Source organism: Lissotriton vulgaris, chromosome 7, assembly GCF_964263255.1.
Source record: "Lissotriton vulgaris chromosome 7, aLisVul1.2, whole genome shotgun sequence".
Classification (NCBI taxonomy): domain Eukaryota; kingdom Metazoa; phylum Chordata; class Amphibia; order Caudata; family Salamandridae; genus Lissotriton; species Lissotriton vulgaris.
This window is the reverse complement of record NC_141695.1, coordinates 108,433,638-108,721,995: the sequence shown is the minus strand read 5'-3', so window position 1 is coordinate 108,721,995 and position 288,358 is coordinate 108,433,638. Positions and strand designations below refer to the sequence as shown.

Below are 288,358 nucleotides of genomic sequence, written 5' to 3'. Positions count from 1 at the left end.
GTGCCTGCACACTGACGTCATAATTTGTATGTTGCCTAGCGTCAGAAGGCCGCCAGGACTCCAACACGCACATATGCAAGTGCGTGTTGGAGTCCTGGTGGCCTTTTGGCGCCAGGCCAAATACAAATTATTCCCATGGGTATCACCTCGAATGAAATATCATCCTCTTCAAAGAAAAAAGAAAATTGATACGTTAGTCCACTCTTCAAGTTTAAAACTGCAAACATACAAAACAATATGTCAACTTTATAACACTCCACTACAAATAAGCAAATGGTCCCCGAATAATGCCTTTAACGATCGAACCAAATGCCCAAAATGCCAACTACAGGCTGCTGATCTAGAACACATGTTGGTCCTTTATCCTGCGCTAGTTCCGTTCTGGGACAGTATAGGAAAGATACTGAGATTGAAATTGTTAATTGATGCACCTATAACATCTGAAATGATTCTGTTAGGTATACAGCCCAATCCTACACCCTTTCAAGATCTAATTTTTATAGTGCTGGCATGTGCAAGGCTAGTCCTGGCTAGAGCTTGGATAGCTGATCAAGCACCTAATGCGAATGAATGGTGGTGTTTGGTTAAAGAGATACATCATATGGAGTTATCTCTAGCTAGAAAAAGAGGAGTGAAAGCAATGATTAATGTAAAGAGAATATGGGGAGGCATGTTTAATACATCCGAAACTAACTAACTTGATTTGTAGCTGTGTTTAAACTCTAATTTTGTATTTATTTGTGTACATCCTTCCAGTATTGTTGTTATTTGCCCCTCTGGGTACTGTTTATTATTTACAAGTTTTGGTAAACTGCTTGTTGTAATATTTTTTTTTTTAAGACATTGGAAGTTATGTACAACAAAATTTTGAATATTCTGTTTAAATCTGCCTGTGACACCCACAAATAAAAAGGTTAAAAAAAAAAGATATTTTTGTTGACTATATTCTGTCCATTCGATATTTTGTCCATTTTATATTTTCACTTCAATATTAGTGCTATTCTATATTTTTGATTCGATATTTTGTCTGTATACCATTTCCATGCAGCCATTCCAAAGTTAGCATTTACCGCAAGGTTATAGTGCACTTAAATGTATATGGTCTGGTTGCATCACAGAACAGCTTCAGAGAATAGATGCTGAAAGCTGCAGAGGGGTCATGCTCATGCATGGACACCCTCTCACACAACTTCAAGCACACTGCCTTAAGGATTGATAAGGTCTGCCATAGGAGTGACGGATAGGTTTATATGTGTCAGTGTTTAGAGGTAGATATAGGTAACCTGTATCTTAGTAAGGGGTGCTTGCACCACCTTACCCAGGTTAAACTAGCAGTCCTGTGGTGCCATTTGGGAAGGCTTCCGAGGGGTGGAACAATACATGCTACAGCCCCAGGTAGGCCTCTGGGGTACCTATACCCTTAGTACCCAAGGTACCATATACTAGGGACTCACAAGGGTACCCCAGTAACCAATCTGGAGTGTACCTAAAGTACATGCAATCATTTTAGAGTGGAGACAGCTAGGATGGGTTCCTGGATAGCAGGACCCCAGCCAGACTAAAGTCGAGAAACAGTGAAACACCAGCAAAAAGTAGGGGTACCCATAATAAGCAGATCCTACTCTCCTAGAGTCGCAAGATCACCTGAGAGCACAAGCCAAGCTGTGTGGGTTCCTGAAGGGGCTGGATACTCACCAAGTCGAGCTGAGGGGGTTCAAGCTACACAAAGCCCAGGTGTAGATTCTGATGGAGATGGTAACGTTGTGAGTGGCATAGAGTCTGACTCACCTAAAGATACTGGTGTGGAAAGTTGTTATGTGCTGCCAAGGACAAGAGAGGTCGCAAATGAATCATGGCCAGTGAGTCAGAGAAGGCAAAACCTGAGACTTGCATCTGAGAAGGATCTAGCTTCAATAAAAATCATCTGAATCCGATCAAAGTGAGCCAGAACATTTCAAGGGAGAGTGAGGAGATCGAGGAGGGCAAGAGTGCTGTGCCAGAGGTAAGTCTCTCCTGAGTGGACTTAACTAGCTACAAATGGTGGAGAGAGTGAGGTTTGGGATGTCGATTCTGATGAGCAAGTTCAGAGTTCCTGGAATAGAAGCTAATGCTGTTTTGTCATTGACTGTACCATATCCACAGAGGCTGAGTGGCTTCAGTTTTGATCTTTGAAGACCTGGAATTCCTGAGTTTCGGAAATCAGCCACCACCTCAGGAGATTGCTGCATTCCGAGTTTGACTGCTACAATGAGTGATTGATGAAATTGGCTCTCAACCTCATCAGAGGGGGGAACTGATATAGCGTAAAATAAATTTTTCATTGTAGGGGTGCATTATAACCACACTTGTAGACTGCATGTGCATGTAATCTTTTATTGTGTTTACTTAAGTATTATGATCTTGTAACGTGATGTCATGAATGTGATGTGTTTAGGCCAAAATGTAGAATACTTGAAGAAGTAACGTGGAAAATGAATTTAAGTAGCAGAAAATATTAACTGAAACGTTTTTTTTGCGCAACTGACAATCATTTTACGATTGAGCGTGCTTAATAATCGGGTCATTTGATATGTAGATAAAATTATTAACTGTATATGACTCAATTTCTATATAATGTCATAAAATTCATGACCCATTTCTCTTATATTAGCTGAATTTTGTATACCTGAAATGCATCTTCCCTGGAAGCTCTCGCATTAGAATTAATCATTGAATTTCATGTGCACATTGGGTTTTATTTTTTCTCATGCTTAGGTTGCAGGTGGAAAAAGCATCCTTGTTAGTTAGAATAATGTCTTCGTTTTAGGAGTTAGGCAAGGAGAGAAGGGGATATATTGAACATTGATACTGATATGGAGAACTGTTAAACTTTCTCACCGGTGAGAGCCTGGGAATCAAAGTCATCTCACTACCGCTCGGAAGCATCGCTGTCCAGTGGAAAATTACATATGAGGATGTGGTCTGACCAGATGGGGTGACCCGAAGAGGATGCTGGGAAGTTACCTGTAATATTGATGTATGGTAACTAGGGAAAGAGCCCCAACACTTCTTCGCCTCAAGAGAGGGAGCATATTAGAACATGCTCTGTGTTAGCAGCTTCATGCTGCTTGACCCAACTGATGTGGGGAAACTTATGAGGAAGACTCCACACCCGACACTTTAACCAATCCTGCCCTGCAACATGCTTAACTAGGGATGTGGAGATTCGGCTCCACCAAAAGTTTTTATGGCATCAAAGTTTTACCAAATTCTGCTGTAATTCAAATGAAAATAGTGCAAACATGTTTCCATTAAATAACCTCTCTCCTTTTTAAAAGTTTATATTGAAGCTAAAGAGAACTCTCGTGAGCTTGGGCATCACGTAAGGGTCTTCTTAGATGCTGATTTTCCCATATGCATCCTGCTGTGCTGCTTCATTGATACATTGCAGCACAGCAGGGGAGTCTATAAAACAGCTTGAAAACAATTTCTGTCCCTCTCTACCAAGATGTATGAGGGGAGGGACAGAGGATATGGCCCTGCTAATCGTGGATGTGGGGCACATGCTCAGGGGACATTTATCTTGTTTGCACTGTAGTGGAGCTCCCAGTGATCCCCATGTCGTACAGTAACATAGCTGCCAAGGCTTCACATTGTTTATGTGTGACATTTCCATGGTTTCACTGTACGTATGAGTGACATTGTACAACAAATGCGTGACACTTCGAGTGACACATATCATTATCTGTGCAGTACAATTTGAAAATAATGACGTGCATAGTAACAATTATTTCACAGTTGCAGTCTGGGACCTAGTAGCACTATAAATACCAAGTCACTATTCCCAACTACATCAAACAGGATGCAATTCAGTTTTTTTTAATTAAACCACGTGAGGTAAGGTTTCACAAAGTAAAAGAGCATTTTCCACTTATACTATTTCATGAAACTGTACTTTTTTGCTCATTTTATGGTAGTTTACCAACTGCTGTGTGTGATGCAACTGTTTTTAAAAAAGCACTTTCATATTTACTGTGACTTCAGTCCGAGTCCTTAGACATTATAAATACAGAAGTCAGTAACAACTCTTTCCACCCTCGACTCAACCAGGATTCAGTTCCTTTACTTCCTGGTTTTGCATACACATAGTGGTTTCATAAACTACTGTCGTTCCAGTAAAAGAAAGCACTTCCTGATAATTACTTTAACTTCAGTTTATTGTTAAAATTATGTGTACAGTTTGCCTTTTTTTATTTTTGTTTATTTTTATAAACAGTTACCTGAAGGTAAAGACCACCAGGCAAACCTATTCTTATGTGCCCTGTTCATTATGGTGCTTATGGTCTCTTGCTGTTGGAACGGGTTCTAAGAGGCCAGCTTCCTGCCTGGCTGCCTCTGTGGTTGCTGCTGCTGGCGCATTGTCACTGCTGAGGCAGGCTCTGTCTGGCCTTTCTCTCACCGCCCGCATATTCACAAGTGATTCGTGGCTGCAGGCAGTGTCACTTGGAGTGCTGGCCAGGGCAGACAGGGGTGGCTTTAATATCTTGCAAGAGAGGCTGCTGAGAAGGCATGGGGACCTGAGATGAGTTTGAGCTATTGACATTGCAAATAGCATTTTTTTTTTACTTATGTGTTATGGGCGTATGTATGTAGTGTGTTGTGGAATTATGTGGGTTGGAATGAATTTGTTCTGTAATTGTGTGGCATAGAATTATGTGGTGCGGAGTAGTTTTGTATATTGGAATTATGTGGCATGGTGTGTTGTGGAATTATGTGGATAGTAATTATGTGCTATTGAGTGTATCAAAATTATGTGGAGTGGGATTGTATGTTTTAGAGTGTAATTATGTGGAATTCTATTTTGTGTTGTGGGGTCAGCTGGAGTGGGGGTGATGTTGCCGGCCTCCAATGGGTCAAGAATAGTGAGCAGCAAGGCCACTGCTACTTGTTTAGTCAAAGTCGACACTGACAAACAACACTGGTTCGGTTTGCTCGTAACTGTTAACTTAATGCCCTGCTGTGTCATGGAGGTTGTTGGCAGTCCACAGCCATATTCCTCCCACTGGTGATCGGCCGTTTTGGGACTACACCTCCTTGAGAGCATTTCAAAGAGCATATGAGTTCTTGGCTATACAGATGCGTATGGGCTCGCTTCAGCCTAATCAGCCACTCTAAACCTTTTGTCAAAATTACTTTCTATTTTGCTGTTTTTTGTAGTGCAAACTGGGAGAGAGTGCAGTGAAGCACATTCCATAGGGTAAAATTCAGTGTTTTTCTTTATGTAAGGGGAGACAGGATTAGAACCGTATTCCACAGTTCCAAAGTCGGCAGCTCTGGCCGTTCGGTCACATATTTACTATTCCCCTTTGTTTTTCTCTGTGCTTGGAACACCAGAATATAATGTATTTCTTATCTGTATTTAGCACCAACTGAGAAGTCACCCAATATTTAGTGTAGCCTTTGGGGGTATTTAGCTATATTTGTGCAGTTAGATCCCTGAAGTTTGCTCTGTTGCCTAGTTTGCAACCAGGTTGTGAATTTTGTGGAAGCAACAACATCTGCTGCAGAAAGTGCAGCATCACAGGGACGCCCTTTGCAGTTCATTTCAGTGCTCACATATGAGCAGCTGTTTGCAGCTGTTAGCGAATTGTATCCCTCTGACTTCTCCCTTTCTGTAAGCTTTTCTGTCTATTCACTGTGCCTATATTCAGAGCCCAGGTTCGTGTGTGAGTAGCTTACCCAGTTCATGGTTTTTCTTTGCAATCTGAGTTTAAATTTCTGATTTTATAATGGGATGGTCAGGACTACAAACCCAGAATGCAAAGAAATGACCGGATATAACGCGTGAATAAACATCGGAAGGGGAAGCTTGAGCTCTGTCTGTCACACTCTTCTGCATGCACTCCACTTTCTCTCTCTCCAACCTGTTCAGTTAGTTTTCTCTGCCCTTGTCCTTCTGTTGCCTTGGCTCTCTTCCTCTTTCTCTTTTTTCATTCACTCTCGCCTTTAATATTTACTCTCAAGTGCAACCGTAGTCAGTGGTGTAAGCAGAGAAACAGCCAGGCAGGATGATCTGTAGAAGTGGCTATGTTGTCTTTGGTCCACAAGAGGGGAGAACAGACCAGTAATCTCACACTATCCATACCTGGTACCAACGTGTGTAATGGCAGCACTGTGGTCATAAGGCTTTTCTGTTAGACCCTCACAGTAAAGAAGCTTGTTCTGTGCCCTGTCACAGAAGGAATGGAAGGGAGACGACGGTGTCATTTTATTCTATTTAAAGGGCATTCTGGAGAATAATGTAGCAATATATACCAAAACCCCACCTGAGGTCTTACAACAAAGCAACATGCAGAACGCCTATTTTTGGTGATGCGTAATTTGGGAAAGATAACTACTATTTTAGTGTACACCAGATGGCCTCTTTAAGATAGAATACAGTGTAAGCAGGGGACCTTAATACTAACCTCTGATAGAAGTGTGGTGGCATGGTTATGGCACTTCACCACGGATGTATGACGTTAAAACGCATGCTATTACAACGCATGCCTTTACGAAGCAAGTTTTACAACGCAAGTCGTTACAACGACTTGCGTTGGGGGCCGCTGGATAGTGAATAGTTTAATTTACTATTCCAACTCCAGTCCCCGTGGATAGTAGGGAAGGTGTTTGAAACTATTCCCTATCCTAGAGCGCCCCCCAGCGCAAGACGTTGTAAAAGTTGCGTTGTGATGGTTGCGTCGTAAAGGTACTTCGTTGTAAAAGTTGCGTTGTAAAGGATGTTCCCCTTCACTACACACCGGGGGCCTGTTTTTGAATGGTGGGAGGAAGTGGAGGTACAAGTGAAGGAAGATCATTTAAACACTGAGAAAATATGTGTTTGTGAAATTGCTAACCAATGAGTATTCTTTAACAAATTCCTTAGGGCAATTTTACTGTAGAAATATTGTTCCGCACCATTTGTGCCTTTGATGGAAATACCCAAAACCTCTAGGGGTGGTAATCCTTACTAAGTAGACTATTAATTTATGGATGATAACCTGAGTGCCCCTCAAGAAATGCCCGTGTTTTTGTCTGAATTCTATTAAACGTTTGCTGTAAAATTCACCCACTAGCTCCACTTTAGCAAAAAAAAAAAACAGAAAACATTATTGGGAGAAATCTGCCTTCTCAAGCACCTTACGAAGAGTCAGGCTCACTCACTTGGCAATATCAATTCAGAATGTGGTGCAAAGTGTGGGGTACTTATTTTTTATGGCTAGTCTCTTGGAGTGGTATGTATTGGATTTTAATGATGTGATGTGCTGTTGAGGGATAGCTTCCATGGTGCATAAACGCCTATAAATAATACTATTAAAGTTTCGAAATACACGATGTACATGGTGAAACAAGAATGCACTTGGTAAGGATATGCTCTCACCACCTTAATAAAGCAAAGGACTCTGTTGTGTGTCTTTTTTTGTAGAACTTTGTAGAGCATGCTAATTATTTAGCAAATCACATAGTGCCATTAGAAAGATAGTTCACAATATCAGCTCGGGACTTAAAAAACATGGAGGCGGTCAGCTAAGCCATCACTTGACCCGCATTCACAAGAACAGTCTGCATGTAGTGACAGGGGGCTCTAGGTGGTAGATCTTAGGTCTCTGATGGGTTGGCACAATGTCATCACTTTTATACCACCAAGTGGTACGTGGCTCCGTGGTGTTTTATAAATGAAACACGGGGCCTTGTAATCCATGCTTTGTTTGACTAGATGCTTATTGAGGGACACTAGACGGAGAGTGATTTGGTTGTACATAGTTCAGACATGGCTATATGCAAATCAGTCTGACCCTGTGCCTCATGGGAACAGTCCAGCCCGAACTGCCAAGCCATGTCTTCCCTGGACCGGAAACAAGCTTCCGAGGACCGGTTTCTGGCATTCCAGCCGTCTTCAGCCCGGCTTGCTTGAATCCAGTGGCAAAGTGAGCAAGGGACTCACGTCTGAGCATACCCTGCCACACCTATGGCGGCCAAAAGTGGTACAAAAGGGGGTGGTGATGGACGGAGCATCTGAATCAATCAAACACTCACACCCAGTCAAAAGACCTGGGTTTAATCCATCACGTTCTTTAGCCCACTCTGCCACCCCAGTTCAGACATGGCTGTATGCAAAGCAGTCTGACCCTTTGCCTCATGGGAACAGTCCAGCCCGAACTGCCAAGCCATGTCTTCCCTGGACCGGAAACAAGCTTCCGAGAACCGGTTTCTGGCATTCCAGCCGTCTTCAGCCCGGCTTGCTTGAATCCAGTGGCAAAGTGAGCAAGGGACTCACGTCTGAGCATACCCTGTCACTCTTATGGAGGCCAAAAGCGGTACAAAAGGGGGTGGTGATGGACGGAGCATCTGAATCAATCAAACACTCACACCCAGTCAAAAGATCTGGGTTTAATCCATCACCGTTCTTTAGCCCACTCTGCCACCCCAGTTCAGACATGGCTATATGCAAATCAGTCTGACCCTGTGCCTCACTGAGCAGTCCCCGGGGCGCGACCTTTAAACCAGACAAAGTATTCACGAATAAGATGGCGTCCTACTTCCAGAATAAGGTCCAATCCGTGTACAATGATCTATCCAGAGCGGCAGACAGTGCACAGGTCGAGCTGAGCTGGCGCAATGGCATCTGTAATGCACAAAGTGATGTTTCAATGTTCTCCCCATTGGATGAGAACGTGCTGGCTGATCTAATACTGGCCACTAAGTCAGGCTCTCCACTGGACCCCTGTCCACCTTTCGTTCTCCACTTGGCACCGTCAGAGATTAGCGGCTTACAACTGCCGGTACTGAATCAGGTTTTGAACTCTGGAATCTTTCCTCTAGTCTGGAAAAAGGCCTGTATCCGGCCGTTGCTCAAGAAGTCCAAGTTAGACCCCTCTGATGAGAAGAACTATCGCCCCATCTCCTGCCTGCCGCTGCCAGCCAAGCTAGTGGAGAAAGCCATGAATAGGGAGCTATCGTCCTATCTTGAGACATGGCATATTCTTGATAGAACCCAGCATGGCTTCCGTGCGAACCATTCTACGGAAACTGCTCTACTGATGGCAGCTGAGGAGATTCGGAAGGGGATGGATGAGGGAGGCAGGGTCACATTGGTTCTGCTGGATCTTACAGTGGCCTTTGACACCGTAAACAATGAGGTGCTTATCCAACGGCTGCAGGATATTGGTGTCAAAGGCCTAGCGTTAGATCTCCTCTCCTCCTTCCTGTCTGACAGGGAACAAGTCATCTTTTGGAACGGACATCAGTCAGACAAATTTTCCCTTCCGGGAGGAGTTCCCCAGGGCTCGGCGTTATCGCCCACCCTGTTTAACATATATATCTCCCCCCTGGCCAGGAGAATAAAGAATCTGGGTTTCAAGCTGGTGTCATATGCTGATGACACTCAGCTGATCATTACCGTGTCCCACTCCGTGGATTCCATGGCTGTTGACTTCGCCGGCTGTATGTCCGAAGTCATGCAATGGATGAACTTGAACTTTCTAAAATTGAACACTGAAAAGACGGAAGTCCTTGAGTTCGGACAGAAAGAGTCTATCTGGAACCATAACTGGTGGCCTACATCTGCAGGAGCCTGTCTGGTCCCAGTGGCGAAAGCAAGGAACCTGGGGTTCATCTTCGATAAAGATCTGTCATGGAAGCCCGAGGTGAATCAGGTGGTTTCTGCCTGTTTTTATATGCTTAAGGGGCTGAGAAAGATCCTGCAAGGGTGTGACCTAGTTCTAGGACACCCCCGCGCCGCACGGCCACCAGCTGCTGCGTGTGCTTCCCCGCATTTGTGCCTCGTTGCCCGGCTGCCGCCGCGTGGCCATGCCCCCTCCTTCGAGCGGCGTGGTCCGCTTCTCTCCCTGTGCCCCTGCTGTCTTACTGCTTAGAATTGTTTGTATAGTTGTGTTGTTTACTTCTGTATCTCGTGTATCTCGTGTTTTTGCTGCCTGCGTCTAGCCTTCGCCTTCCCTCCCCGCTCCCCGCTTCCCGCCACCGCCGCTAACCCCGCCCCTTTTTTTCCTTCTGTACCCTCCCCGCTCCCGCCTCCCAGCTGCTCCGCCCCCCGCGCACTTGGCCATATATGGCGACCGTGCGACGCAGGTGAGTGTGACCTAGTTCTAGGACACCCCCCCCCCGCCGTACGGCCACCAGCTGCTGCGTGTGCTTCGCCGCATTTGTGCCTCGTTGCCCGGCTGCCGCTGCGTGGCCACGCCCCCTCCTTCGAGCGGCGTGGTCCACTTCTCTCCCTGTGCCCCTGCTGTCTTACTGCTTAGAATTGTTTGTATAGTTGTGTTGTTTACTTCTGTATCTCGTGTTTTTGCTGCCTGCGTCTAGCCTTCGCCTTCCCTCCCCGCTCCCCGCTTCCCGCCACCGCTGCTAACCCCGCCCCTTTTTTCCTTCTGTACCCTCCCCGCTCCCGCCTCCCAGCTGCTCCGCCCCCGCGCACTTCGCCACATATGGCGACCGTGCGAACGCGCAGCGGGCGCGCCGATTGTGCGCCGAAGGCGCGCCAAAGGTAAGCCCGTCTGCGCCCATCCGCGACCGGACCGCGACCGGACAGTGCCCAGCGCCAGGACCCCTGGCCCACGAGGACCTCGATCCACCCGCCTGACGTACACCGCCGTCCAACCTCAGCGCACTCAACGCCGGTCAACCCCCAGGATGCTACCAAGCTACACCACAACGCACCCACGGACCCTTCAGCTGCCACGCCTGCAAGTTCACCTGCATCCGGACCTGCCTCGCACCAGCACCCGCCAAGTCGAACACCAGCAGCACCCACCTCAAGTGCATCCTGCTCAACACCCCCTCCGTCCACAGACACGCCATCGAACTCTGGAACCTCCTCGACACCACAGCTCCAGACGTTGCCTTCCTCACGGAGACCCGGATGAACGCCTCTTCAGCTCCCGACATCGCCATCGCCATCCCAGAGGGCTACAAGATCACCCGGAGGGATCGCACCGCCAACCAGATGGGAGGAGGCATCGCCATCATCCACAGGAACACCATCCGTCTCACGACCAGCACCGACAACACCCTGACCACCGCCGAACACCTGCATTTCCAGATCCACACCGACCCGAAGACCACCCTCAGAGGCACCCTGATCTGCCGACCTCCGGGACCACGCACCCAATTCAGCGAGGACATCGCCGACTTCGTCAGCCCGCATGCCCTCCCCTCCGCTGACTACATCCTCCTGGGGGACCTCAACTTCCACCTGGAGAACAACAACGACCGCAACACCAGCACCCTGCTCGACAACCTCGCCAATCTTGGACTCAAGCAGCTGGTGTCCACCCCCACCCACCTCGCCGGACACACACTCGATGCAGTCTTCTCATTCAGCACAGACATCGACTTCAGCCACGCCACAGAGCTTCAATGGACGGACCACAGCTGCGTCCACTTCACCTTCAAAAGAACGACGACCCACCACCACCAGCAACAGGCTGCCCGCAGAAGCTGGAACAAGATCACAGCCGACCAGCTCGCCACCTCCCTGAGCCAGCACCCTCCTGCCAGCTCAGCGAAACCCAGCCAGGCCGCCGACAACCTCACGAAGTGGATCAGCAACTGCGCGGACGAGCTTGCCCCGCTGAGGACCCCGCCCAGCAGACCCGGCAGCAAGAAAGCCCCATGGTTCACCGACGAACTCAAGAGCTCCAAGAAGAACTGCCGAGCCCTCGAGAAAGTCTGGAGAAGGGAACCAACACCGGACAACATGACCACCTTCAAGCTTGCCACCCGGAAGCACCACCAGCTGATCCGCGCCGCCAAGAAAACTGCATTCAAGGACCGGCTAGACAACAACGCACCCAACTGCAAGGAACTCTTCAACATCGTGAAAGAGCTATCCAACCCCAGCGCAGGAAACAACGACATCACCCCATCGCAAGACCTCTGCAACTCCCTCGCCTCATACTTCCACAACAAGATCGCGGACATACACAACAGCTTCAACAACCAACCAACGCACACCACGACCGAACAACCACCCCCCACCACCACCCTCCACGCCTGGACTCCAATCAGCACCGAAGACACCATCCGCACGATGAACTCCATCCACTCCGGATCTCCGACCGACCCCTGCCCTCACCACGTCTTCAACAAGGCCGACGCTGTCATCGCACCCCACCTGCGAGACATCATCAACACATCCTTCGACACCGCCACCTTCCCTGAGAGCTGGAAGCACGCCGAACTCAGCGCTCTACTCAAGAAACCCACTTCGGACCCCACCGAACTCAAGAATTACCCCCCCCATCTCGCTCCTCCCGTTTCCAGCCAAAGTCATTGAGAAGACCGTCAACAAGCAGCTGGCCGCCTTCCTTGAGACGAATGGATCCCTCGACCCCTCACAGTCTGGCTTCCGAGCCAACCACAGCACCGAGACCGCCCTCATCGCCGCCACCGATGACATCCGAGCCCTGATGGATAACGGAGAAACAGCGGCCCTCATCCTCCTAGACCTCTCCGCGGCATTTGACACTGTCTGCCACCGCACCCTAGTACAGCGCCTCAGCAACGTCGGAATCCAGGAGAAGGCTCTGGAATGGATCATCTCCTTCCTCGACGGAAGAACACAGAGAGTCCGCCTACCACCGTACAAGTCAGAGGCCACCGAAGTCATCTGCGTCCCTCAAGGATCCTCGCTGAGCCCCACCCTCTTCAACGTCTACATGAGCCCCCTCGCGGCCATCGCACGCCAACACAACCTCAGCATAATCTCCTACGCCGACGACACCCAGCTGATCCTCTCCCTGACCAACGACCCCGCCGCCGCCAGAGCCAACCTGCACGAAGGGATGAAAGAGGTAGCCGAGTGGATGACGACCAGCCGCCTGAAACTGAACTCAGACAAGACGGAGGTCCTCATCCTGGGCTCTTCACCCTCCGCCTGGGACGACTCCTGGTGGCCTCCCGCCCTGGGCACCGCACCCAAACCGACAGACCACGCACGCAACCTGGGCTTCATCCTGGACTCCTCCCTCTCCATGACCAGGCAAGTCAACAACGTCTCCTCGGCGTGCTTCAACATCCTACGCATGCTACGGAAGATCTTCTGGTGGATCCCCCACCGAAACCAGGAAGACCGTCACCCAGGCCCTCGTCACTAGTCGACTGGACTACGGCAACGCCCTCTAGCCGGTACCACCGCCAAGCTCCAGAAGAGACTCCAGCGGATCCAGAACGCCTCAGCCAGACTCATCCTCGACATCCCACGAACCAGCCACATCTCCGGACATCTGAGAGACCTGCATTGGCTCCCCGTCAACAAAAGAATCACCTTCCACATCCTCACCCACGCACACAAAGCCCTACACGACCAAGGCCCGAGCTACCTCAACAACCGAATCAACTTCTACGCTCCCAACCGCCACCTCCGATCAGCCAACCACACCCTCGCCGCCGTCCCCCGCATCCGAAGAGCGACTACAGGAGGAAGGTCCTTCTCCTACCTGGCCGCCAAGACCTGGAACTCCCTCCCGACCGACCTGCGCCTGACCCAAGACCACCTCTCCTTCAGGAAGAAGCTGAAGACCTGGCTGTTCGAGCAGTAGCGGCACCCCCCTCCCCCCGGCGCCTTGAGACCCTACGGGTAAGTAGTGCGCTCTATAAATGTCTTTGATTGATTGATTGATTGCCGTTTATTCCTTACCATCTCAAGAAAACGGTTATAATCGCCACTATCTTTTCCAGATTAGACTATGGAAACGCCCTCTATCTAGGAGCAGGGTGTGCTCAACTGGCCAAGATGCAGTCAATTCAGAATGCAGCAGCCAGGATGCTCCTCCATCTGCCTAAATATCATTTCACCTCACAGGCCATCAGGCAGCTACACTGGCTCCCTGTTCAGAGGCGGATAGACTTCAAAGCGCTTTGTTTGGTGCACAAAGCCTTGGCGGGTGTGGGGGCCTCAGATCTTCAACACCTATTCAAGAGGTACCTGCCAACCCGACCCTTGAGGTCTGCCTCGCAAGGGCTGGCTATGGTCTCTAAGATCAAAAGACAACGCTGGGGTGGGAAGGGCTTCTCCCATTTGGCCTTGAGGCTCTGGAACTCCTTACCTCAGCAGCTAAGACAAATTTCCAACCACAGAAGGTACAGGAAGGAAGTCAAGACTTGGCTTTTTACCCGATAGGACAGTGGTCAGCGCAAATCTCAGTTACCCTGCACAGCGCCAAGACGCCTCAGCATTAGTGCGCTTTAGAAATACCATCACTCACTCACTCAAGAAAACATATAAACTCTAAGGAGGCTCCCTGGGCCTCAAACCACAGAAGTCTTTAAAGGTGCGAGGCCCCAGGGCTGTGAGCAGACGCGGGGCCCTGGGCAGATGCTTCGACCACCAGGTTGTTGCAAGGTCTGTGGGCTCGGGCTGTATCGGGTCCCGACTTGTGTTGTGAAGGGTCTGTGTCTGCAGCATTTATTCAGTGCCAGCCAGTCATCCCGTTGAGTTGGAGCCGAGCTGGTGGCTATGGCCACCAGGTTATGGTAATGTTTTTTCAGAGGGCTTGTGGAGGGGCAAAAGAGCAACATATGTTCAAAGGTCCATAGCTGCCAAGGTTTCATAGTGCTACGTGTGACATTTTCATAATTTCAGCAATGAAGATGAGGGAAACATATACATTTCAGAAACTACACCCATTTGAGCAACAAGAAACTCTAAAAAGTAATTGAAGTAAAGTGCACTGACAGCAGGCAGCTGAAAGCAGGGCAGAGTCAAACTGTGAGAGTGCACAGTTCTCAGACTCAGTACACTACAGGCCCAGGGGGCAGGTAGCTCAGAATGATTGAAGCATTCATTTCATTTATTAATAACAGCCATAGCAAGTTAGCTGAATTACTTATAGACAGATGCCTCAGCCAGCCTTTGCCCACTCTGGGTCCCCTAGATCCTCCATGCTGCCAGCATCAATCAATCAGATCACGATGCAGAGCATCAGTGGGGACTCAAGGACCTTTGTGTCACAAGTGGGACCAGGCCAGATGGATGTGAGGTCCTAACATTAACATCTCTTCTCGCCATCACCTGACTGGCAGAAAAGCTCCAGGGACTGAGCAAGGTTTGGGTTAAGGGGCACACAGTCCCACATAGGTTGTAGCTGGCAGCCAGAGCTCTGTAGTGTTATATTACAAAAAAGTCTAACACATAGCACTGGGCAGGGCTGTACATATTAGTTTACACTGATAATTTTGGAGCAGCCAAAGTGAAGCCAAGAGCATTTATTTCCTTATGATGTAAATTGCTGGGAGGGGGCAGTGAGTGAGGGTCCCCCCACCTGCAACACTTGTAAATTCTTATGTATGGGTACCCTATTGTGCATACTACCCTGTTAGAGGACCTCTTAGTTTGGTCAAGGAAGGCTGTGAGGCAACTTGCAGTAAAAAGTCCCAGGAAGTATTTAGCAACATGCTGGCCTTCAGGGACCAAACTGCCAGCTTCAGGAAACTCGCTCAGGTGAACCTAGAAGCAAGTTAGGAGGAGATGAAATTCTGGTATGACCAGAATGCCACACTGGTACAGTTTCAGCCTGTCCAGAAAGTGCGGGTCATGGCCTCAGTGGAACCTTGTGCCTTGCAAGACAAGTGGACTGGGCCGTTTGAGGTGGTGGAGTGCAAAAGTGATGTCACCTACCTGGTGAGTTTGCAAACCCCCAGGAACCCTTTGAGGATCCTCCATGTGAATCATCTCAATCCTCACTTTGAGAGGTCCACGGTGAGCATGCAGTTGGCAACAGATGATGGGGTGAAAGAGGAGACTGAAACTCTCCCTGGCCTCCTGTCTACCACGGAGCACGATGTGTCAGTGGAAGGTGTCTCCCTTACACTGACCCCAGAGCAGCAGGGTGACTGTCATCAGTTGTTGGGACAGTTTGCCACACTGTTCTCTCTGACCCCAGATGTTACTCACTGGGGTACCCATGACGTGGACACTGATGACAGCTCTCCAGTAAAACACAAGATTTAAAGGTTGACTGTCTGGGCCAGGGCCATCATCGGAGAGGAGGTCTCTACGATGATGGCATTAGGGGTGAAAGAGCCCTCCAACAGCCATTGGCCCAGCCCAGTGGTCTTGATCCCAAAGGCTACTGCATCAGGTTCCACTACATAACTGCAGTTTTGTGTGGACTACCGTGAGCTCAATGATGTCACCAGGACTGACGCACACCCCATCTCCAGAGCTGATGAGCACATTGATCCGTTTGGAGCTGCCAAAATCCTCAGCACGTTTGATTTGACGTCTGGGTACTGGCAGATTGCCTTCGCCGACGGGGCCAAGGAGAGGTGAGCATTCTCAACCCCATAGGGGCATTACCAATTCCAGGTGATGCCCTTTGGATTGAAAAATGCCCCTACCACCTTTCAGAGGTTGGTCACCAAGGTGTTTGCTGGACTGGAGGATTTCAGTGCCATCTACGTGGATGGCATCGCAGTGTTCAGTTCCAGGTGGGAGGATAACTTGCAGCACCTCTGTAAAGTGTTGAAGGCTCTGCAGAAGGCAGGCCTCATGGTCAAGGCCAGTAAGTTCCAGCTTGGGCAGGGCACTGTGGTGTACTTGGGACACCAGGTAGGAAGCGGCCATGTGGCGCCCCTACAGCCCAAGATTGACACCATACTGTCTTGGGAGCCCCCCCAAGACCCAGAAAGAGATAACTGGTTACTACAGGACATTTGTTAAGGGTAATGGCACTATTGTTGGGCAACAATGGTGCCAATACCCTTGACAGAGCTGACTTCCATGAAGCAGCCCAAGAAGGTGATCTGGACTGAGTCCTGCCAGAAAGCTTTTGATGCCCTGAAGGCAGCCATGTGCACGCCGCCCTTGCTCAAGGCACCCGTCTTCTCCAAGGAATTCATAGTGCAGAATGACGCTTCAGAGCATGGTGTGGAAGCGGTGCTCTCACAACTGAACAAAAAAGGCCTAGACCAGCCTGTAGTCTTCCTTAGTAGGAGACTACTCCCTATAGAACAGAGGTGGAGTGCCATAGAAAGAGAAACTTTGGCTGTCACTGAAGAAGCTAAGACCCTACCTGTGTGGGACTCACTTCCCAGTTCAGACAGACCAAAGGCCCCTCAGATGGCTGATACAAATGAGGGGTGAGAACCCAAAACTGTTGAGGTGGGCGATCTCCCTACAGGAAATGGACCTCATGGTAGAACACCACCTTGGCACAGAAAGCGCCGATCCTGATGGTCTGTCCAGGTACTTCCACCTTAGTAAAGGGAAATCCCAGGTAGTCGGGTAGTTCTCCCTACTTTCAGCTGGAGGGGACATGTGCTTGACCTGGCATCTTTTGGCATGTTTCCCCTGTCTTTTTGCTTTCTGTTTTTGCTGGTTTAGTGTCTCTGTGCACTTTCTCAGTGATATTCAGTGTTAAAGTACAAGTGCTCCTATTGTAAATTGTTACTATGGATTGGTGTTTCCATGAATGGCATATTTGAGTTACTGGTGAGCCCCTAGTAAAGTGCACTGAGTATGCCAGGGCCTGTAAATCAAATACTACTAATGGGCCTACAGCACCAATTGTGCCACCCTCATGAGTAGCCCTGAAAAAGTATCTCAGACCTGCCATTGCAGGGTCTGCCCGCAGTTTGTAACTGCTATGTCGACCTGACAAGTGCCCCCACTTCTCAGGCCCTAACCTTCCCTTTTCTTACATATACGCAGTGCTTAATTTGTAAAATATTAAGTGCAGGTGCCCAAATTATTTAAGGAGGCCACACCCACACACACTGGCTCAACCAACTCACTCCACTGGTTCCACCCACTTCCTCCATTGGCTCCACCCACCCACATCCAGAACTAGTATTGCTGAACGTGCCATAACAAGGGTTAGAACCAAAATCTCCAGGATGAAAGGTCAAGAAATGTGCCATGTGCATGGCTGTAAGGATGTACGGCATGACAGTCTATACCCTGTACTGTGCATCTGTGGGTGAGTGTCATTGATGCACAGATGGGCCAAGCTATGGCACAGCAAGATCCTGAGGAGGTTCCTCTCACCCACAGGGATGTAAATCTGAAAACACCACACATCCACCCAGAGAGGTGGAACACTGAGATGTACACACTCATGACATCTCACCTCCACATCCCTGGCCCACAGGAAGCACATCAAGGCCCCATTAGCTCCTGAATACACAGGCTGTCAGGATATGACTTGCAGAATCATTGCAGGTGCCCAGCAGTGATTAGAGAGCTCCTGTCTGGAGTCCAGTGTTGGCAGCGAGTGGACCAGGTTAAACTCTGAATTTGAAGCCCCGCTGTTTCTTTCTGATGATGCTTATTCTGGAATGTCACCTACTCACACCTTGCTGCAACCTGACCCTCCAAAATAGAAGCATCAATCAATGCAATGCACTATCAGGACGCAGGCTTGCAGTCGCAATTTCCGATCATAACGTAATGTCTCACAACCCATGCTCCCTAAATACAGCAGCAGTTCCGGCCCCACCACAGAGAACAAGACGTGATTCTTTGTGATATTATATATAACATTTATACCATCTGTGATTTTTAGGTGAGCCGCACCAATACTTTATAGACAAAAGTTGCAGTTGAGCTCTATTTGCAATTGCTACTCGTATTTAATTTCCTGCTTAATAAGGTCCTCTAAGTTGTTCATCGCCATGCAATGTCCAGTTTTGTTTAGCATTACTCCATATGGATATAAACAAAACATTCCAGTCTCCTCTAACCATTTCAACCTTCAAATAGGGTAAACTGTGAGACAAAGGGGTGAGGAATGTTCAAGGCAACAGCAAACCAAGCCTCTCCCTTACAGCCTCATGAGAAATTCTCAGGTTAAGCAGCTACAAATTACTTCAAACAGAAACAGCGCTAATTCATCCCTTTGCCCAACGATGAAGTGGCGAGGCAACCAGAAGTTAGCTATGGGTGCGCTAGTGTGAATTACGTGAAAGGGCCACAAAGTATGTGTTAAAAATGTGCGGGCGAGAGTGATAGTGGTATTTTTTTATTGGGCCAAAACACAAGTAATATAGTGTGCATTGTTTACATTCTGCTGTTTAAATTAGTTTCAAGCTCAAAGAACAATGTTTCAATGTGAAACTACCCCTTGTTTTTGGAAAAAGTCATTCTCATTTTAACTCTATCAGTCGCCGAGCACCGGAGGCTGGTTCTCCAAGCAGCTTGCCTGAAGAGGGTAGTATTTATTTGATGTTGCCTTGTGTTGGCGGGGAAGCAGTGCAGGTGGAAACATGACACAGTTTGGGCCTTTGAGATGAATACAAAATTTAAAATATCTTTGAGTGTTCATGCACAAGTGAAGTACCGGAAATTATTTACAAGCCCCCAATTATAGTTACTTCCAGTTTGCAGGGGCACTGAGAACAGGATTCAAAGCGCTTGCAGATTCAGTAGAGACCAAGTCGTCTGGTCTCGCCACTCCCTCCTCTAGCCTTGTTTCGATCTCACAGGCGTCAGAAAAGGGCACAAATGCAGCAGCTCTCTCACTTTCCTGCGTCAGGATTCCCCCTGCGTGTTGCTGATCATAAGGAAGTGGGAACGGCAGCTTTTTCAGATGGGAGACATGTATCCAATGCTTTCTCCCATCCACTTTAACCGCTGTCCGGGTAGCAAGGAGGATCTGCCGGGGCTCGGACCACCTTGGAGCCAGGCTGGTGTCTCGCTCAAACTTCTTCACCAATACCCACTGGCCGGGTTGTAGCCGATGTCCGGGTCCCTCTGGCAGTGGCTGCAATACGGAGGCTACCTGCTGATGAACAGAACGAAGGTCTTTAGTCAAAGCATAGAGGTAATCGATCAACATTGGATATTCAATATCAGAAAAGGATCGTGGGCGTGGTACCCCCCATACATTGGCCGGCCTACCAAAGACAATTTCATACGGAGAAAGGCCAGATCGGGAATGTGGAGTAACACGTAGTGACATAAGGGCTAAAGGCAAGGTGTCAGGCCATTTCAACCCTGTGCTTTCCTGTATTTTGGCCATTTTTAGCTTGAGAATACCGTTATATTTCTCCACGAGCCCTGCGGATTGTGGGTGCCGGGCTGCGTGTAACTTTTGCTTAATCTGCAGACCCTACAGATATGCTTGACGAGGGCCCCCTGGAAGTGCCCCCCGTTATCCGACCAGAACAAGCGGAGCAAACCGAAGCGGGCCACAAACTATTTGAGAAGGGCTTTAGCTGTGGCCATGGCAGTATTTTCTTTAGTGGGGTAGGCCTCAACCCATTTGCTAAAAGCACAAACCACTACCAAAACATATTTCAAATTGTTGACACGCTCCATATGGATATAATCCATTTGGAGTACTTCAAATGGCAGGGTCGGGGTGCAAAATTCCCACTCAGGACATTCTCCCCCTTCCCCGGATTGTGCTGTAGACAAACCATGCAGTATTGGACCAACCGGACAGCCGTCCTTTGGATGTTAGGGTTGTTCCAAACTGGGTCCAGAAGCCCACAGATACCTTTTGCTCCTATATGTGCAGGGCCATGTGCCATAGTCACAACTGCCTGTACCAGAGCATTGGGCAGTAGCCATCTTTGCTTCTCTGTCAAATCAACCCAACAATTATTCTCATCCAATCTTCCTACCTCCTTTTCCCATCTCTCTAATTCTGCGGGTGTAGCTTCTTTCTGTAACACTCGCACACTCTCCATAGTGTTATCGAACAGTTCAGATTCCTCCATCTTGCGGAAGAATTCACAAACATCGTTGACATTGGGGACTGGGCTGTCTGCTTGGCCACCTGGTCTGCGAAGGCATTTCCCTCCCCCACCTCGTCCACTATTGCTTTGTGCGCACTGCATTTGACGATGGCTAGTTTCTTTGGTAAAGTGAGGGCGTCTAGCAGCCGCAAAACCAGGGGACCGTTCTGTATCTTTTGACCATGGGAAGTAAGAAAACCCCGCTCCCTCCACAGCCGCCCAAAGCTATGGGCCACGCCAAAGGCGTACTGGCTGTCTGTGTATATGTTGACTTCAAGTCCTTCACTCAGCTCACAGGCTCGCAATAAAGCCATCAGTTCAGCAGCTTGGGCTGACCGGTGAGGGACTCGGAATGTTTCGACCACTGTCTTCAAAGTCGTAATTGCATATGCAGCTGTTGTTGTTCCATCTGCTAGTTTAAAACAGGACCCATCTACATATAACTCCCCTTGGGGTTCAGCCAGAGGAGTGTCTGTGAGATCAATCCTGCCCTTAGTCTCTTCTTCAGTGCGATAAATGCAATCATGTATGTCATCATTAAGTTCACTCATAGGGAGTGGTAACAACGTGGCAGGGTTCAATGTTGCACATCGGGTGATCGTAATATGTGGTGCAAATAATGTTAGCTCATATCCGGTGAGACGTGCACCTGTGAGATGCTGTGTTTTCGTTTTGTTTAGCAATGTGTCCACGGCATGCGGCACCATCACTGTCAAATTAGAATTTAGGACGAGTCCTTCTGACTGTCGGATGGCCACTGCAACAGCTGCTGTGGCCCTCAGGCAGCTTGGAAGTGCTCTTGCGACATTATCCAATGTAGCTGACAGATACGCGCAGGGTCTTTGCTTACCACCAAAGTCCTGCGTTAACACTGAAAGCGAGCAACCGTCGACCTCATGCACATATAGTACAAAAGGTTTACGGTAGTCAGGAGTGCCCAAGACAGGAGCGGAACATAAAGCAGTTTTCAAAGAATCAAAAGAGTGCTGACATTCATCCGTCCAGGGGAGGGGTTCATGCACGTCCTTAGTAGTCAGATGCAACAAGGGTTTAGCAAGAAGTGAAAAATTAGGTATCCATTGGCGACAGTAAGAGGTTATGCCAAGAAAAGCGCGAACTTCGCGTTGCGTGCAAGGAACAGACATTTTAGCAATAGTAGTAATTCGTTCAGGTGTTAGTCATCTACCCTCCTTCGATAGTAGATGACCAAGGTAGGTCACCTCCTGTCGACAGTATTGGAATTTGGACAATGATACCTTATTTCCCTTTGCAGCTAAATGGTGCAGTAGTTTAACGGTCCAGTTTTGCAACCTTCTTCTGTGTCCAAGGCAATCCGTAAGTCATCCACGTATTGCAAAAGGACGTTGCCCTCCGGCAAGTCCAGGTCATCCAACAGAGCCTTAAGGGCTTGACTATATATGCTCGGGCTTTCAGTATAGCCTTGAGGTGCGCAACAGAAGCGGAAACTGCGCCCAGATAACGAGAATCCGAAAATCTGTCTGCTATCAGGATGAATAGGGATACTGAAGAAAGCATTCTTCAGATCAATGACCGGAAAGTATTTTGCAGTCGGTGGAATCATGGTAAGGATCGTGGTGATGTCTGTTACCACGGGATACTGTGGTACCACAATTTTGTTGACGGCTCTAAGGTCGATCACAAAACGATAAGCAGCACCCTGACCCTTTTCACCAGAATCAGAACTTCTTTTCAAAATCGGAAGAATTGGGCTGTTACAAACGTTAGCAGCTGTTTCCTCCACAACTCCCTTGTCGATCAAATCTTGAATAATCGACAACAAAGCCCGTTCCCCTGCGGGTGCTATTTTATACTGCGGGATGCGCTGCATTTTTGCACCCTGCTTCAGCGTGATGTGAACCGGGGGAATATCCAACTTACCCACATCAGCATCCCCCGTCGCCCAAAGTGTGGCTGGGATGCCATCGAACTCTGGGGGAAGGGGTTCATTTTTAGCAAAGCACTGTTTCATGTGGGCAGTGCTGGGTTGGATTGTCAAATAAACCCCATCAGCAGAACAGTGTATTGTCACGTTTAATCTTTTCAACATGTCTAAACCCAGTAAGTTCTCTCCACAATGTGAAGTCAGCAAAAGAGGGGTGTCAATAGTGGCGGGACCGATCGAGAAGGGGAGAGGTCTGGAGATGGGACTGACAACTGGAACTCCCGAGAATCCCACTGAGACATTATTTTGCCCGGACAGAGCCGCCCCTGGAACCAAATTTCGAGCAACAGAACTATTCATTGCTCCCGTGTCAATTAGGAAATTCTCAGAAGTCCCCATAACTTCCCCTTTTACATAGGGTCCCTTTTGATTGACCGGGATTGACACTTGGCCCCTACTCTGTCCCTGGCTGTCCTATGCTTGTACACAGGTATCCTGGTCTTCATATTCATAATCGTCGTGATAGTACTGCTTGCTCTGATTGGTATCGAAATGATTACATTCAGACTTGCCTGATCGTTCGTCTCTGCGCATATCATTCCGGTTGGGGCCTCCTTGTCCACGTCCTCGCCCTCGGACTGCTCCGTTCTGGGCAAGCAACAACGGACACTGTGCTTTCCAATGCCCCTCCTCCTTACAATAGGAGCACTGATTCAAACCCACAGTCGGAGCCCTGCCTGTGCCTCGGCCTGCACCCGCCCCTCTGGACATGGGTCCTCTAGCTCCTCTTCCCCCTCCTTGCCCTCGGACTACCTGCCGTAGCAATACTCGCGTTTTAAGGTCCTTGGCCTTCTTGTCCACCTTCTCTTTACATTCATTTTCCCTATGTTCATAATATTGAGCCATGCTTAAAATTACGGAAGGGGTTGAGGTAGTCCAGGTACTTTCTGCTGCTTGTAAACGCGCAGATATTTCCGGGGCCAAATTGGTGACGAATCTATTCACCAACAGCCTAATTCCACCTTCCGTAGCCAGATCCTGACCGCTAAAATCAATAAAGACTCCTTCAAACCTAGTGAAGAAGTCGGACACACTTTCGTCTTTCTTTTGTCGGCACGCAGTCAGTTTATCCCAATCAACCTTCCTCGGAGGTATCAAAGTATGCATAAAGGCGATAATCCTTGCAGGCAAGAACGTTATTTCATTCCTAGTCTTATCTCCCGGTTTACGATCTCGGTCCCACCCTCGTAACTCGTCCCATGTCCCGCCCAGTTCAGCATGATCAGAGTCATGCACCTGCCACCATATATCAACGGGCACAAGCAGTCCAAAGAATAGCTCGACATCTGCCAGTGTCATTACGGCAGAGGCCGCAGCTTCAGTCAACTCTTTGTAATAGGGGGTCGGGTTCTTTCTTGGGTCGGGCAGTTGGGATTTCAGGGAAAGGACCTCGGTCCTCTTCCATGGAGTATACACCCATTGCTCCTGGAATCGGGCATCTATCCGTGCTCGGGTGACTTGTTGTTGAGCATCGCGCTGTTCGGGGACTTCGGGATGATAAATAGGGTGGACCTCGCGCATAGGATGCTGCGAAGCCCACTGAGGCAGGGGGTTCTCCGAGGTCCATTGAGGACTCTTTAAGAACAATCTGCCTGGATACTGGACTAGAGTGACTACGTTTTTATACACTTCTTGCGGGGTCAAATTAAATTTATAGGCCCAGTCCCGAATCTCGTACAAAATCTGCGGAGCGCTGCCATTATGGAAGCTGGCCTCCTACGACCAAATGAGGGAATTAGACATTTGGTAAATCACATGTTGCTGCATTATAGGCTCTAAATCCTTCACTGTACTCCATATGTCTTCTACCGTATAAACGTCACTCCTTATCCATTTCACAGCCTGATCCGCTAAGACTTCCTTCTCGCCATATGCTATAGATGATCTAGTGAATAGAGTTTTTCTATCCAACCCACCTGCTGCCCCCTTCGGGGTCTGTTCCACCACACTTGGTGTAGTGGTGGCTGAATGAGAGACCCCTACGGGACTCGGGAGGCTCAATTGTACGCGGGGGGTGGATAGGGACTGCCTAGGGTCAAAGACAAGGGTAGCCAGATCCCCCGGAGAGGGAGAAAGGATGCCAGCATCATGTGTAGGGGCTACAGAGGCACGGTCCTCCGGCGCGGATGCTTGGGGTGCAGTCGCTGTTTGGACAGGGACCGCGGGATATATGCGCTGCATGGCATACGGGGGAGGAGGCCTTTTGTCTAACAGGTCCTCAATCTCATCTTAAGCTTCATTTCGGGTTACATCGCTTTTATCCACTTGTACCGAAATCGCCTGTTTTCCTTTTCAATATTCTTTTCTGTTTTATTTTTGTCGTGGGCAATAGCTTTCTGTGTAAGCGTTTGCCCTTGTTGTATTTTAAGCAATTTCTCTGATCTAATACATCTTCTCTTGGCCTCTTTCTGCCACTGGTTAAGAGTGTCAAACATGGCCTTGCGGCTGCGTTTGATAAAGAGGCGCTCTTGTAAATACTGAATCTTTTTCTCATCAAAAGATCCAGTTTTCGGCCACTGTAGTTCTATATTATTCTTAGTGTACTTATGCCACAAGGAGTTAAAGAGAAGAGGGCCAATACCGTGTTTGCAATACATATCAAGGCTGGGTGTTCCCTCTGGAGGGGCAGGTTGACTTTCATCCAGTCTCGGGCCCCCTCGGTGGAAACAGCCAAAGCACAACGTGCTGAAGCACGGCATTTTTCTTTGTTGTTCTATCCCTAGTGAGCTGAAAAGGAATCAAGCGTTATTAATTAAAGAACAACAATCTTCAATTTTGCCAATCACAGTTCTCTCAGACACATGGCCATGTTCCCATTCAGAATCATCCTTACGTTGCAAACGAACCACTGAACACAACACACCAACGATACAGAAACCGCACAAACAATGAACGAGAAATGCAAAGAAAAAGGTGGAGCCCGTCGACTCCCACCTTGGAGAACGCTATATGCAAATATCCAAAGCTGCAAAGAACTCACAGTCTTGTCCTTAGACTGCCTGGAGATAGTTTTACACAGACCAGCCTACAGGCCATCCAACAGTATTCATGGTTCACCTCCCGGACTATACTAGCTAAGCCCGCTTTTTCAAGTGCCGCCCCAGATCTGTCCGAGTGCTACCCAATCTCAACCATCGGCATTCCCGAGAACAGTCCGGCCGAGCGAGAACCGCAGTTCCCCAAAGGCGTATAATTTTTATCTCCAGTATTTCTACACAAAGCAAACAAGAAGCATCTGCACGTGCAATCTCACCATTGCCCCGTCAGACCCCCTATTCAGAGTTTCTCCGTGACCACAGGCCACCAAATGCTAAGTACCAAATCCAGATCTGTAGACGTAATCCAACACAGAACAGGACAAAATGCTTACCTGGTGCACACAGGTCTGTTTGCACGTTCTTCACTGCCAACTCTCGGTAGGGCCAATGTGGCCGGTTTTCGGGTCACACCCGAAGGACTCCGGCGTGGGGCCACTAGCAGCTGAGATACTCGCGACCGGGAGGGCAGAGCAAAACCCCAAATCTTCGTTGGTCTATTCTGCAATTACCCCCCGATCTAGAGCACCCCTTTCAATGTCCCGATTGATCTCTGAAATACAGAGGGAGGACCCCAACGCGGAGTCCCGGCGGAGTTGCCAACTGAAGTACCGGAAATTATTTACAAGCCCCCAATTATAGTTACTTCCATAAACATTCCCATTCCCATTACCAATAATCAATCAGTTGGCAGTGTAGAAGGTCCAAGCATTTATTAGAACAAACAAACTCTGCCAGAGGAGCTCCTTGCGACCTAACCCCACGAGGTCCGCAAAGAAGACTGCTGGCACACTGTCAGAACATCATATATATACAGTTGCATTGGCGAAATCATGGCCCAACATGGAAAAATACAAGCTTGTACAGGTTGGTGCAGAAAGGGAAAGACCATGAAAGGCACACAAAGAACACTTGGTTCAGCTCATCTCAGTTTAGCAAGGTCGAATGGGTGACTCCCTTCTGCCGGCTCCGACACAGCCCACCCCGCTCCCTCATGGAATGTGCTTATCGGGCCTTCCTCTGCTACCTACAACCTTGACAGGCCTAACGAGCTGAAGCAGCGATTCTGCAACAACAGTTGGGTTATTTCTCAGGAGAACGCTGACCGGGGAAAAGGAATGAGTGCGGTCTGTTAATGTACGGCTTTCAGCGAGGCCACAAAATGGCGCCGGTCAGGCTAAGAAAGTGTAAAATACGGGGACTGGTGCAAGATGGAGTTCTATAATACGACAGATGGTTTTATGCTAATGTTTACGTACATATAAGGTAACATTTAGGTACATCATGCTAACTATAAAATATCGATTATGCACATGGTATACATGAAAATAATTGCCAGTTCCTCACAAGGACTGTCTGATAATCATTCAACTGTTTGATTTACATCTAAGGTTACTACAAGAATGGAGATGCTAGAGCCAAGGTTCCTACTGTAGAAAATAGAAACCTTCTCAGGGGTCCCACTGATACTTGGCCCTTTTAAACCAACACAGAAGAACTTGGCACAGAAGCTGAAATATAAAAGTAACATCTTTATTAACCTCAAATGAGGGAGACTACGTCACATAGAAGCCTTAGCAAATGAATGAGGCAGTTTGAGGAGTACAGAAAAGTCAGCATAAGACCAAGGGGCAGTCCTGGCTCATGTAAGAATGCAAAATGACTAATATGGACATGCAAGATCTGCTTGCTCAACAAAGTGTGAGGAGAGTTGCTTCTCCATACAGCAGCAAAAATAGCCTGACAGTTCTACAGGATGAGCAGGTGCATTCCACTAGCTAGGCTCTTCTGAGCATGTGCTACGGTGGAAGATGATAAATATAGTTAGTTTCTAGGCAGATTACAGGAGCAGTCAACACTGAGGGAGGACAGAGCACATGGCAAGCATGTGGCAGCACATGGCAAACAAAATGGCTGCCAGAAATACAAAATGGCTTTCAGCTCATGCTAACAAATCCGTCCAATATTTGACACTACAGAAGACCAATTTGTGCTAGAAACACGAACATAGATAACCTGCAGGAAGTTCTGTCCATGCATGTGTCACTGGGTTCTGCCTAAAACGTTTACTGCAGCTTCAGGAAAGTGCGGTACCCTGCCCTTTTTCATTTACAGATTCTGCACAAAGAAAAACATGTTGGTTTACATACACAGGAAAGCACTGGCACTGAATATTTACTCTGGTAACCCATAAATTGGGAGGTCAGGTGTGGCAGAGGAAAGGGGCCTTGGAGTCATGAGGTACTGACCTTAAAAAAGCAGAGTTGAGAGTTAACTTATACATTTATTTGCTGCAAAGAAATTGGTGAAGAGGACACACAATAGTAAATCAGTTCCAGATTACTTAACGATTTGTTGGAGTACTATCAACTACTGTCTTACCTGTGACCTGCAGCTTCCGTGGCACTGACTCCATTAGATCGCTGGCAAATAATGTGGGGGCATAATAACAAGAACCTCGTTAAAATTATCGCACTTTTAGCAGCAGGAAACTGCTGCTAAAACGGCGATAATGGGCCAGCTAATATGCATTATAGAATTCCAATAGAAGTCCAGGTTAGATGTCCTGTACATCTAACCTGGGCTTCTATTGGAATTCCATAACGCATATTAGCAAGCCCAATTTCACCGTTTTAGCTGTAGTTTCCTGCCGCTAAAACAGCGATAATTTTAACGAGGTTCTTGCTAATATGCCCCGTGGTTTGGTGAGCCCCCTGCGCCCTGGCCCAGCTCAAGAGCATCAGCATGCAATGCAAGTCAAAAGGAACAATTAATGGCCTGCTTCGGCTGGCGCGCACGCGAGTTGTTAACAGAAAGCAGCTATGCACTTTTTAATTACTTTGGAGATATTGCATTAAGTTTATTGCCAAGACCGGACTTGCCAGGTCCCAGCCTGCCTTGCCCGCAGCTCACCCATTAGCCCACAGCTCACCCATCAGACCGCCCTCAACCGTAATAATAAACGAATGTTAAAGAAAATGCTCCTTGAAAGGCAGGCGTGCACTACTGACATCATTAATGTGATGCAGTCATCATGCCTGGACCTGGGTAGGCCATCAATTGAAGACATACCAGACAAGAAAGGAATCCAACCGGAGGGATGGGTACACAGGACAGGTAGCTACATTTCTTTGGAATGATTATTTGGATCATCTCACTGGGGAGAAATTCAATAGCCCCGTCCCTGTTAAAAAAGTGCAGGTGCTAAGCACCTGAAAGGTCCTGCACAAATTAAGCACTGCATATACGTTACCTCTAAGGTAGACCCAAGGTATCCCTGTGGGCAGGGTGCTGTGTCTATTAAAGGGAGGACAAGTACTGGTGTGTGTGGCATGTCCTGGTAGTGAATTACCCTGCATTTCAGTTTTCACTAATGCAATGCTATTCTATCTGCCCCATAGGAAAGAATGGGAGTTTTACTTATAACCTCTTAGAAACATAACTTCCCATTGGGACACGATCGGGAAATGGAGTTTAGTATACCTAGACTCTGAATGTAAAAATGCATCATTTAGTATAGATGATTTTTATGTTCTGTGTTTGAAAATACAACTTTTGGAAAGTAGGTATTTATTTGCTTAAACATCCTGTGTGCCTCTGCTGGGTTTGTGGATTGACTGTCCGGCTTTACAGTGACTTGTGAATTCACTTCAGACAGCCCCTGGGGGGTTGAGGTGTATCCTGCCTTTCCTGGATGAGTCAGGGCTGGGCTGAATAGGCCTAGGCTGCATTTAGAGCCGTCGCCACCGAAACTGCTTGTGTCATTACCCGTGGGCACCGCACTCCGCCCAGCCTTGCTTCACTTTGCCATCCTGGTCTCACCGACACCATCGCTGGTGCTGACTGCGACATTCGTGGTCGCATTGTGGCTGGTGGCACTGCTCGTTAGTTTCATGATGCACAGCTTCGTCCCACACAGCAGTCTGGGCCGACCTATGTCAGCTCCCGCTAACCGGCTCTGTCGCGTGCACCGCAACCTGCCAGCATCGCATCGACCACCACAATGCGCTGCACCGTACGCCTTGGTTTCCCGGACGCCGTCTGGACGATCATCACCAATCCACTGCCTGCACTGCATCATGAGGGCACCGCACCTTGCACCTATTCGAATTTGCAATGCAAACATGACAGTTGCCACAACCGGCTTACACTAGCGTGCCAGCTGCAACGAGAAATGTACTGTTCACGCGTCTGTCCACGATTTTGCTGCCCCGTACTGATGTGGTCGGCGGGAACTGTTAGACTCTGTTGTTTTTGGCATCGCAGTAGCCCTGGACGTAGCTACCGACTCGTAGGAACTGTGTTTTTGAGATATTTCTGCAATTTTAAGGATATCTTGCGAAGTATATATTTCTAAGTACATCAATGTTGGATACTTATCATTTTGGTCTTGTTTTGGATATATAAAAATATTGGATAGTTTTTTAACTGGTGTGGTGTCCTTTTGTAGTGTTTTCAATGTATTACTGTTGCTTAGGTGCAAATGCTTTACACACTGCCTCTGAGATAAGCTTGACTGCTCGTGCCAAGCTACCTGCGGGGTGAGCAGGGGTTATTTTAGGAGTGAAGCTCCATTACCCTGACTAGGAAGAAGGATCCCTAATTGGGCAAAGGTACTTACCTCTGCCAACTAGAGACCCCAATCTCTAGCAGTTAGTGTCCCTACCAATCCATATATATATATGACGCTTAAACATCAAACACAAGAGATTCTCGTTTAATGAGAGAGTGTCCCAAGCATTAGAATCAACGGTTTACAAATTTTGCGAATGTGAGCTTGCACTAAGTTATGTCTAGACCTATTCCTGGTTGTACCATAATAGACAAACTATTCCTTAAGCTGACACTTGGTCCAGGACTTTCATGGGACAGAAAATGCAGAGCCTGTCTTGGCTTGCCCTCTCTAGGGCCTTATCCTGACACAAATGTTGTTTTAACGGACCTAGGTGATGGGAGCCATTTCCTTACTTCCTGTGAGCAAGCAATCTCTCACTTTCTGTGCTAAGCAAGTAGTGCTGAAGTGTAGGGGCATCATTTAAATATGTGTATTCCATCTGAATGCTCTGTGACCTGATAGACAAATTTTCATAACCCATAACTTACATTGTTTCAAGGGAACAAACTCTCTCAAGCAGCAAGCAAAGTTACTTCCTCATGTTGTGAATTGCGCAGTGGGTGAGGGACCTGCAACATTTGTAAAAACTTTACGCATCAGTTTACACTGATAATTTTAGAACATCCAAAATGAAGGCAAGGGCATTCATTTCCTCATGTTGTGAATTGCCCGAAGGAGGGACCTGCCACATTTAACACATGTAAATGCTTTCTGTATGAGATATATTGATAATTTTAGAGAGGCCAGGGTGAAGGCATTCGGAGCACGCGCTGATGCAGCAGGATGAGTACTCTCTGATCTGTGACAGCACAAACTGGGCCCAGGCCCGAGGGGGCAGCAGGGCCCATGTGTAGCAGTTGGACGAACCTGCACAAGCTGTGCACACCACCGCAGCATTTTAATACAATATGTGCAGTTTGGGTCAGTGCAGACCTCGTATAAGTGGTGTGTCATTTCACGAGCCACACAGAGTAGCGACCCTCAAAGCTAGCCTGACTGAGCAGCTCCCGACAGCCTGCCAACACCAGTCTGACTCTGCATGCCCATTAGTCGGCACAGCATCCTAACATGGGTCTGATAGAAGAGTTACCCCTGTGACCAGAAAGGTAGGGACCTATTTATGAAAAGTAGTGCAGCACGTCACCTTGATGTGCTGCACTGTGGGACAGGGAAAGGGGAGGAATGAACCATATTTAAAGTCATACAGTGCGTTCCTGTCCTTTCTCCTGCACTGGCTTCCTTTTGGCTGGCTAGCGCCAACACAGTCACCCTTGCACCATGGTGAAAGTGAGTTTGCATTTCATGCAGGATTGTTTTTGTGCAGGAAGGGGCACCTTCCTGCATAAAACCAAACCTAGGAGGCATATTCCTCTATCTAAGGGCCTCATTAGGATCGCGGACGGACTTGCGTCCGTCCGCGACCCCAGAGCAGGAGGGAACCTCCGCATGGCATGCGGAGTTCCCTCCTGTGCAATTAGGATGTGACCGCCACCCTGGCGGTCACATCTTCTATTTTTAACATTGCGGTGGGTGCGGCTTCAAGCTACACCCGCGGCAATGTTAAAAATGTAGGTGTTGCATTTGTATGCAGAAAGAGGCAGGCACCGCGCGGTGCCTGCCGCTTTCCGCATACAAATGCAGGGGGGTACCATAGGTACCCCCCATGTGCACCCCCCACCCCCCTTCACCTAGGGGGCCCGCAACGGGCCCCCGCAGTGAATTTACACATGCTTTTCCACGGCGGAAAAGCCGCCGCGGAAAAGCATGCTTGACATCCCATCCTAATCTGGCTGACGGTGTCTGAGAGACACGTCACCATATTAGAGCTTTTCCGCCGCGGTTGTAAGTCAACCGCGGCGGAAAAGCTGCGGACGGAAACCAGGACCCACCAGCCATCGTAATGTGGCGGTGGGTCTTTGGTGGGTCCGCTGCGGATTTTCCACATTCTCCGGGCCGGCGGTGGCTTCCACCGGCCCAGAGGGTGCGGAAAATCCGCAATCCTAATAACCCCCTAAGTGTGCAGCAGAATACAGCACACATAAAAGAGGAAGAAACTAGGAGAAAGAGAGATATTTCTCCTCGTTATGCCTCCCCCTGGGAAGGTTTAGGATTTAGGTGCATACCCAGGCTTAGAAGTGCTTGTAAATCTTGGAATGTGTCAAAAACTATGGGAGTTGCATGAGAACAGTGATTTGCGCTGCGTTGCTTCACTTCAAATCTTTTGGAGCCACTCAGAGCCAAGCAAAGTGGCTTTCAGTGCCTTCAAAAATCTGTGTTAAAGTTTACATCGCTTAAGCACCATGTTGTTTGCTGCAAGAGTGACGCAAACAGCCTCATAAATAGGCCCCTAAGTGTATACCTTAGGGGTCTGCAGCAAGTAAAAGACTGCTACTGCATATGTGCACCCTATTGAACTTTCTTCTGATCTCGCTTCTTGTCTCCAAGTTCCTCCCTTTTGCATTCCTCGTCGGTTTTGTGCCCACTAAGCCGTCTTTGCTGGTAGTCAGAAGACATCTTCCGGACTGCTTCGCATTTTGATGTCACCCTCTTTATTTTCTGGTTTTCGGTACCCTGAATGAATTGTTTCCTGGTGTTTTTAAGCTTTTTAGGTCTCGTCCTATGCAACACACATGCGTTGCATAGGAGAGAGACCTTAAGCCATTGATGCGCCTTTTCAGGCCAAACCGTGCACGCGTTCCATTGCCTTCAATGGCAACGCGTGCACGTCTGGCTGTTCCCTGGCGGGAGCGAGCGGGGACAACATATGTTTGTAATTACCTTGCAAACATATGGTGCCCACAAGGGAAACATGCGCAGGCCCCCTCCTGTCTCCCCTCTCCCTGCTGCCTCCTCCTTTAACTCGACTCGCGCACAAAATGAGGATGGGTGTATAACACGATGTGTGACCGGCAGGCATTAATATTTCCTTACAGCAACGCAGAAACACAATTGAGTCTGGTCTCCCTGCTAGCACGTTTGAGCATCTAAGCCTCTAAAAGTTCAGCAGACACCAGGCTTTCACACTAACACAGAGAAACAACGTAAATTCCATCTTAAAGGTACACCACTGACTCCCTCTAGGGGGCAGAGCCAAATATTACACTGCAGTCTAATTTCAAAAGCGACCGACAATCCCACTGTCTCATGCCTTCTCTAAGAGTCGCGGGGTCTCCATTTGGATTGAAACATGAACGTGCACCCCAATCGGGATTTGAAGGCATGCAAACATTACAGCAGCTGGTGTATTTTGGACTTGCAGGAGTTTCTCCACTAATTCCAACATGGCGTATTTTGGTTTCATGCACAAAATAAAACAATATTAAATGAAGATTTAATGAATGAAAACAACATTACTTGTTTTCACACCTTGTAACAGAGAAACTTGGTGGCAGATTTATGTTGGACTTGCGCCACGTTTGCGTCACGCAACAGCGGCGTAAACGTGGCGCATTCCTGCAACCTATTTACAACGTGACGCATCTAGGCAGATGCGTAACCTTGTAAAGCCCTGCGTCACATGTGGGCGTTCCAGCGCAGGGTGGGCGTTCCGGGGTAGTTGCGCCTCGCAAAAGGGGCTGAGTGAAATCTACAAGATTTCACTCAGTCACTTTTAGGCCAATGCTGCGTCAAAACCCTGCGCCTGCTTGAAGCAGGCGTAAGGCTTGATGCAGCATTGGACAGATAGGGCAACCCTGAGCCTTGCTGGAGTTGCGTCACGCTTGCGACGCAACTCCAGCAATGCGTGGCCTTTACGGCACAGATGCGTGACGCATCTGTGCCGTTTTTGCCCCATGGTGCGCCGCATTGTAAATGCGGCACACCATGGGTGGCGGAGCTGCGGCGCACAATAACTGGCGCATCCCTGGGGATGCGCCATTTATTGTAAATCTGCCCCTTGAAAACCTTGACGCTCCAAGTCCCAGGCATGGAAGTCAGAATAATGTGTAATACCACTTGGCGATATTGGTATTTTCTGGAAGCCTATCTCCCTTGATAAAATACAGTCACAAAAATTAGGGGTGAATAGAGGATGTGGTTAGCCATTCTGACTGGCAGTCCAAAGTTCCACATAGAACAGGCGCTATTTCAAGCCTCCTCTGTCTCAGCCCCTTAATGTAAAATGACACAGCTCCGCAAACCTACCCTTCCGACCTTCAGAACACACGATATTTAGAAAATGACGACTCCTCTCACCGTTTAAAGCTATCATCCACTAGACGACCGCCCATTCCCACAGATGAGTTACAGCTCTCCTCACTCCCTCCTTACCATTTTTCGATCGTGCACCGCTTCATTTTAAGCACACAGTTTTGGATTCTATAATCTTTTTTTTAAACCAGGGTGGGTGCTCTCGCTCTCTCCTGACCTTTTCTTGCTCTCTATAAAGCTCCCTCCCAGCCCAGTCTGCTCTAGATACAACAATTTAATAAATAAAATCTCACCGCGACCAAGAACGTGAATCTATGAATGATAGATAAACCGAGAGCAGCTGTTTAACAGGTCAGAAACACTCCTTTAATGCAGGCCTTCCCACGAAGTCTCTCACAGAATTCAAACCAAAAGGGCAGGCTTCTGACATGTACTGTAGACTAGCTGCATCACTGTTTGCAGAAGGCCCACACCTTATTCACAATCTTGAATCCACCCCCAATACGGCAGTCCACATGAATTGCTGTATTCACATCAGGTGTGCAGCACCCATTGGGCTGAGTGGGTTTTAGCCCTCCTCTCCCCCGGTCAGCATCCGTCAGGATGCTCTTATGCAAGTTGTTCAAACCATCTGATTCACATATGGGTTTATGGGATCCACCCAAGGTTGGAGATTGTGTGACTCTTGTAAATCAAGAGCTTCTCTTATTATAGAAGCCTCAGTGACACACAGAGGAGTGGAGATGCAGCAACCCTAGGAAATCCGTTATCTGTTGGGTCCATGGAGGAGCCGCAGGTGCCGTCTCCGGAAAATCAAGACATCGCTTTTACCTGGGTGTATGAGGCCTATATAAAAGGAAAATGTGGCCACCATAGGAAATTCATTGGTTGGCATCACTCGTTCGTGGGCCTTAGGGGCCCATTAGGGAACACAAGAGGCTACATCCCTGTCTTTTGGTGAGAACAGATTGATAAATATTCTTGTTTTGTTAAAGCCACTAAAGATGGAAAGTCCATGCTATACAAAAAGTCCCTTACATGGCTAAAATTGTGCTGCCCTGCCCTCATTGTTTTTCCTGTTACGGTCTCTGTGTTTTTTTTTTTCCCCTAGTGAGGCCAACAATCTGTCAAGGTCACGGGTGCACCTCTATGTTGCATAGATTTAGACCACATAGCATTGCTCTAAAGTTGGGAAATCACTCTTGGTCTGGGCTTTGGCGGATTGGTAGTAGTAACAGCATGATTATTACTAAAGGCACAGGCCTTCAGTTAGGGAGAGGGTCTGCTCCATATCAACATTTTAGTAAATGCCCCTTAAGCATTTATTTACATATTAGGATGTGTGGAAGAGAATGTGCACCTGAGAGGAACTGTGATTCAGGGTTAGGGTCTCCCTGGCTACCGCCTTCCTACCAGACTATGGACAGAGTAAGAAACAAGAATCCAGTTGGAAGCCTTTCAGGGAGAAGAACAGGTCTGTTGCTGAAGGGGTTTGTTGGACTACATCCTACAGAAGAGCCTGGCCGGAAATATCTGAACAGCCTAGCTGCGTGAGGACCTGGCTGTGCCACTTCAGGACACAACGTCACCAAGATACTGTACAGGGAAAATGCCTATATCATCTGCGTCGCCTAGAGGAAAACCAGGGCCTGTCTCTATTTGGCTCTTGGAGTTTTGAAAACACCCCGATACCATCTCCATCCCGGGAAAGGTCAGAAAGATACCGAAGTGAACCCACTCTGATACTTTTACCCTTACGGGGATATTGATCTACCGCCCCCCCGGACCAGCCAGCGCTTTCCAAGAGTCGCTGGTGGCAAATATCACTGCGCTGGCCTTACAACCAGCAAACTTCAGTGTTTTAGGGGACCTTAACCTTCATCTTGAATGTCGAGAATCTCCCGCCATACTGAGGTTTCTGGGAGACATGGAGGCGTGCCAGCTCAACCAGCTGGTCGAGGGGCCTTCACACATGGCAGGCCATTTATTGGGCCCGGTGTTCACGAACATCCAGGAAGCCTCTGTCTCCACTCTGAGTTGGACGGATCATTTCCCGGTTTTCATCTCAATTCAGATACCAGTTAGAAGCAGGGAAAAGCCCCCACCTCTGCTGCGAAGACGCCCCTGGAACAAACTCGACAACATAGAGTTTGCAGCCAGACTCCAGACTTCGTGCCCTATTTGGCCGAGCAATCTAGATAAGGCTGATATAGCCTATAGAGAGTGGATAGAGGAATCACTGAATCATTTAATTCCTATGAAATGCATCAGGCCTAGACGGGGCCAAACTCATCCATGGTATTCCGAGGCTCTTACAATAAAGAAAAAACAATGCAAACAACTGGAGCGCTTATGGAGGAGGTCTTACGACCACCTAGCTAAAACCAATTTCAGAGTAGCTACTAAAGCATACCATAAACTTATAAAACGATCAAAAGCTGAATATTACACAAATCTGATCAACTCCAGTACTAACCGCTCCAAAACCATTTTTTCCCTAGTAAAGGATCTGACCAAAACTCCGGAGGGTCCTGGTAATCTCATTGTATCTGATACACAATGTGAAGAGCTGGCCTGTTTCTTTGTAGACAAAGTCAAAGGGATCTATAAATCCCTAATGTCAGAGGGACCCATTGTACATCCCAATTTGGAGGGTCCTGCTGACATGCTTTGTGCACTACAATACCTACCACTTATCGAGCAAACGGAGATGGACTCCCTGATAAAAAAAATAAAGTCAGGCTCCCCGGAAGATCCTGTTAAGCCAGAACTGTTCAGACTATTCCAGGATCCCATTCTGCGGGAAGGACTGAAGTTAATTAACAACGCACTTCAGTCGACCATCATTCCTTCATCCTGGAAACATGCTAAAGTGGTTCCCCTGTTAAAAAAACCTTCATTAGACTCCACCAGACCGGACAGCTATAGACCCATCTCCTTGCTTCCCTACCTTTCCAAGGTGATGGAGGCCCATGTAAACTACATTCTAACTACATATTTGGAGTCGAATGGAGTTTTGGATGAATCTCAGAATGGATTTCGTGCTAGGCATAGCACAGAGTCTGCTCTGTTAGCCGTTACAGAACATCTGAGGGAGGGGCAGGACCAGGGCATGACATCGGCCCTGGTTCTACTGGATTTGAGTGCGGCCTTTGATACGGTCTCCCACAAGATCCTGCTTGCAAGACTGTGGGAGATCGGAATTAGGGAGAGCGCCTTGGAATGGTTCGCGTCGTTTCTATCTGACCGCTCCTTCCAAGTGCATGCCCCGCCGTACTCATCCAGCATACATCCCCTGGAGTGTGGAGTCCCGCAGGGCTCCGCGCTCAGCCCCACACTGTTTAATGTGTACGTCCGCCCCTTGGCCATGTTGGCTCGAGATCGGAACATCAAATTACAATATTATGCGGACGATACACAACTCATTTTCACCTTTTCCAAAGACATAGGGGCTGACCAAGCGAAGTTCCAGGAAGATATCTTAGCCATATCAAACTGGCTATCACAGAACTATCTCCAGCTTAACTCTGCTAAAACGGAGATACTTCTGGTAGGGAAAGATACTCAGAAATGGGATGAACACTGGTGGCCGCCAACTTTGGGCCGTCCTCCCGCTCCCAAAGAGGTTGTCAAAAATCTGGGCGTGATGTTAGACAATTCACTCTCCATGGAAGTCCACGCTAAGAGAGTGGCAGGCAACTGTTATGGTCGCCTACGCTCTCTGAGACCTATTCTTGGCTTCTTTGAGCCTTGTGTCCGTCAGATTATAATCCAGGCTTTAGTCTTATCCCATCTAGACTACTGCAATGTTTTGATGCTGGGTTCTAATCAGGCAGTGATACATAGGTTGCAGAGAGCTCAGAATGCTGCAGCTCGCATTCTGTTTGGGCTGCCAAAAAGATGCCATATTTCGCCTATTCTTCACCGGCTACACTGGTTGCCGATTAAACAACGTATCCAGTTTAAGAGCCTATGTCTCACCCATAAAATCCTGTATGGCACTGGTCCAAAAACCCTGCAGGGACTCTGCTCCTTCTATGTCCCTACGTGTGCCCTTAGATCGGCTGATCTATCTTTGGCACGCATGACCAAGATCCATAGATGCAGAGCAGGCGGTCGCGCTTTTAGGTATCTGGCGCCGAAACTGTGGAACTCGATCCCACTTACGGTTCGGGCCACTTCTAACCACTTTCTGTTTCGCAAACAAATTAAAACTTGGCTGTTTTCCTCCATTTAATCTTGCTGTTGTGTTGTCTGGTATCCAGGTCTGTCCGCAGCGCTGGGACGCCCCATTGCTGGGGTAGCCATGCGCTATACAAGCAGATTTAACATAACATAACACATGGAGTCCATAACTGCGTACTGCATCTAAATCGGTTGAATACATATACTGATTTCAACTTCAAGTCACGGAGGTCTGACTGCATCTGAGACCATGCCCCAATGGGGTCCTGGGGGGGGGGGGGGGGGGGGGGGCGACCGAAGGGAGGCCTTCCCCGCCCGGGGGAATTTGGGGCCGGGGAAAGGGGGGGAAGGGGGTTGAGATGGCACCGCCCGGGGACAGGTTTAGCTTTTGGTAGCTTTTGGGCTGGGGGGCGGGGCTTGGTTGGGCTTCCTTTGGGCTGGGCTGTGGTTTCCGCCCCGCCACGCGGCAGAGACACCATTTTAAGTGAGGTGTCTCGGCCGCCGGGCGGGGGGTGGGGTTGGACAATTTTTGGCCACGCGGCAGAGACACCATTTTAAGTGAGGTGTCTCGGCCGCCGGGCGGGGTTGGGGTTGGACAATTTTTATGGACAAAACTTCATGTCTCCATTGTTGCTAGCGGCACGAGCGGATGGCCTGCAGAGGAATGGTCTTCGCGATGGTGTGTGTACGATGGGACATTGCAGGCTTTACGAAGGGACATTACAGGCTTGAAGGAGAATTTCACGGCGCGGGACACATCGCGGCCTGCAGAGGAATGGCCTTCACGATTGTGTGTGTGAGATGGGACATTGCAGGCTTTACGATGGGACAGTTCAGGCTTGAAACGAGGATTTCCCGGCGCGGGACACATCGCTGGACGTAGGAAGAGCTCGGGAGAGCAGCATGCGGCTCCACGCGACCGAGCGGATGGGCCTGTTCTGGCTAGTGCGGGCGGTCAGGCTCCCACGTGGGACTAGGTGAGTCCCTTCTGCCCCTACCCGAAGGGTCCATACGGCCACCGGGGTGCTACTTTGGGGCAGGGGGGGAATAAAGAATCTTCTGTGTGATTGTTTGCGGTTTGCAAATGTGGATTATGGTTATTCAGATATTGTTGCGGTTCAAAAATGTGGATTATTGTTCTTCAGATACTTTTAATGATGTTCTTATTGGCGGGTGTACATGTTTGGGAGTGTACGCTGGGGGTATGGACTTTTTGTGGTGTTAGGGTGGAGGAATGGGCGTTACGGTGCCGGTGGCGTTCTCAGTGCGATGTGTTGCCGGTTAGAGGGGCCTGCCTGCTCCTCACAATCGGGGAGCGGTGGTTCGTGGCCTCAGCGGCTCCCGGAGCGGGAACATGGATCGGCGGGGGCGCGGGGGAGGTTTCCATCCCTGAAAGTGGGTGGGGGAGGGTTCCGGGCAGGTGCGTTACTACGGCGCAGGTCGTATTAGGGCTGCGCATGGGGAGCACGTAGGTTGCAGGGCGTGCAGGGCAGTGCCGCCGGGCTGTCAGCCCGCCCTGTGGGTGCAGGGGTTTGGCGGCCACTTGCCAGGGGCGGGAGAGCGGCGCTACGCTGACACGTGCGCAGTTCGCGCCTTTCCTCACGGGCACGGCCTGGCGTGCGCCACGGCCCGGCAGGACTGCCCGCGATCATGGCGGTGCATCGCCTGTGAGGCGGTTGAGGCGTAGGTTACATGACCTCTCCGCATATTGATGCACAAATTACATTGCTAGAGCATTTTGTTAGAGATGAGAGTTAGAAACACTGATATTGTTTCTCTGCTTGACATTTGTGAGGTGCGTTAAAACCAGAACCCTTTATCAAATTAAAGGAAACATCTAACAACTATGTGGTACTACAGCAAAAGAGCCGACTGTCAAAACATACAAATCGCAGCGATCTCACAAATTTGAGCAAATGAAAGGATCAAGTCGATACCTAGCCTCAGAATTAAAGAAAATGTGCACAAAGCTGCTTCTGAATAGGCAAAATAATTTCTACCGGCTTCTTACATGCTTTGTTCGCGTGACTAGAACACGTGAGTCTTTCCTATTATTGTCGCACAAATCGACGATAAATTTGAGAAAACTGTAATTTTAACACATTTTAACAAATCTACAGAGTGTTAGCGAGTACCAAACTATGAGGTAGGGATAGGTCAGGGAGTCTGCGTATTACGTGGAGTGGTCTAAAGTAGTGTTTTCAGATCAGTTGTAACCCGTTGAAGGCAGCTTTGAAATTGTTGGAAGGCTTGCATCTTCTTGGCATTGATTAAAAGAAAGCAGTTAGGTGAAGCCCATGCAATGTGTCACGGACAGATAGAGTGACCGGCAACTGAAATGTGTACACGGTCTGTGGTTATCGGCCCTGCATCCCTTTGTAGTTGTCATCAGTTGCAGTTTTGCGTGAGCTCCACACACTGGTGGATTTGCTCAGCTCCCAGGGTTGAATTTAGAGCGTTCCATAGTTTCTATACCGAAGGTACTGCTGCCTGCTCTTTGCCCCTTTTGTCCTGGCTGTCTGAGTCGTTACGTGCTGCCACCACATCCTGGTGAGTACGTATTAATAGTGAGAAACAGTTTCTCAGATACCTCGGACCCCTACTTCATACAGCCATGCATATGATGCAACGGCCCTTTGTTTAAATACAGTACTCCACCGGAAGCTAATGCACTGCTTTTACTGTGGGTTTCAGTATGTCCGTCTTCAGGGCTTAGTTAGTGAAAGGGAAAGGACATGTATCGGAAATTCTGTTTGCATTCCTTAAATAGGGAATATCAGGTAATCGCAGTCTTTGTGATTTCCTACAATTGCAAACACAAAGCCTTTCGTACATGTTGAAAGGCTAATTTTAATTTGCAAACAGGCGCAATTACTGGCCACAGCATTTGGGAATGCCAAGTTGTTTGATACATGTGGAGCAAAGTGACTGTGCCCACACATTTGCTCAGATGCCAGCGACTGCCACTATCAGATGTCAGGGGGTCGAATAGCAAGACTGCATAGTTCTGTTTTCACTTCATCCCTCTGTCATCCACTACCGGACACGCCTTGCACCTTTAATTTTACTCCTGCAGGCTCTTTTCATACCTGCATTACTTCTTGGTCACTGTTTTACAGTTTTTCTCCTCCTCTCTGTCCCCCTTTTGTGTTTTTTGAGTTCGGCCTAGTGCAGCGCACAAGCGCCGCATGGGAAATGACCTTGTGGAATTGATCTGTACTTTTTAAAAAAACTTGTGTGAAATATGAAAGTACTTTGAGTGGTGGATACGTTAGTGAGTTATTTGGATTCAAGGGGACAGCGGTAGATAGTAGCGGGACGAAAGGTTGCATTTATGTAGCGCAAGTACAGTCGGTTTTAGCACGAGTGCCATCAAAGGCCTCATTGAAAGGCAACTCTTGGTAAATTTGGTGCTACACGGTTTTCTAGAGAGCTAGGCGGAGTTGCACTTTGCGCCTCCGTTTCAGTCAAATGTATTAAATCTGGGCCCAGGTTACTGGTCTTGCATTTTGTGTTAGAATCCCAAGCTCTAAATTATATACATACTTTTCTTTAAAGTTTACATATTGCTCATCTTTTCTATGCAAATGGGCATTGCGGAGTACCACGCTGATATCTTCTGTAGGACCATTTTATTAGTATGAACGACGGAGGCAAGTGCATAAAATTTGTAAAAGTGACAATTTTCACAGTTGAAGTCCTAGAGTGAACAACATTACAAAAGATCTGCACATGCACTTGGGAATACGGCACACAAAATTAACGTTTCAATGGGCCGCGGGCATTTCAAGTCGCGCGTGGGTAAGAGGTACGTACTTCCAATTTATTGGTAGGAGACAAGGGGGCAAGCTCTTAAAATTTATTAAAGTGACAATTTTCGCAGTTGAAGTCCTAGTGTGCAACACCTTACAAGATATCTGCAAATGCACTTGTGAATACGGCAAACAAAATTAACGTTTCGATGGGCCGCAGGCGTTTCAAGCGCGCCGGGGTGAGAGGTACGTTCTTTGCAGTGGGCTTTTTCCTGGCGGACAGGCTCTGGGGGTGACGCACTGTGTGGAGGACTTCTTTCTGGGCGCCAGAGAGGTAGCACGGTCCCATGTCGGTGTGGACATTCTCCGTAGTGAGCTCGACTACATGGTCAGGGAACACGCCCGCCGGAGGACAGGGGGGGTCCCAACGCGCGGCGGGGTCTGACGCCGAACGGTGCCGCTGCCATGTCGGGGGCTGCGGGGTATGGTAGGTGACGGGGAGGGGGGTTGGGGGCACTGCGGCAGGGGTATCTTCCTGGCGGACGAGCGCAGGTGTGGGACACGCATCCGGAGGGCTTCTCTCTGGTGGGACGGCCGGCTTCGGCGGACTGCCTGCAGGCGCTGGGCGGCTTCTCAGGCCTGGTGTTGACAGGGGGGGCCCTGGGCGCCAGAGAGGGGGCACGGCCCCGTTTTAGTGCGGCATACCTGTAGGGAGCTCGGTTCCGCGGCCAGGAAGCACGCCCCGGGGGGGGGAGGGGGGTGACATCGACTGAGGGCATGGCCCTATACAGTTAGTGACGGAGGGCATGGCCCTATGCATGGGTGACGGAGGGCATGGCCCTATGCATTGGCGACGGAGGGCATGGCCCTATACATTGGTGACGGAGGGCATGGCCCTATACATTGGTGACGGAGGGCATGGCCCTATACATTGGTGTCGGAGGGCATGGCCCTATACCTTGGTGACGGAGGGCATGGCCCTGTACGTCGGTGACGGAGGGCATGGCACTATACGTTGGTGACAGAGGGCATGGCCCTATACCTGGTGACGGAGGGCTTGGCCCTATACATTGGTGACGGAGGGCATGGCCCTATACATTGGTGACGGAGGGCATGGCCCTATACCTGGTGACGGAGGGCATGGCCCTATACATTGGTGACGGAGGGCATGGCCCTATACATTGGTGACGGAGGGCATGGCCTTATACCTGGTGGCGGAGGGCATGGCCCTATACGTGGGGACGGAGAGCATGACACTATACTTTGGGACGGAGGGCATGGCCCTGTGGTTAAGGGGGAGGACCGGCCAGCGGTTCGAAGGCATGGACCGGACCGCACGGGGCTTGAGGGGGGTCCGCGGCACGCCATATAGTTAGGGGGTGGTCCTGCCGACTGGGTCATGCGGCACGTCCCGGGTTAAGGGAGGGGGAGTCCTAGGGGGGGTCGAGGACCGTTAGCACGTCCCTCGAGTGGCGGTTCTTCCTAATATATGGGGGAAGAGCAGGAGAACTGTTTGGATTATCGGGGGTAGGTCAAGCACAATAAAGTATTTAGCCAGGTGGAGAGGCAAATTGACGTTATGCTAATTGTTACCGTTTGTGGATTGTGGGATCAGTTAGGGGAGGGGGTGGGGGTGAGGCAGGAAATTACATATTCATGAGGTTTAGATTGTGCGGCGCAGGCCAAGGATGTTATTGTGTAGAATGCACCTGCTTCCAATAAAGCGGCCTTTATCACACTTACATTGAGTCCCGGGTCGGTGCTTTCTTCCCCCCCCCCCCCTTTCGCCAATGGGCCCCAAGTACTGTGGGCATTCTCCGCCATGAGCCCCCTCGCGGCCATCGCACGCCAACACAACCTCAACATCATCTCTTACGCGGACGACACTCAACTGATCCTCTCCCTCACCAATGACCCCAGCACCGCCAAAACTAACCTACACGAAGGAATGAAAGAAGTTGCCGAATGGATGAAACAAAGCCGTCTGAAACTGAACTCGGACAAAACAGAAGTCCTCATCTTAGGTACATCCCCCTCTGCTTGGGACGACTCCTGGTGGCCAGAAGCCCTCGGAAAAGCACCCATCCCGACAGACCACGCACGAAACCTAGGCGTCATCCTGGATTCTTCACTCTCAATGAACAGACAAGTCAGCGCCGTTTCCTCTTCTTGCTTCAACATTCTTCGCATGCTCAGGAAAACATTTCGCTGGATCCCCTCCGAAACGAGGAAAACAGTCACCCACGCTCTGGTCACGAGCCGACTGGACTACGGAAACACCCTCTACGCAGGTACTACCGCCAAACTCCAGAAGAAGCTCCAACGAATCCAAAACGCCTCAGCCAGGCTCATATTAGACATCCCACGCAACGAACACATCTCCGGTCACCTTAAAGACCTCCACTGGCTACCCGTCAATAAGAGGATCACTTTCCGTCTGCTTACCCACGCACACAAATCACTCTACGACATCGGACCAGATTGCCTCAACTCACGACTGTCCTTCTACACCCCCCCCCGCCTACTACGTTCTTCCAGCCAAGCCCTCGCCACTGTACCACGCATCAACAAGACCACCATGGGAGGCAGATCCTTTTCTTACCTGGCTGCCAAAACATGGAACTCACTCCCCGCGTACCTTCGCCTTACCCAGAACCACCTAGCATTCAGAAAGCAACTTAAAACATGGATATTTGACAAGTAACCCTCCTCTCCTTCCTAAGCGCCTTGAAACCCTCCGGGTATGTAGTGCGCTATACAAATTCCATGACTTGACTTGACTTGACTGTGAATCCATGACACGTCACTTCAAAGAGACAGAGCTGCAAATGTGCCAGCCCCAACATAAAACCCACGCTAATGCACTCATATATTTTTGCTTAAGGTGGGTGCTAAGGAGCCCAATGATTACTCTGAGAGAAGACTTGCTTGAGCATATTATGCTTGTATATGGATAGGCTTTGACAATTTGTCTCCTTCCATGGTCAAAAGAACAAGCAAATAACTGAGGGGAATGATCTTTTGTCCAGGATGCCATAGTAGTGCTGTGATGAGATTTGGAGAACAGTTTTTAAATTGTTTTTGTTGGAAATGCACTGTGAATCGGACGGACTCCAGTTTTTCAAAATGTATGCTTGAATGCAAAGCATTGCTAGAGAAACAAAATTGAGAATGGTGATGTTCAGGCAAATTCCTACAGCTGTAGTGAGCAGGATGCTGGCGTGCTTTTTAAACACTTGTGGTGATGAAGATGCAGTTCAGCTGCATTCTTACTCGATCATGCGAGTGCAACATCACTACATTTACACATTGGATATATAAACAAATCAGGTTCAATAGTGCTTGTTGGTTTCTGAAAAGAAGAAGCAAGAGCATGTCAAACAAATGTATACAGGAATCACTGAATAACTTTCCGTTACTAAATCCAGACAAAGTGGAACCGAAACCCAGCTGTGCTGGATCACCACTGGATTATTCAGAGAAGACAAAATGAGTGATTTTAAAGCAAAAGGACAAGGATGTCCTCTGTGTGAACATTTACATATGTGAGGGACTTCAAACTCGAGCCATCAAACACAATGAATATCACCACCTCCCACAGCACACAACTATATATTGCAAGACCAGATGTCCTGGATTTGAAGCTTTCAGTACTTGATGACATTTGGCAATGTTCAGTCTGCACCACCTTCTAATTGCACTGTACCTGTTGAAGGCATGCTGCATGGCACAGGGGTCGTGCAACTTTTGAGCGTGCATCAAGGCCTCTGAATAGTCAAAGAAATGGTAGATAATTACAGCTAAGATGTAGACAAGGACAGGCGAAAACAATGAACAAACATTGGCATAGCCAATAGGTCTCGCCTTTGGGACATTATAAGTGTTTAGCCATGCGACAGTTGATATTGCACCAAGGATATTGTGCTGCACAATTAAATACTTATAAGGTCCCAAAGGAGAGACCTATTGGCTATGTCAATGCTTGTTATAATTGGGGGTGATTGGTCTTGTTTGGCAGCTGTGTCATTGTAAACACACTGCTGCACATACACTCAGAACTGCCTCATGCTTGCATATGGGTTGGTTGCTAGGTACATGTGTAGGACTGCTGCATAGTCTCCGGTAAAATGGCTTAGCGAGCTGAACACTTCAGTAAGTTTAGCAAATTATTTTCCTAGCACTTCATATAACAAGTCACTGATACACAATTTAAAGGAATTTACTTCACAGAACAAAACACTGAAAGTTTGATTAGGCTTTGCTGGCATTTGAAAAGAATTCCTGACGATCACAGTAGGTGTCAAGCGTTTATCTCACTGCGCCATCGTGCTTACTTAGTGACTTAAACACTAAGTACTGGTAACACAATTGAGAACCATTAAACTTGCTAGTAATGACACACAGCCCCTAATATTTACAGCCCCTAGAAAAGAGAAGTGCATGCTTTTATGCAGGTACTATAATTCTTCACATGTCCATGAGACATGAGTGCAGCGTGGAATGTTTCCTTAGTACGAGATTTTGAAGTTCTCCTTTGGCAGGGATGTCATAAATGATATATTTTTGTTCGGTCGGTCACAATAAAACAGATGGTGGTGCATATAAACCCAATGTTGTATCATGTGTACACTTGGTGTTTTACACATTCTGGGCCTGATTATGAGTCGGGTGGGACACAATTCCAATGTAGTGTTCCGCTTTGCCCGATCACGAGTGGCTGGTGTGCGGGAAAACGGAACTGATTTAACTAAACAACAATTCCAGCCAGTAAACTCTCAGTTTTCCAGCCCCAGCCTGACCTATTTTTCAATTAAGCAAAAGGGGGTGGTGATGGACAGAGTTTCTGAATTAAGCAGAATACTCTCACCCAGTCAACAGATCAGGGCTTGATCCAACACCGTTTTTTAGCTCACTGCACCATCCCAGCTCAGAACCTGGCTATATGCAAATTAGTCTGTCCCTGGCCCAGTGCATCATGGGAACAGGGCAGACCAAACTACCAAGCCAATTCTTTCACTGGGAAGGAAACAAGCTTCCGGTGACCAGTTTCTGGCATTACAGCCGTCTTCGGCCCGGCTTGCTTGAATCCTGATGGTGCAATGAGCAAGGGACTCACGTCTGAGTATACCCTTCCACGCTTATGGTGGACAAAACAATTAAGCAAAAGGGGGTGGTGATGGACAGAGTTTCTGAATTAAGCAGAATACTCTCACCCAGTCAACAGATCAGGGCTTAATCCAACACCGTTTTTTAGCTCACTGCACCATCCCAGCTCAGAACCTGGCTATATGCAAATTAGTCTGTCCCTGGCCCAGTGCATCATGGGAACAGGGCAGACCAAACTACCGAGCCAATTCTTTCACTGGGAAGGAAACAAGCTTCAGGGGACCGGTTTCTGGCATTACAGCCGTCTTCGGCCCGGATTGCTTGAATCCTGATGGTGCAATGAGCAAGGGACTCACGTCTGAGTATACCCTTCCACGCTTATGGTGGACAAAACAATTAAGCAAAAGGGGGTGGTGATGGACAGAGTTTCTGAATTAAGCAGAATACTCTCACCCAGTCAACAGATCAGGGCTTGATCCAGCACCGTTTTTTAGCTCACTGCACCATCCCAGCTCAGAACCTGGCTATATGCAAATTAGTCTGTCCCTGGCCCAGTGCATCATGGGAACAGGGCAGACCAAACTACCAAGCCAATTCTTTCACTGGGAAGGAAACAAGCTTCCGGGGACCGGTTTCTGGCATTACAGCCGTCTTCGGCCCGGCTTGCTTGAATCCTGATGGTGCAATGAGCAAGGGACTCACGTCTGAGTATACCCTTCCACGCTTATGGTGGACAAAACAATTAAGCAAAAGGGGGTGGTGATGGACAGTTTCTGAATTAAGCAGAATACTCTCACCCAGTCAACAGATCAGGGCTTTGATCCAACACCGTTTTTTAGCTCACTGCACCATCCCAGCTCAGAACCTGGCTATATGCAAATTAGTCTGTCCCTGGCCCAGTGCATCATGGGAACAGGGCAGACCAAACTACCAAGCCAATTCTTTCACTGGGAAGGAAACAAGCTTCCGGGGACCAGTTTCTGGCATTACAGCCGTCTTCGGCCCGGCTTACTTGAATCCTGATGGTGCAATGAGCAAGGGACTCACGTCTGAGTATACCCTTCCACGCTTATGGTGGACAAAACAATTAAGCAAAAGGGGGTGGTGATGGACAGAGTTTCTGAATTAAGCAGAATACTCTCACCCAGTCAACAGATCAGGGCTTGATCCAACACCGTTTTTTAGCTCACTGCACCATCCCAGCTCAGAACCTGGCTATATGCAAATTAGTCTGTCCCTGGCCCAGTGCATCATGGAAACAGGGCAGACCAAACTACCAAGCCAATTCTTTCACTGGGAAGGAAACAAGCTTCCGGGGACCGGTTTCTGGCATTACAGCCGTCTTCGGCCCGGCTTGCTTGAATCCTGATGGTGCAATGAGCAAGGGACTCACGTCTGAGTATACCCTTCCACGCTTATGGTGGACAAAACAATTAAGCAAAAGGGGGTGGTGATGGACAGAGTTTCTGAATTAAGCAGAATACTCTCACCCAGACAACAGATCAGGGCTTGATCCAACACCGTTTTTTAGCTCACTGCACACGTTAGTGACCTATTTTTCAGGCCCTGCCTGACACTCAATAATGCCAATCGTATCTCCTTCCCCCCTGCCAGGCATCAGCCCCCCTTACCTCTCCCACCCTCCCATGTCTTTCCCTCACCCTCAGCTCACATTTACCACCTACAACAAGCTAAGTGGTAAATGTGAGCACTAAGCCTACTGGAATGGGAAGTACGTGAAGAATTCTGCCTGGTCTGCAGAGTTATTCCACATTCTATGGGGATTATCTGCACTTCTCAGCATCGCTGTAATGCAATAAAATGTTTTTATTGTGTTGCGTAAATCTTATTTCCACACCTAAGGACCTGAAGCCTATAGATGTAAGAGAGACAGACTTATGTTTATGTTTGCTTACCATTTAAAGAGAGAGAGAGAGAGAGCTGCAGGGAGGGAGGTTAGAGTGATAGAGACAGTTGATGAATGATGGCTCAAAGGCTGAAATAATTATTGAGAGGGAGGGGACAGTGATTCAGCAATCAAATTCCAGGACGGCGGGTTTGCGGGCAGCCAAGTGAAGAGAGGATAAGGGGAAGGTTTTCTTCTTTTGGGGATTAGGCAGCCATGGGGTGGGACCGGGACAGGAAGGAGGAGAATAACATGGGGTGAGAGAGGGCACCTGGGGAGATGGGTGGGGAGGAGGCTGGTTGTCGGGGCAGTGCCAATATGCCAACTCGAATCGGGGGGAGGAGAAAATCCCTGGATATTGGGAGCCGGCAGGAGGTAGCCAAGCCACTGGGCTCCCAATTGTGTACCGGCTCTTTCAGGAAAAACCCACCCAGGGAGGGGTGGGTAACACTGGAAGGGGACAGAAGGGAGCAAGGGGGTCCTGTTGGGACTTTAGTAAAGAACTGTGCACACTCAAATTCTGCAGATTTCGCCATGAGTGCTCGAAGTGCGGGGGCAGACATGCACTGGTTAACTGCTTTGGGTTGGGGGGTTTCCAACAAGGGGGACAACAGTGACAGCAGTGGGGTAGCAACGCCGGGGGACAGCAGCAAAATTTTACGGGAGCGCCGGGGCTAAGGGATTTCAGGGTTCTGGGCCGAAGGGCTCATACACTAGTTAAGGCGTACAAGTTGGAGGCAGCCTTATAGGTTTATGACAATCAGAAGGCTGCAGAAGTGTTGAGGGATGGGTACACAGTGGGTTTTCGTTTAAGATAGGACCAAGACATAGCCGTTGCACAAAGATCTTGAAGTCAGCAAAATAGCATATGTAAATAGTGCAAGAAAAGCTAGATGAAGAGGTGAGGGAAGGGAGAAGTGGGGGCCCTTACAAGGAATAGCCCCTAAACAATTTGATTGTGTCACCAATTGGGGGTGGTGCCCAAGAAAGAACCTGTAAAATTCCAGATTATTCAGCATTTATCATGGCCAGAAGGGTGCTCGGTGAATGATTTAATTGGTGAAAAGTAAGCCACTGTTTTTTACTTGTCAGTTGATGTGGCCATGTCACTGGTAGGGACAGCGGGCGCAACAGAGAAAATGGCAAAATGTGACATAAAATCAGCTTTCCGTTTGGTTCCAGTCCATCCAGACGATTGTGATCTTCTGGGTATCCATTTCAATGGGAGATGGTACATGGACAAGGCATAACCGATAGCTGCTCTATGTCCTACACATTGCTTGAGTGTTTTAGCAACTTTCTGCAGTGGTTGTTTTCCAAAAGAACAGGGCACACGTTAGTGACCGATTGCTTGGATGATTTTTTCTTTGTGAGCACCTCCGGCTCCACGGAGTGCCAGGTGGCCCTGGAAAACTTCAAAGAGCTGACGGAGTATCTGGGTGCTGTTGGCACCTGAAAAGATGATAGGCCCTAGCACGGCACTGTCTTTTCCAGGAATTGAAATTGACTCCAAAAATAATGCAGGCGCGTTTGCCAGAAGATAAGAAGGAAAAAATGTTAGACTTTCTCAACGTCATGCTGTCTCAGGGAAAAGTGACAGTCAAAGAGATACATTACCTGCTGGGACATCTCAATTTTGGTTGCAGGGCAGTGAGAGCAGGGAGCACTTTTGGCAAGAGATTTTGAAGGGCATTGGCGGGACACAGGTTGCCTGATCATCTTGTGCGACTCTCTGCAGTTGTAAAAGATGTTTTGAGAATGTCGCAAGTTTTTCTGCAGTCTTTTAATGGAATTTTGCTTGCAAGGGAAAATGATCTAGTATGGGATGTGCAAATATTCTCAGATGTGGCAGGCAGTAAACGATTTGGCCTTTTTTTGGCAAAGGAAGTGGTGTGGCAAGTGGTGGCCTGCAGAATGGAGTGAAGGGGGTAGGAGCATTGTATTTCTGCAGTTCTTTTCCCTTAGTTGTGGCAGTAGAATTGGGGGGTTGATAGCACTTGCATAAGAAGGTACCTTTCAGGGTTGACAACATGGCGGTTGTAGAGATTGTGAACCGCCAGTCAGCAAGGGAGGAACAGGTGTTGAATTTGTTGAGAGTGCTTGTCTTGGGTTGTTTGCACCATGACATAGCGTTCAGAGCACTGCACGTCCCAGGTGTGGACAATGACATAGCGGATGCTTTGTCTTGTTCACAGTGGGGGAGATTCCATGGGCTAACCAAGGATGCCAACAGGACCCCGACGCCCATGCCGCAGCAGTTGTGGTAGGTTGGCAACAGAGAATGCTACAACTGGTGGTAGGGTCACTGGCAAAGTCTACTAGGATAGCCTTTAATCTAGCGTGGAAAGAGTTTTTGCTTTCAGGCGCCCAACAGCGAGAGGAAGACGTCATTCAGTTTATTCTGGTTATGATTGGGAAAGGCTTATCCAGGGTTTCGATTGCAGTATAGTTAGCGGGAATCGCATTCATGGGTAAACTAGTATGGGGCTACATGCCATCGTCTTGTGAATTGGGAACAAGAATTTTGGAAGGGTGGGCCAGGGAGCGAGGCCAGTTGAAACCAGTTAGGAAAGCTCTGTTTTGCCAGCTGCTAGGCTGAGTGATACAGATATTGCCAAAAATCTACACAGATGGTTTTGAGGGTAAACATCGTTTACAACGCGGTGTTTACACCTAGTGCCTTTACAACAATGCCATTACAATGCAAGTCGTTACTACGACTTGTGCTGGATGGCGCTGTTGGACAAGGAATGTTGTAATTTTATATTCCAACACCTTCCCTACTGTTAAGTGGACTGGTGTTGGAATATAAAATTATAATATTCCAAAATCCGCCCCCTCCAACGCAAGTCGTTGTAACAACTTGCGCTGTAATGCCCGTGATGTCAAGTACCGCGATCTAAAAGATCGCGTTGTACTGACATACATCCGGTTTTGAGACATGCCTGTTTTCCACATTGATGGTGTGGATGTTTTTTGGAGCATTTAGGGTGTCAGAGTTGCAGGGGGATAAGAAAGGTGGAGAGATTGGTTGGGAAGACGTGGTCTCACGTAATGCAGGGATACATATCTGGTTAAAGAAGTCTAAGACTGATCAGAGGTGTGTGGGAAAATGGGTGTCGTTACAGGCCCCATTGCCTATGCTTACTTGTCCGTGCAGGTGGGGAGGCACATTGGCGGGTGGCATCCAAAGGTATTGGGGTCAGTTTTCGAGCATTCAACCGGGAAAAGAGTCACAGCCTTTCAGCCGCTGGGGGTGCTGAGGAAGACTTTAAAGAAATAGGCATTGACGGTGCAGGCTTTGGCACACACTCTTTCCTTATCGGGGCAGCATCTGAGGCAAGCAATAGGGGTGGAGGCAAGGAGATATCATGCGACTGGGGAGGTGGTCCTCTGAGTGTTATAGGCGCTACCTGCGCAGTAATGATAAGGGAGTTGCGGTGGTTATTAACAATGCATAAGATTCTCACAGTTTTTCTCGTTTCAGGTTCGGTGGCTGTCCCCCTCTCAGTGGAGATGTCAATCTGGGTAGTGGGACACTCCTTCATGAAATGGGCTCAATATCAAACACGGAAGAGTTATTTCGGACAGAATTTAGGTTTTAATGAAAAGTTGTTTAAAATGTCATGTCATGGAAACGTCTTGGTGGGAGCTGATTCTGTGTCTTAATAGATTAATGGTTGAGGGTAGGTGCCCAGACATTTTGGTCTTACACCTGAGTGATACCGATTTGTGTAAGGAGAAAGGCACAGAGCTGGTGAGAAGTATGAAGAAGGACTTATCACTGATCAAACAACAGTGGGCAGGATGTTTTGTGGTGTAGACTGAGTTTATTCCCCTCCGGTATTGGCATGGGGCCATTAACCCAGGAGCGGTAGACAGGGCCAGGAGGAAAATTAACACAGAGATGTCTCGGTTTTGTATGGAGTTGGGCTTTGGTAAGATTTTACACAGCGATATTCATTTTGACATGGTGGAGTATTTCAGAGGGGACGTAGTTCACCTCTCAAGGCTGGGCATGGACCTTTTATCCACAACTAGGAGCCACGGGGTGAGAGAGAACAGGTCATCCATTCACAAATTTCAACACAAAAAAGGACCTGTTCTGTCAACTGTCTGGACTACTATGGACGCTGAACCCTGACAAAATTGCCGCAAATCAATACAGGCATGAAAACAGGTTGGTTTTAATTGACCAGACACACAGCAAGGAATAAAATAGCATGCTAGTGGGTCTAGCTCATTTATAGACGAGGTGCACCGGGTCTCCAACATCAAATCTCGGTACTCCTTATAGGGTCACACATATTACACTTTTTCCTCACTACCTATTTGATTTATAAGTTGGCAGGTGCTAATGATGAGAACCTGAGGATACAGGCGAGTACCATTCTGTTAACTCCCATGGTGTTACTCCCGTGAGGCACTGCCAACTTTTCCTCATTTTTTTTCACCTTTAGGTCCTCTTCACACCTGCGGGAGGGTCATACTAGCAGATACAGCAACACACATTAGGTTTTAAATTAGTGATTGAGGTCACTTTATGGCAGATGGGAGATACTGATTCACTGCCACGTCACATAAAATTGTGTGATTGTGAAAATATATGTTGGACGTCCATAGTAGTCCAGACAGCTGACAGAACAGGTCCTTTTTTGTGGGCATGGACCTTTATCTTTTGAAGATTAGGGAGGTGTAGTCCGGACCCTAAATGTCCAGAGTCATTCAGGAAAGTAAGAGGCCTATGAGAACGGAGGGGGAGGCATAAAAAAGGGTCAAGGCAGTAGTTGGCCTTCCCCCCTTTTTCCTGGGTGGCAGGGTTTGGAAATGTTGGCCAGGGTTGGCAGAGGTTTTGGTTATGTATTGGAGGTTTGTGAGCAGGGGCAGGGGCAGGGGCAGGGGCAGGGAAAGGGCAGGCAGTTAGTCTAACTTTCAGAGTAGACGTTTGGTAGTTACAGTTGTAGGTAGGCAGGTAGGGAATGGGGGTTCATTGGAGGGAAAAAATGTTAACTGCAATACTGTGTAATGGTGTTGTTATGTTAATGCCAGGGTGGGGGAATGTTTGAGGGGATCATAGGAGCAGGCGGGGATCATGTACATTTATTCAATGTATAGCAAGGTTTTCATTTCGTAAGGCAGTTGCCAGTTGGTTATTTTGTAATATCCCCCTGTTTCAATAAAGCAGCCTTTTGCACACACAAAATGGGTCTCGGTTTGGCTTGCCCCCCTCCCTCCCAAGGGAGGCTTGGGGGGGGGGGGGCAGCCGAGCGAAGTGAGGTCTGCCCCCCCAGGCAGATTGAATGGGGCAGGGCTGGCCAGGGAAGGCCATTTTGTAGGTTTTGGGCTTTATGTGTATAGCCCAACCATAGCCCAAATAACCCAACATTATATATTTCCTTGAGGGGTACTGCCAGCCACAATTGTAGGTTTTGGTGATGTGGTGGCTGGTAGCGGGGTAGTGCAGATAGTATATGTTTCCCCACCTTCCCATCTCTCTTTTTAAAAACATTATCTGGGTGAGGTCCTTGTTTTTTTTCCTGTTTTCAGGCCAGGTTTTTGGAGGCAGATGCATAAGGGATCTTATGTATGTGTCGCTTGGAACAGGTGCTTGCGGGGTTTTGAAAAGTCGGCAAGGGTTGGCAGAGGATTTTGGTTTAGTATTGGGAGTTTGTGAGCAGAGGCAGGGAAAGGGTAGGCCGGAAGTTTAAGTTTCAAGGTAGACGTTTGTTAGTTACAGTTGCAGGAAGGCCGGTAGGGAATGTGAGTTCATTGGAGGGAAAAGTTTTAACTGCAGTACTGTGTAATGGTGTTGTTATATTAATGCCAGGGTGGGGGAATGTTTGAGGGGATCTTATAGGCGGTGGGATCAGGGGTCAGTTATTCGATGCATAGCCAGGTTTTAGTTTTGTAATGCAGTTGCCAGTTGGTTATTTTGTAATATGTACCTGTTTCAATAAAGCGGCCTTTTTCACACACAAAATGGATCTCGGTTTGGCTTGCCCCCCTCCCTCCGAATATACACTTTTACTGCAGACAAAAAAAAAGCAATTCATGTGAAAAGTAAAAGAGAAACTCTCTCACTGCTGGAACAAGGATCCGTTCAGCCTTCCTTTGCTGTCAGGATTCCAGTGACATGCAGTAACCCTGCCTTGAGGGTTACTAGAGTTCATGGAGACTTGGTAAAAACACAATGTGGTGAAATATTAGTTTAATTTCTTGCACAGTTAATCCAACTGAAAAGTAAACACTTCCACTTGAGTAAATAACAAATTGTTGTGCTACACATTATGTGGCAAAGTGGAGAAATTCATCACTGTGTTAAAGTGGCCCCTGCCTCAAATTCAGGAATAGAAACTGGTTTTGAAGTTCTTCTGGAGGACTCAAAGGGTATATATATAAAGATTTTGTGCGTTTGTGTCACTAACGTTTTTTTTTTTTTACTTTCCAGCACAAAACTATTTTTGCACTGGAAATTTACTTTAAAGTAGCCCAAAGTAGCTCTTAGTGGGGTCCACTCTAAGCCCCCTGCTTTTTAATATATATATGACCCCCCTCATTTATCTTGCGGAACAGCTAGGAGCCAAAATTATGGCTTATGCAGATGATACTCAGCTTCTGTTTACCTGGCCCAAAAACAACTCGGACACGTCGAGGGTCCAATTCTGTTTATCATCGGTTTTCCGCTGGCTGGCGTGTGCCCAGCTCAAATGCAATGAGAGCAAATCGGAAATCTTGCTGTATGGCTCCTTTCCAGATAACTTTAGTGACTCCCTCTGGCCCACCGATCTCCCATGTCCCAAATCCATTGGTGGACCTGCAAAAAATTTAGGAGTCTGGTTTAATAACAATCTCAGATTTGAGGACCACCTAAAAAAACTCACTGGAATCTGCTTTTCCACCCTCAAAACCCTGCGCAGATTTCTCCCTCTGCTCCCGAGAGAGGCCAAGGAGACGGTCATTCGCGCTCTCATATTATCCAGATTGGATTATGCGAATGCCCTCTACTGCGGACTCCCAGCCTATTTGATCCACCGCCTCCAGGTTATTCAAAATGCCGCGGTTAGGCTGCTGTTCAACATACCCAGAAGATCTAGCGTCCGCCAACCTCTCAGTGATCTTCACTGGCTCCCAGTTGCTCAAAGGATCTTATTTAAGATCCTCGTGCTAGCATACCGAGCACTTCATCAAACGGGTCCAGCTTATCTGAGAAAAAAATTTTCCCTTCATGTTCCCAATCGCCCTCTTAGATCAAGCAACCTCCACCAAATGACTGTGCCAAAGTTTAAATATAGCAGGCTCGGCGGCCAATCCATCTCTGTCAGAGCAGCGAGAGCTTGGAACACCCTTCCGCTTCATTTGAGAACATCCCCATCCATCATGGCGTTCAGGAAAGGCCTAAAAACCCACCTTTTTAACATCACTGCCTAATGGATGTCTCTCTAAATCCGCATGCAATACGATCTGTCTCCCCATTCTCTCGCGCCAGGATACTATACTTTTTAGTAACAGAGCGCGCTACAAAAGCCTCTATAATTAATTAATAGTATTACTTAGTGCCAAGAGGGCATTTCATAGTTTTTGATGCAAAATCATATCTACTTAAAGAGAGGTTTTGTATAATAAAAATAAAACCCTTTTTGTAACAGGTGCTATGAAGGAGAAATATTTCTCTGCACCATACAGCACACATAAAAAGTAGGAAAAGGTTTAAAGTTAGTTTAAGCATAGTAGTTTGTACGAAAAGGGTTTCCTTCCAGTACAAAACCTATGCTAGACTCATGCAGACACCTGTGCCAGAGGTGTGTTTGTGATGCTTGGCAGCCTGATTGTGCTTCGGCGCTAGGATGCAGGGAGGAGAGTGACATTTCTCTGTAGATATAGTGCTGTTCTACTCCCTCCACCTCACGCAACCCAGCACAACATTTGTGATGCTGCAGAGTAAAGTGGTGGGGGTAAGCCACAGCCCTTTTGATGGGTATTTATATTACTCTTTCATGTAGTTTCCTAGACACCAGTGAATGCAATGCCAGAGTTGGGAATGGGGAGGAAACACCTCCTTATTTAATGTGGGTGAAAGAAAAGTAGTTTCACTGTGGGAAAAATTAATTATGTCATGAAGAATGTAATTTGTGCACAAACATCACATTTACAGATGTAGAGTTTTTCTACATGCTCGAATTTCTGCATGCAAGTATCAAGATTCTGTCTGTATCTTTCGAAAGTACTAAATTTGCTCTAACTTTAGGAAAAGTTCAACAGGAGCAAATTACCAAACCAAGCAACTGTTACTGAGACTGTCAATGTTCAGCAGGGAAAAACAAAACCTGCAAAATAAAAAATGCAACTGAAAGATGAAGTAAGATACTGACCCGAATAAACAATCCCAGTGGGGGCGCTGGATCAAATTGGTCAAGGTAGCTGTACTTCAACTATGTTCTGCCATAACCTCCCTCAATTGGATATAATTATTTGGCATGCTGGCTCATAATAACTTGAGCTGCATACCCTCAAGATCCCAGGAGCACGCAGACTGCATTGATGCCTTTTGGGAAGGACATGACTGTCTGAAGACCGCCTGGCCCAGATTGAAGACCTGCGGCCTACATGGTTTGCAGCATGATGTGGTGGGCCTTTGACTCAGCTTCTTCCCCACTGCACTCTGGTCTCCTTGGGGCCTCAAGGTTCTCCCCTTGTCAGGGTGCAAATGCTGACCTCTCAGGTGGTGGAGGGTTCTGATGAGAAGCTTTGAGTGCCCACAAAGGGCTTGATCAGGGTGATGGATGCCGTGCACTTTCTGTCCTGGCCAAGCTTGCCCTTCTAGCCCTTCCTCCACAGCTGCCTGCTGTGGTGCCTCCACCATCAGAGGCTGCCACTCATGAGCTCCTCCTGATCTCCACTGGCTTGCAGATTCGGGTGCACTGCAGACCCAGCAAGAACAGCACTAATGGATCTTCTAACTGTGGACATTTAATTTAAATGATTTGCAGGCCCTTGCATGGGCGCATTTTGCAGTACATTGACCGAGCAATCGTTAAGCATCCGATTGACTCCTGCCAACCTCGACTAGAACTCCCTGCTGCCCACTTGGCTCCCCTGCTATCAGTATCCCCACCTCAGACTGGGGATGGCGTGGCCGCTCTATCCTACTGTGGGATCCTGAGGCAAGCAGCTGCAACAATGTAGATGTATGCTCACTTTGATCAGGAGGCGACACCTGGTAAACATGATCACTGAAACAACTGGCTGTGGGCCCACTATTCTATATCACCCTATCATGAACAGAATGCTATCAAATAATAACCTGAGTTCTGGATCGATACAGCTTGAATAGCACTATCTTCCTGATATGGGGCATGGAACATTAGGGGACTCAACCACCCTAATAAAGGCAGAGAGATACTGCCATATGTGAGACAGCACAAAGCAGACATAGGCCCTAATTATGATACTGGTTGGACCAGCATCCGACCAGCATCCTGTCAGAATGGAACCAACCAACAAACAATCGGCAGTTCCATCCAACGATTTTGGATGCGACCACCCAGGAGGTGGTTGTAAAAATCCATTTACCTAATGCGGCTTGTGCAGCAGCAGGAAAGGTTTGCTGCAAAATCCACATTAGGAAAATTGATGTTTTCAAAAAAACATGCACTTTGTGGCAGGCACCACAGGTACCACCCCCCTAGCCCTCTTAGCTGAGGTTGCAGAGGGGCAGGAGCCCTACTAGGGGTCCCAAAAGTCTGTTTCCATCTGCCTTTCTATGACAGTTGGACCGCCATAGAAAGGCAGACCGAAAGGGACATTGAAATCTCTATGGCGGTACCTGAGAAGGCACCCCCCTTATTGTAGGGATTATATTACGACATGCTGCCTCCGACCAGGGCTGATGTCGGTCGGATCACAACTGACAACTGTCTCTAGTGATTCGACCAACATCGTAATGAGGCCCAAAGTGTTTTGCAGGAAACACATCTGAAGCAAAACACTGAAACACATTTTGCAAAGGGTCTTCCCCTCTTCTGCTCTAATGATATGATACAGATTCATAAAATGCACTAAAACCCGCTGGTGCCAAAGCGCTGGAGTGAGGGAAACTGGTCAACAGGAGCAGAGCAGCCACGAAATCAAGGAGTCTATGATGAAAAAAGCCAGGTATTCAGATGTTTTTTGAAAGACATGAGGGAATCTGCTTTAGAGATGTGAGTAGCAGGGTGTTCCACAGTTTGGCAGCGGCGACCGAGAAGGAATGCCATTCCCATCTAGCTTTCCAAAATCTGGGAATCCTCACTTTTTCAGTGAGAAGATCTGAGAGGCCCACTGGGACTGTATCAGTGAAAGAGTGCACTCAGTTGGCTAGGGCTTTTCAGGTGCAGAGCGAATAATACTGTACACAGAACCTTGAAGGTGATTTGTTTCCTAACTGGAAGCCTGTGAAGGGAGCAATTCCCATCTCTGACCGAGAGCCTTTTGAGAAAGTTAAGGATAAGGTGAGCAGCCGCAATCTGCACAACGTGAAGTTTATTCGGGGAAGAACTGTTGATGTTAAGGTACAGTGCGTTACAGTAATCTAGCCATGAGGTGACAATGGTAATCATGACTGATTGGTGCAGTTCCGATGGGATGTAAGGAAAGATCTTTTTCAAAGTCCGTATAAAATGAAAACAAGCCCTAGTCGTACAACTAACCTGTGTGTCAAAAATCAGGGTATTATAAAAAGATGACACCAAGATTTGTAGCAGGTTTGACTGGAGTGGGGAGAGGTCCATAGGTTTCCGATCACCAGATGTTGGACCAAATAGAGTCTAAAATGCTGAACAGTACCACCTCAGTCTTGTCTGCATTAAGCTTCATAAAATTGTCTTTCATCCAGCTACTGATGCTAGACATACACTGGTTGAACTTCTCCACCACTGAAGACACGTTGTTTTAAATAGATACGAAAATGTGAGTATCGTCTGTGTACAATAGCACTTGAAACCCAAATGAACACACCAATTCAGCCAGAGGGGCTACATGCAGATTAACCGCTTCCGTGTGGCGCCGATTCCACCCCTGTGCTGGACATTCCAGAACAGGGTGTGGTCGTGACGGAACCATTCCGTCATCAGCACAGCTCAGCCGTGACTGATGACGGAATGGTTCCGTCACAAGCATCGAACGGGTTAAAGAGTGTTGGGCTCAAATTGAGCTCTGAGGCTCCCCACAGGAAAGGCTGAACACCTTCGCTTTGAACCCATTACAGCTGACAATTTACACCCTATTGGATAAAAAAAAGAATGAAGCCTCTGGGTAATCCCATTGACAGCAGCTTGCTGCAGATATTGAACCATCTATACAAGCAAGACAGTAACACATGCTGCAGATAGACCAAGCATTACCAAGATAGCCACCCTGCCCTGTTCTACCTGGCAAGGAATACTGTCTGCCGCTACCATAAGGGCAGTCTCAGTGCTATGGCCAGTCTGAAATCCCTTTTGAGAAAGGTCAAGGATACCATGGGTAGCAATATATTTGACCAGTACTTGATTGATCAACTTTTCTAGGATCTTAGGAGGGGCCGGCACCAGAGAGATGATGTGGAGATTTTTCATAATGTCAGGATCCGCATTAGGTTTCTAGAGAAGTGGAGTGAAAACAGCTTCCTTCTAGGCAGTGGGGATGATACCAGAATGAAGTGTGATATTAAATACCATCTGCAGAAAATTGGTGATAAGGTCTGCAGCTAGTTGTAGTGTTCTGGGCATAGAGGGATCAGAAGTGGATCCTGATTTTAAGTTCAGCAATAATTCCTTAGTGTGATGGATAGAAAAAGGGGAAAATGTTGAGAGGAGATTTTCTGAGGGGCAGGAGGGGGGATTGTCGAGAAGGGGATCATTTACCACAGGCAGATTGAAGTCCAAGAAAATGTTAAGAATTGTATCCCAAAAGTACAGTGCTACTTTGTTACAAAATTCTTGAGAGGAACTGAGTGATGGCTGATTAGGTGGATCAGACAGCTCCTTCACTACCTTAAACAGCTGCTTAGTAGAATTATTAGCAGAACTAATTATCTCTGTAAAGAACAACACTTTAGCCCACACAATTGCCTATTTATAACCCAAAGGAAAAGCTTTGTGCTTCTTTTTTTTTCTTAAGGCATGGGGACGCCTTCCATTTCCACTCTTATCTGCAGTATTCCTGCCTGCTGTAGAACCTAAGAGTCTTAAGTTCAATGGAGAATCAAGGAGCTGGGGCTTACATCTGGTTGCAGTCTTGACTTTGAAGGGAGCTACAGTGTATAAAGCTGCATTAACCCAAGCTAGGAAGCCTTCCACAGTGTAAGCAAAAGAGCTGCCATATATGGCTATGGAGGTTTTAAGGGCCTGTTCCAGGCCTTCAGAGGTGAGCTTGCTTACATTCTAGCAAGATATGTGTTTAAGGGGCAGAGCTCTTACCTAATGGGGAATGGGGGGAAAGGGACGTTAACCCCTTGACCGCGGCTCGAATTTCGCCGCATTGCGGGTGACTTATGGCGTGGGCGTGGTTCGGACGGCCCCCGGCCATCCTCCGCACACGGCCACCGTGACGTCGGATGTCCAGTGGCCGTCTGACACACGCAAGGGGTTAAAAAGACTTTGCCGATGATCTACCCGACTAAGGGTAGATCATCGGCATATCATCATAGATAAGCCAAGATAAGCCAAGTAACAAGTAATTGATAAAATATTTAAGGACAAGATCATACTGAGAGATACTGGAGCATTTTACACTCAGTGAGTGCACAGTTCATACCTACTTCACTCTTTGTGAAGCCCTCATGGCTATATTCAGGGCCTTTCAATCTCCAAACATCCGTGCATACTGCGCTCAGTCTTAAACACTCTCTGAGAACTAGACATGGGAATGGAAGGTATTGGCTTGGAGGCATTTGGGGCTTGAGTTGCATTGACTGAATGTCTCCTTGTGTAAAGCGCTCCAATACCTTTAGGTCGAGTTCTCACTATCTAAAAACGGCAACAGCAGGACGAGTCAAAAGCATCTGGCCTCTGGATCATTTGTTTTGCTGGGTTGAAGGCCAATACCGCAACGAGAGGGAGGTGCAACACAGAGGGAAGTAGCAAATAGATGGTCCAAGGGAGCAGACGACAGAGCCAGTTACAAAACATGCTCTGTGTAGAATGGCTTAACAAAAAGAAGGAAATAGCTCAGAAAATCGCAAACAGTGTAATGACACAAGTACTTGGGCCATGCTCTAGGGGAGGGTCGTATGCAAAAGAGGGAATTGCCGATGGCAGAGCTAACCAGCAGGAAGCAAGCAATTGAGAGTGACTTTGATTCCCACCAATGGAAATAGTGGGTGTCACGTAAGCCCACTAAGAGTAAACAACAAGTCTTTAAGAGATTGCGCATGCGATGTCTAGTCAAGACCTAAAAATTACAAAATATTTAAGTGAAACTATAACGAAATGTGCGGCAATAAGCTGCATAATTTGTGTCTTCTTGCCACACAATTTAGTCAACATTGCTGCATAATTTAGACCCCCTCCTAGAATTCCATTCTTCCTGCCTTATCCCCAGCAAGATTGTCGCATAGGCCACTTTACAAAATCCTCCCACTTTGCAGCCAAAGGAAGGAAAGTAAACAACATCTCCACTTAAAAGAGAAGATAGCAACTTTGCAGAACACATAGCCTGACATTGACCCTGTCGTGGGACAGCAGCCAATGTAGCAAGATAAAAACAATGCGTTAATGCATATATAGTGCTCAACTACCTTCTGAACTCATCCACCTCTAAACTATGGCAGCAGCTTTTTGGGGGGGCAAAGATTAATTTGTGCTGGCCCGGCCCTCTAATGGCCCGCCCTCCGTGGCTAGAGCAATCGTTTAAACTTGGCGGCTGCAGTCTGCTATCCTGTCCATGCTTCCTGCAGATGAACAGCAATGTTGTGTGTTAATACGTGTATTGAATAGGTGATTAGAGTACATTTGGTTGTGTCATCAAAATGGAGTTGAGTCCTTGCAAGGTCTGGAGGGACCTGGTCCCAAGATAATTTGAAAATAAACAAAAAATGACACTATCAGCCTTTTCAGCTAAAAGATAAGAGTTTTGTTTTCAAATAATTGTTTTCACACATTTTACAAGTGTGTATAGGGTGCTATATATCAGTCACAATAAACACGTTCAGCACAGAATTATGTAAGCCAGTTAATGTATTGCATAGCTAGTGACAAAGAAGATTAAAATGAGTTACTGCCACCGAAAGTGAGGGCGCTCATCTTGTGTCTAGATGTGAAAACAAGTATGTGATTGAAAAATAATTCAAAGTTAAGCTGAAACACTAGTCTCTAAATGTTGGGTAGACACAGAGGGGCCAGTCTGTAATGTTGGGGTGGACAAACAGACCGATCATTGTAGTTTGTGGGTAGGTCCCAGATTGTGTACTTTATGAAGCTTGATATTACCAATGACAACTAAATCATTTCTTTATTACAGGGAGCTGGGCGGATCATAAGTAGGACTCCCGGTTTTCCGTTTTTACGGATTTTTACAGATACAGACAGAAAATAATGTGTTTTCTGTCCGCATTTATTTTTAAAAGTGGATAAATATAGAAAATTTGGCTTATAATAAGGGAGTCTGTGCTGTCTTTTATTGAATTATAGGCCAACAGCTGAGCTGATGGACAGCAAGGGAAATAAAAAAAAAACAGAATGCAATTTCATTAAATAATACATTTGCGTATAATGATAATGTTTACCGGTGGATGTTTTGTTATATATTATTTTGCAGCCGAAATAGCTAAAATGGACAGATAGCAAAGCATGAGTGCGCGTCAGTCAGTTAAATAAATATTGAAATGTACAGTTTTCAACTTCATTTATCCGCAAAAAACAAAATAAATATGGATAAATACAGATAAAATGGGCAAAAAATAAATATGGCTAAATACAGATGGAAATGCTAAAAAAAGAAATACCATAAAACCGGGAACCCTAATCATAAGTCGCCTGTAATATATATATATAGTGTTCTACAGGGCTAATGCTCTATAACGGGGAGGTGATTCACCTGGTGGTACTAAGTGTTATCAAAAAGACAACAAGAAGGATGCTGGAGACGTTCATGACGTCACTCAGTACCCCTCCTCCCCATTATTCACTGCTACCCATCTATGTTATGTGACAGACCGAGAAGTGCAGGCGATTACTTGAAAACACATCCAGACTTGTATACTTGTGAAATGCAAAACAAACATGTGAGTTGAGAAGCAAGGGGGAAAAACGCGTTGCCAGGGACTGGGTGGCTGGGATTTCCAGACAGTAAGCCTGATTTACCAGAAAGCAAAACTGGTTTGTTCCTCTTATTGTTGGGAAGTCACGTGTCGATGACTTAAGGCCCGTTCTGCACACCCCTCCCAGTTTCGCTTTCCATAAAAATAAGGGCTGTCTCTGTGGCAGGGAACGGCCATCTTCTTCTTGGCGTCCCAGGTGTGGAGGTGGGCAGAAAGCGCGCGCAGAAAGCTCATTTCTCACTCCGGAGACATGTCGGGCCGGGTTACCCTCCCCCTCTGGCCAGAGACTCGTGGTCTCTCCCGCCAGGGTCAGGAGTGAGCTGCATGATGGATCTTTGAGTTTCAAAAAAGATACACTATCCAGTCTCCTGGCCCGTGGGACTGAGGTGCAGGTAGGGGGCCCGGCCCGGCAATGGAGGCAGCTGGGGAGGAGGAACCCCTTAATACAGGATACAATCGGAACGGTCAACCGGAGGCAGATGGCGCTCCCCAAGAAGCCGCCTACGAGACAGGTGAGTGCCTCTCACTCTTACACTGAGGATCGCTCGTCCCTCCTATCTTTGAAAGGGGGGGGGGGGGGCTTATTCAGAAAGGCATCTTCGGGTACGCTAAACCTACTCCTGTAGTATTCAGTGACGTGCTCACCTCACATGTTTGTGAATCAGCTGCGAAATGTCCAGCTCCCTACTAGTAAAGAACAACTTTCTGTTTCGACCAATGCGCACATTTACACCCTCAGTTTGGATGTTTTTGATAGCATTAAAAGAGCTTGTAAGAGCGTGTTCAGTGTTCCACATGTGTGTGTGTGTTTTATGTACTCCAGAATGCCTCTGTGAATAGGTTCCTGTGTGTTTCATACGGGGCTTTGCAAAGTGCTGCGACCACTGCAGTTTGCACCGGCATCGCCCCTGCGAAAACAGCTACTAACCATCTCTCTCGCCTGCTAGTGCGACAGTTCCGATTCCAGGGCGCTAAAGGAATGGTTGGGGAGCCAGATTTTAGTAATCTTTAATGTGTATTGTATTTATAAGCACCCGTTGTTATGCTCATCTTTAAATTAGATGAGCCGCACCACTATGTGGCAGATTGTCTTAAGTGTAGTGTTGACAATTAAATGCCGGTGCCCAGCCCAGCACCTGAATCCAAATAAGTGGCGGCGGGGAGCACCGGAAATCACTGGCTCAGATTTAGCACTGGCTGCAACACCTCAAGGTAGCTGCAAGGGTTTACTTCCAATGTTTGACAATGTGCAACAGCACACTACCGTGGGCATGCAGGGAGCTGCAGCCGCGGTCGGTAGTAGTAGGAGGGGAGGGGCAGGGTGAGGGGTAGTAAACTATAGATTACGGAGGTTTACAGGTAAGTAAACATATAAATAAATGAAATTAATTTTGTTGCGTGCACTGCATCCCCAAATGCGATGCAGTGCGCGCAACACACTTCGTTTTATTTATTTATATGTTTGCTGACCTGTAAACCTCCGTAATCCATAGTTTACTACCCAGCCCCTCCCCTCCCCACGTCACCGCCCGGCAGGTTACTCCTACTCTACCCGTAATCGTTTACATTATTGCTACTTTGCTCTGTGCTATAAGAAAAGTCACACTTTGAGTGTTCACTTTCAACATGGCACGGGTTACTTTTGTACAGCTTCCCCCACCCCCTATCGGATGACACGTGGACTGCTGGTGCCCCTGCCTCATCTCTCATCTGTGTCTTCAAATGTAAGTTGTGTTGCGCCACGATTCTGGCACTTTATGCTTCTAGCACTTGTCAGTGATTGTTGCAGTGCAGTAATGGCAGAGGCGCAACTAGAGCCAAATTTCGGGGGTGGGGGGGGCTAAGAAAAAATTTAGGGGGGGGCTGAACTTTTAATCAGTAGGCAGAGTGGAGCTGCAGGGGCTCTTAGAAGGGGTGAAACAACTGCAAGGCCTAATAAACATTCAAATGGTCTTTTAAAGACCTGTGAAACGTTCGGGTGCGGCTCTGTGTGTGCCCGGGATTGTCTCATCCTGGGCTGCCACACACGACGGGGGGGGGGGGGCTGAAGCCTGGTGAGTCCAATGGGTGTTGCGCGCCTGAGTAATGGTGCAGGGACTCGAGGATGCAGCGGGCCAGTAGGGGTGTGTATTTGTATGTGAGGGGAATCTGTCTGCTCTAGAGTCTTAATCACCTCCTGCAGCGGGGTTGGCAGATCCGTGCTTCACTCCCTATGGCAGGTTCGGTGACGTATCGGGGTGAAGGTGGGGTTGCATAGTAGATAAGTCATGCTGCTCCGCTCAGTTTGGTAATGTTTCCAGTGTAAGAGGGTTACCAATTGCTATTCCGAGGGGATTACTTTGCGCATGCGTGAATTCAGTGTGCATGTTCTAAGTTCACATGATTAGATGCTTAAAGCCACCATACTTTTCTAAAGAATTCCATTTTAAGCTTCCAAAATGAGAACTATTGTTTACTTTTAGCATGCATCTAATGTCAATTAAGTAATAATTGAGGGGAGGGCGCATGGGGGGGATCAAGGAAAAGGGCGGTGCCATAGGGGCTGAGGACTAGTAGACACCAGTAAGCCGCCTCCCCTCTACCACTGCCCAAAACTGACACATGCCACAAAGTATATTTCTACGGACCACGTTAAACAGTGACCATGTTTCAGCAAAGCAAAACATCATACGCATTGTCCAGCAGAATCCGCAACATCTATAGTACCATCATGGCAAAGGTTCCCCCCCTTAGCATGCATCCCGCAAATAAATACACACCACACAAGTTTAGACTTGGGAAAAACTGCTGCAGGTTTATTACATACAACGTTATGTAATCTGGTGGGTTAGCTTACGGGCGATCCAAGGGCAGGGAGCATTCTCGCCACCTTCCCGCCTGATGAGCCAAGAAGCACCGTGGCAAACCACCTTTGTACTGCCCTTCTGCTGATCCCCTTCCCGGATCACGTGACCATTGGTCCCTTATGGTGGAGAAGTGTGGCTCACCGGTTAGAGGAGGCAGACCCGGACGCAGAGGTCAGACCTGGGACCAGGGTTCAATCCCCGACGCGGCAGGGTCTTGAGCTCAAAATGTCCACAGACTCGATAATTCTTGCCTCAGTGCCTACTCGAATCATGGGTTCACACTCTGCAACTCTGGGCAATAGCTTGCTTAATCTCCACTACGGCCCCACCGCGATGGGATGCCTGGCTTTCACCTTGGGGATGCCCAGTAGGGGTTATCTCGCAGGGAAAAGCCAGGACGGGTTCCCAAAGCAAGCGCCTTGAGACCTTACGGTGAAAGGCGCTATATAAGAACTTATGATTTACCATTTATACTCACGCCCCTTTCAAGGCGGAGTGTAGCTAGGCAAGCCCCTGGTTGCTCAGGCCCACAACCGCCCAAAGGACTCACGGGGCGCCAACTTAGATTCCAGGAACCTCCCAAGAGGCTCCTGGGATTAGGCTCTGGCACCCCTATGTGCCACGCAGAGGTACCCTTCTGTACCCATTTGCTTCCAGATCACCCTGTAACTCCGCCTGCAAGAAAAAATACAACATTATAATGTTCTTGCCATGCCTCCTTTCAACAACACGCTGGGTAAGCGATAGGGTGGGAGACAGCGTGTCCAGCTCCCAGGCGTCCGCGGGGTGTCCGGTGCAGCAAGAGGCCGAAAACATGGTGAAGGGAACTTATGTACCCCTTACCCTGCCCGGTGCACCGGACATGACGCGGCACGCCTGCGACCCTGGAGGGGACTCCTCCCCAGGCCAACCCCCCTCGAAGAGGGGATGGGGTTGGGGGGAGGAAGCCCAATGCCACTAGAGGGCCGCCCTCCTGAGTGGCCCCCTGGGGTGTCCTCGGGCAGCTGCAAATTGAGCGGTTTCGCTCTAAAACCTGAGCAAAACAAGAATCTATGGTTTACATTTTTAAACCTAAAAAGCCTTGCATTGAGATGCAGTGGTTTCAAACAGTTGTTATAGTAGCATTCTGTATGGGCATTGCCCCTTTAAATGCCCTGCAACAGCCAAGAAACCACATCCATCAGACATGTTCAACGATCAGTCAAATATTACCGTGTTACTGTATTGTCAAAGCAATGCATTTGATCTGCTTTTGAGAGTAAGGATGTTTGAAGGGTGACTGATAAGCATCCTCAAGGTTAATAGCAAACAAGTCCGTTTTGAAATAAACCTTCCAATATAATATTCATTAGAAAACACATTTTGAACTCATGTGCTATTATATTCGTGGTGCATATTACAATTCGGGCTCCTGGTTTCATTGTATTTTTTTGGAGGGACTTTTTTGTCAGTATTTATCCATATTTCTTTTTGAAAATTTTATCTGTATTTATTTTGGGTGTTGTGACTAAAATGTAGCTGAAACTCGGATATTTCAACATTTAGTTAACCAATAAATTTGCACTCATGCTTGAATTCCTGAGAGGTTTCAATGATATAAACACTCGCAGATAATAAACCAATGCACTTGTATGAAAATATAAATATTTTAGCATCAACCTTGTGCATAGCTGCTGCTCTTTTGAGCCATTTCACTAGAATACCCTTCTTTTTTAACCCTCTTGCATGCCAATCCCCTTAGCTATTTGCTTGGCAGCCATGACTGACTGCATTTAGAGTTACTCAAAACACAACCCAATTTCAATTTTTATCCACAGTTAAAAATAAACCCAGACAGGAAAATAAATAGTTTCTGTCTGTATTTATCTGTAAACACTAAAAACAGGGAAGCCTTTTTTTTAAATTGTATTTATTGGTTTTACAACATCCAAGACATGTCAACCTTCAAAAACGAATGCTAACAAATAGCCATTTCCTGCACACGCACAGTATACATTACATATCCTCACAATACATTACAAATCTCGTACCTTGTCAATGTCCATGTCTCAATGTACAGTTGACAGGTTGGGTGTGCAGATGATGTCATTTCAGCAAACATCTTCAGGAGACATATGTACACAGTTAATACCTCTTGTCTTAGCAGGTTAGGCTGGTGTTTACAACATACATATAATGACGTATAAATGATTATTGCAATACATCAAGGGTACAGCACCCAACTTCGCACTCATCAGTAATACATGTCCACAAGTCATAGTTCGTCAACGCAAAAAATCTAAACTTGTACAGGGGCCTCCGTGTTTGATCGCGTCCATTCCAAGAATGACTCCCATATTTCCCGTGGACGGGAAGCGGAAGGCATCTGTTCCCAGAATAGTTTCAATTGAGTGCGCCCATATATCACATCCAATAGCCAGTCTGCAAATTTCGGGACCCTCTTCCTGCCCCAACGGATGGCCACCTGTCTACGAGCATAAAGCAGCAAGAGTGCATGTAGTTTTCTCCTCTTTGGCACTGTTTCATGTACACATCCTAGTATCCACAATAGCGGGGATGGTGAATCAGCCCTGCCGACAATCTTATTGACAACATCAAACACCTCTTCTCAGAATACACACAACTTCGGGCATTCCCAAGCTACTTGTAAGAACGTCGCCTGCGCATACCCACACCTCTAGCATCTATCGTCTTCTCTCAATTGCATGCGATGCAGGCTAATCGGCGTCCTGTAGTATCTGTGTATATATTTAAAGTGAATCCGCCTCAGGCGATAGTTGGGTGACAGCTCAGCCAATTGGCCACGGCAGTATTCCCACTGGTCCTCTGTAATCTGTGGATTTAATTCTCCATTCCAGAGTTCCATTGATTTGGGCTTCAGAATCGGATATGTGGTTTGCATAGCGGTGTATAAACTTGTCACCAATTTTCGAGCTGAGGGCGTTTTTGAGAACATTTTCAAGCGCCAACAGCGTCGGGGGGCCTCGGGGAAATTCTTGCAAAGTGCCCGGCATGTAGCGCGCAGTTTATGATATAAGAATTTCTCAGCAAAGGGTATATCTTGCTCGTCTCCCTCAGGCAGGGGAGGCCTAAATTTGTTGTCCGGGTAAAGATCAGCAAAGGTGTTGGAACTGGCCCTTCTTGCAGGGTCATCCCCAAACTTTTTGCTTCTTCCTCCCTTATTTTTCCTGACCTGTGGCTGTTGGCAATAGGACTCTGCGCACTCTACCACTGCTGATCAGTGCTAAAGTGCATATGCTCTCTGTGTAAATTGTTATTGTGATTGGATCTACATGATTGGCATATTTGTATCACCATGAAGTCCCTAGTAAAGTGCACTGGGTGTGCCAGAGCTGGTGATGACAAATGCTACTAGTGGGCCTGCAGTACTGATTGTGCCACCCACATGAGTAGCCCTAAAATGGTGTCTCAGGCCTGCCACCGCAGTGCCTGTGTGCAGTCTGTGAACTGCCATGTCCTCCTGGTCAGTGTCCCCACTGACCAGGCCTAATCCTTCCCTTTTTGTGCACATTGGTCACCCCTATGGAAGGCCCAAGGTACCCCCCTGGGCAGGGTGCAGTGTATGTGAAAGGTAGAGCATGTACTGGTGCAGGTGACATGCTCTGGTAGTGAATTACAGCCATTTTTATTTTTCACTATTGTAAGGCTAGTTTGCTCCATAGGCTAACATGGGGGATGCTGGCTACAGTGGCTACCAGCATTTCTTCCCATAGGAACAAGATAGGACATAAGAGTCTAGTATCACTGAACTCGGAATTTAATAGTATCCCTGAACTCAGAATTTAATAACACATCTTTTAGGAAAGGTTGTTTTTAAATCCTGTGTTTGAGAACAGCATTTTTAGAAAGTTGCTGTTCTCTTGTCTGACCCTTCTGGGTGCCTTGGCCTGGTTGTGTATTGACTGTCTGGTTTGAGAGTGACAGGAACTGGGGATTCCCCAGGAGGCTGGCTGAGTCAGCCCTAGGCTGAATGACTGCATTTGCAACTTGAGTGGTGGCAGGAGATAGCACCTGGGCCTGAATAGGGCTGTGCCTCCCTTCCACAATGCTGGCTCCACCTCCTGCTGGGCGGCTGACAACCCTGCCCCTCACTCTGAAAGGAAAGGAGAAGCCAGGAAAACAAAGTGCTCAAGAAACACCCAGAACTGTTTCAGACCGGGCTCAGGGCCCACTTGCACAAAGAGAACAAAGACTTTTAGGGGTATAAGTACAGGACCCCTGACAACAGAAAATTAGATCATCCTGGAATCAAGAAGGAATCAATCAATCAATCAATCAAAAAGATTTATTCGATTTTAGGTTTAAAATCATAAAAGCATACAAACAAATAATACAATACATTTTAAAAAACATTTAAAAAAAAATAGAACTCATAATGGCTTTAAATGCACAGTTAAAAAGGTTAGGCATGCTTTACACAGCCTTTAGGCGATGTTGTAGGTAACAGTGTTCTGAAAGATTTAGTAATTACAATACAAAAAGCTGTTGTACGATGGTTTGGGACAATTAAAAGCCACTGAAAAACTACTGCCATTACTTAAATGGGTTCCTCTACCCACTGGGTTGTTGTCAGTGCCCCGCGGGCAAGGGGAAAGTATGTAGGACATGTTGGGGTAAAAGTCATGCAGATTCCAGGTAGAAATAAGTCCATCGCCATTTTGGGACTGTCATGTCTGCATGTATGGCACAATGTGTCTGCTCCTAAATCGTATCAGGATCAAATCCCCCAAGATGTCTTTTTTAAGGGGTCCAAGCCATCCCACCCTCCGGACACTTATTATTCGGCCATCAAGATGGTAGGGCAAAGGTCTGTTTTTAGATAGCCAGAACTTGACCTTGTTCATAAGTTCATGTTGTCCCTCAGCTTTGCCTTTTGTTAGTTCAGGGACTCCCGAGAGAACAATGACAAAAGGCGCTGCTTCCGGAGGTAAGTGTATATGGGTGGTGCGCACATGTTTAGGTGGAGTGTGACGTACTGTTGTCAATTTCGGGGGGGCTTTGGGTTTGATAGGCAACAAGGGGGTGGGACTTGGCGGTTGAGTAGGCACCACTTCATAAGGGGTGATCAAATTAGGTAGGTTTGAGAGAGCGGTCGTCGGCGGGCATTGAGTTGTTACAACGTGGGTTGAGGATTTCTGGAGAGATTCAATAGAGTTCTCCAACCCCGTCAGCTTCTCCCCCAGCGTAGTAATTTTGTCCACCAAGGGGAGTATTAAAGATTTGAACAAATGCTCGATCATAGTCAGAAGGGCCTGATGAGAAGATGGTGATAAGTCGTCCAGGTTAACAACAGGTAACGAATTGAAGGACGGATTAATTAAAGATGGTATTGGACTTGGGGAAGGTTTATCAAGTTTTTGTGTTTCAGGAAGACTCCCGTTGTCTTTGTCCCCATCGATCTTCCTTTTGGCAGGTATAACCCTGGGAGGTATTTTATGGGTATCAGGTAAGGATTTCAGCTCCCTTGTACATGGTGATAAGCTGCAGCATTTTAACATGGGGGAGAGTGCTGCTGGAACGTACTTAGCCTTACACAGACTGTTTAAGTCATCCAGCCCTGGATAACTCGAAGGAGAGTGTGCAAAGATATCATCCGGAATTTCATCGGACATATCCCCTGTTTTGGGCTTAGGCATGATTATAGAAAGTACAAGTCAATATTTTACCTCACAACAGACAAAGGGGGTGGCCCGTCCCCCTCGGTCCGATGAGGGCCGTAGAGGGCACGCCCTTTGCCCGGCGTCCCGGTCGCGTCCCGCCGAGCGGAGCTCTCCCTTAAGGCGCCTCCTGGCGCTTCCCTGTTGCGCGTGGAGCCTCTGCCAAGGATCAAGCTGGAAGACTGAAGAAAGAAGACTGCCCTGATGTGCTGCCAGGGCTGACCTGCAGTTGCTTTGTTGCCAAGGAGAGGGGAAGGACTTTGCTTTGTGCTGTGTCTCCTTGCTTGAAGGAATCTCCAAGGGTCAGAAGAAGAGCTGGCTCCCTGTTCTGAAGTCCCAGGAACAAAAGGACTTCACCCCCAGCTTCCCCTGAGCTCTACTGAGAGAGTTCTGTCCTTCCTGGAGTGCGTGGCCCATGTGTGGTGCCTCTGGAAGTTGTACCTCTGTTGGGAAGCTGGAAACCAAGATTTGAGAGACTTTGCTACAGAAAAGTTATCGCGTCGCTCGCGGCGGAGCGCATCCCCGACAGTGTGAGGAAATTCCTGCCGCTACGAAGGCCGAGATCGTCGCAGCGCCTGTTGCCGCTGCCAGAGCCTTTGCATCCTTCGTTTGCGGGACGCACTAGACCGGTGCGGGAAGACTAACATCGCTGCAAGTGTCATCGCAGAGCCTGTCGTCGCTGGGTGATCACGCCGCACCGCTGCTTGCGGACCGCATCACGTCGCTGCGAGTGTCATCGCCGAAGCCATCGCATCAAGGAGCTGCGAGAGAGAAGATCACCACTGGTTCGCGCATCGTCGCCCCGGAGATCGTCGCAACTCCAAAGATCGTCGCATCGTGCCTTTGCGAGAACAAACTTCCTACGGAACCTGTGCACCGGAATCGAGACAAGTGGCCTTCCTCCCTATACAGACCGGATTCGTCGCAACACGCCCACTGCTGCAGCGGGGCTGTCGCAAACGCCTCCCCAGGGTCTCAGGAGCAACGCATCGCTTGTTTTCCACTGCACCAGCTTCTGCTTTTGGAACTTTGTCGCAACTAAAGGTACTGTGTCTGAAACGTGACGCAACTGTGAACTTTTCACGCAACTGTGGATTATTTTTATCGCAACCTTAAGAACTCTTTTGAAACCATATTCTTGAACTGTGTATGTTGGATTTTTGTCGTTTTGGTCTTGTGTAGTTTAGATTAAATACCTTTTTTATTTTTCTAAACTGTTGTGGAGTCAGTTTGTGGTGTTTTCACTGTGTTACTGTTAGTGTTGGTACAAATACTTTACACATTGCCTTCTGATTAGCCTTGACTGCTCATGCCAAGCTACCTAGAGGGTGAGCAGGGGCTATCTCAGAGGGTTTTCTCCTTACCCTGACTAGAAGCAAGGGTCCCTATTTGGACTGTGGTACCTACCTCTGCCAACTAGAGACTCCCATTTCTAACAAACGGTCTTCAGCTTCATACGCTCAGCCAAGGCCTTTCCAACGCCTCCCTCCATGCATGGCATCCTGGGATTATTTTCTAACAACATGGATGGTGCATAGCGTATCAATAGCCCCGCCCTCTTCTGCAATTCACGCCATGCCTACCTCACCATTTCAGCAGTGTCAATGTCTTCTCTCGGACGTTTCGCTTTGTGATACAGAGCGACGGATAGTGGCACCGGGGCCATAGCGTCTCTTTCAACCGCAACGTGTGGCTGGAATGGAGTCTCATGTACCCAGTAGTGGAGGAATTGAGCCTGCGCGCATAGGGCATAAAGCTTTATATCCGGGGCACCCAGTCCCCCCTGCCACAAAGGAAGGTTCAAGAGATCCCACGACACTCTGGCCTGCCCTTTTGCCCACACCAGGGATAGCAGTTGCGAGCGTAGGAGTCCATAGAAATGCCGGGTAAGAGGAATGGGCACATTCACAAATAAAGAAATTTAGGCAGGATGGCCATCTTCGCCAGTGCCACCTTGCCTGCCACTGATAGCGGCAATTTGGACCAGAGAGCGACTTTTCCCTCCAACCATGTAGAAGCTCTTCCGAAATTTAAGTTCCAGATGTCTTGGAGGTTCCTACTCAGCCACACACCCAGATATTTTACTTCTGCTGCCTCCCACCATAGTGGGAACTCCGAGGAGATCTCCCTTGTTCCGTCCGTCAGCAAAAACAGGGAAGCCTTAATTACAACAGAGATGTACAGTACTAAGAGCCAAATTCGCAAATTAATCAGAGTGCTGGTGCACAATGTTCTACAATCTTATCACATGCATAACTCCATTCGTGTAGCACAAATAAAGGGGAAGCTGAACAATGTATCTCTGTGTGAAAAAACACAAGAGACACCCTACTCACATAGAACCAGGGTACATTTAATTTAAACAAAAAAACAGTTGTTCCTGCGGACACTTAATGATTAATATCACAATATAATTCTTAGCACAATCGCAGTTAACTAGGAGTCTATCAATGTCATACACAATCAACTTTGACAGTTTCCTAGTTTAATAGTAGGGACTGGGATTGGTTAGTTTCAAATTGTCGACGACGTTTCGACCCAGCTACCAATGTGGGGTCTCATCAGGACCTATCAATGTAGGGGCACCTGTGGATGACTGACAGAGAGTGAGGGAGAACACATGTGGGAGTAATGGGTGGTTAAGGATACTCGCATATCAAATGATCTCAAATTCTTGAAAAGAAAGTGCAAAATACTGGAACACAAGTGGTGATAATCCAGAGCAGACACAGTTAGACAGTTACATAATTTAGAACTGAGATCTTATAATAATGCCATCAATAATGCAAAAAAGTAATACTTTGCAAAATGGGTGAATGACAACAGTAGTTCACCGAAATACCTATTTAAAATAGTCAAAGAGCTCTGTAGTCATCTCAGCTTGTTTCAAGTGCTGGTACCCTCTCCTGAGAAATGTGAAGCCATCAGTGAATTCTTTGTTGATAAAATGTCGACTATCTATTCCTCTTTTGGAGATCAGCATCCTCCAGATGACACAAACTGGGATATCTTAGATCTAGATTCTGATGCCCAGGCCCATCTCACATTTTAGAAATTTTACGGAAGAGGAGGTAGCAAAAGCAATGGCCGGAGTCAAATCTGGGTCCCCACTAGACACTTGCCCTCATTTTTATTTTCTCCCTGATTGCACCTACTATCTGCTCTTATGTTACACAAATATTCAATCAATCACTTGATTCTGCAACATTTCCTGAAGACTGGAAAAAAGCCACTGTAATTCCTCTCTTAAAAAAACCTGGAACTGATGTTCAAAATCCAGCAAATTACCATCCTATATCCCAGCTTCCATACTTATCTAAAGTAATGGAGAAGCTCATAAACAAACAAGATTACCTAGAGATGAATGAGCTATTGGATGTCACTCAAACCAGCTTTAGAGCCACCAATAGCACCGAAACCACCCTTTTGGCAGTGCTAGATAACATCAGGTCCTTGGTGGACCAAGGAAGAGCCGCCGCATTAATCCTGCTGGATCTGTTGGTGGATTTTGACACCGTCTCGCATCATTTCCTGTTAAAATGTCTGCCGGGTAATGGCAGCCAATCCAAAGTTTTTCAGTGGCTTTGCTCCTTTTTGAGTAACCAAACCCAGACCGTACTACTGGGCACCTTCTTCTCAAACCCAAAAACTATGAAGTTCAGAGTACCATATGGAGCCTCTCGAGCCCTACCCTTTTTAATGATTGTGTCTTCACTAGCTAAAATCAGCGCAAAATGGGGCATCAGCATCTGCTCCTATGAAGATGATACTCAATTGATGATTGCCCTTGATGGACAAGAAGACACTAGCACTAGACTTACAAGCTGTCTTTCAGAAATGGCAGTTTGGATGTCCGATCACTGTCTGAAATTAAACGCGGACAAATCGGAGATCCTACTTTTTGGAGGAGCAAATCTAGTGTGGAACGCAACCTGGTGGCCGGCATCAATCGGTCTTGCCCCTGCACCCAAACAAGTTGCAAAATAATTGGGCATTCTCGTTGATAGTGCCCTCTCTATGCAAGATCATATACGTGTTCTATGTGGGAAAAGTTTTGCAACAATAAAATTGTTAAGAAGCCTTTTTCAGTGGATCCCCCTAGAATGTAGGAGAACCATTGTCTAGGCCTTGCTCATAAGCAGGCTGGATTCTGGGAATGCTCTATTGGTTGGCATGGCAGACTACTTACTTTCACAACTACAGCTGGTTCAGAATGCGACAGCCAAACTGGTATGCAGCAAGAGCAAGTACAGCTCAGCATCGGAATGTCTGCGGTCATTACACTGGCTTCCAATGAGATAGAGAGCCAATTTCAAACTGCTGAGCCATACCTATAAGGTCTTACACCATCAGGGCCCCAACATCCTCCAAGATAGCATCAAATTCTATGCTCCTCAGAGGAACCTCAGATCACGATTCCAGGCACAGGCACAGATTGAACGGTTCGGGAAGTCCAGAGTGGGTGGCCGCTCTTTTACCCACCTTGCGGCCACATTATGGAATACATTTCCGCTTGATCTCCGGCTCACTAACAGCTACTTAGCATTTAGGAAAAAAATGAAAACGTATTTGTTCCCTAAAGTCTGATATGTCACTAGCTACCCCCTTGAAGAACCCCTCACTTGTGTTCTGCTCTCCTTTAGGGCCGCGATATCCTTTGGATGAATGCTTGCGCTTTATAAATAAATAAATAGAAACATCGGACCCAGGCGGGCACCTTTGGAGGGGCGGGTACTGGCAGTCACAGATATTTGAGATGGTCACAAAAGGAATCCTACATCCAAGAAGGGTGTCACATGAATGGAAAAGGTCCAAAGATAAAGAGTGGCCTTGAAATACTCAGGGAAACGTCAATCCATTTCTGTAGAGATTCCAGTACTCATGAAGTCAATGTAGAAATCCAGACTCCATCTGTAGCGGAAAAATTCCCGGCTTGGATTCACTGGAGAACTCCTCTCGTCTGTCTCTGCTTGTTAAATGGCAAGACCCCACATTGGTAGCTGGGTCGAAACGTCATAGACAATTTGAAAACAAACCAATCCCAGTCGCTGCTATTAATCTAGGAAACCTCTACATTGATTGTGTACCATTGAATGGCAGTTTTCTGTAACAACATTGAAACCTTGTTTTTATGTCACAAAAGTCACAATTGATACTCATAGGTTTCACCCTTTTTTCACTTGGGACACTTAACATTGATAAATTTATAACAAATGTGTGAATTTTCATATATAAAACAGCTTGTTTCTCTATGCCTCCTGTGTTACATGTTCTTCTTTCCCTGACATTGATAGACTCCTAGTTAACTGCGATTGTGCTAAGAATTATATTGTGATAATAATCATTAAGTGTCTACAGGAACCACTGTTTTTAGTTTGAACAATTAATCTCTATCGTTAAGAATATGGCATCTAGGTTATGGTGAATATACTGGCATTATCCTGGTGTCCCGACTTCATTTGATGCGCCATGTCGTAGTTGCCTTGGGCACAGTGCTTTATAAAAAAAGAGGTGCAGGTACTCGTCAAAAGGAGTGGTGGGTGGAATTGGGGCGGGGATACGGGTGGTGCTAAGGGCGGGACGCGATGACAGATTTTTATCTGTTCCAAACTTTGTATGCACAAAATCTGCATACATTAAACATGTATCTGTACATGAGTGTTAAAGCTGGCACCCTTGGCCATGTTTCCCCCTACCGCTTTTGTCTTCAGACCTCCTGTTTATGCTGGATTTAGGACACTGTGCTCTTTACTACTGCTAACCAGTGCTATATTGCTTGTGCTGTTTCACTAAAACATGGTAACATTGGTTTATACCTAATTGGCATATTTAATTTTACTTGCAAGTCCCTGGTAAGGTGTGCCCAGGGCCTGTAAATTAAAAGCTACTAGTGGGTCTCCAGCACTGGTTCTGCCACCCACTTCAATACCGCTTTAAACATGTCTCAGGCCGGTCCTTGCAGAGCCTGTGTGTTCAGTTTAAACTGCCATTTCGACCTGGCAAAATAAACCTTTTGCAAGCCCAACCCTTCCTTTTTTTATGTCTTGCCTGGCGATGCAGCGCGAAAGTGCTGACGCCAGTGAGATCTGTCGTCGCTGACTTGGCTCTCAAGGGAGACAGGAGATGGGCACGCGCAGGCTGCAGGCCGGACTGGAAATGTGGATGCGTGCGTTAACATGTGCTAGCATCCACTGTGACTGTGAGCCGTTGCCGTTCATTAACTTTCACTTTCATTGTTAAACATGTACAGCTGGCACCCCTCCCTGCAAGCTGCATGCAATTGTACGTTAAAGTTAAGCTCGCACTGCGGCTAGAGAGTAATCACAGACTGGTGAGGCGCTTTGCTTCAGTGCACTTTGTCGTAGCAGCGTGGCGCTCGCAGGCACGGCAGTGCCGTCACTCACTCGCCTTGGTCGGCTCCCGGTAGCTCTTCTCGGGCAGGCAGGCTCCCCGGGCGTGCAGGGGCTGCTTTTTTGTTGCTTTGGCGGCCCCCTCCCAGGGCCTCGCATCACTCCTCAAGCACAGCAGAAAGACCACAGGCGCCACCACTGGGCACGAGCCGCAGGCCACGACGATGTGCGCGCTCACGGCGTGCCTGCAACACCCGCATGGTGCTCTTTCACTTTCACTTGTTTGTATATTGGTGTTACAGGTGCTTCACGCACCTAGAGTAGACAAGAGAAACGCGCTGCTGCTGGGGGCGGATCAGGATGCAGACAGTCCGCTTCCTGCTCCTGTAGTCTCTGATGAGCGATTTCCCGATTAGATTTTTTGTTATATCTTTGCTGGAGCCCTTAAATGTTCAAAATGTTTTGTCAACACATTTTCGGTTTCTCTGGACAATTTTCTCTCATAGACAGAGGGAGTCCCGTCATGTGATGGTCTATTGCATCAGTTCTGCGTCTGGAAACTTTTTGCAAACTTGCATATATTTTTTTTCCCTCTTGTCGGGCGATCTTGTACTTTGTGTAACGTGGTGTTAGATTTCAATTTCTCCCTAATCGCCTGATCCTAAAGCTCAGTTTGTCAGCCTGCAATTTTTTGTCACTTCCCACTGAGCTACTTTAACTTACTCCATAAACGGCAGCAACAACTCCTGATCCAACAACTAGCTTGCTGGATAATACTACAAGCATGTCAATATATAACAGATTCACGCTGAAAACCAACATAGATTACTTCAGTGTCTTCCAGCAATACATTGTTCATCACTTGGAAACAGGCTCTATAAGCGTTGACGGAAGTACAGTTATGCCATTGCAACCAAAGGAATGAGGCAATTAGGATCAAAAAGACACTCTGTGACATTTTGCCTTTGACCTGAAGTCCCAATGGAATCTCTAAGCAGAGGAACAACAACAAAAAGCAGATCTTGCTGAGTACATGACATTTTTAGGACCAAGAACAGGACACAAACGAATCTTGAGAATAATAAGATGAAGCTACAAAGACTTCAATACTGGTAAATCAATGGAAGCCAAAACCACTGTCTGCCACTGACATACAAGTGGGGTGCAACACAAGGTTCTTGAGCTCTTCAGATCATACACAATTCACCAAGCACACTGTATTCTTCTTACAAATCCTCCAAAGGTCTTAGGGCTGAGCCTGATAACCTAGTTACAGATGTCTCATGGTCCTCACTATTAAAGGCCGGTGGTGACATCACAGTAAAACTCGTTTTTAAACAAATTATGAGATACAGTAGTGAAAAACACCCCTTTAAAAAAAGTACAGGTAGAACAGGCATTTGCAATGCAATAGGTCTCACATTTACGTGAGTTTGAGCTATTGGCTTTGCAAATGATGCCTTTTTATTTTTGATTCCGATTTTAAAACATAAATAAAAGGCATTGTCATTTACAACGCCAATAACTTAAACTTGCGTAAATGCGAGACCTATTGCATTGCAAATGCTTGTTAATACATGTAAGTCACCCTTAGGGTAGGCCATGGAGAGCTCAGAGGGTAGGGTTCAATGTATTTAAAAAGTAGGACATGTACTTTTAAGGTTTACATATCCTGGTGGTGAAAAACTCTTAAATTTGTTTTTCACCACTGCAAGGCCTAGTTCTCATCAGAGAACATTGAAGTTGCCTTATTACACTTTTTAGAAATGTAATTTCCAACTGGTTAGAGATGACCAGTTCATGTTTGGTGTTTCTGGAATCACAATTCAAAATCTTAACTTCTGGTGAAGTAGGATTTCGAATTGCAATTCTGAAAATGGAACTTTTAGAAAGTGGTCATCTTCTTGCCTTAGCCATTTGGTGCATGCAGCCTGTCTCTGTATCACATGACTGGGAGTAGCTGACAGTTGGACTTTGTGTATTCCTCCCAGACAGCCACACACAATGGAAGCTTATGTGTGACTGGATGGGCCATTACTGGCAGGACAGGACCGAGAAGCAAGGCCCAGCCCGACTTACACTTGAATAATCTGTGTCCTGTCTCCACACAAAGGGCTGAATACCTCATATAGGTAGTCTGGAGCCAGAGCCCGGTAGGCAGGTCAACTGCACTTCAAGGGCATGCCTCTAGAATCTTCTCCACACTTCAAAAACACAACTGTGTATAAAAGAAGAACTATAGGCACTAACCTTTCTGGACCTGTGGATACTCTGTCAGGAAAGACTGATGTGCTGCTACAAGTACTGCCAGACTAGTGCTTTAATAGAACTGCTGCCCTGCTTGCCTAGGGAAGAAGAACTGGACTGGCAACTTCATCTTGAACCTAGGACCCGATAGTGACTGAGCAGGCTAGTCTGCTGGCCAACTGCTCTGAGCCTTGGGGACATACAAGTTTCCCCAAAAATCTCATAGACCCAGCTGCTGTGAGTTCCTGACCCCCAAGTAGTGCCTCTGGGGTCCTAGACCCTCAGTGTGGTTCACATGCTCTTAAAATCAAGCTTTTGGGCTGTTAGCGACAGGCCATGGGCCCGTTTGCATCGATATTCAGCATGAGCCGCTGCCAGCCTGTCTCTTTGCACCCAAGCATTGATGTGCTCCTGGGGAACCGCTAAAGTGAAGCACCTGCCCGCGATACCCGGCTTGCTCTCGTGATGCACTCCATGTTCCCTATGACCCACTCCAACGCGAACGGGACTCGGCACACAACTTGAGAAGATGAAAGTATAGTGGGACTATATGCGAGCCACCTTTCAATGTGGTCAGCCTGAACTTTTGACTTTGACCCTGTCCAGCATGACCAGATAGCCGCAGTTAGCACTTTGCTTTTAGGCACGATGTTACAGTTTATTCTTTAAAAATTCATAACTCTGGTTGTAATGATTGGATTTTTGTCATTTTCATCTTGTTTTATTAATTAATATTGCTCTATTTTTCTAACCAGGTGTGGGGTACTTTTCATGTGGTGTTTCCATTGTTTTAATGTTTAAAAAATACTTTACACATTGCCTCCAAGTTTAGCCTGACTGCTCTGTGTCAAGCTACCAGGAGGTAAGCACAGGTTAATATGGGGTTTGCTTGTACCTTAACCTGACAAGGATTGTGGTTGCTGCTTGACCAGTGCTCACCTCCTAGTCCAATTTCTCACACTGAATTAGTACTGTATCTATTGGTATACATTTTACTAATAATTGATTACTACTCAAAGAAATCCATATTTAGCAACCTCACAATATCCAAAGACTGAGAGCAAAAACAGCATTCTAAAAATATACCCTGTAATTTGCATGCAGCTCCCTGCTGTGGGGTCATAACTCACTACGCTAAATGAAAATGTTTTAACTTCTGAACTGCATGTTACACAAGGATATCTGCAACAAAAACAGTAATCCACTAGCTACATGAAAAAACAAATCTGTGACTTGCAGTTTGCATGCTATGCTTAACAGCAAATACATTGACCCACTCTGCAATTTTATAGTGAGTTGAAACTGTGACTAAAATGCAAACAGATCTTTCCAGTAAGTGTGTCAACTACCAAAGTTAATAAAGCACCACTATACCCTAGAACTTGCTGGATATACAAAGATCTATGCAGCAAATTATATTTCTCAGTGCACCCTGTTGTGACAAATCAAATAAGGCAGAAGAGAGTTACTATAATATTTTGTCTTACTGTGAAATTCTATAGGGCAGAGTAAAAGAAACATGGTGTTGGTCTCATGAGTGCTCAGTTGTAAAATATATTTGTCGCCGCTAAGCATCATTTGTTCACAAAGGTGATATTCTCTTACAGAAATTGACATCACAAAATTTCACCAATTCCCCATAAGTCTCTTCAGTGTCTTTAGTGAGGAAATAAAAAAACACTTTCTGCACCCAGGCTCCGAAGTTTCTGATGTGCCACTGCAAACATCTCATTTGTAATCTTCATTGCCAAGGCAGCAGGAGTAAATACTTCATAAAGACTGTGGGGCCGAATTACAAAGGTAAAGTTCAGAGCAAAAGTATAACTTTACTACTTTTCATTATTCGCAAAGAGATTTGCGAATAATATCTTTATGACTGTGGCGGTTCCATATTTGGAAGTGGGTTCTCCACAAGGGGTGGAGGGTCTGCACATGTGGCAGGGGAGGTGTAATATCAAACACCAGCAGAAAAATAATGCCACCTGCAACCCCTGCCCAACAAACCACATAAAAGCAGCACACCTCGAAGGCTCTGGTTTTTATCACACCCACACTTCACATGTCTGCTCTGTGCCTTGCCAATAGCCTGCTAAATGTGAGAAGGAAAGAAGAACCACATTGAGGAGGAGAACAATATGATTGTAACATTTGTTGCGAGGAACTACAAAAACTGCATGGTGTACCTCCATACCTCAGCAGTGCAACACAGAAGGCATCCCTGTGGCAGCAGTTGGCTACATCAGTCAGTGCATTGGAAGAGGATGTCCTGACTGTCACAGACAAAAAGTGGCAGGATGAGAGGAAGTGGGTTAAGGAGAAGTACAGCAGGATATATGTGGCCATAGCTCTCTCTGGGGACAAACTGGACCCTGTCTCCGTCTCACCCCACCTTAGAAGGACATCCTCTGCACCATGCACCCCCCCTGAAAAATGGGGAGTCTGTGAATGATGACCTAAATGTGGTGCCTGGTAATATGTGATGATGTAAACAATGACTTAATTTGATAAATGTTTACTATAAACTGCAAATGTGACCATGGAAGTCACTTCAAGTTGTGCAACTATTCATGATGATTTAGACGCTCATCTTTCTTATTTTGTCTGTCGCACTACAAGTACCAGAATCCTATGTGATGGAAATGTTAACTTCCAGTTTGTATTCACAAACCGTGATCTATAACTGCTGGCGATTACATTTTACACTTGTATATGGCACACAAAAATATGCATGAATTAGTAACCATCACAATAGGCTTGTAAATGCTATTGAGTAAATATGTGAAAAGTTGTACATACTCATCATTTGTTGGTTTTGTCTTTCTATTTTTATTTATTACCACATACAGATAGAGTCTATCCACCCACCGGAGCAGTGGTCATTGCACTTGTAGAGGTGCAACATCATGAGACAGATCAACCAATGCAACCGGCACAAACTGGTACGTGAGTATTGCCAGAAGAGGTCACATTTGCTACAATGTGATCAGACAACTCATTGATATTTTACATTGAATCCATGAACAGTCTCACACACGTGAACTGAACTAGGATATGATGTTCATAACATGTGTCAACCATAATGTAAACTAAATACAATCATTCCATTTTAGACCCTGTGATGTTGGCCAAAAGCCAGAGAATTTCCTCATTTGTAGAAGAAGGAAAGAAAGCTGGAAGGATAAAATCTTGTGCTTGTTGGAAGACTAAAGACTTCTTTGATTATTAAAAAAAAAGAAAAGGGTCCGGTCATAGGGCGCATTTATTTTGAAATAGCGCAGAAAAAAGTGATGTCAAATTAAAATGACAATATCTTCTGCTGGAGGTAATGGCTAATAGAAAAAACACAGTAAGTGTTAAAACTCTAGAGAGACAGAGGGAACTGGTTCAAAGGGAGGGGCTTGCAAGGCAGTCAAAATGACAGGCAAATTCCAAGGAGAAACTGGAGAATGGATAACCTGTCTCATTGAATAAAACTCCAGAGCAAGCGAGAAGCTAAGGAATTCAAGTGAATCAGTAATGGCCCTTGAATAGCTTTAACTGCTGCCCACTGACTACATAAAGTGAATACAGACAAACCCAAAAGAAAAACATCTCTAACTAGCTCTAATATAAGCCCCCACGCCCACGGAGCCAAAAGAAATCCTCTAAAAGAACACCAGATTGAAAGGTTCTTACAATGCCTTTCCTTAATCTTGAGGGTGCTTTGCTTTCTGGAAATGCATATTGAAAGGGCAGTTTTTGAAGGACATCCCAAAGCTTCTAGCCTCCTCCTTTTGTTCTCCAAATCTCCAGGTACAGTTATTTGAGAGACTCCCATGGGAGAAAAGGTAACCTGAGTGGTGATGGGTTCAATGGAAAGTTCCACAGAGAGGATACGATGAGAGATTGCTCAACAATGGAAACAAAGGCCGATGGGTGCAGGCTGAGAAGACCAACAACACATCCACATCTGCATGCTCCTTCCTGAACTTTACTAGAAATTTGCTGGTGCGACCAAAGGGAAGAAATGTGAAGAGAAGATACACAGGCCAACTGAAGCTCATCACATCCACCTTCCATATCTGGTCACATGGAAGGAAAGAGCAGTATTTGTGAAGAAGAGCATCCTGTGGAAAGGAGAAAAGGTTCAGCCATGAAGCCCTGAATCTCAGAACAATCTCCTGAAAAACCTGGGTTACTCAATTTATCTACACACCCACTCTCCAACCCTTGAAAATATTTCTGTCAAAGCTAAAAGATTCTATTCAGTCCAGGGACAATCTGATCTGCCAGTAGAGCAAAAAGAAGGGACCAGGCCTCTCCCGAATAATACAGATTGTCCCTTGTCTGCTGATTGCCCTTGATCAAAGGAGACAATGCAAAGAGGACTGCTGCTAGCTGTTTTCAATTTGAAGAAATTATTAACTTCACTGCTGTCCAAAGTCCCTGAGTTGACAGCCTCGCTCCAACCCCAGGAACTTGCGTCCGTTGTTATGGTCCGAGAAAGGGGACGGTCCTAGAAAGAGGACGGTCCCAAATAACTCCCTTATTGAGGTTTGATGGATTGAGCCACCACTATAGCTTCTAGGCAATAGGTATTGAATCTGGGACCGGGATGTCGTAGCTTTGAGAACTTGGATTCCAGCATGAAAGACTAAGTGAAACAGGTGTCTTTGAGCCCGAGGAACAAGACAGAGCAGCCATGTCCTACTGGACTCTCAACTATTCTCTTGCTGGCACATTCTGAATTGCAAGAGACTTCTCAGGTGACTCATTAACCTCTGTTGCTTTGTGTTGAACAGGGCATCAATGAATTGGACTTCTTGAGACCGAGTATATGGGATTTAGTTGATTGAGAATGAACCCATGATCCTCCAGGCACTTGGAAACCACTCGTATGCTTCCTAACCCTTAGGAAAAGAGGAGGCAGTAATTAACTATTCATCCTAGTCTGGGTATGTCAACAACCCCCAAAGTATGTAGGATTCCCACCGGAGGAACACCCTTGGAGTATGTATATATATATGTATGTATGTATGTATAATATATATAGGAATATATTTGAGGAAGTCGATGAAAAGAGTTGCGAAATTGAGCATGGACGCAAGAAAGGAGTCTGCGAAAGTCAGGGGTAATATCTTTTGCGAACTCGCCATCTTAAACTTCTGTTGTGGTATGATGAGGTTGACAGGGCCTGATTCACAGAACTAACTTAAGACAAAATCCTAAACTTACTACTTTTGGTATTCACCAGGCATTTAGTAGTAGTAAAGTTGGGATTTTGTCTTAAGTTTGACTTAGGACAGACTTAAGACAGACTTAAGTTAGGATTTTGTCTTAAGTCAAACTTGAGACAAAATCCTAACTTTATTACTACCAAATGCCTTCTGTGAATACCAAAAGTAGTAAGTTTAGCAGTTTGCTGAAACGCGTCTGACTGGCGTTTCCAGAACATTTGGAACTCTGCATGCCTTGTGCTCCCTGCTATATTGGATTAAATCCTGGTGTTGCCCTAGCATATGTCGGCCTCATTCTTATTCTGGAGTGGGCATTGGTTCTGTATATTTTGCCGGGATGCAGGCACCGGCTACCGGCATGCCCTTTCGGTCTGGTGTGACACGCCAGCCAGCACCCTTTGGATGTTCCGTATGAAAATACAGTGTGTCACCCCCCCAAGCAGCTCAAAAAAGCACTTTGCTCAGATTGTAGTGTAGTTCCTAGTTTCCCACTAGGCCCTGCGCATTGGAATAACATAAACAGTAGTATCGACGTGGAACTGGCTATATTCCAGGCCTCCACTGACTATGCTAAACTTAATTGGGTTGTGTTACCAACTAGCTCAGAGGTCACTGGAAACTTTCTTCTCTGCATAGGAAGTGATCAGCTTCCTTGGCACAGACAAGAAGGGATTCAGTTTTCCAACAACCGTGCAACATGACAACTTTGCTCCTCAGATCAAGAGTCGATCTCTAGGGTCGTGTGAAACAATAGACATAGATTTCACTCAGTCAGTCTAGTGCAGTTTACTTTCACAATATGTAGAGAATAGAGAGACGGGCGTGTATCAATAAAGGTTAACATTTATTGAACAGTCTTTCTTCTCGTACAAGAGAAATGTATTGCCACAATTACAATAACTGTTATTATAAAAAGTACGTACAGTAAGATAAGAATTGCGAAATAGAACTGTAAAAGCATTGATATGGTTTCTTAGCCATACAATGGTTTAAAAGTAATAAAACATTTATACAGTCATATATACATTAGGCTAACATACTCAACTGGTGCTTCTAACTAAGCCTACCCCGGTGTGCCTGACCTAAGCCTAACACGTGAGAAGGGGGAGTAAGTAAGTAGCTTAAGTTAAGTTGGTTTTGCCAAGGTTTGTTTCAAGAATTCTCTTCTAAGGGTTTAGTCAACACCATACCTCTGAATAGAATGATGGAGGATTGGTATCTCCTTCAGGGGTCTCTCTCGATATCCCAGTCACCCGCGAGGGTAAACCGGAAGCGCCGGGACTGGATTTCTCTGCACGAGAAAGGCAGCGGCTTCTCTCAGCGCGTCGGGAGGAAGGAGGGGTGACAGCGTCCGCGGGCAGCTGGGCTGGATGTCTTCGCAGAGGACGGCTGCACGGCTCCTCAAGCGTACTGAACCACAGTTCGCGCTGTAGCGGCGATAATGGTAATCAGTAGCTTCACCACCACAGGATAGCAGGCTGCAGCGACAGAGTGCTAGTTGTTACCAACACGGGGTCATGCAGGCAGCTGGCATCAGCAACAGGCAACGCTCATTGCTTAAGGCAACGTTGGTAATATTTATACCTGACAGGTGCCGGGTTTGACGCAAGTTTGCTGGACATAAGACGTCAATTAAAGATGTCACTAGGAAGTGGCAGCTATCAGTTGCTCATTAGAGTTCTATTACTAATCAAAACATAGCAAGCGGGGATTTCCAGGTTTGCTAAGTTTTTATCTTGTTGAAGAACTCGGAGTGTTATCTAGGAATATCAGATAGTGACTGCTGCTCTGTCATTGCACTAATTGGTCGCAAAGGAAGTAGCAGAGAGTCATGCTGGAATGTGGCTCTGTGGCTCTGCTCGTGTGAGGCCAGAGATGACTTTTCAGAAAATCGCACTTGAACGGTTATGCCAATATAGGGAATAAAGGGCTTTATAGCCGAATAGGGGCATAAGGTCACAGTATCGATCAGGAACCTAGATAAGCACATGACACCCACTCCACGAATTCATGTCCATCAAAATTACTAAAACTAAGCAATTAGATGCATGTGTAACATTGTGTAACATAGCCCACCCCAAAATACATAAATGCATTCGAAATAGGCGTACTTGTAATACATGGAATTTAGGTACTGTACGTAGTTTTAAAGCATAGTAATCATTCAAAAGGTATTGCATATAAAATCAATGAACGATTATGCAAAAAGAATTACACATGAAGTATCTCTGACAGAAGAAATGCGAGATAAATCATCACATAAAAATGCATTGTAATAACATGTGTGCTAGAGGCTGGTGTAATGTTGTTATGTCTCTAGATGTGTTTAGAAATAGAAGTGTGAAGCTTCTGTTCTCTAAGAATAGTTTTTACGTTAAGCAAAGAATTGTTCGTGCCAAAAAGAAGAAAAAAGGTCAATATTTAAAAATTGTCCAATTCAAAGAAAAATCAGTTTACCAAAGCTCCTGGCAGTTTTTTGTTGATCAAAACTGAAGGCCGAATCCAGAGTTCATGGGAACGCTGTGTGTCGGAAAGCTTCTCAAAAGTTATTGTTTCTCTATGGGTGAGAACATCGTATCAGACAGGCTCGCAAAGAATTGGTCTACAAAATCAGGTGATAGTTCAACCAAATTAGATAGCGCTGTAACTTGGCAGGTGTGAGAATGATTGCTGTCATCGAAGTCGGGACCAGCAATGCTCACAGCACGTTGTACCTGGATGATGTTGCTTTTGTCACTCGCTCCACTGTTACCACTTGGCTGTAGTACAGGAGTCTCCACGAATGCTGTCATCAGGATTGGTAGCCGCTGGGGACAACACAATGCGTGAGCCGTTATTGGACTTAGCAAAGTATCGACGTCCATTGGTACTGCTGATGGAAGTGAAAGACAGATGTCCAACACGCATTCCTCGCCGCAAAGCATACACCTTAGCACAGGTAAAATGCAATTTTGCCATATCGGTCTGAATGAAAGGAACCAGGTCATGTTTAGATCTCTCAGCCTGGCCAATCCAAGGACGTTAGTTATCCTGTCCCGGTAGCGCATTGCTAGGATTGTCTCTTCCATTCCCATGGGAGCTATGTCTGAGCCGAGGCTTGCCATAACGAAGCAGGAGGGTCAAAAATAGAATCCCTTCGATGAGTCCCAAAAATAGTGGAATACCACCAAAGATGGAGTGCACAAAATTAGGAAAGATTCCCAAAATTGCCTGGAAGGGTGTTAGCAGTCCCGTAAAGACTGTCTTAAATATTCCCGGGATGCTTGTAGCACTAGACATGTTAAGGAGTTGGCTAAACATTTCTACGAAATGCACGGGGCAATTTGTTGATAAAAGGTCATGGACCTCAGTAGCCGTCCTTGCGACTAGAAGATCATACGTCTCTTTAGATGACGTTATAGGCACTGTTGTCTGTAAAAGCACAGATTTCATTTTGCTTAATGTATCAATTCGTATAGAATAGAGATTCAGACGAGGCCAGATGGGAGTCACTATGTCTGGAGGCCCGCTCGGGAACAATGCTTGCATACAGCATTTGACCATGGACGTTACTTCTACTAGATAACTTAGTCCGGGCGCGAGGCCACAGCACCTGTGATCCGTTCTTAGAATGTAACTCCCGTTTGCGAGTTGCATAAAGAAGGGCTCTATCTGAGTTGCAGGTGTGACTAGCTGGTGGCATGAAAGGTTGTTTGAATTTCCATCACATGCTCCGTGTAAATTAATACCCTGACACAAAAGTATACCGCTTAGTGAATGTTTACAGTTCTCACCACTAAGAAATACATTTTTGTCGCTGTCACTGTAGCAAGAATGAGTATATGGTAATTTCCATTTGGATTTTAAGTATCCTTTACCCAATTGTTCATATTGGCCAGCAGGTATGTACTCAAGGCATTTATGAAATCGGAAAGTCGTTATCGGAATTGTGATAATCCCGTGTATTATCCATTCAATGACAGGACTCTCTGACATTGTCAATGGTAATCGCTCGAGTTTCTCGATGCTCAAGATTGTATAGTCTGCTCCTTTCTGTGCCAAACTGATCTGTTTATCAGTAAGGTTAAAAATGGAAAATAATGACGTTGTGTTTATCAAACGCCAAGGCACATAGCCTGAACGAAGATTTTGCAGCGTCCAGCCTAGTTCTATAATAGCGATACAGAAAGGGGGGTGGTGATGAACAGAGTGTCTGAATTGAGCAGACCACTCTTACCCAGTCCAAAGATCAGGGCTTGATCCATCACCGTTATTTATCTCACTGCCCCATCCCAGCTCAGAACCTGGCTATATGCAAATTAGTCTGTCCCTGGCCCAGTGCATCATGGGAACAGGGCAGACCAAACTACCAAGCCAATTCTTCACCAGAAAGGAGACAAGCTACCGGGGACCGGTTTCTGGCATTTCAGCCTCTTCGGCCCGGCTTGCTTGAATCCTGATGGAGCAGTGAGAAAGGGACTCATGTCTGAGTATACCCTGCCACACCTATAGTGGCCAAAAACGATACAGAAAGGGGGGTGGTGATGAACAGAGTGTCTGAATTGAGCAGACCACTCTTACCCAGTCCAAAGATCAGGGCTTGATCCATCACCGTTATTTATCTCACTGCCCCATCCCAGCTCAGAACCTGGCTATATGCAAATTAGTCTGTCCCTGGCCCAGTGCATCATGGGAACAGGGCAGACCAAACTACCAAGCCAATTCTTCACCAGAAAGGAGACAAGCTACCGGGGACCGGTTTCTGGCATTTCAGCCTCTTCGGCCCGGCTTGCTTGAATCCTGATGGAGCAGTGAGAAAGGGACTCATGTCTGAGTATACCCTGCCACACCTATAGTGGCCAAAAACGATACAGAAAGGGGGGTGGTGATGAACAGAGTGTCTGAATTGAGCAGACCACTCTTACCCAGTCCAAAGATCAGGGCTTGATCCATCACCGTTATTTATCTCACTGCCCCATCCCAGCTCAGAACCTGGCTATATGCAAATTAGTCTGTCCCTGGCCCAGTGCATCATGGGAACAGGGCAGACCAAACTACCAAGCCAATTCTTCACCAGAAAGGAGACAAGCTACCGGGGACCGGTTTCTGGCATTTCAGCCTCTTCGGCCCGGCTTGCTTGAATCCTGATGGAGCAGTGAGAAAGGGACTCATGTCTGAGTATACCCTGCCACACCTATAGTGGCCAAAAACGATACAGAAAGGGGGGTGGTGATGAACAGAGTGTCTGAATTGAGCAGACCACTCTTACCCAGTCCAAAGATCAGGGCTTGATCCATCACCGTTATTTATCTCACTGCCCCATCCCAGCTCAGAACCTGGCTATATGCAAATTAGTCTGTCCCTGGCCCAGTGCATCATGGGAACAGGGCAGACCAAACTACCAAGCCAATTCTTCACCAGAAAGGAGACAAGCTACCGGGGACCGGTTTCTGGCATTTCAGCCTCTTCGGCCCGGCTTGCTTGAATCCTGATGGAGCAGTGAGAAAGGGACTCATGTCTGAGTATACCCTGCCACACCTATAGTGGCCAAAAACGATACAGAAAGGGGGGTGGTGATGAACAGAGTGTCTGAATTGAGCAGACCACTCTTACCCAGTCCAAAGATCAGGGCTTGATCCATCACCGTTATTTATCTCACTGCCCCATCCCAGCTCAGAACCTGGCTATATGCAAATTAGTCTGTCCCTGGCCCAGTGCATCATGGGAACAGGGCAGACCAAACTACCAAGCCAATTCTTCACCAGAAAGGAGACAAGCTACCGGGGACCGGTTTCTGGCATTTCAGCCTCTTCGGCCCGGCTTGCTTGAATCCTGATGGAGCAGTGAGAAAGGGACTCATGTCTGAGTATACCCTGCCACACCTATAGTGGCCAAAAACGATACAGAAAGGGGGGTGGTGATGAACAGAGTGTCTGAATTGAGCAGACCACTCTTACCCAGTCCAAAGATCAGGGCTTGATCCATCACCGTTATTTATCTCACTGCCCCATCCCAGCTCAGAACCTGGCTATATGCAAATTAGTCTGTCCCTGGCCCAGTGCATCATGGGAACAGGGCAGACCAAACTACCAAGCCAATTCTTCACCAGAAAGGAGACAAGCTACCGGGGACCGGTTTCTGGCATTTCAGCCTCTTCGGCCCGGCTTGCTTGAATCCTGATGGAGCAGTGAGAAAGGGACTCATGTCTGAGTATACCCTGCCACACCTATAGTGGCCAAAAACGATACAGAAAGGGGGGTGGTGATGAACAGAGTGTCTGAATTGAGCAGACCACTCTTACCCAGTCCAAAGATCAGGGCTTGATCCATCACCGTTATTTATCTCACTGCCCCATCCCAGCTCAGAACCTGGCTATATGCAAATTAGTCTGTCCCTGGCCCAGTGCATCATGGGAACAGAGCAGACCAAACTACCAAGCCAATTCTTCACCAGAAAGGAGACAAGCTACCGGGGACCGGTTTCTGGCATTTCAGCCTCTTCGGCCCGGCTTGCTTGAATCCTGATGGAGCAGTGAGAAAGGGACTCATGTCTGAGTATACCCTGCCACACCTATAGTGGCCAAAAACGATACAGAAAGGGGGGTGGTGATGAACAGAGTGTCTGAATTGAGCAGACCACTCTTACCCAGTCCAAAGATCAGGGCTTGATCCATCACCGTTATTTATCTCACTGCCCCATCCCAGCTCAGAACCTGGCTATATGCAAATTAGTCTGTCCCTGGCCCAGTGCATCATGGGAACAGGGCAGACCAAACTACCAAGCCAATTCTTCACCAGAAAGGAGACAAGCTACCGGGGACCGGTTTCTGGCATTTCAGCCTCTTCGGCCCGGCTTGCTTGAATCCTGATGGAGCAGTGAGAAAGGGACTCATGTCTGAGTATACCCTGCCACACCTATAGTGGCCAAAAACGATACAGAAAGGGGGGTGGTGATGAACAGAGTGTCTGAATTGAGCAGACCACTCTTACCCAGTCCAAAGATCAGGGCTTGATCCATCACCGTTATTTATCTCACTGCCCCATCCCAGCTCAGAACCTGGCTATATGCAAATTAGTCTGTCCCTGGCCCAGTGCATCATGGGAACAGGGCAGACCAAACTACCAAGCCAATTCTTCACCAGAAAGGAGACAAGCTACCGGGGACCGGTTTCTGGCATTTCAGCCTCTTCGGCCCGGCTTGCTTGAATCCTGATGGAGCAGTGAGAAAGGGACTCATGTCTGAGTATACCCTGCCACACCTATAGTGGCCAAAAACGATACAGAAAGGGGGGTGGTGATGAACAGAGTGTCTGAATTGAGCAGACCACTCTTACCCAGTCCAAAGATCAGGGCTTGATCCATCACCGTTATTTATCTCACTGCCCCATCCCAGCTCAGAACCTGGCTATATGCAAATTAGTCTGTCCCTGGCCCAGTGCATCATGGGAACAGGGCAGACCAAACTACCAAGCCAATTCTTCACCAGAAAGGAGACAAGCTACCGGGGACCGGTTTCTGGCATTTCAGCCTCTTCGGCCCGGCTTGCTTGAATCCTGATGGAGCAGTGAGAAAGGGACTCATGTCTGAGTATACCCTGCCACACCTATAGTGGTCCCTCACCACCCCTTGTTGTAAATATTTTTGTCCACCCTAAGCGTGGAAGGGTATACTCAGATGTGAGTCCCTTGCTCATTGCACCATCAGGATTCAAGCAAGCCGGGCCGAAGAGGCTGAAATGCCAGAAACCGGTCCCCGGTAGCTTGTTTCCTTCCCAGTGTAAGAATTGGCTTATGTAGTTTGGTTTGCCCTGTTCCCATCATGCACTGGGACAGGAACAGACTAATTTGCATACAGCCAGGTTCTGAAACTGGGATGGTGCAGTGAGCCAAAAAACGGTGTTGGATCTAGCCCTGATCTCTTGACTGGGTGAGAGTATTCTGTTTAATTCAGAGACTCTGTCCCTCACCACCCCTTGTTGTAAATATTTTTGTCCACCCTAAGCGTGGAAGGGTATACTCAGATGTGAGTCCCTTGCTCATTGCACCATCAGGATTCAAGCAAGCCGGGCCGAAGAGGCTGAAATGCCAGAAACCGGTCCCCGGTAGCTTGTTTCCTTCCCAGTGTAAGAATTGGCTTATGTAGTTTGGTTTGCCCTGTTCCCATCATGCACTGGGACAGGAACAGACTAATTTGCATACAGCCAGGTTCTGAAACTGGGATGGTGCAGTGAGCTAAAAAACGGTGTTGGATCTAGCCCTGATCTCTTGACTGGGTGAGAGTATTCTGTTTAATTCAGAGACTCTGTCCCTCACCACCCCTTGTTGTAAATATTTTTGTCCACCCTAAGCGTGGAAGGGTATACTCAGATGTGAGTCCCTTGCTCATTGCACCATCAGGATTCAAGCAAGCCGGGCCGAAGAGGCTGAAATGCCAGAAACCGGTCCCCGGTAGCTTGTTTCCTTCCCAGTGTAAGAATTGGCTTATGTAGTTTGGTTTGCCCTGTTCCCATCATGCACTGGGACAGGAACAGACTAATTTGCATACAGCCAGGTTCTGAAACTGGGATGGTGCAGTGAGCTAAAAAACGGTGTTGGATCTAGCCCTGATCTCTTGACTGGGTGAGAGTATTCTGTTTAATTCAGAGACTCTGTCCCTCACCACCCCTTGTTGTAAATATTTTTGTCCACCCTAAGCGTGGAAGGGTATACTCAGATGTGAGTCCCTTGCTCATTGCACCATCAGGATTCAAGCAAGCCGGGCCGAAGAGGCTGAAATGCCAGAAACCGGTCCCCGGTAGCTTGTTTCCTTCCCAGTGTAAGAATTGGCTTATGTAGTTTGGTTTGCCCTGTTCCCATCATGCACTGGGACAGGAACAGACTAATTTGCATACAGCCAGGTTCTGAAACTGGGATGGTGCAGTGAGCTAAAAAACGGTGTTGGATCTAGCCCTGATCTCTTGACTGGGTGAGAGTATTCTGTTTAATTCAGAGACTCTGTCCCTCACCACCCCTTGTTGTAAATATTTTTGTCCACCCTAAGCGTGGAAGGGTATACTCAGATGTGAGTCCCTTGCTCATTGCACCATCAGGATTCAAGCAAGCCGGGCCGAAGAGGCTGAAATGCCAGAAACCGGTCCCCGGTAGCTTGTTTCCTTCCCAGTGTAAGAATTGGCTTATGTAGTTTGGTTTGCCCTGTTCCCATCATGCACTGGGACAGGAACAGACTAATTTGCATACAGCCAGGTTCTGAAACTGGGATGGTGCAGTGAGCTAAAAAACGGTGTTGGATCTAGCCCTGATCTCTTGACTGGGTAAGAGTATTCTGTTTAATTCAGAGACTCTGTCCCTCACCACCCCTTGTTGTAAATATTTTTGTCCACCCTAAGCGTGGAAGGGTATACTCAGATGTGAGTCCCTTGCTCATTGCACCATCAGGATTCAAGCAAGCCGGGCCGAAGAGGCTGAAATGCCAGAAACCGGTCCCCGGTAGCTTGTTTCCTTCCCAGTGTAAGAATTGGCTTATGTAGTTTGGTTTGCCCTGTTCCCATCATGCACTGGGACAGGAACAGACTAATTTGCATACAGCCAGGTTCTGAAACTGGGATGGTGCAGTGAGCTAAAAAAACGGTGTTGGATCTAGCCCTGATCTCTTGACTGGGTGAGAGTATTCTGTTTAATTCAGAGACTCTGTCCCTCACCACCCCTTGTTGTAAATATATAGTTCTATAATAGAGCGTAATTGAGACTGGCCATGTTGTAACATTAGCAAATCTCTGTCTATCACATCAAAGGCAGATGATACAATATTGTCCAAAGAATATATTCTGGAAGACAGTCATTAACCCATTGTCTACCACAGAAAGTGTTTTTTCCAAATTAATACGATCAATTTCTCGTATTTTTTCAGCAGTTTCAATTTGTTTTACTTTCCAAGCCTCGTTGTATGAAGCATAGATGCTGGTCGCTATGAAACGCTTTTGACGCTGTTTGCGTGGTCCAAGAATGAAATCGCGCAAATCAGCACCATCTTTTAATAAAGACAAGTGTTGCTTAATTTCAGCCAGTGTGGATGATGTTAGCCATTCAAGGCAGAGCTTCCCTACACTGTATGTTGTTATTATTCCTGGATGTTGTCTCTGGGAATATCTTGAGTCTAATCTGGTCATTTTTAAACCCTATGTTTTATTCAGGAATCTATCTTGACAGCTATTTGTGTCTGTAGGCCAGATTAACCACTTTTCCCAATCAGGATGTGTTCTGTTGAAATGTAAAATGTGTGACACGTCTAACTCATTATCTGCAGTTGCATTCTCAGCTATTGGCTTTGGTATAGACGGTGTTTTCATTTCTTTGATCTTAGCTAGGCCAAGACAAGAAGTTTGGTGTACAGTGTCATTTAAAAATAACATTTGTTCTGGTATCATGCAGGTTCTAAATAGTGCTTCAATGCCTTGCACCTGCCAATCTTTTGTACCCCAAATCGTTTTCGTTTCAATATTATTTTTCCAATAATCAAAACCAAATGTCATCATTTTATCATAAAATGCTTCTGAATATATCAATTTAGAATTTGTCAGCATTGTTTTCATTCCTGTTTTATCTAACAGTTTATAATAAAACGTTTCTGCATCACTGGTGTTAAACCCTGAAAAATATTTGAATTTCTCTAAAAATGCTCTAGAACTGCTTTTAGGTGGTGTAGAACAATGTTCCCATTGATTATACATAAAAACATTTCTAGGCTGTGCAGATTTATGCAAATAGTGATCACCATAGTGGGTATAACAGAATAACTGCTCATAACTAGATGAACCTTGTAAATAATCATGATCTGTGAATCTAGCTGACATTACTAAATCAGACATCATGTCATTAATACTGTTAAAGTCCCAATCATCAGAGAATGTACTAGGTGTAACAAAGTCACTTAAGGAAACCTTTAGTTGATGAGGATACTTCAGGATTTCGACCGGACCATAGATCTCATAGTCTGTTTTTTCCCATACTACCCCACCAGGTATTGGAATTGCTGTGACATTTACTGTTGACAGTTCTCTTTTCTTCACGTGGGATGATCTGTGTGGTTTCAGGACTAGGTTGATGTTCTGACTTGCTGTGTCCATTCAATTGTAATGAACTTCCCTAAAATTAAAACTAAAATTAGGCATAGTAGGAGTATGAATACCCCTGAGATAATCCAATGCTCAATCAACGGTGAATCCAGATATAGTTCTTTGATTTGTTGAAGGAGTCCTGTTGTATTTTCTTTAGAATACTTTTTTGTTTCTGGCATCACTTCGGGGTCGTTTAAATCTTCAGAGAAGTTGTCGAAGTTGATGAAATAACCAGAGGCAGTTCTGTCAATTCTTTCAATCTGTCTTTCGGTAGCACTTTCTGATGCCACATCATATTAGACTGGTGTTGTTTCTTGACGAACTGTTTCAATTTGTGTTTCAAGAGGCACGAGTTCCATGGCTGTATTGCATAGTCCTTCATTGTGCACTGCAGGCTGATCGAATGTGATGAGTCTTTCAGTTTGAACCTCTTGGATTGTTGCAAGTTTGGGTATTCTGTTGTTTCTTGGGAGTCCACTGGGCCTACTGTTGATTATAGGCCACATGCTTGTGGTTTTACCAGATCGATAGACACGACTCTGTTCTCCTTTTTACCAGCAAGGGGCGGTAGCACAACTGATCTTGTTCCGGTGACTGCTAAGACAGGTACTGCTTTTCTGTAAGAAGGCCCAAATTCCTTCTTAACCGCGATCTTTTCTCTGACTAGATCCCCAATCTTTGGAATCCAGACAGGCCTTGCTGGGGCTGTTGCGGGTGGTGCCTCGTCAGTGGTATTTGGCTGTTGCTTTAACTTTATGTTGCTTAATGATTTTCTTGTTTCATTCAGTTCCTGTAAAACAGCCAAACGGTCTTTTACTTCAAACTGCTTTGTTTCTTTTTGTACCACTGACATCTGACTATCGAGGTCCTGAACGTTCATTCTAATTCCGAACAATAGTTCGTATGGGCTGAAACCTTTTAGAGAATTTCTTGGCATGTTGTTAAGACTAGTCTGGACACTTATTAAATGTTTGACCCACCCAGCGCCTGAACCTAATACCTTCGCTGTTATAGATTGCTTTATATCCCGGTTTTTTCTTTCTACCACACTTATGCGACGGACAAGAATACCGCAACCCAATTCCCATGCTGGCCATGGTCTCCTCATAAGCTCGAGAGCTAAAAGCAGGAACCTGGTCAGAATGGAACGTGGTAATTGCGTATGTGCCGATATGGACTCGCTAATCTTTTTATAACTGTTCTAGGCGTCAGCCGAGTGCTGGAGGACTCATTTTCTAAGTGTATTTCGTCTTAAACGTTGTACACTGGGACGCGCTTCTCTTCTTTTATTGCGCAGATAGACCGCCTTATGCTGTCTAGAAGGGATCCTGAAACTACCCTGGCCTGTTCATTACTGCGATCTCTGTTGCAGTCTTCACAATTTTGAGCAAAACATTGAATATCTATACTCATTCCTGGCCACCAGTACTCTGATTGCAATTTTTTCAGAGAGGCTTTGATTGTTTGGTGTTTCAGACCCAACCCCATGTGTGCTTCCAGTAGGAGGAAGCCTCTCCTGCTCCTGTTTGGAATTACTCTATCCCCCACTCCAGGGATTCGAGCAAAAGGAACGGAGTTTGCATCGATTATGTATGCATAATTGAGTGGATAGTTTACGGGTAGTGCTGCACAGTCGCCTTTTACGGTCGTTCTTACTGCCAGCATGGTTTCCCCGTCTATATACTTATCTGTACGCTTTTTTGTGGCTACGGAAGCCGGGTTAGTTGCTTCCGCGGTGGCTGTATTAGCCAATGAATTCCCTGCAACGTGAACGCCATCACGTCGAAGACTCTGTGCGTGAATCACGTGAGTCTTTTGTAGTTCTTTGTGTAAAAGAGCTACCTCGTTCCAGAGCTTTTTATGCTTTATTGTGGCACCTGTGTCATCTTTGTAGTCGTTTTCGATCCAACTCTGCAGTTTATTGTTGTAAGAATTGACGCAAAAATGAGAATCGCACACTATAAGTGTGGGGAATTCGCGTTCTGCATTTTCGAGCGCCATCTTTAAAGATCTGATTTCAGTTCTCTGAACCGAACAGTACTTTACTGATTCAGTTTTTGTTACTTTCGGTCTGAATTTACCGCACAGCCAACGACCTTTAATAATCGCACATGCTGCATTGTAGGATTTACTCTCTACATTAAAATGCTGTACAAAGCTATCTGTATAGATTATACATGCGTATTGTGGGAGAGGCAGGATTTCGATTGGCAGAGGATATTCTTCTTCATATTCTAAATCATTCAGTTCTTCGTATTGCGGGGCGAAATAGTATTTCACGTCTCCCGCTCCTAGAGAATCTATACACTGTATCCATTTCGGATCCAGTGACACTGTAGGCAGGTTTACTGGGCTGAATAGCGCCTCGAAGGCGGATTCCGCTGTGAGGATATTAATCCGTTTGCCGTGTGCTAGTTCTCGTTCATTTGCTAGTGCGATTTGCACTGCATTCACAGTTCTTTCTGTGCGACTGAATGTTTTTTCTGCTTGTGTGTACAAGTGAGACTTAATTGAAATTGGTACCTTTTCTCCCTCATTAGAGGTAAGATACGTGAATCCGCATCTTCCTGGGATGACTCGGATTACAAGATCACGTGTGTTGTCACGTGTGTCTAATTTTGTTTTTGCTAACATGTCTGTTTGCAGTGATCTCAAAATTTCAGTGTGTTTTTGAGTCCAATTGATTTGTTTTAAATCAGGTTTAATTAGTTCGTAGAGAGGTTTAACCCTCTCTGCGTAATTTAGAATGTAAGTTCTTCCGAAATTCAGAAAACCTAGTATTGATTGTAAATTCTTCAGCGTTTTTGGAGCTTGGAGTACAGCGCACTTCTCTAAGAAGTTGTCCGCTAGGCTTTTCCCTTCACTTGATAATTCGTACCCTAAAAATAGTACTGTCAGATGGGCAATTCGGGACTTTTTAAAGTTGAATTTGTAACCCTCTGCTGCGAACCCAAGTATGATGGTGTTCACTCTTTTCAAGTGAGTATCCAAGTCGTCGTCTGTGAGATAAATATCATCTACGTAAGATAATGCTTCATCATCATAGATTTGTAGTAACTCTGTTACCCTGGCTGAGAATAGTCCTGGGCTGTTCTTGAACCCCTGTGGGAGTCGACAGAATTTTTTCTGCGACCCAAATGCGGAGAAAGCGGTCAAGTATCTGCTTTCTGGTGCAATGTTTTGACAAAAGAAACCATTAGAAATGTCTAATGTCGTTTTGTATTTTTTCCTAACTATGTTATTCATTAGGGCTGCACTATGCGAGTTCTGTACTGCAAAAGTTTTGCAACATGTATTAAGATGTCTGTAGTCCAAAACTAGACGATATGAATTGTCTGGCTTGGAGACAGGAAACAAAGGATTGTTCATTTGAGAGGTGCATGTTTCAATCACCCCCTGGTACTCAAGTTGATCTAAGATCTCCCTGACCTGTTTTTTAGCTTCTTGCTTTATGGGATACTGCCGTTGGGCAGTTGGTTCACTTTTTAGTTGGATTTTGTGAGGAGGAGAGTCCTCATCCCATCCTACATGATTTTTATACAATGCAGGTGCCTGGGCTACTGCCCATTTCCTTGCATATGTGTATTTTTTATGAATCGGAATGTGATTCGAGAAGGCGGGCATAATCACTTCTTCGCCACGAGGGCACTCCCTGACAAACTCTGGGGGCCAATCTTTTTCAGCTAACAGAATATCATAGCCTTTTGAGAGCTTATCCCAAAATAGACCCTTAATTTTCCTAGTCTTATCACCCTCCATACGCAATGTTATTTCGTATATTTTATGGGGCTCGCTAAGTCTGGCGTCGGCAGTTTCAACCTGAATGTATTCATTCGTGTCCACTGTCTCCAGATGACTCATCAAGTTCTTGCGCGCTATACTGATCTCTGCTGCACTGTCCAACATTGTCAATGCCCACTCCCCGTTTTTCAACTGTGTCCTCAGTATTCTCGGCATGGTTGATTACTCTAATACTGGCTACCTTCTTTTTCTGAAATTGAGATTTCTTATTTTGAGCAGGTTCCTTGTCTTTGGACTTGGAGCGCTCTCCTGGGTCTGACCGTCCTCTTCTTTCCGAATTCTGTGGAAGAGATCGAGAGGGACGTGTATCAGTACTTTGATATCTATCAGGTTTTTTTATATTATCCCTATTTCTAAGGTTATATCTTTTCTCAGAGGGCTCCCGTTGGGGAGACTGGCGTTCTCGAGTCGGAGTTCTTTCCCTCCGTCGAGGAGACCTTCCTCTGGACTGGAAAACTTTTTCCTTGGGAGTGGATTGTTTATTTCCATCCCAGCTCTTTTTAGGAGTGTTTAAATTATTTTTAATAAATAATTTTTCAGGATTTTCGAGCAGTTGGGGTTTAACTGGTTTTCCACCCAAGCTGTCTCTACCTAGTTCTTCATAGCATTTTTCTATGATTTTTGCTAGCTCAACAGGATCTTTTATATCTGTTTCCCTCAACTTCTGGCGAATCGCCACAGATGCTGCTTCTCCCTTTACGTTGGCTAATAATATAGCCGTGACCTGCTTGAAGTCTTTCAGTAATTTCATACCTAGATTTAAAGCGGGCTCTGGACCGAATTCATTTTGAATCTGTTTTAGCACGTCTGGTATTACCGCCATAGACGGAACACCGTGTGTTTTTGTGTAAATGGAAGCAAAGACTGTACCCCAAGTGTCGCAGTCCTCCACGTGTGGTGCGATTCCCATAGGAAGGCAGATGGTCAAGATTCTGTGTTTCTCAATAGGGGTAGTATCAGGAAATACTGCCTCTATTTGAGTGATTTTCTGGGCTAACCAGAAAGGAATTTGTTCCCGTTTTACGGGTGTTTTACCAAGACATGACTGTATGTTCTGTGGTGTAATTTTATTTGTGTTCCCCTGATGAGGGGTCAGCTGGTGTGAATTAACAGCTGGCTGGACTGTTGCAGTCCGTATTACATATTGGACTAATTGCCTATGTATTTTTATTAATGTGTTTAGCTGTGCTAACAGCTCTTCCTTAGACATTTTTGCAATGTCAGGATGTGGTGTGTAGCTGGCTAGAACCGGCCACGTGGCTCCTGGTCTACCTAGTGGACCGAGCCTAGTTATGTGATCATTATGTTTTAGGGCGCCATTAAACCAGAGCAGGTGCTCTTGAAATTTAAGTGGGATTTCAATCTCCTCGAAAGGAGCGTACTCTCCCGGAGGTTCCTCTATTTTGTAATAGTGAAACTCTTGTGTTATAGCGTTTACCGCTGGAAAGTTTATCCATGAATAGAATACCTCTGTCTGCCGATACTCGTGAGCCTCTATCACGAAAATTACTGTACCACCTTGAGGTGGCAGTCCGTTTTCTATAAGTTTTAAAGTTATAGATCTTCTTAACTGGACCGGGATGATGATAGCACCCGGGTCTGTGTATTCGGGACCTTGCTGAGTCGCATCTGTTGCGGCCTCATTGGTTCCGTTATTTTCTCCTGGCATTGTAAAAATGCGAGGTTTGCAGAGTAGGTCTCCAAGGAGACAAAGATTAGATGCACAATATTTTGGAACACTGTATCCTTCAACGTTGAATAAACCGGAGCTTTACATAGGAATCTCTTCCTACTAAGGTCGGGCGGATTTTAACCTTTCACCCACTCCAGACGTCTATTGGAGTATTTACGGGTGAAAGGGGTGTGAAATATGCACGACTGAGTTACTCTACAAGTCTTACGTTAGTTTATCGCCTTACCAAACGTTGGGCGCCATGTAGTGTAGTTCCTAGTTTCCCACTAGGCCCTGCGCATTGGAATAACATAAACAGTAGTATCGACGTGGAACTGGCTATATTCCAGGCCTCCACTGACTATGCTAAACTTAATTGGGTTGTGTTACCAACTAGCTCAGAGGTCACTGGAAACTTTCTTCTCTGCATAGGAAGTGATCAGCTTCCTTGGCACAGACAAGAAGGGATTCAGTTTTCCAACAACCGTGCAACATGACAACTTTGCTCCTCAGATCAAGAGTCGATCTCTAGGGTCGTGTGAAACAATAGACATAGATTTCACTCAGTCAGTCTAGTGCAGTTTACTTTCACAATATGTAGAGAATAGAGAGACGGGCGTGTATCAATAAAGGTTAACATTTATTGAACAGTCTTTCTTCTCGTACAAGAGAAATGTATTGCCACAATTACAATAACTGTTATTATAAAAAGTACGTACAGTAAGATAAGAATTGCGAAATAGAACTGTAAAAGCATTGATATGGTTTCTTAGCCATACAATGGTTTAAAAGTAATAAAACATTTATACAGTCATATATACATTAGGCTAACATACTCAACTGGTGCTTCTAACTAAGCCTACCCCGGTGTGCCTGACCTAAGCCTAACACGTGAGAAGGGGGAGTAAGTAAGTAGCTTAAGTTAAGTTGGTTTTGCCAAGGTTTGTTTCAAGAATTCTCTTCTAAGGGTTTAGTCAACACCATACCTCTGAATAGAATGATGGAGGATTGGTATCTCCTTCAGGGGTCTCTCTCGATATCCCAGTCACCCGCGAGGGTAAACCGGAAGCGCCGGGACTGGATTTCTCTGCACGAGAAAGGCAGCGGCTTCTCTCAGCGCGTCGGGAGGAAGGAGGGGTGACAGCGTCCGCGGGCAGCTGGGCTGGATGTCTTCGCAGAGGACGGCTGCACGGCTCCTCAAGCGTACTGAACCACAGTTCGCGCTGTAGCGGCGATAATGGTAATCAGTAGCTTCACCACCACAGGATAGCAGGCTGCAGCGACAGAGTGCTAGTTGTTACCAACACGGGGTCATGCAGGCAGCTGGCATCAGCAACAGGCAACGCTCATTGCTTAAGGCAACGTTGGTAATATTTATACCTGACAGGTGCCGGGTTTGACGCAAGTTTGCTGGACATAAGACGTCAATTAAAGATGTCACTAGGAAGTGGCAGCTATCAGTTGCTCATTAGAGTTCTATTACTAATCAAAACATAGCAAGCGGGGATTTCCAGGTTTGCTAAGTTTTTATCTTGTTGAAGAACTCGGAGTGTTATCTAGGAATATCAGATAGTGACTGCTGCTCTGTCATTGCACTAATTGGTCGCAAAGGAAGTAGCAGAGAGTCATGCTGGAATGTGGCTCTGTGGCTCTGCTCGTGTGAGGCCAGAGATGACTTTTCAGAAAATCGCACTTGAACGGTTATGCCAATATAGGGAATAAAGGGCTTTATAGCCGAATAGGGGCATAAGGTCACAGTATCGATCAGGAACCTAGATAAGCACATGACAAGATGTGCCGCACATGGGGAGAGAGGATGCAGTATCTTACTGCAGGGGCAACACCAGGTTCCAAGGATTACATCATCGAAGTTGGGACCGGAGAACTAAAGGTCTAGGAGGCACACCACTTGGTGTTCGTCAGCCCCTCACTGTATGGGTTGACACATGGACCAGCATGCCTCTGGCCCTAATTGAAAGTGAGGAGGCACTAGAGCTGCTAGCGGAGGCGGGACAAAACAACAAGCCAATGATGGCGCGATAGGACGCTTAACAGTTCCCCAATCTAGAGACTCTGCGTGGAAACTCATACCGGCACTGAAGAAAGCAGTTTGCTGAAACGCGTCTGCCTGGCGTTTCCAGAACATTTGGAACTCTGCATGCCTTGTGCTCCCTGTTATATTGGAATAAATCCTGGTGTTGCCCTAGCATATGTCAGGCTCATTCTTATTCTGGAGTGGGCATTGTTTCTGTATATTTTGCCGGTATGCAGGCACCGGCTACCGGCATGCCCTCTCGGTCTGGTGTAACACGCCAGCCAGCACCCTTTGTATGTTCCGTATGAAAATACAGCGTGTCACCCCCCCAAGCGGCTCAAAAAAGCACTTTGCTCAGATGCGCCGCACATGGGGAGAGAGGATGCAGTATCTTACTGCAGGGGCAACACCGGGTTCCAAGGATTACATCATCGAAGTTGGGACCGGAGAACTAAAGGTCTAGGAGGCACACCACTGGGTGTTCGTCAGCCCCTCACTGTACGGGTTGACGCATGGACTTCATGGACCAGCATGCCTCTGGGCCTAATTGAAAGTGAGGAGGCACTACAGCTGCTAGCGGAGGCGGGACAAAACAACGAGCCAATGATAGCGCGATAGGACGCTTAACAGTTCCCCAATCTAGAGACTCTGCGTGGAAACTCAGACCAGCACTGAAGAAAGCAGTTTGCTGAAACGCATCTGCCTGGCGTTTCCAGAACATTTGGAACTCTGCATGCCTTGTGCTCCCTGTTATATTGGATTAAATCCTGGCGTTGCCCTAGCATATGTCGGGCTCATTCTTATTCTGAAGTGGGCATTGGTTCTGTGTATATGTGTGTATGTGTATATATATATATATATATATATATATTACCTACTGGCTATCGCCAGTAGGTATATATAGTTAGGATAAATTCCCTATGGGATTTCTGAAAATTCTATGCCTAATAACTTTGGCGTTTGTGGACGGAATTGGCTGAAATTTTCAGGAAAATGGCACATTTTGTTTCTGAGCAGCCCCTGAAAATTTGGTGGGGTTTCGTCAAGGGGGGGCTGAGAAAAAAGGGGGGTCCCAAAACGCGTTTTTCCCATTCATTTTTCCATAGGGCGGTTGGACTCACTTTTAGCTCGAACGGCTGAATGGATTTGCACGAAACTTGGCAAAATTGTAGGGACTGTTAGCCCGATGTGCCTTTGCTAGGTCTCAATATATGTGCTCCAGTAGTTTTTGAGAAATTAACGTTCAAACCAAGATATATATCTGTAACAGCGCTCCGGGCAGCGATCCGGTCCGCTTACTTTTCGCGAAACGGAACTTTGCGCGCAGAAAGCTGATTGGCTCTCCGGTGTCTGTCAACATTCTAAACAGTCCGGAGCGGCCGCCATCTTATCTCTCGGTAGGATCGAGAGAGAAGAGGTGAAAAACGAAGGGGGAATTTATTGAAAGGGTGCAAGGTATACCCCTCTTGACCCCCTAGGATTGTTGTTGGGGTTATTAAAGGGTCCCGTGGGGAAAATAAAAAAAAAATTATTTTTCACGGTAGAAGCGCTTCTCGGGCCGCGAACTGGGCCGCAAACTGGTAGCGAAACGGGAATTCGCCATTTTGTGCTTCGTTTTAATTGTTTAGAGTCAAAAATTATCGCCGCACATCGGCCACAATGCATGAATATCGTTGAAAAGTCAGCGATATTCATGCATTATCGAGCGAATGCTCTTAGCCATGTTATCCACCTTCCATTGGATAACAGAAAGCTGATTGGCTCTCTGGTGTCTGTCAACATTCTAAACAGTCCGGAGCGGTCGCCATCTTGTCTCTCGGTAGGATCGAGAGAGAAGAAGAGGTGAAAAACGAAGGGGGAATTTATTGAAAGGGGGCAAGGTATACCCCTCTTGACCCCCTAGGAATGTTGTTGAGGTTATTAAAGGGTCCCGTGGGGAAAATAAAAAAAAAATTATTTTTCACGGTAGAAGCGCTTCTCGGGCCGCGAACTGGGCCGCACACTGGTAGCGAAACGGGAATTCGCCATTTTGTGCTTCGTTTTAATTGTTTAGAGTCAAAAATTATCGCCGCACATCGGCCACAATGCATGAATATCGTTGAAAAGTCAGCGATATTCATGCATTATCGAGCGAATGCTCTTAGCCATGTTATCCACCTTCCATTGGATAACAGAAAGCTGATTGGCTCTCTGGTGTCTGTCAACATTCTAAACAGTCCGGAGCGGTCGCCATCTTGTCTCTCGGTAGGATCGAGAGAGAAGAAGAGGTGAAAAACGAAGGGGGAATTTATTGAAAGGGGGCAAGGTATACCCCTCTTGACCCCCTAGGAATGTTGTTGAGGTTATTAAAGGGTCCCGTGGGGAAAATAAAAAAAAAATTATTTTTCACGGTAGAAGCGCTTCTCGGGCCGCGAACTGGGCCGCAAACTGGTAGCGAAACGGGAATTCGCCATTTTGTGCTTCGTTTTAATTGTTTAGAGTCAAAAATTATCGCCGCACATCGGCCACAATGCATGAATATCGCTGAAAAGTCAGCGATATTCATGCATTATCCAGCAAATGCTCTTAGCCATGTTATCCACCTTCCATTGGATAACATGGCTAAAAACCGCTCTGTGCGTGGTTTTTTTTTTTTTTTTTTTTTTTGCTGCGTGACGTTTGTTAACGTTCGATTCGATGGAAATCAGGAAGTGTTGAACACCATTTTGTCACTGCGAGTAAATATTTTGTTATAAATGAATCCTTATTGATAAACATTGTCTGCGCCATCTTGCGTTTTTGTCCAATGCCACAATTTTGTCGTGCACGGCAGCTATTTTAGATGCCTTGACCAGACCCACTCTCTGCACGCCGTCGATTCTCAGCATGGCTCCCCACCCTCGCACGCATCTCCCCCACGCAATGGTCACCCCCGCTCTCTCTCTCTCATGCATGGGCCATATACTTCCCCAATCTGCGCTGCTCTTCTCTGAGAATCACACCCTGTGCCCGTTCGACACCTCCCTTTCACCCTATTCACTACCGCACCCTCTGACACTTCTCTTCCTCTGTGTCCGATTGTCCAGGCCGGACCTAGGCTATCACCTAGCCCTGCGGATGTAGTGTATGGCTCCAGCTGTAGAGTATCCAGACATGCCAACCCTCCCGATTCAGGTGTGAGACTACTGATTTCAGTGCTAGTCTTTCGCTTCTCGATTCCTGCAAGGAAAAATGCGGGGGCATATTACCAACAACTAGCGGTAATTTTTGTCTCTAACTTGTTTAGAGAAGAGGCGAATTTTATCGCACATAAACCTTGCTATTAGCAAGGTTTATCGCAAATGCGATAAAAAACGGCCGCAATGCATGAATATCGCTGAGAAGTCAGCGATATTCATGCATTAGACAGCAAATGCTCTTAGCCATGTTATCCACTTCCCATTGAACAAGCGCATGGTCTTTTAAAGATTTGAAGTACTCGGGGCGGGGGGGGGGGCACTGGCACAATTTGCAGGCCAGGCAGTGTTCAACACGTGCATCACCCTTTCTCTGCCTGCTATTGCGCTCCATGTTTCGGAAAGGTAAGAAAATGAACGTGCATTTGAGTTTGAAATGTCCGATCTTGTAGCAGTACACTTGCAAAGCCCACACATGACAATAACCCGATTCAAGGCCCCATTCACCCGATTTTTTAAAAAAATATAGTACTCCAAGACAGTTACATTTTAAAACTTTATTAATATTTAAATATAACGAACGCAACAAAAACTGTAAATATATTTAACCATTTTTTTAAATTAACCAGAACTATAACGATAACAACAACAACAACAATAATATAACTTTTATGTATAAATTACGCAAACATTTAGCTAATCTGCTAAAGGGGGGAGTCGCCATTTCTTTACAATAATCAATAATGAAAAATCCACATCAATAGGGTTGCCCGTTTTGTCGATGCAGCACTATAGTGCAATATACACAGCACCTGGGGTGTCAAGAGTGAACAGGTCTTTCTTTGTTCCTTAAGATGTTATCTCCGAGAATGCTGATGCATTGGTGTCTGTACACTTCTTTGTCAATTCTGTCAAGATGATAACTGCTTTATAAACAGACGATATCTTTGTTTCGTCATTAGTGTTAAGTGTGTCTGAAACTACAGTGCCCTTCTGGTTTTTTTTCTTCAGGCTCTACAGAGTTTTGTGTGTTGTTCTTTTGAGCGACAATTATTCCAGAGGTTTCAGGTTCACTTGTTTTGTTCTGCAGTGAGTTAACAGCTTTAGAGAGTTCATGTTTATTTGCTATGTGCTGCTGTTCGTGAACTGCTTCAGAGACGTCAGCCTCATTTTTTATGTTTCAGTAGATCCTGGACCTGCCCGGCCGCGCCCAAAATGGCGCCGGTGTAAATGGGACTCGTAACTGCTTGTTCTGTACTGGTTGCCCAACCTTGATATCACGAGATACATATGCAGTTTTGAAGCACATGGCGGAGGCTTGTCTGCTGTAGTGGGGCGCCCCTTTATCGTTTCAGTCGCCATTCCGCCCGCTTTTGCTACACTGTGCCTCATCCGCCATTCAGCTGTTTACCGCCCGCTCTTACGGCTACAGCGTCTCGCTCACCATGTAGTTGAGTTGCTCCCATTCTTGCGGTGCAGCGGTAGGCGGCTTCCACAGGACTCTTAAAATGGCGGCCGGCTCTTCGGATTTGGGCCTGGTCCAGTAAAATGGCCCTGGGACACCTTGGAACTCGGTCGCTTGTCTGCCAGGGCTTGGGTTCCATTCTCGAAAGCGTCCCCTCAGCCTTGAAGATTGTACAAAAGTCTTGGGGGCCCTCGACTCCCGCAGGCTTCCGGTGGAGAGCGGCTGCCATGATTGCTTGCGGAATGGCCACGACGGAGCTACGAGATGGTGGTGCTCTCATGGTGACGCCAGCTTCAGTCTGAAACATCCAGAAACAAGGTGGGGCTTTTATCGTTTGGGGAAAAAAAATGTTTTAATCCAATGAAAAGTGTTATTTTTAGGTCACATGACCTAGTCTTACATAATTAGGAAAAGAAAAGTAAAATGAACCAATGAAAAGTTTTATTAACAAGTCACATGACCTGTTATGCTTACGTTACGCGCTGCGCGGCGCGCTCTGGATCGTTTCCGGGAAGCTGCGCCTTGCGCACCGGAGCACATCCGGGTGCGCTAACGCGTCGCGTCATATGACGCATTACGCGACAATGCAGGTGCAGAATATAGTCAAAATGTCTCCACCAACCAGCGGTCGGAATTCCACCGCTTTCAGCAGTCCAAAAAGTTCGGTCAAATCTTAAGAGCGGGAGCACCTCAACTACATGGTGAGCGAGACGTTGTAGTCGCAAGAGCGAGCGGTAAAGAGCTGAATGGCGGAAGAGGCACAGAGTACCAAAAGCGGGCGGAATGGCAACTAAAACGGTAAAGGGGCGCCCTGCGACAGCGTGTCTTCAGGTGAAACGGATTGTGGGACAAGGTCCAGAATGAAAGATTCTTCAAAAGGGAAAAAATTCCGCCGGACCCCGGGAGCCGGCCACCTATGCCGGGGGCGATCTCAGGCCTCACCAGGGCAACACGACTTGGGGAGGGGGCAGGAGCCAAGCGCCCCCTCTCAGTCCGCGCCATCTCACCGCCCCTCGGGAGCCTCCGTCAAGCGGTTTAGGGAGGCACCGTATCACATTGTTTTCCAATGCAGTCAGGTCCACAAATGGACCCCACTACTTTGAATAGTGAAGCTGCAGCAGGTGCAAATAAGGTTTAAACAGTGTTACAAGAACTGCTTAGAACTCTGAAGTATGGCACTCAATAACCAGGACTTATGCCATTTATTTAAGGCAGTGACATGGAAGCAACTCTGGGACAAAAAGCATGAACGAACATTCACGTATGAAAATCTTATTTGGAGAAGGGGTAGAATCCAAACGCCCCCTGCCAGTTCGCGCCACTACACTGTATGTGGAAAATCTGAAGACATCATTCTACAAACTCTCAACGCTTGTTATCAGTGCATGACTTTCATGCTCGATCGATTGAGCTAGCCGGATCGGGCAATAAAAAGTATAAAATAGTTATGTAAATAGTTATTTAATAAAATGTTTTATTCTGTTTCTTTGGTGGTGTGTTGTGTATATTTATAATATTTGCATAGGGTTTGCCGTTATTTTTGGCGGTGTGGGTGGCGGAGTCGAGCTGTTTTGCAGCCCTCATGGTGTGGAGCTCAATTCATTTCACTATTTTCGTATTTCTCATGAAGGGTTATTCCTAATGTTTGTATTTTACCGAGGTTAAAAAGAGATCGAATTAGTGGTCTACTGATTTTGCTCGATTACTTTTATTTTTTTACACGATTTTTCACTATCTGCAAAGACTAAACAGAGTATTGCGACTTTGTGCTTGTTTGTAAATAGAGAATGATCCAAAGAGAACCAATTGTAAAACAGTAAATGCTTGGATAATAATCAATCAAATGGAGAGACAAGCAGGTACGACGGATTACAACAGGGGTAAAGGTCTGCGTTAACTACCGTTCACTATCTGCAAAGAGAGAGTACTACTAAGAGAAAAGAGGGGAGTGGGGGGGGGGCAGCGTTCAAAGCACATCAGCGTGCATAAACACGAAAACGTTTTTACCTATCACGTACTTGACATTTGACAGCTTTTGATGTTTGCTATTAAAAAACCATTGAAATTCACAGAAAAAACCATAGGTTATACTCGATATATAGTTAGGAATTTGCATTTACAAAACCTTGAATATTCAATGAAAAAACCATTGGTTTTAGGCCATATATAGTTAGGGATTTGCATTTACAAAACCTTATTTTACTCGCATAAAACCATTGAAATTCCATATATAGTTATAAGCGCTAACTATATATCGCGCACCCGCAATCCACTGCTGATGATGTCACATATTACATCATTCATGACATGGTTAGTGACATCACTGATGACATCACTGATGACATCTCAAATGACATCACTGATGACATCACTGATAACATCTCATTTGACATGACTGATCACATCACTGATGATATCATTCATGTGATAATACCATGAACCTCTTCAGACTCTAATATAACCTTAGATACAATCAGTGTAAACAGACAGTCACTCATCCATGGAGTTACTCACACACCTAGTCAGTTATGCCAAAAATCAATCACACCTCCATTTTCTCAACTATACAGTTATACACACCTTACTTATTCAAACATATACTAACACATATTTACTTTACTCTCTTATACAATCTCTGATACATGTTCACAATGATCCATACAGCCACTCACACATTCACTAGCTCTTATGCACAGTTATTTATAGATGTCAACTCTCACATGTACTGTGTTTTACATATGTACTTAATTTGACATGTAGCACTGAGATATCCATTCACTCACTAATACACTCATGCACAGTCAACCGCCCATACAGCTGTTTCCACATGCAGTTTTGAATCTATACATATAGTGAATCAACTACTCACACATCTATGTACAGAGTCACACACCTTCCAGCACCCATACACACACACTCAGTTTCCCATACAAATACTTGGGCAACCAATCAACCCATACAGTTACTCATATAGCTACTGATCAACATATGCAGCAGTTTGTAGAACAACAGATATAATGATGCACAAATTAAAACAGTTTAGTCACTAACCCATGCACTCAGTGAGACACATTTAATCACTCACTCAGTCAGTCATGCACCTAGTAAATCCTTCATCCAGACACTTATATATCCACACATTCATCAATATGTAAAATATATTTTAACTTTACAGAAACATACAGTCACTGGATGTTGTAATCAGTGATGTCATCAGTGATGTCATTTGAGATGTCATCAGTGATGTCATCAGTGATGTCACTAACCATGTCATGAATGATGTAATATGTGACATCATCAGCAGTGGATTGCGGGTGCGCGATATATAGTTAGCGCTTATAACTATATATGGAATTTCAATGGTTTTATGCGAGTAAAATAAGGTTTTGTAAATGCAAATCCCTAACTATATATGGCCTAAAACCAATGGTTTTTTCATTGAATATTCAAGGTTTTGTAAATGCAAATTCCTAACTATATATCGAGTATAACCTATGGTTTTTTCTGTGAATATATATATATATATATATATATATATATGAATATATTTGAGGAAGTCGATGAAAAGAGTTGCGAAATTGAGCATGGACGCAAGAAAGGAGTCAGCGAAAATCGGGGGTAATATCTTTTGCGAACTCACCATCTTAAACTTCTGTTGTGGTATGAGGAGGTGGACAGGGCCTGATTCACAGAACTAACTTAAGACAAAATCCTAAACTTACTACTTTTGGTATTCACCAGGTATTTAGCAGTAGTAAAGTTGGGATTTTGTCTTAAGTTTGACTTAGGACAGACTTAAGACAGACTTAAGTTAGGATTTTGTCTTAAGTCAAACTTGAGACAAAATCCTAACTTTATTACTACCAAATGCCTTCTGTGAATACCAAAAGTAGTAAGTTTAGGATTTTATCTTAAGTTAGTTCTGTGAATCGGCCCCACAGTCTTTAGATCCAACTCAGCATGACATGCTTCTAAACTAAAAACAGAAAAAACACCAGAGTCAATTCTCTTCCTCTGTGACCAGAACTGTGGCTCCATTTTGTAATATGTTGTGAATCACTTTTTTTTTTTTTAGGCCTTGGAATTTCTGAGAATTGCAAGTGATTGGGGTAGAGACTATCCGGTGGAAGGGAGGAAAATTCGATTCAGTAACCGTTTTCTCACCAACTGGAGGACCCATGCATTGGAGCATCCATCTCCCAAACCGAGAGATACTAATTAGCGCTCTAGCCCTCATTACAGTACTTTCCTATTTTGTTTGCGCATTCACCAACAGCGCTCCGCTCGCTCTGCTCCTCCCCCCGCCTCCATTTTGGTTGTTTGTTGTCGTCCTCGTGTGCACGACCCACCTCCCAGCTGAGCCGCCCTCGCCCCTCCCCCTCCACCATCCATATATGACAGTAGTTCCCGCGCGCAGCGTTTACGCGCAGCGACCGCGCCCAATCCGCGCCGAAGGTGCGCCAAAGGTAAGCCCGTCTACGCCCGTCTGCGCCTGGACCGCGCCCAGCGCCAGACCCCCTGCCCCTCGCGCCCCCCAGCCCCCCGCATTACCTATGATGCCGCCTCCCTCCTAGCACTTGACCCCGGTCGCGCCCCCACCTGCGTCCAAGCCGCTCCCGGACACACCCATGGACCTTTCTCCTGCTACTCCTGCAGATTCAGCGGCACCGACAACATCTCCGCCTCGACCACACCACAGAATCCCGATCCCAACCACCTACAATGCATCCTTCTCAACACTCGTTCGGTGCACAGGCACGCCATTGACCTATGGAACCTACTAGACACCTTCTCTCCAGACGTCGCCTTCCTTACGGAAACATGGATGAATGCCTCCTCCGCACCAGACATTACCATTGCCATCCCTAAAGACTATAAGACAGTGGTCTTCAATCTGTGGGGCGCGACCCCCAGGGGGGCCGTGGAGGCATGGGAAGGGGGTCGCGCTCTTCATTTTATAAAAGAAAACTTCCCAGACGGTTATTTCCGGGACTCTCCTGTGCTGAGGAATCTTAGTCAGCTAAAGACACCTTTCTAATAGTGTGTTGCTGGCCTGTGAAAGAAATGCAAATGTGTGCAACGAGTTAATCTGCAAATGTAAAGGATTTGCAGATTAACTCGTTGTGAACATTTGCATTTCTTTCAGGCCAGCAGCACACTGTCAGAAAGGTGTGTTCAGCTGCCTGCCTGGATTTGATTTCTCGGAGAGTACAGTTGCATTCAACTGATCAGCTCACTTCACGTTTTTGAGCTATGTATTGAATGTGAGAAAAGGGATTTAAAAAAAAATAGCACTTGAAATGCGATCGGAAGAGACATTAGAACGGGACAATATTGGGGTGCAGAGTGCTTAGAAGTGCTTAGAATTTAAATAGAGAAGGGAGTGGGCTTATTTAAGCATCGTTTATTTAAGAGAAAAAAAAAAGATTTTGTCACAACCCTGGTGTGAGTATCCTGGGAAGGGCAGCAGTGGGGCGAGGGCATCTTCAGGCATATAAAACAGAAACAACTCGGACAGCATTCTTTATAAAGGGGGAAAAACGGCCCATTGCCTGCGTTAGGAACAGCTTGTGCCCTCTCAGCCTTTACCATTTGAAATCATTTTATGGGTTATTGTTAAAAGGGGAAAGTAATGCAACTTGTGAGGGGCTTATCCTGTAGGGGGGGGGCTTCTGAAACAATTGCTTTTTTAAATGCCCCCCCACACATGCCAGCACACAAAAGAAGGGGTTGGGGGGTCAGTTTAGATAAGAAATGACGTTACTGCTATCCACTATCTCGGGGTGGATGGTATGCACCATGTCAAACTAGCGCTGAACAGTGCCTGAGTTAAAAAATATGTCCTTCTAGCTAGGATTCTGTGTATATCTCTGTGGGGGTTGTGGTCATGAGAACTGTATCTAAAGTCAGAAAACTAGAGGGGCACAGGGCGGCTCTTCACCCATGTTTACTCGGAGGAGCAACAATGATGGGGTGAAGTAATGAGCAAATTAACAGAAATGAAAGAAAAAACACATTGTAAAACTCCAGCATATGACCTTGCTTGGAGATCGGGATAGGAGCACCCTAGGAAGCAGAAACCCTGGTTATGTAAATGTAGTGTATTTTGTAAAGTGCACAGCTGCCCCAACGGGGCGTCCCGGCGCTGTATAACGCTGTGGAACCCTTCCTGGCTCTCCCTGTGAGATGCCCCTCCTGGGCACCCCCAAGGTGAAGCCAGGCATCCCAGTGTTGTAGGGGCCGTTGTGGAGATTAAGCAAGCTATTGCCCAGAGTTGCAGCGTGGGACCCATGATTAGAGTAGGCACCGAGGCGAGAATTATCGAGTCCACGGAACCTGCCGCTTCGGGACTTGAACCCTGGTCCCGGGCCTGATCTTTGCTTCAGAGTCTGCCTCTCTAACCAGTGAGCCACACTTCTCCACGAGCAAAGGTTGTCAGTGGTTTTATGGTGGGGAGTGAGTGGGAAGAAGCACAAATGTTAATGAAAGAGTAAAATGGGGAGGGTGTCAAAACTGACTATGTAAAGCATTGCTACAAATTAAGCAAACAAGTGATGTTCTTACTTACAGCACCACGTGCCCAAAATGTGTACATATTTAGATACAAATACACACAAATACGCCATTTAAAACAAACTACCTATTTCCTCCCGAACTGAAGGTGCGGCATCACAAATACTTTTTTGAGGGGGCGGGGGTCTATCAGGGCAATCCAGTTTGATTCTCACGAGGAGATGTGCGTTTTCCAATGAGTGTGTATTGAAGGAGGGGTGGGGGCAGCCATCCATCCACGGCCCCCACCGCCAAACACACCTTTAAGCATAACAAGGCGAAGGCATAGCACTGCAGATGTGACTCGGTGCATGGAACACAGTTCATGGGCTAAAAAGGGATGTTGTACTAAAAAGCAGCAACAGGTGTTGCCGCTCTGTAGAAGGCCCTCTGTAAAACTGTACCGGTTACCTTTTTGTTGCTTATTGCTATATTTAGGTGTTAAACTGGTACTATTGCGGTGCAACCACAGAATTACTGTTTCTCTGTAGAACATTTATAGTTGTCAATGATAAGGAATACTAGGTTCTACAAATTTTTGTCAAGAGGGGGTCCTTATGCCTACAATATTTTGATGGGGGGGTCCCGGCATCAAAAAGTTTGAAGACCACTGCTATAAGATCACCCGCAAAGACCGTACCAGCCACACAGGAGGAGGAATCGCTATCGTCCATAAGAAATCAATCCGCATCTCAACCAGCTCTGACGCCAACCTCGCCAACTCCGAACACCTTCATTTCCAGATCCACATCGACCCCAAGACCACACTCAGAGGCACCCTCCTCTACAGACCACCAGGACCCCGCGCAAAATTCAGTGAAGACATCGCGGACTTCGTCACTCCACACGCGCTCCCCTCCAAAGACTACATCCTTCTGGGAGACCTCAACTTTCACCTTGAAAAGATCAACGACCGCAACACCGCCACCCTCTTAGACAACCTCGCCAACCTCGGACTTAAACAACTAGTCACTTCCCCCACCCACATCGCAGGTCACACACTCGACCCCATCTTCACATCCAGCAATCATGTCTCCTTCAGCCACACTACGGATCTCCTATGGACCGACCACAGCTGCGTTCACTTCACCTACAACAAGCCGAAACCCATCAACCACTCTCAACCTATCCTGCAAAGAAACTGGAAGAAAATCACCTCGGACCAAATCTCCGCATCGCTCCTTCGAAACTCCCCAGCCCTCTCTTCTAACGCCAACAAAGCCACCGCCAACTTCACCCTATGGTTATCCAACACCGCCGACACCTTAGCTCCACTGAAAAAAACGTCAAAGCAAACCTGGCAGCAAGAAGGCCTCATGGTTCAACGACGATCTCAAGAAATCCAAGAAACTCTGCCGCTCCCTCGAAAAGGCCTGGAAAAAAGACCCAACCACCAGCACCAAGGACGCCTTCAAAAGCGCCACCCGCACTCACCACCAACTGATCCGAAAAGCCAAGAAAACAGCATTCAAGGATCGACTTGACAACAACGCCCACAACAGCAAGGAACTTTTCAACATCGTCAAGGAATTTTCCAATCCCTCAGCCAACTCCAACGACATCACCCCCTCTCAAACCCTCTGCGACTCCCTAGCCTCTTTTTTCCACAACAAGATTGCAGACATCCACAACAGCTTTGACAACCAACCCGGAAACCAACCCACCCTACCATCTGCCGACCCTCTTCCCCCCGCGAACACCCTTAACGCTTGGAACCCAATCTCCACTGAAGACACCATCCGCCTGATGAACTCCATCCACTCAGGATCCCCCACAGACCCATGCCCTCACCACATCTTCAACAAAGCAGACTCCGTCATAGCACCACACCTCCGAGACGTCATCAACTGCTCCTTCAACTCCGCCACCTTCCCTGAAGACTGGAAACACGCTGAACTCACCGCCCTTCTGAAAAAACCAACAGCAGACCCCACCGAACTCAAAAATTACCGCCCCATCTCGCTTCTTCCATTCCCGGCCAAAGTCATTGAGAAAGCCGTCAACAACCAGCTTGCCGCCTTCCTCGAAGCCAACAAATCCCTCGACCCCCTCACATTCTGGCTTCCGAGCAAAACACAGCACTGAGACCGCCCTCATCGCAGCAACAGACGACATTCGAACTCTACTGGACAATGGAGACACAGTCCCCTCATCCTCCTCGACCTCTCGGCAGCATTCGATACAGTCTGCCACAGCACCCTTCTACAACGCCTCAATAACATCGGAATTCAAGGAAAAGCACTTGAATGGATCACCTCGTTCCTCACCGGAAGAACCCAGAGAGTCCGCCTTCCTCCATTCAAGTCCGAGGCCTCTGAAGTCATTTGCGGCGTACCCCAAGGATCCTCACTCAGTCCCACCCTCTTCAACGTATACATGAGCCCCCTCGCGGCCATCGCACGCCAACACAACCTCAACATCATCTCTTACGCAGACGACACCCAACTGATCCTCTCTCTCACCAATGACCCCAGCACCGCCAAAACTAACCTACACGAAGGAATGAAAGAAGTCGCTGAATGGATGAAACAAAGCCGTCTGAAACTGAACTCAGACAAAACAGAAGTCCTCATCTTAGGTACATCCCCCTCTGCATGGGACGACTCTTGGTGGCCGGAAGCCCTTGGAAAAGCACCCATCCCGACAGACCACGCACGGAACCTTGGCGTCATCCTGGATTCTTCACTCTCAATGAACAGACAAGTCAGCGCCGTATCCTCTTCCTGCTTCAACATTCTTCGCATGCTCAGAAAAACATTTCGCTGGATCCCCTCCGAAACAAGGAAAACAGTCACCCACGCTCTGGTCACGAGCCGAATGGACTACGGAAACACCCTCTACGCAGGCACCACCGCTAAACTCCAGAAGAAACTCCAACAAATCCAAAACGCCTCAGCCAGGCTCATATTAGACATCCCACGCAACGAACACATCTCTGGTCACCTTAAAAACCTCCACTGGCTACCCGTCAATAAGAGGATCACTTTCCGTCTGCTTACCCACGCACACAAATCACTCTACGACATCGGACCAGATTGCCTCAACTCTCGACTGTCCTTCTACACCCCCTCCCGCCAACTACGTTCTTCCGGCCAAGCCCTCGCCACGGTACCTCGCATTAACAAGACCACCATGGGAGGCAGATCCTTTTCATACCTGGCTGCTAAGACATGGAACTCACTCCCCACTTACCTTCGCCTCACCCAGAACCACCTAGCGTTCAGAAAGCAGCTTAAAACGTGGATATTTGACAAATAATCCCCCTCCCCTCTTAAGCGCCTTGAAACCCTCTGGGTATGTAGTGCGCTATACAAATTTTATGACTTGACTTGACTTGACTCTTTGCATCTTTCAGCCTTCAGATAGCCTTGCCTTAGGATTAGTCGAGGTGGATGGAAAAATGTGAGGGTTGTTACTGGGACTTATCATTTGAGGGAGTGCCACGTCCTCTCCCACAAACAATTGGATTAGTCTCATAGCTTGTTTCAATCAAAAACCTCTATCTCTAACTAGAAGTTTGATCAAGGTAAGAAGTTTATGAACTACAACTGATTTCTTCAGAAATTCCTCAAGCTGAGGACCAAGGAGCTTTGATCCATTAAATGGCAGGTAAAACAAGAGAGCTTTATGACAACTGTCCACTCTCCACAAACGCATCCAAATATGTCCCCTAGCCAATATGATAGAAACAGAATGTGTACCTGCTACAGATAACGAATCAAAGGTAATGTTGGAAAGCAAACAAACTTGTTGTTCCATTATTGACAATTCACATAGACTCTTTGATGCAGCTCCACTGACAAAGCGTGGAAGTCATGAAGCAGGGACTGGACGTTGTATGTGGCTAAAGCACATGCCCCGTATGTGAAATTTGAGATGAATCTGCTCCTAGAAGTTCTAAAGGGGATATTTACTTGAAAGAAATCTTGGGAAACCACATTCTTCAGTTCAGCTGTTTTCATTGATAACACACCTCTGATAGCCTTATATGTGTGGGAGGTTCCTCTGGCTGTTTTCTCCTAGTCTAGGACTTAAAGTCTTCCAGCTGCGCTACAGAAGCAGGGACCGCAAGGTTGTCCTTTAAGTGGATCAAGACCTCATTCGACTCTGACCTCCTAATCTACCTCCCCCCTCCTCTCTTCATCCTCTGAACCATAAGAGTCTGGGTTGGCATGATGGGAAACCCTGAGAACCTTAGCGGGAGGGTAGCCTTTCTTCGCAGCAAAGGCACTCTCCACTGCCTTATTAATCATAGTCTGGTTGAGATCCATATATAGTCCTCATTCTCTTAGCTAAGCTCAGCAACCTTCTTTTGCTTTGCAATTTTCTTTCCTTCCATTACACCTCACCTACCCACTCTTTAAGGTCACACGAGGACATTCTAGCCTTTAGACTAGCCTTTAAGACCTGGCTTTTCAGAGAAGCCTACCCTCAGACGTTCTAAGTGGTCCTTCTGTTGTTGTGTTATGCTCTGGAAACTTCCTACAGCGCCATGAAGCCTACGGGCGTACGCGCGCTTTATAAGCTAAATTTAACATAACATAACATAACCTACCCAAACAGTAATGGGAGGGAAAGCAAGGGCTTAATATGGCCGGAATCGTCTGCCCGCACATCCACATAAATTGTGACGCGTTAGTTTGAACAATTAACAAGAGATCTTTGCCAATTGTTTAGGATACAAGTGGAGAAATCTTGCGCTTCGGAAAGAAACTTAGAAGCCCGAAGACTGCATGCATGCAGGGACAAAGCTGAGGCTACCTCCCAATCCGCAAGAGAGGTAGCCTGCTTAACACAAATGCTCTTGGCCGAGCACGACAATTACGGAAACTAAAAGTGGTGTCGGCGCTAGTGAAGGCCAGTAAGGTACATAAACCAGAAAAACACCAACATGCAGAAAACCAGAAGCATTAAATGAAGAAAACACTTCCATTTGCTTTTGGGTGATCAGTGAAGACCTAGAATTAAAACCAGGAAGATCCTGCGACTCAACGCCACCTAAATAGGACATGTGGCAGTCATTTCCTCTGGAGGGCATCTTGGGTGGGAAATATTCCATTTTTATTTGTATGGGTGAATTCTGTGGATGAGACACAAAGAGCTCTGTTAGGACTGTGACAAGGAAGACCGAGAAGGAAGTTAATGTCTGTACAGCAATAGTAAAAGTATTGGCAAACCCTATATCAGCAGCGACGTACGAGGTTTGTTGTAATCAAACGAGCTTGGCAGTGAGAGCCTGATTGGCTTACCAAAGTCTGTGTGCCATTTAATTTTGTGTGCCTGAGTTTGAGCTGGCCACTAAGTGGTGCTGCATCCTTCACCTGGTGCAGCATATTCACTTTGCTCATCCAAGAGTAAGAAGTCTATATTTTAGGACAGGGGTTTCCAAAAGGTAGATTACAGAAGTGCAGTCCTGCACAGTATGTATTCCAAAGGGTTTAGCCACATTGAACAGCACAGTACTTCATATCTCTGGACCACTAGAGTGACAACCAGCCTAATCAATGGCATCGCCACACAATTGCACACAAACACACAGTTTGACAGCCTGTCGGACATGCAGCAAGACTACCTGTTCCACTGTAAGTTTTGCAAAGTCACATGGAGATTTGCATCTTTGCAAAGTTCACTCAATCAGTCATTCAGTGTGTGTGAAAAAGATTAGATATTCGTGCAGTGAAAAGGCATATTTCTAAGAAAAAAGTTAGCTTTTTGAGTAAAGTGACATGTTGATATTTGTAAACCAAATCATTGAAAATCAAAAACATTTTTAAACCTGGTCTTTAAATGATAATTGATGGTGTGTTTGGGAGATTTATTGCTGTTGTTGTTATTTCATTAGTCATGTGGTCCCATTTTATACTAATAGTTTTCCTGACATTGCTGTTGATCTCCCTGTCTAATTCTTTGGGGCAGTCTGAGTTCTTTCACAATATAAAATATTACTTTTCGTCCTGCTAAAATATTGTATCTAGAATATCGACTACCACAATATTATGGTGGAAGTACGGTGCGTATATTTATGTTCTTAACTCCACATCTATTTATAATAAATATGTCTATCTGTTACATATCTCTTAAAGGTAAATAGACATGGCTCCCAAATTTTGGCTTATGGTACTCTGTCACTCAATATTGTGACATGCATCTGGGCGGTGGTATTGTGAGTATATCTCATGTATTCAAAAATACGACAATGATCAAAGTCGTTAGTAGTTTATGACTATTTTCATCTATCAGAAGTATCTCTCATTACCCCAGCTCCCCTCCCTCCCTCCCTCACTCGCTTTGATTCATTACAGTAGTAGGCAGTATTGCCTCCATAAATACTACTCCCCCAAATTTTGCATAAGGCCCCTCCATCCCACTACTTCTTTGTTTGTATTTTTTTTTTTTAATGTTGTCTCACAGACCACCATACCTCCTGGCAGGATCTTAGATACATTGTTTAAACCTTTCTCGAGTCTGTGGTTATTTTATATAGGAAATGTTATTATAACTACCTATTTTCTTGCTAACTCCCTTGATCCCTTAGGACTCTAGGTACCGATGACAAGGATTGGTAAGTCAAGGTATAGGTTAAGGTCCTAAGAGTAAAAGGGAATTATATCCTGATTTAGCAAAGTGTGTAAGTTTATGGGCCCAGGTGAGTATGGTAAATGAGCAGGTGACTGAGCCCCGCGCTCTATCACTCACAGACCACCATACCTCCTGGCAGGATCAGTGCCATGTTGGTGTTTTTTCTTCATTTTAGGATTCTTCTCCTGTTGTATTCTGTGGGGCAGCATGACGCTGGAACAAGCTGCAGGAAAACACCAGTGGCCATATTATGAAAGTGCCCCCAGGGGCGCAACGGGCATTTGTGCCCGCTTTGTGTATCCCCGGAACATTTTGGTATTACAGAATGGGCCGCAGGCTCTGGTACATTCCCTGCTGTACTACCACCAGCTCTGGCGCACTTAAAGCACCAGCGCTATCTTCAGAGGGCGTTCCCTCATTTGAATGGGGGGTGTGCCCCATGCAAATGAGGGAATCCCTTCACCTCTGCACCTGTGCCGTATTACAGATGCAGGCGCAGAGGCAAAGAAGCTCTTAGGAGGTGCACCACCTGACACCAGCCATCCGGATGGCAGAAAGAGGGTCCTATGGACCCCCCAGAGATTCCCTTGCAGGCGGGTGCAGTCACTCACTGCAGCTGCCTGCAAGAGAATCTACCAATCCCCTGTAAGAGTGCAGGTGGGCGCCACCTGCACTGGGAAAACGGAGCGGCATCCAGGCAGCTGCTCCGTTTTTGACAGGAATTCACTGCCCTGGGGGCAGCACATTCATGGTAATATGGAGCATTTACCTTGTTTGCGCGGGGTGCAACATTTATAGGGTGCGCCCGGCGCAAACAATGAAAATGTGCCTTTAGTGTAATACGGCACATGGAGTTTAGCGAGTTGCAAGCAAGGAGCTTCACGCGGGGGAGACTAGGCTGGTGGCAAGTCGGCTCCTGTGTGGGTGGAGCTGCTGATTTGGGTCAGAGTTGACACCCATTCTGAATCTAGTAAAGCTTGCTGAGAACGGCTGGGCTACTCTCTTTATATTAGATGCCTGCATCAAGGTAGGGGCTAGCTGGAGGTAATTTAGCCTATATTTATCTGACTAGACTTATTTGGGGTTATATCGCATTGGCTACTTTATGCCTCTTTTTGATTAGTGTTGCACAGGACAAAGAGTGAATTTATTGGTTGCCTTTTAATCTCTCCAGCAACTACATATGTTCTCTTGGAGTGTCTCTGTTATTGGTGCGTCACCATGGAAGGAAAGAGACAGGCGAAGCATGGTCTTTCTACCTCTTCGGAGGATGAAGGCCAGACTCCAACACCGAGACCAAGATATCATTCTCCTCAACCTTTGGCTCCTCCTCTGATGACTACTGAGGAGGTTCAAAGAATAATTGAGGATGCAGTTTCAAGTGTCATGTCTAGAAGTGCAAGAGAGAGACAGTCCACATCTAAGAAAGTTAAATCTCCTTTACAGCAGTCTTCATCTGACCAATCTGAGTTAACCATCTCAACAACGTCTTCAGGAAAATGTTTGAAGGGAAGAAATAGCCGAGATAAGGGTTCATGTGTGGGAGAACTTGGTGTTTTCTCCTTTTCAGGACAAGGGGGATAGTGCAGATTTATTTCCTCAATATGTTCAGCCTCCCTCTCCTGCGATGCCTTTTCACATCAAAATTAAGTGCTTGCTTTGTTCTGAGTGGAAGGATTTTGGCATGGTGTCTATTCCTAGATTTCTTCAGAATTTTTTTACGGTGGAACAATCTGAGGATTCTTTTCCCCACTCAGTTAAGGTCAATCCCATGCTACACTTCTTGGCAAAATCTCTTAAGATCCAGGGGATTGTGCCCCACCAGATGCAAGAGATGAGGGTTGATTTGGTCTTGCGGAAGGTTTTGTCAGCTAAAAATGTGGCATTAAAAATGCTTACTATGCTTATATTACACAATCCATGGTCTGAGACTTTGATAAGTTGTCGCAGTGGCGTACCTAGCACTTTTGACGCACGGGTGGTCCTGCAGTTTTCCGCCCAATGACAGCCGGTGTGTGCCGGTAAGAGCAAGGGGGTGTGTGCACAAGTGAAGTAAAGGGGCAAAGTGACACAACGCTGCATTAAAAAAAGGTGCAGCCTGAGGCGCCGAGATGTACCGCTCCCCCCAACCCCCGGCATAGCTATGGCACTGAGCTGTCGGAAGCCATCCAGAAGTTTGCAGACGATGCTGACGTGTTGGTGGCTTTGAAGGTGCAGCCGAAAATATTGACAGACATTCCTCTGATGTGATCAAAATGACATCCATGACTACAGGGGCAGTGGTGTCAGTGCACAGGAATTTGTGGATGTGTGAATGGAAAACTGACGTGACAGAGAAGATTGCCACCCTAACATTTCCTTTTGTTGGCAAGATGTTGTTTTGTTCTCAGCTAGATAACAAGATGGCAAAAGCTTTAATAGATCGTAAGAGTGTGCTGCCCTTTAAGGGGAAATCTATGTGTCTCCTCATAAGAAGTCCTGGTCTGTTTCAGCTGGATCATCTCCTATGAGGGAGTAAAAGTCCTGGTGTCAGAAATGAAGAGAAAGTACCAGCCAAGGAAGTCCTGTTCGAAAAGAGAATTTTCCCAAGCAGCTGGTGTCCAAGGATAAGAAGTCACCCTGAGAACAATGAAGCCCTAGTGGGATTGAGAATTTAGTTGTTTCTTCCAGTGTTGGAAAGTACAATATCTCACGTGTGGGTGCTAGACCGCTTCAGATATGGTTCTACAATAGTTTGTAGAATTTCCATCTGATTGTGATCCCAATGCCAAAAGATCCCATAAAGTGGTTTTCTCTTCTGGATTGCATTCAAACATTGAGCAACAGACCAGCCATAATCCCTGTACCTGAAGAGAAGGACAGGAAGTGTATTCAGTTTTTTTCTAGTCCGAAAGGTTTTAGGTGCTTTCAGAATTGTTCTAAACCTCAAGTGAGTAACTTCATGTATAACATCTATCCACTCTGTATGGTTATCAGATGATTATCTGCACATTTCTATCAAAAACTCATCAACGGTTGGTCCGATTTTCTGTAGACAATCAGCACTTTCAAGTCAGTTTTCTACCCTCTGGTTTAAAATCCTAACCAAGGGTATTCATGAATGTGCTCGCTCCTTTGGCTGTGGTTTTACATCAATAGGTAGTACCCGTACATCCTAATCTGAATGATTCGCTTGTGCAGGACGCATCAAGAGATCTGGTTGCCTGTCAGATGGCAAAAGTCCTCGGAGTGTTGCGAGAGTATGGTTTTCTAGTGAATCGGGGAAGTCAAACGAATCCAGTTCAAATGTAAATGTAAATGCCAGCTTTGTAAAGCGCACATCTACCTCCAACTGAGGTGTCCTGGCACTGGGGGCCTTCAGGAAGATTAAGCAAGCTATTGCCCAGAGTCATATGGTGCTGGGCTAACCTGCCACTGGAGCCGGGGATCGATCCGTGAACTCTGTGGTCCGTAGTCTGGTACCCTGGCCGCTGCGCCACACCTCTTCCACCTCTTCACAAGACATCTGCTTAATAGGAGCAAGATGTCATTCTGCCTTGGGCATTTCATCTGTTCCAATAACAAGGATTAAAAAAATGATTTTCCATGTTCAGCATTTGGCATCACTAAGAGCTCCAATACTGGAATTCTGGATGAAGGTACAGGGCGATTTGGCGATCACTGTATTTTTGTGCCCTGGGCAAGGTTTTATTTGCAACAACCGATGAAGTTTATCTTGCTGCACTGGACGACTCCTCAGGATCTGTACAAACCGATTTAAATGACACAGGAAATGGTACTGGGGCCTGTTTGATGGATGGTCAGCAGCAATCTGTGCAAGGGCACGCCTCTTTCTCCTCCGCCTCCTCCTCCACCCACGATGATCACCGCAGGCACAATCGGTCAGGTTGGGGAGGATGTTTTGGTCCTCAACAAAACAGAGGCTCCTGGTCTCTAGCCCAACATCAGAGATTTTCAAACTGTATGGAGTACGAGCCAACAGACGTGGAGGATGAAGTCTCGTGCATTGGACAGAATATTGGAAAAGATATTCAAGTTAGTTCAACTATCTGTCCTCTGCCTGACAGTCATTTACTTTCAGGGAACCGACAATATGCAGGCAGATTTCTTGAGTCTGGAGATTCCCTTATAACTCCATTTAACTCTTCACCCACCCATATCCAGCCAGTTGTGGACAAACGGGGGATGCAGAATCTGGATTTGTTTTCTTCTGAGAGCAATGCAAAAGTTCATAGATTTTGTTCCAGGAGGGCGGAGAGCAAAGCAGGGCAGTAGATGTTCTATCATGCAGGTGGCCTACAGGACTTCTTGATTCCTTTTCCCCAATCTGATCATTTCTGGTGTGATTGAGGAGAAAAAGACCCCGGGTTGTGAGGATTTCTCCGGCATGGCCCTACTCCAATTGGTTTCCTCTGCTGAGGAGTCTGATGGTAACCGATGAGTGGAGAATCTTTATCAACCCATCTCCTCTCCTATTTCCAGTGTAGTTCTAAGTCTCTCTTAGGAAGTTAAATGTGACTGCTTGGAGGTTGGAAAGGGGGAGGTTAAGTAGAACGTGAATTTTAGATGATTTGGCTAATACGCTGCAGCCTTCTCACTGAAGATCTGCCCTTGGATCCTATGCTAGTCATTAGAGATCCTTTAGCAGGTGGTGCAGCACTAAGGAATTGTATGCCTCACTGGCAAATCTGGATCACATTTTGCAGGTTCCCAGAGATGGTGCTTCAATGGGGTTAACCTGACTGCTCCAGTGGCCAGCAATATCTGAATTAAGAAGTTCTTGAGGGAACCTTTCAGATAATGAAGGGCTGGTACATTGCCTCTTTAAATGTTTGGATAATACATTTCCGCCAACTCCAAGGAGTTTTCCAGCATAGGACTTAGAGCTTGTGCTCATATCATTATCTGACTCTCCTTTCAAGCTGCTAGAAGTGTATGTTTAGATATTAGTGAAAGGGTGTCTTAGATTATTTACATAGAGTAGCTTTTATTAGACAGTGTGGATCTATGTTTGTCAGTTTTGTACCTATGAAAAGAGGAGATAAACCGTCTATGGTAACTCTTAGCTGCTGGATAATAACTTTGATGGCTTTGGCATATGGGGCAATAGGAGAGTATCCTCTGATATGGATTCAGGGATGTCCCACTCAAAGCATGTCTACTTCGGCAGCTGAATTGCAGAGAGCCTCTATCCTTGAAATTTTCAGGGTGGGGGGTTAGATGATGCAGTGTTTGAGCAATCCAGATCGGGGGCTGAAAGCAAGCAGTTGCAGCTTGTAACTACCGAAAAGAGCCTTACAGATGCCCCAGAGGAGAAGGCTGAAGGTATGCCTTTTTCACATATTACTGAGACTGTGCTGGAAGAGGACGAGGTGGTGGCTACCCCGGATACCATCATTTTGAGCGAATTAAACCCTGACTGTGCCCTTCTAATTCATTCTTCCGATAATCTGAATGGCGTTCAAAGTAGGGATCAGATGCAAGTAGGGGGGGCTGCTAATAGAAACAGTCAAGCTATAGACTCCCTCTCTGAGGTCGGTTTAACCGGTTTAACACATCACGAGGCTGAAAAAGACCCAAGTGATTTCTTCTCGTTCTCGGAGAGAGGTGAATGGTCAGACGACGATGCTTCCTTTACTACTGATGAGTCCTAGTGATCAAACGGATGCGCCGAGCTCTAAAGTCAAAACTACCCTTAAAAAGAGATCCAAACGACATGAACCAAAAGACCTTGCCTGGGATTATACGGTCAATCCACTTATTACCCCTCTTGAAACTTTGTCTAATGATCAGCTGTGGCAAAAAAATCATACGGATGCACCAGCATCCTCCGCAGTGGACACTATTTTACAGGCCATCTCTATACATCGGGATGAAACACACCAGGATGCTCGAAAGAACCAAGCTGCAATGTGCAAGATGCAGGGGGTAGTGCGCAAACTAGCTAAAACATGCAGCTCTTTCGGAGATCGGCTCATGGAAGTAGAGACTCGAATGGTGTCTAATGAATCAGAAATGGCCACTCAGCAAAAGCTCGTGGACTCGCATGAAGCTTAGCTAACAGACATCAAATGGAAGTTGGAAGCGTTTGAGAACTGCCAACGAAGAAGCAACCTGCGAGTTCTAGGGATCCCGGAGGGGGCAGAAGGGGGGGATGCCCGCTCTTATGTTGTTGGCCTCCTTCGCGACTCTCTCCCCGAACTTACTGGGTGGAATTGGGCAGCTGAAGTCCAGAGAGCCCATCGAGTTCCTCTTACTATAAATCATCCACAAAAACCTGGGGGTATCCTCGGGCCATATTGGTCTATTTTGGAAAGTTTTTGCTGCGCGAAGCGGTTTTCGAAAAAGCCAGACCCGAGCCAACAGAAGCAGAAATGAGGTCTCGTAATTTGTTCGCCCAGATTTCTGTCACACTACCGTTGAGAGGCGCTGGAGGCTCCGCCAATTAATTAAGCCCTTCCAGGACCAAAAGGCCCAAGCTTACCTCAATAATCCCGCCCGGCTAAAAGATCTGGGAAGGGCAGACTAAGTTTTACGTATCAGAAATCAAAGCCAAAGAATATTTGGATGAAATATCAGCTGAGGACTGAGTAGCTTAAGCATTGTCAGTATCCATAGTATCTATAGTATTTGAACCATGAGTATTGATTGTCCTAGGTCTAATTCAGTATCATCTTAGATGGTACATAGAATGCAACTTAAAGGCGCCTAGTCTATCTGCTATAATGGGTACATGATGTATGATGTATGTTGGGTGGAGGTACGATATAGTACACTATAACATAAAAAAAATGTATGAAGTATAGATCGGGGGGGATGGTTATTCTTTTGCAAAATTCTCTTTTTTTGTATTTCTTTCTTAGCTATGAGCTTGGTAGGTGTTAGATTAGACACAATATAGGAGCTCCAGTCACACATTGCACGTCCATCACTACGGACTCTTACAGAGTCTGTTTGTCTCACTTGGGTGGGGGGGCATGGGGGATGGCGGGTCGAGGGGGGGTGGAGGGTCGAGGGGGGACGGTGATAATCAACAAAAAAGTCAGCCCCAATTCTAAATTCACAGCAATACTACAGACAGCAATAGCAACAGCAATAGAAAGATTTAGTATTCAAAAAGGAAATTTCGATTTGTTATGTTTAGTAAGCTTTTCTAAAGTGGTAGAAGGATTCATGAAATCTTGCACTAAACAGCGATGGGGAAGATAGTAATTTGCTCCTGGAACGTGGCAGGCCTGAATGATAAAACTTAGCGGGCCCGCTTTAGTGAATTAATCAGATAGGGCTCTTTTGAAATAGTCTGTTTGCAAGAAACCCACCTTCCATGGGAAAAAAGAGAGCTATTAAAAATCTTTGGCTATAACTTACTTGCCACCACATCCCAAACATCGAACATTCGAGGGGTAGCGATTATTGCCAAAACATACCTAGGTGAACCTAATCGCAAATTAGTAGATTCCCATGGGAGGTGGGCCATTGTAACTGGCATTACCATCTGCTCGATCTATGGCTCAAATAAAGATGAACTGGCAATTTTTGAAAATCTAGAGCTTGAGAAAGCTTCTTGGCCAAAATCACTAATACTATGCGGGGACTTAAATATCTCACTGGGGTCAACATGTAGTAACCCTGCTCAAGGTAATTACGTAGGTCTTAAGCTCAAGGTATTCAAAGCCTTTAATCAATTGAGACATAGTCATGATTTGATAGATATCTGGGATACAAAGAATCATAGTGATCCCGGATATACCTACTTTTCGTATCCACATAACAGATATGTGAGGATAGATTATTTTTTTGTATCACATGATTTGGCAACTAAAGCGGAAATTAAAAAGCTCCTAAAAATCTTGTCAGACCACAATCCATTAGTTTAAAAAATTAGATATAACTAATTTTATCAGGCCATTTACTAAATGGACGTTTGATAGGAACATTTTGGCGGATGAAGGCTATGTAATCTTTATCAAAAAGTGGGCAGCAGGATTCTCTGACATAAACGGATACAGTGCCTCTAGAGGGGCTGTGTGGGATTGTTTTAAGGCAGCCCTCAGGGGTGAGACTATCAGCTATGTGGCTCGATTTAAGAAACAACGAGCAGCCAGGAATTTACAATTAACACGCGATTTGATTAAAGCTGAAGAGGAACATGTTCTAACAGTAACTCAGTGTATTGACGGGGTACACATCCTTCATCGAATAGTTATCCTCAAAACTGAAATAAATAGTTGGTTGACTAAGCGCTCAGCCGCGATTTTTCAGGTACACCGAAATAACTTATATGAAAACGGCGAGAGAGTTGGTAAACAGCTGGCGCTTCGTACCCGACAGAAGGTCTCATATGACTCAATACCCTGTATAAATATAAATGACATTGAATATACTGATCCCGATCAAATAGTTGAAGGGTCCCGGCAGTATTATCATGGTCTGTACTCTGATGATAGTCTTCATAGCAATGCAGAAGTCAGAAACGCTGTGATCAAATTTATTGGTAATGCAGGTCTAATAAGAACTTTAGATGATTCAACTAAAACAGATCTCGAGAAAAAAATCCGCATTACCGAGATACAGCTAGCCCTTTCGGGCCTGGCTTCAGGGAAGGCTGCTGGCCCTGATAAAATTCCTCTGGAAATTTATAAAATATTAGGTACCGTGATACAGCCCCTCTTACTTGACCTTTTTACCGGCATACAACTAATGGGTAAAACTCCAGATTCCTGGGCTGAAACGGATATAATTATCTTCCATAAAAAAAATAAACCTGTTGAGAAACCATCTTCGTACCGACCTATTTCCCTGATTAACTCAGACTCTAAATTTTATGCAAAAATTTTAGCCAATCGGCTCGGGGGTGGTTGAGCATCTGGTCTCCCCCTGGCAACACAGCTTCGTCCCGGGTAAGGGCACAACGGATCATATTCGAAGAGCCGTTGCGCTCGTCGACTTCGTGTCTAATGGGGGGGCAGATGTCAATGATTCTCCTCGATGCCGAGAAGGCTTCTGATCGTGGGAGTTTTTGTGGAGTATTCTCTCTCTAAATCATTTTGGGTCTAATTTAATCAATTCTATTAAAGCTATGTACTATTACCTGAGGGCAAGATTACAGATAATGGGAGTAGTGTATAGTGATACCTTCCCTTCAAGCTGGCAGGAAATTTGACAGGTCTGGCAGGAAACCCTGGCCTTAAATTTGACAGGTCTAGTCTTAAATTTGACAGGCCTAGTCTTAAACTTCTGTCTGGAAATTTGACAGCTCTGGCGGGAAACCCTGGCCTTAAATTTGACAGGGCCTGGGCGCAGAATGTTGGTCTTAAACAGGCCTGGTTTTAAAAGCGGTGACAGATATTCCCATGAAGTAACAGGTATGGCTGCAAAACATGAGGTAATTGTGTATATGTTTAAAAGTGCATAGGAAAGTGTGTGCATGTATTCTGGAAATGTCTGTGCCTGTTTAAAACTGGGGGTTGCAGACAGCTGCAGGCTGAACAGCTGCGGGGCAGTCCTGAGTCCCCAGCCCAGGGTGTGGGAGGTGTTTTTTATGTTTGGAAAAAAAAGGGGAGCTTTAATTGTAGTTGGTGGGAAAGCCAAAGTATGTTTTAAAAAGCACAAACCATGTTCACTTTTCCCATGAAGGCTTGGGCGTGTTATAAAATAATAAACAACAGCAACCCCTGAGCTTTGAGATGTTGAAAAAGACAGATGTCGTGTAGAGGCAAAGCTGCCCATGAGAACCTGAAACAGGGTGCCAGCTGTTAGGATGTAATTCACACTCACCCAAAGCCCCTGGTCCCAAACTTGACAGCTCTGGCAGAAAAGATGACAGGCTAGTCCCAAACTTGATAGCTCTGGCTGGAAAGATGACAGGCTAGTCCCAAACTTGACATGCTGGCTGGAAAGATGACATGTGATGGGTTTAGTGCTGGGACAAGAGCCTGTTCCCGGGGGTCCCTACTTCCCAGGAGCAGGACCAAACAGCTTTAACATATGAGGCCCATTATAAAAGTGTCCAGAAGATTTAGATATGTTTGCGATGGCCACCCTAGCACTGGTGATAACCCTACTGTTCCCAAGATAGGCCATGAGTTTAAGTAACAGATGTATACAGCATAAACTGTACAAGGATAGAAAAGGTTCCCTTTAAGGAACACTGCCCAAACACCCATTGAAAAAAACCATTGGGAGCGACTTGCGTGGATTGTTCTGCTGCAGCTTGAGGACTCCTGCACCAACAACCCATTCAAAAACCTCTGAGAGTGACTGCCCTGGATTGCTTTGTGCCACCTTGTGGGTTCCTACACCAGCATCTATTCAAAACCCTTGGGGAGCGACATGCGTGGATTCTTTTGGAGGCAGAGCCAACCCTTGGAACTTAAGGCAAGAATGGACCTGAGCAACTTATCCCAGATTGACACCGCCTGTGACAGTTTAAGGAAGGTAAATAAAGCATGGCGCAAGGATGTATGTTTATGTGGTATTTAAAGTATACAAAACTGTAGTTTTGAAAATGCTAAATAGTACAATGTAGAATGGTTTGTAAACAGCTCATCTTTAAGGCGCTGCGACATGTTTAATGTGAATAATGGTGACAATGAAGTTTTTTTTAAAAAAGACGTGAATTGTAATGTAAATGTATTTAAAGTGAATAAAGGCTTTGTTGATGCAGTGAGTTTAAAGCTATGTGTGTAGGCATTTAATGTTCGTAGAGGCGGTGTTGTTGGGCTGGCGCAGAGTTTGCAGGGTCTGTATTTAAGGGGTATAATGTTGTAGGCCTTAGGAGGGTACCTGCAGAGGGAAACGTGTATTTTACAACACATACGAACATTTTACCATGCTGTTATACATTTAGTGTCAATAATGTTAGAGGCTTTGAGGCGTTTGTACTGCAGCTGTTACAGAGGGTCTTTAAATAATATAAAAGGCATTCATATGAAAATAAATAATGCATTGTTGTACTCACCAAGCCGTTGTTATTTTCGTGTCAGAAGCATGGGTCTGTATCCATGGTGGAGATCCTGTAGGGGTTGAGAGTTGGAGGGGGCCATGGGGGGCTCGGTGTCCCTGAGTGCTTCATTAAAAAAAAAAAAAAAAGCCCTGTGTCCAGTTGTCGAGGGGAGGCTCCTGGTGGGGCGCCATAGTCCTTTGGGGGTGTTGGGGAATGAGGCCCTTTTAAAATAAGCCCTGAGCCCGCGTGTACAAGGCGCTGCTCGGGGGTGTTGTGGGGCTGGCTCTGTGTGTTCCTGGGCCTCCGTGGCCCGAGTGCCAGAGTTTTGCCGCTTTTTCTTTTTCTAAAATGCCCCCGAGCCGCTTGCAGCTGGCACTGCTCGGGGGTGTTGTGGGGCTGGCTCTGTGTGTCCCGGGCCCGAGTGCTGAGTTTGCAGCTTTTTTTCCTAAAATGCCCCCGAGCCCACTTGCGGCTGGCGCTGCTCGGGGGTGCGAGGGTCCTGGTGTCCTGGGGCTCCGGGCCCGAATGCCGCTTTGTGTTGCATTTTTTTTTAAATGCCCCCGAGCCCGTTTGCACAAGGCGCTGCTCGGGGGTGCGAGGGTCCTGGGGCTCCGGGCCCCGAGTGCCGAATTTGTAGCTTTTTCTTTTTCTAAAATGCCCCCGAGCCCGCTTGCAGCTGGCGCTGCTCGGGGGTGTTGTGGGGCTGGCTCTGTGTGTCCCGGGCCCCGAGTGCTGAGTTTGCAGCTTTTTTTTCTAAAATGCCCCCGAGCTCGCTTGAGGCTGGCGCTGCTCGGGGGTGCGAGGGTCCTGGTGTCCTGGGGCTCCGGGCCCCGAATGCCGCTTTGTGTTGCATTTTTTTTTTTAAATGCCCCCGAGCCCGTTTGCACAAGGCGCTGCTCGGGGGTGCGAGGGTCCTGGGGCTCTGGGCCCCGAGTGCCGAGTTTGCAGCTTTTTCTTTTTCTAAAATGCCCCCGAGCCCGCTTGCAGCTGGCGCTGCTCGGGGGTGTTGTGGGGTTGGCTCTGTGTGTCCCGGTGCCTCCGTGGGCCGAGTTTTGCTGCTTTTTCTTTCTAAAATGCCCCGAACCCGCTTGCAGATGGCGCTGCTCGGGGGTGTTGTGAGGCTGTCTCCGGGGTTGTGCTGGTCCTCTGCAGGGTCCTGGGGCCTTTCCAAACAGCCCACGTGGATCCCTCGGGTCAGCGGCGGCATGGCGGCTGAGTGCTTTGCCGGGACTGCTGTGCAAGGCCTGCACCAACTCATCACTGATGGGGCGGGCCTTGCACAGCAGTCTTGTGTAAGTTACATTTATTTATGTGCTTTTATATAGCGCGGACTTTACCCGAAGGTGTCAGAGCGCTTCACAAAAGGAACAGAAAAATTACAAATGAACAAAATTACAAAAGCAGACGATAAGTTACATGAGGTAAAAGTGACAATTGTGAGCAAACAAAATACATGAGGTAGCAAAACAGTGTGTTACAAGAGAAAAGTGACCTGTAGCAAGTTACAAAAGGGTACAATACACAGGTACAAGGATAATACTGCAAAAAATGGGCAAAAGTGACATTTGTGATCAAACAAAATACATGAGGTAGCAAACGGAGCAGACGTTAAGATACATAAGAAAAAAGTGACATGTGTGCAGGGTGCAAGAGAAAACCAAGTACAATTAGTAGCATAATACTGCAATGTAAGGTGTGTGTGTGTGTTGTGGTGTGTGTGTGTGTGTGTGTGTTAGTGTGTTAGTGTGTGTGTGTGTGTGCGTGTGTGTGTGTGTGTTTGTGTGTGTGTTAGTGTGTTGATGTTAGTATCCTTGTGGGGACTTGTTTGTAAATGCCCCAGGACCCTGCAGAGGACCAGCACGACCCCGGAGATAGCCTCACAACAACCCCGAGCAGCGCCATCTGCAAGCGGGTTCGGGGGCATTTTAGAAAGAAAAAGCGGCAAAACTCGGGCCACGGAGGCCCCGGTACACACAGAGCCAGCCCCACAACACCCCCGAGCAGCGCCAGCTGCAAGCGGGCTCGGGGGAATTTTAGAAAAATGCAACACAGAGTGGCATTCGGGGCCCGGAGCCCCAGGACACCAGGACCCTCGCACCCCCGAGCAGCGCCTGCCACAAGCGGGCTCGGGGGCATTTTAGAAAAAAAAGCTGCAAACTCGGCACTCGGGGCCCGGGACACACAGAGCCAGCCCCACAACACCCCGAGCAGCGCCAGCTGCAAGCGGGCTCGGGGGCATTTTAGAAAAAGAAAAAGCGGCAAAACTCGGGCACTCGGGCCACGGAGGCCCAGGGACACACAGAGCCAGCCCCACAACACCCCCGAGCAGCGCCTTGTACACGCGGACTCAGGGCTTATTTTAAAAGGGCCTCATACCCCAACACCCCCAAAGGACTATGGCGCCCCACCAGGAGCCTCCCCTCGGCAACTGGACACAGGGCGTATTTTTTTTTTAAAATGAAGCACTCAGGGACACCGAGCCCCCCATGGCCCCCTCCAACTCTCAACCCCTACAGGATCTCCACCATGGATACAGACCCATGCTTCTGACACGAAAATAACAACGGCTTGGTGAGTACAACAATGCATTATTTATTTTCATATGTATGCCTTTTATATTATTTAAAGACCCTCTGTAACAGCTGCAGTACAAACGCCTCAAAGCCTTTAACATTATTGACACTAAATGTATAACAGCATTGTAAAATGTTTCTATGTGTTGTAAAATACACGTTTCCCTCTGCAGGTGCCCTCCTAAGGCCTACAACATTATACCCCTTAAATACAGACCCTGCAAACTCTGTGCCAGCCCAACAACACCGCCTCTATTAACATTAAATGCCTACACACATAGCTTTAAACTCACTGCATCAACAAAGCCTTTATTCACTTTAAATACATTTACATTACAATTCACGTCTTTTTAAAAAAAAAAACTTCATTGTCACCATTATTCACATTAAACATGTTGCAGCGCCTTAAAGATGAGCTGTTTACAAACCATTCTACATAGTACTATTTAGCATTTTCAAAACTACAGTTTTGTATACTTTAAATACCACATAAACAGACATCCTTGCGCCATGCTTTATTTACCTTCCTTAAACTGTCCCAGGCGGCGTCAATCTGGGATAAGTTGCTCAGGTCCATTCTTGCCTTAAGTTCCAAGGGTTGGCTCTGCCTCCAAAAGAATCCACGCATGTCGCTCCCCAAGGGTTTTGAATAGATGCTGGTGTAGGAACCCACAAGGTGGCACAACGCAATCCAGGCCAGTCACTCCCAGAGGTTTTTGAATGGGTTGTTGGTGCAGGAGTCCTCAAGCTGCAGCAGAACAATCCACGCAAGTCGCCCCCAATGGTTTTTTTCAATGGGTGTTTGGGCAGTGTTCCTTAAAGGGAACCTTTTCTATCCTTGTACAGTTTATGCTGTATACATCTGTTACTTAAACTCATGGCCTATCTTGGGAACAGTAGGGTTATCACCAGTGCTAGGGTGGCCATCGCAAACATATCTAAATCTTCTGGACACTTTTATAATGGGCCTCATATGTTAAAGCTGTTTGGTCCTGCTCCTTGGAAGTAGGGACCCCCGGGAACAGGCTCTTGTCCCAGCACTAAACCCATCACATGTCATCTTTCCAGCCAGCATGTCAAGTTTGGGACTAGCCTGTCATCTTTCCAGCCAGAGCTATCAAGTTTGGGACTAGCCTGTCATCTTTCTTGCCAGAGCTGTCAAGTTTGGGACCAGGGGCTTTGGGGTGTGTGAATTACATCCTAACAGCTGGCACCCTGTTTCAGGTTCTCATGGGCAGCTTTGCCTCTACACGACATCTGTCTTTTTCAACATCTCAAAGCTCAGGGGTTGCTGTGGTTTATTATTTTATAACACACCCAAGCCTTCCTGGGAAAAGTGAACATGTTTTTGTGCTTTTTAAAACATACTATGGGTTTCCCACCAACTACAATTAAAGTTCCCCTTTTTTTTCAAACATAAAAAACACCTCCCACACCCTGGGCTGGGGACTCAGGACTGCCCCGCAGCTGTTCAGCCTGCAGCTGTCTGCAACCCCCAGTTTTAAACATGCACAGACATTTCCAGCCTACATGCACACACTTTCCTATGCACTTTTAAACATATACACAATTACCTCATGTTTTGCAGCCATACCTGTTACTTCTTGGGAATATCTGTCACCGCTTTTAAAACCAGGCCTGTTTAAGACCAACATTCTGCGCCCAGGCCCTGTCAAATTTAAGGCCAGGGTTTCCCGCCAGAGCTGTCAAATTTCCAGACAGAAGTTTAAGACTAGGCCTGTCAAATTTAAGACTAGACCAAATTTTAAACATGCACAGACATTTCCAGCCTACATGCACACACTTTCCTATGCACTTTTAAACATATTCACAATTACCTCATGTTTTGCAGCCATACCTGTTACTTCTTGGGAATATCTGTCACCGCTTTTAAAACCAGGCCTGTTTACAACCAACATTCTGCGCCCAGGTCCTGTCAAATTTAAGGCCAGGGTTTCCCGCCAGAGCTGTCAAATTTCCAGACAGAAGTTTAAGACTAGGCCTGTCAAATTTAAGACTAGACCTGTCAAATTTAAGGCCAGGGTTTCCTGCCAGACCTGTCAAATTTCCTGCCAGCTTGAAGGGAAGGTATCACTATACACTATTAATGGGGAAAGAATCTAGTCCCATTAATATATCTAGGGGAACAAGACAAGGTTGCCCCTGCTCCCCTATTCTTTTTGCCCTTTATATTAATCCACTGATCAATAGATTATTACAAAATCAGGAAATCAAACCCATATCCATATGCAACTTTGATACAAAAGTTCTAGCCTATGCCGATGATGTGGCGGCTTTAACACCAAATCCCGCGGAGGCAATTCCACAAATTGATATAATAACTCATCAATTTGGTTTATTTTCAGGATTCTCGCTTAACAAAGAAAAAACAATTATCATTTGCACTGATAATACAATATATAACGACCCCGTAGAGTAGATAAGGCTACCTACTTAGGGATATGTTTAACATCTAAAATAGAGGTGATTAACAGCTTGAATTATGATCCCTTAATTAAAAACATAGAGAAGGACCTCAAGAGAATTAATAGTTTGCATTTATCTATCATCGGTAGGGGAAATTTGTAAAAATGAACATACTTCCAAAACTCCTTTATTTATTCCGTGCAATACCTTTAGCAGTAGAAGACAACACTCTTAAAATTATAGACTCACTATTATCATATTTTATGTGGCAATACGGGAAAATTAGAAGATCTATCAAGTATCTTCCGCTACCACAGCATAGAGGGGGTTTAGCCCTCCCTAATATCACGCTGTATCACTGGGCTGCCTTTCTACAACAAATGGCTCCCTTGCTTTGTACCTCGGCTTCAGACACGGAAACTCCACCGCTAGAAGTGCCTTCTATATGCGAACTTTTATTAGGGAAGAAACATCAAGGTCTTTAATTAAAACAACTAGAGCCAAGCTATTTCGAAAAACAAAATTTAAGATAATCAATAGTTCTTGGATAGTATGGTGCAAAATCTCATAGTTTCTGACAATCCCGAAATATAATAGATATACTCCCTTATGGGATTCCTCGCTACTACCCCTGTTAGTAAACGATGATATGGCTAAAGAATGGGAAATAGCAGGTATAAGAATAATCTGGGATTTTAGCTGAAGTGAAGTAGACTATAAATTTTCTACTATCCAAAATAAATATGATATTCCCGGCAGTCATCATTTTAAATTCATGCAGGTTAAATCAATCCTGAAGTCCAAAACTCCAAAGATTTTATTAGAAAGAATACCACTTTTTGACATTCTGGCTACCAAATCAGTCAAAATAGGGAAAATATATGACCCGCTCCTAAATAATCTAAAGGATGATTTAGAGCACACAGAATCATCCTGGGCTGTCAGACTCACTAATTCTAATGTAGATATCGATAAGAGCTTATTATTGGCATCCAAGATACTTATGTCCTCGAATTTAAAAGCTCACCTATATAAAACTATATTTAATTTATACTTTACCCCTGCTAAGTTGTTGTTATGGGGAAAAAGACCGGATGATCATTGCCCAAGATGCGGGCTTGGTCCCGCCAACTTAATCCATATGTTTTATGAATGACATAAATTAACTCCCGTTAAAAAACGAGTTGGGTAAATATTAGGAAGAGGTATTCGGACTTCAGCTACCGGTTTCATCCACGTTATTTATGTTAGGTTGTGATAGTACATTGGGATTGAGTAAGCTCCAGGAATCATGCCTCTTCAATGGAACAGCGGTGTATAGAATTCTACTAGCGGCCAGTTGGAAGGATATGGCTCCTCCATCCTTTCAAATGTGGCTGGCCAGGTTTCTGTCAATATATAACCAAGAAACGGCTGTATACTCAACTAGGGGGAGGCGTTCTAGATTACGGGGTCAGAAAATTTGGCAACCAGTTGAAAAATGGATGCAAGGATTAAGGATGGATCCTAACTAGTTGGATTCTCGATGTCTTGGCATTCATTTATTTAATCCAAGCTATGTATATATGTAAATATGGAATATTTCATTGCTGCAAATTTTCTTTATCTTTTCTCCATCCAAAGTCTAACACTGCTGCTTTTACTGTTCATTGATTATTGATTCCGCCTGTATAAATCCAATGTTATCTTTGTTTTAGTGTATCTTCTATTTTCCTTTTCTTCCTCCCTCTTTCTCTAAACAAACACTTCATATTGCTGCTACAATCTCAATGTATTTCTCTGCTGCTAACATATATGCTATGTATACATTATTTGCTGTGAATTTATTTGGTGCTGTACAATAAACAAATTTAAAAAAAAAAAAGAAATTTTCAGGGTGGTAACCTGGGCTTCACTTTTGACATTGGTTAATCACTATCGCATAGACTATATGAGCTCTTTGGATGATGTGTTTGGTTCTAGGGTGCTAAATTCTATGATGAATTAAAGACAATGATACAATGATAATTCTTTATGTTGCTATTTTTTGTTTTTGAATAAATGCTTGGGGTGGTGCGCGTAGTCCTCCGGTTGTCTGGTTGTTTTTAATTGCATGTTAAATCTCATACTGAAATGAATTGCAGTGCGGGGGATGCTGTGCTAATGTATCCATCACTTACCTGGTACTTGCATTACTCTGAGTCCTACTTCCGTGCTTCAATACATAGGTCCCTTCCACCCTCTTGATTTGTCTCAGGATAACTGCAGCTTTGCTTGGGTAGTGTTGTGTTGTGGTGATTTAACTTAGGTTTGTGTGATGTGTCCTTGTTGTTTATGTGAGGTCTGAGGCACTGTACAGTAATGTCCTGATTAAATTATGAGGTCAGCATGTTCTAATGTGGAATCTCGGGGTTGATGAGGTATATGTGGTCTGTTGGGAGCGGGCTGCGGGCGCGCCGCTGGTGCACCGAAGGCGCGTCAAAGGCAAGCATGTCTGCGCCCGTCTGCGACCCGTCCGCAACCAGCACCAGGAACCCTGGACCTCCACCCCGCCAACGCTACGACCCAGCAGCACTCCACGCACTCAACCCAGGCTGCAACAACAACTGCAAGCTAGCATCACCAGCCGACACCCATGGACCCTTCAGCTGTCACCGCTGCCGGCACACCTGCAGCACCGCCAAGAACACGGATCCAGCACAACCCGCCCACAAGAACACAACCGAACCGAAGACCCTGCAATGCATCCTCCTCAACGTCCGATCCCTCCACAAACACGCAACAGAAATCTGGGACCTCCTCGACAGCACCACCCCAGACGTAGCATTCTTCACCGAAACCTGGACCAACACCAACTCGGGACCGGACATCGCCAACGCCATCCCCCAAGGATACAAGATCTCCAGGAAGGACCGCCCCATCCACCCAGGAGGAGGAATCGCCATCGTCCACAAATCCAGCCTCCGCCTGAGCACACTCCCTGACGAGTCCACAGAACTGATGGAACACCTTCACTTCAAGATACTGGCCAGCCCCACCGCCGCCCTCCGAGGAACCCTCATCTACCGACCCCCTGGACCCCGCGGACCCTTCGCCAACTCCATCACGGACATTATCTCCCCGCAGGCCATCGCATCCACCAACTACACCCTGCTGGGAGACCTCAACTTCCACCTCGACAATCAACTGGACCCCAACACCACATCCCTCCTGGACAACCTCCACAACATTGGACTCTGCCAGATCGTGACCGAGCCCACGCACTCAGCAGGACACACCCTCGACCCCCTCTTCACTACAGGAAACTCCATCACCTTCAGCCACACCACCAAACTCCCATGGACCGACCATCGTTGCGTCCACTTCACCTTCAGAACACCCACCATCCACAGACACCAGCACCTGCTTCCACAAAGAAACTGGACCAAAATCACCAATGACCAGCTCACCTCCTCACTCAACAACTCCACCCCAACCATCGCGGAAAACGACGACCCCAACACCGCAGCCCGAACCCTGCATAGATGGATCTCGGACAGCACCAACACCATAGCCCCCATCAAGAAAAACAATACCCGTGCCAAGAAAGCCAGATGGTTTACCACCGAACTTCGAGAGTCCAGGCGCACATGCCGCCGCCTTGAAAAGGCCTGGAGAAACACCAAATCCACAGAAGCCCACAACAACTTCAGAGCCGCCACCAACGCTCACCATCAACTCATCAGAGAAACGAGGAAAAAAGCGATTGAAGACAGAATCTCCACCCACGCACACAACAGCAAGGAACTCTTCAGCATTATCAAGGAGTTCGCCCAACCCACCAGCGAGTCTACCGACATCCCTCCCTCACAAGACCTCTGCGACAAACTCAGCATCTTTTTCCACCACAAGATCAAGAGCATCTACGACAACTTCGACGAAGACAACCTACACACTGAACCCTCACCAATCACCCCCGACACCCGGAAACCAGCGATTGATGACTGGACAGCCCTCACCACGAAGACACACTGAAGACAATGAAGTCAATCCACTCAGGGGCCCCCACGTACCCCTGCCCCCACCACATCTTCAACAGAGCCGCCAACACCATCGCACCCATGCTCCGCCAAACCATCAACCGCTCCCTGGCGACCGCCTCGTTCCCCGACGACTGGAAACACGCCGAGGTCAACCCCCTCCAAAAGAAACCCTCAGCGGACCCCACCGACCTCAAAAACTATAGACCCATCTCCCTGCTCCCGTTCCCAGCAAAAGTCATCAAGAAAGCCATGAACACAACATCCTCGACTCCTCCCAATCCGGCTTCAGAAAAAACCACAGTACGGAAACCGCCCTCCTCGCTGCAACAGACGACATCCGCACCTTACTGGACAAAGGAGAAACAGTAGCCCTCATCCTCCTCGACCTATCAGCGGCGTTCTACACAGTCTTCCACCGCACCCTAATACGCAGACTCTACGATGCAGGAATCCAGGACAAGGCCCTCGACTGGATCTGCTCCTTCCTCTCCGGCAGGACGCAGCGGGTCAGACTCCCCCCCCCTTTCCTCTCGGACCCCACACCGATCACCTGCGGAGTCCCCCAGGGCTCCTCCCTCAGCCCGACGCTCTTCAACGTCTACATGGCTCCACTTGCCCCCATCGTCAGAACCTACGGACTCAACATCGTGTCATATGCAGACAACACCCAGCTCATCCTCTCCCTATCCAACGAGCCCAACACCGCCCGCCAGACGCAACTTTCGAGAAGGCATGGAAGCCGTCGCCAAATGGATGAAAAACAGCTGCCTTCAACTAAACACCAACAAAACAGAAGTACTCATCATGGGCCCAAACCCCGACGCCTGGAGCGACACCTGGTGGCCCACCGCCCTCGGACACCCGCCAACCCCCACAGACCACGCACGCAACCTGGGAATCATCCTGGACTCCAAGCTCAAAATGGACCGCCAGATCAACTCTGTCTCATCTTCCTGCTTCCACACCCTCCGCCTCCTTCGTAAGACCTTCAAATGGATCCCCCTCGAACACCGAAAGACAGTCACTCACGCCCTGGTCACCAGCAGACTCGACTACGGCAACGCACTCTACGCCGAAAAAACCAAAAACCTCATCCGCAAGCTACAGAACATCCAGAACGCCGCCGCAAGACTAGTCCTCAACCTGCCAAAACACTGCCACATCTCCCAGCACCTGCGCACACTCCACTGGCTCCCCGTCGAGGCGAGAATCACCTTTAAAATGCTCACCCACGCACTCAAGGCCCTCCATGGCACCGGACTAGCATACCTGAACAGCCGACTCAAATTCCACGCACCCCAAAGGACCCTACGATCAGCCCAGCTTTCCTACGCCGTGGTCCCCCGCACCAGAAAGACCAGATCGGGAGGCCGCTCCTTCTCCTTCCTCGCGGCCAAAGCATGGAACGCCCTTCCGCTCCACCTCAGACAGACAACATCGCTCCCCATCTTCGCAAGAAACCTCAAAACCTGGCTCTTCGACAGACCCCCTCCTTGATGGAATGGAACCTGCACCCCTCCCACGCCCCCCCCACCCCTAGCGCCTTGAGACCCTTACGGGTGAGTAGTTGCGCTTTAACAAACTCCTGATTGATTAACAAACTCCTGATTGGAAGCGGTAGGCTTTGAGAGCATATTCAATTTCTAGCCCAGATACCTTGTTAGGGTTTTAACTGAATAAAAAATTACTCCTACGAGGCAGTCGCCTATAGAAGCATCTTTACAGGTTGGGCTTGGTTACTGAACAGGAGGAGTAGTGGGAGGGAGGAGTTTTATGCACAATTTGGGGGTATTGTATCTACGGAGGCAATCCTGCTGCATACTGTAGTGAATTGATGCTAGGGTGTAGGACTTTGAGTAATGCAATTCCCAGGTAAGCCATCGAAACATTATGGAAAAGGTTGGAGACCCCTGTTTTAGTCTGTTCCCGATGAAGTATTCCTCCTTGATATTTTCATGGCATGCTCTACAAAATTCAGTAGTGCCCTCTTGCTGTGTAGGAGGCACAGACTTACTGTTAAACCTCACTGTGTATTTCATTGCACACTGCAGCATAACCTTCTTTATTCTTTAGGTTGCTGTGATTTCAGGACCCAAAACTGCAGACGACGCAAATTCCTGATTGTCCTGGTGATTGTACTGGTGATCATTGTAACTGCTGCCCTGACATGGACCATTGCAGGTGAGGTTACAACTCTTGTTTACATACCAGAGCTCGAACCTCCACTCACTGCTATTGTAAACAGAAGACCCCTTGAGAGCACTATGGTTGTGCACAGGTGTCCTCCCTGCTGAACAAACACTTTTGTGAGTAGTTGCAATCCTCAGTATTAGGGTTGCTACCCAGATGTTTTTTGTCACTGGCCTGGCCAATACTTTTAGAAAGGGCAGTCAGATGTCATACAAAAGAATGTACTAGAAGCAGCAATTCTTTTAAACTGTGATATCAGCAAATGGTAGCAGTCCTTAGATGTGGCAGATACAGCAGTCAGGAATGTGCTGAGCTCCAGCATGTTGCTGTTATTCCCAGGAAAGAAAATGTGGTTCCAGATTCCATTCACCAGCAAATGTGAAGTTCAATCATGAAAGGAGAACCAGTATTGTAATACATCTAAGATGCTTTTATTATAAGGGAGAAACTCCAGCCACAGCTGGACATGGGAATCCAAATCTGTACTGTTTCTCATTTAACGTCAAACATTCTTAATGGAACAAACCATAACATAATAATACAGGTAAAACATTGAACGGACCAAGGAGGTTTAGAAAGGAAACATAAGTATACCACAACTGCACTCAATGTCTGCCTTATTATAGTTCTACCGAAACTATACATCTGGAGACATCCAGGCCGACACTCCAGATGCATAGTACAAGATTAAATCTGACCTCTCCATTTTTCCCCCCACTTAATGCACAGAACAGGGTAAGCACTGCTCCGAACTGACTCTCTAATTGTGTCTGCGCAATCATTATCAATTATACTCTGGGCCACAAAAATTATGCAACTGTGCACTTCATGTTGAAGGCGAGACTCTTTCAGAAACTGCACACTCACTTTGTCCCATAGCTTGAGCCAGTCCCACACCTCTTCCGCCCAGTCAAAAAAGTAGCTCTTTCCCTGAGATATTACCTTTAGGTGAGCTGGGAAGAGCTGCATATATTGCAAAAACAGTGCTCTAAATTTCTGTCACCATGAATGATTTCCATTGAGTTTGCTTTTTTCCTGGATTAAAGCAAGAAGGTGCAATGTTATGATGTCAGGCGTGCCTCTGTTCTGCCACCTTCAGGATACAATCGCTGTCTCTGCAATTCATAACCCAGGTAATTAAAACCCTCGGAGGTGCCCCAAGCAGTGGTCTCACCGTCAATTCCCTATGTGCACTTTCAACCCAGAAAATGTCCGACAATCCCAGAGGTTTCAGGAGCCCGTATATCCTCGCCTACAAGAAGTTCTCTGTGCTTAGTCCCTCAGCAGACTCTGGGAAACCAGTAGAACAAAGGTTATTGTGGCAGGAGTGGTTTTCAGCACCATCCCGCTGTCTTCCAAGATTTTTGACATAGTGGTCATTTTCACTATTTGTTCCTTCTGTACCTTCAGGTAAGTAATAAAGCCCTCAACCGTGTCAATGTATTCCACCACCTTTTAAAGTCAGTATGCAAGAGATTCACCTTCACAGAGACAGGTTCTATCTTGGCCTCCAGAGTGCTACATGACCCATGAATTGTTACCAGGATTTTACCCTAGGTATTCATTTTTGCCTGTTCATTACATTCTAAGCGTCACCATGTTTCATTAAGCTCTAGGAGAGGGAATCCGGGGTTGTGTACTGTGAAATAGTGTTGTTCCACTGGGCCTTCACATGCTTATCATTAAACATATCTTCTCTCGTCATGGGGCAGACCTCCAAAGGCAAACTGCAGATGCCTGTTGAAAGGACCCAGTAGGATGGGCCACCAGCCCAGCAGCAGTCCCAGTCTTAACCTACTGCCCCCTCAGTAACCCACAACATCCTCGTTTACAATCCGAGTGTAGCATAACATGAGGGAAATTCCTCAATCTTCTCCTCAATGTCTCAGTGGGGTGCTGCAGGGTCCTTTCCCCACATCTCGCTGTGCTCAGCCTGATAGTTAATGTCGCTGGTACAAGCCAGTGCAACTCACAGTCCGCTGAAGGTTCATCAGCCCACAGTCACCTGGGTCCACCTAACCCGCCAGACCCTATGCTCTGGGCAGCACAAGCAGTCACACTAGTAAATATGGGAGGGATTGGCGGCCATGAATACCCAGAAGCAAGAGTTGGGTGCACAGACTCAGAGAAGAGGGCCACTTCTTTCCCCAGACTACAGGAGAACCAATCCAGAGCCCCTGACTCTCAGGCAGCCTCCACCATGGGTCCAAGGCAGGGCTGCTGGAATCTACTGGTGACACAGTAGAGTCCAGCAGCCCTCCCCTGGACCAATGCCATCCACTCTATTTAGCCAAGGGGGAGTAGAGCACACCACATCAATCTGAGGTAGCCACATGGGGTCAGTAGCCTCCTAAGGTGAGGCTACTAACAATCTGTCCCTGGTGAACCTCCAAACAAAACTAGGCCCTTGAACGAGTGTGACCTCCTTCTTGCCGAAGCCTTTTTCTGAGTCCTGGGAGTGTTCACACTGCCTGGCAGGAGGTACAAAACCTGTCTTAGCAGCAGCTGGGGCGGGAAAACCTGAGCCTGCCAGCCAAAGCACTTTTTAATTGGGCATGGCCCCTGGAATTACGCAATTGTGCTTCTGCGTCGATTTTCACATAATTATAGATTGGATGCATTTGTTACATCATTCATCGTCTGCTGCTTAATCTACAGATTTTAGCCAAAGAAACATTTTGTTTCTAGCTCAAACGGGTCAAAAGTTACTAAAAATGCAGCAGAACGTGTTACAGCACAGTAGAATGCCTTTTGCAAAGGTTGACTGGTCACCTTTCTGTTGCTTATTGCTATATTTGGGCACTAAACCGGTACTAATGAAGTGCTCCCAATGCCCAGACAGTGTTTACAAGTGTAAAAAGTACAAAATAATGATTTAATACTATAGAACAATGTGGGGCATGACTGCACATAATTTGCCATTTGTTGCCACCTAATTTACTCCACCCTGCTGCATAATTCGGCCCTCTCCTGCCCCATAAATCCAGTGGTCCAACAGATAGGGTATCCAGGTGGGTAGCCACTAGGTAACCACCTGGTTGCATGTCAGCCATCCCTTGACACCAGATTCATGTCGGGGGAGAGAAGGTATGTTGTTTGACACCAAACTCAACATATTTAGGTGGTACAATAATGGAGCTAGCAACCCAGGTGGCGGTGCAAGTCCCATGTTATGCTATGGACTGCCTATCAATTATAGTGCACATTAAAGGTAAAGCCACTATAGAGACATAAGCTTGCACTTACATGCCTATACTCTAAATGTACTGTACCCTGCCTCTGGGCTCAAGAAACCTTCCCTAGGGGTGACTGACCTATACCGAGAACACTGGTGTGACTTTGTCACACAAGGTGAGGACAAAGTCGAGACGGAGCAGTGAGCACTGTTCCTGCAGTCTGCAATGGCAGGCCTGCTGTCATCTGTTTACCTGGGTCACTCAGGGTGGCACAACCAGTGCTGCAGGCCCTGAGTTTCCCTTTACCACCCAGACCCTGTGTACCACAGTACCACTTACCAGGAATTTACAAGGGGCGTATGGTCTCTGCCAATTGGGGATGCTAATTACACGTCACATTTAGGGTTAATCACAAAATGTGAGGGCGTGGCTAGTAACTACTTGTGGAACTGCATTTCCGCTATTTGAGCATTGTGCTAGCACTGACCGTATGCAGCAAACATTCCTCTCAAATCTAAGACTGGAACTTATACCCACTGTAACATAAACAGCAAAAATAAATTAACTGTACTTGTACTTACTAGTAATTAAAATCGCCTATCAACAGTAGGGTGAGATCACAAAGGTTTTTTTTTGTAATTAAGAAATTCATTGAAATCTGTAATTTTGACTCATTATTATGAACCAGTGTGGCAAATAACCATATGGGAAACGAGCACAAATTATTTAAAAAGCAAATGCGTGTTTGCAAATGTATATGCTTAGACCATTCTCCTCTGCACTATGCTGGTCATTTGAAGCATTTCCTTCTGACTTGAGCTCAACCTCTATTAACAACAAGAGGAAATGCAGCTTCATGAAAAAATTCTATGCTTCTGAAGTTAATTTGTGAGGGACACCTAACGATGACTAGTGGAACTGAAGCGTCATGGAAGAATTTCAATTCTTTTGCACTGCACTTGTGAGTGATGCCTAGTAAGGACCAGTGAAACTGCAGCTTCATATAATAATTTCAATGATTTGTACCTGACTCAATAGGGACGCCTTATAATGTCAAGTGGAACTACGGCTTTGTTTAAGAATTTGAAAACTTTTACATTTGAATAGAAAGGGGCACCTATTAGCGACTTGTTGAACGGCAGTCTCATGATATAATGTCAATACTTTTGCATTCAACTTTTGAGGGACACCTAATGACTAGTGGAACTGTGGTCTTGGGTAAGAATTTCAGTGATTTTGCATTTGACTGGGGGTTGACGGAGTTCACAGAGTTGTACTCCGTGGGATTCCCCATTGTTAAAAAAAAACAACTCTGTGAAATTCTGCAGAGTTTTGCTATGCTCGCCTGAAGCTGAAAGATGGCTGTGCTTTCCAAACTACATCAATTAAAGTCTGCAGAATAGAGGCATGCACAAGACGAGGGCGCTGTACAGCTGCAACAGTATGTATTTCCCTCAGAACTCCAATCGGTTATATATCCAGTCAGGCTCCCCCACCTCAAACCGCTGCCATACTCCCATACCGTTCCACTCCTTGGGCCCCTCACCCCTGAGACCGTAGTCTTCATTCTCACTCCCTCTCTGCAGTGTACAGCTTGCGTGGTACCTGAACAGGCCGCCATGAGTGGATCAGTCAGCTCGCCTGCCAGGAAAATGTTCCTGTATGGAACCGGAAGGACGTAATGGTAGTTTATGTTAGTACTAGGTCGCGTCAGTTAGGTCATAAACAGTAAAGCCACCAGTGTCGAGGTGGTAATGGTAGGTTGAGTGGTAAACTCTGCCCACTTTGGGCCAGTGGAGTGTTTTTTGCTAACCTCTGCGCTCTAGCGGAGTGTGGAGTTGGCAAAGGTCTGAGAGTTCCGTGGGCAGAGCGGCGTTTGCCGCCCAGCCTTACATTTGACTTGTGAGGGACACCTAGTAATGACTAGTGGAGCTGCAGCTTGTGTAAAAAATTTCAATTCTTTTGCATTTGACTCTTGAGGGACACCTAGTGACGCGTAGTCAAGCTGCATCTTCTTGAAAGAATATCAGTGCCTTTGCAATTGACTTTGTTGGACACCTAGTAACAACTAGTGGAACAGGGGCTTCAAGTAACCATTTTAATAATTTTGCTTTTTTAATAAGAACTTCAGTGCTTTTGCATTTGACTTCTGAGAGATGTCTAGTAATGACTAGTGGACCAGACCCTTCACAAAAGCATTTCAATGCTTTTCCATATGACTTAGTAGGGACACTTAGATCCCTAGTACGAGTCTGGCAGTTCACGGACAGCCAGACTCATGGGGGCGCAGTAGCCTCCCCACCTCCTTATTACGAGATGGCCAGTGGGACTACCACAGCCGCAGGGAACCGCCATTCCCTGGTGGAGTTGCGGTGGTGTAGAGACATCCATATGCTTGGCGGTACTGTCGCGGTCCCACCAATCATATTAGGAGTTTCCTCTCCACCTGGGTTTTCATCGCGGTTCCTCCACCATGAAAATCTTGGCGGAGAAGAAACAAAAGGAGCTCTACTTTTCAGTCCATGCTGTGCAGTAACTATTTTTGGCGTTCCGTTGTGGTGCCCTCTTTTAGAGGCACAACAGTGGGAACGCTGAACTGCCTTCGCACAGGTTTGGCAGTACGGCGGTGGGGCAGAACTGGCACCAAACCTCTAAGCTCATAATCAAGCCCTTAGTAATGACTAGTGGAATACCTGCAAACAAAGCAAACACAAGGAGATGATGGACGGAGCGCTGAATCGTTTCAGACCCTACCCTACCCTCCCCCCTCCCCCATTCACAGATCTGGGTTGAATCCATCATATTCTTTAGCTCACTTCACCACCCCAGTTCAGACCCAGCCATATGCAAATCAGTCTTTAACCTTTTCCTTATGGAATTACTGCTTCAAGTAAGAATTTATTGGCTTATGCATTTGACTCAAGAGCAGAGGTATTATAACTTTTTGATGATAAGACCTGGGTGTCAAAATGTTTTAGGCATAAGGACCCCATCTTGACAAATTTCTAGAACCTGGTTCTCCTCAGCATCGACAACCATAAATGCCCCCAATTCCCCCAGCAAATAATTTTTACGGTGGGGAAATAAGATTAAACAGTGTTTAGCAAACCAAAGGTCAGTGAGCGTGGGGTCGTGATCAAAGGTGTAGCTAAAAACAAAGGGCCTCCATTATGAGGAATTGGCACAGGACAGTGCCGCAATTCTCCTTACTGCGCTGCCCTATGCCAATGTGAAAGGGCAGGAATGCACCATATTTATGAAATATGGTGCATTCCTGTCCTTTCCCCTTGCATTAGCGCACAAATCGCAGCCAGTCAAAAACGAAGGCGGGATTGTTTATGTGCAGGAAGGGGCACCTTCCTTCACAAAAAGAATCCCCAGAGGTGTTTTCCTCTTTCTATGTGAGCTGCAGAAAGAGGAAAACATTTCTCTTCTTCACACCTCCTGTAGTACATTATGAAACCTCCCTTAGTTAGTGCATTGCAGAGGTCTGTGTGTAACCGGAAAGCCACAGAATGAACTCTTGGTTGGTGCAGTGGAGAATAGTGACTTGTGTATTTTTAGTGCTACGAGGTCACCACCTGCGACAGAAAGCACTGTGAATATGTAAGTCAAGATGTTATACTTGCATTGCATTACACACAGTATAAGATAGACTGATTCAAAATGTTTAAATAGTTTTACAATGAAACGGTGCTTCCAAAATGTAGATTTTAGTAATACCAGGGTGTATTTAATGCAATTTTAGTTTTACATTACAGTCCCTTCGACACCTCCTTAGGGGTACTAAGGTCTATGTAAATACAGTTCCGAATAAAAGCAAGCACTTCACAGCCTAGTTTTAACTCTTTGCACTACCACTCAAGAAAGCCACATCTTTATCATCACAAAGCTGGAGTAATTCACTGGGTCCCAAGCACCCTTTCCACTTACAGATTAACTAATAGGGCATATTAGCATTTTTTTTCAGGCGACCTGGCACCCTGACACTAAAGCTTTTCACTGCACAGGAGACACAGGTGAAGCATTTTAAAAATCGAAACTAGCCATCCCAGGTTGGCTGTCTTTTGGAGACACATTCCGAGGGCTTTTTTATTTTGTTTAATAGGTGAGGGGGTGCTAGGCCCCCTCCCCGAGTCACATCTGACCCTAGGGACACCATCCCCTGGGGTCTCTTTTTTTTGTTAGTGGGTGCACACAACCCCCTCCACAAGCCACTTTGAGCCCCTGGGACACCATACCCTAGGGCCTTTGTTTTTTTACTAAGGGAAGGGGGAACACACAACCACCCTCACTGCGCCACCAAGGGTCCAGTTGACATCATCATCATCGTCAAAATATTAGATGAGATGTGCAGGTACCATGGGACATTCATGAGTAATTTTCCTGTAATATTTATAGCACTTGTTGAGACTGGTGCCAGGATGGCATTTGAGGGGATCCCGACTCTCAAGCTCTCAGGTGTCCTCATGTCATGCATGAGTAGCTCTTACACTCTGGTAGTGAGGTGCTGAATATATAGGGCATGATAATGAATGGGCTGGTACAATGTGATCCCTGCACAAACATCTATGCCCACAGGTGTGGCAATTATAAGTAGTGTGATATTCACCACACCACTAAATATTGGCTGTGACAAAACCCTTTTTATTCCCACCACCATTACATTTCTGCAGTTCACCCTGCTGGAATTTTATCGGTAAAAGATTTCAGGGCATGCAGAATGTTTTAGTGGAGAGTATCAAAGTTGGCATATTAAGCTACATTGCCAAAGGAAATCTCCAACTAGGCGGATCATTGTCACACCTGATAAATTATGAACACTTCGGTGTCGTATTTCATTGAGGTTTCATAATGATTGCATTCGACATCAGGCCACTTAAGATCCAGCTCATTACGGGATGAATAGGAATTCAAGTACCAGAGTGTAAATAAAACCAGCATTAGCAATGCCAACATTGGTTTAGTCACATCTGAAAGCCTTCTTTAGTGATTAAGAAGTGAGTGTGTGTGTGAATGGGTGAATGTGAGAAGAAGTCAATGAATCAGTGAGTAGTGGAGGGCATGGATAAATGAGGGAGGGAACCTGCACCTGGCATGAAATGTTGAATGAGTGAGTGTATGGATAAGTGAGTAATGTGAGGACGGGTTAGGGCAGTTTCCTCCTACATAAAGATCAGCAGCATCCTGGCCCTGTCCATTCAAGCACATACATATCAATCTGCCAATTCCTCCAATAGCTCATTTGTCAATCTTTCACTCATACACTCACACAATCACCCATTCATTCATCCATCAATCCATCTATTCGCTCACACTAATCCTTCCATACACTTGCGCATCCATCCAGGCTTTACCAGGTCCATGTATTCATTCACTCATCCATTCTCTTACTCCCCCCTGGGATGGTATGTGGCCTTACTGAGTGGGCAGCCTCTGCTGCTCTTGTAGGCTGTACCATTAAGTTGTGGGCTCATCATCTGAAATTACTAAAACCCAATACCACTTACTTCACAGTGAAGGAGATAATGTGGTTAAGATTACCTACACCGTTCCCTACTCCAGCTTGATTATAATGGAAGATCCCAAAGAATCTAAATACTCAGCAAGGCGTTCTCTGCATGCTTGACAAAGTGCATGTGCAAAAGAAGTTGTGCCACAAACCCATGCACACCAACTCTAACACTAGAATGTTATGTTATATGCTGTTTTATACCGCACTCAATTACTACCGGAGTATCCTGGCGCGAATAGACCGCTGGGGAACCCGTCCTGGCTTTCCCTGTGAGATGATCCCTACTGGGTATCTCCAAGGTGAAACCAGGCATCCCCGGTGTATGTGGGGGGCCGTTGTGGAGATGAGGCAAGCTAATGCCCAGAGTTGCCGAGTGTGATCCCTGGTTAGAGTAGGCACCGAGATGAGAATTATCAAGTCCGCTGACCCTGTTCCACAACCCTGCTGCGTCGGGAATTGAACCCTGGTCCCGGGCCGTCCTCTGCTCCCAGGTCTGCCGCCTCTAGCCAGTGAGCCACACCACTCCACAATGTACCTCAGAATGTACCTCATACACCACTGTGATACAGCCTAGAGGGACCAAAGCAGTAAAGGCCACTCTTTCCATGAGTCTATAGAACATTGGAGTTCACTACAGGTCAAAACACCTGATTCTATCAGAGTAGTGAATATTTCCTTCACATAAGAGCAATAACTAATCTAGGGTTGTTATAAATATCAAGTGCACTTACCCAACAACACATCATCAAGACTCAATCTGTAGACAGAGCAGTTGTACTGATTTGAGAGTTTGTCCTTCTTGGATGTAAGCAGCTGAGAGTATGTAATGCATGGGTACTTGCAAAAATATTCCCAGGGTCCAAAATGTTGCTCTGTGATGTGACAAAGGGCTGCATTGATATCAGTAGTGGCATTCAGGCAGGGGGTGTTTGCCTGTAAGGTGGGTAAAGGGGAAGTGAATTACATACATCTAGTGGCTGAATTGCACAATGAGAATTCAGAAAACCTAGGATTAACTTGGCCTGGGCGTGAAATTCTGCTCCAGTCGCCAAGTTTTTCCCACTCCGTGCTCTGCGTAGTTTTGATCAAATCTGCTCCATTCCATGAAGTGGATTTTTTTCCTTACTCACTAAGTTGACGTGCCCAAGCAATGAAAATCGTACTACAGACCACCTCCCCGTGTGATTTCTCAAAGCGAGCAGCCGCGGATGGCTGCTACCGCTCACATTGAGAACCTTCCATGCGCATTGAGGAAGCTGCTTCTCCAGTAGAACATCTACTCAAGCAGTCGAAAGAAGCCTCTTTTGCTGTGCAGGGTGCCATTCACACTGATTTTCCAGCACGGGACAAACACCCAGTGCTAAAATTCAGCATGAACGGTGTGACCTAATGCACTCAGCCGCTTTTGGAACTCCGCGTAGCGCAGCAGAATTAATTTGGTCACTTTGTGGAGTAAACTCTGTAAACTCCACCCAGGCCTAGGATTAACCCCGGTTTCCTCACTTTACTAAATTGTGTGACCCTCTGCATTTCTTTTATTACACTTTATGTCCTTTTTCTTCATTATTTATCATATGTAAGATGATTTTGAAATATTAGACTGTAGTATGGGTACTATGCAAATCTTTTGCTGTTTTGGATTTAATAAAGTATAGTGTTGTTCATGTATATTAAGAACCCAGGCCATTCAAAGAATGCACATAACAACTGACTTGCCACTGTCATTGTTGTCAAAGGTGTGGGGGGGGGGACATTTATGTTTCTAAATTCAGAAATACTTCTCTAACAGCCTGATTCATGAAGCACAATTGCGCTCGCAATAGCTGCGAAAATGCTATTGCGGGCGCAATTTCCAAAATCGGTATTCACCACGAAAATAGCGAAATCGCAAACACAGATTTGCGAAATCGCTAAAAGATTCGCAGAATCCCGGCAGTAGACCATTAGCGATTCGGAATTAGCGATAAACCACGGATTCTGCGAAAATAATAGAGATGTCGCAATACAATCGCAATCGGCATTCATGAAAAATCGCTATTAGCGAAAAACCCCAAAATCGCTGTTTGCGAGGCGCAATTTAAGGACAACCCAAAGCAGGTGGTAACCATCAAAGCCATTGATTTTTTTTTTCGAAAAACCGTTGGCCAATCAGGAACTGGTGCAGGCCTGACCAAACACACTTAAGGAGATGCAGCATCAGCATACGGAGTGTCAGAATGCCAGGACTGTACATGGTGGTCAGGCGGCGAAGGCTACAGCGAGTCAAGTCAAGTCAAGTCAGAAAATTTGTATAGCGCACTACATACCCAGAGGGTTTCAAGGCGCTTAGGAAGGGGAGGAGGATTATTTGTCAAATATCCACGTTTTAAGCTGCTTTCTGAACGCTAGGTGATTCTGGGTGAGTCGAAGGTAAGCGGGGAGTGAGTTCCAAGTTTTGGCAGCCAGGTATGAAAAGGATCTGCCTCCCATGGTGGTCTTGTTGATGCGAGGTACAGTGGCGAAGGCTTGGCTGGAAGAGCGAAGTTGGCGGGAGGGGGTGTAGAAGGACAGTCGAGAGTTGAGGCAATCTGGTCCGATGTCGTAGAGTGATTTGTGTGCGTGGGTAAGCAGTCGGAAAGTGATCCTCTTATTGACGGGTAGCCAGTGGAGGTCTTTAAGGTGACCAGAAATGTGTTCGTTGCGTGGGATGTCTAGTATGAGCCTGGCTGAGGCGTTTTGGATTCGTTGTAGTTTCTTCTGGAGTTTAGCGGTGGTGCCTGCGTAGAGGGTGTTTCCGTAGTCCAGTCGGCTCGTGACTAGAGCGTGGGTGACTGTTTTCCTTGTTTCGGAGGGGATCCAGCGAAATGTTTTTCTGAGCATGCGAAGAATGTTAAAGCAGGAAGAGGATACGGCGTTGACTTGTCTGTTCATGGAGAGTGAAGAATCCAGGATGACGCCAAGGTTCCGTGCGTGGTCTGTCGGGATGGGTGCTTTTCCGAGGGCTTCCGGCCACCAGGAGTCGTCCCATGCGGAGGGGGATGTACCTAAGATGAGGACTTCTGTTTTGTCTGAATTCAGTTTCAGACGGCTTTGTTTCATCCATTCGGCGACTTCTTTCATTCCTTCGTGTAGGTTAGTTTTGGCGGTGCTGGGGTCCTTGGTGAGAGAAAGGATCAGTTGAGTGTCGCCCGCGTAAGAGATGATGTTGAGGTTGTGTTGGCGGGCGATGGTCGCGAGGGGGCTCATGTATACGTTGAAGAGGGTGGGACTGAGTGAGGATCCTTGAGGTACGCCGCAAATGATTTCAGAGGCCTCGGACTTGAATGGTGGGAGGCGGACTCTCTGGGTTCTTCCGGTGAGGAACGAGGTGATCCATTCCAGTGCTTTTCCTTGGATTCCGATGTTTCTGAGGCGTTGTAAAAGGGTGCTGTGGCAGACTGTGTCGAAGGCTGCAGAGAGGTCGAGGAGGATGAGGGCGACTGTGTCTCCATTGTCCAGTAGAGTTCGAATGTCGTCTGTTGCTGCGATGAGGGCGGTCTCAGTGCTGTGTTTTGCTCGGAAGCCAGATTGTGAGGGGTCGAGGGATTTGTTGGCTTCGAGGAAGGCGGCGAGCTGGTTGTTGACGGCTTTCTCGATGACTTTGGCCGGGAATGGAAGAAGCGAGATGGGGCGGTAGTTTTTGAGTTCGGTGGGGTCTGCTGTTGGTTTTTTCAGAAGGGCGGTGAGTTCAGCGTGTTTCCAGTCTTCTGGGAAGGTAGCGGAGTTGAAGGAGCAGTTGATGATGTCTCGGAGGTGCGGGGCTATGACGGAGTCTGCTTTGTTGAAGATGTGGTGAGGGCATGGGTCTGTGGGGGATCCAGAGTGGATGGAATTCATCAGGCGGATGGTGTCCTCAGTGGAGATTGGGTTCCAGGCGTTAAGGGTGTTTACGGGGGGAAGATGGTCAGCAGATGGTCGGGTGGGTTGGCTTCCGGGTTGGTTGTCAAAGCTGTTGTGGATGTCAGCAATCTTGTTGTGGAAAAAAGAGGCTAGGGAGTCACAGAGGGTTTGAGAGGGGGTGATGTCGTTGGAGTTGGCCGAGGGGTTGGAAAATTCCTTGACGATGTTGAAAAGTTCCTTGCTGTTGTGGGCGTTGTTGTCAAGTCGATCCTTGAATGCTGTTTTCTTGGCTTTTCGGATCAGTTGGTGGTGAGTACGGGTGGCGCTTTTGAAGGCGTCCTTGTTGCTGGTGGATGGGTCTTTTTTCCAGGCCTTTTCAAGGGAGCGGCACAGTTTCTTGGACTTCTTGAGATCATCGTTGAACCATGAGGCCTTCTTGTTGCCAAGTTTGTGTTGACGTTTTTTCAGTGGTGCTAAGGTGTCGGCGGTGTTGGATAACCAAAGGGTGAGGTTGGAGGCGGCTTCGTTGGCGTTAGAAGAGAGGGCTGGGGAGGTTCGAAGGAGCGATGTGGAGATCTGATCCGTGGTGATTTTGTTCCAGTTTCTTTGTAGAGTTGGTTGGAGGTGGATGATGGGTTTCGGCTTGTTGTAGGTGAAGTGAACGCAGCTGTGGTCAGTCCAGATGAGATCCGTAGTGTGGCTGAAGGAGACATGGTTGCTGGAGGTGAAGATGGGGTCGAGTGTGTGACCTGCGATGTGGGTGGGGGAAGTGACCAGTTGTTTAAGTCCGAGGTTGGCGAGGTTGTCTAAGAGGGTGGCGGTGTTGCGGTCGTTGATCTTTTCAAGGTGGAAGTTGAGGTCTCCCAGAAGGATGTAGTCTTTGGAGGGGAGCGCGTGTGGAGTGATGAAGTCCGTGATGTCTTCACTGAATTTAGCGCGGGGTCCTGGTGGTCTGTAGAGGAGGGTGCCTCTGAGAGTTGTCTTGGGGTCGATGTGGATCTGGAAGTGAAGGTGTTCGGAGTTAGCGAGGTTGGCGTCGGAGCTGGTAGAGATGCTCCGCCAGCGGGTCACCCTGCTGGGCCAAACCAGAGAGCAAATATACGCAAAGTACCGCCTGAATGGGGCAATGATCATCAAGCTAATTCAGGACCTTGACCCCCTGATGCAGCACCCAACAAGGCGGACAAATGCCGTGCCAACACATGTCCAGGTATTGTGTAGCCTGCACCTCCTGGCCTCCGGGAGCTTCCAGGGGATAGTTGCGGCTGCTGGGGGGATATCCCAGCCCACCATGTCCCGCTGCCTAGGGAGTTTCCTTGACGCAATGCTGACCCAGCTACACCACTATCCGAACCCGGTGCGAGGGGTAGGCATAGCACGCCACGGCACAGGCACTTTGAACCTAAACTCTTTGGTTTCACGCCTGATGCTAGGTCCGCCGGGTACTGTTGACACCTATTGACCCTAACCACTAGGGAGGAGCAGTGTCAGACAGGTAGTACCACCCAAGTGTTTTGTTTAAACTGATACTTATTAGATCATGTTTAGTAGATAGTAGTTCCCTAATAGGTCCTGAAGAATCGCAGTCAACGAACTATATGCGAGAAACATGTCGACCACACCTTTTGCACTTATAGCTCCGGTTTACCCTGGGAAACAATAGTTCCCACGAGTACCGGCTATCCCTGATTTTATTTGTGGCAGAGGACCACCAGAATAAAATTGTTTCCGGTACCTCGCGCCACATTTTACCCTCACCCACACTTTCTACTCTTTCCTGGCCCCTTACCCACACTTCACCATAAGGCAGTTGGATAAATGATCTCTGATAAAGAGCCCCTCTTTGAGGTGAGCCCGTTGGGCATTGCACCGCCTGCCCGACGAGGAGCAGTGCCTATGATGAAGCATGACACTCGCAAGGGTGTGTGAGGCCATTATATCAAACGCATTGGATACCCAGGGGTGGTTGTCCAATTGAACACCAACCCCTCCCCTAGTGACCTACACCTCCCCCTTCCCCCCCCCTTTTCTTTTAGGAACAGCCTCGTCATCACTTTGTTGTCTGACCCAGCTACACCACCACATCAAATTTCCCACCAGCCAACAGGATTTGGATGAGACCAAGCATCAATTTTACAATGTTGCGCATTTCCCACATGTGATTGGATGCATTGACTGTACCCACATCCACATCTGCCCACCAGCTGCAACCGAGTACATGTACCGCAATTGCAAGTCCTACCACTCCCTCAACATCCAGATGGTCTGCAATGCTAAGACATACATCACGGACATAGTGGCACAGTACCCGGGGAGTACACATGACTCATTCATATTCCGGCACTGCGGCCTCCACACACGACTGGCCAGGGGAGACTTTGGGGAAGGACACCTACTTGGTAAGTAAACTTTGCCTGCAATGTCACACTGCGATGAAGTCGATGCGCTGCACAGGCACTCACCCTCTGCTCCTCTCATTCAGGTGACAGTGGCTACGCCCTCTGTGAATACCTCCTCACCCCATACCTCAACCCTGCTACACCACAGCAACGGCGTTACAATGTAGCACACATACGCACAAGGAATTGCATTGAGAGAACATTTCGGCTACTGAAGAGCAGATTCCGCATACTGCACAAGACTGGTGGGGCCATGTACTACAGTCCTGTTGTGTGCTGCCACATTGTGGCTGTGTGTGCAATACTACACAACATTGCTACCAAGCGCCGGAAACCTGTAGACATCTCTGGCAGTGAGTCGGAAGGGGACGACCGGCCCCCTGCACATGTGCGTCATGCACGCGGGGAGAACCCAGCTGAAGGACACAGACGCCGCAACCACATCACAATGAACAGTTTCTAGTGCACCCACTCCCCTCACCCAACAATTCACAATTGCATGCAAATGGAAATAATGACAGGAGGCCGATGTATGATGCCAAAATAAATATTATTGTTGAATTCACAATAATAATGTTAAGTTTCAATCCTTTCTATGTCAACAGTATTGCGCCATACTGCAGTGAACAAAACACAGGACATGCTTGTATCGTCAGCATGTCCCAACAAATGTACATGAAAGTCAAGTGCGCCTCCGGCGCGCAGCACTCAATCGCCTCTCCGGCTCTTCCTCTGCCACGCACGTGACCCTGCAGTGGGCCTGGTGCTGCGGCGTAACACGGCAACCTGTGAGGCAGACAGGCTGCTGACACTTGAGGTGCCCTCGCTGGTATCGTCCCCCCCCCTCATTGCCTGCCCCAGTAGGATGGAGTGCCAGGACGGCAGTGGTGACCTACTCCAACACCCGGGCCACATCCTCACAGCATTGGATCAACTGCTGCTGCTGCGCCAGGGACCGTCGCGAGAGCTGGGAGGTGGCATTCCCTATAACATAGTTAGAGCGGGTGTAGGCCGACAGCCGCGTAAGTAGCTGCCGGTGGCGCCGGCGGGCGGTGTTACGCTGCGATATGAGCGCAGCAGTGTTGGCCTCCATGGCTGCCGTCATGCGGTCCATCCTGTCGGCCACATTGGCCACATTGCGGCCATTGTTATGGAACTGCATTTGTATCGCCCCTTGCCGTCTTGCCTGCAGTTGGTGTATGCGTTGCATACGGCGCTCTATACTCAAGCCTGGCACGCGCACATCCATCCCCCTCCTGCCGCTGCGTGCATTGTTCTGCTGGTGAGCCCTGCCATGCCTGCTCTGCTGGCTGGCCACAGTTGGTGTGCGCACTGTGACTGCAGTAGCTGCACCAGATGTAGAGGGTGCAGCTGGTGGTGGAGTTGAGGTAGTCAGAGGTGCTGCGCCTGATGGTGGTGCGCAGATGGTCTTGCACTGCCAGTGGGGATTGGTGCTGCGCCTGATGGTGGTGGCGCAGATGGTCTTGCACTGCCAGTGGGGGTAGGTGCTGCGCCTGATGGTGGTGGCGCAGATGGTCTTGCACTGCCAGTGGGGATAGGTGCTGCGCCTGTTGGTGCAGGATGTGTCGCTGTTGGCAGCTCCTCGGCTTCCTCTGGTTGCTCATCAATGAGCAGCCTGTCGCTATCGCTGCTGTTGTCAGCGCCACCTGTGAGGGGAAGTGGACTTCATTAGTTGCATGTATCTGTCACACGTGCAGTTGCTACATGCATGCTGGATGGCATTCGCTGACTGGCTGTGGCATTGCGTACTTTGGGACATGTCTGGCTGCATTGGGGTACTTGTACATTGTGGGCAGACTGCATGTCCCACAATGCTTTTGGGCATTACCTAATGTGCATGGATGGCATGACTTTGGAAGATTATGGGAGGCTAAGGGGTCATGGCCATTGATAGGGGACAGGGTCGCAGTCGCATGCCACTTACCTTGGCTCTCTTGGGTGGGGCGGGATGAGTCCAGAGTGGTGACCCCAATGCACGCCTCTGGCTCTAGAGTGTCCTTCACGCGGTCCTCCATGGGGGTGTTGGGAGGGACAGTAGGTTCTCCGCCTCCAGTAGCCAGGGTCTCGCCCAGCCTCTCTGCCACCCTCTCCTTGGCACGACCTCGGAGGTTGTACCACCTGTTCTTAAGCTCCTCCAGCGACTTGTGTGCCACGCCCAAAGAGTTGACTTTAGCCGATATTCCAAGCCAGATTCGGCGTTTCTCCGCCTCAGGCACCCTCCTGGAGTCTTTTCCAAAAAGTTTAGGGTGGTTGTCAACCACCGCATCTTGCGCCCGGAGTCGCTGGGCCCTGGTACAGCCTCCTCAGCCATTGCTGCAGTCAGATGAGTTGAGGATTTGCAAGTTTGCAGGTGTCCTGGCAGGAGCTCAGTAAGATGCAGCCTCGAGATCAGCCTCACTGTTATGAATGGGGGTGGGTACTGGCTGCTTCCTGGTTGTGATGTCATCACTGTGCTCAAAATGCGACTTCCCGTTTTTCCGATCTCGCGATTTTGCGAGATCGCATTTAGCGATCTCGCAATTTGCGATATCGCAATTAGCGATATCGCAATTCCGACACGGATGATGACGGAAATAGCGATTATTCTGCGATTTTACAAAATCGCTGACACTTTTTGCGGCCGCGTGCAAATCGCTTTTTTTTCCTCTGTAATTTTGATGAATGCCGATCTGCGATTTCTAAATTGCGATTCGCTGTGAATCGCAATTTAAAAATCGCAGAATTCGGATTTCATGAATCAGGCTGAATGCACTGACATAATCTGAAGTTCTAAGGTGAAGTGGTTCTGCATGTTAATGAAATGGACTTTTTAAATTCTGAAGAGAATTTATCATATTTTTACACTTTTGCTGCAAGATGTCTTGAAAAATAAATGTGTTCCTAAAGTTAGGTGGTGCAGGATTCCTAGTTACTTCCTTTTCTGACATCAATTAGCCTTTAACTAAAAGTCCGCCTCTTTATTTAACATCTTTTTAATGCTTAATGCTGAGTCGAGTAGTCCAGGGTGCTTTTGACCAGGGGGGGGCGCATATAAAGGTCAGGAGGCTGCAATGGTATAAGGTTTTTGCTCTTGTGCCAGATTTCCGCCATTCAGTTGCCACATGTCACCCTCTCTTTAGCAGCGATAACTGTAGGTCTAATGTGCTTAGCATAAAATATATATTTGTATTTTGAATGATAGAAATGTTACTATTTTATTAGTTAAATATGGACGGACGACCGACTGCAAAGATGACAAACTGTCAATGACGCCCCCTTGTGGTGACGGCTGGATCTGGTACCGGAACAAGTGTTACTATTTCTCCGAAACAGAAGGAAACTGGACCACAGCCAACGAGTCTTGCGATTCAACTCATTCTGTGCTGGCTGTGTTTGATGATCAGCAGGAACTGGTAAGAGCTTTGAAAATGCAGTGGTCATCCTGTCTCTAGTGACCCTGTCTTTTACCTGTGATATAAGTGCACAGTGTTACTGCTGACAAACATCGCCCCACTGTTCTCTCAGCAGTGAAAACATGGTAAATAAAATGATAATAAAACCGCTTATTAACATTTTATTTTATTCGCTGAGCCAAGTTGAGAGTGGGGTGGGGCCGGGCCATACTAATGGACAGCAGTAGCCGGGAGGAGGAGTGGTAGGCACTGTTGCAAGTGCACGTGTCAGTTTGGCCGGCCACCCTAAGACGGCCAAACTGACATGCCCCTTAGATCCCTCCACCCGAGATGAGCTGCACAGTTGGGTGGAGAACAGACACAGGCTCGTAGGGCCTGACTGAGTGTCAATCACCAGACTGCTCAGACCTATCCCGGAGCTTGTCTCATACTGGGTCTTACCAGCAGGAGAGCAGCATCTGGATTGGTGTAGGGAGTCTGGGAGCCTGTGCATGGAGTGCTGGGAGATGAGTGGAGCAGACGAACAGAAGAGTACAGAAGCGGCAGCCGCGAAGTAAGTGCTAGTTTTTTTCTCCTGCCCCACAGCCCCTATGTTGCCCCCTTCACTTTTATTTAACAGCAGCCGCCACTTAAAAAGGGATAATGCGAGGAATAGGAAACTGTCAAGATGTCATGCTCTCTAGTCATATTTAGGTTCATCTCTTTATTAAAAGAATTTAATCATAACTTTCAACCTTGCTGGCGGTTAAATCCACATGTTCATGTAAAGAACAGCAGCATCATTCACAATAGTACTTACTAAGCAGGTTTTTCTAAACACCATAGATAATTTGTACTTATGTTACCCCATTTTAAAAGTACACATTGTTTGCTGTGTAACGCTGGTCGAGAGTCACTATGCATTACTATGTCTGGAAATGCTCTTAGGAAAACTTGACATATTATCATTTGGTGTGGACTATAGCTGACTCACTATCAATCATATTTAACCCTAGGCAAAGCACTACACTACGCTTGCGTAGTTTGCGAGGTTTCCGCTACTTCACACCAGGCGAATTGCACATCACACGGTGCAAACATGCATAGTGTAGTGCAGCGGACATTTTTTGCTTGCTCACGGTCCTCAACGTCAAGTTGGCGACCGCGAGCATGGAAAATAAACCTCCCGGTGAGATTCTCAACGTGGGGAGGTCAGGTTTCTCATTGCGAGCGGTCACGTATGCTCGCGACCGCTCACAATGAGAAACTACCAGTCCGCGTTGAGAAAGCTGCAGCTTGAGTCAAAATCTACTTGAGTGGCAGAAAACTACAGCTTGCACTGTGCAAGAGGCCGTTTTCCATGATTGCACAGTGCCGGATGCTTGTCCGCACTGTGCAATCATTGAAAATGGCATCTTGGACAGTGCGCACAGGGTACTACGCAGCTCCTGTAGTGCTACGCGTAGCTCACGTAGTGCGAAGTGCACTTCGCGTAGCTACGCGCAGCTCTACTTCGCGAACTACGCCCAGGGTTATATTGTGAACTAAAGGCCCATAGTCATGGGCGTGGCTTAACTAATAATTTTTGGGTGGTGGCGGGGTGATGAGTCTGAGATTTCCCAACAAACAGCGCAGTTATCCAACCAAAAAGGACATGTGTTGGAACGGACATAGATTGAGTTGGGCCTAGTTAGGGAATTTCATTTAGAAACTTAATTAATATTCTTGTTAGCGTTAATATATGGAACCACCGACAAGCAACATTGCGTTGCATGCCCCTAAGAAATAACATGCTACAAAGTCCAGTTGAATAATAAATACTAGACAATTACTACTACTACCGCTAGACAATTCAGGACACCAAGTGCATGACTTAGTGACAATGCAATGCCACACTGACATGACATACACTAGTATGTATGCACACAAGGCATGCATTGTACCACTGCAGTACTATGTTGTGAGCTTGGCATGTGTCATTGAATTGTGCACATTTTTTCAGCTGAGTTCTTTAAAGCAGTCTAGTTAAAAAATGCCCAGTGCAAGTTCTCAGGCCAAACAACTTAGTAGGGCATTTATGGGATACTGATAAGTACTACATTAAACCTGAAAATATGCAGTAAGCACAAATAGCATTTTGCCTGTGATGCCTTTTACCCTACCATCACCTGTGAAGAAGCTAGATATTCAGCTAGGCTTTCAGTACTATCTGATTGTCACCATGGTTGTATTTGCGGCCTGGATAGTGGACACTTCTCTTGCTGGAACTCAATCTGTTGATGGGCAGCCCACGTCCAAATTCCCACTTTGATGGTAGAACAGTCAATTAATTCGATTAAAGATCTTTACTGTGTTTGAGATAACACCATAAAATGTAAATAGCAGTTCACAAACCACAAAGGAAGGGCCCATGTCATATCAGTGTTACATCTGACATCCAGAGTACAAAATATGACATGGTGCATTGAGAATATAATAAAACTTTTAGGCAAAATATCTCAATATAAAATACAAAATGTAAAGTGCAGAATGTCAGCTAAGGTAGCAAATTGCAAACAGGAAAAACAATACAAACAGGTTGTCACATGGCTCCTAACATGCTCCTGTGCTCATCCACCATAACTAAACAACAGCATAGACTAGCAGTTGCAAAACGTGGAGCCAGTCAGTTCATTATAAAGTGCAAATGCGATTTAGTGAGTTTAGATCGGACCGCTAGAGGATTGCAAAGTGCCTGTGCAGTGTAGTGCGTTGATCTAGTGGTGATTAAAGCCAGTAGTAAGTTGCCAGGTTGAGGAAAGCCCTGTTATGCCACAAAGCTCTATAAAGCAAAAACCTCTATCTAGGGTCCGTTATGTTTATATAAAGAAATATGCAACCTATCTAGACATCACTCAGACCATCACTGCAGCACTATCGGTCTTGAGTCCCGGGGCCTTCCGAAGAACAGAAAATATGGCTAGTCTACCAAGTTATTGCTCCACAATGGACACTATACCCACAGTGGAAGTAGATAAAGGTTTGGACCAGCAGGATGTCATGTAAAAATTTCAGAAGAGGGGTTAATATGAGTTATTAAGATGTTTCCTAAGGCTTTCCATATAAAGGAGGCAACATTATAACAAATTAAAGGGTCCTCTACAGGCGTAGCCAGGACAGGTAAGAGTGGGTGTGCAGGGGCAGGGCGAGGAGGAAGTCAACATAAGACAGAATAGGGAAAATAAAATGAATAAAACCACTTAACTTGTGCTCGCTGCATTGCCGGGTTGGTGATGCGGGAAGCGCAAGGTAAGTGGTTTTATTTATTTTATTTTCTCTATCCCATCGTATGTCGACTTCCCACCCCACTACCCCGCCTCACCGCTCTTACCTTTACCAGCCGTGCCTGGTCCTCTCAAGAACATAGGTAGGAACATCATCTTTATAATCCCTAATACTCATAGTTGAGAACAAAGTTTTTTTAAAGGGAGATTCCTGATTTCAGTATATAAGCAGCAGAAAAGGATAAAATGCATTGTTGTTTGGGTGGAAATTCCAGCACATGGACGTCTAACAGCTGCCTCATGCCATGGTTTCATTTTTGGGAAGAAGGCCAAAACATGGACTATACCCAATCTTTGTAGTATCAAGACAAACCAATGTTGGGTATTAGATGTAAATGTTAAGTACCCCAGGAGGCCCTCAACTTGTGCCACAGCAAGGTATCTGATCACTGACGGTTTAACACTGTCATTGGCACATCTAGCATCAGACATTTTTTGTGTGCAATTAAAGTTTTAATTCTCTTTTACTATAGGATGTTATGCTATCAGGTTGATTCGATGATAGAGGTCCGTTCAATTGGGTTACCTGTCTGGAGATATACGAGAGCCACGGGATTCTCGTTGAGTTAGCTAAGCTTAGACAATCCCTTATAATAGTTTTGTTGAACTTGGTCTCTTCTTTACTCAAAATAGAATGCCAGTTCAACATAAGGACACAGTGAAATAGCGCTGATCGGGATTAGGTTTTCCACTGCAACCAGTACATCTATAAACAACAATGTTGTGCAGGAAGGACAATGAGAACCACCTTAGCACCAGCCCTTGTCTACCAACAGTAGCCTGGGTGGGCAGGCAGAAGGAACAGGCTTAGTCGCGGCCCAAGTGGGGAAAAGGGATGGCCGAGGAATACTAGACTCCTCAAAAGTAGCAGTCCAGGCTAGGGTGCAGGATGAACTTTCAGAAGCGAAATGAGGAATAATAATTTTACAAATGTTGTTTGGTGGAAGCATCAGGAAAAACGTATTGAATACCTAACACCATGTAAAGAAACAAAAAACTTCAATTATTCTGTAGGGCTATTTATCATTGCCACAGTTTGCCTAAAAAGACTCAAGCTTTTAATCAGCACTTCACAGATCTTCTAGCACTTTCAAAAAGTGCCAAGCAAGACTGACCCTCCCTGGAAGTGTTGCAAAACCACTCTCCCAAGACAATATTCTGATCTTGGTGTTAAAAGGAGCAATTTTCTACATGATTGTTTAAAAACCTACTGGTGATAGGTATTCCTAAAATGCAACATCCAGTGATCTATTTTATTATTTTTTTTATTTTTTTCATTCATTAATTAGGCGCACAAATCATCCCCATATCATATACCTTGGCGTCTTACTAAGTGTAATATAACTTGCTTCCTTTTCTGTCCCTTTAAAGTAGATGCTCAATCATATATTGGAACTGAGAATCTTCTTGGAGTTGCAATAAACAGAATATTGCAATCTCAGGCTGTATTAGAGGCCAGGATAACTGATGTAGGCTTCTATAGTAGACTGCTTACTCCAATACTACATTTTATGGATTCAAGCCGCACTATTACAAATATCAGATTTTCAGTTCATGTTTTGCTATCAAATACTATCTTTTCATTTTGGCAAAATCTCCTCAATTCACCTAAACAATAGCTTCTCATTTTCATGAAAAACATTTTATTTGTTCTGAATATGAACTTCTCAGCTCTTTCAAACACAGAAATACCATCACTGAGATGTCAACCAAGTTGCTCTGCTCTTATAGAAACAACTTAGGAGCCACTGTTAAAAATGCCATAATTGTTGAGTGATAGCTCAGCATCTACATTATTTCTGTCCCACCTGTACAAGGTTCACGGGGCCCTTCTTACTGCGGTCCACCATTTTCATGAATATCAAACATTTGTTTGAACAGTGAATCCAAAATAGTTTCTTTAAGAGCTGAGCAACTTGGTTGTCATCTCAGGGATGGGCCAAGAGCAACAGAGCCTCCAGGCCTGTACTATTGATGAACAAGCACCCACGTTTTTGTGACTTTACCATTGGTTTGTTGGGATACTTTATCATCCCAGCGTCATGTTCCAGACCTAAAAATGGTCAACCTCTGCAAGTAGGCTGGCCACTTGCTTTGGAAGGCCATGTGCATGACACATAGAACTAAGAATTACATCATGTATATTATACCAGTTGGAATTCAAGGTCAGTGGCTTGAAAGTGGACGCAAGGGAAGGTTTTTAAAAAAACATTTCGCTGAATCCGTGGTCATAATCCAAAACAATTTTGTCTTTGAGTCTGTTTCTGGATAGATCCAGTAGCTTCCAAGGCTAGGAGAAACTGCGCCCACCAGAAGGTAAATGGATATATTTATTCAGGGCTCACACTAGGCTACTAGTGAGGGACTTTGTACACTTCTGAAGTTATGAGTTTCTTCTAATAACAAGAACGTCTACAACTAATGCATAACTCCTCATAGTGCACCTAACCCAATGCACCTTGGGTAGCTTACACACACAATCCATACACCAACCCAACCCAATTTTTACTGAAACCTGATATCTTCCCCCTTGTGTAGACCTTGCATGACTGTTGTGTAGGGAGCACAGCATACTGTGACTCCAGATCAGGCTGCATGCTTTTGGCAGTCCACATTAATGTGTTCAACTTGAATACACAGGAAAAGCGCAGTGAACCAATGCATTTCTGATGCCGTCAGTTGCCGATATAGCTGCAAAAGGGCTCCCCTGCCACACCTGACAAATCTAGCCATCCATGGATATCTCACAGCAGAACATTGAATTTTGGTGCTTGTAGTTTAAATTTCAACAATATAGCTATATATATGGGTTAAGGATTTCATCATCAATCATGCTGTTGGCTAAGAATATAGGATTAACTTAGGTGTCAACATGACACAGTGCAATTGATAATTATTCTAGTTAAGGTTAATGGACACTGTTTGGAAATTTTGATTTTGAACCAGACCATAGGTAACCAGTTTAAAGAAGGGATCTTCTACTGGTTAATGAAAAATGAATGAATAAACCAATGAACAGCCATAACTAACTAATCATCCACACTGATAGTGTAATGAAATAGAGTATCTTTCATGGTTAACAGGTAACATATTTTTAAACCACTCCGCCATCCAAGTAGAATAGTATTAGTACAAAATAATTCCAAAAACAGTAATTTTCAACCACAAAGTTAGAGTCTCTTTACAACCTCTGCAAAGCCCAGCTACATCATTGGCTGCTTTGCCAGTGATCATAATACAAATATAAGAGCAATTGCACACTGCCGTCAAATATGGCTGTCATGTGCAACACCGTAAGTTAGGGCTTACTTTTTAGCTATTGTTTTAATTTTATACTTTTAATGGTAAAAGTGGAATTACATGTCCCAGGGCATATGGGGCCTGATTTGCCAACTGCATTTAGTAGCATGTTGCGTATTGGTACCGAAGTAGTATGTTGAGTAGTAGTACTACAAAATGCAATACCCAAACCTTTGCCTGCCACAGACCTTAGCCTCTGCTGCACCTATATGTTGTAGTAGTCCATATAAGAGAGAGCAGGCAGCAAAGTGAAAATGGAGAAAATCTACTACTAATGCAGGGGATTTAAGACAATGTAAGTAAGAGTTTAGGGAGGGACATGCTAATACAAACACCCCCCCCACCCATACAGGAGTAAGGACACTGGTATTCAAACGTGCATTGGCAAAAGTAATAGGTCTCACCTACGCGAGCTATTGGCTTTGTCCTTGCTTTTACAAATGTTGCACAGTAGCATAGCTGCTGTACAGCATGGCTAAAAGTTAGGAAACAAAGTGCTATGACATGGCCAGCACTGGCCGCATCATAGTGCTTCTTATTGTTGTGGGAGATGGGGGGGGTTCAACCAACAAGTACAGCTGGTTAAGGGCAGGAGGTATCCAGCAACATGACGTGCAGCTAAAAGAAGGTAGGAAGGGGCATGCAACATGATGGACAATGGGAGGAGGGCAGAAGGAGGCAAGCAATTTGACAGATAGCTGGAGGAGGGAAGGAGGGTTGGGCAAGCAACATGATAGACAGTTGTAGGATGGCAGGAGGGGGCCAACAACATGAAGGAACATGAAGGAAAGTGCTGGGTGGGCAGAAAAAGGATGAGATAAGCCAAGCAATGTGAAGGACAGGGGAGTGCTTCCACAACAAGAAAAAGGTTTCTCTGAAAGTGTGAGCAGAGGAAGGGCAAAAGCACTTGGGCCATGCTCCAGGGGACAGCCAAGCACAAGAAGAGTAAGTACAGCTGGCCTAAGTGTAGCAAATAAATGAGAGTGATGATGAAGCCAAAAGTAGTCAGCAGTGTGTGGGCTTTAAGCTCACTCTAAGATAACAACATTTTTAGCAAACAACGGCATATGCACTGTCTTCGGCGAGACCCAAAAACTACATAACTTGAATGTACTATAACTAAAATGATTAAAACAAGGTCAGCAGTTTCCTAGAGTTAGTCAAGAACATGGCCAACTACTGGTACTACAACACACTCCAATAGAAAATAATGGTGCAGGGAAATCAAAGCACACCCCTTCGCCTGTAAAATAAATTACATTTATTTCATTTAATCTATCTCTATCTATCTATCTATCTATCTATCTATCTATCTATCTATCTATCTATCTATCTATCTATCTATCTATCTATCTATCTCTCTCTTTACCCTTTCAGTGCCTTTCTGTGAAAAGACAAATTAAAGATGTTCACACTAGCCCAGGTGTTGTCTGCCCTGAGACTCGGTGGTGGAGTTGGAACTGCAGGATGGTTATTGCCGCATTCTTGTCCTGCAGGCCTACAGGCACTGCAGTGGTTCATGGTGAAGCAGGAGCATTTTCAGTTTGCAGTGCTTTCCTTTCACTCTTCCAGTGCCCCTAGGGTGTTCACAAAAGTGATTCTGGTGGCCGCAGCACATCTTCAGAGGTCCGGACATCAGTCTTAGACCTATTTCGACGACTGGCTGTTGAAAGCGGGCTTGCCCCAGGCAGTCATCAGCCAGCTCCAAGTGACGGCGAACCTCCTAATATCGTTGGGTTCACTATCATAGTTCCATTATGGATACTGTACAATTTTATGCCTTTCTCAGGGGGTGAAGCCTCTATGGCATTCAAGCTATGTTGTATCCTCGGTCCCATATTTCAGTACCGATGACTTTGAGGCACCTGGGGTTGTTCTGAGCCGGCCGGCCAAACATTTATGCACACTTACAGTGTGTGCCCACTACTCCTCCCCCTGCTCTGAGAGCATTGCAGCCCCCCCCCACCCTGCAAAGCTGCTGCAGCAGGAACAAATGAAATAATAATAATTACGTTGAGTTAGTATTATTTTATTTTTCCTTTATTTCACTGGTAAAAAGCAGTGGGATGACTCTCCTCTGCCTTAGCCGAAGAGCCACCATTGTTCAGCGGGGGCAATAACTTCCTCACTTTAGAAATACTATTCTTTCATAATAGGAGTCTAGATTTGAAATTGTCTATTGCTGTAAAGGTGACAGTCTTCCTTGCCATTCTAATTACAGTCTAAACAATGTGCCTGTTAATGAAATGGAAAGTATTGTGAAGTGATTGTGAGAAAGTGGACAAAGGTCAGGACAACAACAAGGGGTTTCTTTTCGGAACCTTAAATACCATCACAAGTCAAGGATCGACTTTATTTTAATAACTCAAAGACTGGTTGATTACTTTCCCTCTCATCTTTCAGACCATTCTGTGGTTAAATTGGTGTTAGGTCTCCGTATTAAGAAACCCCCGAGTACGTGGTCCTTTGATCGCTCTCTCCTTACCAATGATGAGGATATCTCATATCTTAAGTCGGAGACTCAGAACTTCTTTCTATTAAACAATGGTTCTGCCTTAAATAGAATTATCTGGGACTCGTTTAAGGCTACCTTGAGAGGGCTTATTACAGCTAAAATTGCCTATCGTAGGAGGAATTATAATGAAAAGATTTCTTCCATTGAAGCAGAAATGGCTCGTGTTCAACACAATATTGATATTAACAGTACAGCTTCAGGGTCTATTCTAGACCCTCTTCACAATCAACTGCTGATTCTAAAAGGAAGCCTGGCTTCGATTTTAAATCTGAGGGTTCAACAAAGATGGGAAGCCAGTAAGTTGGCGCATTTCGAATATAGTGAAGGCGCTGGTAAATTACTGGCTTGGAAGACCAAAGTGGATCAGGTCTGGAATAACATAGCATCTATAAAAGTAGGAAACAACAACTTTACTTCAGATGATGAAATTAGGAGGGCTTTTAGGGAATTCTTCCAAGATATATATCAAGAGGATAAGGTAATCACGGCTGAGGCTATTAAGAGCTGGTTGAGTAACATCACTTTACCCTCTTTTTCTTTTGAACAATCACAACATTTGGATAATCCCATCACAGAGGATGAGGTGAGATCTGCCATTAGGAAGGGTAAGAAGGGGAAGGCGTCCGGACCGGATGGGCTGCCAGCTGAGTTATATAAACTCATGGAGTCAGAAATCATTCCCTTCCTCACCATTTTGTTTAATCAAATCCTTTTAGAAGGAATGCCCCCTCCAACATCATGGGATAATGCCTCTATCACCCTTATTATAAAACCAGGTAAACCTAAGGAAGCCTGTGGCTCGTATAGGCCGATTTCTATTTTGAATGTGGACTATAAAATCTTCACCACAGTTCTATCCACTAGATTAGCCTCTATCGCGCCCTCTGTCCTTCATTCGGAACAAAAGGGGTTCCTGAAAGGGAGACCACTTTATGAATTAACCTATGATTTGATCGGTGCTATAGATATGGCAACAACCTCCCATTGGCCGCCCTTACGCTGGACGCAACCAAGGCTTTCTACAGGGTTAATTGGGTGTACCTGTCGGAAGCCTTAGCCAAGTTTGGTGTCGGGGAAAGGTTCCGTAGGGTGATAGGCCTGTTATACAGCAATCCATCTGCGTGCCTTCTCGTTAATGGTGACCTTTCGAGACCTTTTTTCATCTCTAGGGGAACCCAACAGGGATGCCCACTCTCTCCCTTGCTTTTTGATTTTTACATTGAGCCCTTTGCGCAACATCTAAGGGAGGAGGTCACCATCAAACCTTTTTACTATCAAGGTTGGATGAGGAAGGTAGCATTATACGCCGACGACGTGCTTATCGTAACATCAGAGGTCACCACTGCTCTTCCGGCTATTTTGAAATTGGCCCACGCCTTTGGACAAGTATCAGGATATGAGATTAATGCAGCCAAGACTGAAATGCTTGTATGGAATGATGAGAACTCTGTAACAGAACTGCAAGCAGGCATTTCAATGCGATACCTAGGCTTGACGATAGTCAAGGACATTAATAAACTTGTCCAAGTCAACCTATCTACAGTTGTTAAAGATTGTTGTAAGCTTCTCCAATCATGGTCGCATTTGCCCCTTTCATTATTAGGTAGAGCCAATCTCATCAAAATGTCTATCCTTCCTAAAATTTCTTTTTTATTTAATACCATTCCTTTATACTTTGATCAAACTACTTTAGCCAAGTTCCAATCTAATATCTCATCCTTTATCTGGAATAACCATCTTCCACGGATCGCTTGGAAAAATCTAAAACGGCGACGTGATAAGGGTGGCTTGGTGGCTCCAGACCTAAAAATATATGCTTGGGCCTTTCAATTATCCCATTCACGAATGTTGTTGAAGTGTCCCTCAGTCTCGGGGGTGGGTCCTATGTTTGCAGCTATGTTGGATGGGGAAAGAATTAATCGTTCAGGTTTTCTTTTTAAGTTTGGCAATCCTAAGTTTTAAAAAAAAATTAAACTGAAGACTCTACAAGGTCTTGACAGAACTTGGGCTGAAATATGTAAGACAATAAGGACCCCCTGATAAGAATCAAATTCCTGGGTCAGGGCAATTAATATATGTATACAAAAATACCCAGGCAAAATATCAATACTTGCAGGCACATGAAAAGTGGCATCTGCCACATATGAAAAAATAATAATAGTCAAAACCTGTTTTTACACATGGAATACATTTTAATTCCTCATACAAAACATAATATTGGATAAAATCGATATAAATGTTACGGACACATGATAAAATATTTCAGCATTATAGCATATGCATAATTTCCTATATACAACATTAGTTACATATAAAAGCTGTTGGATGGTTTCCTGTCTACGCGATTCGACACTAGGGTGTGTCTTCCTCAGGACTGTACCATCATAATGCTGCGAAAAAAATGATTTAAAAAGATATTTTTACAATTTTGTATTGCAGTGTAAAAACAGGTCATATTTCATGATTACATGTGCTAGTCTGTGGATATTGCTAATGATGTTACCGCCTAAAATAAACAGAAACAATAGCTTTTGACAACTCAGGTATAAACATATTTCATAAACAGCAACAGTGCATGAATGTTTGATAGGCATGTTATTCATTTTACTGATTCTCTATTTATCTCACAGTGTAATACATCTCTTCTTTTGTATATATCTCATCAACTTTACATTAAACATGCATAAGTTTAGTTGCTACTTTCTTTGGATACAATGTTTTCCATCATCCCAAGTGTAATCATAACCTTACATATCCTAGTGGTAGCTAATAGGGAAAGAGACAATAAAGAGAATTTGAGACAGAAAGGAGAAAAAGGTATCAGTTAGGTTGTTTATAAGCAATGTAATGCTACATGCCTATATTGCTAGTGAAGACTTGCATCTATCTTTTTATTTATAATATTTTACTATTCATGTTAACAGACTACATCAGAGGAATATATACTCGTCTATTTTTCACTATTTACTTAAGGGAATGCTACTTGCTATGAATGGAACAGTTCCTTAAATGCTTGAGCATTCTTTATTATAATAAGACAGATTCTATAGGTAGCAAAAGTCTATTCGATTTAGCCATTGATGACCTCTTATCCTTATATTTGGCACCAATATCAAAGATTACGATGCCCAATCTGAAGAAATGAAGCAGAAATTTCTTGCACGTGGCTACCCGCACCGATTGGTACGCGAAGCATACAAGCGAGCTCGATATTTTGATCGAGATGCGTTACTGAACTCAAATACTGCTGAGCTTACGGGAAACTGTTCCATTCATAGCAAGTAGCATTCCCTTAAGTAAATAATGAAAAATAGACGAGTAAAATAGGAACCATGTGTCGCATTCCGTCTTTTAAGCAATAATGTGGTTGGCCCCTTAATTATCCAGAGAACATTGATTAACAACAAACATAAATGCCAAATATAAGGATAAGAGGTCATCAATGGCTAAATCGAATAGACTTTTGCTACCTATAGAATCTGTCTTATTATAATAAAGAATGCTCAAGCATATAAGGAACTGTTATGTATTCACAGAAAAACTCCTTTTTTCGTTTTTAATACATAGATGTGCTTCGATCTATCCACTCTGTATATTTTCATCAACTTATAAAAACGGAAGATATAAACAAGAGTCATCAGTTTTCAGTGGGCGGCAGTTACTATAATGGTGAGCAACAAAGACCAAGATATAGTACATATAGGGGCCACCAATCGTGTTTCCCATAAAAGGCTGTAACGGAAATGTCAATGCCCATTATATATTCCTCTGATGTAGTCTGTTAACATGAATAGTAAAATATTATAAATAAAATGATAGATGCAAGTCTTCACTAGCAATATAGGCATGTAGCATTACATTGCTTATAAACAACCTAACTGATACCTTTTTCTCCTTTCTGTCTCAAATTCTCTTTATTGTCTCTTTCCCTATTAGCTACCACTAGGATATGTAAGGTTATGATTACACTTGGGATGATGCAAAACATTGTATCCAAAGAAAGTAGCAACTAAACTTATGCATGTTTAATGTAAAGTTGATGAGATATATACAAAAGAAGAGATGTATTACACTGTGATATAAATAGAGAATCAGTAAAATGAATAACATGCCTATCAAATATTCATGCACTGTTGCAATGAATAACATGCCTATCAAACATTCATGCACTGTTGCTGGTTATGAAATATGTTTATACCTGAGTTGTCAAAAGCTATTGTTTCTGTTTATTTTAGGCGGTAACATCATTAGCAATATCCACAGACTAGCACATGTAATCATGAAATATGACCTGTTTTTACACTGCAATACAAAATTGTAAAAACATCTTTTTAAATCATTTTTTTCGCAGCATTATGATGGTACAGTCCTGAGGAAGACACACCCTAGTGTCGAAACGCGTAGACAGGAAACCATCCAACAGCCATTATATGTAACTAATGTTGTATATAGGAAATTATGCATATGCTATAATGCTGAAATATTTTATCATGTGTCTGTAACATTTATATCGATTTTATCCAATATCATGTTTTGTATGAGGAATTAAAATGTATTCCATGTGTAAAAACAGGTTTTGACTATTATTATTTTTTCATATGTGGCAGATGCCACTTTTCATGTGCCAGCAAGTATTGATATTTTGCCTGGGTATTTTTGTATACATAGAACTTGGGCTGAAGTCATGAAATCCATAAAATTAAATTACTTTTGTGAAAAAACTCCGCTGTGGGGGTTGGCTGAAAATCCTGCCTGGCCTGAAGACACTCTAGCTATCCCTTTGAGAGAGGCAGGCCTGGAAGTTTGGAGTGACCTCTTTTACGAGGGGGATTTACTCTCGTGGGAACATCTGCAAGCTAAGGTTGGCCCCAATCTTTCACGATTTAAATACTTACAGATTCATATTTGGACTGTAGCCTATAAAACCTCTCCCGCTAACAGGAATAAATTAAAACTTGGAGGGCATAGCCAATTTGTCTCTGATTTAGTAATCTGTGGCCCAGCTAAAAAAGAAGTATATAAATGGTATAATTTCATTCTGGAGGAGTCGGATGGAGACTTTGTTCTGCCGGAGTCATTATGGGGCTCTGTTTTGATGGACCAGAATTTACAAGATCTTTGGATGACTTCTTTTGAACTTTTGTGGAACATTGTTAAGCTGTCCTGGCTTCGCAGAAATCATATCTTTACCCTGCATAGGGCATACTATTCCCCTCTTAGGTTATCTAAATTTGCAGGAGGAGAGTCAGTGTCTTGTGCTAAATGCGGGTTGATTGCTGCATCAGATACACATATGTTTTTTGAATGCCCACTGTTAACCACATTTTGGGAGGATATTATTAATTCCCTCACAGAATCATTGGGAAGACTTGTCATCATAGATCTGCCCGTAGTAGTATTTGGGGTTTTAGAAGGTGTACAAAATCCAGCCAGATGTCTAGTCTTTTATGCTATCCTGCTTCAAGAAGGGAGATCTGCAGGAAATGGAAAGACTCTTCACCTCTTACATTTAGAGATTGGCAATCTTCAGTCTTGCAGACCTCATGTACGGATATGGTCAGATCTGGTAATCACAGTAAAAGGGCGTTCTGGTATCTACTTTCTTGGCTTCATTGATTCATCCGGGGTTTTTTTTTGGGGGGGTTGTTTTTTTCCCCGGGTCCAATGATTGATCTCCTACGGTGCTTCTATATCTTGTACCTGTGGAACAGCCGTTATCCGGTTCATGCCCAGCCCCACTTGGCTGCTAAACTACCCCAAGGTTTGCCGCAGATTGGTAAATCACGGACTCTGTGCCTTCCTGGAATGCAGTTGACAGCTGAGGGATAAATGGCCACCACAAGATTCGTGTCCCTTCCAGTTTTCTAGATAAACTGAGACAGCTGCTCACTGTAAATTCCTTTTGGTACTTTGTCTACATGGTGGTTATGAGGACAAAAAAAAAAAAAGAAGAGAAAGTGGATTATTATTTAGGGTGGGTGGTCGACACCTCGAGGAATACCACTAACTTGTTAGAATATACTCCAAAAGTCACTACATTAACCAGGGCTCAACCACGTGTAACTATGGCACAGAGCAGGCAGATTTAATTTATAGCAATCTGTAGAGTATTTATGCAGTACTAAAACACTAATAAAGGCAAAGCACCAAACAATAAAAATCTCAAAATGAATTAGAAAAATAGAGCACCTTTTTTTTTTAAGTTGAAGTTTATTAAAGAACAAAAGAACAGAACATAAAATGAAGAAACAGATAAAATAATAAGCCATCAGATTATACAGCAATAAAGAAAATTATGATATTACAAAGTATATATGAATATATAAGAAATGCAATCAAAATTGTGTACATAGAGAAAGCAACGTAAGCATTGCAATATTGAAAAAGTATGCAATATGTTCAAAACAATAATATAGAACGTTCAATAAGAGATATTAAGAAAAGGCAATGGGAGAATCAAGGTGGTTTTCGTACTTCAACAGATCAAGCATTGGAGGTAGTGACTGAGGGAGCAGATGAGGAAAAATAATTTACCAAAGGAAGCCAAAGGAGATCCCTTTTCATTGCTAGGGAGATGGGGGAAACATAATTAGTATCAAGTTGATGATGAAAGCAAACCGCGTTCCACCAAGCACGAAATGTAACGTTAGTAGCTTGTTTCCAATTAGAGGTAATAAGGTGAAAAACAATAGCTATCAAAAGATCTATGAGCATGTAGTGTTGATGGGATTGGGGAAAAGTAGGAGAGAGAGAACCTAGAAAAATGTGAGTAAGTGATAAGGGGACTTGAAACTGAAAAATCTTTTGGATTTGGAGCCAAACCAGTTTCCAAAATTGGAGTATGGGAGGACAATCAAATAACATATGTTTCAAATCTGCAGAGGGACAAGGACATGACCAGCAAGTAGAGGGAACGTCTGAGGAGAAAGTTGACAAACTTAATGGGGTAAACAAAATTTGATTATGAATTAAATAAAGGGTTTGGTGGTATTAGCAGCTCTAGAGGTTTTATGGATTTTAGACCAAATCTTATCCCAAAATGGGACCGGCCATTCTTGTGAAAGGTCTTGTTCCCAGGCTAGTTCAGTCTTAGTCTTGGATCTGTCTACGGAGAGATGAAAAGATTTATAAAGAAATGATGCGGGGGGAGAGGAATCTAATGAAGAGGATATAGATTGATGGCGGATAGGGATGTCATTAGAATTTGGTAGGGACTGAAGGTATTGAGTAAGAATGGGAAGTAGTAAATTATATTGTGAACAAGAACTGGAAGGTAGAGAAAATTGAGACTGGAGATCCGAAAAGGAAAGAGGATGGTTGTGAGAGAGGAGTTGAGAAATCCATCGCAGGCCTTGGGAATGCCAAGTTTTCCAGAAAAAGGAGCGATTAAGAAGCTTGAGTTGTTTATTATACCAAATAGGTTGAAAATGTGTCGAAGAAAGAGAAGGATACGAAGAGGACAAGAAAGGGAGAAGGAGCTTACGGGAATGAGAAATAATAGGATTACGGAGACAAGTCAAAATAGATGTAAAAGATAAGATTTAACGGAAATCAAAGGGAAAAATAAAAAAGGATTCTATTTTCAGCCAAAGAGGAGGATAAAAGGGAAGATCGGTTGAGAGCCAACGAGATGCCTGTTTCAAGGAAAAAGCACAATGGTAAGCTCTAAAATCAGGGAAGCGGACTCCAGCATGGGCTTTGTCCTTCCTTAAGGAAGCAAGAGCAATACGAGAACGTTTACCGTTCCATAAGAATTTTAGTAAAATAGCATTGATTTTCTTAAAATAATAATCGGGAATATGAATATGAATCATGGAAATGGTATATAGTATAAGGGGTGATAACATCATTTTTATAGAGCTCAGGCACCCCCTCCAGGATAAAAAGAGAGGGTTCCATCGGGTAATGGCAGCATCCAATTTCTTAGATATACAATCAAAATGTATTATAAGAGTGTCAGACAAGAGGGGAGCAAACCAAACACCTAAGTATTTAATCTTGGATAGTTGCCACGAAAAACCAGAGTGGGCAAAGAGGTGTTTTTGACAGAGAGGGTTTAGAGGCAGAATTTCACATTTGTCGGCGTTAAGACGAAAACCAGACACAGCGGAAAAGGAAGAGACTTTTTGAAGAAAGGAAGGAAGAGAAGATAGCGGGTCCGAACAATAGAAAAGAATATCATCGGCATAAACCGAGAGTTTAACTTGTTGGGAACCAAAATGGAGACCAGAAATGGTATTGTCCTGTCGAATCTTGGTAATAAAAGGTTCCAGAGCCAAGACAAATAATAGAGGAGACAATGGACAGCCTTGTCGAACACCTCTTTGGAGATCTAAATAATCTGAAACTGTACCGTTAATTAAGATCGACGCTTGAGGACCAGAATACAGTAAGGAGATAATAGAAATGAATTTGGGTGGGATCCTGCCCATTTAAGAGCTTGAAACATGAAATCCCAACTAATCCTGTCAAAAGCTTTCTCAGCGTCTAAAGAAGTAGCAGCTAGAGGGAGGTCTAGAGAGGATGCCTTACTGAGAATGTCGAAAAAGACTTGAGAGTTGTCCGAAGGGAGACGTCCCTTAACGAAACCGGATTGTTCAGGTCCAATTAAGTCAGGTAAAAAAGGATCCATTCTAAGAGCCAAAATCTTGGCCAGAATTTTGTAATCCGTGTTTACCAGGGAAATGGGTCGGTAGTTCTTACATAAAGAGTGATCCTTATCGTCCTTAGGAATTAAACATATTAAAGCTTGTTGAAACGTACCATACGACAAGCCTGTATCAAAAAAAGATTGAAATAAAAGTAAAAGTTTTGGTAAAAGAAGGGAAGCGAAATGGCTATAGAATTCAATAGTGAATCTGTCAGGACCAGGGGCTTTTCCTTGACGTAATTTTGAGACAGCATGGGAGAGTTCCGCAAGCGAGATATCATGTTCCAAAGCCCCAAAATCCACATGGTCAGAAGGAGGTGGAGGGATAGATTGAAAATAGGAAAGAAGATCAGCTGAAGTAGGGATGGATTCCAGAGTATAGAGGATTTTGTAAAATTTGACAAATTCATTTAGAATATCTTTGTCCTTGAATAAAGAGTCACCAGAAGAAGTCCGGATTGTCTCAATTTTCATACGTTCTTTCCGTATTTTCAAGTACTTGGCGAGCAATTTCCCCATTTTATTCTGACCGCCGTAGTAACGTGAATTACATTTTAATAAAAGATTGGAGGCAGCGTCTGTGGTAAATTTATTGAATGAAATGTTGGCTTCAATGAGATCTTTGAGAGAGGATTCAGTATTAGAGGAATGATAAGTGAGTTCGAGTTGTTTGATTTTAGTAAGAAGTTGAGCAGATTTAGCTTCTATGAGTTTTTTCTTTTGTGACACAAAGTTTATGATAAAACCTCTAGAAGCTGCTTTAAAGGAATCCCACACCATAACATAGGGGGTATCGGGAGTTTGATTTAGTAGAAAAAATTCTGTGGCAAAAGTAGTAAATTGAGTAAAAAAAATGGGGTCAAGAAGTAAACAATTATTGAATCTCCATCTGCCGGAATGAGGGAAAAAGGGGATGAGATCAATATCAACAAGAACAGGAGCATGATCTGAAATTAAAATGGCACCAATGTCAGAGTGTATGGCATGTTGAGCTAAAGATTTGCTGAGAAAATTATAATCAATGCGGGATTGTGAATGATGGGAAGGAGAATAAAAACTGTCTTCTCTAAGGTCGGGATTACATAATCTCCAGATATCTACTAATGCATTATGATGGACAGCATTGGTGAATTGGGAATGCATTCTAGACAGCGAAAATTTTACCTTTGAGTATCCGTCGAGGATAGGGTCATAAATTTGATTGCAGTCACCACCTAAAATAATATGCTCATCAGTAAGTGTAGCCAACTTATCAGAAATGGAAGGCCAAAAGGATTTGTCAACGCCAGTGGGAGCAAAAACATTGAATATAACAAGAGGAATTTTATCTATAAGTAATTTAACAATGACCCAACGGCAATTAGCATCGCATTCATGAGAAACTGTAGAAATATTTAACTTTTTATGAAACAAAATCACAACTCCGTTTTTCTTACCCGTAGCAGGAGAAAGAAATACATGTCCCACCCAACAGCGTTTGAGTTTCAAAGCTTCTGACTCTGAGAAATGGGATTCTTGAAGGAGGGCAACATCAGTTTTAAGTCTGGCGAGATTATTTAAACCTTTAACATTCCAAGTAGTAACCCGGAAGGTGAATCAAAGAAAAAGTATATAAAGTAGTATGCTTACTTAGCACTGAAAAGAGAAAGTGTAAAGATCAATGCAAGAATAAAGAAAAAGAAGCCAGGGAGTAAAGTGAGAGAAGGAAGACGAAAGAAAAAAGAGAGGTAGAAGAAAAGCAAAGATGAGGATAAAGGAGTGAAGGAGGAAGAATTGTTGATGAAATAAATAAAGAATAGAAAAAGATAAAGAACAAGAAGACAGTACAGGTCCAAGACAGACGACTGAAAAACATACTTACGAGAACAAACAAGAAACGAGGGTGACGGCGCCAAAAGACGACGGCGACAACAACGAGAGCGGACATCAGACCTCCGCCGTAATAATTCCAAAAATTCACAAAAACAATGTGACACATCGGGAAAGGAAAGGGGAGATGACATCTGTAAAAAAGAGAGAAAATGCATAATATAAACAGAGGAAACATGGAATCAGGACATTTCTGAACAAGGGGTAATTATAAAGAGTAAAAAAAAAATAATAACAACAATCAGAACAGGAACAACAAGAAAGAAGCAAGAACAACAAGACCAAACTGTTATAGGGTCCAATGTAAAATAAAATAAGAAAAGAATAAAATGCCTCATGAGGAAGGACCCCAAGAAAAGAAACATAATTAAACACAGATGAAGCAGTAAATGAGAAAACAATGTGACAAGAAAACACAACTATAGGACTAACTCTACGAAGAACCATTTAAACATTTATAGAACCAATCAAACAATTCCAGACGTTTCCATAACATCAGCTCCATGATGACGAAGGAATTCTTGCAGGGCCACTGGATCTTCGTGGTAGTCTTGTCCTTATAGGTAACCTTGAAGAGACAAGGGTGAAGCAGGCCATATCTGGCATTAAGAGCCCGTAACTGAGGACGCATATCCAAAAACTTTTTCTGGCGGTCAGCTGTTGTTTTAGCTACATCTTGTGAAAGAAATAGTCTATGACCTTCCCACATAATTTGCTTTTTAGCTTTAGCCGCTGATAAAACCTGTAGAAGATCAGTGTACTGTAGAAACAGCATGATGACACCTCGGGGTTTGCCGGATATTTTGGGACCAAGTCTGTGGGCTCTTTGAATGTTGATAGTAGATGAGGCAGGTAAGTCCAGAATCTTTGGGAGAAAAGATTGAAAGAAAGTAGTAGGGTTTGTCCCTTCTGAAAGTTCCGGAAGACCATAAAAGCGAAGGTTGTTCCTACGGTTACGATTTTCCAAATCTTCTGTTTGACGTTTGAGTTGAAGTATATCAGCTTCCATAGAAGGGATGCGTGAACAAGAGGTTTGAAGAGATTACGTTGACTGTTCTACAATCAGAACTCGAGAATCTAATGAAGACCATTTGTCATGTAAAGCCTGCAATGTTTTGGTGGTCACTTCCATGAAAGGCTTAAGTGCACGTATTTCCTCTAGAATGAGATCCATAGAGGATGAGACTGAGGCAGAGTTCGGAGAAGGGGGATCCTTCTTTAGGCGTTTAGTAGAGACAGCTGTTGTTGGAAGTTTGCTTGTATTTTGCATTTTGGAAGATGTATTAGGATGCAAATCTGATCTTAAAGTGGGATTCTCGTCCATATCCTGTATTGTGGAGTCAGAGTCCGAATGGACAGTTGATTTGAGCCGCAGAGAGCTCAAGGTTGCGCAATTTGCCCATACAGAAGCAAGAGATATTATGAAATGAAGCTCAAATTAGTTATGTTGTGCTAAGCGCCACAAAAATTATGTCAATGAACTTCAGTGGCTCAAACTGAGGAGAAACATGAAAAAGCCAGTCAAAATTGTGGCAAGTCCAGGACAGAGAGCATGTTGAGGAAGTTAAATGCGCGCAAAGCAGTAAAGCAGCATTAAAAATGGTACATAGCCCAAAAATAGAGAATGAAAGTCATGAAAAGCAGAAACAAGAGGGTTTTTGAGGAGAAAAAAGTTTCATAAAACAGCGCATTCATAAGGAGGAATCGCGCGAAAAACGGAGAAACAAAAACAAAATGGCGGCCAAAATCGGCAAAACCGAGTCGCACCAAATTTAAAGGTGACAAGGTATCCAAATGCGGCAAAAGTCAGAGCGCTTTGCTCACCTCATGTTGGGACATCAAAAGGTGTTTTTTTGCGCTCGATGCGCAATTCCATCTGATAATAATGGACAAAATACACTGTAATAAGAGTTCCATGCACTTGGCGCATGACAGGATGCCAAAACATAAATTTACCAATAAGAAGCAATACTATGAATGAGTAAACCATACAGCATGCTTAATTTGGTATTATAGCCAAGAGAGCCATTTTAAAGAGATCATTTTGGGGCACATTCATGTAACATTGCAGGCTCTGAGAGAGGCACTAAGAAATACGTATGATTTCACATACACTGACTGGCTACACAGAAGCAAGATTGCTGAAATGTCTTTCTAAAGCATATTAGTAGCAGCACATGGAATTAAGGTCCAAATTCACTTTCCTGTGTAGCTTCTAATATTGAACATAAAAAGTCAGTAAGCTAAATCCAGTAAATGAAAGAAGCATTACTCTTTCTGAAGACACAGCGCAGTGAAAACATTTCCCTCAGCATGCAAACTGCTTTAAAGAAATAATTTCCAATATGTGAGTCAGTAAGTAATATGATTCACGGAGGAGGTGTCGAAATGAGGCCATAAATCACTGCAGAAATGTATCTTTAAGCATCTGTGCTGCCAGTGAAGGTGCCATACGTGAAAGGAAAACAGCTCCCTCAGCGCGTGAGCAACAATTAGGCAGCTGGTACAAATACCTCAGCTGAGAGCAAAAGGGTCACAACAGGTCAGAGCTTGCCAGAAAAGAGACGAAAACACTTCTATCTAGAGGTGCTCACATTCCGACCTCGATTTCTGCAGTTTCGTCGACCTCCGAAGCTCAAATGAAGCCAGAAAATCACTCGGAGAACCCCGTCATCTCCAGCGAGTCACAGGAGTGCCGCCATCTTCCTCGGGCGCTAGCCACGCCTCCCAAAATAGAGTACATTTTAATAGGAAACATTACACACACAAAAATCCAATGAAAGCAACCAAAGATAGGATTTTTAAAAAGTACTAAGTAAAAATAGTGCCGAAAAGTTTTTGTAAGCAGAAGACTGGACAGGACGGGTTTCCAGGCCGGCCTTCATATAGGGCGAGAAAGATAAGCCAAGCAGGTTCATCTCAGTCAAAGTCTTTTCCTTCCGACGTAGGCCTAGATTCAATAAGATTTTGTGTCGTTTGTGTGGTGCATCCCAAAACAAAATCCATGTTGGCCTTTATTAAGCCATGCCAAGTCAATAGTTTAGTAAATACAAAGTAACGAAAGGCAGCACAAAGACCTTACTTGCATCACCTTGTATCGTGTAGGCGTTAATTGAACAGAGTATCCACACAAGTATTTTACTGCAAACAAAGATTTACAAAGACTTTTCATCCTGGGTTTGTGTCAAAATGGGGCCCCTACCCAACATGGGTGGAACAAGGAAAAATATCTTGTTTTCTCCTTGTTACTTCCTATTTCCAAGTGTGCCACATTCTGCTGTAGACATAGAAAGAGAAACATTCATCTAAGGATTGTTTAGGTACAGCAAATTATCTCTTCTTGCACGAAAACAGTAATGCAGACACATGGTGCAAGGCTACATGTGTTAGAGCTAGACAGCACATAGTGCGCCATCGCTATGAGGGAGAAGAAGTGGGCCATGACTTAGTGAATATGGCGCATTTCTGCTCTCTCCCTTTCATGCAATGCACCACATCAAGGAAACTTGCTGCGTTTCATTGATGGAAAGGTTTGTAAATCTGGCCCCTTAGTCTTTTTTATAGAGTTCAAAATCCTTCCTCAGGCAAGTCGAAGCTTTATCTGATGAAGTTGCATCAAAATAAGATACCTTTGCGATGAGGTCCTGCTAATGCTCCAGAGGTCTTGGAGGTCCAGAAAATATCTAAGCCCCAACTTACCAGTGTTTCAGGAGCAGCTACTCTGGGCATTTCTAGGGTGCCATGACCTTAGGGACAGCACTTACGGTCTAGGATTCACTTCAACAGAGGCCACCAGTAGGGTCCAGTACAGTTCCTATTGGTGCCGGTCAATTGGTCACTTCAGGTAAAGGCCTATTGCAGCTTGTTGTGTTCCTATAGCCAAACACGAGGTTAGCCAGGTGACCCTTGAAGTCTACTTATTTGTCCTGGGTAAACGAAGGAGCCGGTCCTGTCCTGCAGGGCTCCCTTCTCAGGTTACAGCACGCGGGCTCCATTCTTCTTTAGATCATCTGCAGATAATAATAATAAAAATAATAATACTGAAGCCTATAAAGCGCAACAGCTACCTCAAGCAGAGGTGTCCCGGCGCTGTAGTAGCAGAAATAGCGCGCAGCTAGGCCAAGCACTTAAAATCCAAGCCTAGATAGCACTGAAGAGCCACATCTTCAAGGCCTTTCTGAAACTGGTCTCTGATGTGGCCTGGCGAAGGTTTCCCGGAAGGGCATTCCACATTAGGGCCGTTCTAACTGCGAGTGCTCTGCCACCCAGCCGTGCCTTCTCAAAGCGGGGCTGCAGAGCAGATTCTGAGAATTTGACCTTAAAGAACGATTTTGTTTGTAGCGGCAAAGTCTTTGTTTAAGATATTGAGGGCAGTTCCCGTTCAAGGCCCGGTAGGCCATGGTCATGGCCTTGAATTCAATTCTTTTGGCAACTGAGAGCCAATGGAGCTCACGTAAATGCGGGTAGACATGGTTCCGAAACGGGATGCATCTGACCAATCTCGCAGCCGGATTCTGTATCATCTGAAGGCATCGGATGGAGTATTTGGGCAGGCCGAGGTATAAGCAATTTGCGTAGTCAAGCCCGGATGTCACTGTAGCATGGACCACGGCTTTATCGGCAGTATTCTGGTAAGAAATGTAAAATTTCCAGGGGTTTCTTAGTTTGCTGAAGCAGGTAGCGGAGACCTGTTGGATTTGGGCTGAGAAAGCGAGATCAGGCTCCTACCTCACCCCTAAATTCGGATTTCAGATCAAGTAATTTTTATGAGGAGGGTTGAAAGGGGTGCTCTTTGCCCTAGCCAGTGAGCGGAGGTGACTCCTGGCTTCCCCCTAACCAATAGGGTAAAAGTTCCCAGGGGTGATGATAACAATTTTTTCAGCATTTCCTTTTTGTCCTACTGCCAACTATTCTATAGTGCACCTTACTCCCAAAATCCAAAATGTGGGAACCCTTACTCCATTGTGCAGAACCCTTGTGTTCACCCAGAGGTGCGGCCAAGGAAATTAGTAGTCAAATTGCCTGTGTCCATTCCAAACAGGTTCTGGGATCAACTCCCCCCCCCCCCCCCCTCTGGTTTTAAAACCAGCCTGGCTGGTGTGGGCCTCAGGCACAAATATTTCTCCCTCCCAGGTCTCTTTTTACACTGAAGTCTGAAAGGAAAGGCTTTACCTCAGTCCCTTTCAAGTCCGTGAAGTTCCTGGAACCTCCTAAACTGTTCTTCCAAGTCTGATAGACATCACATGCTCACACCCTGCCCATCCTGTCACCAGGCCTAACCCTTTGTTCTGCTTTGAGAGCAGTTTTCACACCTCATTAAGGTCAAGCACTAACTAGGCAGGTCCTGGCAGTCTAATACACATTAGCCTCCAGGAGCTTCAGGCAGGGAAAAGATATTGTTCAAATAGTTACTTTTCTTAATTATTTATTAAAAATCGAACTTCACCAATCAATTGGATTTTCATGAAATATGAAAAACAGTCTTTGAAGGACTATTCTAGACGTTTCCTGCTTACATTTATAATCCCTAATTTGACATTTTCTAGGATCCAGCTACAGCCCTGTCAGTAAAAATTGTGTTTGGGGCTAGTCGCTGGAGTAGCATGCCAACTTTAACTTTGCACAAGTACCACTTCTTAAGCATGAGGCACCCTAACTTGTGGGAAGCAAGGTGTTCTTGGGGGTGACTTATTAATATGTTCCCACCTATCAAAAAAGATAATTTTGACAGGTTTCAATAAGGTTTTTAGGTTGCTGCAGTCAGGCTACACATGGCAGGCCTGCAGCCAGGTTTTACAGGCCAACCCTGTGTATGACACAATAGGTCTTGCAGTCCACAGGTGGCATTTAACTGCCGGGCCCTGAGCGTGTTTTCCTGACCCGATACTAGATACCTATAGGCCACTTAAATATGTCAGTCAAGGAATAAGCTAATTTAACCATGTTTAAAAGTGGAGCACAAGCACTTTACACATGTTTTGCTGGGGTATAGAGCATGGAGTTCTAAGGCTAAATCGTGGGTGCCCATGCAGAAAGGGCAGATTTGTTACAGTGAAACTCCAAGGTGCATCGCTCCCTTGGTTGAACACTGAATTGTAGTCACTTATAGCAACCTCATTAATTCTTCTGGGATCGCCACTGATGCAAGAGAGGTAGTCCAGATCATCATGTGAATGTATGGAAGATTGCAATGTTGTAAAATAATTATTAGAGCTCATTACCCTTTTCATCTGAACAAAGCAAGAGTAGGCTCAATACGCATAAGTGACTATTTATCAATGAGCCAACCGTTTGTAAACATTTTAAGGTGTTGCCTGTTATATTTACTTATTTAAAACCTCAGCCGGTAATGTTGAGGATTATATTTATGTTTCAAAACCTTCTTCATCTTTGTGGTACTTTGTGCGGAATATGTCCTAATATTTGAGCATAAAAGTATTTTTCTCTTTAATGTTTTTAGTCCTTTGCAATTGCCCACAAAGGGACAGCTGATAGATGGATTGGACTGTACAAGGTCCAAAGCAACATGTGGCAATGGTCAAATGGCAGTCCTTTCAGTCACTGGTAAGTGTGATGTTTATGTTTCCTATAGTACATCATAGCACATGCTCTTTAAGCCCATACTAGGAGAAATGATGTCTTATTGCTATTAATGCTCCATTTTTGAAGGGTTATGTATTGCAGGAATGGTAACAGTATTTCAAACTACCAGAACAACGTACCTGAATTAAATTGTGGAAATTGTAAAACGTGTGTTTTAAATATAACTGCCCAAGCCGATACCTGTCATCACCTGCAGTGTTGTCACAATAATTATATTTATGTATTCAGTGGACTTTACATCTCATGCATTCAAATGTCCCCAAGCATTATTAATTAAGAATATAGGTACATGCCCAGTGCTTAATTGGTAAAAGAGTAGTGCTGGAGCCCAAGGTTTTTCGGTGAAATCAGTGCCCACACTGCCATATGTAGTTGTTGGTGAATGCCAAAGCCGTTTAACCCTAATTCCATCTAATGCCTCTTGTATACACCATTGGCATTAGTGAAAGTTGGGGTTCAAAGCTGTCGTCATGGTTCATGAGTCAGGTTTGTACTGTATTGTCTGTTGTCCTTGGCAAATTACAAACATTCTGGCTTAGTTCAGTTGAGCTTTAGCTAGGCATTGAACATCCAGGTTTGTATCATATATGTGCAGTGTTTGGGGGTTTGGATGCCCCTGTTTGTCTCTCCCCCCTCTTTTCCTCTTTTATTTTCTACCCTGCTCTGTCTGGGTCACAGTCTGATGATACAGAATATGTGGCGGTCCCAAAATGTGAGTGTCGGTGGGCCAGGCCTGTAATCACCAGCACAAATTAAGACCTGTGAATAATTCAGTTTCAGAAATTATATATCTGATCATATGCTTCATGAGCCTGCTTCGTATTCTCAGAGATTTCCGCTCGCAATAATTTCGAGGCCAGAAGGAAACATTTTTTTAGCTCCCCATTTTCGTACATGGCTTGATTAAAAATGAATTTATGTTTGCATGTGTGTTTCAATTGTGATTGTTATACATGCCTGAAACCTCAAACACATACATTGTTATAAACCTGTTTGCCTAGGCTAGACTGGAATTTCAAAATGAACAGCACGGATTAGCCACAAAAATGCCATGTAATTCACTTTAAAATCTGCTAATCTAAAATCTGCTAAAAGAAGCTGGTAGAAACAAAATCAACCTAATGAAATGTTTTTGTCAAAGTGATACTGTCCTTCCTTTTATTTGATGCACATGCCAAAGTGTGCAGTATTCAGAGGATTCTTTAGTTAAGTCTTGGCATCAAACAGCTTTAGCTTTGACTAGGCAGACCTGTTTCTAATAAATTTAGGGTAGGCTTTTCATCAGCCCCTCGCTTCCGTGCATATGCATAGATTGCTCTGTTGCCTTACTCAGTAGTCTGCTCTTTATTCAAATGCTGTCCTGCTTATTCCTGTGTTTAGCCCACCCAGGAACTTTTCATCCTCACAGTATTTCGACTGAATGAGCTGTAAAACTCCACTACAAACATGCAGGGCTCTTACTTTAGTTTTCTGTACTCTAAGGGAGTGCATGATTTCCGTTTCCCCTATTACTGTCTTCTTGCTACCTGCCTTGCTGCTTTTTTTTACCCGTTTTGCCTCTCTCTGCCCCCTCCTGCACTGTTACACCTACCATTTAGGTCTCTCCCTCTGCTCAGTGGCAGCTCCTTATTAGAGGCACACTTTTGTAGTCTCACTAGTCACTTTATTCAATTATTTTACAGTTCAGCTCAATCATTTATTATCTTATTCTGCGATCAAGAGTACAGTGTGATAACAGGCATTGTGTGACAACGGGCCCTGTGCTTCTGTCTTCAGTTGCAGTCCATTTCCCAGTGGATTTTAAACACGTGTTTTATAAACACGTGTTAGATATACCTCTCCTGCAGATACCCTTCCATTTCAGTAGAACAAAATTGTGGACAATTCATTTGCTTCTTTTTTTTTCTCCACACCTGTGTACGATTCAGACACCTCCTTCAGCTGTTGCTCTAGCATGTGCAGCAATGGGATAGGTCGGCCCTTTGTACAGTCCTCCTTGCTGACTTTATGTGTGAAGAGCTTGAAAGGAAGTAGCATCTCTGTCAGGCATTTAATTAGGCCCCATTGGTCCATCTGAAAGGTCATGCCTTTCACAGTAGCATCCCCTCTTTGCATGACATAGCGATTGATTGGTCTATATTGATCAAACAGATGATCAAGCATGTAATAAGTTGCGTTCCAATGTGTTGGCACCTGAGTGCTTTGACTGGAATTCTGGGCTCGCGTAGAATGATCCTCAGCTGCTTCTGGGCTTTAAAAGAATGGTTGAATTGTGTGCATATTCTTCTGCAGGTGGTCAGTAAGTTGACTCAGTCTTCTTTTTCAGAAAGTCTTGAACAATGATGTTAATGAAGTGCGCCAAACACAGGACCCTGAAATAGCCACCGCCTTAACTATATTACTGCGATTGTCCGTGGCAACAAAACCAATGTAAACCCCTCTTAGGTGCAGCCATTCAAAGAACTTGCTGTTAAACTCTTCCTAAATGTATAAAGCAGTATGAGATTTCTCCATGGTGAACATGTCTACAGTTGCATGTTTACGAGAAGCATTAACAATCTCAGCATTGTCAACACCTGCTGCAGATATCTTTTCTCTAACCCCCACAAAAGAGGTCCAGTGTGTGGTGATGCACATGTAATCAGTGACTTCGCAACTGGTCCACATGTCTGTTGTCAGGTGGGTATTGTGAACAGCACTCTGCTCCAAAGCTTGTCCAAGCAATTCATGCACGTCTTGATGTTGTTCTGGAACAACAACTATGGCAAAATAGCACCGGCTGGCAACCTTCCATGTTGGGCAGATGGCTGTAACAAATTACAGAAAACCCACCCCTTCCACAAAAGAAAAAAGGAGAAGGCCCAGCAGTAACATTTTTATCAGCTTCGCATTGTGCCAACATGCCATTGGGTAGTTGCGTTCGTACTGCCCCTCCGATCTAAGCAAGCTGAGAATGGTGGGCTGGATTTTTTTCCTTAATGGTGCCGCTGATTCAGGTGACTACATGAACACAGATGTTGTTAGGCTCAACGCTGCAGTTTTTTTCATTGCGGTTCATCAGTTGCCTTGGTGCCTCAGACGGACTCTTACTCTTGTGCCACTGAGATGTTGCTGAGGCTGATGAGGATGTGGGCAGTACCAATGGCACTGGGACAGGGCTTCTTTGTGTACCAGAGAAAATGTCTCCCTCTTGTTTATCTTCCACCATTATCGGATCTTCTTCTACTCCTTCATCCCCACCAACCTTGGGTGCCATTTTTTGGCTGCTAAGGTGCACCTTCCAATTAGATTGAGTGTTTTTTTTTGTGATGGGTTGCTTGGCCTCAGGTACCATAGTTTGACCCAAGCTTACCCGACTAACACAATATTTACAAATGGAGCATATAGCAATGTTCTCCTCCTTACTGCTAACCGAAAAGAAGTTCCAAACTGGGGAGCTCAACTTTCTCATGCTGCTGGAGCCAGAGGTGCCACTTGCAATACCAGATGAACTGGAGGATGTGCGTGGAATTTGACTCTGTGCAGTACTACTACCTAATTCTACTGTGTTAGTGGTTGTGCTGGATGTAGGTCGCGGCCGGAGGTACGTGTTACCTGTGTTGGTGGTATCCGTGCCACATCCCTCACAGCAATTTGCGATGTAAATGTAAATGTATTTCGACTTATATAGCGCACGTATCACCCGAAGGCATCAAGGCGCTTGCCTTGGGAACCCGTCCAGGCTTTTTCCCTGTGAGATAACCCCTATAGGCATCCCACAGCGGGTGGGCCGCCGTAGTGGAGATTAAGCAAGCTATTGCCCAGAGTTGCAGCGTGTGACCCCATGATTAGAGTAGGCACCGAGGCGAGAATTATCGAGTCTGTGGACATTATTGGGCTCAGGACCCTGCCGCACCGGGAATTGAACCCTGGTCCCGGGCCAGAACTCTGCATCAGGGTCTGCCACTCTAATCAGTGAGCCACACTCCTCCACTAATGTTAGTCTCCACTGAGGCGGGACTAATGTCCATGATGACTTACTCGTCATCATCCTCCTCTTGTACATCTATTCCATAACTCTAAGGCTTTCTGGAACCTTCCTTTTCCCTAGCCTTATCTCGTGGTATGTCTCACTCTCAGACTGAGCTGGTGGCTTCCAAGTGGCATTTAGATCATCAAAAGGGGGCTTGAAGAAGTTGATGGACTAACCCTCCTTCTCCTTGCTGGGGATCTGGAAGACAATGGATCTTCTGAAAGAGCAGCTTGCTCTTCTTCTTCCTCTGCAGGAAGCTCAATTTCCTGAACTGCCCCTACTTCGGGAGAAACAACTACTATTGTGGGCTGTTGTTGTGGCTTTTTTTGCGGCTGTTGTTGCAGCTATTATTGCCCAGTTATCTGCTGAGTTTCCTCCTGCGTTGATTGGGTACTACTTTGCGATAATGATGAGTCAATTTCAATATCACTGCTCGTTGGCGTTTTCGCGAATAGACTGGCTACCTCTGCGACACTCATGGGCTTGGGCTTATGTTGGTGGGGTGGGCTCACTCATGCGGAGGTGCTGCTCCCAGCTTGATTACCAGACACTGCTGCTGCAGGCACAATTTTTGGTTTCCCAAAAAAGATATTGGTCGACACACCAGAAGTGGTAAGTGGCACTTCCTTCCTCTCACTGGCAACTTTCCTGGTACTGGAGCACCTGGTACCTTTCTTTGGGGCCATCTTTTTTTACAGATGTCAGCAGCAAGCTGTGGCACAAGTTGAAGAGATGTCAGTGCTGTGTTCACACATCATGTGACGTTGTGTGCAGCAGGACTTCTGTCTGGCAGTACAATGGGTGATGATGCCTCCTCCTCTTTTGTGCACCTAAATGCAAAGAAGCAAGAAGAATATCAGTGAAACGTGGCATTTATGTTGGGGGTTAAATTTACTACTAGTACAAACTTACAAATATAATAACTTAGTGTGTGGTCACACTTTTTAGTGTTATTATTAATATTATTACATTTTATTAACTTGTTTATTCAAAAAATATAACTGTGTAACTATTTGTGAGACTTTGACAACAAGGGCTTTCATGATGTACTGTGTACAATCAGGAAGGATAGAAAAGAAGAAAAACAAAAATACAAATGTAATGGAACCTGCTTGTCATGAATGTGTGCATCACGTGGGATGGATGCAGCATTCAGGAAGCTGCAGCTGCCAATGGGGATGGAAGCAGTAAGCAAACAGGAACAAAGGAAAGTCATGCAGGCTAATATGGCAAAAGCGATACAGAAAAGGGGGTGGTGATGAACAGAGTGTCTGAATTAAGCAGACCACTCTTACCCAGTCCAAAGATCAGGGCTTGATCCATCACCGTTATTTATCTCACTGCCCCATCCCAGCTCAGAACCTGGCTATATGCAAATCAGTCTGTCCCTGGCCCAGTGCATCATGGGAACAGGGCAGACCAAACTACCAAGCCAATTCTTCACCAGAAAGGAGACAAGCTATGGCAAAAGCAGCACACTACTAAACTACCAACATGAAATCACCACCAGCCCCATGGTCACTCACTGTCACAACAAGCAGGAGGACTGGAAAACAATTAACTAAAGCAGGCCTATATGGCCAGGCAAAGGAGGCATGCTAAACAACACAGCTTTAATGCAAAAATGCAAAAACGAAAATCCATAGGACTAAAAAAGCTTAGAAAGTTACACAACAACCACAACACACACATTCAACAAAGGCATTTATTTAACACACCAAAAATGTGAAATACCCCCAAAAACACATTTTTCAATTCAATCCTATGCCATCCATGCCCAAAATTATGTTTAAATTCAATAGACACCACAGAAACAGTTGTTTCATGCCCCCATGAGTAGCTCTGGGCCTACTGGCAGATAGGCCTATTGGCAGACTAGGCCACATGCAGGACTATGGCAAAAGTACACTGCCTGGGTCCACAAAATGGCCGCCAGCCACATGGCCAAGCAGCCCTCAACAACAAGAAAGGGAAGACAGACACTGCAGGCCTATGGCAAAAGCACACTGCTTGGCTCCACAAAATGGCCACCAGCCACATGGCCAGGCATCCCACAACAACAAGTAGGGGAAGACCAACAATGCAGGCCTATGGCATTAGCACACTGCCTTTCTTCACAAAATGGTTGCCAGCCACATGGCCAGGCCACAACAACAAGAAGCCTAGGCCAAGAGGAACAAAGGAAAAACATGCAGCCCTATATAGCAAAAGCAGCACACTACTAAACTACTATCACTTATAGTCACAACAAGCAGGAGGCCCGGAAAACAATGAACTCAAGCAGGCCTATAATAGCCAGGCAAAGGAGGCATGCTAAACAATACCTCTTTAATGCAAAAAATATGCAAAAAGGAAAATCCACAGGGCTAAACAAGGTTTGCAAGCTACACAACAACCACACCACTCACACATCCAAAAAAGACATTTATTTAACACACACCAAAAAAGTGAAATACCACCCAAAACACATTTTGCAATTCAATTCAATGCAATCTATGCCCTACATGATGTTTAAATTCAACAGACACCACAGAAACAGTTGTTTCATGCACCCATGAGTAGCTCTAGGCCTACTGGCTACCCACTATATATTTTTTTTAAATGATGAAAAGTACAACAAATTGTAGTTGCAATGCCCCAATCAAACAATAAACACCAATTCTCCAACTTACTTGTAAAATCTCAAATCCAAAAGTCCTCTATTCCAATGATATATGTGATGCAGCAGACACAAAGAGTGATCCTTCAAGCTCCAAATCCAAATGAAAAGTGAACAGGACATGGACAAAGCACTGAGAGGAGCCTGCTGGACAAGAACAGGAAGTTGGAGACTCTGGGGCACTTCCTTCCCCTTAAAAAAAGTAAAAAAAGAAATGGGCTCCTTGCACAAAAAAGTACAGCCAAATGTCAATCGGAGGAGCTTTTTTCATCCAAATCATCATTTTTTAGACGATTTTATGCTGCTCGAGAGATAATCTTCTCCAGATTGCAAATTCTGCGTGTTCGGTAACGTGATCTTCACGGAACTTCTGCAGAAGTCAGATGGCGCATCCGAATGATGTGTTTGCGATCACACACTCTCATGCGTTCGCGCGGCCAGCTACCAAAATCTTGTGGCGCACGCGAACGGATAGGAAATCTCGTCAGTGACCCCAGGGATCCCGGTAAGCCGCTACCGTGCTTCTACATGAAACACAGAGTTGCCAAAATCTGCAATCTTCGCGAGGGGAGCGGATTTTAACACCCAGGGTTATTAACTCTATGACAAACACTGGGTCAGTCTAAACTGCAGTAATAGAGGGGCCTAATTTGAGATCTATACAGGGAGAAGAAGGAAGAGGCAGTGCTATGATTGGAGATGTTTTGTCTCTGCAGGAAGGTGGTGGCAAATCCAACATACGGCCCTCTTCTCTAGAGGTAGGCAAACATACAAACAAATGTAACCATATGGATAAAGAGATCCTTTTAAATGCTAATGATGACTCTGATGTCATTCTATACACCCCAGGCACTGATTCTGATACTCAAGATCAGGCTGATTCCACTTGGTTTCGTTCCTCGAAATGCCAGTTAAAGAAAATTTCAAAGCCATCATTGGAAAAAGGTTACAATGCATCCCTTTCCACAATACTGGAATTCTCTGGGAAACCAACATGGCTTGTTCACTCATTGTCAAGACATTGGTCTGCTTCCCCCATGTGAAGTAATATATTGAACACAAGATACAATACCGCTGGGTAAACCAATTAGAAACAAAGTGAAATCTGAATGCATTTGACCTCTCAATGGAAAGAAGGAGCTTACAACTCCTACCTTTGATCTAAAGTTACTAACTTTTTTCTCTAGGTATAACAAGGACCCTAACAAGGCATTGACAGAGCATGGTCCTCCTATCAAGACAAACCTTTGATGCTATAGGCCCAGTGCCCAACATTTATGAGATGGCGGAACAAGCCAGGGAAAATGTAACTCTCAATAATCCCAGTCACCCCTCGAACTGGATACAATGAGTTATCTGCTTTCTAGACAATGCTAACTCTGCTATATCCCTGGAGTTTCATAAAGGTTTGAAGATGAAAATAGGTGCCAAACTAATGGAATAAGCTGCTATGGAAATGGGACCCCAGGTTAGTTGTCTTTTATTTGGTGATTCTTTCAAGGAAATTTCTAGATACGTTAAGTTCACTAAGTTCTATTAAAAATTGCAAATGGTTTTTGGACTGTGTGTTTTCAACAGTACTGCCAGAAGAGGGTGCCGTTTGGCTGGTCGCTTTCACAGCAACAGGTCCCAATATCCAGAAAATCCAGGTCACACAGAATAATATCACCAAAGTCCAACATCCTGCTCATAGATTGTGAGTCAGGAGAGGCCGCTTTAGAAGGCAATCCAGATATACCAAGGAGAATGGTAAGCATACAACTGGTTCCCATTGCTCTGGGGGTACGATGCATTTCAAAGTGTTATCATGGTTGGTAAAAACTAACCAGGGATCCTTGGATATTACAAGCTATCCCAAGATAGAATTTTTCAACACTCTATATCAGGTTTCTCTTCCACACACGATTCAGTTTTCACATGGCAATTCCTTCCTCTTAGATCGAGAGGTTTGGGAGTTATAACTCAAACACATTATCAAAACAGGAAAAGGAACCTGCCCTGTAGTTTAAACGGTCGGCCTGCAGTAGGTCCGAAAGATTACATATCTCTCTGAACCCTACGGGCCCGATTCACAGAATGAATTTAAGACTCAATCCTAAACTTACTACTATTTTGGTATTCACAGAATGCACTTACTACTTTTGGCATTCACAGAATGAACTTACTACTTTTGGTATTCACAGAAGTTAGGATTTTGTCTTAAGTTTGTCTTAAGACAGACTTAAGACTGACTTAAGACAGACTTAAGACAAAATCCTAACTTCTGTGAATACCAAAAGTAGTAAGTTCATTCTGTGAATGCCAAAATTAGTAAGTACATTCTGTGAATACCAAAATAGTAGTAAGTTTAGGATTGAGTCTTAAGTTCATTCTGTGAATCAGGCCCTACAAGTATATCTCATAAATACATCACAACATATATTTTATCAAAGCAGTTTATTATAAATTATTACGATTCATTTTTTTCATTTTCATTTAGTATTTCATAGGTATAAACAAACATGTTTAAAGATAACAAATATAAATATACAACAAAAGGTTGAGTAGGAGGGTTATTTCCTAAACACAGCCCATATTCCCACAATTCATATCACCAGCACACACACACAATCATTCACAGTCATTCACACTTCGCTTCACAGTTGCCACATTTGTATATGATGGATATGGGACAGATGGGATAGAGTCCCAAAAGATTCAGTGGGTTCCAAGGGTGGAACAAACGCCGACGCGCGTTTCGGTGTATAGCCCAGCGCGGGCTACACCTTCATCAGGGCGGAGGTGAAGTGGAGGGAAACGAGGGCTACAGGTGAAAGATGTTCTCTGTAAGGATGATATATTTAAAATAACATGTGTTTAGAGAATATCCGAAGAGGGGTTCAGAGTTGCAAAATTTCAAACAACAACATATCAAGAATGGATACAAAAAACATAGCAATGACATCCAGGGGTTCCAGTGATCGGTATGGCCAAAACACACATTACAACATAACATTTACATAAGAAATTCACATATTCAGGATAAAACGTGACCAATTTTTATGTTCTAGACATGAAGTTATTTGACTGTTAATGGGATAATTGAATTGGGAGAACAATTACCTAATATGGCTCGGTCAACCAAGGTTTTTTCAACAAATGAACTACTTGAGCCTTTTTCCATGCAAGAGGAGGAAGACTGAGGTTACAGAACTCCTATATGATGGGACATAGATAATGTTGATGCTTTTGTCAGGTATACAACAGTGGGTGGAGAAGCACTGTCACCAGCACGGGCCTTAACCAAGTTTATTTCCTCATTCTTTCTGTGCTACGAATTCTATGCCTGACTCACAGCATCTCTGGGTTACTCTGCTTGCAGCTACACCGTTCCACTGCTGAGCATGCAACCCCACTTCCCATTCACCTCCTCTTCATCCTGTGTTCTGTGTAAAATTACAATAGCTTGATACCCCTGAAGCATTATCTTCTCAATGGAGAGCTGGGACAGCTGTGAGCAGTGCTAGGCATGGCGACTCCATTATGGAATAGGTGATGCGAATACTCATCCCTATTAAGCATTTACTACAAAACCCCAGCAATCAGGCGGCAAAACTGTTGGATGGTCATAGGCATAGAGAGCCAATCGAAGTGGACACTGACGTCAGAGAGTCAATATAGAAAGATCTGTCGATTTCTGTTTAATGCTTGGAAGGGTTGGGGATGGCTGGCACCCTTACCCTGTAAGGGCTGGACTATTGTTTGCACATGTCAGAGTTGCAGGTCCACAAATTAGAGACATTAAGGTTTCATTTGGCATATCCTGGCCTGCTCTTTAGTACAGTGCTGGTTCCCTGTATGCATAGCAGCCCAGCTCTGTCTACAGTGGATCTGTGTACATATTCCATCTGCCAAGGGATTGCAGACTGACAGCCTTTCTCTCCCACACCTGCCCTCATCCACTGCTTTTCCTGCATCATAGGTGTGTATTTATCTTGGTGCCTCATCTGAGCCCACTTCCCTTTTAGGTCTCAGCTTCAGACAGGCAGACCTGTTGTAGCAGTACATAACATACATTTAAAGTGGGCTTTTGATCAGCCCCTTGCTCTTGTTTGGATGTCTTTGTCTAATCCTGGAGCCTGGTCTTGATTCTTTTGTGTTTGTCCTGCCCAAGAAAATATCAGTGGTCTCATGGTATTTTGATTGGATCAGTTAGATTACCTGTCATAAGTGCAGGTGAAGGCCCACAAAATAAAATACACTGAGAATTTTCCAAAGGGGGTTGGGCCGTTCTTGTACCTGAATGGAAGCAATATATGGCCTTATCTGGTTGCCTACAGGGCTTTGGGCCTCCAATTCTTTTGGGTAGATTTCCACCATTACCTTATCGGGGAGCACCTTTCTCTGCCCGGATATACAAGTCAAGGCTGTCATAGAGAATTAAAATCATTTAAGCCACATTAATTGAGAATAGCAATAAAGTCGTGAATGCTGCTGAAATCTGCCACACCTGACCTAAAATCATGCAGGTTTGTATACTCTGCTTGCAAAGCTATCCCTCGATCTCTGTTCGCATTCTACTTCTAAGGGTTGCTGCTGCACTCTTCTGTGCCAAGTCTGCAGCAGACTCCCAAAGCATTCACAGAACACCTAAGCTCAACAGTTATGGATAAAATCAAAACCAACATCTTTTGCCCAACCATGCACTTGAGTAGTTGAAGAGCAATTCGAACCCTCGACATGAGGTGGGAAAGCAAATTAGAAAGGCCACAATACAACACATTCATGTGAATAGTTGTGCCACTGAATATGCCCTTATTTCTCTGTCTTTGATATTTGTTTTTTTTATTCGTTTTTTAAATTTGTTTCTCTGGTCATAGATTGAGCATCAGTTTGATCAATCAATCAATCAATCAATGACATTTATAGAGCGCACTACATACCCGTAGGGTCTCAAGGCGCTGGGGGTGGGGGGGGGGTGCCGCTACTGCTCGAACAGCCAGGTCTTCAGCTTCTTCCTGAAGGAGAGGTGGTCTTGGGTCAGGCGCAGGTCGGTCGGGAGGGAGTTCCAGGTCTTGGTGGCCAGGTAGGAGAAGGACCTTCCTCCTGTAGTCGCTCTTCGGATGCGGGGGACGGCGGCGAGGGCGTGGTTGGCTGATCGGAGGTGGCGTTTGGGAGCGTAGAAGTTGATTCGGCTGTTGAGGTAGCTCGGGCCGTGGTCGTGTAGGGCTTTGTGTGCGTGGGTGAGGAGGCGGAAGGTGATTCTTTTGTTGACGGGGAGCCAGTGAAGGTCTCTCAGATGTCCGGAGATGTGGCTGGTTCGTGGGATGTCGAGGATGAGTCTGGCTGATGCGTTCTGGATCCGCTGGAGTCTCTTCTGGAGCTTGGCGGTGGTACCGGCGTAGAGGGCGTTGCCGTAGTCCAGTCGGCTAGTGACGAGGGCCTGGGTGACGGTCTTCCTGGTCTCGGTGGGGATCCACCAGAAGATCTTCCGTAGCATGCGTAGGATGTTGAAGCACGCCGAGGAGACGTTGTTGACTTGCCTGGTCATGGAGAGGGAGGAGTCCAGGATGAAGTCCAGGTTGCGTGCATGGTCTGTCGGTTTGGGAGCGGTGCCCAGGGCGGGAGGCCACCAGGAGTCGTCCCAGGCGGAGGGTGAAGAGCCCAGGATGAGGACCTCCGTCTTGTCCGAGTTCAGTTTCAGGCGGCTGGTCGTCATCCACTCGGCTACCTCTTTCATCCCTTCGTGCAGGTTGGCTCTGGTGGCGGCGGGGTCGTTGGTCAGGGAGAGGATCAGCTGGGTGTCGTCGGCGTAGGAGATTATGTTGAGGTTGTGTTGGCGTGCGATGGCCGCGAGGGGGCTCATGTAGACGTTAAAGAGGGTGGGGCTCAGTGAGGATCCTTGAGGGACGCCGCAGATGACTTCGGTGGCCTCTGACTTGTACGGTGGTAGGCGGACTCTCTGTGTTCTTCCGTCGAGGAAGGAGATGATCCATTCCAGCGCCTTGTCCAGGATTCCGACGTTGCTGAGGCGCTGTACTAGGGTGCGGTGGCAGACAGTGTTGAATGCCGCGGAGAGGTCTAGGAGGATGAGGGCCGCTGTTTCTCCGTTGTCCATCAGGGTTCGGATGTCATCGGTGGCGGCGATGAGGGCGGTCTCGGTGCTGTGATTGGCTCGGAAGCCGGACTGTGAGGGGTCGAGGGATCCATTCGTCTCGAGGAAGGCGGCCATCTGCTTGTTGACGGTCTTCTCGATGACTTTGGCTGGAAACGGGAGGAGCGAGATGGGGCGGTAATTCTTGAGTTCGGTAGGGTCCGCTGTGGGTTTCTTGAGTAGAGCGCTGAGTTCGGCGTGCTTCCAGCTCTCAGGGAAGGTGGCGGTGTCGAAGGATGTGTTGATGATGTCTCGCAGGTGGGGTGCGATGACAGCGTCGGCCTTGTTGAAGACGTGGTGAGGGCAGGGGTCGGTCGGTGATCCGGAGTGGATGGAGTTCATCGTGCGGATGGTGTCTTCGGTGCTGATCGGGGTCCAGGTGTGGAGGGTGGTGGTGGGGGGTGGTTGTTCGGTCTTGGTGTGCGTTGGTTGGTTGTTGAAGCTGTTGTGTATGTCCGCGATCTTGTTGTGGAAGTATGAAGCGAGGGAGTTGCAGAGGTCTTGCGATGGGGTGATGTCGTTGTTTCCTGCGCTGGGGTTGGATAGCTCTTTCACGATGTTGAAGAGTTCCTTGCAGTTGTTGTCCAGCCGGTCCTTGAATGCAGTTTTCTTGGCGGCGCGGATCAGCTGGTGGTGCTTCCGGGTGGCCAGCTTGAAGGTGGTCCTGTTGTCCGGTGTAGGTTCCCTTCTCCAGACTTTCTCGAGGGCTCGGCAGTTCTTCTTGGAGCTCTTGAGTTCGTCGGTGAACCACGGGGTTTTCTTGCTGCCGGGTCTGCTGGGCGGGGTCCTCAGCGGGGCGAGCTCGTCCGCGCAGATGCTGATCCACTTCGTGAGGTTGTCGGCGGCCTGGCTGGGGTTTGCTGAGCTGGCAGGAGGGTGCTGGCTCAGGGAGGTGGCGAGCTGGTCTGCTGTGATCTTGTTCCAGCTTCTGCGGGCGGCCTGTTGCTGGTGGTGGTGGGTCGTTGTTCTCTTGAAGGTGAAGTGGATGCAGCTGTGGTCCGTCCATTGAAGCTCTGTGGCGTGGCTGAAGTCGATGTCTGTGCAGGAAGAGAAGACTGCGTCAAGTGTGTGTCCGGCGAGGTGGGTGGGGGTGGACACCAGCTGCTTGAGTCCAAGATTGGCGAGGTTGTCGAGCACGGTGCTGGTGTTGCGGTCGTTGTTGTTCTCCAGGTGGAAGTTGAGGTCCCCCAGGAGGATGTAGTCAGCGGAGGGGAGGGCATGCGGGCTGACGAAGTCGGCGATGTCCTCGCTGAATTGGGTGCGTAGTCCCGGAGGTCGGTAGATCAGGGTGCCTCTGAGGGTGGTGTTCGGGTCGGTGTGGATCTGGAAATGCAGGTGTTCGGCGGTGGTCAGGGTGTTGTCGGTGCTGGTCGTGAGACGGATGGTGTTCCTGTGGATGATGGCGATGCCTCCTCCCATCTGGTTGGCGGTGCGGTCCCTCCGGTCCCTTTGATCGCTTCCTTGGTCCAGTAATTTCTTTCTCATTACCCAATTTGTAAAGTGACCTGAAAATGGTTCACTGTTTTAGGGCCTGGTGTTTAGTTTGGGCTGGTACTGCACCACAAGGTGGCAGCCCTGCAGCAGAAAGGCATGGTGGAGTTATTGCAAGGCAGGAAACTGGGCTGGCATGCTACCCTCAGTACTTCCTGGTTTCAAGAAGCGCAGCAGTCTTTGTCCGACCCTGCACCTTAGTTTCCCAACTTTTACCTTTACAAGGAAAAGTTCAAGATGCTATACATGACTCAGGTCCTTTCTAGTGCCAGAAGCAGAAGACTGGCTGCGTCTTTTGACTTAAGAGATGCATATTTTCCCATATCGATTCTGCAGTTGAACAGATGGTACCTGCATTCGTGGAAGGGTTTACTCACTACCAGTTCCTGTACCTGCCGTTCAGACTAACATAGGCACCCCAACATAAAGGTGGTGGTTTGGTGGAACTCACCTTGCATCAATGAAGGTTTCATTCTTTCATTTAAGTCTGTAGAGTGGGTTAATCTGTTACTCATCACCTGCCCTGGCCGAGGCCTTAGCAACTCGGACGCTGCCTTTGAACAGGAAGTAATTGTTTATTATATGGAAAGGACACTTTTTTGCATGTTCACTCCCTAATGTTTTGACTGACGCTGCTGTTGTATGGACTTTTTGAACACCTAGGCAGTGCTGTCCAGCACCCTGTGGATGTGCTCTGCTCCCTAAAAAATATAGAATTGTCTTATCCTTGACTGGCATATTTAATTCACCTATAAGTCATTACTACATGGTACTCTGCATTCCCAGTGCCTGTGAGGTAAATATTACCGCAGCACTTATTGTTATACCACTAAAGGGACAAGTGAAGATGTGACTCTAGACTGAAGCTCCTGAACCCGGGCTTTCGAAAGAGTAGTGCACCTGCTGTAACATGTGGAGTGAAACCTCAAGGGTTGGACTTGTTCCCAACTGAACCCAGTACAGAAGAGTGGACTCCAATTTCTAGGTGGCTAACCATCTGTTAAGCTCCAGAAACTCGAAAGCTGCAGGAAAGTTAAGAATCAGCTGAGCCTAGCTACCCAGTTCTAACTGGATTTGCCCTGTACCCTGCTAGTGTCTTCTGGGAGAGTGAGTCCTAACCCCTAAGTGGTACCCAAAATGTCCTGGACCCTTGGATGGTGGTAGAGTACACTCCTCCAACCACAAAGATACAAAAACTTGACCCTAAGTACTTGGTTCCAACTTTTCTTTAAAATGAACCAAAGTCTCATACCGAGAAGCAACTGAAGCCTCAACCACCATTGACGAATCGCCAGTCTGATTCCTCTAGCTGGATATCCCATACAGAGTTCCCCGTATTGACAACAACAGTCCTTTGCCTTCTTGCGAATGGACGACACCAAGGCCAATATGGAAATTGCATTAGAAGGCCACAAGACCTGTCTGGATACAGGCTTCAGACTTCGCCCGGGTGGAGCTCTTCGCATCGACAAAAACTGCCCTGTGCTTGCCAACAATGCAAAATTCTGACCGGGTAATAGGATCTCCTAACTAAGTCAGAAGATAAACTTTCTACCAGACATAACCTGGGCCATGTATCCGACGCGTGATTCATCGCAGTCAGCTTTACTTTTTGACTCTAACCCAATGTAGTGTGACCACATACCCGTGGTTGGTGCTTTGCACTTTTTGGAGCTAGAAACATCTAAAGCTTTGATAAATCATGCCTCCATTTCCCTACTCCTGATTTTTGTCATTTTGGGGTCTATTTGCTCATTACATTTAACTCTTTTAAAAGAAATATAAATTAGAGTGGGAGTTTTATTGTGTTGTGTCTTCTACTTTGTAACAGTGTTGGTTCTGATAAATGTTTCACTTATTTGTCTTAAGTTAACCCTGTCATTTCTGTGCTACAACTACCAATGGTTGGCTCAGGTGTACATTTTTAAGATCTAACTGCACCTAGTGATGATTATATCCATTATTCCTTGACGAGGACTACCTTCCACTTCAAATAATCATTGCCTCACATTAGTTAAAAGAAGTCACCAAGCATTACTATCAGACTCCTACGTCATCATCCCATGTTACACCCTCATGACGTGGGAAGTGTTCATGTGAAGATTTTTCTGCATGACTATGTATATGTATTTGTATGTTGCAGGCATGTCAAATGGAGCATGTAACTAATATTTGTTTCTTTTTCCTACAGGTTTAAAATCGGAGGGGGTTCCAAGTGCGCCTACCTCAACACTGAAGAAGCCAGCAGTGCCAGGTGCAGTTCCAGTAGACACTGGATTTGTACCAAAGAGACACTTATTCATTAGAGCACCTATTTGCGGTTACTTTGTCAAATCTAACACATATGTTGGCAATTGTGTGATATGTCCTAAGGAAACAGCATGACAACCTTCTATGCTGAAGCTTGGTATCTTCAGGAGTATTGCCCACAGCAGTTACACTGCACTGATGAGACCCAATAAGGTCGAAATATGTGTGCTCTTTTCACTTCCAAATGTATGTATGTTAGCCAGAGTGCTAAATATTCTACCCTCACTGAGTGCTGTTGATACTCCTCATGTTTATGATGCCACTTGGGGGGGGGGGAAAGGGAGAGTAAATCTGACACCTCTTTTATGTAATGATATATTGAAGCAGGCCACATTAAATGTCATTTTTTAATCAATTGTTTACAGTCTTCTCTATAAACAATGCAAGCAAGTGTTTAAAATGAGCACCCCAGTGATGGAGGCTCAGACAGGTAAAGGGCCTTCCCACAAGAGCACTTCACACTGGGAGGAGGATTACTAAAACAACCATGAGAATATGCCTTCACTAGGGGACCATTCTACAGAGGCTGCAGCATTGGCGGCCGGCATGACTCGCAGGTGGGGGGGTGGTGAGGGGATGGGGATAGGGTGGTGCGGGAGGTTGCACAATGGAAAATATATATACATACACTTACCTTGACGCTGGTTCCAGTGTCTCTGCTCCTGCTCTCCTCATGGGGCAGGAAGAACAACCAGGCTTTCCTGACCAATAACAACGCCACAGTGCAGCATTGCGATTGGTTTTGAGCCTCCTGGAACGACGCTCAACCAGGGAATGGGGGCCTGGGCATGTTCTGCACTCAATCTGTAATGCAGCCTGCATTGGGAACAGGGAAAGTGTGCATGACTGTTTTGGGTTGCCCGAGAGGGCTGACCAAACAGTCATTGCGCACTTAGGAGTGGTCAAACCCCTCCTACCCTACCCTGATCTGAGAGAAGAGCCCACCCACCCACCCTCAAAGGGAGCATGAAATGATACTAAAAAGTAAACCATCGGGAGAGAATGTATAAATCCTTGTGCATGTGCTGTAGTTGCAAACTAATATATATATATATATATATATATGGTTTATGTACCGTGCCCGGTAAGTGATGAGGGAAGTGTGTGATAAAAGATAAAATGAAAGCCATGTGAAAAAATGTGATGATCGTCCGTATTCAAACCAAGAAACAGCCAATCGCGCACGAGCTATTCCAGTGTGGTTAATTTTAACATGGTATTTTAACATACACGGAGTGCGACGGTGCCGATGTGGAAAGCGAAACTCTAATGTGCAACTGTGAAGTTTAAAAAAATGAAACATGGCTCACTTTAAAATGTTTTATGTCCACTTAAATTGGATAAGATAAAGCTTCATGGCGTTCTTATTCTCCGACTGCAAAAAACATACAGTGACGTAAGCGGGAGTTACTGCGAATATAATCAGTGAAACTGACAGGTAAGAGAATCGCCGAAATATACCGGCACCGCCGCACTCGGTGTATGTAAAATACCATGTTAAAATTCACCGCACTAGTATAGCTTGTGCATGATTGGATTGAATACGGACAATCTGCACATTTTTTCACATGGATTTCATTTGATCTTTTATCACATACTTGCCACATCACTTACCGAGCACTGTACATAAACCATATATTTTAGTTCGCACCCACAGCACATGCACAAGGATTTATATATTCTCTCCCAATGGTTTACCTGCATGATTTGAATTGATGAGCTAGATAAAAAAAAAATTCTGTCAATACATATAGGGTATGATTACATTGACCATACCTTTCCTCCCAAATTACAAATATTACGCCCCTGACGAAGGGCAATCACCAAAAAATGCATTGGGCTGATGTAAAACATGATGAATGGAAAATTACATTTATAATGATGGAATTATGAATGACAAAATGAATAGAAAAACAAATTGAAGAAAAATAATAAATTGAATTGAAGAAAATTTTATTGAGAAACTTTATTGACCATAGTTCTACAAGATTAACATTGTTCTTGAGTGCAAGTGGAAGACGTCCCGCCACCCAGAGGGCCGCACTTTTTCACTTTAATCCCATAAGAGACCATGGAAAACATATACCCCATTGGCAATGGAAAGTGCTGGAAATCTGTACCTCCAGCTCCCAAAATTACATCTAGATTCAATATTTTTTTATCATAATCACTACCACCGAGGGGTTCCAACAGACAGATCCTAGCAATGAGCTGAATAGGAGCAACATGGAAAGGAGATTGCTTAAGGATAGAAAAGGAGAGTTACACTCCAGGCCTTGTTTGAATGATCTCATAAATCAGGACTGGCCTCCTGCGGCTTTTACTTCACTAACATTCATCGCTGACTCTTGCTGGTAGGTCCTTCCTCCACTTTCTCAGTAAGCGGATACCTTGTCTCACTCAGAAGTAGGACAAGGTATCCGCTTACTTTCCCTCGAAGATAAGAGTACTCCAAAGCATATATCAGAACCAGCTGAGCCAATTGCTTTGCTGAATCCTACTGCGATAAGGGGACCATCAGGTAATATTTTAACCGATACGTGTCTGTGATATACTTGAAGGATCAACAGTAAGAGCATTGTCTCGCCAAGGCTCCAGCCACGCCAGTTTCTAACCTCAAGTATTTTTCAGAATTTCTTGATTTATTCTTTAACCACTTGTTGTCTATAGAAGAATCCCCAAAAACTGAATTTCTTATTTTTTAGGCAGAGCCAAAGGATGCCAAGAAAAAGCAAGAGATGATGGAGCTGATGGTCACATCGAAACCAGTTAGATCAATGAGCAGGTTAAGATGGACAGTCCACTATTGTACACCATAAACCCACTCACAAAATGTCCTCAAATATTGTTGGACCCCCTGAAAGAGGTGCAGAGCACAAGACAAATGATCTTTCAAATGATCCATCTATACTGGCAAAGTATGTTGCAGCAGAGCAGCACAAACTCAAACAAAAGTTAGGAGACTCAGTTTGCTGAAGAGAATTCCCCTGACTGATAAAGTGGAATAGGAGGCCAAAGAGAAACTAGATGCAAAAATCCAGGAGGATTCAATTCACCCATCTTTATCAGCAGTGGAAGCAATGGAGAAAAGCTGGGATTAGAATTATCAGGTGCATATTTATAAAGGTTTTGCAACACCCTTGTGCCACTCAAGGAAGAACAACACAAAACTTAAGTCAGATTTATCAAGCCACACAAGGCCTCCTTGTGTGGCCCTTCATGGTTTGATAAATACAGAGTAGCGCAAAGCAGCGCACATCGCTGCGTTGCTTTTCTCTACCCTAGGGAGGTGTTACCACACATCTACTCATGGATTTTAGCACATTCCCAAATTTTATCAACAATGGTAAACCTGAGAATGTGTCAAGTAGGGGTGGGCAGGACTCGGAGTTTAAATGTTTAGATTTCCACAAAGTTACATGAAGATTCTGCTATTTTCCAAGGAGTTTTGCAAACAGCTGGGATCAGCACGTCTCGCTGTTCTTTTAGAACTCGGGAGCTTGTTCCTCACTGCAAAATCAGCAAGAACTGCGCTACACATGCGCCAGACGGCGTTGCTTCTTTTCTGATTCTCGAGCAGATTTTCTACTCGAGCAGAGGCTTTCTCACCGTGAATGGTCCTGACTGCCCCTGCGTTGAGAAAATATCACCAAGTGCCATCCATGCACCCGAAAATCACGCTAGGAAAAGCCAAATCTCGCTCACACTCACCAACATTCCATTGGAGAAAAAACTCCACGTAGAGTGGGCAAAACTCTCTGAATTCCAGCTGTGGAGCGGAATTTATCACCCACCTGTAGTAACGAGGAGAAATATGTTTATTTCTCCTTGTTTTTTTCTATTTGATTGTGTGCTGTATTCTGCAGCACACATAGAAAGAGGAAAATGCGTCAGGGGATTGCTTTGTGCAGGAAGGGATCCCTTCCTTCAGAAAAACAACCCTGCTTACAATGCAGGCACCCTTGCATCATGGTGCTGGGTGACTGCATTGGCGCTAGGCCGCACATTGCACACCACAGATGGGAAATGGCAGGAAAGGGCAGTATATTAAGTACAGTGTATTTCTGCCCTTTCCCTCTCACACAGCGCATCAAGGTGACTACATGTATATTTGTTAAATATGCTCCTGAATGAGGCCCAGAAAAGAAAACATTATTTCTTAATTGGTGAGCAGACATAGGTGGTTAACACACGCAGTCCAATTACTATGAATTTACTGTGAGTGATAGTCAAGTAGTGAGACTCACTCATAGTAAAAGCCCAAAAAACAGGTAGTCAAAATCCTGGTGGACTAAATGTGCAGAACTTAATCAATAAAGCCACAGATCCTAAAATGCTTTGTTTTTCCACTTCCAAATCCTTACTCTTTGTCCACACTTCATTATTATTATTATTATTATTATTATTATGTTTCTTATATAGCGCCAGAATCGACCCCCGAAGGGGTATCTCCGCGCTTGCCTTGGGAACCCGTCCTGGCTTTTCCCTGTGAGATAGCCCCTACAGGGCATCCCCAAGGTGAAAGCCAGGCATCCCGCCGCGGGGGCCGTTGTGGAGATTAAGCAAGCTTAATGCCCAGAGTTGCAGAGTGTGAACCCATGATTAGGTCAGGCAACGAAGCGAGAATTATCGAGTCCATGGACATTTGAGCTCAAGACCCTGCCGCGTCGGGAATTGAACCCTGGTCCCGGGTCTGACCTCTGCTTCAGGGTCTGCCTGCTCTAACCAGTGAGCCACACTTCTCCACCTAACCAGTGAGCCACACTTCTCCACATTCACTTTTATGTACTGTGTGTGACCTGTTTTTCCTCCATTTTTTCACCTGAACACCTGTATATCTGTATTTTCTGCTTGAAAAATGCTAATTAGGCAAAAGGAATAATAAACTGCCTGTGTGCCATATTGTTTTGACTGATCTACGTCGTTTCTGTCTGTTTATTTCAAGAATAAACACCCAAAATGATACTTACAAAAAAACTTTCATTGGTGCAGAAAGTGTTCTCTCCCCCAATGAGGGCCACTGGTTGATTTCTCATGACTCTCTTGGGCGGTTAAATCGCTGTGGTGGCTGTCAACAATAATGTTATGTTATAGTTAATTTGTAAAGCGCTCGTACACCAGTTTGGTTTCTTTACGCTGCTTGGAAAGGTGATGGCTGGTGAATTAAATAAATGATGGGGCACTCACTATACATTCTGCTGGCCGCCGGGCCCTAAGTCCAGGGCTCCTCTCTCTGCGCTGATCCTAGGGGTGATGAGGAACACGAACGAAAGGGAAGGACTTCCTTCCACATGCAGCGTCAATCCAAACAATCCTGGAGCTGCTCTCATGCTGTTTTCATGTAGGGCGCTATACCCTGGAACCGGTCCCAGGATGCTTGTCTCCGGTCCAGGGAGGACCTGGCTTGGCAGTTTGATTTGGACTGTTCCCATGAGGCACAGGGTCAAGACTGATTGGCATATGGCTGGCTCCAAACTGGGGTGGCGTAGTGGGTAAAAGAATGATAGATTTAACCCAGATCTCTTGACTGGTGGAGAATGTTTGATTCATTCAGCATTCCGTCCATTTGTTGCAGATACACTTTTCACCCTAAGTGGGAGGGGTATGCCCAGACGTGGATCCCTTGCTCACTGTGCCACTGGATTCAAGCTAGCCTGGCTGATGAAGGTTGACATACCCTGAAACCAGTCCCAGGATGTCTGTCTTCGGTCCAGAGAGGATTTGGCTTGGCAGTTCAGTCTGAACTGTTCCCAGGAGGCAAAGGGTCAATAGCGATCTGCATATGGCTAGGTCCATACTGGAGTGGCCCTTAGTGGGCAAAAGAACAATGGATTTAACCCCAATCTCTTAACTGGTGGAGAATGTTTAATTCATTCAGCATTCCGTCCATCATTTGTAGCAGTTACACTTTTCACCCTAAGTGGGATGGGTATACCCAGACGTGGTTCCCTTGCTCACTGTGCCACTGGATTCAAGCTAGCCTGGCTGATGAAGGGTGACATACCCTGGAACCAGTCCAAGGATGCTTGGCTTCGGTCCTGGGAGGACCTGGCTTGGCAGTTCGGTCTGGACCGTTCCCGTGAGGCACAGGGTCAAGATTGATTTGCATATGGCTGGGTCCAAACTGGGGTGGCGTAGTGGGCAAAAGAACAATGAATTTGACCCAGATCTCTTGACTGGTGGAGAATGTCTGATTCATTCAGCATTCCGTCCATCATTTGTTGCAGTTACACTTTTCACCATTGGTTGGATGTGTATGCCCAGACGTGAGTCACTTGCTCACTGTGCCACTGGATTCAAGCTAGCCTGGCTGATGAAGGGTGACATACCATGAAACCAGTCCCAGGATGCCTATATCCGGTCCAGAGACGACTTGGCTAGGCAGTTCGGTCTGAACTGTCAGTCAGTCATATTAGCTTTATCACACAATTTGTCATAAAAGCAGATGTACAAAACTTAAGAAGACACATGACCGTTAATTAGTAGCACATAAAAATAGATTGCACAAAAAAATATAAAATCAGTTAAAACATTTAAGAAAATAAAAGCTGTGGGCATTTAAAACGTTGGGCACATCTTGGTAATGGTTAAATACATTGCAATTTGTTTGCTACTTATTGTACAAAAACAAAATTCATTAATGTCGACCTTTGCCATTCCACGATATTCTTATAAGCCACTGTTATCTGAATCAGATGGACCATGGAAACAAAAAATGTCAAACAAGAATTTAAAGGCATTTGGGAATCAGCCTTTGACCTAGTGGACTGGAAAATCATGATCAGGCACTAAGGGCCTCATTTATGAGAAGTGACACATTGCTGCATGAAAGCAGCGATGCGTCACTTCTCAGTGCGCCCTTCTTGCGACATGACACGATGGATGCGTCGTATTCACTGTATGACGCACCATGTCGCAAGGAGTTAGAGATATGTTAGTAATTCTGACATATCTGTAGGCGCAAAAGTGACGCATTGCTGGAGTGTGTCACAAAAGTGACGTAACTCCAGTAATGTTACTTTCACATGGGGCAAGCACCATGTGAAAGAGCCTGAATTAGTCTTACGCCTGCTGTGAGGCAGGTGTAAGATATTGAGGCAATGGCATCCCAGAAGTGGTGCACTGAAATCTCATAGATTTCAATGCGCCACTTCTACTAGGCTTTTAGTGGGGGAACTCCCACCCTGCATACATTATACCTGATGCAGGTGTAATGTAGCACAGGGGTTTAAAAAGTGATGCATCTACCTAGATGCGTCACTTTGTAAATAGGGCGCAACATGGTGCATTGTTTATGCCGCCCCTGCGTCACTGAAAGTGACGCACCGGCGGCGTAAAAGTGACACTGGGTCTCATAAGGCCCTAAGTAAGTCAAGCTTTGGGCCAAGGTTCATAGCGATGAATCTGTCTAAAAAACCTACTTCCAGAATAACTTTAAACAGGGGTCTGTTGGGTTTCCTTACTTTTAGGAGGGGCATTCATTAGGGATGCTCACTATTCCACTTCTTGTTTGCTCTCACTATCAACGCAATGGCCAGGCAAATCTGGGAAGACATGGAAATCCAGTGTATAAAATTTGGCCAGGACACGCACAAGGCTATGTTGGTTGCAGATGACATCCTTCTGATGCTCTCTAGCTCCAAAACCTCCTTTTTTTGCCTTGAGATCTCCTGACTGAAGACAAGTTAGTTTTGTGCTTAACTGTGATTATATCTAAGTCTGAAATATTGAACCTGAAACTCCCCTAGCATGACATAGGAACATCTGAGAGACTGCACTCAGCTCCCATGGACCCCAACTTCAATTAGATATTTTTGAGTAATGGTCACCCCTGACACGAGCGACATGTATAAGGCCAATTTCCCAAATACTGACTACATTAAACAGGGATTTGTTAAGATTCATATCTCCTAGCCGGGTAGAGTCAACACCATTAAAATGGCACTGCTTGCAAAGTTCTATACCTTTATAAACCCTGCAGATAATTCTCGCTCAGACCTTCTTCAATGTTTTCAGACGAGCTGTGACGAAATATATCTGTGGACGTCAGGCACGAGACACTTTCAGGGTACTATGTCAACCCTTATATAGCGGAGGGTTGGCTTTACCCGACGTGAAAATGTATTACAGTCTAGACTAGAGTGTTAGACCTGATATCATTGGCTTGAGTCTATCCTCCATTTTTTCTGTTTGCCTCCACTGTTTTACGATGTTTTGCTGGTATATGCTTTGGGCGCTGTGCCACTGCTGATCAGTGCCACAGCGCAAGTGCTCCCTGTGTTAAATTGATGTATCTATTGTATCCATGTTTGGCTTATTTGGTTTACTGTCAGTCCCTAGTCTAGTGCACCAGGAGTGCCGGGGCTTGTAAATACAAATGCCGCTCGTGGGCTTGCAGCACGTGTTGTGCCACCCACAAGAGCGGCCTCATAAAAGAATGTCTCCGGGTCGGTCATTGCGAGACCCACGTGCAGCCTAGTGCTGTCACGTGGGCTGCACAAGTATACCTACTTGCCAGCCCCTCAAACCTCCCTTGACTTCATGTTAGTCACCCCTATGGTAGGCCCACGGGCAGGGTGCATTGTAAGTATAAGGTAGGACACGCCTGACCAAGTTGGCCTGTCCTAATAGTGAATTACCGCCATCTTCGTTCTTCACTATTGCGAGGTAGCCTGCTCTCCATTAGTTAGAAAGGGCCGCCGGGATTATTAATGCTATGATCCTAGCTGGCTCGGGGAGCATGGTGCAATGTCGAGTTTGGTATCCCTGAACTCGGGGTTTAATTACGCATCCGTTGGTGTGGATGGTTTTTGGACTCTGGGTTTGAAAATAGCACTTTTAGAAAGTGTCTATTTTCTTGTCTAACCATTTCTGGTTTCTGCTGGTTTTGTGTGTGCGTGACAGGAGCTGGGTGGCTCCAGAGGTCTGAATGAGTCAGTGTGGGATGAGTGGGACATTTGCGTTGAGAGTAGGGGGAGAGTAGTTGCTGATAGCCTGCCCTGCCGGATACAATGCTGGCTCCACCTCCTGCCAAGTGGCTGATGGCTCTGTGCCTGCCATGGACGATCCTAGCCCCACCTCCTGCCAGGAGGCCGATAGCTCTGCTCCTGCCAGTGTCAATGCTGGCTCCACCTCCTGCTGGGCGTCTGAGGACCCAGCCCAGCGCAATGAATAGGCCAGGTGCTTCTGCCTGGCTCCACGCACAAGAGACCCAGGATGTTGGGAAATTCCTCTGCATGGACAAAGGGATCAAAGCCAAAAAGGGGTATAAGAGAAGGACCCCTGAACCAAGAAATTAGATCACTTCTGACAAGGAACCCTGTAACCAAGGACAAGAGGCCTGCTGATCTAAGGACTTGCCTACCCCTTCTGCCAGTGTGCTGTTTGCTGGGGGGAATCCTGCAGTGCTTCTTTATTTTTGCCAAGGAACCAGGAGAGAGGAACTGTGTGTGTACTCTCACGCTTGCTAAGAAAATCTCCAAGGACTGGAAGAGTGCCAGTCTCCTGCTGAAGTCACAAGGCTAAAGGACTTCATCTGCTTAAAGTGCTATTTGCTGGAACCTGTGAATCCGGCACCTCTGAAAGAGCCAGCAATCTCGACGCCGACGGACGCCGCCGAATCCAGCTCGACATCGTGAGTGACGGCTCAAGTGTCCCGCTTCCTCGACGCCGGCCGCCGGCCCGATCGACGCCAGCAGCAACGCCAGTGAGTAGGGAGTTCGGCTCCAGCTCCAAGGGACCTCGAGTCTGCACCGCTGCTGATCACATCGCCCTCGTGCCCTCTCGACGCCGTGAGCGCTGCTCACTCTTTGCAACAGCAGCATCATCGACGACGACGCCTGCTGAGGCCTGATCGACACCGGAGACTCGACGCCGCTGATCATCGTGTGCTTCATTTTCCTAGGTACTGTGTTGTTGGGGGTCCGTGTGACTCCGGGCTCGACGTAGCGCTCCTTGCGGTCGACGCCGAACCTTTGGATTAACTTTGCCTCGACGTCGTGTAGCCCCCGTGTGGGTTACCTTGTTGCTAAGAACTGTGTTTCCAAGAAGAAGATTTGCTTTGATACGAAAGACTTTGTGCTAAAGAAGAAACTACCTTTGAACTATTATTTTTCCCTTCACAGAGTATTTATCCAGATTGTGTATATTTTTGTTGTTATTTGTTCTTGTGCTAAGCCTTATATAAAAATACTTACTTGTATAATACTACTGTGTCGTGTCCATTTGTAGTGTATTCACTTTATTACTGTATGTAGTCATAAATGCTTAACACACAGCCTCTGAGATAAGTCTGTCTGCTCTGCCAAGCTACCAAGGGGGTGAGCAGGGGTTATCGAAGGGTGTGATCCCCTTGCCCTGACTAGAAAAGGTGTGTCCCTATTTGTCAGAAGTGTATACCTCTGCCAACTAGAGACAGCCAGTTCTAACATTGGATGCAGCGGTGAGGATTTGAACCTTGCATTTATGACCCATGTGCAGTGATTAGTGTGCGCTACATAGTGAAAGCAGACCATAGCGCAGTCACAATCTGATTGGGAAGGATCCTATTTTTGGTTCTCCGCTTTTCTGAAGCTTGATTTTTGAACACTGCCAGTTTTGACCATGAGTGACAACGGAGTCACTACCCCTGTTGTTGTTGTTGTGGAGGAATTCGACAGAGCGAAGATAAACGACTACGGCTTGAAGGAACTGAAGTCCTTTTGCAAGCAGTTGAAAGTGCCTACCAAAGGCATCTCACGAAAAGAGGAATATCTCAAAGCATTGCAGGCCTGGTTGGAGGCCAGAGATCCCACTGATCCGGTGGTGTTACCGCCAGGGGAAGAGGAGGCGCCAGCGAATGAGCCTGAGTCCTCTCCCGGAAGCAGTGTTTCCTCCAAAGGTCTTTCCCCTGAAGAACGAGAAGAAAGGGTGAAGGAGCATGCATACAACATGGAAATGGCAAGGCTAAAAATAAATGAGCAGTTGGAGTTAGAAAATGCAAGAGGTAGGAGAGAAGCTGATTTGGAGACCAAAAGGTTAGATTTTGAAAGAGAGAAGTTAGCTTTGGAGCGTGATACCAAGTTGAGGGAGTTGGACATCCAAGCTAAGAAGTTAGAATCGAATCCCTCTGGTGGCAGCATCCCATCTGGGCCTGCAGAAAGTAGGTTTTATTTTCCCAAAGATGTGATAAAAGATTATCATAGGAACGAAGATATTGGTCAGTGGTTTAAAGCATATGAGTTAGCATTGTTGGCCCACCAGGACCCTGAGAAGAATTGGGGAGCGGGGTTGTGGGGTCGCTTTGTGAATGAGGGGAGAGATACCCTGTTAGACATGCCTGTTGAGGATAGGATGTCGTATGCTCATATGAAGGATGCTTTAACGTTGCGGTATGGCCTAACCCCCGAGAAGTACAGACAAGCTTTTAGAGAATGTAAGAAGTTGCCTGGTACGACGTGGGTTGAATATGTGTCTTATTTTTGCAGAGCCATGGATGGTTGGGTAAAGGGCAGCAAAGTGGAAAGTTATGAAGCTCTTTATGATTTGTTTGCTTGGGAGCATTTGTCTAATACATGTTTTCCAGAGCTGCGCCAGCACCTTATTGATAGCAAGATATCTAACCCTAGAAAACTTGCTGAGGAGGCGGACCGCTGGGTCAGTACCAGGGTCCACAAGGGTCCAGTGGGAGACTCAGCCAAAGGTGGGCAGGGTCCCCAGCAGAAGAGTGGGGGGGACAAGGGTAAACAGAAGGAGTCCCAGGAAGGGCCCCAAAGTAATCCCCAAGGGAACCAAGGGAAAGGTTCCCAGCGTCCCCCTGAGAAAAAGCCAGGGGCCCCGACGGGTAAACTTGTTCAAAGGGGCCCCCTAACCTGCTACAGTTGTGGGCAGGTGGGACACCGGTATTATGACCCCCAGTGTCCCAAGAAGGATTTGAATGCACCGCCGCGTGCACCCCCCGTCAGTTGGCGAGTGTAGCCCTGGGAGGGGAGGAGATGGTTGTCCCTGGTGGGAGGGGTCCCGCAGAAATGTCCCTGGTCTCGCTAGGAGACATGCAAATGGTCCCTCCACCCCCTCTGCCTAGTAACATTAGTAAATATAGGCAGTGGGTGACCATTAATGGCCATAGAGTGGAAGCTCTCAGAGACACCGGAGCGAGTGTGACAGCTGTCAAGTGTCACTTGGTGTCCAGAGAGCAGGTGGTTCCCCACGCATTCTACCCTGTGATAGCTGCTGACAACTCCCAGAAAGAGTGTGAGGTAGCTCAGGTTTCCTTTGAATGGGGGGGAGTTTCAGGTACTCTTCAGGTTGCTGTGAGGCCCGCCATGCCTGTCGATTGTCTCCTGGGCAATGATTTAGAAGACTCCCCTTGGGCTAAGGTGGAGAGGGAGACGCACTTGAAAATGTTGGGTGTGCCAGAGTGGGTGTGTGCAACCACTCGATCGATGACAGCGAGTAAGGGTGTTGATGGGGTCCCAGAGCCTGAAAGTACGGCCCAGGACCCAGCTGTGAAGAGAAGAGGCAGGAGGCGCGGGAAACCGGCCCCCATAGTTCCCGTGGTCCAGGAGGAGGTAGACCCTGAGGGGGATGCCCTGGAGCCCACAGGGGAACAAATTGCCGAACTGGGAGACCTGCCCGAGCTGACCCATTGGCAGCAGGATGGTGGTCCCTCCAGGAAGGAATTCTGTGCCGAACAGAAGGTGTGCCCTTCTCTTGTGGGCATGAGGCAGCAGGCCTTAGCCCAATCCTCAGGTGATCAGTCAGGGTCACATTTTGTGTACTGGGAGAACAACCTCCTGTATAGCGAGCCTAAGGCTGCTGAGCCTGGGTCAGCCCATGTGCTGGTGGTACCCCAGCGCTTTAGAGCCTTCCTACTGGGTTTGGCTCATGACGTTCCGTTAGCTGGACATCTGGGGCAGGACAAGACCTATGCCAGGCTTGTCACCCATTTTTATTGGCCTCAGATGGGAAGGGATGTAGACATCCATTGCAAGACTTGTCACACTTGCCAGGCAAGTGGGAAAAGCGGAAGGAAGCAGAATGTAAATGTAAATGTATTGGCATTTATATAGCGCACTACTTACCCGTAGGGTCCCAAGGCGCTTCGACCGCTGCGAAACCCTTCCTGGCTTCCCTGAGAGATGGTCCCTTAATGGGTATCTCCAGGGTGAGACCAGGCATCCCCGGCGGTCTGGTGGGGCCGTTAGTGAAGATGAGGCAAGCTAATGCCCAGAGTTGCCGAGTGTGATCGCTGATCAGAGTGGGCACCGAGGCGAGAGAATTATCGAGTCCGCTGACCCTGGTCCAGAAACCTGCCGCGCCGGGAATCGAACCCTGGTCCCGGGCCGTCCTCTGCTCTCGGGTCTGCCGCCTCTAACCAGTGAGCCACACTACTTCACTCCAACCTTTTCCGGTGGTCAGTACCCCCTTTGACCGGGTGGGTATTGACATTGTTGGGCCCCTGGACCCCAAGACAGCCCTGGGCAACAGGTTCATCCTGGTCTTGGTGGACCATGCCACACGGTACCCGGAAGCCATCCCTCTCTCAACAGTGACGGCCCCGTGGTGGGACGGGCACTGATGGGTGTTTTCTCCCGGATGGGGTTCCCCAGAGAGGTGGTGTCAGACTGGGGCACCAACTTCATTTCGAACTATATGAAGTCTCTGTGGAAGGAGTGTGGGGTAACCTACAAGTTCACCACTCCTTACCACCCTCAAGGAAATGGGCTGGTTGAGAGATTCAACCGGACCCTTAAAGGCATGATCATGGGTCTTGAAGAACCAATGAGGCGGAAATGGGACGTCCTCTTACCATGCCTGTTGTTTGCTTACCGAGAGGTGCCGCAGAAGTCTCTAGGGTTCAGCCCCTTTGAGCTTTTGTACGGTCACCCGGTAAGAGGGCCTTTCAGTCTGGTCAAGGAAGGCTGGGAGCAATCTCCCAGGAAACCTCCCCAGGATGTATACAGTTACATGCTGGCCTTTCGGAACCAGACTCGGCGCTTCAGAGAACTTGCTCAGGCAAATCTGGAGGCCAGCCAGGAGGAGATGAAGCGTTGGTACGACCGGAATGCCACTCTGGTAGAGCTTCAGCCTGGTCAAGAAGTGTGGGTCATGTCCCCTGTGGAACCTTGTGCGCTCAAGGACAGGTGGACTGGACCGTTTAAGGTTGTGGAGAAGAAGAGCGATGTCACCTACTTGGTGGACTTGAAATCTCCCAGGAACCCCTTGCGGGTCCTGCATGTCAACCGTTTGAACCCCACTTAGAAAGGTCCAAAGTGGGCATGCTCCTAGCTACAGATGCTGGAATGGAGGAGGAGAGTGAGCCTCTTCCTGACCTCCTGTGTGCTAAAGAGCAAGACGGGTCAGTGGATGGTGTGGTCCTCTCTGACACACTGACCCTTGAGCAGAAACAGGATTGTCGCCACCTGTTGGGACAATTCCCGGATCTGTTTTCCTTGGTTCCGGGTGTAACTCATTGGTGTGTCCATGACGTTGACACCAGAGACAGCCCTCCTGTGAAGCACAAGGCTTACAGGGTGACTGACAAGGTTCGAGCATACATTAAGGAGGAGGTCTCCAAAATGTTTGCGTTAGGGGTGGTTGAGTTCTCTAGCAGTCCTTGGGCCAGCCCAGTGGTCTTGGTCCCGAAGGCTGCAGCGCCTGGTGCTTCGCCGGAACTTCGGTTCTGTGTGGATTACCGAGGACTCAATTCAGTCACGAAGACTGACGTGCACCCCATCCCCAGAGCTGATGAGCTCATAGATCGGTTGGGGGCGGCCCGCTAACTTAGTACGTTTGATCTAACGTCTGGGTACTGGCAGATCGCCTTGACTGATGGGGCAAAGGAGAGGTCCGCATTCTGCCCACCAGATGGGCTATACCAGTTCCGGGTGATGCCCTTTGGGATGAAGAATGCCCCTGCCACCTTTCAGAGGTTGGTCTGCCAGGTCTTGGCTGGACTGGAGGATTTCAGTGCCGCCTACCTGGACGACATCGCAGTGTTCATCGCCAGCTGGGAGGAACACTTGCGCCACCTCCAGGAAGTGTTGTTGGCTCTGCGCAGAGCAGGCCTCACAATCAAAGCCAGTAAGTGTCAGATTGGGCAGGGTTCGGTGGTGTACTTGGGGCACCAAGTAGGGAGCGGCAAAGTTGCCCCCCTGCAACCCAAGATTGATACCATCCTGGCTTGGGCACCGCCCAAAACCCAAACTCAGGTGAGAGCCTTCTTAGGACTCACGGGTTATTACAGGAGGTTTGTCAAGGATTACGGTAACATTGTGCACCCCTTGACTTCGCTGACTTCCAGGAAGCAGCCACGGAACGTGATCTGGACTGATGCCTGTCAAACGGCCTTCGACACCCTGAAAACTGCAATGTGCACAGCACCTATACTCCAGGCACCCGACTTCTCGAAAGAGAAGTCCAGTGCCTGGACGCTTCAGAGCATGGCGTGGGGGCTGTTCTAGCTCAGGTGAATGAAGAGGGCCGAGACTTGCCTGTAGCCTTCATCAGTAGGAGGTTACTTCCCAGGGAAAAGAGGTGGAGTGCGATAGAGAGAGAAGCATTTGCTGTGGTCTGGGCGCTGAAGAAGCTAAGACCCTACCTGTTTGGGACTCACTTCCGGGTTCAGACAGACCACAGGCCCCTCAGATGGTTGATGCAGATAAGGGATGAGAATCCGAAACTGTTGAGGTGGTCCATTTCCCTACAGGGGATGGACTTTACAGTGGAACACCGCCCTGGTACAGATCACGCCAATGCTGATGGTCTGTGAAGATTTTTCTGCCTTAGTGATGAGGACTCCCTAGGTCAAGGGTAGTTCTCCCCACATTTCAGCTGGAGGGGTCACGTGTTAGACCTGACATCATTGGCTTGAGTCTATCCTCCATTTTTTCTGTTTGCCTCCACAGTTTTACGATGTTTTGCTGGTATATGCTTTGGGCGCTGTGCCACTGCTGATCAGTGCCACAGCGCAAGTGCTCCCTATGTTAAATTGATGTATCTATTGTATCCATGTTTGGCTTATTTGGTTTACTGTCAGTCCCTAGTCTAGTGCACCAGGAGTGCTGGGGCTTGTAAATACAAATGCCGCTCGTGGGCTTGCAGCACGTGTTGTGGCACCCACAAGAGCGGCCTCGTAAAAGAATGTCTCCGGGTCGGTCATTGCGAGACCCACGTGCAGCCTAGTGCTGTCACGCGGGCTGCACAAGCATACCTACTTGCCAGCCCCTCAAACCTTCCCTTGACTTCATGTTAGTCACCCCTATGGTAGGCCCACGGGCAGGGTGCATTGTAAGTATAAGGTAGGACACGCCTGACCAAGTTGGCCTGTCCTAATAGTGAATTACCGCCATCTTCGTTCTTCACTATTGCGAGGTAGCCTGCTCTCCATTAGTTAGAATGGGCCGCCAGGATTATTAATGCTATGATCCTAGCTGGCTCGGGGAGCATGGTGTAATGTCGAGTTTGGTATCCCTGAACTCGGGGTTTAATTACGCATCCGTTGGTGTGGATGGTTTTTGGACTCTGGGTTTAAATAGCACTTTTAGAAAGTGTCTATTTTCTTGTCTAACCATTTCTGGTTTCTGCTGGTCTTGTGTGTGTGTGACAGGAGCTGGGTGGCTCCAGAGGTCTGAATGAGTCAGTGTGGGATGAGTGGGACATTTGCATTGAGAGTAGGGGGAGAGTAGTTGCTGATAGCCTGCCCTGCCTGATACAATGCTGGCTCCACCTCCTGCCAAGCGGCTGATGGCTCTGTGCCTGCCATGGACGATCCTAGCCCCACCTCCTGCCAGGAGGCCGATAGCTCTGCTCCTGTCAGTGTCAATGCTGGCTCCACCTCCTGCTGGGCGTCTGAGGACCCAGCCCTGCGCAATGAATAGGCCAGGTGCTTCTGCCTGGCTCCACCCACAACAGACCCAGGATGTTGGGAAATTCCCCTGCATGGACAAAGGGATCAAAGCCGAAAAGGGGTATAAGAGAAGGACCCCTGAACCAAGAAATTAGATCACTTCTGACAAGGAACCCTGTAACCAAGGACAAGAGGCCTGCTGATCTAAGGACTTGCCTACCCCTTCTGCCAGTGTGCTGTTTGCTGGGGGGAATCCTGCAGTGCTTCTTTATTTTTGCCAAGGAACCAGGAGAGAGGAACTGTGTGTGTACTCTCACGCTTGCTAAGAAAATCTCCAAGGACTGGAAGAGTGCCAGTCTCCTGCTGAAGTCACAGGGCTAAAGGACCTCATCTGCTTAAAGTGCTATTTGCTGGAACCTGTGAATCCGGCACCTCTGAAAGAGCCAGCAATCTCGACGCCAACGGACGTCGCCGAATCCAGCTCGACACCGTGAGTGACGGCTCAATTGTCCCGCTTCCTCGACGCTGGCCGCCGGGCCCGATCGACGCCAGCAGCAACGCCAGTGAGTAGTGAGTTCGGCTCCAGCTCCAAGGGACCTCGTGTCTGCACCGCTGCTGATCACATCGCCCTCGTGCCCTCTCGACGCCGTGAGCGCTGCTCACTCTTTGCAACTAGATAGATAAGCTAAATGTCCAGGTAGGAATCATTCAAAACAACCACTTTAAGTTTATCAGTGTCACCTGAGTGATCACACAAATCAATGGAGTGACCCAAGGGTTTATATCAAAAATATATTCACTTTATTTTTGATTATGCAATTTAGATTTTTTCTATACACGGAAAAAGTATCAAAACTGGCAACAAACAGACTAACATAACATGTAAACTAAATGCTAGTCTACATACACCTACAGCATAGTGTGTGGCTACGTACTCTAAACCACAACAAAGTAAATATATACACATAGAAATTCACAAATCAATTTGCACAGTGAATTATACAGTGTATTGCATGTCAGGTGTTAAGCGTTGACGTTTCGGTCCATGCTGGTCAAGTTGATCCGTCGGACCATCTTCAGGACAAAGACGTTGCACAGCAATGTCTAGTATAAACACAACAATAACAATAATAAACCCTGAGGCACACGGAGACCAATATCCAGCTTGGCACAGACCAACACAAAAAACCAACAAAGTGAAGCCAAATTGCAAGTTGACTACTAACAAAATCACACCAACTAGAACATTCAACCCATGCAACCAGTGAGCATGCGGGTTCAGCACTACATGAGGTGGTATATCTCTGTGACTAATATTCCACATCTCGCCAATGAGTGTAATCTCAAGTGAAAACACACCAGGTGAAACAATGAATGAAAGGGGGTGTCTATAACTGTAAACTAAATCCCGAGGTCTGGGTAATACTCACGAGAAATAAAACGCCATACAGGTCGTTCTGTATATGAATTAAAAACAACATATAACATAAAGCATTAATCCCAACAGCATCATCGACGACGACGCCTGCTGAGGCCTGATCGACACCGAAGACCCGACGCCGGATTGCTCGACGCCACTGATCATCGTGTGCTTCATTTTCCAAGGTACTGTGTTGTTGGGGGTCCATGTGACTCCGGGCTCGACGTAGCGCTCCTCACGGTCGATGCCGAACCTTTGGATTAACTTTGCCTCGACGTCGTGTAGCCCCCGTGTGGGTTACCTTGTTGCTAAGAACTGTGTTTCCAAGAAGAAGATTTGCTTTGATACGAAAGACTTTGTGCTAAAGAAGAAACTACCTCTGAACTATTATTTTTCCCTTCCCAGAGTATTTATCCAGATTGTGTATATTTTTGTCGTTATTTGGTCTTGTGCTAAGCCTTATATAAAAAGACTTATTTTTATAATACTACTGTGTCGTGTCCATTTGTAGTGTATTCACTTTATTACTGTATGTGGTCATAAATGCTTAACACACAGCCTCTGAGATAAGTCTGTCTGCTCTGCCAAGCTACCAAGGGGGTGAGTAGGGGTTATCGAAGGGTGTGATCCCATTGCCCTGACTAGTAAAGGTGTGTCCCTATTTGTCAGAAGTGTATACCTCTGCCAACTAGAGACAGCCGGTTCTAACATAGAGCATCAATTGAGGGTCAGTTCAGAGGATCAATAGGGATAGGGTAGTAATGGGCTCATTGTGGTAACTCATATCTGAAGCAAGGGGAGATCGTTCTGCAAATTCATACATCAGTTCACCAAAATCCACAACACTGCAGGTTTACGTCAAGATACATGGGTTGTCACATTTCACCACTTAACCCTCTACATATATGCCTATACATTTCAACCAATCATTCTCAACCGGAGACTTTGGGTGCCTGTTGAGATTGGCCAGATGGACACTGCCTCAGGATATTGGACTTATTCCGCAGAGGTGTGATCAAACCCTTTGAAGAATGAAAAAAAGACTTCCATATAGCTGAAAGGGAAAGATTTCACTACACATAGTTGCACCAGTGGGTTTTACATCCTGTCTGGAAAGAAGCAACTTCCAGAGATGTAACTCTCTTTAGAAAGAAATCACATAACAGGCTAAAGGATCAAAGGGCATAATCTTACAATTCTGTGTACTTTTGATGGAGGTGGCCCCACCCACCCACAAATCATATACACTTTAGTGGTAAAGTCAAACTAATGTTACACTAACAGACACACAGTGGTATACTGTTTAGAAAGATTTACCTGATAGTGTACATAGTATGTTGGGGAGCGAACCACACTATAAATAGCTTTTGGATCAGTATCTCTACCCAGTTAAATTACAGAGGCTCTTCCAAATGTAGAACCTTAGTCCTGGAAAGGATGTGATGCAATAGGAGGTACAAAACATGTGGTGGGAATGCCCTCATATATCTGCATTTTAGAAAGAGATCCTGAAAGCTCTTTGGTGTATTTTGGGCTACCCCATCCAACAGGGTATGCCCAATGTTCGACTGGATGTGAGGCCACACCCAAAGATGCAAGTCTAGAGCAGGCAGGGTGGTCTTGTGGAACATTTAGAGGCAGACGAAATAACAAAAGTGTCCTTTTGGAAAGAGTCTGATCCTCCTATGTCATGTTGTGGCACATGCACTGATGGAATATTTTGGCTTAGGAGAACCTTGCTAAAAATGTGATGGATAAGAAATTTGATGTTGAAACTGTATGGAGTCTAAAACTCACTTCCCTCTCTGAAGGGGCTCCCTCTAAACGTGCCTGCCTACTGGCTTAAGGCACTGGCCCTTTTAGTGTAAATGCTAAGGGGGAACGGATATCCTGGTTAGAATGGTACATTGATTTTAGACTAATTGTTGAGACTAGTTAGACTTGGCAAGGCATTGAGGGGACTTTAAATTGTGTATTTCACCCCCTAAGAGAGGCAGGCTCTGATCTACAGTGAGTTGAGTTTTCATTCTTTCTGAATTTTCTTTTAGTTTTTTACTATAACATAGTATTCCATAGGGCAAATCAGGGACATGCGGTGGGCCTCATATAGATTATAGGATGGTGTTTGAAGACGATCTTGTTACGATGTATCTATGCTTCTATCCATGGGTAATGTGATGTTAAGTATATTGTGAAAACTCAATGCAACTTATAGTAAAATAAAATATCGCTAATACAATCAAAAAAAGTTTGCATTTTCTTTATTTCAATTTAACGTAATCAGTTTTTTTTCCTGAGTGTTGGAAATAACACTAAAGTCATCTGAGTTATGTTTAATCTTAGCAACTGTACCTTAGTAACCTAGTTGTTGTACGACATGTTCACTGGATTCTGGATTGTAGAATCCAGGGAACATAGACAGAGATGAGCAGTTACTGAGGGAAGAAGGACCTCTGTGCCCAGGTGTTGTATACTACCAATAAACATCTTTAAACCTGCATGAAGCCTCTTGCTAACTTTAATAGTGGCGACAATTATGGGATGCTTTTGTTGAGGCTTTTCACCAAGGAAAAAAAAAAAAAAACTACAAAGAAGAATTCTTTTTGACTGAACAACCCCTGACCTGTCGCAACTTTCACCTCTTTTTCATCTGTAGTTGAATGTCTACACAAAATACTGAGGTAAAATTTGATCATTCTATGACTTTTACTTGTGCGACCATTAATTGTGTGTAATTACATGCATGAAATACTCGAGTGTTGGTATTCGATGTGCCAAACGGTGGAGAACTAATTTGAAGTTCGACGTAGTTGTTATATGCCCAGTTACTGAAAAGTGTTTTGAGGCTCATATTATGTAAATCGCACTGTACTGTATAAATATTTATATTCGGATTGTGAGAAGCCCAGGATCTGCAATTAAATTAAAACCTCTGTGCAAAATGCGGAACATTTTAAGTATGCGATATTGATGCAGTGATGGCTTATTTAATGGAAGAGTAAAACGTTGCTGGATATAAAACGGAATAGCTAAACGTTGCTCCTTGTTATTCTTTGAAAATAAATAACCATCACAAGATTCCTGGAATTGTGTGGCGTCAAGCCATCGTTATTGCGTTGTCTGCGTTGAAGACGAACTGCACCTTGGGAGTGCATACGTCATTCCGCTTACGTGCAAACACGCTAGCGCAGCACGTGTGAGCCATCTCCATCTTAATAGATACCAGGATGCAGTGTATTAAGGTACTGTAATCATTGTTAATTCAAAATTTGCAAAAATACGTGACAAGAATTTTCAATTCTATTAAGGACAAGGAGGCGAGGATTATGCTATTCTCATTTCTTTAATAGAAATGCCCAGCAGCCAATAAAACAAATAAAAAACTACAATACCTATGAACACTTGGTCAACAACCATAGAGTCTGCCGTATATAAGGCCATGTAGACAATACCACTTTCTTTGGTGAGAAAAATTGGTCATGAAAACTGGAAACATCATAGAAAGTCAATTAAGGAAAACACCATCTCCAAACCAGGACGGCCAAGAAAAGTCCATAACACCAACGACAGGAGCAGACAGGAACCGCAATCCTCAGTAGAGCAGGCAGGAAAATCCAGGCCAAAACGAGGAGTCGTCACTTGGGATCAGATCCTGAAAAGAGACATAGAGCCGTAATACACATTCCGTGCAATCTGATCATAAAGAAGAAGGGTGGGTAGAAAAACAAGGCAATTGCATCCTTACAGCATCAAGGCATTATTGAACATGAGTACAGAAACAATAATGTATACAATAATGGGTGGGATAATCCTCGCCTTCTTGACCTTAATAGAATTGAAAATTCTTGTCATGTATGTTTGCAAATTTTGAATTCTATTTCAGGACAGGAGGCTCCGATTATGCTTGTTTAAAGCTGATCCACCACAACAGAAGCAACATGATCAATAGGCATAAAGTAAAAAGTCTTAACAACAAAATAAGAAGACCAATCCGCGGCCTTCATAATATCACACAAAGTGACACCCATCGAGAAAGCTTTAGAAGCCATCGCCCCTCCAGCAGAGTGTGCCCCAAACAAAGACACATCAATGCCAGCTTCCGACATGAGACAACGTATCCACCGAGCCAAAGTAGCCGGGGTAACGGGGCGAAAAGGCTTTTGCAAAGCAATCAACAACTGACCTTGCATATCAGAACGAAGAGAAGAAGTACTTACTTCGTAATCCTTGAGACAGCGAACCACACAAAGGTTGGGATGAGCGGGGAAAGACGGGTAATACATAGTATTAGTCTTGGTACGCCGAGAGAGGCGAAACGTGACTCCGTCAGGAGTAAAACTGCGTCCGGCCAGGTCCAAAGCACGGACATCAGACACCCGCTTGCAGGAAATTAGACACAACCACACAGTGAGTTTAGCTGACAGCTGTTTGCGGGTTAGCAAAGTATTGACCGGCCAGGCCTCAAGAAAACGTAACACAACCGACACGTCCCAGAGAGAAACGTACTTAGGACGTGGAGGATTCGCTAGGCGGATACCTTTGAGCTATTTAGCAACCAAAGGATGTTTGCCCGCCAGTTTACCATCCACATGGAGGTGGCCCGCAGAGATAGCAGAACGGAAATTGTTCACCGTACGGTATGCCAAACCAGATGAAGCAAGCGGGGCCAAACCAACGCTTCCAAGAGCCCTTGTAGCGTTTGTGGGTACCAGGGGACCAGGCGTCACTGATGAATCTGGAAGCGTCCCCAGAAAGGCCTGGGACTGACCAGCGTTCCCCGAAATCTGCCACGCTAGGAGAAGGAGAGAGCCGGACAGAATCAGGGGATGTGGATTCAGAAGAGGATCTAGCAGGAGATTCCACTTCTTGGGAAGAAGGATCGGCACCCCACAAGCCATCTCCAGGAGAACCGGGATCCACGCTTGGGCTCTCCACAGAGGAGCAATCAGGATCAGCTCCGCTTTGTAGCGCTTCGTGTAAGCCAGAACCCTGGGGATCATCATGAATGGGGGAAAGGCATAACACAGCGTCGCTGGCCACGGCTGGAGAAAGGCATCCGTGGCTAGCGCTTCTGGATCCGGCCTCCAACTGAAGAACAGCAGGAGCTGGGTGTTGAGACGGGAAGCAAAGAGGTCTAGATGACACTGACCCCAAGTCTGGAAAAGGCGACAGAACACACGGGGATGGAGCCTCCAGTCGCTGAAGTCTCGCAGGTGTCTCGAGTTCCAATCCGCAACAAGATTGTTGCGGCCGGGGAGATATTCTGCAATAACAGTGATCTTCTGTTGCGGACAATAGTGGCAAAAATCCTTGGCAATCTCCGCCAGTAACCTCGACCGAGTGCCCCCCAGCTTGTTGATATAACGGACTGCTGAAACGTTGTCCATGCGGAGAAGTATACAGCAGTTGGATTGAAGGGGAGAGAGGCAACGAATCGCAAAGGAGCCCGCTAGAAGCTCTAGGCAGTTGATGTGGAGGGAGAGCTCCTGGGGAGACCACCGACCCCCCCATCGAGACCGGACCGCACCGGGCTCCCCAGCCCCACCGGCTGGCATCCGATTTGATCACAACCTCCGGCAAGGACCCGAACAGGGCTCGACCATTCCAGGCGTCCATATGATCCAGCCACCATCGCATCTCCGACCTCGCCTCCTCCAAAAGAGGAATTTGATCCGAATAACGGAGGCCGTTTTGGAGATGGCAAATTTTCAGGCGCTGCAAGGCCCTGTAATGCAAAGGGGCCGGGAAGATCGCCTGAAGGGAAGAAGCCAACAGACTTACAACTCGTGCTAACGACCTCAACGACACAGTCGGTCTTGCAATAACTGAAGTCAATTCTCTCTTTATATACGGAATCTTCTGAGTGGGCAAAAGAAGTTGACACGTAAGAGAGTTGACTCGGAAACCTAAGAAATCTGTCACCTGAGTCGGGTCCAACACAGACTTCTGAACATTTACCAGAAAGCCCAGGGATTGCAAGAGGTCTATTGACCATTCCAGATGAGACATCAGGTGGAGCGGACAATCCGCCAGAAGGAGGATGTCGTCCAAGTAAATAATCAAACGAACACCCAGACTGCGAAGAGATTCCACGACCGGCCTCAACAGCTTCGTGAAGCACCAAGGTGCCGACTAGAGGCCGAATGGGAGAACCTGATACTCGTACCAAGTCCCCTGCCAGTGGAACTGAAGGAATCAGCGATGTGGACGATAGATTGGAATGGACAAATAAGCGTCCTTGTGTCAGGAACCTACGATTTGTCCGGACCCCTCGTGTTGCCGCCACTTGTATTCCTGCTCGGCATAAGAGGGCTCGAATAGTGCTGAAACCCAAGCGGTTAAATGTGTGGTTCCCCTGGCCATTATAATAAGATATTTGCAATTGTAAATAACATTTGTACAGTACTTGTCCAGTTATTGATTGTTCTGTGACGGACTGAGTCGCTCTGTGTTCTAGGAGCAATCGGCATTCTAGTTAACCTGTGGGGAGCGCGAACTCCGTACTGCGCACTTCAACACGATAATCTGTTGAGGAATCAGCCGGTTTTCAGCTTCGCGTCAATAATTCATGACGGGAGCTTTAAAACCCACCGGTAATGCTTCGCATTCTCCCCGTTTAGCTTAGAGAATATTTCATGTAGTTGGAGAGAAATTCCCACAAGCAGCAGTGAAGTTCCCGTCTCCTGGAGAAAGTCGAGTTCAAGGCGGCTGAAGATTCAAGGCAGTTACGACATTGGCAAAGGCGATATCGTCTTTCCTTTTCAGTAAACTTTCCCTTCACAGGACCTCAGAGACAGTTGAGCAGCAGCAGTGGCAACAATTGGAAGCTGACAGTAAGACAGTTATACAGCGAACTGAAGCAGCGTACTTTGGTCCTTGTTCCCTTCCTTGCGCTTTCCCTTTCTTTCCCTTCTCCCTTTGAACCTTCCCCTGTACCTTTTTGCACGCTCTGAAGGAGTTATTTGGCTTGAAGCTGCGAGGAGAACTGTCCTAACAATTTACACTGCATATACAGAAACCCCAGTAAAGCAGGAGTAAGAGGCATTCCAGGTAAATGGCTATAAGGACATTTGATATTTTGAAGGAGTATTTCTAAAGCGCAGCGTTCGCTCCGGAGGGAGCATCATGGCGCTGAGAATCCGGAAACCCGGTCTTTTAGGTGCGAAAAAAGGTTAAATGGCAGCTCTGGTCAAGTCATCGGGGAGGTTAAAAATCCAAGTTTTAAGAAGTTTTCTGAAGGGCTTCTCTAGGGTCTGTAGTCTCAAGTATTTGGGCATGCTGTTCCAAGCTTTGATGGCCAGGTAGCTTAAAGTTTTTCCACCTTTTAACTTCAGGTTATACCTGGCGGTGGACATGAGATTGTCTTGGGCAGAACGAAGAGAGCGACCCGGATGGTAGTGTGGGAAACGTCTGGTTAAGTTTTTAGGGCCGGTGTTGTAAAACGCCCGGAAGGCTACAGTAAGTATTTTGAAGAGTATTCTTTTATGGAGGGGTAGCCAATGCAGGGTTTTTAGGGCTGCAGAGATTGAGGATCTACGGGGTAATTTTAGAACCAGGCGAGCGGCCGTGTGAAGGACGCTTTGGAGTTTGGTCAGAGTGGATTTTTTAGTCCCGGCCAGGAGGCCGTTACAGTAGTCGACGCGTGAGATTATGAGGGCCACTGTTACAGTTTTCCTGGCCTCGAGGGGGAGAAAGTCGAAGAACTTTCTAAGAGATTTAATAATCCCAAAGCATCTGCCGGCAACATTTCTGGTGTGTTGATCGAATGATAGATCTGAATCAAATAATACGCCAAGGTTTCTAGCTGTTGTGACGGTCTGGGGGGGGCAACAGAGTTATCCGGCCACCAAAGGGCTGGGCAGAAGGAGGTGTTCTTTCCGATGGGGAGGATCTCTGTTTTGCTAGAATTCAAGTCAAAAAAAGGCTTTATTTCGACATAAAAAATATCTTAAAAAGCATACATACATGATGAATTCAATTTTTAAACATTACTAGATAAAAAGCATAAAAAACCCCTTACGTACTAGGAATCAACATTTTTTCCTACAATTTCTAGAGGGGGAATTATTTAAATTAGCTAAAAGAGTTAGGCCGAAAACAGACGATAAGTTTAAAATCATGATTAAACAATTTGCCTAAGTCTTTTTGACCGAATCCGCCATGCCCACCCTAGGTATTTCGAGGTGGCGCATGCAAAAAATGTACGAGTGTCTGTAAGTAATAACCTTAGTGCCACGTTACAATGTCTGGTGCCCAAGGTGAGACACATTGGTTTAATCCATTTCATACGAGGAACCTTGTAGGCAGGGCACTCGAATAACAAATGGGGGACAGACTCACGACGCTGAGGGCAGAAGGGGCACCATGGAGCAGTCTGATATGGAATTTTCCAGTGGCATGTGAGCTCCATTACAGGGAGAAGACCTACTCTAAATTTAAAATACAGGGATCTTTCCCATGGGGCAGAGATAATGTCCAGATACAGTTCTCTGATGGGAACATCTTTAAACTCCACGAAGTTTCTAGTCGACTTACAGGTCGTTGAAGAAGAGTTTCTTTTGTTTGCCACCCATGACCAGTAGAGTTGTTTTAACGTAGATTTGGGCGGGGCTGACTGTTGGTGCCATGCTTCTTCCAGCCCCAGGTTGGCAAGTAGGGCCTTGATGTCCCTTAGCCATTTTATTTTTGCCCAACCTGTGGATTTGATTATCTCCCGAAGGCCATCCGCATAACTTGAGAGCTAAGGCACTCTCCAGATGCGGGCCCACAGTAGCAAGGGGCGTAACTTTGCTTGCTCTTCAATCGCCCGACAACCCATGTCCAGTTGCAATGGTAGGATGGGGACAGATGGACCGAGAGACATTAGACTTCTCAGGAAGGTGTTCTCGGCTCGAGTTAGCTCTTTCATATTTGACATCCCCCAGAGCTCTGCCCCATAGAGTGCTGCACTTACTCCTCTGGCCGAGTAAATGTCCATTACTGCCGCTATTGGTTTTGTGGAGGCTGCTCTCTGCTCTTTCAGCAGGGCCCCAGTCACTCTTTTCAAGCTCAACAACATTTTGGTCAAGTGACAGTCCCATTTCATGGAGTCCACCAGCCGAATGCCCAGATAGTCGAACATCTTGGTTCTTTCCAGCGCAACGGACCCCAATGTTGGCGGGGGCCGAGTTTTTGTGGAGGGTTCAAAATGAGATACTTTGTTTTGTCTGTATTAATACAGAGACCTCTCTGCTTGCAGAACTCTTCAAAACCAGAGAGAAGCTGCTGGAGGCCCATTGGGGATTTTGACAAAAGTAAAGTATCGTCAGCAAAGAGCAGGGTGGGGATTAGGCGACCTGCCAAACGGGGCGCATCTGCTGGTATCTGTGTCAGGAAGTCCACCACCCCATTTACATAGAGGGAGAATAGGATTGGGGCAAGTACGCAACCTTGCCGCACACCTCTAATCACCTCTATTCTTGAGGTCTTTTGACCATTTGGCCCCCAGCGTATTTGGGCATAGTTATTTTCATGGAACCTCATGATCAGGTGGAGCAAGTAGGGTGGCATACCAAGGTCGCACAGTACCTTCCATAGGTTGTTTCTGGGCACCAAATCGAAAGCCGTCCGGAGGTCGATGAAGGCCATGTATAAGGTACCCTTCCCAATCGTGACGACCTTCCAATGGATCATGAGCAGCCTTAACGATTGTTCTATTGTTCCTGTGCCAGCTCTGAACCCAGCCTGGAAGTCCGAAAGTATCTTGTTTTCATCTGCCCACTGCTGAACTCTAGATAAGAGGACCTTGCCCGCTACTTTTTGAGAACAATCTATCAGGCTGATCGGCCTGTAATTAGCTGGGTCGTCTCTTGAGCCTTTCTAGTGCAGGGGGACCACCTCGGCGGCCATCCAAGAAGTAGGGAGGGGGGCCCCTGCCATAGCGGCATTCAATAATGATGCAATTAGCATACCCCATTCGTCTGTGTCCATGCGAAGAAGGTCGCCAGGAAGGCCGTCAGGACCAGCTGCTTTGCGAGGGACCAGAGATTTTATAGCAATTTCAGCTTCTTTCCTGGTGAATAGACTTTCCTCATAGCTCCCATCACCTCGAAGGATCTGTGGTAGTGGGAAGACCATCGCTTCTACTGCAGGTGCTGTGTACAGTTTTGAGAAGTGTGAATACCACACATCTTCGGTTATGTTGCATGTGATGACAGTGTCTAGAGGTCTATTTTTCTTTCGCAACAAGTCCCAAAAACCTTTAGCGTTTTTTTCTACGCTGGCAACACGAAGTTCCTGCCAAAAGGCATCTTCCCAATCTCTCCTTGCTGCCTTTAGCACAGATTTGTAGGACTTGCGTTTGGTAGCTATTAATGTTGCATCACCGCTCTTTACTGCCAGAATTAGGGCTCTCTTTCCAGCACGGCACTCCGACGAGTACCAGCATGATTTGCCCTGACGCTTGTCAAGGTTTTTGTTTCCCTTGGGATTTAGTTTGACCATGAACAAGTCCCCAATCGACGTCGAAACCTCGCTGAACATGGCTGAAATCTTGTGCGGGCTGGGAGGGTGACTTTCCAGAAGTTCACAAGCTGCAGCAGTAACGGCTCTGATGCAGGATAGTTTTTCTTCATCAATAGCCACTTTGTCCCACTTTAAGCGTCTGAGGCAATTCGAGGGGACCACCCCCCCCCGATGACCTTAGCTCGGATGCGTCATGAGCTCCACAAGATGAGCCGCTGTCCCTCCACCAGTATGTTAAGGATAGTGAGAGTGCATTGTGGTCACTATCCAAGGAAGGTAGAACTATCATGTCCTTCATGTGGGCCCACAAAGGAAAGTTTAAAAGGATGTAATCTATCCTAGATGAGTGACCCACCCTATTGTACGTGTGTGCCCCCGCTAGGTCTGACCGTGTTCTCCCGTTGGCTGCTCTCAAGCCGTACTCTAGTGTGAGGGAATTCAATTGGACGATTCTAGGAGTCCATCTTTTAACAATTGGAAGATCGAGGGACGGGACGCCTCTCCTTGAATCTTCGTCGTACATGTCCAAGGATTCGTCGGACAACAGGGGCTCAAATGTGCAATTAAAGTCCCCCATAACCAAAATTAGGGAGTCTCCACGGCACTCCCCTAATGCTGCCTCCAGAGCCATGAGGGTTGGTGACGAAGCCCTCCCTGAAGCCCCACGTGTGTAAATGTTGAAGATCTCCAGCTTTTCTGCTTTCCTTGGGAATTTAATTGTGAGCCACATCAGGTCTGGGGATTTTTGGGGGTGGTGGTGTACTCCCCATCCTAAGGATATATCGACCCAGACTAGGAGACCTCCAAAAGGGCGCCCTCTTCCCGATGCTGGGATACCTGCCGGAACAGAGAAGGTGGCATAACCTACTCTATGCCTTGGTTCCACACACCACGTTTCTTGGAATGCGCAAACTGCATGGGGCTCAGTGAGCGCCACCCAGTCCGGAGCATCCAACTTGTTATTTAAGCCTGCCACATTCCAGCTGATAGCTTTCAGGGTAGGATGAGTAGGAGACTCAATATATCCAGCTTCCCCACCCGGTGCCCCCGAGATTTGTACCCCGTCCACGGACTCAGTGAACTCAGTCCGACAACCTAAGAAAGAGGGGATGGGGGAGTTAGGCGCGAGATGGGGCGCAGGGGTGTTAACTGATGACGGGGAGACCCCCCCAGCTATGCATGGTGCGATAACCTTAGGTGGGGGGACGTTTATTACCGCTTTATCACCAAGTCACCAACCCCATCCCTGGGATGGGGCCGCTTGGGTCGGTGTCAATGCCCTTGCTCTAGCATCCAAGGTTGGGTAATGCGGGTACCATGCACCTCTACCCCCATCCGGCAAAAACTTATTGTGCCCAGATGACGGGGGGGGGGACGATAAAAGTACCCCAAGTCCCTAGTTTGGATGTCACAGAAGTTGTGATGCGACTGCTGGCTGCAGATCATACCTGCTGCTCTAGGATCGCTGAAGTTGATCAGCACGCAGTCCCCAGTTAAATCCTTACGTCTGTTGCCAATCCACCCCACACGACGAACAAAGGCTATTCTGCCATCAATGTGCCCTGGGAGGGGTCTATTTGCTTTAAGCCAGGAGAGGGTCTTGTGCTTAAGATCGGAATACAACTCACAAGAACCCTCTTCAAGCTCCGGAACCCCCGTTAGAATTACCACAAACGGTTTACAACCAGGGGGGAGGCTAGCATTAGGTGTGTGCCTTTTCGCCCTGTCTGTTGGTGTTTTAGCTGGGGATTTAGCTAAGGGTTTAGCTAGGGATTTAGGCGCAGCCTGACTGCCAGGGGTGGAAAGGGATGGAGTTATATTTCCATTCGACGTGGTTGGCAAATTTCCTACTGCTTCAGAGGAGGACGCTATTGGCTCGGGATTTGGAGCAAAGTTGACCTTAGGGGCCTTAAGCGCATGGGTATTGGGTTTTTTCTTTTGGCAGCCCGAGCTGGGCCCAAGAGTAGGGGTTTGTGGGTCAGGGCTGATTCCAGTGTTAGATTGATGTGACTGAGTGGCCTCCCCCGGTGCAGGCGCTTTTTTACGAGACATTGGTTCAGAGGAAACTGAGGTGACAGCACCACTCCTTAACCCTCCATTGTCTTCGCCCTGTGCCTTGGAGTGGAATTTGACCAGTGATTTCACAGCGTAAAAATTGTCCAACATTGATTGCTCAAGGGTGGCTAGTTTACGTGTGAGACTATCAATCTTATCTACAAGGGGCATCACCACAGACCTGATTATGCTCTCGACATCTAAAGGTGGGGTGGCAATGTCAGTATGCACAACCTGGGGGACTGTGGTGGTACCTAGAGGAGCTGACGAACCTGATGTGCCCTCGGACACAGTAACTCTAGTATGGATGGTAGGGGTTTTTGGGTGTAGAACAAGGTTTGTGGTGGAACCCCCTTTGGTCGCATTGTGTCTGCTTACTTTGCTGTGCGGCTTTTGGGAACCCCCCCTGCGAGGACTAACAGGACGCTTTCTCTTCCTGTGTGCAACTAGTCCTGGAGCTGATTTCCCTGATGGAGTAGTTTCAGGAGCCGCTGCTAGGGATGTGCTAGCTTCGAGAGATACGGCTGTGAGGGGAAGATTTGGGGCTTCGTTGGGCATCGCAGAGGGGCTAAGGGCTTTATTGATCTCAGGATCAAGTTCATAATTTTGTGCCCCCAGCGAAGGATCAGTTGGATCGGAAGAGTTTGGGTGTATTGAATCATGAGCAATGCCTGGTGCAGTGGTAGTTACCCTTTCTAGGCTTGCCCTAATCCGACTCACTCTCTCGTCAATGTCCGGGGAGTCAATTACCACCAAGGGTGTGGTAGGTACGTTTACAGGGCTGGGGGCTAGGGCAAGGGCGCCCAGAGAAGAACGCTTGTGTGATAGGCCCCTGGAGTCCCGGGATAATCTTCGTTCAGCTAGAATTATCTCCTTTTTCACAATGGAGACAGCCCGAGTTATAAATTGGTCCATTGTGCCTATGACTACGTCTCCCGCAGCTTTCCTAGATTTGCTTGCTCTGGTGCCTGTGGCCATGCTCTTGTGGTTCACGTGCACGCTTAGCAGAACCAAGAGATGTGGCCCGGCCCGGCCTCTTCTGGCCCCTGATGGCCAAAGATGATCCCGCCCTTGTCCCGGGCTTCTCCCGCGATGCTCCCGCGTGCTCCCGCATGACGGGGAAGAGGCGTTCCTTTATGGAAGCGTGAAGTGAGGGGTGGGAGGGGCAACAGGTCAGCAGGTGTGCCGGAACGCAGGGGCTCCTGGTTAGTTGAGTCCCTGCAGCGGCAGCGCTGATGGATCGAGCGTGTCCCTGCTCCCTCGAGTCTCTCCTGCAGACTGTGAGCAAACGTGCTCCCAACAGCCTCACAAGCCCAAAACAGCGACGCGGCACCCGCGGAGCGTGTGCGGCTAGTTGTAGCAGAGGGCAGCTACACCAATGTCGACAGCGGTCACAGGAAAACGCCGGTGAGCCCTTGGCGTGTGAGTGTCCCCTAGATGCTAGAATTGCATCGGAGGTGATTGACGTCCATCCATTGGAAGACTGCAGTTAAGCAGTTTTTAAGATTGAGCTCAGCTTTGTTTGAATTGTCCTCTAGGGGTACGATCAACTGACTATCGTCGGCATATGAGGTGACAGGTATGCCGAATGATTCAATCAAGGTAAGAAGAGGGATGAGGTAAACATTAAAAAGAAGGGGACTGAGGATGGACCCTTGAGGAACTCCAGAGGAGACCTTTTTGTCCTTAGATTGAAAAGGGCCTAGGGCGACAGTTTGGGACCTGTCGCTGAGGAATGATCTTATCCATGAGAGGGCTGAGTCTGAAATCCCTATGTCCATCAATCTGTTGAGCAAGATAAAGTGAGATATGGTATCGAACGCTGCTGTGAGGTCGAGAAGTATAAGAATGGCTTTCTTCCTCTGGTCTTGCAGCGTTTTGATTGTGTCAGTCAGTTCGATCAAAGCTGTTTCAGTTGAATGTTTGGGACGGAAACCGGACTGTTGAGGGTGGAGTATATTATGGGTTTCCAGGTAGGTTTTGAGTTCTTTATAGACTAACAGTTCAGTTATTTTTCCCAAAGCAGGGAGAAGGGTGATAGGGCGAAGATTGGTCAGGTCCACTAGGGATTTGTTAGCCTTCTTCATGAGTGGTTTGACAACACCCTTTTTCCATATGCAGGGGACAGACCCGGAACTGAGTGACGAGTTGACTATGTCATTGATGGTGGGGTTCACTACATCTATGATTTGGTGGAGAATCATGGGGGGACAGGGATCGGACGGGGAACCGGATTTGCAGGAAAGAATAGCTTCTCTGGTCTGAGCCAGAGTGACAGGGGTGAAATTTTTAAGACTACCAACTGGTGATTCAAGTTGGTCAGGGCTGGAAGGCCCTTGAGGGGTTGGAGAAGGGGGGAAATTCCTTTGGATGGAGGCGATTTTTTCATCGAAGTAATCTGAGATCTTATCGCAGAGATCTTGGGATGGGGGATTTCGGGTTGAAGGGCTTTGGGCTGTGTAAAAGTTTTAACTATAGAGAACAAGGTTTTTTGTTTCTGACTAGCTTCTTTGATGGCTTTTACGTAATAGATTCTCTTGGCTGCTTTAATGTTAGAGAGGTAGATTTTCCTCTGTTGAGTATAGGCAAGACGGTCGTCATTGTCGTAAGTACGACGCCATTTACGCTCAGCTTTCCTGCAGAGTAAGTGAGTGGTTGCTAAGTCAGGGGTAAACCAAGGGGTATTTTTAGTTTTCTTATGAGTTCTGCCGCGGCGATTGGTGGGGATACGGTTTTTAATTTCTTGTGCGATCCAGTTGTGGAAGAGATCTGCATCTCTTTCAATGTTGCCTGATAGAGTGGGGAGTTGGGATTGGGGAATGGGATTAAGGGTGAGGTTTTCCCGGACAGTTTTCCAGTTGACCGAGTAGTCGCGATGGGGATTAGTTTTTTTTATAATTTGAGAGTGACTATTAGTGATGTGGAAAGGGACCAGGCTATGATCTGTCCATATCTGTGGGAGGGGTGGCAGGGTTATGAGAGAGGGAAGATTAGTGCAGACACCATCAAGGGTGTGTCCTAGAGAGTGGGTAGGCAAAGTGACACTTTGTTGGAAATTGAAGATTTCAAGTGTCTGTAAGAAACTGTTAGTTTGTGAGTCAGATGTAGACTCAAGGTGCAGATTGAAGACTCCTAAAAGAGTAAAATGTGGATAACGAAGAAGGAAATGTCCCTGGGCGTCGCTAAGGGAGTCAAGAAATTTAGAAGCGTTACCGGGAGGGCGATAAATCAAGCCACCTGAGAAAGAAAGGGAATGGCCAAGTTTGATGGAAAAACCCATACCTTCTGTGTCAGTTAGGGGGTCTAAACTGAATGTATGGCAATTGAAGGTGCTTTTCAGGATGATTGCAACGCCTCCGCCTCTTCTTTTTACTCTATCCTGTCTATGAAAGGAATAACCCTGGGGGAGGGCAATAGCTATATCTGGGTTGCTGTCCTCTGTGAGCCAGGTTTCTGTAATCAAAAGACAGTCCAGATCGGAGTCAGTGATAAGATCGTGAATATCTTGGCTGTGTTTACACATAGACCTAGCGTTGATCAAAGCGCCTTTAAAAGGGGGCAGGGAATCTTTAGGGAGGGGAAGGAAAGGGGATGAATGGGCTGGGAGGATTGTGAGTGGCCAGCGGCAGTGGATGCAGCCAGCCGGGCCGGATACCTTGGATAGGTCGAGATTACCCGGGCAGTCATGGATACCTCGTAAAAGATGGAGATCGCTAGAGAGGTATCTGATACGTGGGGCATTTAGGGCAGGGGTTCCTGCGTCTGTCGCGGTCTTGGCGCGGACGGGCGCAGACGGGCTTGCCTTAGGTGCGCCTTCGGCGCGCAAACGGCGCTCCCGCTGCGCTCGTCCGCTGGGCTTCCTGCCTAGGCACATGTTATAGGAAATGAGAAGAAAGGGGCGTGGCCTCAAGGGGCGTGGCTAGCGAGCACGCCTGCGATGGCGGACGCTCAAACAACAATCAATTACCACAGCAGCGATCGGTCGGCTGCGTGGTATGAGGTCTTTCAGTGGGTCAGGTAGGCTTTTAGGAGTTTGTAATATCAACTATTAAAAGCAAATAACACAGTATAAACAATTTTAAAATTAGTAGAGGTGTACCGCCAGAACCCGGCTTCCGCCTCAGGTCTGGGAATCTGGATTCCGAAAAGGCTTGCGAAACGGCGCCTTATCACAGGGCGGGGGGCGTGGCCTCAAGGGGGCGTGGCTAGCGAGCACGCCTGCGATGGCGGCCGCTCAAACAACAAACAATTACCACAGCAGCGATCGATAGGCTGCGTGGTATGAGGTCTCTCAGCGGGTCAGGTAGGCTTTTAGGAGTTTGTAATATCAACTATTAAAAGCAAATAGCAAATAACACAGTATAAACAATTTTAAAATTAGTAGAGGTGTACCGCCAGAACCCGGCTTCCGCCTCAGGTCTGGGAATCTGGATGAGGTTACTAGAACTGCTAAATATGAACCTTGTTTAATGAGAGTCTCCTTTACTTTGTAGTCAGGAAGCCTCCACAGAATACTATCTCACACAGAAGAGAAGCATAGCCTAGAGAATCACTGGTAGGATAAAACGTATGTATTTCTCATAGAGTAATTACTGTAGAGGTAGGTTGTTGTGGTTTATTCTCTTCCTCTTCTGTACATTAGGCATCATCAATTTGGCGAACAGCAGACCCAAAAGGCAGTCAGAAGCCAGAACAGGGGCCAGAGGTTTTCGGGGTGTCTCTTCTCTCTCTCCACTTCCCCTTTTGCTGGTGTACTTGCTCTTGTAGTGGAGACACTGGTGGGAGGACGATTGGGACTTGCAGCAATACTACCTCTGCGAAGTGTTCAGGAGCCTTCTGAAACCTTGAGGTTCAGACGGACCATCCAGCCCCTCTCACGCAAAATATCCATCAACAGATGGATCCCCTCCATCTTCAAGTGGCGGTAGACCACTCCCCCGTTGAACTCCTTGAGATTGAGAACTAATCTGGAGCCCCGTCCCTTCTTCTCCACCAGGAAAACCATGCTGACGAACCCGTGCGGATGATGCATGGTCGGAACAATCGCCCCTTTCAAGAGAAGTGACTTTAGCTCCTCGAAAATGAACTCTTGATCCCTTTGGGAGAAACAAAGAGGAGAGGGAGGGCGAGACTGACTTTGAGGTTGGTAAAACTCTATTCTGTACCCTTGGACCGTTTCCAGCACCCAAGCATCGTTGGAGATCAATTGCCAATTGTTCAGGAAAAAACGTATCCTGCCCCCCAGAACCACACTGCAAGCAGGAATTAGGCTCACCTGAAGTTGCGGAATCCTGATATCCGCCAGAGTATCCACCAGGACGTCCTTTCCGGTACTGTCCTCGCCCTTTCTTGGAGGGGTAGAAGTTGGACTTTTGGGAATAGTTGGAATCCTGATTCCCTCCTCTGTGGGACTGATACCCTCTCTGATTGGGTTGTTGGGAACCTCGGCCGGACGAACGTCCCCTACTTCGTCCGGCCCTGTTGAAAACTGGACGGAAAGACCGGCGAAGCGAGGCCTGAGCCTTATCCAGGCCACTGAAGGTACTGACAAACTGAGTTAGCTCTTTTAAAAATGGTTGACCAAAAAGTAGGCCCTGAGCTGCAGGGCCAGACTCAGAAGTGGAAAGCTCTGCCAGTTTGGGATCGAGCTTGAGAAGGATTGAACGACGCCTCTCACTGGAAAGGGCGCAATTGCCCACTCGATAAGCTCATCAGGGTCCACCATTGCAGATGATTGTTAGGCCATGAAGCCAAGATCCAAAATCTTGGTGAGCGGGCCCAGCAGATCCAGGACCTTATCCTGGCATGAACGCCATGAACGGTCAAGACCTTTTTTCGGATCCTTAGCAAATTTACGAAGGTAAGTTACCATGGTGGGATCCACCTCTGGTGTGTCAGCTAGATTGTCTGCCAGATCCGGTCTAGGGCACTCAGAACGGAGGCGAGCACAGACCTCCTTCTCAAAAGGTTGGCGGATGTTGTCTTGTACATACGCAGCCACCGCCGGGGAGGGGAGCCAAGCGGTCGAATTGGGATGGACAATGTCAGAGGGCTCAAAGGTGAGAAGGGGCGGATGGGTGGGGGGCATCCACAAAATGCTCCTTGCACTTCTTCTTTTTCGGAGGAGGTGACACATGGTCAGATGACGATGAGAAAGCTGGTCATCATCGTCAGCGTTAGTCGCTGCAGGCTTGGACTTGGCAGCGCAAAGGGACTTAGCCAACCTCTGAAAATCTGAGGCGTGAGGATTACCTGGGGAAGACATGGATTTTCGTGATGCAGGGACCCAACCCTGCTGTTAAGTATACTGAGCCAAGTGTCTCTTCAGAGGAGTAATAGCGCAAACAAGCGCTTTATTCATAGACTGTTGTACACCCCTATCAAGGTCTTCCACCAAGTCCTGCTCAAGAGACTAAGGGGCCTCCTCATCATAATCATCTTCGTAGTAATAATCACTCATCGTACACTAACAGTGTAATTCAATGCCCAGAAGATGTCAAAATTCCACTTGCCAAAGGAAAATTCCGGGGGGGTGACCAAAACCCCACAGCAAACCAAGGAAAAATGATGCAGTAAACTGCCACAAAATCAATTAGCGAGTGGAGGGAGGGCTTGCCATACAGAAAAAAAGGCACTCTAGGCAAAGCCCATGCAGTATTGTACAGCCGGCAGCCTTTAGTAGCAACCGGCGTCAGCAGGGGTTAATTCCTAGGCTGTGGGCGGCAACAGTCTCAAAGGGCATCTCTCAAAAGCTCCGGTTCAGTCAGAAGACCTCGGAGCGCCGAAAATAGCTACTGCGCATGCGCGGACACCGGCTGCCTCGGAATAGCGAGGAGAGCTCGTGCTGCAAGCGCGAGACCACCAGCACCCCAGACTCCCACTCCACGAATGTGGGACACGGGCACACAAGCGCCCGGACACCAAGGGAGGTGATACACGCTCCCAGCCGCGCCGCGCCATAACTGGAGAAAGAACGGTTTTTGAAAGCGGCACACGCACACAGCAACGCGGCACAAAGCGCGAGCACAGCGCTTATCAAATTATCAACAAATACAGAGCAAACTGCATAAGGTCAGAGAAAAATGCACTTAACTGGCTGCGGAGCAGCAAAGAAAGAGGAAGTGGTATTGTCTACATGGCCTTATATACGGCAGACTCTATGGTTGTTGCCCAAGTGCTCATGGGTATTGTGATTTTTAATTTGTTTTATTGGCTGCTGGGCATTTCTATTAAAGAAATGAGAATAGCATAATCAGAGCCTCCTGTCCTGAAAAAGAATTTGCCTAAAACAACAACAAAACTAACCGGAACAGAGGAGAAAGACTACACTAAAGTTCTAAATCTGCTACTGACTCCGTTTTTAAAAATTTTTAATAGGTAAAGGCAACATATATTCAACCTTGACAATGGTGACTACATTTCTTATTTTAATTTATTGTGTTATAATCAATAGACAATGGTGACTACTTTTATTGTGTTAATTATTTGTATTTGAATTTTAACATTTTACTAGTATGTTATAATTATATGCACAATTTACAGCCTTCACATTATTAATGTAATTCATGTGATAAAAGTCATTGATGTATTGAGATACAATCATTTAGACATAATTAACAGAAAATGGATTCTATATCGTCTGTAGTGCCTCCACCTAAATGTTTACAAGAGCCTGGTCTTCCTATTATGATATGGGAAGATTGATGTGAATCTTTTGAAACTTACCTTGAGGCTATAGGTGGAGAAACCTTCTTATCATCTAGAAAACGTGCACTATTAAAACACAATTTAGGTGTGGAAGGTAGAAAAGTTTTAAAAACCCTACCTAAACCTGTATGTGTTGTTTCCACTATTTTAGTAGCAGCTGTTGATAGATGTGCGCGCAATTGCATTGCATGTATGTGAAGTGATAAGTCACACAAATCTCAGGAAACATCAATTTCACCTGCTATTTTTCCTTCTAAACTGTGGGAAAAAGTTGCAATCAACATATGTTGTCCTTTTTGTGTTACGGGTATCGACAACAAATATGCCATTGTTTTAATGGATTATTTCACTAAATGGCCAGAAGTTGCATTTGTGAAGGATATCAAAGCTGTCAATGTAATTGAGTTCTGTGAAGAAGTGTTTCGCAGGGAAGGTTATCCAAATTCCATTTTAACCAACAATGGACCAAAATCTATTGCTGATGAATTTGCTAAATACTTAGATGATGTATGTGTTAAACATCTGACCACAGCTGTTTATAATCCTAGAGAGAATGGCCTTGTGGAAAGGTTTAACCGAGTGCTAAGGAATGTGTACAGTTAGGTAATGCAAATGGTGATGATTGCAAAAATCCTATAAAGGAGATGTTATGGTGGTATCGTAATACACCTCAAACAGTTACGGGTGAATCCCCTTTCAGTCTTCTTAAAGGCCGGGTAGCCAGTTCTAAGGTGAAACCTGCATGGATGTGCAATACTGACTTTAAAAAAATAAATAGGGGAGACATTTTGAGTAGAGTACATGATTATCAAAGCAAGTATGTACACAGACAGACATAATGACAGAATTAAGAGAGGTACGAGGGAGTTTATTATTGGAGAATGGGTACGAACACACTTATATGGGAATCAACTAACAAGTTTTTCAAAATGGTCCAAACCTAAACAGATCACCAAGGTTGAAGGTAACAGTGTGTGGTTGAATGATGGAAAGCGGGAATATGAGGACTATGACTAAATGTAATGAGTTGGAATGTGATGTTGGTTCAAAGGAGCAGGGGTTTGTACCTTTTCATACCAAATCATCCAAGGCACAAGAAGGTAAATTGTTGAAACGTGATAGGACCAAACCTATTTGGATGAAGGATTATGTTTGTATTTAGATACATGTTTACTGAAAAATATAACGTTTATTTTTCTTAGAATATAATTGTTAGATTTTTTTTATCTTTATTTTTGTTGTAGAAAGGAAGATATGTTGTATCTTAGCAACTGTACCTTAGTAACCTAGGGCCAGATGTAGGTAAATGCTATTTACAGATTCTCAAATACCGAAATTGACTGCTTCGGTATTTAAGAATAGGCAAATAGTATGTAGGTAATTTTTCGGTAAATTTTACCGAATCGGTTAATCTGTATTTCCCATTCATTCCTAAGGGCCTCCAGGCCTATAGGAATGAATGTGAATTATTGAATCGGTAGTTGGTGGTAAATAACAAATCCTTAACTGAGGAATGCACTCACTTGAGTGCCCTCTAGATTACGGATTCGGTAATTTACCGAATCGGTATGTTAAGAATTCGGTAATTTACTGATTCCTTAAGTTACCGATTCGGTAAAATACCGAATCCTTCAAAAATGCCACCTACATTCCAACTGCCAAATACCGGTCGGTAACGGCCGAAATTACCGAATTTCGGCCGTTACCGACCGGTATTTGGTGACCTACATCCGGCCCCTAGTTGTTGTAAGACATGTTCACTGTACTATGGATTGTAGAATCCAGGGAACATAGACAAAGATGAGCAGTTACTGAGGGAAGAAGGACCTCTGTGCCCAGAGGTTGTATACTACCAATAAACATCTTTAAACCTGCATGAAGCCTCTTGCGAACTTTAATAAGCTATTTCCTCTAAACTTGTAATGGGTTTTGTTTGATATACAATGGAATCAAATTCGGCGTTAGCATATTTCTGAAAGAACGAACTGCATGCACTCTCTTCCCTGCTGGAGCCTGGCTGTTCCTGTACAGCATAGTCTGTCATTGTACAAATGTGTTATTCACTCGTCCCATTCTTTCTCTCATTGTGTCCCCATACAGTAACCCATCATACTTTATGTCGCTTTCCCTCTAAACAGAAGGAGAAATAACACTACAAAGTGTATGTTTTAATAATGTGCGCTTTTTAGCTGGGATTGAAATCGCATAGCACAGGGAGCAAATATCCCTCACCTACCAATAAAACGTGACCTCATGTAACAGGCCATGCAGTTAATTAAACAAGCATTTGCAATGCAATCAGTCTCGCCTTTGGGACCTTATATGTATTTAGCCAGGGTGTTGAAACATCTACTGTTCTTTGACATGGAGGGAAAGAAAGCAGCAAACTGCTTGACACGCCAGGTATGGGAACATATGTAAAGACATATTGCCTTCAGCGGGAAATGGTATAGTCCAAAGCTCTGTGTATAATATAAAACCAGGGCCTTCGGTGGTCATATGACTGAAAATAAAAGATTTGAAAAAAATATTATTGTCTACGTGTGCTCGTGGAAGACCATTTCTGTGGACTGGAATCTAGAGAATGCTAAAGTGATTCTGGTATTTTACTGACCTCTGCTATCGTTTTCTATCAAAAAAGTTAAATAGAGGCAGTTGCCAGAAAAATAAAAAAAGAGAAGGTACTTCAGCAGCGAGCAATTCTGGTATTTTACTGACCTCTACTTGTCATTTTCGATCATGACAGTTAAATAGAGGCAGTTGAACAAGTAGAAAGCAATTCTGGTATTTTACTGACCTCTACTGGTCGTTTTCTATTAAGACAGTTAAATAGAGGCAGTTAAACAGAAAAAAAGTCCCTACGCGGAAGAAGACAAGTCCTAGGGCTGATCTCTAGACTCCACAAAGTACATACAAAAATATGTATATACTAAAGTATATACAAGAGGTCCTGAATGCTCGACCTATAAACAGAAAATTTCACCAGTTTCTCAGCTTATCACGTCTTCACATGGCCTTGCAATGAGAGCACAACAGAAGGACCATCTCTGGTAGCCTCTTTCAGAAGTGCCCTTTCTAAATGAGATAGGAAAATGGCCTCAAGAAACAGAATAGGGGCCACACTCTGCTCGCTTTGATTAGCATTCAAAATAGCCTATTAAAAGCTACCAAAGTGAAATGATCAGATGTACAAATTGAGTGTTGAGACAGTAGCGGCTGGCATCTACGGGGAGATGGTGAGTGGGCGCATGTGCAAAACTAAAACCTTCCCGGGTGAATGCAACGTCGTCCACTCCGGACCTCCACAGGAACTGCAAGCTGGAGCCTGGAACTCCCTTGACCAATAAGGGTGCTGCTCTCATGCTGTAAGAGCAGCGCCCTGATTGGAGAGTGCAGCCTCACTCGGCTGTCCACAGCGACCTGGAGGCCTGCACTGGCTCTAACTCAGCTGTCTTAAGACAGCTGGTTTAGATATGTTTAAAGTGTACATATGTGGCTTGTCATAGAGGAAGGTCGGACAAAAAGGCATGCAAACTTTGAACATAAGCACACAGACAGCCCATCCTCCTCCCTGCTTCTGTCACTCAGCAGTTACCCTGCCCTCATCCTGATTATTGACTCAGGATGGGAATGAGAAATAAAATGGTAATGGGTTTTGGGGGCATTTTAAGTAGGGGACACTCCTCTGCTCCAACGGTGGAGCGGCCCCTGTGTTGATACTCATGGTCAGATTTACTATTCACTTATGTTGTCTTTGCTTCACGCAAGTTGACGAAAGGCAATGCAAGTATTGAAGTGGCATCTACAACGCCAACCAAATTGAGATTTGCAAGGCTTTGAGTCACTTTTCGTTTGCAGAGTAACACAATGCAGCTTCTTGCTTTACCCTGCGACAGATTGCAAACAAGATTTACTAAGCCTTTGTGCTGTCCTTGCGTTACACAGGGTGACACAGGCAAATCAAAGGCTTAAGTAAGATTTACAAATTCAAGCAAGAGGCTATTATCACATCCTTGTGTGAATGTATCATGCATAGGAAGAGAAATTGCCTCTTAGGATTATTTTTGTGCAGGAAGGTATCACTTCTCGCACAACAACAATCCTACCTGCAATGCAGGCATCCATGCACCGTGGTGCACATCTCCCTGCATTTCCACGAGGCAGCCTCAAGTGCCTCAAGTGCGTCAGCACCAGAGGGAGCTGAAATCTTAGTGAAAATGTCACTGTTCAGTTCTTTACTGTTCACGCAACCCAGTGCAGCAACTTTGCATGCAGGCCAGGGTTGGCTGAACTTTTACTAAACATGCCCCTACATGGGTAGAGCATTGCTATGCCCATGAATCCTCCCATGCATTTCCACATAGATCAAGATTTACTAAAGAATTTTCTTCCATGGTGAGGCGGGCATTTTGCAGTTTTCACTGCCCCTTACCACCAGGCATCCAACATCCATGCATACACATTAATGTACCCACTTTTACACATACATATATGGATATGTAACACCCAAAGACACACAGAAACCCTCATACACAAATATACAAACAGATACAAAGACCTTTGCACACACACAATCCCACGCACACACATACACACACTTCATCTCATACTTTCAAGAACCATATTTAACCACAACACCTACATTCACACACACATGCCTAACACATATACCCACCACTACTCAAGCACACAATAAAAGATCTGCGCACACATTAACACACACACATACATCTATGCCCATATGTTTATTTGATAGATCTTGTTATCAGAGAAAAATAATATTAAGTAAACAGTATTCTATCATATCTATTAGCATTTCAGAATGCAATAGATATGATATTAATCGAACTCTGTGATAGTGCATACAAGCAGCTAAGCCTAATGTATGTGGGATACTACTGTAAAGAATTTCAACATTAAGGATGATAAGTGAAACCTCTCTCGCTAAATCACAGCTGAAATCCATGATACAAAATCCCTAAGGTCAATTACTTCTCTTTGATAACAAGATCTATAGTCAGTGTAATCAAATCATGAACTGAGAGGTACAGCAATAGGGACCTGATTTGACTCCAGCTTTGCTAAATTGTCTGTAGGTTGTTGAAGGAGCATGTCTTCAAGGGATGGATGAGATTGTGAGTGTTATTTTGTGGATTAGATTATTAGATGATGTGTTTCTCATATGGAAATGTTGTGATGCAAAACAAATTATTAAAAAATTGAATATCAAAGAGATGAATCTTAACTTTACCAGACCATACATAGTACTCAGATTGCATTGTTAGACACCACTATCTTTGTAGATGGAGGCAAATTATCCAGTATTCTTTCAAAAAACCCACTGCTGCCAAAACTCTACTGCAAATCTCTACTGCATGCTGAGAGCAGCCACTTCATAGTCTCCTATTAGGAGATGATTTGAGGGCTAGGTCAAACTGCAGTACTGAATAGGGCAATCTTCCGGAGCAACATATTATGTCACAGAGGTTCAAGGAACATGGTTACCTTGCAGAAGCACTCAATATTGCTGTGCGAGTCAACATAGTAAAAAGGGATGATCTTTTAACCACTACCTAGTCAGAGATACCAAAAAAAGTTCAAGAAGTTAAACAGATCATAAGTAAACACTGGGCATTAGTCCAAACTGGTCATTTTCTGCACCTGTTATTACAGACTGACCTTGAGTATTGTTTAAGAGAAGTAGCTTCCTAAGAGACTAATTCACCCCCAATCTGATCTCATGTCAATTGTTTCCTTATGCTGTCAGACAATTAGGCCAGCGTTCACAATCCATTAGGAAGTTGTATTTAATTCCTTCTGATTCATGATTACACCCACATGTGCAGGATAATTTTTGTAAGTCATGGAGTGGAAAAATATGTAATATCTGAACTTTAAGATGATTGATTCCAATCATGTATTGTTCCTCGTACTGGATTAGGAGCAAGTTACACTCTGGACAAAACACTTGACTAAACTGTTGCACTTCTGTTTTATGTTTTATTGTGGTGAGTGTCCTAAGTTTTTTTTGATTATTAATTGATTGTAATGATTTTTACAATGCAATAGAATAAAAGATTAAGATTAAGGACAGGAATGCACTGTATAATGTTAAAAATGGCACATTCATGCCCTTTCCCTTTCGTGAAGTTCACCGCAGCAAGGTGGCTTGCTGTGCTGTGTGAAAGTTTGATAAATGTGCCCTTTTGTTTTAATTTTGTCACATAGGTAAAATGGTAATATGTGTGCTCTGAAAATGTGCCTCTCATTCTTTTGACATGTAGACTGGTATTTACTTTTCTTTCTCTGCCCAGAAAGTGACAGGAATTTGTAATGTGAACTATGTGGCAATCTTTCAGACTTTGAATGGGGAGAGGAGTTGGCCTAACGGCTAGGGCGCTCGACCTCGGACCTGGGGATCTGGGTTCGAGTCTGGGTAACGACGCCAAACCTCCTGTGATTCTGGGCAAATCACTTAATCTCCCCATGCCCTAAATGAATGTGTGTCCTCATGTAACGTAACTGGTGATATGTAAAGCGCTCAGATACCTAGTTCGGGTCTAGTTCGTGCTATATAAAACTCTGCAAAAAAAAAAAAAAGAATTGACTGGTGGTAGGATATTAGACTTTTAGGGCTAGATGTATCAACGCTTTTAGCGATCACAACTGGGCCGATCCGGCTCGTTTGCAATCGCAAAAAGGCATTTTAAAATATGTCAAACATTTGTAATTCGCAATATGGGTAAACACAATTATTTGCGATTACCTAATTTGCGAATGCAATTCTTGTAACTTTCGCAAATTGGCATTAATGAATCGCAAATCACCACCAACTTCCAGTTGGCGTTAATTTGAAAATCCTTAAAAAAATGCACTTTTCTGCAATTTTCTAAGTGCCATGTGGCGCACATGTATGTAAGGGCATGTATGTGCTTTCTCTCTGTTACCTTTTTTCTTTCTTTCCTTTCTTCTTCCTTCTTTTCTTTATCTCTTGCCTTTTTTCTTTCCTTCTTTCTTGCTTTTGTTCCTTCTTTTTTGCTTTCATACATTCTTTCTTGCTTTAATTGCTACTTTTTTATTTATATCTTTCTTTTATACTTTCCTCCTTTCTCTGTGAACTTTTTTCTTTCCTTTGTTCTTTCTCACTATCTTTTCTCTCCTTTTTTTTCTTTGTTTGTTTGTTTGTTTGTTTCTTTTTCTCTCTTTTTTCTTTCCTGCTGCCATTCCTTCTTTCCATCTTTAATGCTTCCATTCTATTCTTCTATCTTTCTTTAGTCCCTTACTTTTTTCAGTCTGTTTGTTATCCTTCTTTCTTTCCTGCCCTTTTGTTCTCCATGTTTCTTGCTTTCTTTCTATCCTCCTTTCTTTCCTTCTTTCAGTCTATCTTTTATATTTCTTTCTTTCTTGTCTTCCTTCTTTCTTTCTTTTTTCCTTCTTTCTTTCCATTTTCTTGCCTTCCTGCTTTTCTTCTTTCTTTCTTGCCTTTGTGCTTTCCTTATTTTATTTCCATTTTTGGATCGTTTCTTCCTTTTTTGACTTCTTTCTTTTCTTCTTACTTTCTTTTTCTGTCTTTTTTACCTTACTTCATTTTTTCCTTCTTTTGTTCTTTCTGAAAGGCAAGAGGGTGGCAGCAAGTGGCACAACAATTGGCTGTTTTAGGTCTTTGTTAGCCATGACCTTTTGAGTTTACTAAAATGATGTGTATGATATAGTTACACTTCTTCCATATGCCTGTGGTTGTGTCATTCACATTTTTCTCCAACCCACTTGAGCATGCATCAAGGGGCAACACTTCACCACACTTCATTATAAGTTATAGCATGCTGCCATTTTACAAAAAGCACATCAACACACAAAGTAGTTCACTTCAGTGCCAGGGAGTACTATAGTAATGAGCATTTTTTAGACCCAAAAATGATTTTGTCTGTAGACAATGTTTTCTATTTTTTTATTTTAGATTGCCTTCTGGCAGCTTCCAAAACAATACCTTTTTGCAAAAGCCATGACAAAACGAAACATGAATTGCCAATATGCTGGCGCAAGCGGCCATCTCTATTGACATTGCCAGTGCTTGTTTTCATGTAGATGACGACCGATCGCAGGACGTCGTCTGCTACATGAAAAGAGAAGAGTTTTGACTGTATTACAAGAGGCAATGCCCCCAGTGCTAAAAGCAGCTGAGCCGGTACAGGTAAGAGCGGTGGGCCGTAGAACAGGGTGACAGGGGATTTCGGCAGACGATGACCAGTTCAGATTAATTATTTATTTCATTTTCCCTGGTCATAGCCTGTCGAAATTCACCCTCACGCAGCCCCACCTCCCCTCCACCCCACCACTCTTGCCTGTACTGGCAGCAACAGGCATAGAGGTGATCTACTGAGATTTTTCTGAAATGAAGGGCTTAAACCTAAATTATCATCCAGCCTGCTTAAGCATTATGTCTTGAAGATTAAGTGAGTGTCACATAGAAATACAGAATTGTCAGAATGTCCGATTCCATTCAAGTACAAATGAAAAATTGAACTTGGTTGACTCCTCTGAAGGATTATAATTAACATCATTAGAAAATACAGCTTTATCATCTACTTTTGCTATACGCGTTATAGCCTTCGGCCTAACCATGGGCTAGTTGTGATTTGTGACTCTGGAAACATTTTCACAGTGAGGGTGCTGCCATCAGTGTTATGTCACTAAAGTAATAGTTATTATGAAAAATTGTGAACAATTCAAATGTCATACAAAGAACAAGTGCAGCAAATTAGCCACGCCCATTGAGCAGGAGAGTAGTAAAGGTGTGGTATGTAACTGGTGGTGAATTTTGGAGTAGCGCACTGCCATTAGCAGGCAGCATATTTTCCATTGAAATGGTCACAATAATTTGCCCAAACGTAGTTTTACTAAAAAAACTATAAAGCACACAACTAATAATGTGTTGAAATGTTCAGTGAATATTTACCATTTGCACATCATCAACCCAAGTGTATGGATTTATTTTGATCCTATTAAAGAAACTATTTCCATCACACTTAAGAATTACAAAAGACTGTGCTTCATTTATGCTTTCCTAACAGCTGCTATATTTTCAAATATTTAACCACGTACAATTTTGCTATATGTTACTAAGGGCCAGATGTATCAAGATTCCATTTTGTGAGTCGATAATAGCAAATTTTACAGATTCGCTATTATTGACACGCAAAATGCAATGTATGTAGATTTCTGCAAAAATGTTGCGAATCCTACATATTCCTTAATAGATAATCGCAAATTGCAATTTGCTATTAAGGAATGCCTTCACATTCATTCCTATGTAGGTACTCGCAAATTGCAAATGCATTTTTAAGGGTGATAGGGGTGCCATAAGGCCACCCTGATGCATCCCCGAAAAAGGTAAGTGTGCATATGTGGCGCACATACATGCCCTAAGGGAGAAAGAAAGAAGGAAGGAAAAAAGAAAGGAAGAATTAAAGAAAGAGAGGAAGAAAAAAAGAAAGGCAGTCATAACAAAAGTGTTACAAATGCTGCAAATTAAACATGATAAAGGCTGGTTTTCTTCCTGGGCAAAGTTTATTAAAGAACCATTGGTGAAATAGATGACATTTAGTCCAGAATGAAAGGATTCCCAAAAAATTGTCCACTTATGAATTCAAATGCATAATATTAAAGCCTTTGATGACTTAATACGGAGCAGTTCAAATGGAAGCTGCCAGTAAAAAAGGACACTCCAAAAGGAATGTACAGCAGGATTTGTGGGAGACAGAGACTGATACCAAGTGGAATGTGGCCTGTGCTCACATCTTGTAAAGTCTCCTCCTGTCATATCAGACTCTAAACACAAAGGCAGCATCAAAGTAACAAATTTTAAAAAAAACATTGACACACAAAGGAACTAACCTGTGTGCGGATGTGCTCCCTATGAAACAGCAAAATGCAGTCGCTCAACGTAAGTAAAGTTATCCAGTGCCTGAAGCACACTGACCACCACTGTATTCTGTAGTCCGTGGAAGCAAAATGTGAATGACACACAAAGAAACTAGTGGCTGAAGAGCTGTCTGAAAGCACCTTTAAATACGTATATTGTATATAAATCTTTTTCAAATCAAAAGGTCTTGGCTAACAGAAGACCTAAAAAGAGTCTTGACTATACAAAACACAATGCCTAGCATGTACAGAGGTGATACATGTTTTTTTAAACAAGGTTTGTGTTGTAACTTAATTACCCCAATGGTACGTCCCATCCACCCCTTCCCCTCTGACCCAGTTGGTATGTCCTGCCCTGAAGCTTGTGATGGAATGTTGGGACACTCTCCAGCGAGGAGAGTGGATGGTTAATAAATGGACTTGTTTACCTGGTGTCTTGCCTTTAGACCCCTTTTATAATCCTAACACTGGCGACGGGACTGCGCAGGGGGCAGAAGTTAACCATCTCCCCTTTGAGTGCTCTCTCCACAAACTCACACAAGAGGAAGAAGAAGAACTTGTGTGGGAAAAAAAGGAAAAGGGAATGAACTTTAAAGAAAAAGGTCAGCGAAGCTTCGGAAAGGATGCAGTATGACTGGAGTATAAGTTTTCAATTTAAGCAGTTGGAGTGAATAAGAAGATAAAGATTAAGAGGTGAGAGCCAGTCTGCCCTCTTAGGCATCCTTCAAGACACTGTGTGCGTTGTTCCCCAGCTGTCACCGTGCACTGGGAGCGTAATAAGAGACTGACGGATTACAGAGCTGAAGGGCGCTCTAGCATCGTGGCTGTTGTCCTCGTGTTGCAAGTGTTGAGGGGTTGGCGGCTTCGCATTTCCTTGCGTTCTGTGTGGAAAAGTCAGAAAGCTTACCTGATTGTGGCCAGTGTCTGACTGGGCTGGCGTCGGAGCCAGGTTCCCCTTTGAAGCGCTGCACAGTCCTGTTGTCCCTGAGTGCCTGTGATACCGGTACGTGGGAGTAACTCTCTCCAAGGCTGCGCGACGATAAGGGGAGGAAAAAAAAAATAAAGGCTGGTGTAGTTTTCAAAAGGCCGCCGTGCAAGGAGCCTGGCAGCCGGGATCGGCATCGCAGCTGAGTGTCAGGAGTGGAGAACCTGACTGGAAAAGTGTTATATCGTCTGGGGCAACGTCGGAGCCTGGTTCCCCAGCGTAGCGCCGTGCTGTCCTGTTTCCTCCGAGTGCCTGTGTCACCAGTTCATGTGAGAAACACCCTGACGGCCACGAGGCGTTGTACAGATGAAGAAAGGCTGGTGTAGTCTCCAGAGGTCCGCGTTGTAGGGAGCCGGTAGCCGGATCGTCTTTGCATCAAAGTTTGTCAGGAGCGGGAGACTGAGGAGATTTAGATTCCTGTCAGCGCGTCTGAATCAACAGGAAGCCGGGAACATAGGACGTTCCCCGGCGCACCAGCAGCTAAGGGCCGGCAGTGGAGAAAACATTAACTCTTTCCTTCCAGCGTTCACTGCCTGCTGCCTTGCACAGCTGCTTGTGAGTTATTTGAAAGTGTAATCAGTCATGTGGCACCGACACAGTCGATGTTCATGCGGCAGTGAGAGTCTCGCACAGGTCGGGTGAACCAGGGAGACTATTAGAAGCTACACTTTTTACTAGCTGAGACTTATTTTATAGGAATCGTGTAACTTTCAAAAGTGTTCTCCCTTAAGAAAACAATATTACAGTCCTATGCTGGTGGTGTTATCTAGGTTGTAATTTTCCTTTAGGAAATTTTGCTAAGAGTTACTTTTTTTAGGCTCCTTGTGTAAATTTAACAGTCCTGGTGGAGGTGTTTATTTAGGAATATATTTCCCTTTTGTTAGAGGTCAAACATGCCGGCAGCAAGCATGAGCCAACCCCCACCCTTCTTGAATGATATAGGGGAGCCAGAAATCAGCTGGAAAGAGTGGATGAAACTCTTTGAATCGTATTTAATAGCTATTGGTGGGGAAAAATATAAGTCTGAAAGGAAAAAACACATTTTATTACACAATCTGGGAAGGCAAGGTCGAAAGGTCTATGAGTCACTACCTATGTTAAATCAGGAGGAAACAGATGAAACAGGAGTGGATGTGTATGAGCAAACTATGGCAAATTTAGAGGAACATTTTGTGGACAAGGTGAATGTAGTGTTGGAACGTCATAAGTTTTTCAAAAGGAGCCAAGGGAAGCAGGAGTCTGTACAACATTTCATTGCTGCATTGTGGGGTTTAACACAACTGTGTGAGTTTGGTAACTTAACTGATTCTGTTATAAGAGATCAGCTCGTCAGGTGTACCAATAACCCACGCATACAAGAGAAGTTACTAGCTAGGAACCCTGGTTTAAGAGAAGCCATCGAAATAGCCAAGTCGGTAGAACACACAGCTAGGTGTATTAAGGAGATGAAACCTAATGGGGAGGAAGTAGCCTCAGTAAAAGATGAAGAGGATGGTAACGAAATATGTAAGATAAGGTCAAAAGACAATTACAGTGTGAGAGGAGAAACTAAGGAAAAGGGACCCAAGTGCTACAGGTGCGGCAGCAATAACCATTTTGCAACCTTTTACCAGTGCCCTGCCAGGTTCGTCACGTGTAAAAGGTGTAATAGGAGAGGGCATTTTGCGAGAGTATGCAGAGATGGAGAACAACATACTAGATACGATGGTAAGAATGCGGAGAAGAGCTCAGGAAGGGAGGTAAAGTGCATAGAACAAAGATGCGAGAAGATAATTTTACAGGTGAAAGATATAGATTGATCTGTAAATGCTATTTACCCCAAATGTGATGTTTACCCTGATGGCCAATGCGTTGAAATGTATGCCGATTCATGCTCTCCTTACACCTTGCTGAACAAAGATGATTTTGTGTCCATGGAAAAATGTAGTGTGGAACAGTTGAAAATGCCTGACATTTCTCCCACAGGGTATAATAAGGGGAAAATACCATTGGTGGGCATGAAAAATGTTCAACTACGGTTTAAGGACAGGCAAACCTTTAGTCCAGTGTATGTAGTGGAATCAGGATCCAATCTGCTGGGTTGGGTTCACCAAAAAGAGCTGGGAATCATCCTAGATCCCAATAGTATTGAACAAGTGTTGCTCACTGACAGGTCCCGGGAAAGTAGAAACATTTGTGAGGAATTTGGTCAACTATTCAGAGACGAGCTTGGTTGCTTGCACATGTTCCAACACAGAATTAAGTTGAAATATAATGCTAGACCAGTTGTACATAAACTACGCCCTGTACCCCTCAAATTGAAAGTACCCCTTGAAGAAGAACTGCGCAAACTTTGTGAGTTAGATATAATACAACCTGTAACCTGCACAGAGTGGTTGGCTCCGATTGTTATCGCAGCCAAAGCCAATGGGGAGGGTATCCGCCTCTGTGTGGATTTGCGCAGCCTCAATGACAATATATGGGTGGAAAGACATCTCTTGCCCATAATTAATGAAATGCTGAGTACCATGGGTCCAGCTAAGTACTTCAGCGTAATCGACCATCAAATTGAACTTCATCCAGAATCAAGGCCTCTCACGGCGTTCATCACCCCGGTGGGAGCATACATGTTTAAACGGATGCCGGATGCCGTTTCGCCTGGCGTCGGCAGCAGCTATTTTCCAGAAGGCGATGCAGAAGATACTGGAAGGTGTGGGGAACACCATGTGTTTCCAGGACGACATCCTAGTATATCCTAGTATATGGTCAAACTGAGGAGGAACATGATAGCGTTGTGAGACAGGTGTTCAGAAGGCTTATGGAGGCAGGCCTGACTGTTAAGAAGGAAAAATGCAAAATAAAAGTTAAAGAAGTCGAGTATCTAGGCCACAAGATTACAGAAGGAGGATTCAGACCAAAGGGCAGCTTGATCCAAGCGGTGAAGGAAGCACCCAGCCCTAAGAACAAGGAAGAACTAAGGTCCTTCTTAGGGCTTTTAGAGTACGTGGACAATTTTGCTGCCAAGTGTGAGCCCATGAGGGAACTCATGAAGAAGAACAAGGAGTTCCTATGGAACAAGGAACATGATGATGCAGTAAAATCACTAAAAGAGGAATTGATAACCTCCCCAGCGTTGGGAACCTTTGATGCATCTAGGAAAACTATTCTAGCCACAGATGCTTCTAACAAGGGTCTGGGTGCAACCCTGATACAAAAAGATGGTAAAGAGGAGAAAATCATTGCGTTTGCCTCCCGGAGTCTCACAAACCCAGAACGGAACTACTCCGTAATCGAAAGGGAGGCCCTGGCCTGCTTTTGGGCTGTCAGACATTTCAAGTTTTTCTTGTGGGGTTTGAGGTTCTCCATCCGGACTGACCATAAGCCCCTCACCTTCATCTTTTCCGTGAAAGGTTTAGAGAATTGTACTCCTCGCATCAGCAGATGGATCTTGGGCCTGGAGCACTATAACTTCAATGTGGAGTTCGTGCCTGGAAAGGAGAATAAGATCGCCAACTTCCTATCAAGGTCACCGCTACCGGACGTGGGGGAAAAGGAAGAAGCCCTTGACAGTCCAATACTAATGATGGAGACGCCTGCTATCACGGAAGAAGAGTGGGAGAAAGAAACAAAAGAAGACAAGGAAATAAAGACACTGAAAGAATACATAGAGAAAGGATGGCCGAGCAAGAAGAGTGAACTTGTGGCTAGCATAGAAGAGTACTGGGAAGTGAGAAATGAATTAAGCCTTATAAAAGACAGGATCTATCGTAATCATAGAGTGGTTCCTCCCAAAGGCCTTAGGAAAAAGGTAATCGACTTGGCACCTGAAGGCCACCTAGGGCCCAGCCTTACTAAAGCGAGAGTCAGATCCAGTTTCTGGTTCCCCAAGATGGATGCCATGACTGAGCAAGTTGTGAAGGATTTTGGGGCGTGTGCTAAAAGCGACAAGTCAAAGACAGTACATAAGGCACCATTGTCTCCTGTGGAAGTTCCAACCAAACCATGGAGCAAGCTGGCCATGGACATTATCGGACCCATGCAAGAACTAGGAGAAAGTAGGAGATTCATGCTGGTATTGATCGATTACACAACCCATTGGATCGAGCAGAAGTTTGTCCACTCTGTCACCACGAGGACGGTGGTCGAGTTCTTGAACGGCGTATTCGTTGAGGAAGGTATTCCAGGGGCCTTGGTTATAGATAATGCGTGCATTCCTCAAGGGTTTGAACATTAAACATAAAACCACAGCTTTATACTGCCCGAAAGCCAATGGTCTGGTTGAGCGGGCAAACAGAATCATCAAGGAGCATATCCAATTGGCAGCAACTAATGGGCATGATATTGAAGAGTCCCTTAGAAGGTGTCTGTGGGCCTACCACACCTCCCCTAATAGGGTCACGGGCATCTCACCCTTTGTAGCACTGCGAGAACGAGAACCCTGCACCAAGTTAAATCCTAGTTGGCTTAGTGGGGGTGAGCCCAGAGTAGTGGACAGGGAAGCAGGTGGTGAGAAAGTCCAAATTCACCAAGACAAATACAAGCAGTGGTATGACACTAAACATGGGGTGAAGGATTCCAAATGGGAAGTAGGTGACAAGGTACTAGTCAAGAAGAACCTCAAAATGGGAATCACCCAAAGTAAATATTACATGCCTTGTAAAATTGTCAAAGTACTTAAGAATGTGGTTCAACTTGAGAATGGCCAATGGTGGAGTTTTGACAAGATTAGTAAATGTGCTTGAGCATGTTTTGTGTTTGGTTCATTTCCCTGAATGATGCTATGTTACAATTTTATCCCACTGTGGTGGGTTCCAGTTTTTACTCTGTGTCACCCTATGAAAGGGAGATGTGTTGTAACTTAATTCCCCTAATGGTACGTCCCATCCACCCCTTCCCCTCTGACCCAGTTGGTATGTCCTGCCCTGAAGCTTGTGATGGAATGTTGGGACACTCTCCAGTGAGGAGAGTGGATGGTTAATAAATGGACTTGTTTACCTGGTGTCTTGCCTTTAGACCCCTTTTATAATTCTAACAGTTTGATAAAGCGCTGTGTCCCAAGCAGACAGAAAAGGAGTGCAGGGTATTGTGTGTTTCCTGCCTGCATGCATGTGTGCCTTCGTATGTGTAGATGTGTGCATGTCTGTTTGCATTTTTGCATGCACATGGGTGTACGAAGGGTAAAGAGTAAATTATTTTGGCAGACCCTAACTTTGCTGCCTTTACATTCGAGGCTCTAGTGTTCTAACCAGGGTAGAATTTGCATATCATGCAATCAGGAAGTGCCCAATGGGCTGCCTTGTCATGTCAGTATGTGGGCCTGTATTTTAGCAGTATGATCCTGTTTGATGGCTTGATAGGCTGGGTTTTACTGTTGATTTTCCTCATATTACCACAAGCATTACGAGCAGCAAACCAAAATGCATGTCTTTACAAGTAGAAATTTTACATGATGTGCAAAAGTGGGCCACTTTTTTAGCTACCTGGTTCACTACCAGGGGGTCAATTTTATTTTGGTGCCCAGGCCTATTTTTTATCCCAGTCCAAAACTGATTCTAAATCCTGGTGTTGGTCACTATTCTGTGAAAAGAGTGAGGGATGCATCAAACTAGACTCTTACCAACACTCAACATTGGTTCCACCTTTTCCCAGCTCCTCCTGAAAGTACAATTTTATTTCAATATTTTATTGGGAAGAATTGTGGGAAAACAAAAGAAAGCAGAATGAAGTAAACAAATAACCAAAAATTATTAATTTCACATCTTTAGCTATACATGTTTAACAAGTCAAGACCAAGTAAGGAGGAAAGACGTTGAAATAGAATATCAGTTACAAGTCGCAAAGCAAACTACGGTCTTTTCCCCATTTGTTGACTGAATCTTGATAAGGAATGTTTCTGAATACAGTACATAGGAGCAGGTTCCATGAGGGTTATACACACCCTAGCTGGATGCACAAAGTCCACTGTGTGTTTGCGTAAAGCAGCTCAGGCCCACTGTGCTTCTTTCTGACAGATCCAATTCAGCTTGTTGATGCAGCTCTCAGATTCAATTGGACTCCTTTTCATCACACCACAGCTCTCGCCATCACCTGATCCTGCCACGGGGAACCTGACAATTAAGAGGTAGATAGAATTAAGCACTCATCTTGGGCAATCTCTGTATGTGAGTTGACTTTTTCTGTTCATTTTTAATTAATTCCAAACAGCCTTAAGCTTAGGCTACTAACTAGGTCTGGGCAGAATCTCTATTCCATGGAAGTAATTACTTATGACCACATAATTACAAGTAATTTGGGTGGAAACATCCAACTGCAAGAACCTTTAGTGAATGGAAGATATTTGTGTTCTACAATGAGAAACTGCAGGCAGAAGATTCCGCCACGAGTATGGATACTCTGCCACGACTGCGGAGCCTCTGCTATGACTGCAGAGGTTCTTTGTAATTCGGGCCCCTAGTGTTCTTTGGAGAGTGTGGGATCAAATCCATAAGGTTACTACTGAGTCCAGGGATCAATGCTTAAGTTGAGCTGGTGGTTGCAGGGGGAGTCCATCAGCCCTAACTTTTGTGCACCTGCACTTACGTTTCCTCAACAAATATTGTTCAAGAGATCCAAAACACAAAAGGAGTAAAAATGAGGAAAATAAATATGGAAAAGCAGTTACAAAGGGAGAATGCAAGAAGAAAATGAACCTGCAAGTTTAATAAAGAAGCAGGGAGTGTCTAGTGGTGGATGACAGAGGCATGAGGTAGAATCAAGACTACGCAACCTTGGTATTTGGCACCACAACCTTTGATAGAACCAGGCACTGGCATCTCAGAAAAACTTTGGGCCTTCAGACGTATTGTTTCAGGAATTAAATGCTGCCAGAGAGAGAGTGTATGAGAAACCAGGGGCCTGGCATAGTTCAACATGTTTGGAAGTCTCTATAAACCAATGAAAGGAGCAAATGAGAAGCTGAGGGAAAGTTGAAGGGTGACAAAAGCTGTGAAGCCATAAGCATGGAGATGGATATATATTAGAGTGGGTCATCCATGAGCAGGTGTGTGATATTGAGTGTGGAGACTGCATGTAGGTTGTGGAGGACCAAGAAGAAAAGCTGGCTTGTGGGATTGCATCTACTACAATGTCTCAATTCTGGCAAGGTAAGGAGCCATATCCTGATGGCTCCTGGAGGGATCTCTTAATCCAGGCAATCTTCATGCAGCTGGGTATTGTTCCGTTATCTCCCTTCTGCAGACTTTCTTCCTTCTCTACCATATAGTACTCTCTCTTCCATCAGAGTGATGTTGATTCCTAGCCCTGGCTATGGTGGGAATCAGCATCAAACAGTCTTCTTTCTGGAAAATATCTCTCTGGACTGATGCACAGAAGTGTCTTCTGAGTCCAGTTGAAGTGCAATCACTGTGATAAAGGGGGCAGCATTTATCCTACCTTCAGAGTGACACAAGGAAATCAGGGTTAACAATGCCCAAGGTACATTAAAATATAACATCCTTCGCTAATCTAGAGAGAATGAATCTTTCCTGATTTCTCCTGTTTCTTCTGGCTTTTTCAGAGCAGAAGAAAGTTGCTGATACTAAATGACTGAGCGGAGGCGAGATGCATCTCCATTCCCTCTTCCAAGACCTTCTGATTTCATATCAATGCCCATCATTGCTCAGCGGGCAAGGAGAGCTCAGATTCTTTTAGTTGGCAGAAATGAGTATAGCAGACTGTAGATGTATATTGTTCTGGATCACCAAGACATCTACACGCTCTCTAGAGCTGCACATGCGACAGCAGCATGATGGCTGTTACATTACTCTGCCCTGCGTAGGCCTTCCAAGGGTGGAGCGTGGGTGTTCCCAAACATCCACTCATGGATTTTCCCACATTCCCAGGTTTACAAACAAGGTGGAATGAGGAGCAATCTTTATTTCCCCTCATTAATTTACTCTTTCTAAGTGTGCTTTATATTGTAGCACACTTAGAGAGAGAAAATAATCTCAGAGGATTGTTTTTGAGGAGGAATTTGTGTCTTCCTGCACAAAACCATTCCTGTTGCAACGCAGGCACCTATTGCACCATGGTGCAATGGTGCCTGCGTTGGTGCTAGGCATAAAGATTTTGTGCCAGTACAGGCAGAGTAGGAAAATACCATAGGCCTTATTTATGAAGCCGTGCGTCACTTTTACGCCACCTGTGCGTCACTTTTTGTGATGAACCAGCAGCGTAAAAAATGTGCCTTGTTGCACCATATTTACAAAGTGACGCATATAGGTAGATACGTCACTTTGTAAACCCCTGCGCCACATTATACCTGCACCAGTTATAATGTATGCAGGGGGCGTTCTGACGCAAGAAAGGGTAATAGAAGTGACACCGTGAAATCTATAAGATTTCACTGCACCACTTCTAGGACACAAATGCATCAATATCTTACGCTTGCCTCACAGCAGGCGTAAGACTGTTGCAGGCTGTTTCACATAGGGCTTACCCCATGTCACTTTTGCACAATACAGATACGTCAGAAATACTGATGTATCTGTAACTCCTTGCGACATGATGCGTCATACAGTAAATATGATGCATCAATCACCTTGCAAGGAGGGCGCACGCATGCTTTTACGCAGTGATGCGTCACTTCTCATAAATGAGGCCCCATATTTTGATAGATATGGTCTATTTCTGTCCTCTCACCTTTATGCAGCAAAGCAAGTTGTCTTGCTTTGGTGCTTGAAAGAATGATAAATCTGGCCCTTTTCTCTCCACATCTCCTCTACCTATATAACACACATACAGCATCTTTTTCTTTTTCAACACCCCCTTTTTCACTCTATTTTGAATGCACTTTCTTGCATAGGCTTTAATTCACCGTCCTCAAACACACAACTCACCCACTCACCTAGAAGCATTGCATTTTCTTTTACTTTTGCCTTGTCAAAATGTTGACAACTCAGTACCTCCTTCACACATTTGTGCAGAATCACAATTGCAACTGAAATATATGGCCATTGCTCTTCGCTCGGTAAAGAGGCCAATGTTTGGATGACAATGAATTCTTAATAACCTTTTGACCCACTGACAAGCACTGTGAGAAACATGCGCTGTCTTCGTTCTCAACTCCAGAGCCCTTAATCCTTGCCAGTTACCAATCAATCAATCAATCAATCAATCAATCAGTCATTTGTTAAGCGCACTACATACCTGTGAGGGTCCCAAGGCACTTGGGGGGGAGGTGGGGGCCGCTACTGATCGAACAGCCAGGTCTTTAGTGTCCTCCTGAAGGTCAGCAGGACTTGGGTCTGTCGTAGGCGCAGTGGGAGGGTGTTCCATGTCTTGGCGGCGAGGTGGGAGAAGGATCTCCCGCCAGTGGTTGTCTTCGGATGCGCGGGACGGTGGCGAGTGAAAGGTCGGCGGAGCATAGCTGGCGGTTGGGGATGTAGAAGGAGAGCCGCCTGTTGAGGTAGGCTGGGCCGGTCTTGTGGAGTACCTTGTGTGCGTGGATGAGGAGCTTAAAGGATATCCTCTTGTTGACGGGGAGCCAGTGCAGGTTTCTCAGGTGGGGGGTGATGTGGCTGTGTCAAGGTACATCGAGGATCAGTCGTGCCGAGGCATTTTGGATGTGTTGTAGTCGATTGATGAGCTTGGTCGGGGCTCCCGCGTAGAGGGCGTTTCCGTAGCTGAGTCTGCTGCTGACGAGGGCCTGGCTGACTGCCTTTATTGTATCTGTCGGGATCCATCTGTAGATCTTGCGGAGCATGCGGAGGGTGTTGAAGCAGGAGGAGGAGATGCGTTGACTTGCTTGGTCATTGAGAGCGTTGAGTAAAGGATGATTCCCAGGTTGCGTGCGTGGTCAGTGGGGGTCAGGGCTGCCCCAGTGCTGTTGGCCACCAGGAGTCGTCCCAGGCTGACGGGTTGGAGCCGAGGATGAGGACCTCCGTCTTGTCCGAGTTCAGCTTCAGATGGCTGATCTTCATCCAGTCGGCGACGGCCTTCATTCCTTCATGGAGGTTGGCTTTGATGGGGTGGTTGGTGAGGGAGAGGATCAGTTGAGTGTCGTCGGCGTAGGAAATTAGGTTGAGGTCATGCTGTAGGGCTACAGGGCCGGTCCTAGGCATGGGCGGTATGGGCAGCTGCCCAGGGCCTCGCGCTCAGGGGGCCCGCTGCCGGCCCTCGTGCAGGCAGTAAGGCACTTAGAGGGGCCTCACATCTTCCCTTTCGCCCGGGGCCTCAGAAGGCCTCAGAAGGCCGAGGACCGGCTCTGTAGGGCTACATGTGCAAGCGGGGCCATTATATGCACCTAGAAATGACTCGGTTCAAACCATGCACTAAATGATAGTTACATGCTACACAAAAAATGACAGAAACACAAAATTCTGTAAATAGCTTACACTCTTAGGGAATGCAATATTAAGTAAAACGTTAAATAGAAACAGAAACGAAGTCACTGACGCGGTTTATCTGAATGCATTTTACATTCTATGTTGAAATATTGATTGTTGTTTTTTTGCCATTACAGTTAAGGTCATGAACATAGGGCCCAAGTGGGACCCCCCATTTCAGTGTCTGTTATGGTCAAGCCTAAGTCAGTGCGCATGCACTGCTCTGCAAGTCTTGGTGTAGTGAGTATGATTTGATTTGATTTATCGATTTATATAGCGCAACGTATGCCCGAAGGTGTCTTGGCGCTAGATTTGGCCGGACATATGTGTAGACGGGTAGAATCATATTTCCATGGGATTCCAACAGGTCAATTGGAAAATAGCCATGGTATCAGTAGTCTTCTGAAGGATATAAGTGACATACTGTTTTTGATCGATAATGGCAGGATATTACAATTTTTCGCGGTTCCCAAAAGGAAACTTCTACCTCCCCATCAAACCTGCTTATACTTGGGAATTTTTTTGCAGTTTTGACTGAGAAGATCTTAGGTTTCTGGATGACATGTACCATTTCAAGTGTGATCTCAGATACAGTGGTCCTGTGCCCTGGAGCGCTTTGAATGCAATACATTGTGATTTAAATGTAATTCTTTTTTCCACTGAGAGCTAGTGGATGGGTCTTAGTCGATGTGAGACTGATTCATATTTAAGTATGTACTATATTAATCTGGCTGCGGCATTCTGTAGTCATTGTAGTTTTTGTAAATATTGTAAATATTGGGCATGTATCCCCACATAGAGGGCATTACCATAATCCAGTCTGGACAGCGCTAAGGTGGTTACAAGTGTCTTTAAGGCATCACTGGGCATCTTTAAAATACCCCAGAAAGTTGCGGAGAGCTTGTTAATTTGGCTATCAAATGTCAGTCTATCATCAAAGATCACGCCTAGATTTTTTACCTTGAAGACTGGCGTCGGACAATCGCCCAGTTTAGCCGGCCCCCATCTCGACAACCAGACGGGAGGGTTGGGGCCTAGTAACAAGATTTCAGTTTTCTCACCGTTCAATTTCAAACAATTGGTCTGCATCCAGGTGTTTACCTGAGACATACAGTTGTTAAAGCGATCGGCTGTATCATACTCATTGTTTGCTATTGACACGACCACCTGGGTGTCATCAGCATAGGAGACCATGGAAAAGCCAAACTGCCTAATCATCGAGGCCAAGGGGGTCACGTAAATATTAAATAGTGCAGGGCTCAAAGACGAGCCCTGGGGCACACCGCATGGCAATTTAAAAGATTTAGAACTAGAGCCACCCAGTTCTACTGAGAAGGATCTATCTATTAGATAGCATGACAGTAGAGTTATGGCGGATTCCTGCATACCCAGCTCCTCTAGTCTGTCCTTTAATATTGTGTGGTTGACAGTGTCAAAGGCCGCCGATAGATCTAACAAAATCAAGGCGGCCTGCCCTCCTGAATCCAGTGATCTTCTGAGTTCCTCTGTCATCATAATCAGAGCAGTCGCAGTTCCGTGACCCTCTCTGAAGCCATATTGGGAGTGGTCTAGGAGGTTTCTTGAGGAAATAATGGAGGTGAGCTGAGTATTAAGCAGTTTCTCCAATACTTTAGACAAAATGTTATTCTGGAGATTGGCCGGTAGTTACTAGGGTCCTCTGGGTCCAGGAGAGGTTTCTTTAGAAGAGGTAGTACTGAGGCTACCTTCGATGCATCGGGAAAATGACCTGACTGTATTATCTCCGTGAATAATAAATCAAGTTGTTCATTGAGTATTACAGGGAACATGTGGAAGATTTTGGGAGGACAGGGGTCCTGATTTAGTTGCCTCTACTACTTGGACAATCTGGTCCCACGAGGGAGAGGAGATGGAGAAACTAGTTTGTGGCGTGCGGAGATCTGGCCCTGGCTTTAGTAACTTTGCAGAGGGAAGATTACTATTTAAGAAGGTTTTGTATACTGTCTCTACCTTATTTATGAAAAACTGACCCAAGGTATTTCAGAATTCCGGACAGTAGTTCTTTGGCCGGAAAATTGGTTAGTATTTTCTTACTGTAGAGAACAATTCCCTACTGGAATTCTTGGCCTCCAAGATTTTTGATGTAAAGTATTTTCTTTTTTCCTCAATGATCAACCTCTTGTATTCTGCCAATGATTGTGCATATTTTATTTTAATAGCTTGGAAGAGAAGTGCTGCCCACTCTCGCCCATATTTTTCATTGGCTTGTGTCTTTGTTCTTTGTAAATGCTGCCTTCTGATTCACTAATTGGCTTGTTAGTCTCTCCTTAGTACGGCTTTGTCTTGATTTATAACCTCTCATGGCTATTGGCGCCTTTACTTCAGCTGTTACACGGTATGTCTTTTTAAATCTCTAAGCACTACTTTCTTTAATGTGTTTTTATTACTGCAGTCATGACATTCTGTCATTCAACGTGAGTTTGAGCTATTGGCTTTGTAAATGACAATGCCTTATATTTATGTTTTGGGTTTTAAAATATAAATAAAAGGCATTTACAATACTAAAAGCTTAAACTCTTGCAAATGGGAGACATATTGCATTACAGATGCTTGTTTTAATTACTACCACGTCTAAGAGCCATGAGGACCTGACCCCCTTAAAATACTGTGAAGCTAGGCTCCTTAGGGAATATTTACAAGGGCATTGTGCCACCGGAGATTCACTTTTCATGATGGTCTGGTGCCGCAATGCTCTTAACCAGCTGTACATTGTGGTGCTAAGTCACTATTCATTGCTTAAGGGCGCCTTGTAAATATTTTACCCTTTGACGCAGTTTTTTGCATTAAAGGGGTGAGCAAAGGGTGTTTTTATAATCACTCCCATGCAACACCCATTGCTTTTTGACACTGCCCCAGATTTATAAGAAAGGGTAAATTGCAATTCTAAAACGTTTACTGATTATAGAATCAGGATTTTATTAAAGACAGGGAGGCTAGTATTATGCATTAAACTTTTATTTCCCACTTCTGAGCAGCACCATTAAAAGCTCATGAAATCTTTAAACATCACAATCAAAAAAGAATCTTCAAGTCCATAAATAACATGTGACCACCATTTTCCTCCTCTTTTCTTTTGCCTCTTCCAGCTTTTCTACTCATCAAATACTTGAATAAACCATAATTAATTCTCTACAACAAAACATATTGACAAATATAGCTAGCATAAAAATCTTCTAAATGCTTGTAACCAACAAACAAATCTTAAACATTATAGAATTATACCACACCCAAGGCAAGGGTGGGATGGATAATGCTAGCCTCTTTGTCTTTAATAAAATCCCAATTCTATAATCAGTAAACCTTTTAGTATCACAATTTTATAGCAAGACAGGAGGCTAGCATTATGCATGTTCAAAGCTTTTCTAAAACACATTTAGAAACATGTTCAACTGATTTAAAATAGAATCTCCTGATCGTAGAAGCAGAAGATGAGTCTGCTGGTTTCATAATATCCTCTAATCTTCCACCTAACATACTCACATTACTTGCCATAGCTCCATGAGCAGAATGCGCAGTGAATTTAGACACATCAACATCAGCTTCCTTCATGGAACATTTAACTCATCTAGCAATCTTCGCACTAGAATCAGCCTTGCATGGTTCCATATAAGAGTTCAAACCCTGATCTACTCCAGCTCCCCTTTTCTCCCCTTTTCTCCAATATTCTGCTTTAATACTCCTTTAAACAACAAATCAAACATAAACCAGGATATTCATCAGAAACCGGATAAAATACAGACCTAGACATAGTCTTAGTTCTTCTACATAACTCAAAAAGAACACCATTGGGTTGATAAAACCTATGTAAAATCTCCAAAGCCTTGACATCTGAAACTCTCTTGAAAGAAATAAGGCACAATAAAGTAGCTAACTTCCAGGATAACTCCCTAGAATCCAAGAACTTATTACTAGGCCAACCCACAAACAACTTCAAAACAAAGTCAACATCCCATAAAGACTTATACTTAGATTGCGGAGGTCTTTCATTCCGAATCCCTTTTATAACCCCGATGGAGCAAGATTTCACACGTACAAAAATGTGCTTGTATTCAACCCTCTCGAAATAACATATAATATATTAATCAACATGGTTTGTGCATTAATATTTGCATTACATGACATATTTAGTCAGCTGTGGAAGCTTGCATATGTGCTTTTACTAACAGTAACCCTAGTGTCTTAATATGACGAAAACGCAGGAACTTTACTGCGCATGCATCCGCCACATCTACGTGGTGTGACGTACCTTTGCTTTTGGTGGAAACTTCTTGCTTCTGCGCACTAGTGCCAAAAATATCTGCTTCAAACCTCACATGCTAATGCTTATGCTGCTGCTTGTACTAACCTTGCTCGTTCTGCTTGACTATTAATGCAAAAGTTAAAATACAGTATTGGTGTTAGAGTAGAGATAAGTGGTATACAGTGCATTAATTTATTTTTGTATTCTAATATGTTTCTCTTTGACTTTGTTAATAGCTCGTATTTGGACCTGCGGGGTAACCTGATACACCATTTTGAGCACATGTGCCGGGAGAACTGAAAGACCTCGAGCTGTGGCATTGAAACAGTGCCAAGAACTGTCTTACCCGCGATGCGCCTGGGAACCGCAACCCATGACCTGGGAAAAGGAAGACAACTTGCACATTTGTTCAACATTGTATGCTAAAATGAAATGATATTGGTGGGCGGAATAAAGTCATGGGAAAATAAATTGTGGGTGGAAACTTGATCAATATAAGTCAATTGAAATGACCTCATCCTAGTATGGGGTGATTACCTCTCCTTGTTTTTCTGAGCAATCACTGAAGGGTAACACATAGATTTGCAACATTTAGGGGCAGTATATTGCCCTAGAAATGGCATAACTAAGGTAGACTTAGATATAGAAATTGTCCGAGTTGTCCGAATAGCTGACCTGTCACTGACCCAACGCACACTATAGGAGATCAGGCGCAGGGGTGCTGGCGGAACACTCTGTCAGAAAATCCGAGGTGTTTGTGGGGAAATTATTGATTACCCGATCGGGGTACTTTGAATTGGCTTACTGAGAGAGAGGGGTGTGATGCTGGCATTGCACTTGGCGGAGGTCACCTGTCCTGAACTGCACCTGGCTTGTCCTGTTGGCACCTGATTAGTCAGGAGCCTTGTCTTTTGCCCCAGCCCGTGACCAGGATTGGTCCTTGCACCATTCTAGGTAAATATAATCCATGTGGTATGTCCTTGTGCTATTTCCCTTTCTCACCCTTCCCAGGTACCAATGTTTAAAGCTGTTACTGTGATTTCTTGCAAACTGTATATCTTATTAATCATATTTTTACTCATAAAATGTATGGTCTCTGTAACTTTGATGAAGACTCACTTAAACTTGCATAGATAAAGCATTTAAAACTTTCCCCGAGTCTGTGGGTATTACAAGAAAGGTAACATTGCTTAAATACAGCTTATTTATTCTAACACCCTATTCGATCAATAGGACTTTTAGCAAAGGTGACATGGATTGGCAAGTTATGGTTTAACCGGTATAAGTCCTAAAGGACTCAAAGTACTGATACGCGATTAATAGTAGTAAAGGCAGGACTGCTAGTTCAAAGTGTGAATGTTTATGGGCTCAGCTGAGTATGGTGAAATTGAGCTAGTGGTCCCGCGCGCTATCAACCCTACAAACTAATGGACTCCTCCCAATGGGCACACCATGACTTAAAGAATGGCCCACAGCAATTGCTGTCCTATAACAGTTAACAGTCCTACATGACATACCCTTCTCAAACAAACCAGACAGAGAATTAGCTACCTGAACGTCAATTGCTTCCAAAGGATCCAAACCCCTTTCCATGCACCAATGAAGCCAAACCTTCCGAGACCCGCTATATCTCTTTCTCGTCCCTGGTGCCCAGGACTCAAACAATAATTCTGCAGCCGTTCAAGAAAGATCCGCGAATGCTTTAGAACCCCTGATATCTTCCAAACTAGAAGGTTGAGAGAACCCGACTCCACCAAGGGGTGTTCCTCTCCTTCCACATTCATTAAAAGACCTCTGAAAGCCCAAATCAAAAGTGTTTCTGTCACTGCTGACTACAAACTTGACTCTTCCAAAAAGGAGTTACAAACACTATTTCACATCTCTGCTTCCTCATCTGAACCAGAAGTCTCTGAATCATAGAGTACAGGGGAAAGGAATAACCCCTCACCCCTCTCTAATCCTGCAGGAACGCATCCACTGCCAGGACCCCAGGACCCAACTGGATGGTTAACCTTGAAATATATCCACTTCCAGAGGACCCATTCTATCCATCAATTGCACAAAAACCTCCTCTCTCAGCTTCCAATTGCTGTAATCTATCATATTCCTTGAGTTTCAATCTGCCAGCACATTCTTGACACCCAGTAAATATCTGCCTTCAAACCAATTTTGTGCTTGAGACAAAAACTCCTATTTTTTTCGCTAATTCCACCAGCTCCTTTGTCCGAGTTCCCCCCAGTCTGTTTATGTAATCCACAGCAGACACATTGCCCATCCTGAGCACCACCGACTTGCCTACCAAACCTCTCTTGAAACTCTTCATGGCAAACAAGCCTGCTCTCATCTCCAGACAATTTATATGACTTTCTTTCTCCCACGAGGACCACACACCCTCTGTTTCTTACCCCAGACCAAATGCACTCCAACCAAGATTGCTCGCATCTGTCTCTAAAACATAATCTGGGGTAACACCACAAATTGCCTGGCCATTCCACGCATCCATGTTCTCTCTCCACCAAATCAATTTCTCCCTTGCTTCCAAAATATTATCCACCATGTCTCCATACCACAAACCTTTTAACAGCCCTGACTTTTTCAAACGCGGTAAGGCTCTGTAATGTAGTGGTCCCGGAAAAATAGCCTGAATTAACGAATACAGTAGACCAATCACCCGTGCCAAGTCTCTCAAAGATACTCTTTCCCTGTTTATATCTTTCTGAATTTCTTGCTTTATCTTCACAATTGACATGCCACTGTGTCCACCACAAGCCCAGAAACTCCACCTTCCTCACAGGTTCCAAAACTGATTTCTCTAAATTTATTAGAAAACCTAAACTTTCCAAAGGGCCCATAACGAATAACAAATGCACCCTTAAAATCACAAGATCTTGATTGATAATCAAAATATCCCCCAGAAAAATGATAATTCTTATACCTCTATCCCTGAAGTAACCTACCACTGACCTCATAACCTTGGTGAAACACCAAGGGGCAGAGGTAAGATCAAATGGGAGGCTCTGAAACTGAAATAACTGACCCGTCAACCTGAACTGTAGGTATTTATAACTTTCATCAACTATTGGAATAGTGAAATACCTATCCTTCAGATCCATTTTCACCATCCAATATCCTTCCTGAAGAACATCTCTTAAAAAGGGAATAGCTTTCATCGTGTAATGACGATAAGACACAAACTGATTTAAATTCCTTAGATTTATTACCGGTCTCCATCCTTTGTCCTTATTTTCTACAAGGAATAGAGGCCCACATGCATCAAGCACTTTTTCATTCGCAAACGGTGCGATTCCTTAAAATCGGCCGTTTGCGAATGCAAAAGTGCTTTTTGGGATGCATGAAGCAATTTTAGAATTCGTAACATGTTTGCGAATTCTAAAATTGCGGGTGCTTTTAAGAAGTCGCAGATGTGCGATTTCTTAAAAGCAATGCATCATTATTTGAAAAAGTGAAAATTCGCAAATAGGGTGCCAAATTTACCGAGTGGTTGAACCACTCGGTAAATTTGGAAAAAGTGTTTAAAATGTTGAAAATGCTTTTTTTTCAACATTCATGTTACGGACACACATGTCCTTAGGACATGTGTGTGTGCAACATGATGCGAAAAATACATTTCAGGGGTGCATGGGGGGGTCCTTTGGACCCCCCCCTGCACCCATGAAATTTTCTAAGTGCCACTCGCAATTTGCATTGACTCCTATGGGCCTTTTGGCCCATAGGAATCAATGGGAATTGCGAAAATTAACTTAAGAATTCGGTATTTCTTTGGGATTCGGTAAAAATTGCGATTTTTACCGAATCACAAAGAAATACCGAAAAAAATGATGCATAGCATTTTGCACTTCTTAATTTGCGATTCCTTATTTTTCGCAAATTAAGAAATGCAAAATGACACAATGATGCATGTGGGCCAGAGTACTTACAAAACCTTTCTCTTCCTCCCTCACTCGCATAATTGCATCCTTCTCTATCATCATATGGACCTCGCTCTCTACTATTAATATTAACTCTTCTTTAAAAACAAGCTTGTGTGGTTCTTTTACCTGAATAGGGACTGAATCGAAATCTATTTAAAATCCTCCTATAGTCTCTAGAACCCAAGCATCCTTGTTTACCTCCCTCCATTATTCCTCAAAATACTTCCATCTTCCTACTACACTTTTCAGGATAGAATGATTACCAGTCCTCATACTCACCCTGGTTCTGATTTTGGCTCTGGAATTGCCCTCTTCCTCTGATTCCACAAGCCCGGCTTCTTCCCCTTTGCGGGAAGAAATTGTAACTTCCTTGTCCTCTCACCTAACCACTTTCATAACTCTGGTATTGGGCTCCGAAATTAGCTTGGCCGGTAGCTTGCCCTCTTCTACCGGCCCGACCATAAAAACCACCATTGCTGAAGGGGAGACAGCCTTTATAACGAACATATAACTCCAACACCTTCGCTATTGTTGCACACATTGGAGTTGGAATAGAAAAGTAATCTATTCCAACTTCCAGCGCCCCCCCGACAGAAAGTCGGAGTACATGTTTGCGTTGCAACGGCATGCGATGTAATGGCATGTGTTGTAACGTCACCTATTCTTGCTGAAAACCCTGCGCATTAAATAATGTGCCTTGTCAAGGCTAGTGAAAGTATGCACATACTTTGTTAAGGATTTCACCATTCTGTCTCTGTTAGACCTGTCTGACTTTTTGCGTAGTCCCTCCAATTTATTATTTATTTTGTCCCCTTTTTGCCCCTCATACCTTTATTAATTTTTGTGTCAACTAGCTTTTTCAAGGTGTTGGTCAAGGGGATAGGTGTTCTTTCACCCTCATAGTTTTTCACCTCAGGCCTAGAGGCCTTTCCTGACAGGAATTTCTTTGGAGTCACAAAATGGTGGCTAACAACTGTCCCAACTGTCATACCCAGAACCTGTCCCATAGGATAGTGTAGGGCATTCCAGAACCTTCTGGTCCCTTCTGGACCTCTGAGGGTCAGCCTATAAAAGGCGGAATGCTGGACAGCCATTTTGTCTTACCAGAGAGAGTCAGCTGGAGGACAGGCTGTAGCAGAAGGTGGGGGTAGGATAGTCAAAGGGTTGACCTATTGATTCACCACCCTTCCTCCCTTGGGTTACTTGACTTGTCCCCGCTACATGGGATTCCTGGAGACCCTGGGCACCTGACCAACCTCTAGTCTGGAAGATAGGGGTTTGAGTAGGAGAAGGAGACTGCGGCGCTGTGGAGCGCAGTCCTCTGCCCAGTTGTAGAGACTTTGGAAGAGTGTCCCTCATCCCCTATCACCAGCCTCCGTCCAGTACTGAGAGATAATAGGTCCTTGATAGGGATAAGAAATGGGAGCTTATGTGTGAGGAGATCTAGCGCTATTTCCCATCTCCTTGGGTGTTAGAGAAGGCTAATGCCCTTGTGACCCTGAGGACCCTTACTGGACGTGCAGTCGGCAAAACCCCTGTTTCCCTCGTGAATTGGAGACAGGAGAGGGGTGCCAGTTTTCTTGTGGCAACGCCGTTTAAGCCGTGTGCAGGACCCCGGGGGCTCCAGTCGCGTTGTTGTGGAGGCGCCACTGTTGTGAGGAAAGGTGGGGGCTAGACACTGAAGAAAGGCGCCATCGCGCATGCCCCAAGTAAAGGCAGTTGTCCCTGGAAGGAGGGGCCTGGAAGTGAGCAGGCCCGTGGAAGAGCCACTGCTAGCGCCAGGCGGTCGGGGCAGACTCCCGTCTTGTGCCGCTAGTCTACCGCACATGCGCGGTTGCACCGCTGTGGGAGAGACGTCCCGGACCGGCGGAAGGAAGAACGTCAAGGAAGCGGGCGGGAAGCAGGTACTGGCGCTTCACCACTCCTGGAACCCCTTTCCCTGCTTAAGCTTTAACACGGAGGAGCGGTATTGAGCAGGAGAGAAGGGGCGGGGCCCGTCACGAGTGCCTGTAAAGTTTGGTGCTTTTCCCCACGCCAGGCAGAATCACCGGCCCATGAGAAGGGGGCCCAACACCAAAGAAGTAAGGAGGTTGAGAGTGGGACGTGGGAGGCCATAGAGTCTCCTTCAAAGGAACTCAGACTACCAACTGGCTACATGAGGATTGGGTTGGTCCTAGGGAAGGCGATCCAGCTGAATAAAGGAAACTATTAAGTCATAATCTTTAAAGCAGGATGTTCCTCTTTGGTGACTGAATTACTTGATACCAATTTTCCCCCCTTACTTTTGTCAACTCTGGTGAGGAGCTTATTTGGAGCCACTAAAGTGAGGAAGGCTCACCAAATCTTCTGGTGGAAAGGGGGTAAAAGAGTAAATCTTTTCTAGAGAAGTGCAGACACTGCTTCTTTTGAACTACTGTAATGTGATTATTCTGACAACTTTGAGGAAGTTACCAAACTCAAGACTAAATGTAATGTGCTGTTAAGTGGAAAAACTGTTTAATGATATGAGTTAGCAATTTTAAAAGTAATATAATTATTTTCAGGTCAAACTGAAATGTACTAAGCCGTGATTTCTAAAGACAAGAGAGCAAATATTATTTTTATAAACAAGCTCGTATTTTTCCAAACATTGGTGTAGTGTCCTATTTGAGTGAAATTGCGTTGATTTACTGTTGGTTGGTTTGCAACCTTTAGACATGTGCCTCTAGTAATTGTGTCTTACTCTAGGCCAGGCTACCCTAGGTGACCTGACATACTTAGGTTCCAACAAGTTGGTGTCTAGCGGTGGGATCCTGACTGTGGTTGCAGCTACTCAGTAGTAACTGAACGTAATTCACTAGCCTACACCAGGAGTTTTCTCCTAGCGGCCCTCCTAATTTTACTTTTGTTTTTCCAAATTTGTTCCTGGTGGTGGGGTGGAGGTAGCTTTAGGTTGCCCTTGCAACTCTAATTTCCTTGTGGGTATAACTTGATATTGCCTATTTCAAAATGGAGTTTGCACTAGAAAATCTAGACACCTATTCTGTGGCTCAGCTGAAAGATTTCTGCCAGCAAATGGGGGTATTTTTTAAGCATGGTGCCAGGAAGGGGGAACTCCAGACCAGTCTAAGGGCTTGGGTGGAGGCACACAAAGAAGGAAAGGAGGAGGATGAAGGGGCAGACCGGGACACGGTTGTGGAGATAGAAGGATTATTCCACCTAGAGGGGGAAAACCTACTCCCAGGACCAGTGTCCTACTCCAGGAAGGGCAGTAGTGTCTCCGGGGGAAGCTTGACCGAAGCCGAGCTCACTGACAGGAGGGAAAAAAGGCAATTAAGATTGGAGTTGGCTAAGCTAGAGCGGGAGAAGGAAGAGAGGAGGATGGCTCATGAGTTCAGGTTGAAAGAGTTGGAACTCCAGGCCCTGCAACGGGGGTCCTCTCCTGTAATGAATGGTGGCAGCGAATCCAAGGAAACAGCCAGGGAGTCCAGACCCTATTTGCCAAAAGACCTAATTGCTAGTTTTAGTCAGGGAGATGACATAGCCAAATGGTTGGCTGCCTATGAGGTCTCCTTAAGAGCCCATGGGGTGCAGGAGAAGCACTGGGGGGGTGGTTTGTATAAGTACATGCCTCCTACTGGTCGGGACACCTTGTTGGCCCTGGAACCAGAGGAGCAAACCAACTACCCCACCATGAAGATAGCATTGGTAAGGAAGTTTGGGCTTACCCCAGAAAGGTACCGTCAGAAGTTCAGGGGGAGCCACAAGTTAAGCACCCAGAACTGGGTGGACTTCCTTGATTACGCAAGAAAGGCATTAGAGGGCTGGGTCAAGGGCAGTGAGGTGAAGGATTATGAGGGGTTGTATGATCTATTTTTTAAAAAAAGAGCACCTCCTCGAGAAATGTTTTCCCGAGCTGCGCCAACACCTGGTGGACAGCAAGCTGACCAATCCCCGGAAGCTTGCAGAGGAGGCGGACATCTGGGCAAATACCGGGTGTCCTCAAAGGGGACTGGAGGGGATTCCCAAAAGGCCGGACAGGGCGCCCCCCAGAAGAAGGAGGGGGGAGATAAAAAGAGGGAGTTCTCTAAAGGTCCCCAAAATAATTTCCAAGGAAAGGGAACAGGTTTCACCCCTAAGGCAAACCCGCCCAGAAACCCTAATCCTGGCCAAAGCCAGCAGGCAAGGGTTCTCCACTGCTTTGAGTGTGGTGGTGTTGGACATTATAAGGGAGATGTCAGATGCCCAAAGAGACCACCCCCTCCCACCGGAGGAAAGCCACCGGGAGTAGCTAGTGTAGCGCTCGGGGAGGAGTTGCCCTTAGATAAGGGGGGTGAGTGGGCGGGTGTCACCTTAGTGTCCCTGGGGGAACGGGAGATGGTTCCTAAGATCCAGGTGCCCCCAAATACTGTTAAGTATGGGCAATGGATCACCATCAATGGCCAAAGAGGGGAGGCTCTGAGAGATACAGGAGCCAGTATGACTATGGTGAGAAGTCGACTGGTGTCTCCAGAGCAGGTGATTCCCAATGGACTCCACCCCGCCGCGATGGCTGACGGCAGAATGGGCCACTATCCAGTGGCTGAGGTTCCCTTTGAGTGGGAAGGGGTTGCAAGGTCACTTCGAGTTGCTGTAAGCCCTGCCGTGCAAGTTGATTGTCTGCTGGGGAATGATATGGAGCACAACGCTTGGAGAGAGGTGGAATACCGGACGCACACTGCGATGCTGGGTACACCTGACTGGGCCTGTGTGAGCACACGGTCTGCGACTGCCCGGAGAGGGAGTTCGCCTGGGTTTGAGCCTGGAACAATGGCCCAACCCGCTGCCAAAAAGGGACAGACCCGAAGACAGGAAGAGCCTGCTTCGGCTTCCACCCCGCATGTGACAGATCGGCCACCTGCGGTGGTGGACCAGGAGTCCGTGGAGGAGGAAGTAGACTCTCTGGAGGATTTACCCATCCCTGCTGAGTGGCATGTGGAGGGAGGACCTACCAGAGAGGAATTCTGTAAGGGGCAGAGGGAGTGCCCCACCCTTGAGGGACTGAGGCGACAGGCTGAAGCCCAGGCAGCAGGTGATGTTACGGGGCACTACCACATTTACTGGGAGAATGGACTCCTCTACAGTGAACCCAAGGTACCCTTACCTGGCTCATCAAGGGCCTTGGTAGTCCCGCAACAATACCGAGCCTTTCTGCTGGAATTGGCTCATGCTATACCCTTGGCAGGACACTTAGGTCAGGACAAGACCTTTGCTCGGCTTGTCCTCCACTTTTACTGGCCTCAGATGAAAGTGGCGTCCAACACTTACTGTCGGACATGTGTATCCTGCCAGGCCAGTGGGAAAACAGGAGTGAAGCTAAAGGCTCCCCTGGAACCACTTCCAGTCGTTAGCACCCCCTTTGAAAGGGTGGGCATCGACATTGTAGGGCCTTTAGATCCACCAACAACAGCTGGTCACAGGTTCATCCTGGTTCTGGCGGATCATGCCACACGGTACCCAGAGGCAATTCCTCTGAGGACAGTCACTGCACCTGTGGTGGCTAGAGCCCTAATGGGGATCTTTACCCGAGTGGGTTTCCTCAAAGAAGTTGTGTCTAACAGGGGGACCAACTTTATGTCAGCTTACATGCGGGCAATGTGGAAGGAGTGTGGAGTGACCTACCGGTTCACCACTCCTTATCACCCCCAGTCGAATGGACTGGTTGAGAGGTTCAACAAAACCTTGAAGGGCATGATCAGAAGTCTGCCCGAAAGCCTGCAGAGGAAATGGGACGCCCTCCTACCCTGTTTGCTATTCTCTTACAGGGAAGTGCCACAGAAGGGAGTGGGCTTCAGCCCCTTTGAACTTCTGTATGGGCACCCTGTACGCGGTCCTCTCAGCCTGGTGAAGGATGGTTGGGAGAAGTCTCCCAGGAAACCCCCCCAGGATGTGGTGAGCTACATGCTGGCCTTCAGGAGCCAAATGGCGAAGTTGTGGAAGCAAGCTTCTGACAACTTGGAGGCCAGCCAGGCAGTCATGAAAGAGTGGTATGACCACAATGCTCACCAGGTGGAATTGGAGCCTGGCCAGAAAGTGTGGGTGATGGAGCCTGGAGAGCTTAGTGCCCTCCAGGATCGCTGGACAGACCCCTTTGAGGTGTTGGAGAAGAAGGGTAAGGCCACATACCTGGTGGACCTTAAGACCCCACGACAGCCCCTACGGGTGCTTCATGCCAACCGACTCAAACCCCACCATGAGAGGCCCGAGGTCATTTTAATGATGGTGACTGATGGGGAAGAGGAAGCGGAAAGCGAACCTCTCCCAGACTTGTTCTCGTCTCAAGAGAAGGATGGGTCAGTGGAGGGAGTGATTCTCTCTCCCACTCTAACTCCTGAACAGCGGGAGGACTGCCGCCAGATACTGGAGCAGTACTCTACGTTGTTCTCCCTTGTCCCGGGAAGGACTCACCTGTGTACCCATGATGTTGACACAGGGGACAGCCCACCAGTGAAGTCGAAGACCTATCGGCTGTCTGACAAGGTGAAGGCTAGCATCCATGGAGAGGTTGCCAAGATGCTAGAGCTGGGAGTTATAGAACCTTCCAACAGCCCTTGGTCCAGTCCGGTGGTGCTAGTGCCAAAAGCCGCTCCACCAGGCACCACGCCAGAACTGAGGTTCTGTGTGGATTACCGGGGACTGAACTCAGTTACAAAGACTGATGTTCATCCGATCCCTAGGGCGGATGAATTAATTGACCGGCTAGGAGCTGCCCAATACCCAAGTACCTTTGACCTCACTTCAGAGTACTGGCAGATCTCCTTGACAGATGGAGCAAAGGAAAGGTCAGCCTTCTCCACGCCTGAGGGACACTTCCAATTTTGTGTAATGCCCGTTGGGCTCAAAAATGCCCCTGCCACATTTCAGCGGCTGGTGAACCAGGTCCTCTCTGGAATGGAGAGTTTCTCTGCTGCTTACCTAAATGACATTGCTGTCTTCAGTAGCAGTTGGGAGGACCATTTGCAACATTTGCAAGCAGTTCTCCTGGGCCTGAAACAAGCTGGACTGACAATCAATGCCAGCAAATGCCAGATTGGGCAGGGGTCGGTTGTGTACCTTGGACACTTGGTGGGTAGGGGGACAGTGCAGCCCCTGCAGGCAAAGATTGGGGCAATCATGGCCTGGGAATCCCACAAGACACAGACTGAGGTCCGAGCTTTCCTGGGCCTCACAGGCTACTACTGTCGCTTTGTGAAGGGGTATGGCACTATTGTAGCGCCCCTCACAGAGCTCACCTCTAAGAAACAACCTCGACGGGTAGTTTGGACGAATGCTTGTCAGCAAGCTTTTGAGAAACTGAAGCAGGCAATGTGTGCGGCACCGGTCCTGAGGGCCCCAGACTTCTCCAAGGAGTTCATTGTCCAGACAGATGCATCAGAACATGGCATTGGGGCAGTGTTATCGCAACTGGATGAAGAGGGCCTGGATCAGCCTGTAGTCTTCTTATCCAGGAGACTGCTTCCCCGGGAACAGAAGTGGAGTGCAATTGAGAGGGAAGCTTTTGCGGAGGTGTGGGCTCTGAAGAAGCTGCGGCCATACCTGTTTGGCTCGCACTTCCTGGTTCAGACTGACCACCGACCCCTTCGTTGGCTGATGCAAATGAAGGGGGAGAATCCCAAGCTGTTGAGGTGGTCCATCTCCCTACAGGGAATGGACTTCCGGGTGGAACATCGGCCTGGAGTGGACCACGCCAATGCAGACGGTCTCTCCAGGTATTTCCGCCTTAGTGATGAGGACTCCCAAGGAGTTGGGTAGTTCTCCCCACTTTCAGCTGGGGTGGACGCGTGTTAGACCTGTCTGACTTTTTGCGTAGTCCTTCCAATTTATTATTTATTTTGTCCCCTTTTTGCCCCTCATACCTTTATTAATTTTTGTGTCCACTAGCTTTTTCAAGGTGTTGGTCAAGGGGATAGGTGTTCTTTCACCCTCATAGTTTTTCACCTCAGGCCTAGAGGCCTTTCCTGACAGGAATTTCTTTGGAGTCTCAAAATGGTGGCTACCAACTGTCCCAACTGTCATACCCAGAACCTGTCCCATAGGATAGAGTAGGGCATTCCAGAACCTTCTGGTCCCTTCTGGACCTCTGAGGGTCAGCCTATAAAAGGCGGAATGCTGGACAGCCATTTTGTCTTACCAGAGAGAGTCAGCTGGAGGACAGGCTGTAGCAGAAGGTGGGGGTAGGATAGTCAAAGGGTTGACCTATTGATTCACCACCCTTCCTCCCTTGGGTTACTTGACTTGTCCCCGCTACATGGGATTCCCGGAGACCCTGGGCACCTGACCAACCTCTAGTCTGGAAGATAGGGGTGTGAGTAGGTGAAGGAGACTGCGGCGCTGTGGAGCGCAGTCCTCTGCCCAGTTGTAGAGACTTTGGAAGAGTGTCCCTCATCCCCTATCACCAGCCTCCGTCCAGTACTGATAGATAATAGGTCCTTGATAGGGATAAGAAATGGGAGCTTATGTGTGAGGAGATCTAGCGCTATTTCCCATCTCCTTGGGTGTTAGAGAAGGCTAATGCCCTTGTGACCCTGAGGGCCCTTACTGGACGTGCAGTCGGCAAAACCCCCGTTTCCCTCGTGAATTGGAGAAAGGAGAGGGGTGCCGGTTTTCTTGTGGCAACGCCGTTTCAGCCGTGTGCAGGACCCCGGGGGCTCCGGTCGCGTTGTTGTGGAGGCGCCACTGTTGTGAGGAAAGGTGGGGGCTAGACACTGAAGATAGGCGCCATCGCGCATGCCCCAAGTAAAGGCAGTTGTCCCTGGAAGGAGGGGCCTGGAAGTGAGCAGGCCCGTGGAAGAGCCACTGCTAGCGTCAGGCGGTCGGGGCAGACTCCCGTCTTGTGCCGCTAGTCTCCCGCACATGCGCGGTTGCACCGCTGTGGGAGAGACGTCCCGGACCGGCGGAAGGAAGAACGTCGAGGAAGCGGGCGGGAAGCAGGTACTGGCGCTTCACCGCTCCTGGAACCCCTTTCCCTGCTTAAGCTCTAACACGGAGGAGCGGTATTGAGCAGGAGAGAAGGGGCGGGGCCGGTCACGAGTGCCTGTAAAGTTTGGCGCTTTTCCCCACGCCAGGCAAAATCACCGGCCCATGAGAAGGGGGCCCAACACCAAAGAAGTAAGGAGGTTGAGAGTGGGACGTGGGAGGCCATAGAGTCTCCTTCAAAGGAACTCAGACTACCAACTGGCTACATGAGGATTGGGTTGGTCCTAGGGAAGGCGATCCAGCTGCATAAAGGAAACTATTAAGTCATAATCTTTAAAGCAGGATGTTCCTCTTTGGTGACTGAATTACTTGATACCAATTTTCCCCCCTTACTTTTGTCAACTCTGGTGAGGAGCTTATTTGGAGCCACTAAAGTGAGGAAGGCTCACCAAATCTTCTGGTGGAAAGGGGGTAAAAGAGTAAATCTTTTCTAGAGAAGTGCAGACACTTCTTCTTTTGAACTACTGTAATGTGATTATTCTGACAACTTTGAGGAAGTTACTAAACTTAAGACTAAATGTAATGTGCTGTTAAGTGGAAAAACTGTTTAATGATATGAGTTAGCAATTTTAAAAGTAATATAATTATTTTCAGGTTAAATTGAAATGTACTAAGCCGTGATTTCTAAAGACAAGAGAGCAAATATTATTTTTATAAACAAGCTCGTATTTTTCCAAACATTGGTGTAGTGTCCTTTTTGAGTGAAATTGCGTTGATTTACTGTTGGGTGGTTTGCAACCTTTACACATGTGCCTCTAGTAATTGTGTCTTACTCTAGGCCAGGCTACCCTAGGTGACCGACATACTTAGGTTCCAACAGTCTCCAATTAGTAGCCTGCGCGCCGCGTCACTTGACTCTCTATTGGCTAAGTCACCCAACTTAGGGTTAATCCTCATCAGGATAGTCTTCCTTCTTTCAGATAGTATGCCAGCGTTAGCATTGTCTAAAAAGCATACTGCCCCTGGCACCAACCACGCAATAATGCACGATCAAGATGTAAATTCTTTAGGCAAGCCTCCTTAATGGCATCAGGTATTTTTGCCAACGGCCCTAACATGTCACGCACCTTATCTTGACACTGTTTTAACAACCTGTCCAAGCCCTTCCTTGGATCCTTTCCCATTTTAAAAAGGTAGGTTATTAGCTCTGGGTCAATATTAGGAGCCATAGTTACTTTCTCCTCAATGTTTGGCCTTCTGCTCGCATTATGTTTCTCTCCTCCTTCTCCAGAGATTTTCTCAATCAAGCCTTTATATAGTCTGCCACATGCTCAGGAGGCCACCAGTCTCTTTTCCTCTAGAGTGTCTAATGTCTTTCGGACTAAACAAAAGCTCACTGAAATGATCTACCACAGAACCCTCAACATTCTCTCTTCCAGTATCCTCAAACTCCTCACCTAAACCATCCTTACACTCAAGATCCAAAACACACTCATCTAATTCATCATCACTTATGTCTAATGCATCACCTGATTCTCTCCCTCACTTCCCAGTGTACAACTGGCTTTCCTCTGTATCACGTCCGATCCCTCTCCAATTTGAGCCTCTTTTATCTATTTATTAATAATATCCCTAATTAACTTCTCTTGTTCCTCATAACTATTTTCCATTTCAATATTCTTAAAATGAAATTCCTTTCACTCAAAAATGTGTAAAAACACCCTTTCTTAATTTTGAATACACTCGTTTAGACTTCTTTCCTTAAAAAATTCCTCAAAATACTACTGTTATGCTCCTCTCTGCTCTAAATGCTGTTTCCCCAGACATGAAGCATAAACAAAGCTTTGTTTTCATGGAAACGTGCTATGCAGAGCAACAAGCCTTAGAAAAAAAAGCTTCTGTTCGAGTAAATCTCTATTCCCTTCCGAAAGCTGCCTCAGCGTCGGCCAATGGGAGTGCTTGCCTCACACACGTGCGCACGTCCCGAAGCTTGCTCTCCCAAAGCCACAACGACACCGGGAAGGCTCGAGACTGCTCGCGCTACCGCTCCTAAAATAGTATGAGTCCATGGTAAGCGCGAGCGGGTTATTTTAAAAACAAACTCAATCCAATTAACATAACAACTGCTATACGCGTGCGCTCGTGTTATCCCAAGAAAGAATGCAAATACTCAATTTATTGCAATATCTCTCAAAACAACAAGAAAACTATTCCCCAAAAAGATACTCACTAAAATAAATATTATCATATTTACATCCCCTTAATAAAAAAAAATGATTCCTCACAAATCTCTTAGATAAACATTCATACCTACTCAAACATACACCCTGAAATTGTGTTTTCACGACAAACTTCTTTCACAATCAAACTTAAGAAATACTCATATACAATATAAGCTCACAATAAATAGACCAATATAAAAAGACCAATACTTAATTGCGCAGAAGCAGCAAACAAAAGAGGAGGAATATGGTGGTCACATGCTATTTATGAACTTGAAGATTCTTTTTTGATTGTGATGTTTAAAAATTCCATGAGCTTTTAATGGTGTTGCTCAGAAGTGGGAAATAAAAGTTTAATGCATAATGCTAGCCTCCTGTCTTAACATAAAATCTGAGGCAGCGTCAAAAGGGAGGCTTTAGGATGGTGCAACAAGGAGAAATACTTTATTTCTCCTCATTTTTTGCTCTCTCTATGTGTGCTGCATTCTGTGAGCAAATCGCCATTAAAGATTGTTTATCCCTTCCTGCACATAAACAATCATCCCTGCAATGCAAGGGTTCCTGCACTGGGGCTAGGCAGATTTTTCAGTGCTGGCGCAAGGGAAAACACAGGGGTGCTCTCTATTTTTGTAAATAATTTGCAACCCTGCATTTTTTTAAATGATGCAGTGCGGCACAGATTAATTGTTTGCAGAGCTGCTCTGTGTCATCTCTTTGTTCCTATGCCCCCTTGTGTTAGCAATGAGCGCTTGCAAGAGATTTCAAGGGAGACATTAGGAGGTGCAGTTCAAAGCTGGATGCACTGGGCATAGGAAGAGGACATGGGGAAGTATCAAGTGAGCAACCGGGAACAAGCCTAATAAAGTCAGGTCCTGGGGCAACATGAGAAGACGCCAAACACGCTGGATTTCTAAGAGCACTCAAGGCAGAATAGAAGAAGCAGGGCAGGAGCAGAGAAGCTGAAAAAAATCAAATTAAATTAAATAGAAAGCAAGGCATTAACAACTAGAGAAGTGTGGCTCACTGGTTAGAGGAGGTAGACCCTGAAGCAGAGGTCAGACCCGGGACCAGGGTTCAATTCCCGACGCGGCAGGGTCTTGAGCCCAATTATCCACGGACTCGATAATTCTCGTTTCGGTGCCTACTCGAATCATGGGTTCACACTCTGCAGCTCTGGGCATTAGCTTGCTTAATCTCCACTATGGCCCCCCTGCGGCGGGATGCCTGGCTTTCACCTTGGGGATGCCCAGTACGGGTATCTCACAGGGAAAAAAGCCTGGACGGGTTCCCAAGGCAAGCACCGAGATGCCCCTGGGTAGTCGAGCGCTATATAACAACGCATAATAATAATAATAATAACTATGTGTGTATGTGGACTACTTTACTGTAGTCTAATTCCACAAAAGGGCATTGGCTGAGGCCTACCTTCATGGACAACCTTCTAAGTCAATGGCAGGAAAGGCTTTCACAAAAGCCCCTTTCGTTGTGATATGAATTGTGCGTTGGCAATAGGCTCTCATCAGCTGTCTGTAGAGAAGATCTATAAACATCCAGAATAACACTTCTATGAGGACACTAAATATGAACAAGAAATATAAAGTGATAAACTTACAGCAGTTCATTTAAAATGGACCCATTTACCCATGTCCAGGTTTGTCCCGGAGCTGTCTTGAAAAGGCCAATCCAGACATAGTTCGTTAAATTGGAACTTATTAATGAACCAAGGAACATCTGCAGAAAATAAAGACAGTGTAAGTGTTTAAAATAGATGTTAATATCGAATAAAAAATGAAGAAAAAACTCTTGTAGATTTCTGAAACATTGTTTACCTACAATAGTTAGGGCTATTTTAGGGCAAGATATGGTTGTGGTCATAGGCACAATAAAAGTCAGCTGATGTTGCTTAATTACTACTGCGACAGATGTAAAAGGCAGGGCCGATTTCGACCAAGAACCTCTAAGTATTTGCCCGGCGTTAATCGCCTCTCATACCATTCAAGATTATCACTCAAAGAGGCAGGCGCTGGAGACTGGAAGGCAGGAAACAGAAGTTTTATTCCGACGGAGCAGAACACGTCAACTCAGACAACAGGGTATGTTCTTGAGGTGCTCTAACCGCATCTCTGAGGCCTGACCTCTTATACACAAGTTTATGGTTTTATTGCATGAAACATATCTTTGTCAACACTTTGATGTACGGAAAGACATCCTCGAAATCCCCGCTTCAAGCCCGTTCCCACACACATTTACAGTAGAAGTCCCCACCCCGGTCACAACAGGTGATGATTGTCACGCAGCTGGGCATTCTGCCGATTCCCGGAATGCATGTGGTTGATCGGATCTCATGGGGTGGGGCTTTGATCAGTTGCGGATCCTTTGATGGGGAAGCTTCCTACTGTATGGGGGCAATAAACAGCATCCGCAGGGCCAGGTGGCGGCCTGGGAACGAGCAGGACAATCGGGCACAGAGGAAAGGGGGTTTTATCAAAAGGGATACA

At 45.9% G+C, this 288,358-nt stretch overlaps 1 protein-coding gene across 2 annotated transcripts; it reads left to right on the top strand.

Moving 5' to 3' along the window:
• Positions 1-64,871: 64,871 nt before the first annotated feature.
• Positions 64,872-209,601, top strand: LOC147700926 (C-type lectin domain family 2 member D-like). 2 transcript variants are annotated; one of them, XM_086929774.1, is made up of 7 exons: positions 64,872-65,215; positions 84,671-84,763; positions 145,410-145,517; positions 163,697-163,887; positions 189,984-190,087; positions 206,613-206,675; positions 209,437-209,601. In XM_086929774.1, the coding sequence occupies exons 1-7, from the start codon at positions 65,116-65,118 to the stop codon at positions 209,471-209,473; spliced, it is 696 nt and encodes a 231-aa protein (XP_086785900.1). In that variant the 5' UTR covers positions 64,872-65,115; the 3' UTR covers positions 209,474-209,601. The 2 variants fall into 2 exon arrangements, with proteins under 2 accessions (XP_086785900.1, XP_086785899.1); XM_086929773.1 differs by lacking the exon at positions 209,437-209,601 and having other exon boundaries at positions 206,613-206,768.
• Positions 209,602-288,358: the final 78,757 nt, after the last annotated feature.

Coding starts and splice junctions, on each gene's coding strand:
- LOC147700926 (XM_086929773.1), top strand. CDS start 65,116: ATGGAGGCAGCTGGGGAGGAGGAACCCCTTAATACAGGATACAATCGG. Junction 65,216..84,670: donor AGAAGCCGCCTACGAGACAG/GTGAGTGCCTCT, acceptor TACCACATACAG/ATAGAGTCTATCCACCCACC. Junction 163,888..189,983: donor TTGATGATCAGCAGGAACTG/GTAAGAGCTTTG, acceptor TAATGTTTTTAG/TCCTTTGCAATTGCCCACAA.